The 228,905-nt window shown below is 40.0% G+C and overlaps 1 protein-coding gene across 1 annotated transcript; it reads right to left on the bottom strand.

The window, feature by feature from the left end:
- Window positions 1-61,660: 61,660 nt before the first annotated feature.
- ofcc1 (orofacial cleft 1 candidate 1) lies at window positions 61,661-196,173 on the bottom strand. Its single transcript, XM_053342337.1, has 25 exons — window positions 196,128-196,173; window positions 181,384-181,460; window positions 176,701-176,771; window positions 176,152-176,327; window positions 172,549-172,653; window positions 171,822-171,905; window positions 169,502-169,726; window positions 169,119-169,216; window positions 167,605-167,691; window positions 167,174-167,250; window positions 165,726-165,861; window positions 161,334-161,576; window positions 157,677-157,825; window positions 157,332-157,446; window positions 155,535-155,844; window positions 148,756-148,847; window positions 146,821-146,966; window positions 133,939-134,187; window positions 131,394-131,646; window positions 130,757-130,920; window positions 126,658-126,817; window positions 108,808-109,008; window positions 103,280-103,421; window positions 78,067-78,082; window positions 61,661-61,895 (listed from the first exon to the last, which is right to left on the bottom strand). Exons 1-25 carry the CDS (start codon window positions 196,171-196,173, stop codon window positions 61,661-61,663), a joined length of 3,657 nt encoding a protein of 1,218 aa, XP_053198312.1.
- Between the last annotated feature and the right edge of the window lie 32,732 nt (window positions 196,174-228,905).

Here is a 228,905-nt window from a genome sequence, read left to right as displayed (position 1 = left end):
ATAAGACAATTAAGAAAAAGTATGAAAAGATGCACATGAGAGTGTTTTTGTGAATGTGTCAATACAAACATTAATACACTGAAATGAATTGATTCAAACACTTGTAAGATACAATTTGGGCAGAATTGTTTCATAAGCATTTCAAGAGAATATAATAGTATCAGTGTCAGATGTCTCATTTGGGTGCAGAACTCTTCACACCTTGCTCCCCGTGACAGCGATCCTCAGAGAATGAATCAATTTACACCACACTATGGATATTAAAGCAGGTGATAAATATAATCGTCTCTGGCGATCACCTTCCAAAGTAGCCGTGTAACTGTTTTCAGCGGCGTGAAATCCTTTATCAAGCCGTCGCTGGTTGACAGAAACAATTATCCAGAGAGGGAGGTAAATGAATAAAATTAGCACTTGGAGCCCCCTTGCACATTTGTGCCTATGGCTATCACCATGTGACGACTTCCCAAACTCTTATCATAAGCCCGGCATGGGCTTTGTATCACACAGTAACCTCCGCCCATTTCACAATACCACTCCAAAACACACACATACACACACATTTACCCATACACTACATGCTTGGTTTAATCACACTGTTATGCTCGGGCACTGGCAGTGGAGTTCATAATGGACTAATTTTTGCTGCATAGGATTCCAAATCAAAATACTGTGGTCTCTGTGTGTATGTGTGAATGTGTGTGTGCTCAACAGGCTTTAAGCACAGAGGAACCTCGGTTCACATACTTGACATACATTTTTATTGCAACAGGAAACACTTAGGCCAAATGCTCCCATGTTCGGAGGTGACTTGCGGTTTTGAAACTGGGCATTCCTTTCTGATCGCTGCCTGAGAGCAGAGAGAGAGAAAGAGAGAGAGAGAGAGAGACTATTAAATGAGGTCATAATTGTTTCCTCCCTCCCTCCAACCCCCATCTTCACCCTCCCGCCTCCTTCACCGGTCCCCTGCATAGTATTTCCTGTTAGGACGACAACCAGACAGCCTTTATTTACCCTGTGCTCATTTCCCTAAATTAATACCCCTCACCCACATCTATGGCATGGGATCTTGTTTTGTGAACCTAATAAAAGTTTGGTAAATGCTCCGCAATTTGTTCCACTGGCAACAACAAAGCCTGGAGTGCTGGGCGAGGTGGTGTTACTGTAGCAGGGCCTTGTTTTTAAGCGTGGTAGTCATCAGCAGGGAGGATGTACAAGAAATACACGCTTGTTCCAAGATTACTGACACACTTCATGGATTGGTCAAGTCCCCAAAATACCAACTCTGCAGCAGTATGCTACATGGACTTAGTGAAAACTTAAAAATGAAGTCAATTCATTTGTATAGCCCAATATCATAAATCACACATTTGCCTCAGGCAGCTTTACAGTCTGTACAGCAATACAACATCCTCTGTCTTTAGACCCTCTATTTGAAAAAGGAAAAACTCCCTAAAAACCCTTCAACAGTGTTAAAAAAAAACTTTCATAAACTTAGTGTTTTTTATTATTACAGCAATGACCCCCAGTTAGACACATCAGACAACAAACTCTCTTGATGAGATATTTGTCTCAGATTACATTATAGATTATTTCTGTTCTTGTTGATGTGAGAGAGCAAAAGATTGCAGTTCATATTGTTGTACTTTTTTACTACAAATAATTTTAGAGAATGAGGTTATAGTGAAATTGTGCTCTCTGGTGATCTCCAAAACTCCCTCATAGCCCCCTCGATGTCCCTGGACTCCACTTTGAAAAGCTCTAAAATCACAGTTATAGATGTGTGTACCTCTGCAAAGACTACAATCATTTCAATGTGTTTTTTTTAATAAAAGAAAATGTTTCGAACATTTTATTCTGTGCCTGGGTCCTGATCTAAATCAAATTACATATATTGGTAGGCAATTATTTGTTCTTTTTTAAAGATCAGTCGTATATGAGAAATAGTGACAATATCCCAAAGAAGTGTTGTACAGTGTTTTGAAATGTATAAAAATCCTGGATTTTGATCTGCAACAGAATTGAATTACTTGTTTCTTGGCCGACGGCCTGTTGATCCACCAAATTTCATTAAAATCTGTTAAGTAATTTTTCAGACATTCTGCTAATCAACACGATACACAAAGTTACACATTGGACCAACCTCCTTGGGGTAATAAAGGGACTTGAGTAAGTATGATTTGTTAGCGCCCCCTTACTTCCTCTATACACGTCGTGATCACATGCCATTTTCATATGTATCTTGTGTAGTGATCAATTCAATTTGTGTTAACTGCACCACGTGCTTCAGTAATATTACATGCACAGATTAATAGCAACTCTCTAACTGCCTTGACTCAGAATCCACTCAAATGTGTTGAGAGTGCTACATCCTTTTTAAGAGTGTGCCACTGGTTATCATCTTAACTCTTCAGAAATCTAATTTCTCTCTGGGCAAGCATTTAAATGCCTAATGACTGATAAGTGCAGCTTGGACTGTGTGTGTGTGGTTCCTCCTTCAGCTGGAGTGAGATAAGAAACTTTGCTGAGGCTTTTTTTTTTTTCCGTTCCCTTACCCGTTGTGGGGCAACGATAACTCCCCGGCTCTTCATTCGCTGTTTATTTGGCATCATTATGTGTAATCGGCCTAATAGAATATGTCAGGGGTAATATGCAGAGGTTTGGCATGATGAAGCTACTTTCTTCCTTTTGTGAAGGTAGCCTTTGCAGAATGACATCCATCGCAGATGAATCTTTGGAGTAAATAGAGGGTTTCATGTTGCAAAATGAGAGTATTGATGCCATCCTACATGCCCTGTAGCCAAAACTGAGAAAAGAGGAATGGTGAGAGAAAGAGAAAGGGAGACAGAGAGAAAGGAATATCCAGGAAAAATACTATTGCTATGGCTAAGCCAGGAATAATGACTTTATTGAATTTGACTGTGGTGCATTACGGTCTTGCATTCTTGAATGATTGACTCCTCTCTTTTAATGTTTTCTTTTCTCCTTCTTATTTTCTCTTCCCCTCTGAGACATTCATCTTTGGACACACAGAGACATAAAAATAATGTTTCTCAGAGGCGATCAGCAATTGACCTTGGGGTTTTTTCGCTATGCTTCAGTTCCAACAGAAATTGTACTCCACTAATTGTGTATAAAAATGTACTTTGAACTCAGCGGGGAACTTTAACTTGATTTGTGCCCACAACTGATGCTTTGGCACTCTGGGTTCATGATTTATGTGTCAGTGTTTTGAATATACACTTTTTTATTCAGTTGTTTCATGTCCCCGACACACAAGTACAGTAGCTCATCAAAATCCAGCTCTGTTACCATCTCCAAAGGCGATGCCTCAGCTTGAATAGTTTAAAGAGAAAGTGCACTATATTCAGTCACAATGCCCCTGTCTTTGGTGATTGGAATTATATATGCATACACGAACTCAGACGCTGCTCTCACAAACACCAGTGTCCGTGCTCACCATCACAGGCCGTACACATACTTCCTGCACACTCACGCATAAAAGCGCAATATAATGCTGCACATCTTACGCGCTTGCTCAGTCCCCTGACACACACACACATTCACTCACATCCAGGCAGAGTCCCTAAACCGTGACATCCAGGACCGTGCTATAATTACAAGGCAGATGAACACATGGCGACAAAGCGGTCTCGGGAGGGGAGCGGAGCAGAGCGGAGCGGCAGAGGTAATGATCTCTGGAACAAAGAAGCAGACCTGGGAGAACAGGTTCAAGAGTCAGCCACAGGGCCACACGACACCACAGGCATGACCTTGGAGAACTTTCTGGAACACTCACGATTCTCTCTCTGCGACTCTCCATGTGCAACGTGTGTTCATGTTTATGTGCAAGGGTGTGCAAGTGAAGCTTGTGTGTCTGCTCCTGTGTGTGTGTGTGTGTGTGTGTGTGTGTGTGTGTGTGTGAGTGAATGTGTGTGAGCGTGTTGCGTTCAAAGGCAGACGTGTCCTCGGGGGAGGAAAACCCTAGAAATTGGTTATTGTATCACTGAGGCTATTTACCTATTTTGGGGATTAACATATTTAATTCCCCTTCTTAATCCCGTTGGAGTTAATGCCCTCGCATTTCCAATTATCTGACTAAGTGTAACGCAGAGGGAGTCAGAGCTTCTTCTCTTGCCTGTAACTGGGTTTAGCATGCAGGTCGCAGAGCTGTAGCTACAGTGTGTGGTGTCTTCAAAGACAACTTGTTTATGCAATGGTTTAATTGACTTACCAGACTGACTTACTTTGTATTCTGACATTTTTTAAAATCATAACTTTATCTAACCTGTCATGAATGAGGTGCGATTAAAGAATGAAGATCAAATTCTTATTTTTATTACAGTATATAGAGCATAGTTGCTGCTGTGATCCAGTTTCTGGCACTTCAGAATGCAGTATGCTGTTTGATGATGCTTCAGGCCTTTATGTCTCAAACAGAAACAGCTCTAGAAAGCTAAGTGTATTTGAAAATCCCTGGCCTCCAAGATCATATTCCTCACTTTGTTTTAGGTAAATGAACAGCAACAGCAGCTGCAACGCTTGTAATTAACAAGACTATTGGGTGTTTGGTGATTCTGTTTGAATGTTGGAAAAAGAGGTCATTATCAAAGACTTTTGTGAGATGTAACAGTGTGGTTTAATCAAAGATCAACTGTTTTAATCCACAAGAATTGCCAATACAGTCTGACCTATAGCGATGCCTGTTTTTCTCCCCTGCCTGTATGAATGTCCAACACAAACACATAACACATAACATAATACTTCCAAGAAAACTATTGCAGACATAATTGCTGAAGTTCTTCCTTTCCTTGAAAGGTTGCTCAATGAAGAATCACACAAGAAAAATTTAGTATTGAGTAATCAATGTGAGTATGTTCATTAATCAATCAATGTCATTTACTACCAGCCAGTGACGTTTGTTCCAAAATAAAGTTTCAGAGAAATCTGCCTACCTGGTGCGTCAGTTTCCCCAAACGGGGCTAAATCATGCACACACACACACACACACACACACACACACACACACACACACACACACACACACACACACACACAACACAAACACAAACACACACACACACACAGTTTCAGAGAAATCTGCCTACCTGGTGCGTCAGTTTCCAAAAACTGGGCTAAATCACACACACACACACACACACACACACACACACACACACACACACACACACACACACACACACACACACACACACACACACACTCAGAGGCAAACCCATGCTGACAGTAGACCTGCACGTGCAAACGCACACCAAGCCCTCTCTGAGGATGTGATCACATGGGTCAGTCTGCTCAGGGTCAGTTACCAGACTGGCTCGAAAACAAAGGAGCCATAGCTTCTAGAAGCCTGTCTGTCTGTCTGTCTGTCTGACTGACTGATGTTCTCATTTGTTGCAATTTCTCGCAAATCACAGCTTACAACTGTGGAGAAACCAACCTAGTCTCATGGCAGTTTGTCAAATTATCATGAAATTTACTCTATAGCTTCATGTACATGGATATGGCTTTTCCATTTTCATGACTAAGTCGTGAGGAACACAGAAGCTGTACAGTTTTTTTCTCATTTATTATTCATTTTTAGCTGTAACCGCTACATTTCTTAACATTTAATCAAGGGTTATTATCCTTGTTTTTATTTCTTTATTTTAATTTATCAGTAGCCTTCAGTCAATAGCCCACATCAGTCTGGTGGGCAGACTGGAGGATCCTCTCAGAAGTATTTTCTTCACCCACACACATTTTCTTTTAATGATATCGTTGTCCTTGATAACTCAACAATAAAATAGGTTAATGTTAATGCCATATATTTTAATTATTTCTCCTTGGATTCTGAGAAATATAGTTGTTTTTGTAACTTTTTGATAGTGGTAGGCTAAGAGGACTTGACGGGTTTGACTACTCTTTTTGGTTATCTGCTGTCGGTTTTGTTCCATTTTATTATTATATTTCCAAGAATATGTAGCAGAGTATATTTAATATGAGGCCATTTTTCTCAAAAAATATGCTTCCTCAATTAGTATTGGGCCACATCATGTAATAAAGTACTCCGATGTTAAAATGTTGAAATACATTTGTTTAAAAATTGTGCCAAGCGTCACAAAAAAAACTTAATGACTTTTTCACATAGTGATAGCCTTTACCTGAATAGAGATGGAACAATTAGTACAATATGAATTCTATTTGTACGCTGTCAGAGCATGTGCAAATATGAGCAATATGTGTGTAATGAAGCTGTTGTGTGTGCTATTCCTGAACTCATGTGATGACATTTGCCCCTGCGTCACCTCACAAATTCCCTTCCTCGGAAAATGAGCAAGAGATCCATGAAGCACTTCCTAAATGTACAGTATGTGCCCATTTTTATGCGTCACTGATGATATAAGTATTCTTCATTAATCTTATAATTACGCAAAGGCTAAACAGAGCAAAGTTGTGAACCTCTAACATGTTTTCTTATGCCTTCGCTCACTCACTGTAATTGCTGTGTGCCTGTTCCTGCATGCTGAGCGAACATGGACAGCATGTGCATCTGTCAAGTCTGATTAAAGTCCCAAAGTTCTGCATCATTTAGAATATATTTTGTTTAAAATATCCCATGCGAAAAAGATGAAATGTCAAGCTTGAGCTAAAACATGCTCACGCTGTCCTTTTCTTTTTTACATTTGTAAATCTTGAAAGCAAGGAACATTTAGAGACACTTCATCTCAGCCAATATCAAAAGGCTATTCAGTGACATAGCCATTACCCATAAGCACTCTATTGTAGAAGAAGACACTCCCTGTCACAAGACTCCAGTCCACTGGCACCACAGAACCACCATCCTGCTAACAAACCATTAATGAATGCATCAGATTCATAGATGTACATAAAACGCCATGACATACCAACTCATGGCATGTTGGCGTGATTCTCATGTGCATGAATGTGTGTATGGGTTGTGTGTGAGTACAGGAAGTGATTTGAATTGTTGTTGTGCAGAAGCCTTGTTGAGGATTAACAAAACAGTTGATATGATCCCAGATTTCAACATATTTTATTATTGCCATTGTTATTGTTTAAAATGAAGCAACTACCAACGCAGTATAATACACCTATTTCACCCCTATTCCGATTTGATGTGATGCAAAATAATGATGCTGTACAATTCAATATGGTACAGAGAGTTTGATTTTTATTTCTTAAGCATGCAGCAAATCAGAAATTAACAAAAAAAAAAGTGCCATTTTTACTTACATACATACATACATACTTACATATTTGTTTCTCTCGTACTGCACCTCATTTAAATGTTTCTTTTTTACTTCTAAAAACACACTGTGACCTTTCACAAACAGGCCTTTTCACAGGTTTCTTGTAGTGTAGTGTACTTCGCCTCCAGTTTATGTGCACATGCACTGTGACCCAAACAATTACTGTCAAAATAATTCAGTAATCCATTTACTCTGACGTCTGGAACAATAATTCTAGAGTGTGAGTTCCGCCTTGAACAATTTGGAAGTGCACCACTTAGCTGTAGCATGTAGCACTCTTGAGAAACAGTTTAGAGAGGAGGAGTCAATCAAATTATTGGTCACAAATGATTGATCACATTTCTAAATCATAAAGGCGTAGTGCCTCTACCAAATTTTACCAATGCAAAGAAACAATGCACTGCAAGTTCTTCCCAAATTGCCTCCTGCGCACACTTTTATAATCAGGGCAATTACACTGTGAATGTTTATATGTGAGTCAGTGATTCTTCCCATCACTGATACATTCATACAGCAGGAGAACCGGATCTGTGCTCTTGGCATTTGAACAGTGATAATCATCAGAGATCTACCTTTGCAGTGGATTGGAAAGGTCAGGAACATTATGCATTGTATTGCATAGTATTATGTAACAACAGTTTGAGGCAAGTGATACACAGGCTAATAAGCTATAGAAAGATCATAAAAAAGAGGTCAGGGTATTAGGTAATGGCAGTCTTAAAATAACTTTTGAAAACTAAAAAAGGACTATTGCAATTTCTGTCATAAAAATACACAAATCTTAGTGTTTCTATGCAATTACCATTTACTGCATTCAGACAAAATAACATAAGTTCTGAGTTAAGAGCCTTTTCTTAAATTCATGAAAAAATTGAAAAATACATTTACTCTTGATTCAATCATGATTCTTTCAGCAAAAGAAGAAGAAGAGAATGTACCACATTATTTACAAGGAGACACACAGCCAAGTCACTCTGGACTAATTCTCCTGCCTCCTCTCCACATAAAGATCTCTTTATCTGCCCTCTGGAGTGACAAGGCCAATCCAGCATCTCTCCTCTCCATCAGGACTTGTTGTGCTACTTCAACCCATTCCTGAAAAAGAAAAGCCCCAGTCTTTCATTAGACAAGTTTGAGTCTTCCTCCTCCTCCCTCTCCTCCTCTGCCCCTCTCCCCTTCCCATACTCCATTCTGTGGTGACAATCCGGTCATTATACCATCTTCACCCTGTCTGCAAACCCCCCTACCTCACCCCACACTTCTGCGCTGCCCTCCGTCCTTCCCTATCACCCCTCCCCTTTCGCTGAGCTACTATGAGCTATATTACTTTGACCCCGGCCCATCAATCTGCTTCAATTGGATAATGATCTGTAATCACGTTCTTTCAGGGGAGTCTATAAAACGAGCCGGGGCCTCAGCACCCCTCCTGAGAGGGCTCCTTCTGTTCCCTCAACCCCCCCCCACCCCACACATTTGATCCAGGCGCTTCTCCTTTCAGCTTTCAGGCCCCCACTAAATACCCTCGCACATGGGCAGCCGCTGCAGCAGGCGGTAGGCCTTGTAAAGGGAGAGAAGGGAGGGGGGGGGGATTGATGGCTCCGCTGTTGATTTTTCATGGCCCCCACTCTCCAATGGAAAGGGGCTAAGAGGGACAAGGTGGAGCCCGGCAGGAGGGAGCAGGGGACACAGGAGGAGGAGAAGGAAGGAGAAGGGGTTTTTTAAGCCAGGCCCAAGCTCCTACCTAAGACAGCCCCCCCTCCGCCCCTCACATTAAAGCTGACCCTCCATTAGGTCGTTTTGTACGACAGGCTTGTAATCGATAGAGCCTTAGACAGAACAGGAGGAACGGAGAGGGTTGGGGCTAGACAGCGTTGGGGTGAGTGTGGGGGCACTGGGCTTCATGGGTGTCAAGGAAAGAGTAGGAGGAGAGGGATAAAGAGAGAGATTAGGATAAGGTTGATGGACAGGGAGAAAGAGGCAATGAATGAATAAGTAAATGAATGAAGTGGAATGGAAGGCAAATTAAGCCATGAGCCTCTCCTCTTCCCACCCTGTATGAGGTTCTTTCTTTGGCTAAATTGGGTTTCAAGACAAAAATAATCCTAACATGAGAAAAAAAAAAGTTGAAATCAAAATTGGGCTTACAGATAAGAATCTGAAAGAAAAAACACCGGCTAATAATGATCTAGTACCAAATTTCACTTTTTTTATTTTTTTCGCCGACTTTCCTCTTCAGTTTGTTTGGAGAGGGAAATGACTTAATGTGTGTTACTGTATGAGATCTTAAGTGGTGTTATCACATGTGGAGATAAGATCTGAAGGGGGAGAGCGAACACAAGGGGCTGTTTTCACAGCATATTGCACATTTCCAAGTCAAAACTGACCCGGCGCGCCACCTCAGTTAACAGTTATCAATTGTTCCATGGGGCTACCATTGTGGCCGGTGGCGGGCAAGCTGCGTCTCCCTTCATGTAAAACACACGTGCACATTTTGAGCACAGTTCAGGAGGCGAGCGGAGCAGCTTGACCGCAATTTAAAACGCCATCAGTTCAGCAGGGGCTTTTGTGTAATCTCTTCTGCGCTCTTGAATATACATAAAAAGGCTATGGAGTTTTAAGGGCCATACAATAAATTGATGAATGGAGTATTTTCTCTCTCACTCTCTCTCTCTCTCTCTCTCTCTCTTCCTCGATCCCTCAATCTCTCTCTCCCTCTATGAAAGTGAGGGGCCCGTCTTGTATATCATTATTCCTTCCACCCATTCTTTTGCAAGTTTAGGGCTCTTACATGTGGAGCATATGCCTATTGAAAGGGTGGCACCACGCAAGGCAGGCACAGATGGAGTCACCCTCCCCGTCAATGGGCGGACAATGGAAAATGGAAATCAAAGTTAAAGGGGTGCATCCAGCTCCATTTAGCCCACACAAAAGGTGCTTGTAGGAGGCAGGGCATGTGGGACGGACGGAGGAGGAGGGGAGGGAGCTACGGGGTGGAGGAACATGTCGCAGGCCACAAGAGTCCATCCTCAGCTGGCCTCTCCATCACTGAGGTGATAGAGACATGCTGACACGGCGCTAGACACCCCAGCCTTGTTACTTTTAACTCCCTGTCGCACCGGTTGATGAACAGTGCTGAGTGATAATTGAATTCTTGTATTTGTTTTTAATGCCAGGGCTTAAAGCAGAGTTTCTCACCTAAAATTGCATCTAACACTTTTACAAAGTTAAATAAAAATGTAACAAAAAGCGGCTCAGCTGGCTCGTCTCCATTTCCTTAAGGTCGGAGAAACGCTGACGTGGTGCTCGGAAGCCCTGGATGGGTTTGAACGGTAATAAAATTCTACATTCACAGCAAATAGTTACTTTGATGGATTGATAATAGAAGAAGACGCAGACTGGTAGTATACATGTGATGATGCTGATTTATTAGTCTTTTTTTATTATTGATTACTGTTGCTTGTGTGTTGCTTATCACTGGTAGTCTACTGTGTCATGCAATTAAGAATCCATGTTAATTATAAGGTGGTAATTTTGGGCGTTTTGTTTTTTACAATCACCACTATGGATGCAATATTTAAATTGTGTTTGGAATTAAAAAATTAAGAATTAAAATTTTTGATTATTGATTATACACATAGTCAAAAATAATAACAAAATAAATACATAAGCTTTTTCCTGACTTTTTCCAATACTTAAAAATTGTCCATGTTTGTGTCACAGTGTTGGAACAGATGTCTTTGTTTATCTTCTAGTGTCATACACAATATCCATGACGACCTAATAGTGAATAAAGGCATTAATAGAGGAAGTGAAATAAAGCAAAGGAGGAAGTGGCGAGCGGTCCATCCTGTTGTGGCGAAGGATGCTTGCTTTGAACGCAGCTCTGATGTGACCTATAAAACAGTGTGCGTTGTTTTAAGAGACAGTGATTTCACTCTCGTTAAAGATAAGTACACTCTACTGTACACAAGTGCATGACACCTCTGCTTTTAATAGCACAGTTACTGTTTCCTCTCCTGGCATGTGTGCTCATTCAAACAAAATGAAAAATAATTAATAAATATTTGAGGAACAGGTGGATCTCATTCATTGAATTTATTAGAACTTTGCAGAATGATTTTATGTAACCTTAAAAGTGCTTTAAACTAAGCTTTAATTGCACAGTATGGTCAGAATGAAACAATGGAGTCATCGTTATAATATTGAAGCAATGGAATATCAAATATGTAAAAGATCCCACACAACACATTATAATTTTAAAAAATCCATATTTTTTTCTCATTTGATCATATAAGTCTTCATGTATTGTTTCTGAATGACAATAATCCTTCATTTGATCTTTTTGTGTCAGTGCTGCTGACAGTGGGGTGTCTGGGGAAGCTGAAAGATGGCAGGCCTTAATGAACCTTGGTCTGACCTTTGGACTTTGACCCCCGGCAACATCAGCAGCTGAGGGCTGCCACAGAGGATCTGCTTGTGTGGCATGACACACACACATACACACGCACACACACAGACACACACACACAGACACACACACACAAACACATCCAAGTCGCTCTCTCCTATTCTTAAACTCTTGGTTTTATCTGTTAGCTGATTTGAGTGTTCAGTTCACTGCAGTTATTTCTAGCTAGAGAGAATTCCCCTCAGACGCCCGCTATTTGCAATCTGTAGTGTGGTGTATGTGCCCATCCAGGGGGCATGACACGGTTGCTGATGCATAATACCATCTGACATAATTGTGCTGTCAATCTACAATATATCTAATGCATGAATAACTCATGACTGCAAGTGTGATATTGGCCGTCTATGCCTCAAATGAGATTTTTGTTTCCATATTATGTCTCTCTTCTATCTATTTTACCTCATTTGCAACTGAATATATCCATACCAATCAAAACAGAATATGATAATCCTCTCTACTGTATAAAATACAGTACTGAACATTTTCTAATATAACCACATGAAAAATACTAAACACTATCAAATCCTGAACATATTTGTAGATTGTTTTTTACTAATAGTTTCAGCACTATATGGTCAATGTATTAAAATTGCATTCATGTATACATTGTTTCCACATAGAAGAGAACATTGGCAGGAATTAATTTAGCAATGTCAGTGTCTAATCACAGAAATCAGATACTGTCTTAATATACTGACATACAGCAAAGTAGAAATAAAGGAAATGCATGTGGGGCATTTTCAGCAACATGTCTGACAGGCATTACGTCATATGAGCCAGCTAACTGAAGCTTGCGTCACTACAACCTCCCCATGTATCTGTATGGAATCAGCACTGGTTTGATTTAACCTACAGTGGCTGGGATGTACCTCTTTATTCTCATTAGACCTCAGTTTTTCACATCCTTCTCTTTGTTGTAAACATCAGCAAAGGTTGATTTAGATAGACAACGTACAAATGAGGCCTCCGTGTTCACTTCCAACCCAGCTGGGTTAAAGCTACATAAACAAGTGTCCTTCTTTTACCTCAGCTTATCTTCACCCAGTCAACCTTTACAGTACTTTCCTACAGAATATGCATCCAATTATGATGACAGCAGTGGAACAGACTGACCACAGAGCATCCAGACAGACCTTATAATTGTGCGTTGTGTTTGCACATGTATCTGTGTGAGTGTGCTTGTGTCTTCCACCTCATTGATCCCAACAGACATTTCCGGAGTACAAATAAACAACCACTGTAAGCCACTAGACTCAGCCCAGTCTGGACAGCATGAAGGATAAGCCTTGGCTGTTAAACGATCAGCATGTTATTATTTTAATAGCCTGACAATGATTGCTCCAGTGCCTGGTATAAATTACACAACATAACGAGACATTACTTTGTATTATGATGGGCCTCATTTAGTAAAAGCTACAGATGTAGCCATTGGAAGTGGATGCCAGACATTTCACATGGAGAGAAATTATTTTATAAGTTCACATTTGTTGTCAACATGTGCAAAAAATTGTCTGGCATTACAACATGAAAACACCGAAGGAATACATCTAGCAAATTATTTATTATTATGTAATTAGAATATACAATTTATTGATTGTAATAATATTACTGCTTTCTTATGAACAATACTGTAATATCGTTTTTTTTTTGTTCTAAATTGATCACGTCAAGCCCAAGAACTCATATTCTTTGCACTGATTTTGTTAATAGTCTAGAAAGAAAAAACAAAACAAACATTAAATTGCAGTTGGAAAACTTAATTTGTGGCTAAGCCAGAGGAATGAATTGGGAAAATGTTCTCATGTTTAGTATGTAGATAATGTAGAACAGAAACACCCTATAATGCACACGCTTGCACACACACGCACACACACACACACACACACACACATACACACACGATATGCCAGAAATGTTAAAGCCAAGCCTCTGCAATAATTGACTAATTGATCCAGCTTGTAGTGAGTCCAGCTTCCTCTCAATGACTTCTCCAATCAATCCAGACTCTCGTCCGAAATGACACGTCCCGTAACAAATTACAGCTAATGAAATAACCATCAGAATGTCATTACATGGGCGGGCCACAGCATTATTACCCAGCATGGCTCTATAGCGTCTGTGTGTGTGTGTGTGTGTGTGTGTGTGAATGTGTGTGTATGAAGAGAATAAGAGGTTATGTGAGTGTTGATAAACAGCCGTGACCCTGCTGTTATTACCCCTCATGCTATTTAGCACCTGAGTCGCTCTGTGTGACCAACAGACCAGATGAAGGATCTCTATCATCTCTGCCTTCATGTTATTTCAGTCAAAGCGCTAATCAAGACTTTATTAAGATTACTTTTTTCATACTAGATATCACATATTTATATAGAATTTTTGAAGTACTGATAATATGTCCAAAAACTTGGATCAATGTCTCCTGGAACTCACCCTCACTTAATATGTTCCCATTACCAGACCCTTTCACTTGCACCAAAAATCTCATTTAGCTTGCTCTATCTCATGTACCATCGATGTCCCTCTGACAAGAGACCACTGTGGCAGACCGTGCTCTCCACGTGAGTCCAGCCATTCTCCTTCCACTCTGCAGCCAAATCTATTGCTTTTCTCCCGTTGCCTTCCTGTTCCATCTCCTCCTCCACTACCTCTTCTACCATTCCAGAACTGACGGCAGATGGTGTTTTAATAAAGTCCAGTAGGAATAGGACTGTGAGTAAACAATGCAGCACATGCCAACTCAGTAATTGCTGGGCACTATTACAACCCCTGTGTCTGGCAAGGGAGGGTAGGATGAGAGGCAGAGAGGATAAAAAAAGAGACGATGAGGCAGGCACACAGTGAGAGGACAAATCAGAAATGAGAAAATAAGAGAACGAGAGAACGAGGGAAAACCAGAAAAAGGGAAAAACAAAAGATGGAGGGGAAAAGGTGGGGGGGTGTAGAGGGGGCGGACAGCGTACACACATATACACCTAGCAGCTGGAGCCAGAAAAGCGCAGCTGGTGAAGGTGCTGGGAGGCCACAGGGAGGAGGGGGCTGAGCAGAGCTGGGATAGGCTGGGCTGGTGTAGGCTGTGTTGGGCTGGGTTGGCCTAGGCCAGTGTGTGCAGTGCTGGGCCTACAGCCTCCAGGCTAAAGGCTCCAAGCCCAGTCTCTGAGTCCCAGGCCCTGTTCTGTGGTCTCCAGTGCTGACACAACGCCAATGCAGTCCCCTGTCAAACTCCCAGTCAATGGTCAGACACATTCTGGAGGAGGTGGACTCAAGCAAGACCAAATTTAAAACTCTTGTACCATGTAACTCTTATGTCTCGCCTCACTATAATGTAATAATATATGTGTATGTGTGTCTGTGTGTGTGTGTGTGTGTGTGTGTGTGTGTGTGTTTGTGTGTGAGAGAGAGAGAGAGAGAGAGAGAGAGAGAGAGCAAGAGAGAGAGAGGAAATTCACACATGACTGTATACTGTCATGGTATACTCTTTTTACCTATTTTAATGTACACCGACCCTTGAAAAGTAACAGACAAAGCAGATATAGGACAAAGTGTGCCTACTGTGTAAAAGGAAGTACAATATATTTTGCACAAAGCAGGAATCCTTACACATGCACACCTTGCTATTTGATCCCTTTTTCATTGAGCCTTCATCACATAAGAGAGAGGTCCTTACAAGTCTGAAGAGAGCTTTCCCATGATTAGGCCTATCGCCTCCAGGGGTGTCAATCAGAAACCATCGCTCCACAAGTTTGACAGCTCGGCTACCTTACGTCACACACCTGTTTGGCTCCGGTACTCTAAAAGAAAATATGCAAACTGATTGAGAACAAAGAAATGCGAAGAACAGCATCAGGTCTGTAAGTTATTTAAACGTCTAAAACACCAAAAGGTATCAAAAGCATCCAGAAAGTAGATGGAGTCAACGCAATAACATTTCGCTTGCACCTTGGTAAAACTTGATGAAGCATCTCCCACAGCTATATAGTTAGTGGCTCTCATCAAAGACAATTAAAGAAAATGACTTTTATTTTAAAGCTGAGGTTAAATGACCAGTCTCCTTAACCTTGAAGTTCACCGTCCGCATGAATATTGAATGATTCTTAACCTTCTGTTCTAATGCTAATTGAAGCAGAGGGGGGATATTACATATTTGTAATTAGAGGCCGTTGGATAGGGCTTAAGCTCTGAGCCTCATTAGCTTAATCATGAGGACTCTATCAATTATGCAGGTGGAGGTATGGAGGTGATTTGAGAAAATTTCAGCTCTGCAGAAAACTTTTCCCCCCTGGAGTAATTATATTGAAGAATTCCTCTTGGACCTTGTCATTAATTCAAATCCCAGTGAGAGTACCTTTTTCCTGTGGAAGGGACTATATTTGAATATAAGATTGAATATAAGAGACTGTGGATGAGTTTGACACGGGCATCACTGTGTCTTCTATTGATGGTTAATCTCAGGCAAGGCTGCGTTATATGAAGCTAATCCATATGGAAGCTAACACAAACACAGCGCCCGAGGACATCACCCAAATACAACATCAAACGGCCCTCCTGACAGGTTTGCTGATGAGCACAAACAAGGCTTCGTGTCGAAACACAACTTCTCTCCTATGACATCTTGAACTTCTGTCCAACCAAGTCTTCTCACATACTTTCAGGCCTTGAGAATTTGCCTTTTCACCCTCAAGGCACCAAGGCAGAGAGACAGAAAGAGTGAAAGACGGTGAACTCGGGCAGCTCAGAGAGAGTGAAATATGAGCTACAGCTCCTCGCTCGCTCCTGCTACAAGATGTCTTCAGCATAAGGACCGTCCCCATGGACCTGCCATATTTATTTGGGCACAAAGTGGTCATACACAACCACACGGTACCCTTATCCTGCACTCCAAACTCCTGTCAGGCCTCACCTCAGACATCTTCCTTACATCCAGTTTGCCAGCAGGTTTGGGTTCACACCATTAATCTTGAGCAAGAGAGCGGGAGAGGAGATGGCGAAGGGGATTTCGTGTGAGGTGGAAGAGGTGGGAAAGTGGGTCAGAGGACTCAGACCGAAGCGAAGGCAGCTGCCCCTTCAGCACTTCGGTCTTCCTCCAGAATCGTCCACAATGCCCCTGTTGCCTCTGTGGAGTATGGAGGTGACAGTTGGTGAGGGACCTTTGAGAGGCTTGCAGATTGGCTCTAGCCAGGTCCTGCATGTAAAAATGTTTCTAAGAATAGGAGCACTGCTTCGGATCACTCTCTCTGGGCAGGTCAAACGAACTTCAGAGGCTGAAATGGTCTCAGACGTGGACAACTATTATAAGATTCATATGTCATGCTTACTTATTGACGTACTTGGGCCTTTTTATTCCCAGCAGACGTGACTGACCAATTGCTGCTTTTTCCTTCTGCCCTGGACAGTCTGACATTTGACTTACTCCCATGCAGAGGGTTGTGCACATGTTTTGAATTTAGCAAACATTTAAGAATAGAATAACATCCAGCTAGTCAGTAAACATTTGGAATAAGATGAAGAATATGATGACAGGTAACAATAGTATAGGATAGGATGAATAGTAACAAAACTTGTATTGTATGGGTACTAAATTATTTCATTATTTCAACTTAAACTATGTCCAAGGCTGCAATATAAATTTGCAGTTTACATTGCCAGTTGATAGTGCACATTTTCTATTATAATGAACTTAAAGGCTTGAATTAGTGAAGATTGACAGGGTTAAAATCCTCCTAAGGAGTTCTTTTTTCACAAGAACGTATTAATTTCCTTAAAGTTTTCATTCATTCTGAATACTCAAATAACACTGTATCTTTTAACACACAGAAGCAGTGTTTCCACGTCAAGGGGGCTGGAAAATATATAGCCATAAATATATTAAAATATTGCTTTTACCCCCCATCTATCATGAGTGCAATTTCATGGGTCGCCTTTTTAAAAATTAATTTCATTCTCTGACCTGTTACGAGTGGAAGCGCTAACATGGGTAGGCTTTGAGTTAAATTGCACTTGTGACTTCATGGATCACATTTTCAATTACCTCCGAACACCGCACGGTGAGAGAGAGAGGGAGAGAGAAAGAGAGAGAGAGCATGACTGTGAAAGCAGCATGCGCCAACAACAACAACTTTATTTACTGGGACAAGTGGTATGGAAAAGTGAGATTTAATGAGCTATGTTCAACAGCAAGAAGGTAATAGAGTACAAGCAGAAGTGTTTAATAGACAATGATGTGGTAGCTGATTGACTGTGTAGTGTCTGCTGTGGCAAATCTGGACTGGAGTGAGCCTTAACACAAGAATATATGAAAATAAACACTCCCGAAAGTTTGCTGAAGTTTGTATTGACACATGTATCATATTTATTAACACTTATTGTTAATATTACAATAACATAAAAGATGCTGTGTGTTCTATTTGACAGTGTCCTGCGTAAAATCTTTTTACTGGAGCAAGTGATACATTAGCAACTTGTACAGAGTGTACCCTGCCTCTCACTCATTGCATGCTGGGAAAGGTTCCCACTTGGATTGTGGGTGAATCTTGATTTCCACTACAGACAAAAAGCTTATCTTTGACTACAGGATGTCAAGGCAACATAGGTTCATCTGGATAAACAGATATAAACAAGAAAGTAGTACATAACCACTTGACTGGGCATTTCAGCGTCAAAATGCTAAAAACTAAACACAAAAAAACAAACAGAGAGCATACCATCTCTGACTTTTCTGTAAACACTGAGCTGAAAGAATATCCCATGTCCCTTCATCATGTGAAATCATGTAGAAAACTTTTTTTTTAATGGTATGTTGTGCAGGGCTGGTTTCTGTCATCCTACTGTGTGTCCTTAGCAAGGAAATTCAGTCTCAATGAAATCCAGATGGATACCAACCTATTCATTTCGTGACTTTGTAAATATTAACAGTAAAGACCTTAATTTATTGTGGATTAGTGTTAGTGGGGGACATGTCCCTGTTGTAAGGTAAATAGTGAATATTAGCAATAGTACAGACTCAGTTTGTACCGAGATTGTTTCCCCAAGGATTAAGAGCTCTCTACAGGCTGTATAGTTACGCTGCATTGTCATAAGGTACATCCACCAACATTTATATTATTGGGGCTTTACCTCAGAGATGGCCCCATTAACATTATACGTTTTAAGCTTTCTCTATGGCTTACCTGTCATCCCATATACATTTATATTTATGTTTTGAAAGATTACCCTAAGGGTATTTCTATGTGATTAAATGCTAAACAGTGACAGTAATAGGGAATACAAAAGCTTAAGTCAAAAAGCCACAGTGTAGCCCCAGTCTATACCAGCACACCCCTAAATACAAATTCTATTATATATTACTTAATGGACCCCATACAAATGTACAGTTACAAACTCAAACAAATGTGTCATGTATTTATTAAAAGCTTCAGAGGTGTATTTTGTCAAAGTTAAAGGATAAGGAAAGACAAGGATTCCACCAATAAGGGTTCAGAACCGTGTTGTATAATTACAGGGCTCAATCATTGAGGTAAGCTGAAAAGCTAATATTGACTTACCACATAACCTTTCAACTGGTTAATTCCCCCCTCCGCTTTCGGAAGAGGTGAAAACGTAGCCGCCTCTTTCCTGAGGGTGAACTGTCTTCACAGGCATTAGAGAAGAAAAAGGAAGAAAAGTCACTCAGTGATAGATATGAGAGCGCATCTAGATCCCTTCATACTATGTCAACCACATCCTGAGGTGAAGAGGACACAATGAATGATTAAGTGGGAGTGCCTTGAAACTTTGTAGTGTCAGTGCTATCTTCTCTATAAAAATGAGTAAATATTTAGTTAGCCAAAAAGAAATTTAGAGGGTATGCATGCAAAGCTTTACAAAGGGTGAATTAATTTTATTACTTTCTAAGATTTTTCTTTTAGCAACAGTCAGTTACGCTATTACAATCCTAACTGCTTCTCAAACAAGCGTGAAAAAACGGTTGGAGTTAAGAAACGTCTGAATTAATTAATCAAACACTCCTGTTCTTGATGTTTCTATATTTTAAACATAATGAGTAATGCCCTTCATTTATTAATTTATTACCTAAAATAGAAGTGTTTTGGAAAACAACTCCTCACTTGTTCCTAACCTTGTCTTGTCATCATGGCATGGCATGGCTGTTGTCAATGCCAACCTAGTTACAGTACGAGCTCAGAGGCTCTGCCATGTGGATGTAATTTCACCAGGAAGATTTTTTTTTTCTACCGCAAATCAAATAAAAGATTCAGCTTTGAGGGTAGAAAATAAACCCAGAACTGATCTGCATTACACCGAAACAAACAAGAGTGAAGTAAGAAAACGAGAGAGACAAAATCTGAATGTAATGGTTATGGAGCTATACACATTTCCTTTGATTACAAGGTATTAGTGTCATCCATGGGCCCATTGGCAGGAAAGGCTGGGCTGTTCACCACATTGGAACAAACACAAACGTCAATGTCTATTAATTCAGTTATAATCATATTTGAATGGATCCTCACTGCTCTGCCATATCAGTCTTTCTCCCTTGTAGTTTTGAGTGAGTACTCTCTGAAACCACAGAACTGGATAATGTTTGTTAAACATATATTTGGGAGAATAAGTTTTCTACAATGCTGATTGCATTTACAAAATCCTAAATTGACAGGATTGACCACGAAGAGACAGCAATCATATCGTAGGAGAAATCAGTTTCAGAAATCACAGTTTTTAAACAGAGGGCAATTATCCTGCATGTTGAAGTGTGAAGTAATCATATCAAAGCAGATTAAGTTACAAGTTATACTGCAAAATCTCTCACTTATGATTATTATAGAGATGTGTTGAGGTTGCCATGGTATCTTCTTGGTTGTGTTTGTCAATCAACATATGTCTTTGTAGTCATCCTGACTTGCATAGACTTAATATTCTGACTTTTTTGGCATTTGTGTAATTAGTTTTTAGGGTTTTGAGAAGTGGAATAAGTTAAGAATATACATTAGCTGCTTAATTTGTAATGGACTTCATTAATAATAAATATTGTAATTCTGATTTCCAATTGTAGGACTCCAGCTGCAGAATAAAATCCAGTATCAAATGGATTACTAAAAGTAATAAATGCACTGTAATGCACAGATTTAGCTATATTTATAATATGGCTTCAATATAGTTAAAGAACTCTATATTTTTTGCTTTTTGAGAAAATATGACCACAAGTGCTAAGATTTTACAATCCAGAGCATTTTTTATACAATTTTTTAAAAACTTGCGTCTGAAATTCATTGTATCCTCAGTGCCTTACTCAAGCGTAACTGGTCTTATTGAGATTCACCAGGTTGTGTGAGGTCCCGATGGGTTGTGGCATTAATGTCAAGGGCTATCACCGGTTCCTGTAGAAAGAGAAATTGTTTCCATGTATTATGAGCAAAAGGCACATATGTTTTTCATTAGAAGGACAGTCTGTTGAGTAGACCTTTGGCTGTCTGAGGATTTTAACCACCATACTCATCTCCAACCATTACACTGGGGATAGCAAAAAGAAAAGGAAAAAAAAAAACACAAAACTTCAGAGCTGAGTGTCAAAGTTGATTCGGGAAGGCCATTTTTCAGCTATGACAAAATACCACTTTGTAAAATGGAGACCATGAGTGCAGTCAAATAAATGTCGTTCAGCGGTGTTGACAAATCGTTTGAGTAGTGGCATGCGATGCCACAAAGGCATTGCTGAAGCACTGCAGCGTAGCCTCTGTGTAGACTCCCACTCCCACCCATCCTCCCAATTAATCAGGCTTATCTTCACCTCCATCACTGCTGTCAGTCACACTGGAAAATGCTTTCACTGGTGTGTGTAAGTGTGTGTGTGTGCGTGTGTGTGCATGTGTGTGTATGTGTGTGTGTGTTTAAAGTGAAATGAGCACACATATGGGCTCACGCACATCTATGTGTGGGACCAGTAAGGTTGTTGTGTACGTGCATGTGTGTGTGTGTGTTTGTGTGTATGTGTGTGTGTGCAGGCCTGTAAAGCATTGAACATTGAACATCTGTCTCAGCTCTCTCTACCCAGCCAGACGGACTAGTAATGTATTTGTTGTATTCTATGCAAAGGCTTCAAAACTGTATCAGTCAGACTTCCTGCAGCGGTGCTCATTGTAAAGCCTCTATGATAACTGAGGACAATCTTGTAGCCATTGTTGTGTGTGATCTATAAATGAATACCCTATATAATAATATATAATGTTTAGACTTGCTAGTCATAGAAGCTACAAACATCAGTGTGTAATAAGCCAGGAAAAGCATATGTCATAGTTCACTGAATATAACTAATAACTCATTAATTCCACGTTCTTTCAAGTTCTAATAAGTCTTCATTGCCTTAATACTGCTTTAATACTGAATTGTAATAAAACCTACATTTTTTAAAATCTCTTTTTATTGACTTATATATTCACATATCCACTAGTTTAGTTTGTTTTCCCCAAGTATTATATTTCAAATGTAAGTACCCTCAGTGTTTTCTAAATACATATCTTTAGCTTCTGCCAATGAAGGCTAATAGAGGGGCAATGCCAGAAAACATGGATCTTGTATCTTGATATTTTATCTCTGCCATTGTCATGAAATATCTTGTAATATTTTTCCATCCGTATTCCACCTATCCATATTCTCTCCAAGATAAGGAGGAAGTTATTGTCCACTAATAGCAAAATATCAGCCTCTTTCGCTCACTTCTGTTATATATAATGTGTAATTCCTTTTGAATTTTCCTCTCCTGTATATCATTTCAAGATTAACTTTGAATTCCAGGTTCTCCCTTCTTGTTTGTTCTAAATAAAGTCTCAGTTGCAAGTATCTACAAAATGCATGCCATAGCGTTCATTCTTTAAGGGCTTCTGCTACATCAAAGGTTCCCCTTTCTCAAGCTTTAAACCTCTTATCTTTACTTTTTTGTATAAACTCTCAAATATAATCCATTATAATATTCTGTGAGCTTCCAGGCTATTCTTTGTGATGATTTTGAACCAGATCTTAAGATATATACCCAACCATAGATTCATCTCCTCTTTAAGGTCTTTTGTTAGTTAATTATCACCTATTATAGCCTGTATACTGTAGGAACGCCATCTGTTGTACTACCTTTGATTTCTTTCTATCTGCTGAGTAGGAGGGATTGCACAGATTCAACAGTGTTTTTATGTGTGCAGCTTGATAATAGCTCTTTAAACAATGTAGAGCTAACCCTCCCTTAATTTTCCCCTTAATCTGGTCCTTGCTTTCTTTCCTTGCCAAACATATCTCAAAATAATTGTATCCCGTTCCATGAAATCATTGTCTGCTGCCTCCAATGGCAGAGTCTGGAACAGGTATAGTAACCTTGGAAGTGTATTCATTTTAATCACTGCTTCTCTTGTGATGATGCTCATAAAAGGAATTAAACTCCACCTTACAATATCAGATTTTATTCTGGAGAGTAACGGGTCGTAATTGATGGATTTTAATTTACTTAAGTCTTTCGGTAGATTGACTCCAAGATTGATTTCAGTTTCCAGTCAATTCAATATCTTTCTCTGGCAGTAATTACCTGTGTTTTTTGTACATTTAATTTATAGCCAGAAAGTAGAGCTTAGTCTGTGAAAGTCAACATAAGTGCAGGGAAGGATGTAGTTGGTCTTGATAAGTATACCTGGACATCATCTGCAAAAAGTGCTATCTTCTGAATACACCCCTCCATGCCATTTATATTTTCCTTTTTGTTTAATCCTTTTGACAGTTGCTTTCTAGTGTGATACTGTAGTATTTGAGAGACTCCCATTAATCTTGATTCTAGCTGTTGGTTTTGATAAACATCTCATGTCCCTACACCCTATGTAAAAAGTCATATCTAACAGAGTCAAATGTCTAATCCCACCACTGTTGCTTCTACCTGTTTTTCAGTTACATATTGCATTAGCCTGTTTTTTAATAAGTTGTTGCTGTGAACACGTCCATCAAAATTAAACTTAAAAGTGTGGATGCAAACTTAAATGTAAGTAAACTTTCAAATGTGTTCACCAAAACAAACTCAGCCCATGATGTATATCTGAATGAGAATGAAATCCGTTTGACATTAAAACCAAATGAGATAAGGTACAAAGCAACAGCATGATCAGTAATTTTGACATTTCTTCTCTAAAACCGCCATGGGACACTTCACTCATTCTGACAGTTTTATGGAATCTTTGTTTTGATAATCCTTGTATTGGTGATACCTGTCACAGCACACAGTAGTAACCACCAAGCCCCCTCAATCTCTCAGCTAAATCTCCCTGTCTACACAACATTGGCCCCATGATAAGAAGGTGACACTGTCACGCCCACACACACACACACACACACACACAAACACACAGCCTGATCACATAAATATACATACACACACATTTATACACATGCACACAAACAGCCTCGGAGGCGTGCAGTGTGCATAGGCGTTCAGCATCATGCTAATTTTCATTGTTGTGATAAAAATAAACAGGTCTGGGGAGCTGAATCTGAAGGCCCGAGGGTCACAGCGCGCTCGACTGACAACGGGGGGTGGAGGGTGGGGAGGTGGGGGGTTCGGGCGGGGGGCTCAGACTGAATTACCTTGATCCAGCACGACAGCCTCACATCACTGTCACCAGCCTGTTTGGAAGGGCTTGATGGGGCTGTGGTGCTAACTTGGAGTAAGCCGACTGCGATGGATGTGTGTTGACAGTATACTGTATTCAAGGGCACATTGAAATGAGCTGGTGAAATGGGGGAAAGTTTGCTAAGCCATGTGTGCCATAATTATCCCGGGCTCTTCTATTGCCTCTTATCTGGTGGCTGGTGGTGATTGTCAGATGAGTGAAGAATCGACTGTGACATTATCTCTGTCTCACAATAGCCCCCAAATCTTAAAATAGTCAGGAGGTGTAATGTGGGAGCAATTTCTGCTTTTTCTTTTTTTCTCTACAGGCAATTTCACATCATTAATGTTGATATATATATATATTTGGTACATATGTATATGTATATTACTATATTCACTTTTCACATGTGTATATGACTGCATATTTCTATTCTGTAGCATCATGATGGTGCTAAACAGCCAACTTTATAGATACTACATACAAGGATTACAACTAATATATTATCAATGTGACTAAATCTGCCCCTTTATCACAACATTATCATCATAATAACATTTTTGACATTTAAACAGTATTAAATTATTGATACTGAAATATATAAAGTATTTGTACTCAAATGTAATGTATTTTACAATAAGTCTGTTTCAAGCTTTAACTTCTGATTGTAACAGTTGAGGTGCTATGCTTATACTTCACAGGTGAGGTGCCACACTCGAGCACTAGGTGGTGCTTGAACACAGCCGTCACACACTTACACGCACACCTACACACATGCGCACGTGCGCGCACAGACACACACACACACACACACACACACACACACACACACACACACACACCTCTTTTCTTTTCTTTACACGCACAATCTTCAACTCCCATTCTATTCACCCTAAGACAATAACAAAACACCCCCCACCCCTGCCCTTACACACAACCATGCACATGCACTAATGCTCAGACACACATCTACACACACATCTACACACACACATACACACACACACACACACACACAAAACAGGCGAAAAGATGCAAGGCTCAACTTACAGACCTCTGTTCATTTGATATTCATCAGCTTCCTTTTCACCCCTCCCTCCTGGCCTATCACACAAATACACACACACACGCACTTCTCCCTACCTTACTCATCAAGTCTCAGCTACACGTGTCTAAAGCTATGATATCCAGCTAATCATCTAGCCTTTTCTCCTGTTTTCTTTCTTTTTTTACTAGGAAGGTGTTGTATCATGCTCAGTGTTTCAAGGGCAGGCGACCAGTTGCAACACAATACCTGTGAAAGCGCACGCACGCACACACACACACACACACACACACACACACACACACACACACACACACACACAAACACTGTAAAACTGATCTATGCAAACCTAAATTCAACTCTTTTGCTCAAATGTTCTGATGACCTACAGTACAGGATGTGTGTTTTTGGGCACATGTGTGTGTCTATGTCAAGCTATAAATACAGTAATTGCTATTGAGAAATTTTTGTCTGTCAGTAGATAGGTTAGGGTAAAAATAGTTCCTCATGTTAGTAATAGTTCCAACATCTTGAGCAGCAAGATTTTATTTAATTTCTCTGTGCAGGAACTTTTGACCTACCACAGACAGGATTTGAGGGCCAGCCAGGTCAATCACAGGGAAATTAATTAAATTCTGTAAAAATGATCTCGTAGCTGATATTACTGTAACTTGAACAGCACTGATTATCTTCTATTATTACCACGCTTATCAGAAAGTAGGACACTACTAATTTCACAAATATTTTAAACATCCGAGACATCTGCACTCTGAAGGTCCAAACATTCACATTAGCTGTACTTAGTAAATCATTCCAAAACTAGTTACTACTACTTCACTATATAGTTCATTTACTAACATAGATATGTTTTTATTATTGACACTTATGACAGCATGTTATTGAAAAACAAGACAGAAAAATGAAAGCTAAAAAAGATGCATATTATAAGTACACATAGTGTTCTTGTTTTGTTTTTATGCTGCAGTACTTTCTTACTTGTGCAGCTAATAAATGATAAATGTTACAATCCAATAATATATTACCTTGCCCACAGTTTGTGGAGCATGACATCAGCAAAAGTGAAGTGAAATATCAGTTCAATGAAATAAACATGTTAGTGTACTTCAAAAAAAAGAAAGATCTAATGTCCTTACAGTATCTCTCTCTCTTTGTGTATGTATGTGTGTGTGTGTGTGTGTGTGTCTCTGTGTGTGTGTGTGTGGGTGGTTGGTGCCCGTAGCAACAACATGATTGTACTAAGGAGAGAGGCTGCTTGAGTCCTTGTGTGGCCTTTTTCTCATGCTAACCAGCCCGTGTTTAGTGGTGTGTGTTGTCTGAACCAGGGGCTACATGGGGACAGTCTGTGTCTGTGTTTGTTCATGTACATGCGTGTGTTTTTGCAGCCGTCTATCTACCTACATGTGCGCACGTAGTATGTTGTGAGACGGGGCGCACATATCTGCAAATGTGTGTGTTTTCCTCACGTTGCTGTGTCCTGTGTGTGCTCATCGGTGGGTCTATGGGGCAGCTGCGTGAGCATTCCTGTTGATGTTAAGCAGCTAAACAGTACCAGCTTGCTGGGCTCTTAACCTCCCCTCTCAGAGAGAAGACCTAATGAAGTCCTGAAAGGCTTCCTGACTCTCTCATCTGGCTTTGTTTAGGACCCGCTCTCCCTCCCTTTGCTTGAGGAAAGCCATTAGCCCATTGAGAAGACAGTCACACAGGCCCTGGAAGACAGGCCTGCACTGTTCAAAAAGTGGTGCTTCCAAGATCCTGAGTGTGCCTTAAAAAGTGTTCATAGGTGCTTGGAAGGACCACAGTTTTCCACCGAGCACTGCCCTGGAAGCCTCTTTGGGGAAGTTTAAATGTTCTGGGATCATTTAAAGTGGACATTTATTTTTATGATAGTTTTTATAAGATGTGAAGCCACCATATGTGTTCCTCCTGTTTTTCTTTTGTAATATATTATGCAGTTATAGTAAAGTGTACCCTCTTAATACATTCAGGCAAATGATACTACAAAGCAAATTAGCTAATGAAGTGCTTTATGAATAATGCAAAAATAATTATGATAAACATAGACTATAAAATGCTTTCATTCTGATCTAACATACTCATTGTTAACTTGATAGATGAATCAGGTTCCAATAGAGTAAGTATTTCAGCAAATCATTCTTGAAAAATAATTCTCATATGCTCTTTTTTTAGACTATATGTACATAGAGCAAACTTTATAAACTGTATCTGGTTAAAGCCATAAACATTTGCAGACTCTTAAGTTTTTTTTTTACAGTGTGGCTAAAGGTGAGTCTGTATCCACTGCTGCTCCATCCTGAAACAGGAAACAGGACATGTAACACTGTCAACATCTACCAGCATATATGGCAGGAGAAGTGGGAGAAAGAGAGCTATGGGCACAGATAGATGAATGGCAGAATAAAAGAAACTAGAGGGATCACTCTCTCTTGCAGAGGATATTTCCAGTTCCCGTCTCTCCTTTTTGCACACTTGTAATAGCACTTCATTTTAATTTTATAGTTTGTGTATACTCAATAGAGGAAAATTGTTTCTACGTGGTTATGCCAGTCTATTGAGAGCAAGGCAAGTGAAAAGGGAAGAGGGGGGGGGGGGGGGGGGGACACGCATGGCAAATAAAAAACTGCGGCAGTTAAAATTGAATTTGTATTCACCAGGAAGTGGGTTAACCCAGTTAAAAGTCAGGGAATCCAATAGCACAGGCTGATATGTGGTGTCGAGACAATCTCCTTTGGGGAGCTAAGGCGCTTGGCTCATATGCTGCCTACTTCGGCTCATAGCATGTTTTCAGGTAATAATAATACATCATATTGCTTAACGGCATATTTATGTAAGAACTCAGCGGGAGGAGGCATCTGGAGTGCCTTGGTGTTGTTCTTTGAAATCATCTCCTTCAGATATGTGCCACTCGCTGTTGTTATGTTTTCTCTTCCTTATCAGTTTTGCAGAGATGGAAAATTCTATTACAGAGTGTATTTGGTTTGTCACAGTCAGATGCCTTCTCTTCAGGTTGTGTTTGGTGGGGGGTGCAGGCATTTTTCCCTGGATTTCTCTTTTTTTAAGAGACGGTGTTACTGTGTTTGTGTGCGTGTGTGGCTCTCCCACTACCCCCATTCTTCTCATGCTAAAGAAGAAAGGCATATTTTCATCAAAAAAAAAGGAGAAAAAAAAGCAGGGAGTGGGAAAATGACAAATCTCTCGGTCTTTGTTATTGGAATATATTGACTGCTCTTGGTTCATTGACTTTTTATTACAGGAGGTAGCACAACTGTCAGCAAATAGGGAGAAATTTGTTTCAGCCATTTGCTTTGGAACATTTGAAGCTGATAATTTTTGTACTCCATGTGAACGTTTTTTTTGTGTGTGTCAGCAGCAAGCATGTTTTTGCTGTGTGTGTGTGTGGATTTGTGTGTAGGAGGTACAGCTGTAAGCAGCGATGGTAGAGGGTACAATGAAAAGAGGGAGGAAGAGGAGGAATTGGAGACAGAGAGAAAGATAGAGAGAGGGAGGGGTAGAGTCAGGGAGACTAAGGCAGAAAGAGACAGCCAGACAGAGAGGTGGTTTCGGTCTACCAGGAACACACAGCTCTAGCCGCCAGCAGTCTGTCAGTGGTGGTCCCCTCATCCAGTCTGCTGCAGCATCTGCCAGAGAGGCACCAGGCTGAGCAAGACCCAGATCCTTCCACGGCCCCATCTCAAGACCAGAGCCCCATCAACTGCCTTCTCCTCCAGGCCTAGCTGTCTTCTTCTGCTCTTCCTGCCCCATACCTCACTGTCTTCACACTCACCATGTTAGTAACCCAGAATCTGGACCCTCAGGCCCATATCTATTCATTCTATGCTGCTTCAGCTTCAGCTCCTTCCAGCCTCATCCCCACATAGGCCTTTTCCTCTGCTGCAGAAACAATCTCTACCACTCAAGACACCCCCGCCCCATATATCTCTTCTCCAGCCTCTTCTTACTTAACCATACTTTCATTCAGAGGGGCAGTAAAGTCTACCTATAGCTAAACCTTTTTTGCTACTGATATCAGCACTCTGAGTACTATAGTGTAATAGTGATTTAAGAACTTTCTGTAACACTGTTGAAAAATCCTCTGTCTCACAGGAGGTGATGTGTTTCCCAGTAGCAACAATGTTTAATACTAAATATAAGCACTATAGTACGCATGTATAGTATCCAGTCTAAAATGACGAGAATTTGAGCGTGATCAAAGAGCTCCACCTACAAGAGTGGAACTCTAGTTGAGTCATACAGAAAGTAAGGGATAACTGACAGGTGATCTGAAGGAGAGGCATTACACATAAACTTACAGTTCAGGTGTGAAAAACATGCAGCACCTGTTCAAATTCAGTACAACTCAGATTAGTACAAGTGCACAAAAAATAATTCCTAATTCTTAATGTTTTTTTTCCTCTCTCATAGCTGCATATTTTTCCAGGCCCACCTCGAGGACCCTTAACCTTTAACCTCAGGCCTGACCCCAAGTCCCGCTCTTCTCCCTTTGCACCGCTCTCAGCCGTTCCTTGCAGCTCTCATCCCTATTCACTTCCCATTACCAAGCAACAACTACTCTCCTCCAGCCCAATCCCCATTTAAAGCCCTTTTCTCTTTCCCTGCTGGGGCTGGAGAGGGGCCGAAGCCGCAGCATCTCCCCATCCGTTAGCCAGGAGCCAGAGATCCCAGCCAGAGATGCCATCTGATACAAGTCTATCATAATGAAGGTCCAGCATGGGGCTAAATGAGTTTCCACCTCAGCCGCGTGAGGGGCTAATGACAAAACAGCCTCCCTGTGCTCCTTGGCCTGCCGCTAGCTTTAATCAGGGCATATGGCACTTGCCTAAACTGCTTGGCTATGAGGAACAGAGAGAGGAGAGGAAAAGATTTGAGAGAAAGTGGAGAAAACACTGCAGAGGAAGGTCTACTTAAATGAAGAAAAAGAGTGTAGAAGGGACAATAGGAGGGGAGAAAAGAGTAACAAAGAATTAGAGAAGTTTTAGAGATTAGAGAAAGTTGAAGTATCTGTGAAACAACACTGTAAAAAAGTTCACTGTATTGCATTTTCATAGAGTAGATGTCAGAGCTTTATGCCTTTATGGTAATTATTTAGGACCTACTCAAGGCCTGTGTGGGTGCCTGATACCAGGCGGTAATCACTAATAGCTTCCATAGATTTATATTAATTTGCAGGATTTAATGTGCCTTAAATGGCAGATGATCAACAAGGGAAAACAAAAGTGCATTAGTGCCCTGGTGGCATAAAAAGAGTGTGGAAGGGGGTGGGAGCTTAACAAATAGGCTACTCCATTTTCATAGCCCACTTTATGGCTCCCCAACTTATCCAAATTAGCTTAAAGGATTGATAATTCTTCACTAATATAAAACTGTTACTGAGCCCCTAAACTGTGACTTGCCCTTTTTTAAGGTTTTGTCATACACTAAATAGAGGGCTTGGTTGTGGAAATTAAACTGAAATCGCATAACAAGGCTTCCTTTTAATTTGATTAATTCTTTGTTGTTGTTTTAGATCCCTAGTGAAGACACCCATGACGTTTCGAGGTTATTTGTTCCACCGTCTAATGACAATTTTCTTGCACAATAACACCAGTTAAAGAGCCGCCTCAGAGCGAGTTTTTTTTTTTTTTGCCTTGAAATCACAGACAAGGCTAAGCCATAGGGGGACTAATAAACCTCACCCTTAATTCCACGGTGAGGCTACTGCTGTGCTTGCTCACACTACAACTTCCCTACAGTCCTAATTGTATAGAGCGGGATGATCAAAACTTCATTTAGCCTCTTTGGCCCAGCGTTGGAGGCGTGTGAGGCAACAGTCATTTTTTAAAACTAAAGCAGTATAAGAGACTATATTGAACAGAATGACTGATGACCTCTCAATTTCCAATCTCAAGGCCATTAAAGTTGCACAAAATTTAATAGATGTGGCCGAAGATGTTTTCGCACCCCGAATAGATCAAATAATGATTGTCTGTGTACATAAAGCGAGTTGTTCACCAGTCACAGAGAAAACTTATTAATTCCCAAACTGCATCTGTGTGCTTAGAACAGTGTGGTTTCATTGTAAGCTGGTGTACTGTAGGATGATTTTTGGCAGCAAAAAATAAATAAATAAATAAAAACAGTCAGGCTGTACCAGGCTGCACTCAGCATGGAGAAAATGAACCTATGAAACCCATGCTGACAGTTTTGGTCCCGACTGTTCCTGATTTCAACAGCACCATAACCATTCTTGGCAACCAACAAGCCCTCAGTACAATTAGCCAGCCGTCAGCAGGGTGCAAGGATTGCTTTTCCATGACAGGGACGCGATAGATGAAGGCTCAGTTTATCTAGGCAAAGGCCCTCATAGACAGCTTCTTGGACTTCCTACTGAAGCTCTCAGTTGTTTCTCCCACTTTCCTTTTCCTGCTCTCTCATATATCTCTTCCTCAATCTCACACTCAAATAATCCCTCCTCACTCCAAACATCGTCGCCCAGGTTTCCCCTCAGAGCTGGGTGATTGCTTGCAGCTGGGGTGCATTGAGAACATTTTAATATTATGCAGAAGATTAGAGCAAACTAACTACATTATTCTCCAATTACACTCATTTCATCCAACTGATGTCTTTATATCCTTCCCCTCGCTTCGATTAGCCTAATGTGAAAATGGAAGGGGGGAATGCGCTTAGGACTGTACCGATTGTTCCTCGGCTGCCTATTATTTCACTGCGCCATTAAAAGGGAGGCGTCTTTTATAGTGACTGTAAATAAAACGATTAGGGGCAGATCCAGCCGGGTGCTGGGGAAGATTTCATTTCAGGGATCTGCTTATCAACATTCTTGGAAGGTTTGGAAGGATTGCGAGGGCCTGCCACAGACGAGAAGCTACCTTCCCCCACCTTCATCCCACAATGGCTCCGTGTCTTTCTCCGAAGCTGCATTACAGTAGAAAATCTCACACTTGCTTTGCATCTTTGTCATAAAATAAACAAATCAATTACGTTCCCTCACACATGCACGCCTCCTATCACAAACACGAGTTCAAATCGTTTCGTCTCACATGATCGTAAGCCTGCTTAATATCCTGCCAAGCATGCCCAAATTATTAGAAAGTACATGAGTGACAATTGTCAGCCAATGTTGCGGATCCACACGCACGGGTATGATAATGCTATCTGTCTGAATGTTGAAAGAGAAAAAGCTCCCTCACCTAACCCTTGCCAATGCAGGAAGCTTTTTTTATTTTTTTTTAAATTGTGGGTGTTCTGCACAAAGCAAATGTGGCAAACAACATGGAAGAAGACCCCAAACCAGAGAGCTCCTCCAGTCGTATTATCCCAGGTCTTTGCTCTCTACTGTATGTGTGCAACAAGTCCATAAACCATTCTAAGGAGCATGCAGCTTCATTATAGAATCATTCATAGACGTTTGGAGCACATGGGCCTTTTTAATCATGCACAGAAAACTAGAAATCAGCTATCTACCAACAGCTCTTTTTAAATATATTGAGATAGTTGCCTTCACCGTGGATATTGTTTTTAAGAGGTCTAAAAATATTGAATGCATGGCTGGGCTTTAAAGAATAAATATAGTGTATCATGAAAACCAGAAATGTTTATAAGTGGTTGAAAAATGTCCAGCTTTGTGAAATTTAAACTGCTGTTCTTCAAAAGTTGTGAGGCTTTTCCAAGGATAACATAATATACTCATATACATTCGCTCATTTTTTGACAGATGTATTTGCCCAGAGCAATTTAAACTTAAAATAGTTTTTACACATGTATTGGGAGCAATTCATAGCTCAGTGTTTTCTCAAGAGCAATTTAACATATGGGGCTCAGAGAGAGATCAATGGCTGAAGATTTATTTCTTTTTTTGTTGCATGTCAACTGGACAGGGTATTGTACGGGATAATATCATGTGATTTTCTGATGAACCAAATTATAATCCATTCATAAGTAAATATAAGAAAGCAGATTTGTGTCTTATGCTTACAGTTACCAACACACTGGACCTGCTTTATCTTATGTCTTATCAAACTTCATTATGTAACTACATTGAAACAAAGGATTTTAGCTTGGATGTTGACAGAATGGTTTCAAACGGCATTGCATGGGTTTCTAGCTTGCAGTAGTGATTTAGCCTTGACCACACATGTGTCTTGTAAGACTATGGATAGATCTTGTTAAATGATAAAGTAAAAAAAGAAAAGAAATGCATGTGTTATTATTACATCAACTCATTACATGCTGTGTTCCATATTAAGCATTGCTGTGACATTACATTGAAACCCCTCTGGGCTATACTGAGGCACCCTTGTAATGTTTGTTTTTCTTTTCTTTCTCTCTTTCCCTCTCTCTCCTTGAGTTTCTTGGATTGACTTCCCTTTTGTGTTGGATAGCAGGGACGCACAGTGTAGATTTCAGTTGTACGGCGGTTGTTTCATAGCTTGCAGCATGTTTGTCTATGGTGGCATTCCTCAATTCCATTCAGCACACAAGAAGATCCCCCCAGGCCGGGCATATCCCAGCGTCCTCTGCTCCTCTACCATCCAGGAGATGGACCATGCAAACATCTGATCTCTTTCCTAAACACACTAGTGTGCTGGTATATGCACAAATGGACACGCACACAGAAACACATGCGCAAACACAAAAACACAGTGACACATATACTCATGCGCACACTTACACACACTTGACACACACCACAAACTACCATCTCCACAGTCAGTACTTGCTCCTGTATCACATTGCAGTAAATCCAGTTACGAAGCTCTGTGGGGAGAGAAAATAAGAGATACAGTTACCAGGTCTGGAATGGTTTGACCTAAGCTGTGTCATCATGTACTGATGCCATTGTCTAATGAAATGTTTGAATATGACAGATCCACAAAGCCCTTTAGTGTGTCAGCATTGGTAATTTATTACAGTGAAATTTTCCACTTACGAGATCTGAAACAGGCTTCAGGACAGTGTTTTCTCCCAGATATTTTTCTTCATGCAGGACAGAAACCCCTCTGAAACGGCATGTATTAACGTATGACACGTTGAAACTCAAGTAAGAAAAATCGCCAATTTTGGAGCCTTCTCTAGATTAGGCGGCCTTTTCAGTCCAATTTAGTCTGAGGTAGGGATAAAAACACTGAGATTGAAGGTTATGCTTTATTGTGGGGAGATAGGCTCTTTAAAATCTTGACAGATCATTTTGTTTACTGGAGGTAAAACTGTTCTGACCGTAATTTCCTTTGGAACTGGAGCAAAGTCTGATGCTTTGACCTTTTGCAAATTAATATTCTCAAACTTGAGCACTTCAGGTAATTACACAGCAAACCTGCTTTGACAAGACCTATCTGAACTGAAATAGTAACCATATATCAGAGCAAAAACAATGCAGTGTGGACTCACTGTCTGAGCAGTAGGATGCGGTGCTCAGAAAGAGTAGAATGCAGTGCGATTTCAAGGTTCCTAGATCGCGCAACCATAAAACTTGTCTGTAAAATGGAGTTTATGAGAGCTGGTGGGCTGAAGAGTTTTGTTCATTCTTTCTGTATGAGTCATTAAGGTGAAGGAAGAAAAAAAACAAAAACAGAAAAAAGGTAGAAAAAAATAAGAAAAGGGACCAAAGTCAGTGAGGGGAAACACAGTACGAGAGAAAAAAAGAAAGATAGATGTTGAATGGACATCAATCCGTCCTCCATTGCAGCTGTGAGTGTTAGAGGCCTCACAGCCAGATCCCTGAATTGGAGCTTTACAACCATGTGGTTTCCTACAGAGCCCATGTAGTGGAACCAGAATCACTGTTACCACGTACGGAGCAAGCAATGCCTCAATGGATGAGCCTTAAAACACAAGCCCATCGTTCTTAGTGCATGACCTGCTGCCTCAGGGGACATCAGGACTGACCAGAGACAACCTTTCTCCTCAGACTATCATAAGTGTTTTCAGAGTGTGTGCATCCTACACTGTATAGTGGCAGCCACCCATGAAGTTTTGCATTGTCTTTCCTCCATCTCGTGTAGTGTTGGTTGTTATGTCTGTAGAATCATACAGGCCTTAATCAGTAGGCAATATTGAATTAACACTGACTTGCTACTACATTACGTACATTTTATTGTCCACCAAAACACAATCAGAAATTTTGGGAGTTGTTAAACACTTAGCAGGTGGAGATTGCAGTTCAGTAGCTACTGTAATCCACCCAGCTATGTTAGCTAGCTAGCTAAGGCAATTAAGTGGTGAATAAATGAGTAATAAGTTATCCAAATTGGTTTTCACCATGAATGTTGGATACAACAATCGATAACTATGATTCCAAAACTTAATGTCAAAAACCCTCCAAATGTAATATTACAAATCCCCTTTTGAAACATTACTATGTTCTGAGGACATCATACATCTTATAATACACAGCCTGAATAGTAGTAGCATCAAAATACTATCAAGTCCAGTTCATTGTTACCATGTCAGTGTCTGCAAACATCTGCGGACTTGCACACTGACATCTGGATGTGAAAGCACTTCTATACATACTTCAATCAGGGGCAGTCACCTTCCACACTTGAAACACTTGAAAACAAGGTAGTTGGCAACCTCATGACAGCAAGATGAAAAGTTTCTTTGTTGATGAGAAGATGCCTGATGAAGGTCTAAAATGTTATTTCTTAAAACAAAAATAATGCATGACTTTTTAAAATTTTTTGACTACACCTTCCTCCTCCGCACCTGCTGCTACTCAGGTGTGTAGAGATTCCTTTCTTCTTTTTTTTTAACAGAACAGAAAGAAAAAGTTGAAAAAGAATTTTGTGTGTGCCATTTCAATGAGAATAGGACCAGGTATGGGGAATGCAATATATGCATACAATACAGAAAATCAGCATTCAGTTTGCTTTTCTTGTGCATGCACAGTGGGTGTGCTTGTGTACAATCTGTCAGAAAGTTTAGCCTGGGTGAATTACGATATCTATGTCACATGGAGCCTTGCAGTCACATAGGTGCAGAAACTGTAAATCAGCCTTTAAGCTTTGTTTACTGTCAGAATTTGAAATTGTTTTAACATTTAAAGATAGCCACAATGGAAGAAAGGTTTCCAAATCCCTTTTAACCTGAACTCTGAAGTCACAGTTGAAATAATGGGTTTTGAGATACCAGTCAAACCTGACCCAAACAGAAGGAAGAGTTACACTACGTCAAACTATAATAATATGTTGCTTTGGAAGTGCATACTGGATGGCATACCATGAAGTGTAAGTGTAATTAGATGTATTTATAGTGGAAACTTAGGTAAAATGAGCTAACACTCCTCTCCTCTCCCGTTGTTCGATGAGTCAAAAACAGATCATATTTCCACAGGTGGCTGTGAGACGAACTCGCCCTGGAATGCTGAACAACATAAATCTCCATAATTGCATGGTATCGATCAGATAACTAAAGCTACAACTGGCGAGGGAGACACCCTTTTTTTAAACTCTGTGCCATTTTTCATGCTTTTATCTGACATCAAGAGGGGAGTGTTAATCACTTAACGTGCACACACAAGCACATGCACACTCCATTTCTCTCACAGACACACACACACACACACACACACACATATATGAATGCTGATACATCCATGTCTAGCAGAGCCACTGACACTTCTATGGAAAAAGTGAGGATGTCAAAAGATGTGCTTGGAATATGTTTTCACTGCTCTGACTTTGACTGCATACATTGAAAGTATTCACGGAGACTCACAGAGACCCGTGACATCAGTGTCCTGTAATTGATGGGACAATGTCAAGACTTCTAAAAATCCGTAAACCTCTGCAGCATGACTGCACAGTATGACTTGACTGAGGAAAGAGAGACAAGTCTTTTCATCCAGACTGACTTCCATGACATGTGCTCTCCGCTTTTCTCTTGCGTGTCTTCACTTGACAGTACAGAACAAGGCCTAAATCCTCAAAAGTGAATCCAGCCACATAAAGCATCTCGGGCATTCTGTGACTGTTTGTCTTCATGTCTGTGTTTACATATAGCGAGTATACATGTAAACCACATACGGTATCTCTTTATTCCACTCAAGGAGGGTGGACACTTTTGCAATATCTTGAACTGATTAACTATACATTGTGCAGTCCTTGCTAGCTTTTCAAGATCTCTAAGAAAATATATCATTTTCTTCCATTTGCTTTTACAAACTGGCAATATTGGGCCTTTTCTCCAATGCACATTTTTTATACTCTGGTTTTCATGATTTGGCTAGGCTGACAGATTTCATTCTCAATTGTTTAATCCCCACCTCTCGAAACACATGTCTTTCCTGGTCTTTATTAAGTTTTGTTTGTCTGTATTTTTTTTCCACAATGCCCTACTCATCAGCCCCACTGTTCAAGTGAATGAAGAAAAGAAACACCATAAACTTTTTCTACAAGAGGTACACAAAATTGTATACCATTAAAGACTGTAATTAGAGCTTGACCACAAGCTGTATACAGAAAGTATGTCAGCTTTCTCATGCATTCTCCCCGAGTCTGCATACACTGTAAACAAAATGAGATAGTTTCTTCAGTTCAGGCTTCTGAACTCTTAAACCTCAGGTTGCCAAGAGTGACATCAGCAGACTTAGACACAGATCCATCTCTCCCCTCAGGGCCTGGGGAGGAGGGAAGGGAAGAAGTTGGGATGGAGGGCGGAGAAAGAGAGGGGGGGGTTTGAGGTCGGTTGGTGGAGGGGTGGGGTTATAGGTCTCCTTCTCTGCCAGGTGTGCTTTTCACACAAACACACACATCCTCTCCCCTTGCACAGCGGTGTCGGTGGAGGGGTGAAAAATGACAAGAGCAGACACTGGAGCCGGCATGACAGAGTTTGTGCTGCTGCAGTCAGTTCCCACACATCTCACAATGTTAGGATTAACATACACTCATACTCTTCATCGCCTTAAAGTCCATAGTCTTACTGATGATGAGGGGATATAAGGGCTTCAGCTTCTTAAAGGAAAGATGGTCACATACTGTAAATCACATGGTTCACTCAATGGACAGAGAAGTTGTGATGCAGCATAATGTTTTTCTCTGTACAATAACAATATGTTTTCTTTTTTTCTTTTTTTTTCACCCATGTCAACAAACACACACAATAGATAAGGGAAAAAAGAAAACACTGTTTATTATAAAAAAACAAATGTTATAAGCTTACATGTGGAATTTAGAATAAAAATATAATAAATTGTAATATTTGCTGACAACACACATTTGCCTAACAATTTTTCATGTTATTTTAAGCTAAAAGATTTTGGGAAACATTAAAAGTTTGGCAGTTTTTGTTAATAGGTCAATTTTAATCATAATAATTGCTGAAAATACAATCAAGTCTTTTTCAGTTACTGTAGGACTGTAAGATATAATCCCATTCAACACCAAAACCAGGTCTAAAAGATTTTCCAAAACACCATTTCAGTGCTTAACTTCTGCATATTTCTAGTCATGCCAATACTCATGCTTTCATTGACTCTTCACATGATTTGTTCTTAAGAGAGTTCATTTTATATCTACAGAGGGAATTGATCAGTACAGGTCTATGTAGTGAGATACGCCTCAAAATTAAATTAGTGTTTATCTCAGTTTGACAGAAGCTATTAAGAACATGAATTTAAAATGTACTCATGTTCACAGGGAGCACTGTCTGCTGGTATATCTGATGGTAATCGGTACCAACTTTAAATCAGAAGCAGAAGATGTGACTGGCTCCAGCTTGTGCTAATGAACAGGCCATACAGTGATAGGACAAACATCCCTGGGTCACCATGTCATAGCTTCCCTGCCATTAATTACAACTCAGCCGGTGCGTATAAACTACTAATGATTATCTAAAGATACAGCAGATTATCTCCGGATGTGAGCTCTTTGGGAAACATAAATATTCTACCTCTTCTTTCCTCTTTTTCATTCAGCCCGCTGGTTTTGTCTGTGGGACCAGGGGTTCCTCACATGGTGCCCATTATTGTCAAGTAAGAAAATGATGGCTGGTTAAGACCACCAGTGCAGTTTTTTTTTTTTTTTTAAATTCTGCCAGCAGAATTTGAATTTATTTGTTTTTCATTAAGTTTTTGCAGATCTAGAATTTAAATTTCCACGAGCCTGCAAACACTCAGAATCTGATTGTTCTTTGTTTGGATAAAGTGAAATAGAAAATGTCAATAGTAGGTGAAAAAATACATTTCAAACTGCAGTGTAAATTCAACCCATTCCAGCCATGCTGCAGTTATTTGTTAAGAATCTTGTGAATGTGATCCCTTTAATTCAGGAGAAATTTCTTGACTTTAGTAAGAAAGTAACTTTATTTATATAGCACCTTTCAAGAGCAGAGATATCATAAACTGCACAGAGGAAATAAAGCAGAAAGCATCCATACTGACATCAAATAAAAAAACACAATGAATAGGAAGTAGAAAACTAACACAAAGACAAATGTGAACAAATGGGTCTTGAGCTGCTTTTTAAAAGTGTCCACAGATATTAAATCCAATGTTAAAGAGTTCTGGTTTTGGAGCCATAACTAGTTTTAATCGTCGTTCTCTGAGTAACCAGAAAACCCTGGTCAGACTCAGAGGAACTTAGAGACCTGATGCATTACCCTTATTGTGAGCATTTATTTCCTTTTAATGATAGTTAAACTCAACAGTTTGATTCTTGCAAGGTAATAAAATACAGGATGCACATTTATTTGTTTCTATAACAGAAAGCTGTTTTTTTAACATGTATGAATGCACTGTATTCATTAGTGACACAGGAGTAATGACCATGTCTCTGTGTTAATCATATAATGAAATGAGGTCATTGACAAGGGTCTGTGCAAAAACCTTCAAAGCAAAAGACATTTTTTATATCACTAATATAGGTCAGTCTCACTACATAATTAAGAATGAGTAACACCTTAACACTGGCCTGAGCTGCTTAGTTAATACTGTATGTTTTTCCAGTTATTTCTTATATTACCATTGAACTGAAGTGGTCTCCATACTACATAATATACAGGTTACATAAGATACCAGGCTACTTGGCACTGACTGAAAATATATCATTACTGTCTGCCTGTATAATATTATATAATAAAGTGAATTGTTTGTACAAGGCAGAATTTGAATCATAAATATGTACTAATCCATAATTATTTGATGTGTTTAATGTGCTGATGAAACTTGACTTGTAAAGAATGTGTAGTCTCTTGATTTAGCTTTCTTTCTAACTTTGTTTTGCTGTGAGTAAACCAAGTCTTTTTCCCTCTGAAGTAAACACAAATACTAATGACAAAACACCGAGGATAGGAAAAGAATGACCCTCTGGAAGTAGAAAGTACACAGTTTCTGGTCCTCCATGTGCTTTGGATTGTATATTTATTGAGTTGGAATAGGAACAATTGTGCTGAAAGTGAAAAGCTGAATACCTTTATTTGCAAAGGGATTCTACTAATTACAAAAGAAGTGCTCCAGAATACATTTCAGCTTTCAAAGATCATATCTATTAGCTTAATCAAATCTGCAATTAGCCAATTATATCAATTGATATCCAAATGTCACTCATTTCTTGTTTTATTGTTGATTGTTGATTAATATTCTTGCAGTCTGTCACATTTTGCTTCTTGTCAGTGTATTTCTGCTCTGAGACCAAAGGCAAAGCACAGCACTTTAAAAATGCAGCGCTAACAATAAATAATTTAGGCAATTGAGACTAAATGAACAATTATCAATGATAATATTTCTACTCCAAACTTTTAACACACATTCCTTGCTGTGCATGCATATTATAGTATTCATATTTTTCTATAATTGCTGACTTAGAATCACTGCGCCCGTTTTATAGATTATCCATTAATGTAGAAAAGCGAATCTCGGCATGAGCTCATCACCAAAACATCCCCTCTAAACAAATGGTGAGACAACTGGCTTTCTGCTTTATCTTGAACAAAAGGCATCTATGGTTACATCTTCTTGGTTACAGAAACATGACACAGTGTTTTTACTCCAACACTTTCGACTGATTCCAGATTGTGTTCCCCCAAGGGCTCCAGTGTAATTTGGTAATTTGTCCACAGTTACCTTTTAGCATTTTTACAACTTTTTGAAGGAATGCAGTCGTACAAAAGGCCGGTGTGGCATCACTATACAGTACAAAAAGTCTCTGGACATTCATTCATACCTATGGTGCATCAGTGTGAAGTTACAGTAATACTGACGAGGTTGGGTTTCATGGATAATAACAGCCAATGGTCTTTTTGGTTGCCCTCATGTTCAAGGAATTCCCCTATTCTGGGCTTTTTATTGAAGTGTCAGTGCATTGGTGTCACCTTTGGATACTGTAACAGTATAGTGTATTGAAATGCATGAAAATTACCTAGAAAATTATAGGAGATTATGTAATATAGTACCAATAATAATCACTTCATTCAATTTTCATATTTTACTATTGCTTACTATATTTTTTTGTTGTATATTCCTTTGTAGTGGATATTTAATTTCTCCTGGAGGACAAATTAAATCAGAACACCACAACACATCTGTTCTCATTTCATTCCCTCTGCGACAGTATGGGCACAAGAGGCTCGGGTGAAGGGGAAGACCACAGGACACAGAAAACAGCTAGTGCACTGTCCATTACCAACCATGAGACTCCACTCTGCTGATACATGGTGGCACCCTTCTATACAAATCCCCTTGATATCTACTACACACACGCTTACACTCAGAAGCAGGCGGCAGCCTAAACTTGCTCTGTCACTCTGCCGTACACAGATTCCTACAGAGGAGGAAAGGGGCCCCCACGGGGACCCTAATCGCTAAAGCAAAGGGTCATCCATCAAGTTAGGCTCAGTGGGGACATTAGGGGAAAAGGCAGAGGAGGGATGAACAACATAGGGGAGGGAGAAGTAACAGGGAGAGACAGAAACGGACAATAGGGGGTGGGGGGGATTGAGAAAGAAACAGATTGAAATACAATGAAGAGAGAGACAGAGGCAGAGCCAGGCTCTGTGTTTGTTTAGGGTCTGTCTCTGTCATTGTGTCGCTGTGGTAGAGGGGTTATGGGGGTGTCTCTCGGACACTGGGGGCTGCTGTGCTCTGCTGATAGTCCTGCGACTGAGCATATGTCACCAGTCTAGCGCGAACGAGGGCGCTGCCTCTGCTGGGGCACACGTCATTAGCACCATCTGTGACAGTACCCATGAGGCCCTGGTGCACGCAAATACGCTGGTTTTGTTCTTTTGGGGAGGGAGTGGAAAATGAGAGAGGAAGAGGTACTACTTGGTTATGTGTGTACCCTGTTTCTTCCAGGGTCACTGCTGTTCAACTAGAGCTTGTATTGACAGAGAAGGGGTGAGTGAACCCAAGGTACCAGCGCAATGTGTGTGTGTGAGGGTGTGAAAGTGAGAATGTGTGATTAGGGGTGCACGTGTGCATTTACGTGTGTTTGTGAATCAACTCTCCATGTGCACACAGTGTCATGCATACGTACCAGTGAGTCCAGGACACCAGTATGGCAATGATTACAGCCCTTTGGGAGGGAGGGTAAGACGGGCCCGGGGTCCGCTTGTTGTAGTCGTGTTGAGTCCAGATAGAGGAAATGCTGGAATAATAAGAACAGGAAGGGTAAATGGCCTATCAAACACACCCCTCTCTGACCTCCCCTGAGCCCGGCCGACCAGGATGAAAGATCCAGCCACTTTCTTCTCCTTAATGGTTTCCTTGGTAATCAGCGCAGCGGAAGTGCTCCAGTCCGGGGTGATTAGCCAGGGCTAGGATTCCTTAATCGCACCGGCCCCGTTCTCATGCTTTGAAAAAAAAAAAGGAGGGAGTTGGAAGGAGGGAAGAGGAAGCAAGGGTGATAACACGGCTGTGTGTTTAAAGAGAAAGCAAAGGGGGAGAGATGTTTGGATACGAGAAGATTTGGGAGGGCCACAAGCAGAGAAGTCAGAATTGACGTTACTTGGGTTCCTATGGATTTGGCTTGACAGTTCGTTGTGTTTCTTCAAAGACATGGAAACAGAAAGAGAGAGAGAGAGAGAGAAAGGGTGTAAGTTCAAGTTAATCAGACGAGATCATGTAGGTTTCGGGAAGTCTGTAAAAGTCAAAAGCCAAAGGACTCTCATTGAGAAAACAGACGTTCATGAGGTGACTGCATGCTAATCTGGCTGAAACATGACCTCCCAGACAGCAATGACTCATGGCATAGGCTAACATTTAGATGTTGCAAGCAAGTGGCAGGGATTTACCATATTTATCTAGGATGTGTTTTATTTACATTTCTTTTCTTCATCTGCCAACAGCTTTCAGTAAAATCTACCAACAATGTTTGGCTGTGTAGGGATTTGTTTTCAGCACTGTGATTTGGCTTCAGACTCCAGTTTAAACAATAATTAAATACTCAGAGAGGCCAGAGACTACAGTATACTGTACAACATTCCTTACAACACAGCTAACATCATTCTTTATTCAAATAATTATTAATATACAGGATTATACCAAGGTATAGTCTTACAGGAGTCCTAGCATTTGATAGTGGGGTAAATTCCTCAGACAGTAAAATGAGAGCCTGTCTGTGGGCTGATGGTGACTGATGCTGGGGTCAGAGCATTTAGCCTAACCACAGAATTGCAGACTGCATGAGTCACAGTTACAGGCAACACTCTCTGTTCCCACAGGTTGCTACTTCAATCAAGTCTAGGACTGGCGTATTTTCCTCACGTTTGTACAGAACAATCATCTCTTACCAATATAACCAAAACTAGTGCTGTTTCCCCACTGGTGCTTGTATTGAAAGACTGCACTACATTTGTCAAAGTCAAAATATACAAATAGCTGAACAATGTTTGGATATGTTTGTTTTGTCTTGTATCAACAATGGAATTGTTCCCAATTGTAATACTATAAATTTAGATGGTGCCCACTTTCATACATACTGTACATAAATAGCAAGTATTTGATATTTATACCACAGTTATTTTTAAAGATGAAACAAAGCTTCATGTACTGCAAACAATTATACACCTGAACACCAAAAAGAACTACAATTGATTATCTCTCAGACCTGGTGACCCAATCACATTCTGACCATGCCCAATTATTGATTAATAGCTACCTTCAATTAAATTAGTTAATAGTTAACCAACTATATAAAACAATATAAAATCATTTATTATAGCAGATTGTACAAAGTATTTTTAATTGTAAGTGGGAAATAATCTCAATCAAGAGAATGATTGACTGACTAATATTTTTAGGGTGGGGGTGCATGACCTGACAACTTCTCAAGCTGACTTAGTGATATTATGGCAGAAATTAAAGAGCTGTGGTGAAACAGTATCATTTGAGGTGCCCTCGTGGTTTTCTTTCAGGAGCCGCATTCCTAATGCAATGACGCTCCTATCTGTTTTCCTTTGCTAATATTCCCTTGATGTTTAATGCAGCGTTCAATTTCCCTGTCGACAATGACAATGTACAGTGGCAACATTCTTCAAACATACCTAAACACACAAACATCCAAGCCTGGGATTTGTTTTCATTTAGGAATTCCCCTACTGAGCGCTGATGTTCCCACCCAGTCAAACCAGCTTGTGCCTTAACTATATTTCAAATATCACGTTACAACAGTTGGTTTCCAAAATGTCTTTTGGTATTGTGAACATGCTTACAAACAGGTATCTTATATGTCCACTTACGGACATGACAATGAGTGACCCCACCCGGGCTTTTGTCTTAGCTGCTACAGGGATTTGGCGTCTCACAGTGCAACTTCTCATGTATCATGCTTTAAAAAATTCCCCTATCCGTGCTTTTACCATGACTTCTGTGGAAATATGCCCACACAGAGGCAAACAGCTACTATAAGTTTGTTGGCAAACAAGTACACGCACACGCACACGCACACACACACACACACACACACACACACACACACACACACACACACAGGATTATAGAGCATTTGAAATACTCCAAAAGGATTGCTTTCACTCTGTCTCCTCTATGTTTAAGTCCTGGGGGCTCTGCAGGTGTGTGTCTCTAAATTCATTACTCTCATACCTGCAAACTCAACCTACAACCCCCCCCCCCCCCCCCCCCAACCTCAGCCATAACTGGGCGTATTTAGCTAACAATACCTAAATTGCTCATATGAACATGTCACATTAAATCATCCTAATGTCAGGCTTATATATTACAAAATTCCCAGAAATACCCTCTGGCTGACAGACCAATAGGTGATGTGAAAGGTGAAGGTGAAGAAATTAATATCGCTATTAAGCTGCCCACATTTTTTTTTTTCCCTGAGCATCTTCAGTGACAAAAAGTATTAGTTTCCACCTGGTGTAAAGGTTCCCAGCACAGTGTGTCTTTTGAACTTAATGGGAGCTGAGGAGTGTAACTGTTTGAGCTGTAAATGTCTCACAGTGCTATGACCCTTTGCCACCGCAATGGATAAAAGAAAGATAGGGGGGCTATGTGTGGAAAGCAAGTAGGAGAGAAAGAGGGAGAGGCACACTGAAGATTGTACAAAACAGATGAGACAGAACAAAAGACGGTAGACAGAGAGATAAGGAGAGAGAGCTCGACCGACAGACACACCAGGCGTCTCTGTCTCACCATCCTGTAGTCAGTGAGCTGTCAGCGATCCTCCCTGCCTGCTCTATGGGTACAGCCCCGCGAGCGATGGCATTTCAAATAGCCTTATAAATCAAGAGTTATGTTATGTCACCCTGCCACTGCCATTAACACACAGAAGAGAAAACCACCACCCTTTTTTTTTTCAGTAGCACGTAGGCTTTATATTACTGTGTGCATCCCCTACTGAACAGTTAATACTTTACATCGGGCTCGTTCTCAGGCTGTAACTGAAATTTTAGAAATGTATCCTTATCTTGAGTCCAAGTCTCAAGAAAACTTACTGGCACTCTTGCCATCAGGGGATCCATGAAAAACTGGCCCCTGACCCATTTCAGCTCCCAACCTGTAAGTAAAGAAATACTCAACAATTATGAATGAGGTACCCTTGAGCAAGGCACTTGACCTCCAGTAGCTGAAGTAAAACTGCTCATTGGGCAGTAGTCGAAGATTGCGGTTGCACAAGGCTCACAGGTATGAAATTTGCATCTGGATGTTTATTATTATTATTATTACTACTGTCATTATTATTATATTTGTTTTGGTTCTTTTAGTTTTTTTGTAAAGGAACCAACATGACATCAAGACTGTTTTGTATTTATATAGATCTCGGCTCTTTCAGCAATCCATTTAAAACCAAAGCATCTCTGTGTGAAACTAAATGATTCAAACATTATTATCCCACAAAAGCTTGAAACCTTTGTTTGATTAAATGACTTACTGTTCTGTGCCAGAGCAATGCTGTTTCCAAACAACTTATCTTAATGATAGACAGATGGCAAAGGAATTCATTGCTACACCAATGTGCCTCGTGTCACCTTGAAAACTTTTTTTTTTTTTTTTTTTTTTTATGCCCCACACGACCCTCCACACCTGCTGCAAAACAATTTCCCCCGCAAAGCAAGTCATCCGTAATACATGTAAGTCACGGTTGCCAGGGTTAAATATAGGAATCATGCACAGAGGGGTAATCAGGAGTTCTCATCGCAGGATCCCCCGAGACTGATCCCCGGCGTGTGACATGGCTGTCAAAACACTGACGGATTGTTTTACCAACACGCGCACGCATCCACACACAAACACACAGCTGCATGCATGCACATACGCAACAGCACGCAAGCACAAACATGCACACAAAGTCACACTGACAGATTGTTTTACCAACTCCATAGGCTTGACTGACACATATTCTCCTGGGTATCCTCCCAGCTCTCTGCTTTACGAGGTAAATACAATCGAACAATTTGGCGCTTTAAGTTTTGTTATTTAATAAAGACCAGACATTTTGTCAGATGACACTATCAGTATCTGCTAAAGCCAGGAAGTAAATACAATTTTACATATATCATTTCCTAAAAATGTATGTACTTCTACTTGATTTGATTACAATGTCCAATGCAATGTCTATGCAAAAAATACTTAAGCATATTAGTTTGGTTCTTAAGGAGCATCACTCTAAATTAGTTCAAATTTCCTTCAGATTTTTTAGCTTGAATGTAAAACAGACATGCAGAAGTGCAGCAGTCAGGTGCCCTGTTGGATTCTGTCTGTCATTCCATTAGCCAAATCATGAGCTTTTGAACATGTCAAAAATCCAATAACCCTATTAAACCGCATTGACATATGACAGTTAATTCTGTTGCCGTATGTCATTATGGAGAATATATTGGTTAAATGCTTCCTGGGACAGATGCTTCTTTGAGGCTAATCAGTAGTAATTGATGGTCCAATTGGGTTAGAGTGGCCTTGCTCTGGCCAGTGTCTTTGGCCTGAAGCTTTCAGGGGGACAGGCAGAGGAACGGATAGACTAAGACACACACTGATTTTGGCTGTGCCAGTGCTTCATAAACAGTTTCTGGATCACAGCAGGATGAAACAGAACACCTTGTACTCGCATGATGGCAATTTGTGGAGACACTGTTAGACGCTGTGACTGGTAATGCTCTTTAAACAGCTTTGTTCCATGCCTTCTAGTGCAAGATGTGTGGATGTTTAAGAAGTAGGGGTAGAAATAATGTTGTGTACTAACAGCAGTTATGTGTTTGGTAGTAGAAGGCAACTGTAGCAGTGTGGGTATTAACGAAATTTACTTTTAAATCTACCTCTAATAAATGCAGGTAAGCCTCACTGATATTGCTGTCAAATCACTGATAATAGCAGCACAAACATACATAGAACATACATAGACATATAACCTTTAATCCTCATCTTTATACATTCTTCATAGAGACAGCACTTGCTATTAGATTTAAAAAAAAACAAAAAAAAACCTCAACTACTTTACTTATAATGGCAACAATTGTCACAGGTGACCATTTTGGCTAATGTTGAATACTATGAAAAAATAACACAGCTCAATCTTTGTAACATTAGCTAACCAAAAAAACCAACAAAAAAAACCTACCAAAGCCATGGACATACCAGACCAAGTAAGGGTGTATTGAAAAAAAACTGCTAATGTCCTGTATTGATCAGGTTTGTGTTAATACTAAGAGAGTGAATGATATGTTTCTTCAGAAGTTACATCATTTCATTTGAAACCCACCGTGGCTAAAACAACGTTAGCTTAATTTGTAAGCATACGAAAAATAACTACAGCTCCAATAAATTTTTCTTTTGTGGTGACAGTAATACATAATTATACCAACCCAGTCTCACCACAGTTTGTGAAATACTGAAATATAATCTTTTGATTCATGCATATGGACACAAATTTTCCTTTTTATTTATTTAAATTGTTTACTTTTTGCGACACTCAGCACAACTTTCAAACTAAGGTATTTCAGTTGTAAGTATACATCACAACACCTTGTTTGATTGACAGATACAATCAATTAACATCTATGTAAGGTGATGGCTAGTTGGATGGCTACATAGATAGGTGGTTAAAAAAGGGCCTAGCTTTAAGGACAAAACAGAAAAAATTTATTATTTAAGTGATCATTTTAAGCCACACCATGACCTTTCCCTAACCACCTGATTTTTGTGCACTACAACACTGTGACACCATAAAACACCTTTTTTTTTAATTTTTTTTATTTACAATGATGTCTAATGGTTTCCGAGTCCTGACCAATGAAAATGTGGTGCAGACACGAAAAGTTGAAATACAGTAGTTTGAAGAGCGTGCTGAGTGTCATCAAAAAAAAGGTAAATTCGTATCAATGTGCACACATTTATAGATTTCGTGACCGTTTCAACTGCGTGAGACTTGGTTGATCTTACAGTTCTTGTTAGTTTCATGATATCTACTAACATTTTCCTCCAATGTTATCTGTCCAGTGTTTAGTTTAGCATAGTTCCTCACTCTACTGTCCTCAGTCTGACTCTTGACATGTCATAGTTTTAGCCTGGTAGGACATCTTCATTAAATGTTGCTAAAAGAGAAACATTAGTTTAACATTGATGTTACATATTTTAAGAAAATACTATTGTTTTGACAAATTAAGTTAGTGTTATTACAAAAACAGAACTTATAAGTTCTTGTTTTGCTTCAGGTTTTTATACTATAATTGTCATAACAAATGCGAAAGCAAGCAAAGAAATAATAGATTGAGCTGTTATATGACTATTTGATTCAACAGCAGTGATAATAACTGGTCCTTTCTTCTTTTTTTTTTTTAGATAAACACTACACTTGTATACATTATAACACACTGACAGATAAGGCATACTGAGACATGTTTACCAGCAGCACTCACACAAAGTAACAGGCAAAGTCCCTGAAGACTTTTCTAAGTGAATAATCTGTAAATTAGGACATGGAAAAAAGCTCTAATGATGCCCAGCAAAACATTTGACATCCCAGCCTGTCATGTTTTGGAATGGCCTTCAGACTTCACTTTGTTGCATTATACATCAACCCTTACCCTACATATTACATTTGCAATCCAGGGGCAAATATTTTCAATTGTGGGTGGGGGAAGAGGGGTTGATTTCTATGCTCTGGCAATTTGATACCACAGCACTTGAGAGTTATCATCGGAGTGGCCGTAAGCTCCGGAGCAATTCATAATTGTGTTCTCTCATCTCATATTGCAGCAGCTGAAGTTTTTAGTTTTTTTTATTTATTTTCTCTGCAGCACACATATAACACCCACACAAACAAATACACACACATACACACACACACATAATCACATAGATGTCTCATCCCAGCACTTTTTTTGATGATACATTAAATGGTGTAAAGTTGCATCTCGCTCTATGTGCACATGTATGCGTGTGTGTGTGTTTGAAGCAGGGATCCTCCACCTGTGCTGGTTGGGAGTTAATCCGGTTAGGTCCCAGTCTCGTCTTCGCAGCTGAGCGGTGTGGTTGAAGCTCCACTGTGCCCTGCGGGGGCCTGGGGCGCCTCTCCAGCCCAACGCCTTGGCTTAAGCGTGGCGCGGTAAGGAGATGAGGCCGGCTCGGCCTTCGTTACAGAAATTAGATGGATCAGGGAGTAAACATAACCAGCTTTTTATATGATCCCCGGCTAAGAGCAGACAGAGAGTGGAGAAGATGGAGGGGAGGGAGGGAAGGAGGGGAGGAAGAGAAGGCGAGATTCCTCTTCTAATTACTTCATGGGTCACTGCTCCTGCAGGCAGATGTCAAAATCCAACACTTTCTGATGTGAAGAGTGCTAGAGAATGGGAGGGATAGAGTAAGAGGGGGAGGAAGGATAGCAAGAGCGTGAGGAAAGGGGGAGAGTAATGAGAACAGGAAGAGGGATGAGATACACTAGAAAGAGAAAAAAGAAGACTAGGAGGTTTAGGAGGAGAATAAAATGGTGATTTGGGAGAATGTCTATGGAAAAATAAAGCAGCGTGAGGAGGAGGATAAAATAGGGAAAGATAATAGATAAAAGAAGAAAGTGAGGGGGATTTATGGAAGCAAGGAAAGCAAGGGGGGTAGTAAGAGATGGAGGATGGATTGGGATGGTGGGTGGGTGGGGGGGGGGGGTGTAACACATTGTCAGGGAAGTGGGAGAATGTGGTGGTGATGACACAGATTGGTTGTGGAGTGGCGGTGACCTGGGATGGCCTGTGTCTGGCAGAGAGGTAGCAGACAAACACAAGGCCCTTCAGATTTGCCACATGCCCCCTGGCACGCTGAAAAACCATTGACACCCAGCTGAAATGACAAACTGGCACTGCAACGTCAGGAGTTATGCTATGCCCTTTAGTATCAGAGTGGTCATACCTACATGTCAAGATTCCCACTGATCTCTGGTTATCAAAGTACTAAAGCAATCATATTGACTTGGAGCAGCATTTTGTCATGTTTCATTTTTCTAATAACCCAAATGTGGGTCAGATACACACTTACTAGATAGATACACACTTTATTATCTAATTCAAAGGCCTGCTATCTCATTTTATACACAGTATCTACTTTTAACCTATAAGGATTCAATCAGTATGGAAGTTTTGTTCCTGAAAGAGACAATATGTTTGTTTCATATCAAATGAAAACTAAGTTTCACGGCCTGGTTATTTTGAAAGGAAAAAGCAAACTATGGCTTTCTTCACAAAACCAAAATATTATATTAATGATAAAACTATAAGTCATAATGAGTTTTTGCATTTCCTGACTGTATGCAGCCTCCTGAAGATGAGTGTTTTCATTTCACGCAAGGCTGTGATGAGATCTTAGAAAGCAAACACAGAATGTTGCCATCAAAGCAAAGCGAAGGACTTCTAAGGATGTGGGGCTATTATTGTTTTGATATGATACATTGATAATTTGCTGCCAAGGAAACTCTAAAGCGGCTGGATAGAAACTGCAGAACCTGTTCAGTTGGCAGTTGAGTGAATACTAAGCTGTACAATGAGCCTACACACTATGTCCCTCCATAACCACCCATCCCCTTCATTTCCTTTTGAAAGCAAAATGGATCCTTTACAACTCAATCCGTAGGCCTGTGGATCTTGTCTGTCTACTTCCAAACTGTGCCACGGTTTTAGGAGAGGAGGAACAAAGATATCAGTCCAAAGCAACCGTGCTGCTCTTGCAAACACCTCCACACTGTGAAGAAAAAAGCAGGTATTATTGCAGGTGTTTATGAATTTAGGGAAATCTTTGATATACAGTAAATCTAAAGCCTCTTATATCGTCTGTTTCCTCCTTATTTCATCACGTCTGAGTGTGTGTGTTTTCCCTTTTTTTTAATTACAGACAGTCAAAACCAGTTTGAGTCTTTCTTTTTTGTTGTAGTTTCATGACCTTAAACTAAATAGGAGAGCCAAATAGAACTGGGACTGGGACTGATTCATGATGTCTTGATATGTACACTTCATACAACACACTGCAATGTAGGATAATCATTCTGTGTACTTCTTTTTAAATGAAATCGATAAGAAAGCAGGAATTTAAACCAAAACCACAGCACAAAGCATGAAAAATAGCAAATACAAAACCTCTGTTCAGTGATGGGATGTTTTTGGGTGGTTTGATTTGATTTACTGTAAGCACCTGCCTCATTATTATTACCTATATAAACTAGTGTGCAATAAAACCTCACATCTGTGCAATTACAGTAGACACTTTTGGGGATCATTTTTAATTGAATTCTTTGTCCATAGTTCAATAATTGGACTATAAACCTTGTACCCAACTCTGAGGGCAGAGCATCAACAGAACCAGTGTTTGTGGATGGGGTGGTTGTTGGTTGTTGGTCAGTGGTGCACAGGGCTCTCTGAGGCCAGATTGAGGCTGATTTGGTCTCAGTGAATATGGCTCACTTCCCCCTCAGTGCAGCCGGCATGCCCCCAGGTCCTGATTTACTCCTGATTTGTGGGCTGCCTGTGTCAAAGCCAGGCACCACTCAGGCCTCAATATGACATAAACTGTACTACTGTAAACACACACACACAGACATTCACCCACATGCATGCATATGCACATCGACACAAAGTGTATATGCATAGATTTGCTTGCAGGTATGCACAGCGCCATGTGTAACTGCAGACACATGCACATAAACCAACTTGCTTCGCCTCACACTCATGCAGATATATGACAGTGCAGATAGATAGATAGATAGATAGATAGATAGATAGATAGATAGATAAGAAGCTAAAGGTACAAGCAGATGGAGATCCCTTCGGCAATGACTTCTAAGCCCTGATCTCCAGGGGCTGCTGGGATTTTCATTTCAATAGGCCCTAAATATTCATCGCGTTCTCTCTCCCCACCCTTTCTTTAAACCCTTCTGCTGGCCGTTTGAGGCGTGGAGTTTCCCAAACTGACATCCCAGCCAGAAGAAGTGAAAGAGAGGGTTTGGGTAGACCAGCAAGTGGGTAGATAAAACTCACATACACACATAGACTCATGCATGCAGTCATACATGCAACCCATTACGCACATACACACGCCACGCCAAACATAGCAAACATAACACACAGAGCCAAGAGCCAACAATGTGCTTTTGTTTTAAGGAAGACTCTCTTATTAAATCAAACATCAGGGCCGTCTTTCAAGCCAGCCTTTGTCTGTCTGTTCAGCTCTGTCCTCGCTGGCCTCTCGGCCCCCGACGGCCTGTGCATGAGTGTTAAGAGAACCCATTGACATCCCTGGATTAACATATATTAAGGGGTTAAATGAAAGTGCCATTATTGTGGTTTAAGAGTGAAAGCGACCCGTGGGATATTATGCTTCCCACTTGAAGCTATGAATGGCTAATACTAAACAGCACTTCATTATGGGAGCGCGCTTCATTGACAGTGTCTATCAGAATTGGAAAATCTCCTCTTGAAAAGCTGTTGAAGTTAAACAGCTTGAATCCAAGCTGGTTGGGTTGATACTGTGAGGGCACTTCAGAAGTGTTCTCTGAGAAAATATTGTAGCTGTTGTCCACCAGGTACATGTATGTATGAACAACATGCTTTCAAATAGTGCCTGTAAAGCAATGTAGTGTCCAAAAATATTAGTAGTATATTGTATTAGCTGCATATTTTTGCATATTTTATGTCACTATAGAAAAAAAATCAAGGTGTTGGATAAAAATCTGACCTGAACAGTATGCAAGGGTTAAAACTGTAACATTTACCATATATGATATGTAGTGTTAACTGAATGTAGTGTCCAGTATGTCTTGTAATTTACATGTGATCAAACCCATCAGGTAAAATGGTCAGATCAACATATCTTTAGATTAATAAACATCCAGTTCGGAAATTATAGTATAGTTACAAGAACTACATAAATGCATAAATACATAAATGAATACAAAACATGGCTTATATAATTGTCAGTAAAATGTCAGTATACCATGAAGGTGTAGGTCTTTATGTGCTGCTGTTGACCTTGCAGTGTACTCTTTACCACTTAACACAAAGTATAGTGTATCCTATTACCATGTGATGTTTATTAAGCAAGCATTTTAAGCCAGTTTGTCATAAGGAGGGCAGGGGCTATTATTCCAAACCCTTTACCCATTGCTTTCAGTTGGAAATGTGTGTAACAGTAGGGATGTGGCAGTGACTGTCTGTAACAGCGTATCCTCTTACATATCCATGACGGTATAGAGGGATCTGTGACGGGGATTTCCAGAACGCATCTCTATTGACATGCATCTAAGGATCAGGTGAAAGAGAGAAGTGTGATACTGTGTTGTGTCATCCCAACAGACAGGATCTGCTTACTGCCATCCTGTCTGAAAAAAAAAAGAAAAAATGTTGTTGTCATGTTCGTGGGTGCTTCAGAGTTCAGAGTAAGCAGATTGGTACATAACAACAGTCGAAAAACTAGTTGTAAATGTTTGTGGGTTTGGAGACAGATTAGTTTTCAATCATGTACATTAGAAAGCAACACACACACACACACACACACACACACACACACACACACACACAACACAAGAAAGTTTAGTTTTATGTTAGCCATTATTAGCTTTGCACTACCCTCGCAATTAGGCAGACAGATGTTGGTGTGCTGTCAAAATGTGTGTGTGTGTGTGTGTGTGTGTGTATGTGTGTGTGTGTGTGTGTGTGTGTTTGCATGTGTGGGCAGACAGGAGTGTATGAGTGCAAGGCATCCATCTCCTGCTTGCTGCACCGTGTCTGTCAGAGAATTGACATTGATGAGAGCAAACTGGATGGAGACAGCGTCCGTCCAGTCAGAGGCCTCAACATTATGCCTGCAATCCTTTTGATCATCCTTCCTTCCTTCTCTTTCTCTCTCTCTCTCTTCATCCATCTCTCTTCCTTCTGTCGGTTTGTCTGTCTCTGTCTGTGCTGTCTCCTTCTCTACCATCCAAAAGCAGATGAGCGGTCGCCGTTATGGCACATGACACACACCCTTTTGTCTTTTGAGTTTTTCCACCTCACTGACCCCCTCCACCACACTACCCCATCACACCTCCACCCCCACCTACCCACTCACATACATGCATGTACACACCCACGCGCTACCTCCCTCCCTCCTGCCTCTTATCCCTCTCTCCCTGACAAGACAGACCATGGAGGAACTCCTGCTGCGTCACTCTGAGAAAAACTGCAGTGATAGTGATATTAGGTTGATAATAGTCACATTGTCACATGTGTTAAAGCTCAAGCTCTGTAATAGTTTATCCATATTTACATAAACCAGGCTTTAAAACAGTTGTTGCACATTTTGAGAAATACACTTATTCACTTACTTTTACTTGTGGATAGTGTGATGAGAAGATCAATACAACTCTCATATTCTCATATCTCCTACTTGCTCCTTTAATACAAGGCTACAGCCAGCAGTGTGTTAGCTTAGCGAGGATAAAGAGTGGAAACAGGGGTAAACAGTTAACCTGGCTCTGTCCATAAGTAGTCAAATCTGTCTACTAGCACCTCTAAAGCTAATTAGGAAGTAACTGATCCTGGGTGAGAAACAGTCTCACACATAAACCCTTTGGTGGATTTTTCTACTTGCAGACAGAGCATGGCTTTCCCCAGTTTTGAAGCTAAACTGAGAAGTGTACAATAGAAATGCATGCACTTTGAACCTGTTTTGCAGTTTAGACTCTGGTAAAGTGCTTGTCTCCGGCATTAAAAGAAACACAGAACTATGCAGGAAGTTGAACTCTAACCATTACTGATGTGTGTGACACCTGACAAGAGAACTCAGAGGTCAGAGGTGAAATCTACTTTTCTTCCCATTGAAGGAAGGGGAGCAGGTAATCTAATCTAGGTGAAGTCACCGGTTGAGATTTGAACCCATTGTGAGGGCAGCAGGGTGTGGTTTAAGAACTTTGAGCGGTTGAATATGTCATGTGTCAGAGAGCAGCGTTTTATAATTGTGTTACTTTGAAATTCTTCAGAAGATCAGAACAGAACAGATGCCGCATCTGGCACAAGACAATAGGCTGTGTATGCGATTTACTGAGAAGACAGCTAATTAAATGAGTAAATGGTATAATAATTAATATCGAAACTCTTAGTAGTCAAGTGACTCAAGTCATTATTTTAAGATTTTGACAGCTTGTATAATACAATGCAATCATTTAAAATATTTGGCTTCAACACAATTGTTTGTAAAGGCTGTGCGTCACTCATTCACATAATTACCCATCATGTTACAAAACATGTGTTGGCAAGACATTCTTTAAGATCAGATTGTATCTCACACCGACGGGCCTGTCACTAGCACGGCTCCCCTCAGCAAAGTAAGAACATCCCCAGCAAATAATCATAGTTTGTCACTGGCTCCCATTGTGGATTCCAGCAACAAATTTCAGCACATTGAGTCTGATCCTTTGTTGTTAAGATGAAACTAGCCCCCGAAGTCTCTGCAGACTGAGTAAACAGAGCTAATAGAACATCGTGCCGGCTTGATTAACCTGCCTTATTACGCTGTTTGCATAGAACATCATTAGCAACAACAGCCGTTACTCATGGCGGAGAGTAAGAGCAAATACCTGTAGATTATTTGTAAGTAAACAACAGCATAGTAAGTTAAAGTGAATAAGAGGTCAAATGGAGAGTTTGTGGCGAAATGATATTTAGGTCTTTATTTGTAAAGTTGTATGTTCATATATTATAATTATACATTCAATCATAAATACAAATACTATCATATTTTACTAAATACTGAACTTGATTATAATTTTATACAAGTAAAATGTAATCTATTGCGCCTCCAGCAGCTATAAATAATTCTTGCCTCATAGCCATGCAACAAAATTACCAAAAATAGTAAACGTTATAGCTAATGAAGATATATCTGGATTATTTACTGGACTGATTATTTAAAAAAAGAAGGAAAAAGGTCATTTAGATATCTTGATTGCAAGAACGTTATTGTGTGCATCATGAACTGTATAATCACTGTTAAAATAATTCCAATCACACTCTAGTTAGTGAAAATTACTTTCCTGTCAACTTCAAACCAAATGGGAATCCATACAAAATTAGATGTATTGCAGACTATTTCAGGCAATATTTAAGTAATTAGTTGCACTTTTGCAAGTACAAGGGATGATGGATTACGTGCTGAAATGACCCTCCCCAAGCTTGACAATGCTTGAGTGATAGAGAGAGATATGTTGCATTTTGGAAGGTAATGTTCATCCTTCCAGAGCTTCTAACAGGAGGGAGCACTTTCTTGCTGTGTGACAGACCCAGATTATGTGACTAGGCAGATGAGGAAGTGTTGACAGCAGATTCCCTTAAAATGCAAATATAATAAGACACACACAAAACACAATCTTCTGGAAAGTGATATCTTATGAAACTATTTACAGATATTTACAAAGAGGAAGAGGAGATTAGAAAAAAAAAGCGGATGGAGAAGAGGAAAAAAAGAACAAAAACGGGAGAGCAAACAAAAACCACGCTCTTTTTTTTTTTCCTCTTTTCATCCATGCAGTTTCTGTCTGTCTCCTTCCTCGCAGCTATGAGGCAGCAGTGATTGTCCCCCGTCGGTCCCAGGGTCCCCATGGTGGAGGCCCACCCTACAGCTATGCCCCCAGACACAGAGTCTGATGAGGAGCACAAGGCCACGAAGGCTTACCCTGAAAGCCCAGGGGAACGCACACACAGATACACACACACACGCACACACTCACACAGAGGCAGGCAGGCGAGCACAAATACATGCACAAAGGCGAGCAGGCACATGTACAATCAGCCAGACATGTACAGTGCACATATGAAAACGCATACAGGCAAATAAACACAAAAGCAGGTGGATATAGTCAGTTGTTGGCACACTTGCACACACACACTTGCAGGCACACACAGACTGGCACGGAATCAAAAGCATAGTAAACCATAGACCAACGCAAACACAGACCTGCTGGTACTCTCTGGCACAGCAACTCAGTCTCATATCAAACATGTAACTGTACTCTCAGAAATACACCACGCACCAAATCGATATTCTCAGTTTTTTCGTTCATATTTAATCTTTATTTACCCATATGTCACAATGGGATTGACATCTCTTTTACGCTAGCCAAGGAGACATAACAATGAAACTGGCATGAATGGAAACAATATAGCAAGTTCATACAAGAGACTTGTCTTGTCTGTCAGTATGTTTCAGCACTAACATTAGTTTGAAAATACATCTGCTAAAAACAGGTTTCATGTTCCAAACATACATGGTAGTTGGTAAGAATGATCATTGCAATATGTGATTGCCGGTAACAGGTATTAACATAGCTGTAGCGTTGATAACAGTCTTGTAGTAACAATGTATCAGTACAAATTTAAGTCTGATACAGTGGAAATGTCCTACATTGACCCCCACAAGGATACATATTCAGATAAATTTATTGTGAATAATAAGGGTCTGTGAATAATCTGGGCCAAAAGAAACATATTATAATTGTTGACAAAATTTCCCATCTAAAGCACATTGCCTCGGATTCTTGCCCAAGGCCTAGATATAACCTCAAATTGTGTGCACCTCTGTGGGACCAATTTTTGAATGTTTCCAAACAAACCTGAACCAGCACAGAAGAATAAAGAGTCATCTGCTATTGACATAAAGAGCTTAATCCTGCCTACCACTAACTATCTCTTCTAAGACTGAACCTCTCACCTCTGAGTTGGCTAACTAGCCATCACTCCTGCCTGTTGGCTACACACCTGCCCCAATAGCACCTAGAGGCAGAGGTGGGCCCCAGGAGTACACCGAAACACACACGTACACATATATATATATTCATAAACCTGAGCATGTGTACTCACAAGTACACAGACTCATGAGCCCTCTCCTCGTCTGCACAAACACAAAGATACGGACATTCATGTGAAACCCACAGACAAATAGATACACACACACACATTCATTGGCGCACGCACACACACCCAGTCTATACGTGTCATTCACCGACTGTCCTTTTGTCAGAGCCGTGGCAATTATGGCTAACAAATACACACCGTACGCTGAAGAAACACCCAGCGCGCTGAAGTAAATTAGCAATATTAGGAATGTGCACTCATCATTTGCAGTCAATTTCCTGTTGCTAATGAGATTAGAAACAATGCTGTCAGTCAAGAAACAGTGGCAAACCATTTCCATTTTGTTATTTTCTTTTTTCCCCCATAATCAAGCCATTGGTTTAATAATCATGGAAATAGCAGGATATGGCAGCACTGTTTAATTACATTTTGAATATCATGGAGTTTTTAGTCACTTGGAAATGTCACTTCATATGATATTGGATTAATATTAACAGTAAATGAGGTACATAATATGAAATTATAATTTCCTCATGGATATGACAAGGGAATAGGATAATAACCACTGCACAAACAAACAATTTTAATTGTTATGATGAGGGTTACACAAGATAAAAAACTGTAATGGAAATTTCCTCGTTGTAATTTTAGTGTCACTTTTAGACATAATCAGTTTTAGTCCTCAATGTGTCTACAGGTACTATGCAGTGAGTTCATCATGTTGCCTTCGCTCCTCTCTAATCTTTCCTTCTTCTCTTTCTTGCCTTTCATCACCTCCTTCTGTACACATCTATCCCTCTGTCTCTTGTATCACCCCTCCACCCTTCCACCCCCCACCCCCACCCATCCTATCCCCCCAATGGGAACTGTCAGCATGGATAATGGCGGTGATGACCAGAAGAGGGCAGACATACTGTATTTAATCTCATATCCCGTCATACTTCTCTCTCTCTCTCTCTCTCTCTCTCTCTCTCTCTCTCTCTCTCTATCTCTCTCCCTCTCTCTGGTGTCTGTACTTTGATAGTCAAGAGGAATTTCTGAACCCACCCCCCTTTCCCCCATCCGCCCTACCACCCACCCAAGTCTCTGGTGTCTGCAGGGTGACTTGTTAGACTGGACACTCAAAATGAGCACAAGTCTTCACTCCTCACAAAAACATACATGCTGGCACAGCTAGAACGGTGTTGTACATTTACTGTTAATATATTTTTTTCCCTGTATATATAATGATGCTATTATGAAATATATAGGCTTTTTGCACAATAAATGCACCCTCCTCTCCCAATACTTGAATTATGAGCATTACTACATGTCACAATGGAAATAAAAATCATATTCTAACTGATCATTAGGAGTTTGTTTCATTGTTTTCATTGTGATACTGCTATAAACAGTTGAGACAGCCACTTTGCAGGTTAATACACTGTAAATGTGGTTAAAATGTGACCATGTCTAACTGGAATCTATATTTGCCATTATCAAAGTGCTGCTCATGGAGAATTGGATCACTGTGAGCTACTTGCACACATTTCTTTCTTGAATGTACTGCATACAATTATTTTGCATTGAAAATTTCAACTTGTTTATTTATTTGTGCTCTGTGTATATTATTATTAATTCAGTCTACTCTGATTAACTGTGTATCGCTATTTTGGCAGCATTTTTTAATGTAACACTAACCCTCACTCTAAAGAAATAATACAATTGGATGAAACATTTAGTTCTATGAAATATCAGGTTTAAGATGAATTTAGAAGATACTTTTCTAAGATTTGTTAAAGTGTAGTAAAATGGGTAAAAACTGAGTAAACTTATTTTATCTCTTTAGTATATTTGAAATTAATGCTAAAAAAGATGTATTATCAGTGACACAGACTGGATGAGAAGAGTAGTGCCAGTGATAAAATCTCTTCACCATTTTCTTTGGTTATTGGAAGACGAGGTGCACCACGAAGTGTTAATAGATCATTTGTTTGTGTGTAAACGCAACCAAGCATTTCTTGACAGAGACTTTCATGCTCTTACTCATGCAGGAAAGGGCAGGGCCAGAGACAGCACTGGACATTATTACATATCGATTTAAATCCCTCCTCCTTTCCTCTCAGTTTTATCTGATCAGACACAGGCACACTGGTGAATCTCTCTCTCTCTCTCTCTCTCTCTCTCTCTCTCTCTCTCTCTCTCTCTCTCTCTCTCTCTCTCTCTCTCTCTCTCTCTCTCTTCTGTGTGTGTGTGTCTGTTTAGCTGCCTCTCTCCCTGCTCTTTTTCTGAAACCTCCCTCTGGTATATTTTAGATCCTGGATGCCTGAGGCCTTTGCACACCTCACTCTTCCTCCCTCCCTCCATGCCCCCCTACCCCCTTAGTGCTAATGAGTCGGTAGTGCTAACAGCGCAGGGCTAGCTAGCCTGCTGATGAAATGTAAATGGGCAGTAATGAGCACAATCATAGCCACTTGAGGGGAACACTGCCATAGCCCACCATACTGTCCCTCCCTGCCTCCATCTTTCCATCACTCCAGTCCTGATGGACAGGCCACAGTCCCAGGGTGGGCATGTGACTGACAGGGCCTGGCACCCCGTGCTGAGGGGACCCCTGTGGGCCTTTGGAGTGGCCCTTCATGACTGACCGCAGGGATAGGGATAGTGGTGGCGGCTTGAGTCTCGCTGGCCGTTCTAAACTGGTCCATTAATTACACCAAACCCTTAGAGAAAATTAACAGGCAAATTTAATAACAGAGGGGAGGAGGAGGTTTGTGTGTGTGTGTGTGTGTGTGTGTGTGTGTGTGTGTGTGTGTTAGAGGGATCGTATCCATACGCACTTGTGTTATCCACCCCCTGCTATTGTAAAGGAGGAACGCACCAAGCCTATTGTCACCACTGAAACTCATCAAACAGGGCCTTCTGACACTTAAGGTCAATGATTTGAGACCCAACAACAGGTTTAGTTAGGGCAATACATTTCAACACTGTTGGCAATAAATTGTCACATTTGATGTTAAGTCATCCTTTACCAATTATGAAACCTAGGTGTGGGAGTTTCTTTATTTGGGTGATTCATCATAAATGATGTGTCTAGAAGTTTGATGATGACTGAAAGGCTTAATCATAAATCTGACTTTGTTTTGTATTGACAGAAAAGTGATTCATCAGTCATTTCAGGGACAAGATGATGAAATGATGGTGAATATTTCATGAGTAATATTCATCAGTGTTCCCAAAAAGAATTACATAACAATAGTTAGTTACTTAACAATAGTAAGTTGATATTTCCAGAATGTCCAAATAGTCTTCTAACCATCTGGATACAAAATATTTTGGTATGCTACATGAAAAGTTATATTTGAACCTTTTTCTCAACATACAACTGTATTTCTTGCCTATGGCGAGAATGGACAAATATCATTGCTTTTTTTGTATGAGTGTTATATTTTAAGTGTTATTTTACTTAAAATATTTTGTTTAATATGGACAAATGTATACATTGTTCATGGACATATGTCATTTTCACCTTTATTTAGGTCAGGAAACAGTGGTGCAACTTGAGAACTGAGTTACATCTTAAAGAAGAGACTGAAAGAGAGAAGATAATTGAGGTAAGTGTTGTGTAACCTCTTGGGTTTTTCAAAGATCACTACAGAAAAATGAATGTTTAGCTCTGTGATTTGTATATAAAGGTATTACATGAGAGGCACAAAGTGAAGCTGCAGCTATGCTATAGGTGAAAAATAACTGAATATTTATCTGTAATGTAATGTATAGGCCTTTTATATGTTTTCCTGTACAGGGTTACCATGTGGCAACAAGTTAAACTCACTTTTGTTACACTCAAGATAACCCAAAATCCCTAAATTCTATCTTTGCTTACTTTTAAAAGGATTGGAACTCAACTCAGTCAACAGCTGAGTTTCAAAATAACAACAGTAACATTTTGGGATTTGAGGACACTTTTGGTCTCTACATTAAACGAGGGAGTGTATCTTTAAATAGTATCTGAACACACTTTTACCCCAGAGAGATCGAAGTTTGGAAAACACCAGTTCCTGTTCCCAATCAATCAGCATAAAACTCATTTTATTGTATTACAGCACTTTTGTAAACTGACTGCCTAGCTTGACTTTTTAGGAAACTATCCAAACTTCAAATTATTGTACATTGACTGATTTTAATACAGGAACTCAAGATATTCAACTGCAATACACATGCACATATATAACAAAAATGGTTTGAAACACAAGCCGCGTGCTTATGTCACTACACAGTATCAATGTGCTTTGGGAGATTTGCGAAAGGAAATCCAAGTTGTGACAGCAAGTGCAAATCCCCTGGTGCAATCAGTACATTTAAACGTTGTGTTTTGTTCAGTGTACAGTATCTCACAGCTCCTCACTCTCACTCACTGTACTGTTCAAAGATAGATATGCTAATGCAGAAAGTAGTTGCACTGCACTAGTATTATTCCAATACACTTGCTGCACTGGAAAAACAGCGGCAAAAACCATCAGCTCGGCATATATCAAACTCCCATGTAAGTGTGTATGTGTGTGGATATGGAAACTAGCAGAGAAGGGAAGAGTTTGGGGTTGCCGTGGCCCACTTTTTCTTCTCCTTCTCCTCTGTATTCCCTCTTTCTCTGCGGTGCTGTCAGTCTCCCTGGGGTCGGATCAGCGCCGCTGCAATAGGTAGGCCGAGGCTATCAAAGTACATGTTTTAACTTTTTAAGACTTTGCAGGTTGGCTTTGTTCTCCTTTTCTCTCTGTTGTGCAGGCTCTCCTGGGCCCTGGGTTGGGGAGTCTCTCAGGGTGCTGGCGAGTGGCTCTGGGCTACTAAAAAAATGCAGGTTACCTACTGGGAGAAGTGGAGGAGCCTTTCAAATTGAAGTGAGGGCTCACGACCAAAGAAGGAGTTTGAAAGAGAAGGCGATGAGGCGGGTGTTGGTTACAATGATGAGTATGCGTATACATACATTTATAGGTGTTTTTACTGTAAGTGCGCATGTATGTGTTGAGTGCCTGATCAGTGTCTACTGTAGTTCCCTTGCTCTTTAGTATTTCTACACCTTGGTATGTTTTGAAGCCATAAAACAACCCTCTACCCTGTAAATGCACACATAGATGCATTCACACAAACATGCACAGACACCCGCTTCATCACCTCCCCCCTCATCGCACACACACACACGCACACATCTGCTGCATGCACCACCACCATCACTTCTACCACGTCTCCTACCAAAAAAAAAAAGGAAAAAAAAAGAAAAGAAAAACCCCGGGCTCAAAGCCTTTGGGATGATTTGATTAGCAATGATATCTGAAAACGGCCTCATCGTGCTAACAAGATTAAGTTGAGGCCCTGTCTGTTTTCAGTGCTGGAAATTTGCTAGGTGATTAAAACTGGCTCTCTCTGCTGGAACAGGAGCCTTAGCTGGCTAGTGGGACCGTTGCCAGGTAACAAGACATGACTGCTGTTTTGATGTGGCTACATACGCACGAGGCTAAAGCTACAGTAGGCTGGTAGGAGATAAAGTAGAACACCTCTGTCCCTGGCCAGGGAAATCAGAGAGCGAAAAACCTCCATTCACATTTTGTGAATGCAGTGCAGCGACTCCAGAGATGTAGCTTTGAAAAGCTTTGCTAAAGCTCCACTCTGTCATCATCATGGGACATATAACCACCAGAATACACAAAAAATAACTTTCACAAAAGCAATTATGCATTACTTTCAAAGCAACCTCTCCTTATATTCAAGTCTTAATGGACAACAAACTTACACATTTATTATTTTTAATACCACAAATTTATTCAAATGCCCACTTCACAAATACTTCAATTTAGTAGCACAACTGTACATGTTTCTCTGATATGTTTCACCAAAAATGGACATTGGTGGAGTCAACATCAGTATGACAATGTGTGCTGGGTTTTATCATTTTAATACTTTAATACTGTTGTAATATATTAATTTCACTGACATGCACTACAAATAGATTAATACCAGTCTGGAAGATATGCAGGCAGTTTGACCCTCCATCACTAAAAGTATACTCCTGCCTTTTACTCACACCTCAAAGTGTTTCACTGTACTAGTCTGTGTAAACTGTCAACTGAGTCAAGCGGCAGAATTTCGAACTTTCAGTTTACCATAGGAGGGGTATTAATTCATCACTTCAACACTGTATTTATTCAATTGGATTATGTATGCATGGAAGGCCTAATGAGAGCTTAAAAATGCAATTATTGCTTAAGCAAAAAATGTGACTTTTTTGATAAATGTTTCTATTACCTAATAAATGGAGAATCAACAGACTTAGGAAACTGCTTTATTCAGGGCTTGAAATTAGGCCATCAATCACTTGCAGAGTTTGTTAACTATTTCTCCCCTTTTGCTCCTTCTTCTATTGCCCCATCCTTGGAGGTCTGGCAATATGAAACAAGTAAGAAGAAGAAGAGAGAGTGGAAGGAGAAGGAAAGAAGGGGAGAGAAAAAAAGGTCACATTGCATATGATAACCCTGGAAAAACAATGAGGGAGAAAATCTTCTGTCATTTGGGACAAAAAGAAATCACTTCCACGCAGGGTATGATATCCCTTAACGACTAGACTATGATAATGAAGTGCATTTATAATTCATAAGGTCTATAGGCACAGGTCAGTGGCGCAATGTGAACAAGGTTAATAAGAAGCAAGAGGGTCGTAGAGTGCCAAAAGGTCGTCCCGATTTTTTATGAGCATATTGATTATGTTTTCAGAACAGTGAATATCACACAGTGGCGTATGTGTGTGTTATTGTATTGATTTGGTGAGGTCTTGTCCCTATGTGGTCTGCAAATGTAAAGTTGACCCTAGTGGCTCAAATAGGGTAAAATATCACTCATATTTTACACCAGAGCATAAAGTTATGTACAACTACATTTACAAAGTTAACACAAACTAGGCACCAGGTGTAACATAGAGATAGATCTCTACTTTTCTCAGTTGTTTAGAAGCAGAGAGGTTTATGAACTGAAACCATGGATTTTAATTTCAGACTCCCATGATATATGAATTTACTGGAATTCTTTTTAATTACTATACTCCATCCTTTATTTTCCCTTTCCCCTTTTTTCTCTGTTTTTCAGTCAAAGGTCATAGAGTCATGTAGGAGAGTAGATCTCCATCTATTGTTTGTGCTTTTTCTTTCTGTATCACACACACTTGCATACACACAGCCGGTGTGATACGGACCACACCTGAGGGAGCGCATAGGGATCTGAATGCAGTCATACAGTTACTCGATTCTGCCTGTTATCACTTATGTCAGTCAGTTCAGCTTAGCTTCTATCTATCGTCAGGTACATTAATCTGAGATATGGGAGAAAGTCCACAACATTTTTATAGAGGCAAGACAATAAGGCTATTTCATTTTTATTCCTTCATCCAATCTAAATGGATGAGAAGTGGCCCTCCTTGTCAGTGTTGATTGGGAAAATGTTGTGATACGGCCGATGCGTGACACGGGACAGGCGGCATGAATGCATATACGCCCTGCTGTACATCAATTCAAACGCAGGCAAAGGGAATATTCAAAATATATTCATGGAATGTTCAGAGCTATTTCAGCGAGGGATCACACAATATTACCTCCACACCATGATAAGATAAGGTATTTTTCATATTTCCATGTATTTTCATTCATTTCATCCCATTTTGGGGAAGGAGGAGGAAGAATTTGGCCCCAGGCAAGATTAATAAGCATTTAAAACGGTTTCACTGCTAACCGGCAAATCACAGTGTGTGTTTCAGAGTATTGTTCACTACTGAGTGGCCATGAATGACATAAATAGATTGCCCCGGTATACCTCACCATCAAGGTATTGAATGCAGGAAAAATAAATAAACAAAGCACACACGCTGTTCCTATAGAACAGGCACTTATGTGAATTCATACACAATGTACATGCAAATGCAGAGTGGCACTCACATATACATAAACAGAAAATACACACAAAACACACAGTATGCAACACATATATTTCATCTCCCATCTGAACTATAATTAAATGAAAACTTGCCTTCCGGTGGCTTTTTTTCCCCCTCAAAAGATAGAACTCAAAACACTTAACCCCTATTAGATACAATTGACAACGGAGCCTAAAATGGTTGCTGCAGCCGTTGGCTAAGACCAAGTTAGTGTCAATAGCTGGCTGGAAGCCTGTGTATGTGGCTACAGGCTGCCCCCCCCCACTACTAGCAACACCAACCTTCCTCCCACCAACACAGAAATTTGCAAACATGATTAAAATTACACATATGCATATATCATCTACAGGAGTAACCATATGTACAAAAAACCATACAATCCTAAGCACCTATACATGCATATGAGCATACATACTGTACACACACAACAAACTTGTGCCCAAGCATTTCAACAGTAAAGTGGCTGATGTTCAAACAAGCAAACGTAGCTGCCATAATTGAAGCTCTCCCCAAATTGTGTTTTTATTTTGCTCCCCAGTTCTGAAATATAATCAGTTTGCCTAATTTTATTGCATTTCCTAATGATGCTCGCCCAGAGCAATTGTTCTGTGTGTTCCTTAGCAAACAGCGCGTGTCAGCTCACTGAGATTAATCTTGATTACTTTAGCCCTTGATGAAGTAGGCTACAATAATGCTTTAATTGGGGAATATTACCGCATAGAGGAAAAAAAACTGTGATAGATAGACCAGGAGATGGATGTTTGACTCCAAACTGCACTAATTGTAATGCTGTTTGGAGTGATTAACTTTGGATGGATCAGTGGCTGTGGCGGAAGGCAGAACACAAACAACAAATAGTAAGCCACATCCATGACTGTAATGTGCTGCAGCGGTTGATGTTATGTCTCCGCTGTGCCACTGACAAAAATCATGACTCAGATTTGACAAAGACAATGCTTTCTAATAGCAAGTGTCCTATTAGATATTCAACATATCTGTATTCTCTAAAAATAATTCCATGATTTTCTTAGTCCTGCTCCAGGGAGTGTACACTTAATGAACTAATACAATAATCATGCAGTTGCATTTACATATTTGTTAAGTTTGTTAAAAATGTTCAATCCAAAGGGAATTTTTCACAGTTTAAAGGGTTGTTCAGCAAATATCCCTTTAAATGTATTTTGGTGAGTGTGGGCCAGGGATCTCTTGTGCCTGATGTTCTTCCAAGATGTGGATTTATACATTATATTGTCACCGTTTACTAATAATTTAAAATGTACTATTTTTTTTTAAATTGAGCCACAATAACTAATATCAGGTAGCAGTTTTACCAGAGGCTGGATAAATATCATTTTATGTGTAGAGGCTCAGTGGTCTTCGCATGACTTGCAATGCAAAAACTACAGTTGTTTTTGTATACCTCCTAGGATTTTGGGGGTAAAGGGTCTTGTGTTTTAGGTGATATTTTGAACAGCTTTGGTCCTTTCATTCATTGAATATGCACCATTCTGTTGGTTTAAGTTCCTAGCAGTTTACATCAATTAGATTTTATACATAAGCCACAGAAAAGTGTTATGTATTTTTTGGTCTTAGACAGAAACCAGTCTGATTAAATCATGCTAGCCTAGCAATTACTAACTTCCGTCTCCTTCCTTCTCAAAGTCTTATAAACTAAGGCAAAAGCTTCTCAGAGGAATTAAACAAGCTTCTAGTTGAAGATAAAATTCCAGACCATCCCTCTAACCTCATTACCTTGACTTGCAGTATAATGAAACCCCCTAAAAATACGGATCCAAGGCCTGTCATGTCAGTACTATGGAGACTGCAGTACACACCCCGGGGGCAACACCCAAATCTGCCCATGCAGCTCTCCTGCTATTCTGCCCCATCTTCACTTGTGTAGTATTGTACTTGACACGAGTGAGTACACACATACACAAAGCAGCATGCCACACCATGCCGAAGCTGTAGGAGAGACCCAATCTGCTTGGTTGGGACAGTTGTCTTGTGAGGTGTCGTACTCTGACTGGACATATGCTGACCCCTTTTGATTTTTTTTTGTGCTGACTTCCTCGTTGGTGCCTCTTTGTGTCAGGACTTTATGCTGAGGGTTGTGGTATATCTAGTCAAGTGTAGGGAATGAGAGGATGTGTGTTTTTGCTTAAAACAGTACTAGTGAGCAGTATGTATGTTAGTTTGTGTATGTGTGTGTGTGTGTATGTGTATGTGTAGTTGGGTTCTTGCTGGCAATGGTGAAGCCAGGAAACACAGGAGTACACAAACTGACCTCCACACACACTCACTTGTTGAGCACACGAGTGAAAACACAACCTGAATACCATTGTGCATGTCTGATACAGTATGTACGGACTAACGACTCTGTCTTTCATGTAGTCCTTTCACTCTCAGCTCAATCTCCGTTCCATCCCTGTGACCGACACCTGACAGAATGTGTGTGACCAAAGGTAAACACACACTCACACCTCCAGAGAGGTTGTCACCTGCTCACGCCAGGCGAGTTGAAGAGACTGCGATCGGCAAAGGGGAAATGGGGACAACAGCCTAAGCGTGTGGACATTGGTGCTGTCTTGTAAAGGTGTGAATCTGTCATTATAGAACATCACAGCTCACACACACACACACACACACACACACACACACACACACACACACACACACACACACACACATCAGGGCATACACTGGCAAATGCATGCACACAAAGGCACACAGACATTGATATATTCTCACTCCTGTAGTGATCCTGGACTCATCACATGGAATTGGAACATGCCCCTATACATCATATATCCCATACACCCACTATACCACAGACCATAGGACTGTATACTGTTCATCATGCCACGTCAAATCCTGCTGCAGCATGGCTGTGCATGTCAAAAAGGCCTTTCTCTGAGAAGCCTGACAAGATGCAGAGGGATCAGTCACGCTGTACCAGAAAGATAACGTCACTAGAATCTGTTACGACATATTGAAGGGGTGGGGGGTGGGGGGGTGTGACACGTTCCACAAAAGCCACACTTAAAACAGGAGCTGTACAGTTATTTGGTGATATTAATGTATGATGACAACTAGCAAAAAAAAATCAATAAAATGTTTTATGACATCTCCATCTCCCCTGGCCAGCGTGTCTGTAATACTATTCAAATGGGAGCAATGATGATAAGGTTTGGCCAAGACTTCTATAAAGGAGGGGGAATGGAAGACATGGATGATAGAGGGGCCCCCAGATAGCTTGCTTCAGGCTGTCTGCGGTGCCATAAGCTGTTGTTTTATTTCTCATTTTGTGGATGTAATCGGAAGAACAAATGCAGTACATACTGTAGTTGGAAGGGAGGTCTGTGGGTTATCACCATCTCTGAAGTCATATAACACATGATCTACATATTATGTGCTACATGAAGAATTATAGAGAAATGTGTCATCTTGGATCTTTATTTAAGATCATGGCCAGAGGTTCAAATTGTGTATTTTTTTCTTAGTGGTGCTTACTGCAAAATCTATACCTCAATATACTGGGCGTGTCATAATTTGTAGTCCTATACAACATACAACAGTTATTTATTTGACTTATAAATGCCAATTCTAAAAAACACAAATTACTAAACTGACTTCTTAAATGTCAAAGAGAATGAAAATATATTCATATTTTTGTTAGCTATGTTTGATTTAAGGTTGTGCTTGAGTGTTGAATATGTGAATGTTTCCTTACTCTGTGATGAAACACAAAATTGGCTTAAAGCTAGGGAACATTTTTCTCTCCCTTCTGGCAGTGAGAGTGATTACGTAAAAACTAACGACATATTTATGTCATAGGGTCTGCGTAGCCTAGCTGTTGTGGTTGTAAATCAGTGGATTCATTGTTTTAAGCATCACACAACCCCCGTGAAATGATCTGTTTCAGTATTTTAGAATTTGATCCATTAGGTCCTGTAATATTTGGAAAGTCTAGAAGAGCACAATTACATTTTTTATTTCTAGTTCAGGTTAGCATAGGGCTAACTGGAAGTTAGCTGCTCATCTGGCGGAAGTCTCTTGTGTGCATGAGCATGCACAGTATGCAGTCATCTGGCCAGTGCAGGAATGTCAAACCCAACACCTCATATATATTAGATATCTGGTGGTAACAAATGTGTTTGGCAAGGTCCTGAATGTAAAATGTTCAATGTAAAAGTTGCACACTTCAGGCTTATCACAGTATGTTTATTTGTTTCTTATAAGTGTGGTTTTCTCCCAGAATTAGTGTGGTGTTGATTCTAATCTTCAGGTTTCCCCCTATGTACAGTTCAACGGCAGCTTTGGCTTACAGGAATTTCTGACAGTTGACAGTCACCACTGGTTGTCTTGTTAGAGCTCAGCAAAGCAAGCACTCACAAACACACACTCACAAACACACACACACACACACACACAAACACATACACACACATACACACACACGGTCTCACACACATAGAAGCAGAAGGAGAGCCAACTGTACACTAAATAAACCTGCTTGTCATAATAATGATGAGAACCGACTCCATTATGTTCTTTTGAGTTTATTTCTCTGATTTACCGCAGTCAAAGCGACGCATGCCTGGGACGGTCTCCAAGGTTGCTGTCAGGGGGAATTTAATGTCCTTGGCTTTAACGTCTTTCTGGGACCCTGTCACATCGGCTCAGCACTGACTGGCATACCAGCCGGGACCTCTGGCACTGTGAATATTAATAGAATATTGATACCGCCAAAACACTGTGGTGGGTTTCTCATCTATTCTCCCCCATAATCTTTCCGCAGGACCCCCTCTTACATTTCGTTCCCCTCTTTCTTTTTTTCTTAAACTGATAAAACACTTCTAATGTGATGCAAAGCCTGAATAATTTGTGTGTTTCCTACTTCTACTTCTCATTAAACTGATTATTATTTCAGGGGAAAAAATAGGTGTGTTTAATGCTATACATTTATCAGCAGCTTTTATGGAAATTGTGAACTCACTGGTTGAAGGCTAAATTGTTGAGACCAGGCTTCTAACACACACTCATTCTTAACATCTCAGCTGGTAAGCCACACTATGCATGTACCTTCATGTGGGCATTTTTTTTTAAAACAATGACTCAGCCTTGAAGAAACTGGGAGCTCGTCCAACTATCTTTATTCATGTTTCCGCCACTGCAGTTACACCAACCAGTACTGGCATGACCCGCAAGTGCTTTAAATCCTCTCGTAATATTACTTAACTGATGCTAGTTTTCTTTCCCAGGCTCATTTTGGATCTCGTAAAGTGGTAGCAAAGCACAGCAGAATTTAAACACCACATGACAAATTCAACTGCACAATACGCTGTACGTATTTTATCTTTTGGGAACTGAAATGTCAGTTTGCCATCTTATTTTTGAGATAATTACCCCTCTCCCCAAAAAAGGAAATTTAAATAATTTGTGCTTATACTTTAAAGCCCCTGTAAACTTGTTTTCAGATCTGTTTCTTCATCACATTAAATATTCATGATTAAATTTGCAACAACCAAAGTTAATGTTCGGTAATAAACATCGTCAGTTGTTACTTCTTACAGTTCTTACAGCTGCTTCATTGGATTTGTTTGATCAAATTTGATTGATAGTGTTGGCAACAGATGCAAACACACCCATATATTGCTGTCAGTTTTTTAATTCAAATATTGGCAAACTTTGATTGATAAACAGAAATACTAAGCCCCTCCCACTTAAAATCAGTGTGAAAAGAAAGGACAAAAAAAAGATGTCTTTAATGTGAAATAACCTTTATGTATTAAGCTGATTGAGAATGGTTTCCCAGGCCTTTATATACATATTTTTTTCTATAAACACCAAAACAAAACTTAGAAAACATAGTTATTATGAGGCACACAACTACAGTCTTCCCTTTATATAATATTGGACCATAAATTCTAACTTATTTCATCACAAGGGGCATTGATTTTGATGTAAACATAATTATCAAAGAGCGTCAGCCTAAATTGGCCTGACAAGATAGAGAGTTCATTATCAGCCGAAACACTTGGGAGTGTGTTACTCTAATTAATTTTCTATAATGAACCCAATGTTTTTGTTAAGCTCTGAAATACCTCAATGACACATTGTTTACTGCGAGACCTCATCCCAGATCCAATGGGATTTGTGGGAAAGCTTGTGTTGGGTTAAGTATTGCAGTAGCCTGGTGTAAGCTAATGTTTCATCAGCAGTTCTGAAAATTAATAATAACATTTAGAGCATCTGACATCATGTAACAGGGTGTTAGGATTGAAAAAAGACTGTGGTACGGTTGTTGCATTCTGCCCTGATTACACAGCTATATTTCAGACTATTACAAACAGGCCTATGTTTTTCTATTCATTTTAAAGTTCCTTCATTCTGGTCAAAGGGCCTGATATATCAAAGTTGTCCCCTCTTTGCATGCACTCTCACTTGCCATACCAGGCGTTGGCATCAGAAACTATTTTCAATAATTGATTCCGCACTCTAATTGAACAGCACGACTGAACGACATAGCTCATTACTTTACTCATTAGTTAATTATTGGAGAAGTAGGACAAGTCAATAAAAGTGAAGGCAGTAAATTCCGATACTAATTAGCCGCGCTTCCTTCGAGACATATTTAAAGGCAGATTAGTTACCTGAATGTCCCGCGACGGGATAAGAGGGGGCTATTGGGGGATGGGTATGGGGGAGTGGGGAGGGGGGGGACTCCGACAGGAGAGCCTGCAAAGGTTAGCTGCTTGGTAGTATTAAAATGGGAGAGCTCATAGTCAGAGCGAGGTGATGGCACTTCCCAAAAGACATCTTTTCTTCCACATGGTAAGGTGAGGTCTTTGAAGAGCAGCACCTTTTAAAGCCTAAATTATGAACTTTTACTGTTTTTATCTTCATTCTTCATGTAAATATATGTATAATGTTATAATATGTAGTTCCATTTAAATATAAATAGATAATTCCATTGTCAATAAAATACACTTTTTTTAATGAATCATTGAATCAGTATACAAAATACAAAAACATGTGAAAATATAAAATGAAAGACAAAGTGACATAGCATATAAAACTGCAATGATCCCTCATGATTACAAGGATTACAGAATTACATTTTATGTGACTCATCAGTGATATCAACTGGGATTGTGTCTCTGACATATTGCTCCAAATTGATTAATGAGGAGAATTGATTAAAACAATCTATTCCCTTTCATTATGAGCCTCTCTGCCTCTATTTGTTTTCTTGGCTAACACTGCCAATAATAACCGTTTGACATATTGGGCCCAGTGTGAATAGCCATGACTGGGTTCATGCACTCCTAACAGGGGGGCTTTGCTACAGTTTTGTGCAGATGCCCGGTCAGCCAATCATATGGCAGGAAAGAGGTCCAGGCGAAGCCAACGCTGGCGTCTTTTTCACATGCAAATGCTACAATGTGATAATAAACACCTGACATGGAGCATGACTGAATTATCCTGCTTGTTTAATCAAAGGCGCTGCTTATTGCAGCTCCAAACCCTCTGTTGCCTCTCCCTCTGTCTGTCTGTCTCTCTCTCTGTCTCTTTTCCCTCTCTCCTTCTATAAGATTTCATCACTTTTTCCTTCCTTTCTTATTCTATCCTTTTCGTTCCATTCATATATTCTCTACATCCCTGTTGATACTTTTCTTCCTCCTTTTCTCCTCATCCTTCCTTCACATCCTCTTCCTAGCCTGTTAATCTTCTTCCCACCCTTTCAATCCCTCCCTCTCTTCTATCACTCAGCTGTTTTCACACTCATATATTATCACTTTTTCCGTCAATTGGCTTTAACCATGCTAAGTTTGTGAGGAGCCATTGGCGCGGGCCCCTTGGGGACAAGGAAATGACAGAAGGCGGCCTTTATTTACCTCAGCGGCCCCTACCGTGTCGTCTGCTTAATCATGTGGCTAATCGACAACACAGTCTCCCCGCTCGCCTGCACCCGGACAATGGGGAACCTCATTCATATTTAATACAATGGAGTGTTTAAGTCATTGCACGCGTCTGAGGAGGAGGATATTGTGTTTCATTGTGAAGGGCTCCACAGGGACCTCCTCTCTGCCCACCCAGGCCTCTCTATCTGCCCTCCTCCTCCCAACTAGCATATGCTTGGCACTTCTGGTGTTAAGCAGGCCAGTGCAGCTGGCTGGACGCAAGGGCCCCGGCCTGGTATCAAAGCATTAGTTCCCATGATTAATTCAAACGGTTAATTCTGCTTTATCATGGCTTAAGAAAAATTACCAAGACAAATATGTACTCCACCGAAGAATGAATTACGTGGAGGTGTGTTTAATAATGCAACAGGGCGTATAATAGGGGCTCTTTTCCTTGCACTAATCTCCTCGCCACCTCCACTTTAGAGAGCATGGTGTCAGATGCTGGGTGCCATGTGCTGCCTCTGTTCTTTAATAGCTCTAAAAGGGGATTATCCAACAAAACAGATCATCGTGGGTTGTATCTGTTTATGTGTGTTTTGCTACTAAGCCACTCGAAACAGCATTTCAGTAGTCCAGCTTGGCTATGGTTGAAAACTTACATAACTGCAAACAGTATTGATGTGAGCAGCTGATATCTAGTCCCTCTCCCTCTCCCTGTCAGTTTCTCTCGCCCTATCTCTCTCTCTCGCTGTCTTTTCTCGCCCCTGTTTCTTTAAAAGATTAACCAGGGTCATTAAGGACACCGAGAAGGTTCATTTCGTCGTTACGAGCGGCAAATTAATCATGGGGGGATGCCATTTAATGACACACTTCCCTGGACTGATTACTTGTGTTCTTGCTAATTACATTGGTTAACTACAGTGCACCTATGAAGGTCCTTTTGGTATTTGGTCTCTCAAGTCCACGGGCCTCCTTAAAGACACACTCACACGCTTTATCCTTCCTCCAAGCAAATTAAAGAACATAAAAGAAACAGCTGTGTACGGCGCGGTGCCCTGACGAGCCCATTACTGACACGCCTGCCTGTGCCACGGAAGGAACTTAACTGTGTCCTATAACCTTAAAACGAGGGTACGCCACTCGCCGCAGTTTTACTGTCCCAGTGCTGCAGTGGTTTTCCTCCTCATCTCTCACTCCTTGTCTAAATGAAAAGAGCACAAAAGCTCAGTGTCATTAAAAACCACCACCATTAAGGCTGGCTGGCTTCATTTGTCCTCCATTATTACTGAAGACGGCTCTGCCTCCAGAGCCTCAGAGGTGGGGAGGGGGGTGATAGGCAGTAGAATACAGGTTAGACAGAGGGCCACAGCCCAGTTAATAAGGGAGGGAATCTTGGGGCAGGTAAGGGTCAAACTGGACACTTCCTAGCATGCAGCGAAGAGCCATTCATCTGAATGGAAATGTCAGCGGAGACCATCAGGTCAACAGCTTCAGGCTAACTTGGACCTGGGTGTGACTCCTGACACTCAACAGTGGACAGGGGCCAGATAATGGGTTTAGGACCCTGATGGTTATCTCCTCAACTGTGGCTTGTTTTCATTCCTCTCCTCCCCTCCCCTCCTCTGCCCTCCCCTCCTTCCATCCCTCCGTCCTCTCTCCCCCTCCTCTAATGACAACTGAGGAGGGGTTAAATGGTCTAATTCCACAGAGATTTTGGGGGTGAAGATACGTGACAGATGTATCGCGATAAACGTGAAGCTGGCGTTGCTTAGAAAGAGCAACTCAGAAGCCAGGGACATGAATGGGAATGTTGTTTCCTTTGTAATGTGTGCCAGTACTATTTATAGGGTGTGTGTGTAAACAACAAGAAGTCCCGCCTTATGACTATCATAATTGGACGGTTTATTTATTTATTTTTATAAGATCACAAAACAAACCAAAATTTGTTTTTTCCTTCACTCAAATTGTTCCTTTGCCAAGTGCACTGATCTGAGGCTTACAGCTGTTGTAAATATGTTTTTTCTCTCAATAGTCATTGATTCCTTTTATTGATTTATCTATTTTCAGTCACTCCTATTTAAAATATTCAGATTTTAACTGCTTGTCAATTACAGCGAAATTGCAGTAATTTAGATGTGACTAACAGTACTTTGAAATGACATCTTTTATTTGATGATTCAAATCAAAAAGAATTTTAATTCCAGGGAGGGAAAAATACAGACTTTTCAGACATGTGCAATGCATTTTTTTGTGTGTGTGTATGTGTGTGTGTGTGTGTGTGTGTGTGTGTGGAAAAAAAGGCAGACAAATATCCACATCTTCCTCATGTCAAAATCTGTCGGAGCATTTGGAGTCCTTTGATTTTTTTTTTCCTCTTGCTCATATTGAGGCAGCTTAGAGGAGATCCTGAAAAGACCTTTTGAAATGGACCAGAGCTGGCAGTCTGGCTATTTGGTAACCCCCTCCTTTTCCTCAGCCTGTTTTACAATCTCATTAAATCGGCCCTTTGTTTTGCCACTTTCCAAGCTCTGATCTCTGGCTTAGGACGAGTCAAGAGGCCGAGACAGTTTGAAAAAGGCTCCCTCCGCCACAAAGAGGCCGCTTGTTCACAATCATTCCCCTCTTCAACGCCACCCAGACAAAAAGAGAGGGAGAGAGCAAGAGGGTCATTCACTGGCGCGATATCGTGAGAACTTAATGAAAGTTTTATAACTCTTGAAATGTTTATGACCTCCCCACTCAGCAGCTTGTCCCACCAATTAATGGCTGATTCTGACAAGAGTCCATGAGCCCAGCTGGTCCTAGGGAAACAACGGAAAATAATATAGTATATTTCAAATATTAGATTTTTTGTTGAATAGACTCAACTCTGAACATATCACCTGGAAAATGACATGGTTCTCTTATTTTAATCTGTGTGAGACACTTGTCACCACCTGGCCTGTCTTTTACTTCCAGATAGTGTATATGTCATCAGTACCTTACCTTGGCTGTTCAGTTGCTACAGGGGAGCACACCACATAGAGATATTATAATCTCTTTGGCAGCCCAGGCCTGTCAGGCACTGTTAACAAAGTCTTCCTACTCTTCCCTGCCCAGCAGCTTTCCAGTTCTTGATAAATACTGCTCTATTGTGGCCTTATTATGCAACACTCCACTCGATTATGTCACTATGTTTACAGGGTGTAAAAAATATTGAATTGAAAAGGCCACAATCAACAAGAGATTCTGCTTCTGTTACTGCATCATGTTAAGATCCAAAATAATGCATTCAAAAGTGTTGCATCAAAGACCAAAATGAACGTTTGAATGCAGCCTCTTTCACTCAGTAGACAGTAGTTACTGAATTACTCCTCTTGCAGGGACTTAGCAGAGATCCATCTTGGTACCGTGAACCTGTCATGGAGCAATGAAGGGGAATCCAGCGCCCATCTGAAACAAATGACAAAGTCTATCGCCCAAGGCCCCTCTCTCCCTCTTCTTAACAGCTATGCTGAGAAGCCATCACTGTCCACAAAATATGATAAAACCCATGCCATAATAGGATTCATAAACATGCCCAAATACAATTTGCTGAGATGTATTTCAGGAAAAGACAATCATTTACAACTTCTGAGGGGGATTTAGAATAAGTATGTTTGTATGCAAATCCGGCAAACACGTTTTATGTACTCCGCTCCCACAGATCATGAAAGCGCATTAGATTTATGGCAATGTGTGTGCATAATTGTGAAGATGGTGGGGTGGGGGAAAAGAGGAAGAAGAAGAAGAAGTCTTGGGATTTATACTGAGACCTTTTTGGGGGTTTTGATTAGTGTAGAACGAGCCCAGCTTTCATGCCCCCAACATGGAAAACAATCGCTGCCACTTGGCTGAGTCCTGGGCATCCAGGCCCCCATTGCTTCCACATGGGATGCCGCCAACATTCGCTTTTGGCAATAAAGATAGCTGAGGACAAAAGAAAGACAGCAAGTACCTCTTGGCAAATTCTTATTTGCAAGCAGGCCTTCTTAATTTGTAGCTGTTTCTTCCTTTAAGAACAAGAGCATTTATAAGTGAAAAGTTTAAAAATGGGGCTTCTTTGGGGGACATTTGTGAAGAAATTAATCTGACGTCACTACTTCACATTGATATATTGTCTCTCAAAATTATTTTTCCATTTTTTAAGACATTCAGCTGTATTGTTTTGTCAAGTTTCCTATATTTGAAGTTATTATTTGTGCTCTGTCTCATATCCCAAAGTCCAAACCTTTACTGTTGTCATCAAGTGCGGTCTTATCAAATTCTCTGGTAAAGAAACTAAGGCATCCTGATCGGCCTTCTAAGATGCCACTTTAAATAAATAAAGTGCTACAATGTCTAATGACTTTATGCTACCTTGGCCTTATGTAAACACCATTAGAAAGTTTAATCCAATAAAGTCCAATTTACAAACTCATTTATTACCAATAAAGGAGAGGAGAAACACCTGCTTCATGCCACCGTAACCTTATTTTAAGATGTGTTTTCTTTTCTTTCTCTCTCTCATTCTGTCTGGTGAGCTCGTTCTGTGCAATGTGGCATGAATTTGGGTGTCTGAGACAGCAGCCTCCTCTTCCTCTATCTTAACCACTGGTGGGACATAAGAAGGAAAAGGAGTGAGGGGGGGGATTGACCCAGGAATCTGGAGTTTTTTGGAATGAGAGTTCAAAGGAACTCCCCGCAGCCTACATAAACCACCCTCAATTGGCACAAAGAGGAAACTCAATTTGCAGGGAGCTGCGCTGTATACTTTTTATAGAGGAACTTTTAGTCATTAGGCCATATACTTCATCTCGCTCAAAGAGCCAGGCGACACTGCAGGAGGCCGCAACGTGCCTCTTCTACAAAAAAGCAGGACAGAACCCCCCTACTCCAGAGAAGAAAAAAAAATCTCTTAATGAGAGCCCGGTTAGTTCCTGTGTCTTCAGATGGTGTCCTGTTTGTTCAGCAAAGCAGGGGGATCTGTGTTAACCCTTCCACAACGAAATCTGCTTAGAAGGTGTAATCCTATCTAGTATGCATGTAGCAGTCTTCAGGCGGGGCTGTGCAGGAAAAACAGCCAAAGATGCTGTATCAAATTAAACATATGTGTGGAAAAAAGACACTCTTTTGGGCAACAATCAGTCTGCATTGAAAGAGAATGAATTTCTTCTGAAAATCTAGTTTAAGGTTGTCATATTCATTTTAGTCAAATAGGATTTGAGAACAAAACGCAGTTTGAAACATGACAAAAACAGACCAAATAGTTGATCTGTTTACAAAAACATTATTCACTGTGCATAGGCCTGTAATCAAAGCACGCATTAAATAAAATGGGGAAATATAATAAAAAATAGAAAATATTCAGTAACATATAGCTTATGTGTTACTGGTTCAAATGATTAAATTGAAATATAAAAAATACAGTAACAAAAATACAGTATGCATGTATAAAATATGTTCATTTATGATTTGGGTTCCACAACTGATCAGCAGAGTCTGTTGTAATGTGGGCCATTCATGAGGTACAATGATATGGCGGAGATTCACTGTTATAGAGAGCTTTTACCTTAGCTAACATGTGAGTATAGTCAACAACGTGTTGAGGTGAGGAAAGCTGCATCCGGGCAGCGATTTAGTTCATCCCTAGAGACAATGATTCAAACAACATGCAAGTACACAGTTTCAGCGATAGCAGTTTCCATAGCAATCATCATAGCAACTACAGAAAGCCTGAAAAAAATGTTCATAATAACTAAACATCATACACATTCACTGAATGAAGATATATAATAGTATAACTATCTTAAAATATTGTATTTTACACTGAGAATAAAAGGTATCTCAGCCTATTTTTATTTGTTTGTTTGTTTGTTTTTGCAGACAGAAACTTGCCAATCAAATGATGTGGATGCAGGCCAATAGAAATTAACCACCCAAAAAAAAAAAAACAATAGGCATCTCACAATTTTAGCTGTTATTGTAAAACTAATACGTTTTGCTCTGTGGTCCAGTGCAGATATTATACACATTTTGATGTTAGATTGGATTGATTCTTAATGACATAGATGTGATATTTTTTTCTGACTGGAAACTGCAAGTTAACAGAAAAACAGAATGAATGATATTTGTGAAAATCGTATCACCTTTAATATAAGTTCATCCCACTCTCTTGTTTTTATTTGTGTCCTCTTTTTAGCACAAATGAAAAGGGCAAATTTAATTGTTTAGATGGATTTCCATTTCAGCTTTGGTTTTATCATACTTGTGAGAATTTCTATAATTTACCAAATTAGACGAGTTTGATGACCTTTCATTCAATTAAGTGCTTCTTTCTGACTGTAAAGCCTTACATAATTTTTATATATTGGTGGAAATAGCGTATGTGCAGGGTTTCTATTCTTTGTATGTTGCAATAATCTTCAGGTCTATTGCAAGATTAAGAATTCATCCAAATATCATATTTCATATTCTTCACATCCTCTTGTCCACCTGGGTTCTTGCTAACCTTTGTGAACTTTGACCTTACCATGCAGCACTTAGCAGCCATCATATGTGCCTCTTTGTGTCCTTTGTTGCCCTTCTTTCCCCCATTCTCCCCCTTCACTATATATGGCAGATTAATGACAGCTAATAATATCTGATGTTCCTGGACATTGCGTCCGGTAATGAGATGCATTCCCAATGGGTAGGCAAGGTGTCACCACTAACAAATTCACAGACGCTGTGTGCAATTAGCCTGTAAAAAGCGTGGAAAAATACACTAAATCAGTATCGGCCAAGATGGATGAAGAGCGCCGAAAGAAAAATACCCCTTTGTTACCAAACACCCAACATGGATGAAGAGAGGGAGAGAAAAAAAATGTCTCTTTTCCTCCTCCACATCTTTCTCCTGGAGGAGATGTGGACAGGTTACCTTTATGGAAACATTATTCCTTGACTGCTCCCTGGCAGGAGTTCATTACAGCTCAGCCTAACGTTGAAATATTCTCTGCAAAATGTCAGCATATGTAAATGAGGACTCAGCCCTCATTCGCATGTCATGTTTTGTTAAAAGTTGTTGCAACCTTTCTTTCCTACTTATATCTGGCTTCCCTTTCCCCATTCTTCCTCATCACCAGGGATTCAGTTCACTTCCAAAATGATATATATTTATATCCACTATGTAAAAACAAGGAAAAGAAAAGAAAAACACGTGCATTATTGCTCAATGTATATCATTTAATATCACGAAAACATTCAGATTCACTGTTATCATTTTTAATGTAATAATCATCCCTCAAATACGGAAATCATTATTAATAATATATTAATACTGCTCTTAGTTATTTGTAACAGTAGCCACAACTCTTTTAGAGTAACTGATATCTCATTTTGATGTGATTTGAAGTCAGTTTTAGCAACATTCTCAAGAAGTTAAATCAAACACCAAATAATCGATTTTCTGTTGTATGTGGCTATATTTATATCTGTACTAGTAGGACATATTAAATCATGTTCAACAGCATCGATCCCTCAGGGCAGTTTAAATATTAGTGAGCATTAAATCAATATCAATGCAGTCTGTTGTTACACTCTAAAAGGACGCTGGCATGATTCAACATTTATGCAAAACAACAGCTAAACTCTGGCATAATGTCTTGGCTGGTGCCATCCTCACTGTACGGGCCCTGTGGCTACTACAAATGATGAGAATGGATAGAGCTTCCATTCACAGCCATCCGTGAGTGCCGAGTAGCTCAAAGCATCGACTAGTTGCCCAGTCATCCCCCAACATGACAGCTAGCACAACTCAGTGCAAGAGGCTAACGCTACGCTAATGCCGAACTACCACCCACATCTCGCCATAAGCTTGCGGTGTCTGTGCTGATGATGTTCAGCAACACATTCAAAAGGTTCTCTGCTTTCCGGGGTGAGTCTGAGGCGGGCTTGGATGAAGGGCTATATGGTAAATAATTTCCCACTTTGGGGGGCTTTTGGGGGGGTGTTTATGCTGCTATGCATGTATGAATGCAACGACTTCTTAGTGTTGCATTGTCAAAAATTCATTTTCATGCAGGGGTACAGAAGATGCCAACTAGTTCACCTAGAGCTGTGAGGAAAGGGGATTTGGCGCATTGTGCCTCTGAAAAGAATACTGCAGTACTCCCATATTCAGCAGCCGGCTCTGTTCTCTGCTTTGTGCCCCTACTGTACTCCTATGCACGGGCTGAGTCTGTGGAGGCTCTATCAGCCTAATGAAAATTACATTCACACCCGCACCAGTCCTGCTATACAGCCTACATTATGCAACAGATGAGCATTGGGGCCAGGGTGTCTAAGTTTGATAGCATTTCTTAAGCAGGATCAAACTGGAAGCGTGGGAGGAGGGTTGGCAGTGATGTGAATTTGATGAGTTCAACAGTAAAAATATTCACTTTTCATGTATAATGAGAATGACAAACAGGTTGACGCTGGGTTGATTTTTGGAGAGTTTTTTTAAGGTGGAATCTTCTTTGCAATATCATTATCTTGGCTAAAATTGATATAAAAATGAACTTTTTGGAATAATTGACTCTGTGCTCATAACGAGAGGGGATCCCGTCATTTGTTATGAGCCAAATGTATACTACAATATAGGAAATCCAGTTAGGAGAAAAGTGATGAGTTTCAGGAAGGCACTGAAATCTACATGCAAATGCATAATAATCACACATCTACAATATTGCAGTGTTAAGAAAAAAATACCTTGAATTCAATTATCATGTGGGCTGGAATAATCATAATGTTATTGGAAACTCAATTACGGAGGCAAGCCATGTCTGGAAATTAGCTGAATTTAGCTAAGGCAAGTCAGCCCCTTGAATTCATCAAGTATGGATTATCACAATATTACATGTTCACTTTGATTCTGCTGTCCAAAGACAAACATTCACAGTCACTGCTGCATACTCCCCACGTTTGTTTTATTCATGAACTGCGCTCTGATCTATTATACATACAAAACTGATTCTATGCTGATCGCCTCAGGCTAAGAGGCTCAGACATAGAATTAATTATATTATATACACATGCATGATAATTGTGTACGATTCGGTCAAACACAGAGGTATTTCTCTATGTGTGATTACCATTGTTGCTTCACCGGCAATTATTTTCATTATTGTTGCTAATATTGTTAATGTTATTGTTTTCTCATTACAGCATTTCTCTGGGGCTTATTTTTAAGATATTAGGATGTATGTGACCCCTACTCTGGCATAAATCATGGCATTGGCTGACGAGGCCCATGACATTAATACATAAACGGCACGCTCATATAGCAAGAAAATTACTTTGAAATTAAACACCAGGCTAGCACAGGTCGGGCACAGGAAATAGAGATAAGGGTACTAATTCATTAAAAAATATTAATGAAATATCCCCCTCTACAAAGTGTGCATGGAGACAACCATACTTTTGAATATTGCAACATTAAAAGTATTTCCTCTGGCTGATATGAAGGGTAGATCTTTCTTTATTATTAATATTATATTGGTTGATACTTGTACTCTGTTTTCCATGCCTGAGCATGATTGAAAATATCATTTCCATTTGGTACTGGGAGCGTCATGCATGGTTTGGTTATCAAATTCCAATACACACTGGAAGGTCCAATATGATTCCACCCCAAGATTGTCCTAATACATTTGCATTAAATACACTGGGTTTATGCAGAGTTTACTGTGAAAAAAAAGTGTTGGACTTACGGAGGTCAATTGCATGCCTGGCTGGCATTTCTAATAAGGATAATGTGTTTAGGCATGGACCATGAAAAAAAAAGTTGTGAGGACCTCTACTGATATTTGCATGCATAGATCAATTTACAATGCGAGTCCATGTACTGTAGGTCAATATATATGTAGGTATATGGAAGAAAAAGCATATTTTATCCACAATACAAATCCTGAAATTTGACTTACATTTTTCAACTGCTCTCACATTGTGCTTGGATAATTTTAATATAAGGCACATTCACAGCTGGAAATGTGCCACCTTTTTTTACTAACTTGCAATATGAGAAAAATAAAACCAACTGCTGTCATTTTTCTCCTTCTGTCCAGCATCAACAATCCAAGTAATTCATGTATTCCTGCCTGTGTATCAGTGTCAATGCGTGTGTCAACTTTGAGAGTTTTTTTTCAGTTCACTCTGTCACCAGCCTTACCCCTGATCCCCCTGTACCGCTTGCCTGCCATGGCTGAGCTGGGGAACATGCAGCCTCGCTCCGAGACGACTTCAATCCCCTATTATCAGGAGAGCGCACATTGCCGCTCACAAGGGTTTAATTTATTTGTGCCTGTTTCAGCCCAAGATTAAAGTTTAATTGGCGCTGACTGGCAGCTCCCAAGTTTTGACTAATTCTCCTTATCGGGAATCCTTACCGAGTAGCTGTGGGCAATGTGAGGCCTGCCTGCCTGCCTGCTTGCCTGTGTGCGTGGCAGCAGTACCCCTCCTCACTCCCTCCACACACACGCACACACACACACACACACACACACACACACACACACAAACACACATTTACATACAGAAACACACACGCAGTCAACATAGTAATCCCTTATTTTAATTGGTCGATACATTGAGTACCTGTGACTGCATGTTTGTTTGAATTGTGTGTTTTTAAGGTGTATGCATGAGTTCAGATGCAATTATGCATGTTTGGGTTTGTGTATGTGTGTGTGTTCGAGTGTTAATACACGTGTTAGCTCCATTTCTCCTTGGCAAGGTCCCCAAAAGCTTCTTGATTGTTGGGTAATTAGACATGCATCGTATTATTTACTCCAGACTTTATAATTGATTTGTAAAGGTGGAGCCATCATACTATAGTGCAGACCGTTCAGCTCTGTGTTTCCGAAACATAAAGCAAGACTTCTAGTGAGTCTAGCGATGTGTATGAATGTACACATTTACAAGTGAAATTTCCCAGTCGGTGTTGCAAACTCAAGAGAAGAAAAATGCCAAGTGAAAAAAAACAACGACATTGGATCGTGGGTTGAGACTGCTTGTGTTGCCACATTTCCCATGAATCGTTCTAGCATAAATCATTATAAAGTGCATTACCGTAGAGGGATCACATTTCCATAAGTGTGTGTTTATGCCAGAGTGATACACAAGCGTAAATAACACTGATAATCTTGGCCTGTGTTTGATCAGCCAAATCTGAGTCTGGGGGAGCAATCATTTGTGACCTGTAATATTAGTGGCAGCTATTAAAAGCTGTGGAGGATTTGCAAAGCTTCATTTAGTCAGTCGGGGAGATGTGCGTGAAATAGAGTTCCTTTGGTCGTAACTAATGTCTCTAATTCTAATGAGCGGAGCCTCTGTGTTGCAGCTACAAGCTCCTAAACTGGGAAGCATTGGATTAACAGAGTTCTCATGAGGGCAAATGGACCCAAGTTCAAAGTCACTGGCTTTGATCAGGCATGTAGATGTACACATTGGCACAAAAGCCTGTATCGAATGATTCTACTGATATACTTTATATGTGTGGCTGAACACACATATTCACTTTCATCTTATCAAGAATAATGATGATGAAGTGTTGAAAAATTTGCCACAGCACGTTTAGGCATATTTGAATGTATGACTTTGTCACTCTTCCAGTTATAATGTGAAGAAGAGTTTTGGCAGGAAACACAACAACAGTGACTCATCTTCAGGTTATGTCCTCTACTGAATCATGTTTTTGTTAGGCTTTAATGAATTCCCCTGAAACATTTCGAAAGAAGAGAGGCAGCGTAAGGGTCTGAGGACTGAAAAGAAAAGGCAAGAAGAACAAGAAAAATGATGCAAGTGAAAGAGAGTGGATAAGAATGAAAATGAAGAGTAGACACATGAGATATGGAGAGGGAGGGATATGAAAGGGAGGTGACTGATTTGGCCTGGCTAGCAAGCAGTTTCTCACCTGCCAGAGCAAATCTGGGATAATGCCAAACTCACAGGTAGCATGTCCAGCTGGAGACAGCAGACTCTCCTCTAATGCAAATAATGTGTGTTAATATGCCGTCCCAGAGCATATTACTGAACTGTGCTATGCTATGAAACATCAGCACCGCCAGCTGCATACCTGTGGGTGTCAGTGGGCCGACATGAAAACACATGCCTGCTTGGAGTTGTGCACAAGAATTAGCATTATACTGTATGGCAGTTCAAGTTGTTCTTTGGGAATTAGCTCTCTTTTTTTAGGTTCTTAAAGGAATATTTGTCAGGGAATATGCTTAATGATTTGCTACCTTTGGATAGCACCAATTGACTTTATATAAATATGGATGAGGTGTGTCCACTTCCTGCCCCCATGCAAAAGTGAAGCCAAAATATCTCCTTTCCAGCAGCTGTCATCTTGCTTGTATGACGTCATTTGGAGCCAGAGTCTGTGCTGTAGAGTCGGCCAGTTGACATTACACCCCCTTTTTATTTCATATGACATAAAATGACAGGAATTAATTTAATGTTTACTTCAATTTTTTTAGTTTGGCTAACGTCCCATCTACTAACATGGAGTGGATGGGACTTATCACCTGCACTGCAGCCCACCACCAGGGGTCGATCAATATGTTTTGGCTTCACTTTTAGGGAGCTGTCATGATGCCTGTCAATAGTAGCGCCAGGCTAGTTGTTATCCCCTGTTTCCAGTCTTGCTAAGCTAACAGCTGGTGGATATAGTGTAATAGTTAAAAGACAGATATGAGAATCAATCTTCACATCTAACTATAAAGGCAAACTTGTATGTCTTTAAAGGGTCATTTCACACAAATTGGGTTTGTAGCAGAAATCATTGAAAAAGTGCACAAGATAAACCAATGTCTAGATACCAAGTGAGAAAATGTGACTTTATGTAATTTGGATGGACTAACCTTTAAAATGTTGCACAAAAAAGTTCATTTATTTACAGGTCAGATGTCATAAAGTGATAGATGATAAAATACTTAAGGAACACAATATAAAAGCAAACATAAAACAGAGACACCAGTAGTAAAATTAACACAGCACCACAATCACCATCATCGTAACTGATTCTGCTCTGATGTTTTATTGGAGGAGGCAGCAAGCTTGTTGGATTGCAGAGGAAGTCACTTGTGAATGATGTTTTGTGGTCGGTGTGGTGTTTGCTAAAATGGCCCTGGAGCATCACACATCCACACAGGGTAAGAAAGAGAGGGTCAGGACACACACACACACACACACACACACACACACACACACACACACACACACACACACAAGCCGATAAACACACATGAACATAAACTCCTTTGCACTTAAAACCTGAGACTCTTAGCTGGGAGTCATTATTCGGAGCTGTGGGTTCAGACAGGAATGGCGTGTCTGCTGTGTGTATGTGTATGTAGGCATGTGTGGCAAGGGTGTAAGTGTGAAGGCCTGTCAGTGTGTTGAGATGGGGGGGGAGGTTGTCCCTAATGAATCCCCCAGGTCTGAGGGTCCTTCATTGACGGCTGCTAATTTCACCTGACACTGCCGAGCCGCCGCTGAGCACGGCCTGGCAACCAATCAGCACGCATCAGTCTCAATCAGGAGGAGATGCCCCCTCTCTTGGTGCCCACACACACACTCACACACACACACAAACAAACCACTTAATACAGGGTCAAGACTACTATCAGGGTTTCCACATCGCTCATCCCCAAGGAGAGCACCTGATCCTGACCAGGAGGAGATATAGTTTTTGCTGGGTCTAACTCTACCTGACCACCAGGTGCTAAACACTGTTCTGACTTGGTTGTCACATCTGTCACACCTGAGGGAGAGAGAGCTATCAACTCAGGAGAAAAAAACACTGATGCAACACTCAGGGCCTCTTCTTTTCTTTTCTCTTCTCTAAAGCAACAACAACTCTTGATGATACCATATCACCTGGCGCATTGCCACCTTTCGCACGCTCCATGACAACTCCTCTAAAACATTGTGTGTACCACCTGACGAGTGGCAGAGTGGATTCCTCTCAAGCTGAAGTCAAGCAGCACCAAACAAACAGCACTCAGTAGACAGATGGTGTCACGCTGCTGAGCTGAAGCGCAGGGGAGGCACAGCCAAATAACAGAGGTTGGCAGTTATGGTGTAACACGTTCTCTGGAAAGTGTGCATGTCGGTGTGCGTGCCTTTTAATAGTTGTTAGTCCCATATTCGTGTGCACGTTTGAATGTCTGTACGTTCAAGTTTGTGCATCTTTCAGTATTCAAAGACAGTTTTGATGACTTGGCTGGAGAAAGTGCACTCTTATAAAAGAGACACCTGCTGGCAGTCTGTGCTGGTCAGCTGAGCAGCAATAAGTCAATGAATATCACTTTAATTCATAAATGTGACAAATGGACAAACATCTTTTGCCTTCATCATCCTCCCACTAGTCCTTTTATTTAGCCTCTTTTCAAGGTTGTCACTCCAGGGCACAAAAGAATGTCCAATGTCGAGTTATGATAAACAAATTGTGAGGCAAGAGTTGTTTACAGGAGGAAACAAAACAAGAAACAATGTTGAAAAATGGGAACCGCAGTTAGTTTTCGTGAAACAATTAATGTTGCTCGCGGTGGGCAAAAGCGCTCGCGGCCAAAACCCATCTCTCGTCCTCCTCAGCTTGTGCATGTGCTTGACGTTGTGGGTTTCTCACTGTGTCAAGAAAGAACATATTCAAATGTGTATGGCTATTAAATGTTAATTTACACAACAGATGAATGTCAAGTACAGCACTTCATCAACAAAATGCCCCTTTGTTTCAGTATGCAAAGAGCCAGGCTTTCACCAAGTTGAATGAGCTCTTGATTTTGACATTAACAAACCCTTCAAAACATATACGCAGATTTATTTTTCCAGATTTAAAAAGTTCTGAGCATACTTACTCTTTTTCAGCAGGAACTAGATTCACATTTAAACACAGTTTCCTATTTGTGATTCTGGGCAGACTAAAAATGCAGTGTTCAGCTCAAGCCCATTGCTGTCCTTTTTTAAATATGATTATACTGTTTAGTTTTTGGCTGAAGTTCAACATTTGAACAGTGACTATCAAAACACTTTGCTTCGCTCCTTGCACAAACTCAGTTTATCCATTTCATGCATTTTGAATATACAGTATTAATCTTGAGCAAACAGCTTGAATTGGCCACCGACAAGGAGTGACTAACATGGTTACTCACCACGTATCACACTGTAGAATGTCAATGTTGATAACTGTTATCGACAAATGTCATTGAGCAAATTAAACCAAGCCGCTGGAGATAGAACTTTTCTAATGCAGCGGGCTTAGTGTGTTGATAGATGGAGATTATCACAGCGCTCATGAAGACTTGTGCCTCTCAACATGATTGAGAATTTTAAATCCAAACTCAAACAAAGCGAGGGATTCACTAATGCCTTGTGTAGGCCTTGTTTGTTCTATGTAACATTCTCAATGTTGGTTTTTGAGGATCGCTTGCAAAGCTTTGAAATACTCCTTTATGGACATTTATTTGCACACCTCTTTATACTGGGGATAAAAGAAAGCATTATCCAGTGTTTTGACTGCAAAGAAGTTTGTTTAGTTGCATTAAATTCAAGTTGCAGGTAGAAACAGGTTCTTCTTTTCCTAACTAAATGCAACCAAACATGGTTATGTCATTGCCTTCCCAATAACTTTAAAGTAAACAATAATCATCCACACTTTATCTTTTGGTTTACTTTGCAAATCTTTTTACATGTGTTGACTGAGATTTAGTTTGGGCCCTCAGCCATGAAGCAATGTCTAGCAGTGAGTCACACCCTCTCTCTTACACACACACACACACACACTAAAGTGCCCCTGTCAGTAGTGCTCTGATGACCTCCAGAGTGTACACACCTGACAGCTTCTCCCAACCATGTCTGCAATGGAGACGCACTCACGCCACAGATGTTGAAACAGAGACCGAAGACAAAAATGGTCTTACGCGCCTCGCACTAGATCTTGAGCTGATGTTGCTTGACACGGTCAAAACAAAGCTCAGTGTTTCTTCACCGCTACGTTAAGCATCGAGGCCGGCGCGTCAGGCCTTACCTGCTTCCTGTTTGAAGGCTCTATGGAAACCCATTGTGACGACGCCACCTGGTCAGTGTCAGCAGGAGTCAGTATGGGCGGTACAGAGGAGAAAGAGATAAAGGGAAGAGGGAGACCTGGAAGAAAGGCTCAACACAACCTCCTATACTCCTACTACTGTATTGCTGAAGGAAACTGCTGTCCATTTTCTCAAATATTGATTATTTTCTTCTGGAGAAGCAACATGCTCTTCTGTTAGCTCATGCCAGATTGTACAACATACTGACCTTTGCACTTCATTCAGACAATTGTAGAATTAAATGTTATGTAACTGTTGCATTGACTGTGGCTCACTCTGTATTAGAGGATTAAATAAATGCCTACATGTGATCTATTATTTCTTTTTATTTAGTACATTTGTTCTCCATATTGTTGCGGTATGATAATCTGCACCTGGACTTAAAAGCAGCAGGTTTCAGAGGACACATTAGAGTTAAAAGGCTAAAAAGATTAATTCATCCTCAGAGCCAGCTGTTTATTTTTTGGCTGCAGTGCTGTCAAATGGTTGCACATTGAGGCTAGACAGCCATGTAATGCTTTCAGGGATTTTTTTTTATTTAGCTACTGCTGCACTTTTCAGAAGTTACAGACATAAAATGTATTTGTTGTGCCAGCCTACTTTTTTATTGATCGCTAAAGTTGCAACACATGCTTGCATTTTGCATAAGGTTGGAAAATATGGAAACATGCACATGATTCAAATTACGCTTAATATGCAAAGTGTCAACCTGTAGCTTTTTCAAAGGAAGCGAAATATTTTAAAGGAAGCATAAGCGCTCTGCTGGAGTCTATCAGGTCTCCTGTCAGAACTGCTGTTTCCTGCTTTGGTCGGCCAAAGAGAACACCACTGGAACAATTCTGCAAAGCTGCCAGTTGCGGCATCTGCAATATATCTCCGTCCATTTTAGTCTAATCTAAATCATACATAGAACAATTGCAGTGTGATAAAGTAGGGCATCGCAACAGAAGTACAAAAGAGAAGGAGGAGCAGAATGCTTATGTGTGTTTTCAGCCTTCCCCCAAATTGAGGCCACACTTTTAAGGTCAGCAGAGTGCGAGGAAATGCAGCGGGTTGCAGAATGTTGCTGGCACTTAGCTTGGCGTACTTCTGAACCTCATAGACGTCTGTGGCAAGGTCACTGCAGGAAGCATAAATGGGAGTTGATGGCTCCGTTGTTCCGTGTCATCCGCCGTGCTCTCCACCATACTATTTGGGGACGGCAGTACTGAGCGCAGCTGACATCATGTACATATATGCACAAAGGAGGCAGGCGATGTTAAAAAAGCGTGGCAAAAATAGAGCCCATCCCCACATTATTAAGACACAAGCTTCAGTTAGCCCGCACAATGTGATGATGGGATATAATTGATGCATTTCCTGTCTTCAACCCGAGAGAGCTTTTCATGCTGGCCTACACAAGCACGCATGCTTAGGTCTGACTGCATGTTAGTGGAAGTTTTTTTGTAAGTATTTCTTGGCTATTTTTTTCCCCTCGTTTTCTTTTTTTTTTTTAATGAAAAGAGATAATGGAAATACATGATGAGAGGCCAAAGTGGTCCTGATGCTCTGCTCACCCTTTTTTCTACTGAACACTTTTTTTCCTACTTTGTGAATGCATTGTTTTACTGCAAATTATAACCATAAAAAAGCCTCTGATCCCCCATTCTGTTAAATTAATAGAATTACGCAAAAAATGTAATGATAGCAATTAAGTCTTGAAAATGCAAATTTTATAGTCAAGGACGATTACCTCATTTATAGCATGTGCTGGAATGATGCCAGACGAAGGTAATTTAGATCCGGGTTGCTCACGGTTACATCATGATGAATATGAGACGAGCGGGGCCTCATCACGCACCTCCAGTCACCCAACGCTCAATCAAATGGAGAGGTGGAGGCGGAGTTTGGGGGGATGAGGAACACGAATGCTGTCAGGGACAACTCTTCTCGGCGGGAAAGAAAGGCATACATCAGGAGTAAATGGGAACAGCAGGTGTTTTCCCAAAGATGTGAATGTGAGGAAATATAAAACAGCAACAAAGGGCACCTCAGCACTGACCATAAGCTTTAAAGGTTCTGTTCTTGACTTCTGTGACTTTACAAATATTATGCATTCCAACAACTTCCCACAGAGAGAAACTATAATATATTTTACAACGAATGCTGACATTTTAGAGTGAGATGGATTCTTCTAAATTTGATGGAAGCCTCTCAGGACGACACCAAGTTGCTTCCTTCAGCGTGCCCTGTTAACCTCATAATGTTTATTACCCAAGATTAAAAATTCACATCAAAACTCCACGCCCAAATGACATTTAAATGCAAGGATTTTTAAACCGTAACTGCGTTTGGCTGAGTAAAATACTCACATTAGTTAATTATTCGAGAGAGGCAGCTGTAATGGCATGAATCTTTTATGGGGGTCTGCCTGGTGCCATGATCTCTAATAGCTTAACATTTCACTTTAGCACTCCCTCCATGGTAGTGCAGTGCAACATAGGACTCCTCCAATCAACAACTGTTTTACATGCAGGAGTATGGTGCAGGGGGCAGCATGGCACAAGACTGAATGTCAAATCCAGTGCATTTTCTGTATCTCAGCCTCACTTTCTGTTTTTCATCTTTACATAGCAAAAAAAAGAAGGAAAGAACACATTACTCCTATTGAAAGCAACAAAAGGTTTTTTTTATCATTGCAACTTACTTCAAAGTGAGATATCTTCATGTGGGTCAAATATTTCCCAGCTATCAGTCATATATAATGTTTCCAAATATCACTTGCTTTTGTTTGATTTCATCTCCAGGGAGATTTTATAGTGGAAAAAGCACCTAGATAAAATGAGACACATAGCACAAGTATCCCTCTTGTTTCTTTTAAAACTGGAAAGCCATTTAACTAACATTTCACCCAGGTCTGGCTATTACACAGTCTGTTGACACACACTGCACCCGAGTTGGACTCTTTCTCAACCCCATCCATCGGTCACACAGATTGTCCCCTGGTAGGCAGAGGCCTGCCACGTTAATGGAAATGGGGCGATGCTGGGAGCATAGAGCCTGGAGAAGCCTGGATGATCCCTCAGGCCATGGCTGCCACAGGATGAAATAGAGAGACTATTACAGCGGAGTTGTAAAGCCCCACACGCTCGACGCACTATCATAATAGAATATTGATTCTATCAGATGCCAGGCCTCGGCCAGTCCCCGCAATGAAGAAAAGAGCACTAAAGGTCATTGTGGGAAAGAACAGAGAGGGGGAGAGAGAGACAGAAGAGCAGAGAGGTAGAGAGGAATAAAACAGTGGACAGGAAAGACAGAGTGGACTGCTGTTGTTGTGATACTGTAGTTCTGTATCATGCTGCAAGAGTGCACTACAAAACTATTAGAAAAAAGTAAAAGGACCAGAAGAGATTAGTTCAACATTGTGTGAATAAAGTTGAACCAATCTTAACTAATTTCTGCCGTTCAATTAAACTCTCATTCTTTTCTCTTTTTTCTCTTCTTTTTTTTGCATTGCCGCATCTGTCTCCACAGCCATAAGTAACAGGGAAGCAATTTCAACCATTAATTGTTGATCAAGGCGGTTGGGAAAAGCGCCAAAGGAAAAGGATGACAAATAAGCGCCCACCACCCGAACAGCAGTACAAATTACACCACAAGCAGGAGACGTTTATGCTTGATTGGAGCAATTTAATGTTTTCTTACAAAAAAAGCTCGCAAATCCTGGGAGGACAGTTAAGGAAATGACTTTTTAATCATCCAAGGAGCCGCTGTGCCTTGTCTCTCCTGATGGCCCCATATTGAAGACTTAGAGCCATTAAGAGAAGGAGTTCATTGGTAGAGGCCGTTCTTAGCAACAGTTGGACTATTGTTACTTAAGGAGACAACTTCTGAAGGTGCAATTGAATAGAAAGAGTTAGAGTGGGTGGCAAAAAAATGAAAATGCTTTGGTATAAGCCTTTGCTGATGCTCTTTAACCTCTTTGGTTTCCTCAGGAGATTATATATTGCTTGATATTAGTCCCCAAGGAAGGAAATATTATATTGTTCATATTAATGTAAAAAATGCAGGTAGAACCTCTGCAATGGCTGCAATTGTAATAGTATCGCCATTAAATTTTACAATTTGCAGTATAGTTTTAATCATGCCTCTAAAAGGTTTTAAAAGAGACCTAAACTGTGTGTTTGTGGAACAACATAAGGTATCAGGAGTCTGTCTCTGCAACTATCAGACTGTAACCAAGTCAGGGGAGGCATATGCTTAACAATGCCACAGTTACACAATACATTAGGAAATTGACTAATCTACACTGTGACATTATGGCCTGTACAAACTTCATGATGAATTCTGTTTTTCCAGGGCCCTTGGAAAATATATTCATGAAATTTCAATGTCCGATAAAACAAGTCATCTTTTAACCAGAGCTTGACTATGACATACCATTCCTCATTTCTATTCCAGGCAGGGCTTTATTTTAGTCAAATAAATATCCATTTGTCTTGTTGTATTTCTTTCCTGTTTTTTTTTTTCCTTTTCAATTCACACACAGCCCCAGTAATTGAACAGTAGTTGTTGTCGAGGGCCCCTGCAAATGAAACTGCCATTGTAGCATCAAAAATAATCAATTTGATGAGTCTTGTATATACTCCCATACTCAAAGTAATGTGATATTGATTTGGCACTCTGATATAGTACTCCTCTCTTGGACCACAATGATTATTGGCTTTTGACAAATTCCAGCACAATCTTTTACACCCCCCACCCCCCCACCCGCCCCCACACTCCTCTGCCTGACCTCCCCTTTTGTCTCAAAGCACCGGCGCCAAAGCTTCCGTCTCCGATTCAACTCTGCAGTCTGTCTTTGTGTTTTTTTTCATAACACACTTGGACAATAAAATATTCTTTTCTTTATTGCTAAACAACAGCGTGAGTACAATTTGACCCGATCAGTCTGCATCAAACCATTTTACATGCAACTCAATTTGCATCTAAAAGACATGCAATTTCATATACTATGCCACACTCTCTCTCTCTTTTTCACCTTCACATGCAAACTTACACACACACACACACACACACACATAGCTTTAAGTTATCATGTTTCATAGTGTTGTGAGCCATTGTGGATGGTAGCGCTGAAAAACTAATACATTATTTAAATCCAAATCACCCTCTCCTGTCCGGCCATATTATAGATGACAATAAAATCTCTTTCACACACACACACACACATACAGACTGTTCTCTTCGCTCTTCGTGCCCCCTTCATGCAAAGGACCAAAACAATCATATGGATGGAGTGATGGTTGGGGTGTAAGATGAAGGGAGAGGGGATGATGGATACACGGATGGATGGAATTCAGGTATGAGAGACGGTGAGGTGGATGAACAGAGGGAAAGGAGGAATGAGATAGATGAATGACTGAAGGTGGTGGAAGGGGAGAAGGGATGAGGAGGGAGAGGTGGAAGAGGAAAGGTGGAAAGATGCAGGCCTCAACACTAGGCCAGTCTGTATTGATGAGTGTGTGTAATAAAGAAAGCGAGACACTTGGCCCCAAAGAGGACATGGTTCACATGGTGTCTGCTTTAACAAGGAGTGTATGTGTGTGTGTGTGTTTGAGATCTAAAGCCACTAAGTATGCCGATGTGTGCATTTTACACAAAGAAATGCCTATGGGTGTCTACAGAAATGAATAAATTAACATGCATATGTGTGTGTGTGCGTGTGCATGCACCTGTGTATGTGTCTGCATGTTTGTGTCAGCCCATGTACAGTATGTACGCACGCAAGCATGTGTGTTTGTGCACGCTGCAGGCTGCATCCCTTATGTGCTGTGCATGAAAACACCTCTCACACACAACTGGGGCCTGCTCATGGAAAAATCAATATGCTGGTGATAGAAATATGCTAGAATGTTCTCTAGGTGAGAGATTGATCTGCGCTCCACAGAGGTTTTGTCCAAAGCCAAATAATGGTTAGGGGCCAGCGACCTCCCGGTCACCACAGAAAGCAATAATTATAACCACACTGTGTATGCCTGGGCTAAGCATAAAGGCCACAGTCAATGAAGGCTAAATGCTAACACTGCAAAGGTGGTGGTTCAGCATTAAGAAAAGCTGGTGCTTTCAACAATCATTAAGTCCATGTTGTAACTGCCCAGATGAGATGATTTAGGTTTGATGAATGCCAGTGTAGATTCACTGCTGAAGTAACTATTATTAAAATTAAACCTCTTTTGCTTAAATGTGTTATTTCATATCTACACTGCATATTATCTGATAGTAATTATTACACCATATCCTGTGGTGTGGTGAATAAATCAATCAATATATAGGTGATGTCACATGAGAATTCTAAAACATTCCTTTAAAAAAAAAATCATAAACCAATTAAGACTAGAGTTGGTGATAACAGTGCTGCCAGACTCAACATTTTTATTGATTATAATATATCTTCTGCTAAATAAGGAGTTCCTGCATCATTATACTTTGATACTGCACACTAGTTACATAATGAATATTCAGTACGGCTGGACGCATGGTTGCAGTAGCATGGAGCCACTAGCTGGGCTCTCCAGGAATTTGTGTTTCCTGTCAGTCTCTGGAATTGCTGCTACTAAGTGCAGAAAAGATGACGATTGCTGAAACACAACAAAACCAGATTGAAACCTACAATAAATCCAAAGCATGATAGGTACCTTAGCACGCAAATCTGTAAACTCCACTGGCACTATTGTTGATGATGCCCATGTTGAGCTCTGTCCTGGCAGGTGCAGTAATACAAGCTGTCTGTGTGGAAAGCGACCAGGCAGATAGACTGATACAAAGAGACAGCCAAACTGAAGCAGTATGTTGGCGTGAGGAGGAGGTTTAATTGCTCTGTGTGGCACGAAACTAACCTCAGTGTCTGGCATAGCCTAATGAAAATAAAGTCTCTCAACTACATTTTGTCATTTTATCCAATTATATTACAGGAGCCAAAAGGTTTACATATCAAAACATGTCGCAGGGCTGAGTTAGAACTGTTTTGTTGAAAATATGATATTAAAATGCCCAAGTCAAAATTTTAAGTAGTTCTAGATAATCCCAAAGGTGAAATATGCAAACATATAAATTGGTCTTATTTTCCCAAGGCTGGATTGGCCAACAGAACAACCTGATGTTACCTAGCCAGGCTATCATCAGCACAGCCACTTTTTGAGTGATGAGTGTCCTACAGGAACCAACAGCTGTATGTGCAAATCATGCATATAAATCAATTACTGGGGCCCTATGTACTTTAAATGCACCCATTAATTAAGCAATGTCAGACACAATGAACCGTGAAGTTCATTACATTTTTAGCATTCAAACCCAGGATTATTTGAAGAGTGCATGAGAGAGAGGGAGACGGGTTTACCTAATGATTAGCCCCATAGCTCAATGTCGGGCAGACGCCAGTGGAAATTTCAGGAAAGCTGTTGCGAGAGGAGACAGAACAGCAGCGAGCTGTCTCAGCAATCTACAAAACACGAAAGAGTTGATCAAAAGCAGAGCGAGGAAAAACAACAACTACAATATGAGCAGTGCTGGCTGTAACTTTCAATAGATGCCAACTCTCACAAGTTCTACGTGCATGGTGGACTGATGTGTCACATTTTTTAATCTTCTCACTTTGCATTTCTTCACCAGTGTGCTCAGTGAGATTTTGTATGCAAAACTGCACAAATGAAACATGCAACATACAGCTACAAACTGCAGTATTAGAGTATTAGAATAAACAGATTCTTAATCATTTTGCATCGTGCATATTGTCATTACAGTTAAAAGCTTTGTAAAGTCTATCAAGAATAACTTTTCCATAGCTAAACCAAACCACATTTTAATTCTATCCAATAGTTGCCCAAGAGTGTGTAAAATGTTCTTGATCCTAAAAAAACAAAAAAACAAACTGTTGTGACTAAAACAGGAAAATGCAGGTATGGGGTTTTTGTACATATAGTTTGTGAGTATGCACGCGCATGAGTGTATTGATGTGTGTGGCTGTGACCTCTATGTTTCTTCGTGCCAGGCTGTAGTTCGGTTCAAGTTGCTGTGAGATGACAGGAGTGGTTGGGGGGGTGGGAGGGGGGGCATAGAGCGAAGAAGCTGGGCCCAGCTGCCTGGCATTAAGCAATGACCTCTGCATAATGAAAGATGGCGACAACATTTCCCACTCATTACAAGGTTCCACACTGTGACAAGATTTGCATATTCATATATTTTTTCCCTCCACCTCCCCTCCCCTTTTTCACCGCAAATTATTTTTCCTGTGAGCAGGACATCTGCCTCCCTGACACTACTCTGGAAGAGCAAAAATAAATAAATATGTGTGCAGAGAGGCACATGATCTATCCAGATGCCACAAAAATATGGCACGATGTTGACATCTTAGTACACCCCGACCGTGTGTGTTTTCCACGGCTTAAGCACCAGGAAATCATGTTCGGGGTCAGTGGAGAAGAATACAGCTCGGGCAGGAAAACCTGACAGAGGTCTGGAATGTATATCTGTTTTGCATATTATTATTCTACAACAGTGATATAAATGCCACTATAACACTGGTGTTGCAGGTTATGCACAGTTGGGACCAACTAAAATTCATGTCACAGAGGAGAGGATCAGTAGATGTGTTGCTGGACAGATTAGATCCACTGTTTAAGGTAACTAATTTGGCATCATTACAACTTAGGTGAGTTTTTGTCACAATAATGCATGAAATAATGAAAAAAGCAATATAACACACATTTATTTACAATCCAAAGTTGAACAATATTACCAAGTTTACATTTTTTAACTAGTGAAATGTAAAAACCCATTGCCATTTCATCAGTCACATGACAGGTTAAATAAGCTGCAGTACTTTGATTTAATATTTAATATTATTCCAAAAATAATTATAAATAGATGAGAAGTGTAGCTGAACATATTTCAAATACACATATTTAAGATGAATGTAGCATCACACCTCTCCGATGCATATTATAGGTTTTCTCTGATCAAACAAAGCATCAGAACAAGCTCTTGTACTCCTCACAAGACATAATTACATTTCAACATCAAACAAAATGTTGCCTTAAATGAAGTTGGTTTAATAGAATATACAGACATGTATGCAAAGACAGGGGATGTACAAAGTTTTTCATCAAAAGAAATGCTTTAGTGGTTAACTTAAAAAAAAAAAAAAACAACCAGAAAAGGTTTGAAATGAAAAAAGCAGCAAAAGTGGGATTCTGAATCCCTTTTATTTAGTTGAGCAACTTTAATTCAAATGAATCAGGCTCAGCTGCACCCGCCAACCGTGCCCGAAGAGTTGCCGATCTCTACGTGCAGCATAACGATCACCACAGCACTTCTGAATACAAACTGTTTTATGTGAATACCTCAAGCTGAGGGCTACATAAATATAGAATTAGACAAAGTGTTATTTTTTTTCTTTTTATGTTTTTATATTTTCCCCCCCTTTTCTCACTCTCCAGCAACATCCCCAGGTTGGGTTGGCTCTAAGCAGATGCAGGCACTTACTTCAAAAAGTTGCAGCTCCCTTATGATAGCTCTGCAAAAAGGTTTTCTTTTAACTTAAATCAGCAAATGTGTGGAGTAGAGACCTAGCGGCGTATTTCTCTCCCCCAGAAATAATTGCTCCCAGGGATCAATTTGAAATTTAAATTGTGGTGAAATGGTGTTTGTCATTAACAATCAAATATTTGAACCATTGAAATACCTTTGCCCCCTCTGTATCTGCAACCTCTGCCCCCAGTTGGAAAATATTGCAGAGGGCTTTGTTTTGATGATGATGAATTGAAAAGGTGGGGATACTTTCAGAAAACATCACACGTGAGAGAGAGAGAGAGGGAGAGAGGGAGAGAGAGAGAGAGAGAGAGAAAGAGAGAGAGAGAGAGAGAGAGAGAGAGAGAGAGATAGAGACAAAAGCCATTTATCTTTTATTCTTTTAATTTATAGAAAATATTAACATATCAAAACAAATAGACAGGTGGACTATTTCTGCTTTTTAGCTGTGTTGGTGTTATTCTTCAAACCTACGTCATGTTGCACACAATATTAAAGAAAGGAAGACAGAGACAAACAGGGCAAATATGAGAAGACAGAGGAGTTGGGTAAAAGGATAAGAAAAATATACATAGGGAGTGAGGTAGGACAAATGGAGAGCGAGAGGAGCTTCCTGTCATCTCTGAGAGGCAGTGTCTCTGCTTAATGTTCATTATGGGGCTGATTGAATTGGGGGGTGTAGCACTGTCACTGTTAATGGAGTGATCTCTAATTGGAGCGCATTAGCTCTATAGGTTCTGGGTAGTGTCAAAGGCAGACAGAAGGACAGGATACAACACAAGAGTCTGACAGATCCTACCAAACGCTGAACCAAAATGCACCACAGCTCCTAATGTCATTATGTGAACAGTATTTGCATAAAAGAGGTAAACAAGATAAACAAATAATAATTTCCCGGTGGAACTGTGCCAACATGTTGGACGTTACTCATTTTATATTGCAGTTGGACTGAAAGATCTAAAAATGTCACCTAATTTCTTTTAATTTGTCTCTTCCTTTTATGAGGACATTGAGGCAGGAAAGGCCTATGGCTCTATCAGAGCTCTGTGGATCAGACACTTAGGTGCTCAGTGTGTGTGAGTCTTAGAAAGAGAATGTGTTATATTTGTGTGCACTGCAGCCCAGAGCCATGACTGTAATGGTTTAAACATGGAGGTGAAGAGCAACTTCAAGGCCAAAGTAAGGTGTGTTCCTGATAATGACTAGCATGAATGGCCACTATCGTCATCCAACAAGACCCAGAACTTGATCTGTAACGGCCGCCCATAAAGGAGAATCATCATCAATGAAAATGACAGGTTATTAAGATCCGATTTTAGGGAGGGGGCTATGGGTTTAGTATGATAGGTTAGCTATCTATAAAACCTTTAAAGCCTGGCCCTCAACGACATCAGCCCATCTCCCTGTGCCCTGTGCCAGAGACACATGCTAATAAGCTCACAACCTTTAATTAAGCAATATGTGTAAGTAGGCGGCCATTATGGCCTGATTTGTGAGCCACTTCATTACACTGAGCACCGGCTAGCAGACACATATTCAATACAAATCAAGCTGGCCTGAAAATTATCCTGCTTAATGTGAGGCCAATATTGATATTTTATCACTGGTGTTCTGATTAGTGACTTTTGAAATCTTCATTTCTCATTGTGTTGGGGCAGAACTGAACACCTGATGACCTGCATTCATTGCATTCAAGTGTTACTGAACATTGTTTCCTAGGTTACTAATAGCTTATACATTTACTATGTATGTTTACTTGCATTATGGTGACATTCAGAAGCATATATTAATATAATATACAGCACCACTTTTGTTATTTGGATAGTTGTATATTTTTGTATTTTTTGATGACTTCCATTTTGGACATCTTGGACTTCCAAGATTTACCTTTCTGAGAATATTGAGCTTTTTTTCCAATTTCATTAAAATAGTATAGTACCCAGGAAGACCTACACAAAATATACAGTACATTTGCTCATTACCTACTGAATAAAGCTGTAATAAACTAGTTTAAGCAGATTTTTTTTCTTTTTGCAGTTTACCGTTTTCAACTAATGACAGCAATACAACAGTAGTAAGATTACATATTTTAATTGTATAAATACACACACAAACCCAGACATTATTCAAGGATCCAAGACGTGAAACCACTCTGAATGTTTCACAGAGCTTAAGTCAAACAGACACCTTACATCAGTTTTAGGGTCTCTTTCTTTGCTTTGATATCATTGGTTGAGGTCGTGTTGTGTAAAATTGGAGTCACACCCACTTCCTCCTATTGGCTCAACCCGATGGGACCCTGAGGGAATGAAACACCCAGTGAAACTGTGTACATTTTGTTAAACAAACTGCAAAAAAGAAAGGTTTGTACACGTAAGAGGTCACGTGAGATAAGGTAATGGGTTCAACTTGTCTTTATGTCATGTTAAACACTGTGTAAACATTTTTTTGAGGAAATTATTGAGGATTTTTAAAAAATGAAAAAGTAAGATGTTAATTTATCTAAATTCTATGACAATACTCACGTCCAAATAGCTTCTTCCGTTTTCGTAGCTGGTGGAGGGTACTTCTGCCTTCCTTGTCCAGCCTCTGATTGGCAGATGTCTGACCCGGGCACGGTACCATCCTGCTCGCCTGGTCACCAACCATCTCCATGTCACCAACAACCTTTATCCAAAGCCCACACATGTAGTCAGCAATGCTCCTCCAGGCAGCGTCAACATAAACTTAATAAATGAACAGTGCAACAATGTTAAACCGAACTGTTACAAGAAACTCTGGGGCCTTTTGTATCAAGTACAGATTGAACTTGATTGACACTGACTGAGATTCACAGGAGAACTGCCATTTTCTTCCAGGCCTATGAGTAGTGTTGTCATGCATAGTCTCTAACTCTGTCCTGGTGCTTGAAGTGAACTTGGAAGAGAAGCAGAAATGGAGACTTTATATGACACCACTACCTCTCGTCCCAGAGGGGAAACAGCTCTCACAACACTAGGTTGGCCTACTTACAGTACACACTGATATGAAATACAACTTAAATCTCACTGCTATGAGCCATGATAAAATGATAAACCACACCTTTGCCAAAAAAAACCTCACTATATTTTTACCATATATTATATATATATATATATATGAATTACTTCTGAATTCCTTCCACACAGCTATAAATTTCATAACAGCAGCATCAAGTATGTGGTGTCAAAAATGTAGGCAGGCACTTTTCTAAAGTTGCAAATTACACAGATAGAGCAGCAATTGAGCAAACTTGAAAAATGTGCCACAGAGTGCTTCTTTATCTAAAACTAGTATAAACTTGCCAGATAATTACATGCAGTATACTTTGGAGAAGTCCTCCTGCTAAGCAGATATGGCTGCCAGGGAGGCATTAATCTCCTCATGCAACATACAGTAAGTAGCCAAGGACATTCCCCTCTCTCTCCCTCTTCTCGCTGTGTCTCTTGTAGACACACACACACACACACCACATACAGAAAAGACAGCACACACACACACACCGCATAGAGAGCACACTCACTTCCTGTATAAATCATATTCATATTTCTGAGGGCTGCTGATGACCTCACGGCAAATGAAGCGTGGGTCCTCAGCTCCGCAGCGGCAATCAAACGTGCAGCAGAGTAATTACAAAAGAGGGGTAGGAGGGAGAATTGATGCGGTTTGTCAATTAATGTTGCTGCAAGGTGTTTTTCGAAAGGTTAACTTCTTCATATTCTCTGCATGCTAAATTAGGTCAATATTGGTCTGGCGAAGAAGCGTCTTCATGTGCAAAGGGACGGTGGGCTGAGTCATGGAGAGTTGAGACAAAGGGTCCTCGTTAATGAGAGATTTCATGGCATATCATGATGATGAGGCGCCCCTTATGAAACTTTGCATTGCTCTGCCTTCCATTTCTTACTTTATCTGATCATCGTCATCGATGTCATTATTGTCATCATCTTTATTTGTCTGCTGTGGCACGGTTGTTAGAAAAATCTACAAAGTACAAAGGGGATATCCTCTAAACATGCATAATACAACAAAGTCATCCCTGCTGAGGTTCAAGTAATTCAATTCAATACTGTTAAAATCTTACTTTGTGAATAAACAGCAAACCTTTTGTTTCTACAAACGGTTAAGTACATCCCAAAAGAGAAGAGAGCAGAAAAACAAAAAAGCAAAACAGCTGAAATTGCAGCAAAAAGTGTTTTTATTTATACAAGTCACTGGAGATGCTCATCATCAGCGTTTTTTCCGAGCCATAAATAATTTGCGGAGAGAGGTAATATTCAAGCTGGCAGAGCCTTAGTTGTGCATCTTTAATGGAAGTTTTACAGAAGCTGAGCCAGTTCTTGCATATGCTGCTGCCTCCCATATGGAGGAAAGGAGACTAAAGGAGCACAGTTGGCTTGTCCTATCTTTTTATAAGTCCATCGACACTTAAATGCTAGCCCGGGAGAAAAAACGGCACAGGGGGACATAAACCCACTGTGGTTTTAGGAGGGAAGATAATGACTTTGCCTGCATTAATTTCTTCATCAGCCATCTTGTTTCTTCAGACAGAGTGGTTATGAGGCCTTCTCTGAAGGTCCTAGGTTATATAGATGCATTTCCCTGCATAATTTCAGCCTTAACAGTTGTTGTCAGCAGTGCATTTTGCGAGTTGGCAGCTGGGGAACATCTGTTTATAGGTAATGAGTGTTTGAAAAGCTACACCTCACTTTACCTTTAATGTCTTTTATTGGAGCACACTGATGGGAACGTTGCTTTAACTTTTTGTATTGTTGTGGTTTCAGTTAGAAGATTCCTTCAACATGGTCAATATCACACCTGCCTTGGGCAAAACGCAAAATGAGAGCATATGATGGATCATTAATATTAACTTTCTTTAAACAGAATTCAATATGCAAGTCAATAAAGACTTCATTATCATGATATTTTACTGCACACGCACAACTTCAAATTCACTCCTTCCACTTGGTTCTTACATCTTGCTAACGATGCGGCGCAGGAAGAAAAAGAAAACTTTCAGTCAATAGAGCTAGTTCAATAATGGCTGAATAAATAAGAGAAACATTTACTTTTGTCTTACTTTTATTCAGTGTCTCAGTCTTCGGCAAATCAAACAGGACACACCTTTCAGTTCTGTGCGTTCCAAACAGTGTCTATAGCTCAGGGCACTTCTTCCAGGACTTACTTTTTAAGGTGTTCGTTTAGACAAATTTTGGGTGTAAATGTGTGGGTATTATGCAAATCTACTGGCCCCTGGCGCTGTGGTCATGTTAGTCTAAGGGTGGAGCAAGTCCTTCGGGGCATTGGTGTCCAGGACACTGCCTGCGAAAACAAAGCTGTTTGAGGGAAATGAGCCATCCGTCAATATTTCCTCAGTAAATGGAAACAGACTTCTTAAGAAGCGGGATTAGTCTTTTAACTAAGTGGGAAAGAGAATGGAGTCACATTATTACACAGTCAGATGAGGTTAAATGTTTTTTTGTTACTGTCAACCCACACTAATGATTTTAACACAAAAAATATGCTGTAAAATAATGAGAAAAAACAAACAAGTATTTTCTGTTCTGCGAAACAAAAGCAATGATATATTAAAGCTTTGCAAAAAGTATAATCCTGTGTGAAAACATCAAATATACTTTGGCTGAAAGTAAAACAAATTGCATTAGTCTGTATTGCTCAAACAGGATCAGTACTGTATAGCACTTATTCTGGTAGCATGGCAGTGTAACCACATCACCATAAAACATGTTATTATTCAGATAACTAAATAAAGTAATAAGCCTGTACAGGAAAAACCATAAAATTGCTTGAACGTGTCATAAATCTAAGGACAGACTTCTCTACATTACTGTGGTCAATCTCATAGTAGAGCTTTTTTCTCTTTCATTCTATATTATTTTCTATCTATTTAATTTTTGTAGAAGTGCCTGCACTGCTGTTATTTCTCTCTGAGGAGCTGTCACCTTACATCTGAAGGCCAGTTTGTACACAGCACACTGTCGTATGTGTATATCGCTGCCAGAATTATATAAAGCACTAATAAAATCAGCTCAAGTGTTCTTCCGAGTACTGGGAATGCCCTTTGGTGGTTCCCGGATCTTGCTCTATACATAAAATCAGTCTATATATTCAGGGGAGAATTAGTTTTGAATATGTAAAGTGAGGGTCCATGCTGCAAGGCGAAGGGGAATGGCATAGTGCTCTCTTGGCGACGCTGCGCATCGGTGTTATCGCTCCCCACTACCAGCGGGTGAAAGAGGATGCCATTGGCATCTCTTGCTACTGGAGGTCCCTGGCTGTTAAGTTGCAAAGAACAGACAGCAACACCCAAGGGACACAGTGTGTGAGAAAAAAAGAGAGCAACACTGAGAGTAAGATAGAGTGTATGTGTGTGTATATGTTTTCCAAGGACAGTAACAGCTATCTTTCATGTGAGGTGGCCTCTATGACACTCAGCAGGTTAGAAAGAAAGCTACGGCTGTGTGTGTCGTGGTTGTAGGTGTAACATTTCTATGTGTCAGTATATGCATTTGTGTATGGTTTTTTTGTGAGTGTGTGTGTGCAGGAATTGAGAATCTGTATATGTCTGTGTGTGCTCAGTTTGACTATAAACAACTCCCCCCAGATGTCTCATCTGCTGTGCACAGGTCTAGAGGCTACACACACATACAGACACACATACAGACAGCACGACACCAGTAATAAATATACCATGCTGTGTGTTTACTCACATAAGCTCACCATCATTCAAATTATGACGGAGAACCATTAGAAAGCAATAGAGCCTCAGAGCTAATTGTCAGCGCATATAACCCCCCCCCCCCCACACACACACACACATCCACACATCCACACTTCCTCACTCTTCTGACTTTCAAACTTCAAAATATTAATTTTGTTGAGATGATCCAGGTTGCTCTTGGGGGACTGACAGAATGATTGAAGAAAGGAATGAATTCTTGCCACTGCAGCAGTTGTCACAAAGCACTACATTTAATTAGGCAACAATCTGTGAATCAGTCTGTTTCTTACCTGCTGGTCTTGTTGGAAGTTGAAGGACATAAGGAGCTACGTTTAAGTTACTGACTAATTACAGTGCACAGTAAAGTGAAGTAGAATGGGGTACTTTGTTGTTTGGGTAAATGGCATTTCATCATAAATCATAGTATAGTCCTAAACAGGTTGAGGTGATTTTATATCACACCATACAAACGGTCAATTGTTGTTACTAGGAAGCAGAACAGACCAAGTTTGACTAAGTTTTGGCAAGCAGTAGTTACACTGACATGTTGAACTAAGTCTTGATTTGTGTCTCAAGGCAAATCCTGTCATTTTTGTTTGAAAAAGAGTCATAATTTCAAATCTGGTTTTGCCCAAGGAAAACTTAAAAATCAGTCACAGTTATTCACCCTTTCACACCACACAGCTGTACTGTTGTCTTTTTATTGTACTAAGTAAGGAACTAGTTACTCCATCTATTCCTCTCCTCTCTCACCAGAGAGGGAGGAGAAAGAGGGGAAAGGAGGGAGTGTTTTGTGAACCTCCAACACATTTCTCCACCCTCTTCTTCTCCCCTCCCTTTGTTCCTTTCTCTAAATTTCTCTCTATTTTAAGATGCAAACATCAGTTCAAAGAAGACCAAAACACGAGAGAGAAAGTGGAAAAAGAAGAGATAAGACAGAGAAATAATTTCAAATTGAATAAGGATGCTCTTGTAACTAACCATGTAAACTTCACCTGATTTATTACATGACATATACAGATTATTCTAAAAAGGCTTTTGCTTTGTTTATTTGATATTCCACCTTTTTTTGCTTTTAACTGGTTGGCAAGTTATTGTAAGTACTGTATGGTCTATTTGTCTGTCTGAGAAATTCAAATTCAGATGACATATGCACTCATCAACATCTGAATGAAATACTGAATACTGTTCAAACTAATAACAATTAAGTAATTTCCAATAATTTATGTATCTTTAAATAACCTGTTATTAAAATAATGGATTTAGAGGATTTCTCTTAAGGATGTATACACCCACCTCAGTGATAGCCCCATCTGATTGTCGGAGGAAGTGCCTGTATCTTTGTTTGAGACCGCTCAGGTACAGGGTGTAGACTGCCACATGGATGCTGGTGTCACCCTCTGGTAGGTGGTAACTCTCCCTATGCGGGTCATCAATGGGGGCTGCAGAGCCCACCGAGGGGTCCTCTGCTGACCAGATATGGTCGTAGACTGCCACCTAAACAAGCACACACGTGAAGGGAGATAATGATATTAAAACTCTTTCTTGTTGGTGTGTTTTTCTAAAGAAGTCATGATGGTGAACCATCATTCACTATACCAGGACGATGAATTTGGAGGGAAAAATAGGCATTATTATTATTAATTGCACATGTGCTATTCCTGCTATGATATGTCAGAATTTACAAGTTAGTATATGTTGTAGTGAAATGTAACCCAGAGGACACACAAAAAGCAAACTAATGTAAATGGTAGAAGAGGGAAGTTTTCAAAAAGAATCCTGCTCTTAAGAACAAAAAATATGTTATATGTTATATTTAATGAAGATTGGATTATTAAAAAGACAGATATTATGTTCAAAACCTTCCCATCTAAAGCACTGTGTGGTTCATTTTAATTACATATAACTGCAGGCAGCAAATAAGCACCACTGGTGTACAGTACATCTGTGCGCTAATTCCTAGTAGTGCATGAGTCCTATGGGGCCTGATCTGTGGCAGGTAAAGAGACAGGTTGTGTTTGTGATCATGCATACATATGTATAATCCTGGTGGCAGGGTTGTTTAGGACTCTTTCCGTGCATGTGCATATGTGTGTCGGGGGCTTACACACCTGTAATGCGCTGCCCTTCTCTATTAGGGTGAGACACAGGGAGCAAGCGGAGCGTGTAACATGTTATATAGGTCATGTAACTCGAAGTCATCCATGTGTGAAGATCATGGAAGCTCTCTCGCTCTCTGATAGTGTCTGCTGGTGAAGGTTTGAATGTCTACAGAACATGCATTATGGTCGATCTTATACATCATATTAACTAAATCATATTAACTTGTAGTAATTCCGACCATACATGAAAATATAATGGAAATTGGAGAGAACTCTTTTGTTCTAAATAGCTCCAAAATTTAAATTCCAGTCTGCAAAGCAACGGCCAATTAGTCACAAGGCCTCTGCTTGACATCACACACCTACACAAGCATAACACACATCTAAAAACCCCGACTTTACTTTCATCTGAATGTGTGCGGGATCAGTTGTGTGTGTGTGAGTCTGTGTGTGTACATAGTTTAACCACTGTATATGTAAGAGACCTTTCAAGTGTGTGTGTGTGTGTGTGTGTGTGTGTGTGTGTGTGTGTGTGTGTTTACATTGTGTACATGTATAGGGGGCCATATAGGCCATAATTCCAACTTTAATTCTGACATCACAGTGTCAGACTAGTGAAGCCGTACGCACACACGCACACACGCACACACGCACAAAGTTGTGTTTCCATTGTTTCAGAGGAATTTATATTGACTTACATTCATTTCCTGGAAACCTATCCTAATACTAACCATAACCACGACTTGCCTAACCTTAACCTTAATATAATCCTAAATTTACCGTAACTGTAAACCAAGTCTTCACCCTGAAATTAATGATTTACATTAAGGGGACATGCTTTTGATCCCCATAAGGGAGGCGAGTCTCCACATGACTGTCTAAATACATACACACACACACACACACACACACACACACACACACACAAGAGGAGGAAGTTTTTCAAGTAGTTTGTGAAACTCAAGGTGACCCCCTAATTGGCTGCGTAATTATGATTCGTCTAAAAATACAGAAAAAGGAAAAGGCAAACTCATTCAGCGGGCCATGAGTGGCAGGGTCAAGCTGAAGGAGAGGTTTAATTTGGTGGTGTATCGATGTCACCCCACACTTATAAACGGTTAGCCAAACACAACTCTAGGCACTTCACCGAGAAAACAGTGGGAGCCATTACCCCACTTGTAATTAGAGACATTGCATAAACTGCAAACCAGACAGCCCCATGAGAAGAAAGGACCTCATTGTCAAAAATGTCAGAGTCACAAGTGCATTGAGAAAGAAGACTAGCTAGGAACATTTAAGGAAGGTGTGTGTGCATGTGTGTACTGTAAGGGGGAGGTGGGGACAACGCTCATTACTAAATCGCCTCAACTGTGCCTTTGCCTCCAGCTTGGCCGCAGCCCACACTGGGGGAAAGTGATTACCTGAATTTCTTAAGTAATCAGCACCTCTGCAAGGCAGCAATCAGTGTGTTTGGATAGTGCGTGTATGTTGATTTGGTGTTTTTTTTTCTTTTTAAAGGAAACACAACTCAGAGTGTGCAGAAAATCCTACTTCTCTTCCTACAAAGTGGCTCTCACCTTGTTCATGATACAGTAAGAAACATTAAACATTTAAAGTCTTGAATCTGGCAATAAGAAAACATCCTTTTCCATCCTACTGGGCAAGTGGGGGTGTGACCTGTTTAAGGTCCCAGTCCAGGATTTATAAACCAAGCTGTACAGAGGTGATAGAAAACACCATGGATACAGCCTCCATGCTCTAAGTCACTTTGGTTAAATGCACCTGCTTAAATTCCCTTGTGTGGTGTGCATGTGTATGTATTTTGGCTTGCATGAAAATAGATTTTTTTGATGTTAGCCATGCCACCATCCTACGCTAATTAGCACATGAAATCCACTTGACAAGACTAGACAAAAGCCTGAAAAGGTGTTTGTGTGTTCGGTTTGGGTGATGCCATTTCATGCAATGCACCATGGCTCTCAGGATGCATCATTGCTGAGACACAAAAAGGAAAGAGCATTAGAGGGCCTGTCTGCTCTACACTACTCTGTTCTGGTCTGTTGTGTTGCGTTATGGCGCTAGCCTGGCTTCTAGCCCTAGCTTGAGTGCTCTCTCCACTCCACCATTGTTCCATTTGATAGCACTAAGTGACTGATTTAGGTTCAATGCCTGCATGGAGCAGACAGGCCAGCTGTGGGTTAAGCAGATAGCATTCAAGTGAGCTAACCCAATTCAAACCCAATCAAGCCGGGATTTATTGTTGGGGTCTGTATTTAGAAATCTGATAGAGTCTGCATCAGTCCCTTGACTTGCATCAGGGGAGACGGGCCTTATTTCTTTTAGTGGAGGACTATAAACAGCAAACCATGTTTTCCAGCAGGGACATAAATTTCAGGATTTGTAGACATTACCGCAAATGTACACAGAGAATGGGAGGGAGGGACAGGGGTACAGGAAGTGGGGATGGCACAGCTGCAGACATGGCTCCATGGTTCACAAATATAGTCTGTCTGTCTTTCTGGGTGAAGGTGCAATTTCACACTTACCGAATCATACCATGCCACATATGAATGCATAATAAAAGCAATCAGTACTTAAATACAGGCGCCTGTGGAAAGGCTTTCTTTTTTTTTTTAAATTACTGTGACTTGTAATAAAATTTGACTGACATGTCAATCTTTTTTTTTTCAAGTGTGCACAAATATAAAGTCTGTCAAGAGATGGATTTGGAATTCCTGTCATTGACATCTGTTTTGTGAGTTTGAGGCCAAAAAAGGCATCACTGCCTTAGAGATTAAAGGATAAATTCACTACATTCTAAAAAGGGTATTCTATTGTGTTATATTTAAAAAGTGACCCATATTCATACCTAAATTAGGATTTAAACTTACATTCAACAGCTAAAAAGAGGGCAGACAGTTTCTGGGAATTAAATAGTAATTTTCCACTGGGTGACATACTGGTCTACTAATAGCTGTGTGTGAGAGGAACAGTGTTTTTTATATATTTGTCTCACACATCCTTGACTGTCACAAATATTACGGGCTGACATTTCCTCCACTTTGTGACATGTGGGATATAAACAAAGTGTCTGGAGTTGACCATTATTAAAAAAGGCGTGTCCCTGCTGACAAGCAAAACAGTTCCCAAACTTGACCCTGCGACCTTGCAGAAAACTAAGCAATTTTCCACTTATAATCAAAACACAGTGTCAAAATAGGAGCTAATCAGAGGCCTAGGGAGCAAATCTAAAGTCACCCACAGTCTACTAATGTTTCCTTAAGTCCACCATTTTGAAAACACTGCCATAGGCTGGGATGCATGACTGATTAATAAACAAAGGCCCTACAGTGACTTATCCATAGGTTTTATATATGAAGCTTTAATTGGGAATTTATACTGTATGTGCATCTATGTAAGCTCAAATTTGAACACATTTTCTTGCACTTATACTGTACAATTCATCAGTACCTGTGTTCATGTGTGTGACTGAACTGAAGGTAGAAGAGAAGGAGAAGTCTCCATGGGTTGGCAGGCTGAGCCAGGCTGGCGACTGTCCAGGACAGGAGCCTAAGGCGTGGGCACAAACTGGCCTGTCAGTCCCCCTGATCCCTTAATGATTGATCCAAACTAGATAGCCATCATTACCATTCATGCACTCTCTCTTCCCTAGGTCTCCCTTTCTTGGTCTAATTTTACCTTTTATTTGCATGTTCCCATGAACTAATTAAATCTTCACCTCCCCTCTCTCTCTCTCTCTCCCTTTTTTTTTTCGCTCTCTGTGTCCATTGGTATGAAAAATAATGCAGCACATTTTTGGCACATTATTATGTATGAAATGTGAGGGCATAATGCATTCCAGTTGGTTGAAGTTCTGTAGACCCTGTCTGTAATGAGCACAACAGAAGTAGACTTGCTACACTCTGCCTCTCTTTTCTCCCATCTCTGTCTCTCTCTCCATCTCCCCCTTTTAAGACAAAAGCTGCCGACCTTCCATCTGTCTGCCACCCACACACTTTCCTCAGCCTTTTCCCACCCTTCACGCAAATTCATCCATAGGAGGGCTGGGTTTTTTCTCCTGTCACTGCCATGATCCTTTTGGTTTGTAGTTCTGTCCCACTTGGCTTTAATTTACAGTGGGAAAATAATTAGAATCTCACTTTTGCGAAGAGTGGAGTGAAAATGTAAACAATGCTTCCCTGCGGGCGGGTGCTTCATCACTTTGACAGGTGCATTTGAATTTGCCTGGGTGGCGGACAGGCTTGGTTATTTATGTGTCAGTCGCACATGGAAGCCCCGGCTGTGGCTGGGACTACGTTTGGGACGGAGACTAGGGAAGAGATTTGAGCTCTGTGAAGTGAGGGATATGGGTTTGGAAATGGGAGGAAGCCGAGGATGGTGCTGGTGCTGGAAGTGGTGCTTGGAATGGGGCTGTGACTGGTTCTGGCACTGAAGGGGAAAGAGGCAGGGGTGGGAATGGAGCTGAATGAGGTGCTGTGGCTTTGGAGAGATTTAAAGCTACAGTAAGGAGAGGGATGAGGATGGTGAAGAAGACTGATACCTGTAGAAGGCTAGATGTAGAGTAAGGTAAGGCTGGGACTGGCCAGATGTGGATGCGCTTAAGTTGAGTCTAAATTGTAAATGGATATTAAGAAAAAATATTCATGGGTTGGGTTTTATTGCCTGGTATCAGCATGTTAGAATATGTCTGGATCGCAAGTAGAGCCTCCTATGTAAAATGAATGTTTTGAGTACATGGAGTACTTAGAAATGTTTTATTAGGTGCCAAGTCTCCTGTTTGTTTTCCAAGTTTCTCTAATTAAATTTTGATGCTAAAGATAAACCAGATCTGAGTCATGCTGGCTGGAAATATTGCACAGAAGCGTTGGCATAGTCAATCAGGAAACATTTGGAAATAGTTGAGATCAGTAATTGAGGAGTTGTTGTAGATGTAAATGTTGTTGCACCACTATGCTAGTTTGGTACCATGCAGGGATTCAAAGGTTTATTGTGGAAGGCAAGTAATGCCCTGAAGTCCAGTGACACACAAGGTGTGACACAGTGCAAATGCATTTTTTTTTAGATATGTTGCATTCCCCAGCATCTTTTTTCAGTTTTCAAAAGTGCCAAATATATGCTTTAATACCCAAAGAGGAACTCATAATTTATTTGATTTTTAGCAAAAATAATAAAGAGAAATCTTGACAAATTTGTACATTACTAGTTCTCATTGTATGTTTGCAATCAAACCTATGTGCCAAGTACATGCACAATCCTACAAGAGCTGGTCAACTTGTCATGAGAGTAGATGAGGCCTAATGGTGTCCATGAGGCATTTTATTAATGCAAAGCTAAAGATTTAGAAGGAAATGTTCATTTCTTTGGTATCTGTCAAATACAGTATAAATGTTCAATGACAGAAAGCCAGATATGCAGAGATGAGACTATATCAGTATTCTGAACTGTAGGCCTTATACAATTTGCTTATTTGCTGGTGACACTAACCATTGATTTCAGTTACATCTGTTCTATCTTTTGTTTTCATTATGGAAGCACATTATTGCTGTAAGAGTGGTAAGTTTGTGAAACATTTGACACAGATTTTTATGTACATTTCAAAACAAAGGGCAGTTACAACATGAAGGTACAGTGGGCACACAAGCACCGATAAAGCAGGAAGGAGCATCAACGATTAAGTGAGAGAAGAGGTAGACATGGTTGCTTCTTTTGTCCACAGATCCTCATCCACACACACACACACACACAGAAACAGTAACACTCATCTACATGCTAACACTCACACACACTCACACACACACACACACACACACACACATACACCCTTGCTCACAAACAAAGCCTCACACAGTGAGGCAACGCATGCGTGCATCTCCAACGCCTGCGGGCGCTTGGGGCTAGGCAGCAGGGAGTGGGGGGAGCGAGGGAGGGAGGGAGGGAAGGAGGGAGGGAGGGAGGGGAAGGTTGTGGGGAGATGGGCAGGAGGGAAGGAGGGGTGAGAGGAGTGTGCACTGTGCAGAGGCTCTCTAAGCTATAGAGGGTCAATCCCTCCACTCCACCACCACCACCACCCTGTCTGTCAGAGCTGGCCCGGGTTCAAGGCCTGTTTGCCGAGCACTGGGTTCATACCACATACACAGACACAGATTGTATGTAGGCACACAAACACATGTACCAACATGGGTTCATGGATGCACGCCCAAACCCATATGTACTGGGTTCACACACTCTTACACCATTTTGAAATATTAGGCACATACTGTACACTGTAGTGCAGATGCACAAGCTTATACGTCAAGGGTCACACTGCACAAATGCTCATTCACAGAGATATTAATGCATGCACAGATACGCACAAAAAGCACACACTGGGTTACTTGCATCACATACATATACTGCACAAGGCCAAGAATGGCTACAGCACATTGCACATGACTGGGAACAGGCTTAACCACAAAGCATAAAAGACCACCGACATACATGCATGGATAAGCCAAGCAATGTCAGCCATTAGAATGGAAATAGATATGCTATTATTGTAAATTTGGCCAATATGTGGACAGTCGGCAGATATAATTGGAGCAGCTTGAAAATGGCATGGATGCACACTGTCTGCGTTGGGCCTGATTTGGCTGAAGCAAAGGTCTGCGTCTGGTTAAACGCACCACTGGACAAGACAGGCCACCCATTCATATTTGCATGCAGGGACACACACATATGCACACACACGTACACACAGAGTGATAAAATGTCTTGCAAGCTACAGTAGCTTTCATCCACCCTCCCCTCATTACTGTGCCTATAAAGCAAAGATCACTGTCTATAAATATTTCAACTTGAATAATCATAGTTAAAGTGCAATCATACACTCCATCCAAAAGTGGCACAGACAAAATTGGACTTCGAGAAAAGATAAACAAGTAACAATGACTATATTTACAGTCAGAATAAACTGAACGACTTTAAAAGAGATTATCCAGTGAGATAGTATCTCTGAGTGCCTGAGATAATCCAGAAAATAAGATATGCATAATTTACTGTTACTAATCTCCTTTGCACAAAATAAAGCCTACTCCAAGCCTACAGTAAACAACTCAGATAGCAGCCCATCTCTTACTTCCACACCATGTCTGACTCACCCTGGGCCCTAAGGAAATCACTTTTCCAGTTTTGTTGTGTATCACATTGAAGTTCACCTGCGACTTTATTGAAGAAAAATTAGTCTGTCCCATATTTTAATGTTTCTAATACTCTGTTCACAAATGACTGAGTACTCAGTTTCTTAAAGGTAACGCATACCCATTTAAACATCCAGATATATAACATGAAACCTGAAAAAATACAGTCAGACAGAAGCAAACACTGCTAACTGACATATTATCCATGTGAGTAAAATATTCTTAAAAAAGATTAGAGAAAGGGACCAACATAATTAAAGCAGATGCATCAGTTGGAATTAAAAACAAGCCTCCTCAAACTCATACTATTTAGTATTACCCAAAGCTACACAGATCAAACCACCAGTATTTCCCTCCAAAATAATTCACTGTTTGCAGACATGCCTACTCCAGGTAATCCTTTTGTAGTGCAAAAACATATTTCTCTCACTTTAACATATTTCTCTCACACAGAACACATATTTTAAGACATCATGCTCAATTCTCAAAATTCCAGGAGACCAGCTTTGTATTAAGATGCTGCAGACAGATGCCAAAGCTGGGTATTGCCTTTGATATCCAAAATTTGACTTTGGAGTAGCTTCAACCTAATCAGGCCTCGAAGGCTGAAGGTGATAAGTATCCAAGCCAATAACCGAAATGAGAGCTGGGAATCAGTGGTAAGAAGCACACACGCGTGCTCACACATACTGTACATGTGCATGCACACACACACCACTCTGTCTCTTTAAGGTTATGAGTGAAACCCTTATGAAAAAAAAAGAAATCCAAATGTCTATCTCTCCTCGGGATGTCATGTGGGGCTGTTAAGACGCGACACCTGTCACAATCACCAGACCTTCCTCATCCCCTCCGGGCCGCAGGAAGCGGCCAAGGTCAAAATCTTTAAAGGAAAGGAATGGAGAGAAGGGAAAAGAAGTGACTAACGATGGACAGTCAAAAAGAATCAGATCTGTCAAGTTCAAGCTGTAAAACCTCTGTGGCTGCATTTGAATGTTTATATGTGTGTTTGAGCATGCGTTACATATAGTAGTGTCTCTGTGTGTCTGCATACATACTGAGTGCCATTTATGTCATCAACTGACAAAATTGACTTATGTTTCCACAATAATCACATCTAACAGGTCAACACATGTAACATTCATTCATTAAAGTTTTGGTCGAACCATCTACATCCGCAACACAGATCCGAGCCAAGTGGTGCTTACAAAACTTCTCGAACTGGCGTGAAATGAGTAATCTTAATTTTTTGTTCCGTGCATGTGCAGAGCTCCTGCAAAAGTCTTTTCTCCCTCTTCAACAGTCCAATTTGTTTCCTTCTGTTTTGCATTATGTGATGGCAAGGGAACAGGCCAGGACTCCTAGGGATTTGGCCTGATGCAGGAGAAAGGAGGGGAGGTGGAGGAGGTGGAGAAGGAAAGGACAAAAAAAGCATCCCAAAGTGGTGAAAACTTGGCGTCAATTTAACCTCTTCCAGCTGGACATGTTTTGACAGCTGACAGACGATGCTTCATATTATGAAGAAATTAAAGAGAAAAGCCCTTCCTCACCGATGCAGTCACAAGACGCAAGTGTCCGAAATATTCAAAGAACACTATGTTTTGAAACAATCTCCAAGCATCTTAGCTTGATCCTTTTGTGTGACACGGAGGTCGGCCATACTGTAGGCTGCTAACCAAAGGCACTTCCTTGTTTTGACTCGCTTTGTCTTTTTCACTCTCTCATTCCCTCCTTCTTTTCCCTCTGACAGAAAAGCCTGCCCAGGCCCAGGCTTTGGTAGATAATGACATCCTCTCCCTGGATTAATTGTGAGGGACATATTAAGCAATGGGGCTGACACTCCCTGTAATTAAACTGTTCACACCGACGAGTTCATACTGGAACACTTGCTCCTTTTCTCTCTCTGTCTGCTGCTGGAACTGTGGGCCTGTCTAGAAATGGGATGAGACATCATGGTGGTGTGTTTGTGAGAAATGTGCATCACTTTGTGAAATTTAAACAAGAATATTGGGAAGCTTAATGGCTCCACCTGTGTTCACAGAACTAGAATAAACAATATAAAACCCTGATTACAAGATGACCCTACACTTGTTTTTGGATATGAGAAGCACCTTGAGTAAAATTAAGTAAGCAGATGTTTAACATCAACAAAATAAGCCATAGTAATGCTTATATTTAAAAATAATCTGATGCTAGGGGAAACAATGAATTTTTTAGACTCTATTGGGACTTGCCCTCCTCTGACATGACATTGTCTGACACTGTATCGACAGATGACATCTCTGCTCAATTCTGATAAAGACGTCTGGAAACCACTTGTGAGGTATTTATGGCTGCGAAACATATAACAGGATCCAGCAGAGGACATTTCAAAAAACATGACCCTTACTTTTTCAAACAAACTTTCCGTTCTAATCATGTACAATGCATAGTCGTTGTACTGTTCCTAAAAGACTTCAGGCCAGCTTACAATGCCATCAGGACCTGGGGAACAAATCCTGACCCCCCTGTGACACTGTACAGGTACAGCCTACTGTATGACACATATGGATGTGTTGCTACCTGAGAAGAGTGAGCAACAACAAAGTTTTGGCACTGAGCATGCAGTCATAGTGATTGCTTTTTCACTTAGCCAGTTACCAGGGAAACCTTTGCTTGTTAAAAGCTGAAATTACAATGTGCTTGATGACCCAGTGAGACACTGGTAATAGTACTGCCTGTGTCCATGCCCTCACATGCCCAGCTCTCAGAATGCTATGGCCTGTATGGGTATTACCTCTTGCTCCTAGAGCACCAGCAGGTGCTAAACAGAGGTCAGGGAAGAGACACATTCATCATAGAACAATACTCACACTGGAATTGGAGGCAAAGGACAGTCTAACTGAGAGAAGCTTATGTCCCAAGCAGTAGGTCATTCAAACCAGATTTCAAAATAGACCTGGAGACAGATTCCAACACGATAGAAGACAGAATGTAATGAGGGGGTACGATGTCGCTGCGCACATCTGCTCCACCAAGACTGCACTGAATAACATCCCTGATATAGTGAGAATAAAAAGCTCTAAAACAAGCTACTGCTTTTTAACAAATAGTTCTATAAAAAGTTAAACCCATATGTATATTTGAGGGTAAAGTCTGTTATTGTTTACAAAGCCTCGCTCTCTCTCTCTCTGTTTTGGGATTTCTATATAGATATGTTAGCACTTGGCTGGTGTCCCCTCAGAGACAAAAAATGATTATACAATACTTTTTTTTCTTTATGTGTATTTTAGCATTATCTTCAATTGGATGGGTCAGTGTCCCTTAATGTGTATTGTATTTGTATCCATAAAAGGATACAAGAGGTGAGAGAGTACATGTGTTTGAGCTTTATCTGTTATTTTTTTTCTTTTCTTTTTTTTTTTTTTACCACCGTGCACTGCTTTCACACATTACTGCCCAGCAAGTCTATGACCTTTTCAGGAACACAGGCATGTAGCCTTTGCAGTCATATCTCATATTGAGCTCCCTAATGCTCTGACTGTGGATGCTGTGCTTGCTGCTACGTCGCTCCTGTCCTTGCCTGCCTGCTCGCAATTGCCTCAGGACATTGAGGCCCTCAGCGCTGTCCACTAAAAAAAAAAAAAAATAAGGGAAAAAAAATCTGCTGTAATTGAAGAAGCCACTCTAATGTGACATGCACATGCAGGTGCACACAAGAGGTTTGCATGCATGTACTCACATATAAAAATGAAAAATGTGGATGACGGTATACACACACATGCACAAACATGAATACACACATGCATACACATACTGACCACACTGCTCTTTGGTAGAGGCTAGCGGGGGGTTTGGAGATCTCTGTGACCTCATGCTTACACACAAACACGCACACACACATGCACGCTCGCACACACATACACACACACAATAGACCATAAGCTGCCCTCTGACTCTAGACGACCCCTCCTATTCCACTGAAGCACTCAGCCTGTCCTCTCCTCTCCTGGTGTTCCTGTGTTGCTGTTATGGGTTCCTGTTCGGGAGCTGAGGGTTCTATTGTTATGTGACAGCGGTTCCTGTGTATCTTTTCACGGCCCACCGCTCCCTCTGTCTGCCTTCCTTCCCAAAGCTTCTTCTTTTCTTTACTTGAATTAAGATTTGCATCTCAGGTGGCCTCCTACTCTCTTTACTGTACTATTTGCACAGCAAGACTGATGAATTATCCAGGTGAAGTGCTGTGTTGTGAGAATAATGTGCATTGTTGTGTTGTAAATAAACTGAAATACTTTATTGGAGAGAGTTAAGAGACCATGTAGATTTTATAATGGTAAAATTCCCCATTCACCTGTGAAATATATGAAATTATTGTAATTTTGGTGGCATGTTGTATTCTTTTTTTTCTGAATGATATGATTAACAGCCAGACTCTAGTTATCATTACCACTCCAATCTGTGCTGTTTGACTCTCAACAGGTTTACTCCCCACCAACCACGCTGCTGTTGCAAAGCACCTTGGGTGTTCCCAAACTTGCCCGCTGGTAACCCATTACCTAGACATACGGAGACAAACGGCACGAAGGAACGCAAATGTTGATGCAATCAGGTTGCGAAAACATCTCCAGGGCCACCGCACAAACTCCCTCTCTCCTCTCTCCCTCCTGCTCTGCTTCTTTTAATCTGTCCCTCTCTCCTTCAATTATCACAATGTCACCATAACCACTGGGAAACTTTCCTTTTGGTGAATTAACAGGAAAAGAGATTTGCAGCGGGTAAGCTGGAGCTCTACTATGTCATTGTCATAGCAGTGGCTCTGACAAAACAGTTTGCGTACCTGCTTAAGTATTACAGAAATTAACACCTCCCTTCCAGGTACAGTAATCAGGGGGGTGACGGGAGACAATTAATTAGGTCCATCTGCATCACTGCCTTTACATAATTAATGGGGCTCATTACTGAACCACTAGTATGATGTGGAGCATGCTAGCACACTCAGTAGCTCAGAGCATGATAGCATTAAAAGTGCAGGGAATGTGAGGATTCTTGTTTGTTTCATTTTGTATAAATTAGCTTCTTGTTGAATAATCTGCAGAATCGACTACAGTCTCCTGATAAAGTCTGTTTCATTAGCCCACATTAAAATGTTTAATAGCTACATTGGTCCACAGTGCAAAGAGTATTCATTTCATTTCACAATAATGGCTGTTAAACTGTGAAATGCCAACGTTTTCTTATTTAGTTTGTTTGTGTTTTTGGCCCATTCTTTTCTATTAGCCTGTGTCCACATTGTGTGTGCCTGTCAGGTTTCTGTTTGTGGAAATGACTGCCATTCATTTTATTCTCAGTGGGAACTGCAATATTTTAAGATAGTTTCGGCACTTCAATGTGCTTTGATAACATACTGTAGCAAGAAATGTGCTTTTTATTTCCATGACACTGGTTCAGTGAGTGTGATGTTTAGTTTGTGACTTACTGAGATTTCTTTAGGCTTTTTATTATTGCTACAGTATGGTCTTTGATAACTCAACAATATGATTCATGGTTAATAGTAAGGCCATCAATATTGATTATATCTCTTTATATTCTGAGAAATAAAGTTATATCTGAAATAAATTTGAAAACTCAAATCTTTACTTTTGCTTGACATACATTGTCTAGATACAGTGTAATTACTGATTCTGCTGTCCTAGATATTAGATATATTGAGTCGATATATCTTTTCATGACCTTATTTCACAACCCTACTTTGCAACTGGAAGAACTTTAGCTGTGGTGCTGATTTGTATCAAGCTGCATGGTGCTGCTCTAGGGAACCATCGTATTTAAAAACAATATTAGTGTTTTGTCTGGAATTGGAAGTTGATTATTAGAAGTATTTTACAACTTCTTTTCAAATAAATTGCTGTTGTGGCTAAAGCAAAAATGGAACGGCACACAAAGCATGTCACAATTTGATGCCTGCTACCTTATGTAAAAAGCAGTGGGGAACAAAAAGAGTGAGCTCAGAATTTCAGCTTTAAAAAAAATGCAATAATTGGTGAGTGAGTTAACGCCCTCTCTCTCTCTCAGCTGTTATCCACCAACACTTGACGCTAATGGTCTTTTACTGAAAGTCATTCTTTTCTCATCTTTCCTGAGATCAAATTAAAATGCAGATAGTTACATAGGTCCTCGACTCATTCTCTCACTTTGCTGTCATCTTAACCTGAGAGTAATATTTAAACCTGGAAGCAACTCAAATGATCACATGGCATGGAGGAATTTATAATATAAAGTTAATTGGTGAGAGAGTAAAAATTAGATTATGTTCGATGGCTGCCTTGTGAAAATTACAAGTTTGATAATAATAGGCCATTTGCAGGTTGGTTATTGAATGTGGATTCTTTTTTTATTGTTTCAGTGCTGCAGGGAGACACAGCGGCATAGAGATTTTGCTGAGTTCTAAGTTACAGCACAGCAAATCCAGAAAACTAGTTTTAACCTAATTGATTATAATCATCTCTCATTTTGTTTCACTGACATTCAATAAATCAGTTTCTGTGTGTTTTGCTTAGCATAAACAGTAGTAAAGCCATGACTCACAGGATGTTGTAAAACCTCTGATGCTATACACGCCTTTAATGCAGAATTGTAAAACCTGTCACACACATATATCATATTTGACAAGTATGTTTGTGTAAAATAACAACGCAACAGTCTGCTTATCTCACTAGCTCATTATATACTGCAGGTGATGATAGTTCAGTTACAAGATATCTGCAGTAGGTTGCACTGTGCAAACTGGCTGACAGATTTCTAACGTGTCTGTTGAAAGTTTCCTGACACATGCAGAGTCAAGAAAATTGTAGGAACTGCTACTTGTGATCCAAAGCAGGCTCAACTGCTGCTACGGCATGTTATTATAAGTTTACATACCTTAAGTATCCGATTTAACCTTAAAAGACTTTTTTTAGTTGCTTTATCTGATAACTGACTTCCAACTGGTATCAGATCGGGGTAAAACAAACAAGACGTTTTTGCGGTTCTTATTTGCCCCAGATCTAATTTGTTGAAAATGTCATACTTTATCCTTTTAAGAGTGTTCTGTTCAATAACTTTCTAAAATTGGCTCAATATCAGACTGCCGCTGTTCCTCCAAGTGCCTTGTTTTCCTTTTCCTATCCCTCCTTTCTCTCACTCAGCTAATGAAGGCCTCGTGGCCCACTGTTATTAAAATTACGCCCTTGCCTCTGATATTAATTGGGTCCGTAATAAGGAATGCGTCAGATTCATTATTTAATTGCAAGGGCACATTTGGAATACAGTTTCTGAAATGTATTTTTAATGAAAAACACTACATCCTGACCTAATCATATCAACCTTATTCTATCTAATTAAGGATGCAAAAAATCATTAGAGTTGCAAAATATTAGTTTCAGCTCTGTCGGGCTGCTCCTTTGCTTGCCTTCATGAATATATTTTTTTCCTGTCTATGATAAATAGTTAATGAGGGAAAAATGGCAAAAATTTGCATGTAGGCAAATTAGTCTAATAGGGATATGTCTTTGCTGAGTTAGGAAAGTGACCCTTTTCACAGGAGAAATTGTTACAATAATTATGAAATAATGGCAAGGCCCATCTTATTTTGATGAAAAATGGCCTGCTTGAATAATGTAAAAATCATAAAACGCAATAACCCTAAATTTTCATCAGGCTGGAAAATGTGTTAACGTGTTAACATTTTATCAGTTTAATAACGCTAAATTAGAGACAATATGAAGTGTGCTGTAATTGTTGCTGTGGAGGGAGATATGCTGTAATGTAAGGATGATTTAGCCGTGCCACCACAGCAAGAGGCCATCAGCAGCTAAATGGAGCCTTTTCTTAATCACAAACTTTGGGGGTGTAATTTCTTTCAAAGTCTCCAAACATGGGGAAGTTCAATTTTCTCCCAATAAACACGTCCATCACCATGACATTAGCAGTTGTGTAGTCACCTCTCGGAGCCAGGGTTGCATTTAATTAAGACTAACAAGACAAGTGTAAAAAAGACACAAGACCTGGGGAAAATTGTAGTTTAACTTCATGTATGAAGTGAAGTACACAAATGATCTATCCAGTATCTAGTATTACTGGCCTGGTCTCTTCAATCTGCATACAAATAACACAAAGGTTTTAATTGAAATTCAGGAGGTATAGGATATTGAGGGAAGATTAATGGATGTAAAGCACAGAGGTGAAGATGGAAAGAAGATGTAATCAATTAAATTAATTGAATTATAAGGTTAGCTATAAGGTCATTTTTGGCTTATTAGGAGTATGCAAGTTGGGCAGATTAAATTAGATGCGAAAAAAGTTCAAATGATTTAATGTGTCACTTGCATGCAAAATTGGACTTTGGCATTCACACTGCACACAATTTGAAAGTGTAAAGCTGTGTTATTTGTATGCAGATTGTGAGACTGGGCTGATATTACATTTTAAAACAGGTCTAAGAGAAATGTGACCTCGTACTAATAGCATGAACAATGCAACATCAGTCATTTTAGGGGCTGTTTTGATTCTCAATAAAGACCTTAGAAAGTGAGTTCACTTTATCAGTAAGATTTCTATGAAGCTTCTTCAACACCTTGCAAAACAAGCTTCAACAGAAGTTTAAACTTGTTATATTCTGGTTTAGTCAAAATAGAATACACACAAATTCTATGAGATACAACCCTGAATATATTTGTTGTATGTGATCACATGAAGTATTTATTGGTTGAGACTGCAACCTTTTCCAGGTGTAGACTAGTTAGAATGTTCACAATTGTACAAATATGATCAAGTATTTTGACCCTTTGCCAAACATGTTTTGGATTGGACAGGCATGTAAGATAAAATAGTGTATAATTTCCGGACAGCCAGTCTATCTATTCCCAGAAACGGAGCATATTGTAGTTTTACTTTTTTCCCCCTCCAGAAGAGCAAATGAGTTAATGAACATGGAGAACACCGAGTGATGTGTGCCACCCAACAAACCCTACAGAATAAATTAAAGAGGCTGCAGTTTGATCGCTGTGTTCTATTTCCCTTATCTTAACAAGTCACATTTTCAATCACTATGCAAAGATTCTACATCGGGTGTAGACTCTGTGCTAATACACTGCCCTTCCCTGTGTCATCACCATCGACCTGCGCTGGGCTGTCAAACATGCGGCCGCCTCACTCCAGCGATAGTAATTTCATGGGGACCTGCATTTATGCAAACTGGAATCCTGCACCCATTGACACCAAGTTGTCCATGCTCAGTTCGCATTAAGATAATGCCCAGTATAGCATGTGCACATGCATCCCAGCATGTGTGTTGATTGAGCAGTCTTTCTTTAATGAAATATCTTTGGAAATTGGTTTCCACAGACTAATCAGGCAGCCCGCTAGCCGAGTTTCTGTTTTGGTAATTATCTTGTACTAATTAGAATGAAGCTAAAGACCTCTGAGATGAATTCTCAGCTTTCTGAAATGTAACTAAAGAAAATTTAATGATATAAAATGAGCCTATTCTATACATCCACTCGGACGTAATATCTTCGTTAAAGTGACCAAATTTAATCTGGTAATGATGGACAGAGTGATACCATCATGGCTGCCATGATTGTTCATTCAGTATCACACTCATCCTGCCAGACTGCCAGACTTTCCGTCAGAGGCGCACCATGGCTGAAATCTCCTGGGGTTAGAGGCAACCAACTTTAATTTCTCCCCTTTACACAGACCAATCTAACAGATTAGTATCAATGACCTTTTAGCTCATTCTGTCGTTAAGAAAACAGCCATTAGCCCAATTAATCATGAAGGGTTTGAGGAGAAGAGCATTGTCTAGAGAGACAGGAGAAGAGGTTGCTTACCTTGCGCCTCTCCCCATTGAAGCCTCTCCACTGCTCTGCCTTTTTGACAATGTAGCTGAGCTCCTGATTGGACAGCTCCAGGTCTTGAGGCAGGAAGTATGTCCCCTCTTTGGCTGTGAGCCTCTGGAAGACATCCAGCATGCGACCATCATTGTGGAATCTGTAAGGTGTGGTGTGAGAGAAGAAGTGAGGAGGGGAAAGTGGATACAGGAGTCATAACATATACTGAATCCCTGTCTCTACTCTGTAATGGTTGCACGGGGTCAAATGTCAAAGCAAGGGAAAAGACGCCTCTTTACCACAAATTTGCCTCTATGCTAAACTGCATCACATCCTGTTTTTTTACTGCCATATTGGTTGGCTTTTATAAAACAGGTCAACAATGATCTCAAGTCTCTGAAAGAACATATGAAATGTATATTGATTACACAAAGCATATTTGCAGGCTAACACTCTATAAAAGTCTGATACATCAATACAAACACAATAAAAGAGCAAAAGGAATCAAACAATATGGCCTGTGAGTGGGAAGCACTTTGTTAACACAAGCTGACTGTAGAGATGTCTGTGTTTGGCTGTGTGTCTGCATGGTTGTACATCTGTTAATGTGTGGGAGTCAGATCCTGGGATATTCTTCAGTGTTAATGCTCGGCTTCAAAGATGGCAGATACAACGGACGTGTTGGTTGCAGATGCGTCTGGAGAGCCAAGCCTGAGTCACTAGAAAACGTTCGGCACAGCAGAAAGCGTATTGATTCATACCTCCAGATGAGCACATATTACCAAAGTGTTATTTTTCTTTTGCCACACAAGGGTGCATGCAGCCAACCTCTAAAAAAGAATCACCATGTCTGTAAACAAATGCCTTGGCTGACCATCAAAACCGGCAGACCTTGTGCCCTTCCATAGAGATTCTAGCCTGTCAGAGGGTAATCAACTCTCAAATAAAACCAACATCAAGGAGGAGGGGATTTATACAAGAAGCTGGCATGGAGCTTTGAACTCAGCATCATTCCCTATCGCTCTTGGGAGAGGGATGTTTGTAAAATCTTGACCTCACACACAGGAATAGCATGCATTCAGTTTCATCCTACACTTGAATTGTGCTTCTCATTCATTTATGCGGTCTCTCTCTTGGAGGAATTCACCATCTTTGCATCTCTGTGCTTGAAAACAGACTCATTTCCTTAGTGTTGGAAGTGCCCTGAATTTAAGTATGTGTTGCTTATATCTGGGACATGACCTGGATGATAAGGCTCTCTTCAGTTCTTCTTCAATATAGGAGTCACCATAAGAACATTTGTTAATGTGTGTATTTTAATGACAACATAACCATGGTGGATAAATAGGGAAATATTGATATAAGGTATTTTTGTGCAGAGCTGCTTTAAATACATTTTATTCTAAAAACATGTTCCTTTATGCTGCATTATTTTCATTATTGATTTATCTGCTAATTATCTTTTTAATTATTCATTTGTCTGTAAAAATGTAAGTAAATACAAAAAACAAGCCCCAGATAATTTCGCAGTGTCAAATGTCTTGTTTTGTTCAGCCAAAAAGCCTTAAAACTCAAAAGTATTAAGTTCCTACCATCATGTATGACATCACACATCAAATCATCATTTTGAGATGCTTAAACCAGCATATTTTTGATTAAAAAAAATACAAAAATTATTATTTGATTATCAAAATAGTTGCAGATTAATTTTCTCACAAATCATACAATATCCTTATTTCATTCATAATCATTTTCATATAAACATTTGTTTTATTATATGCTTAATTAAACTGCATTTAAAAAATTGCATTGGGGCCAAATTGACTTGGCCCCAATGCACTATCACTGTCCTACCTCCCAGTCTCATACTAATACATATGAATATTACAAGACAACAACCAATCAGTGCAGTTTTTCTTTAAGGAAAAGTGATCAATGAATAACTGGGCTACAGGGCATACAGAGTCTCACTGCTCCCTAACCTGAGTCCCTGTTTAAACTGTATATTGTATGCACACACTGTATATACACAAGCTAACTTGTATACTGAATACCCTTCAACACACAGAAACCCACACATACACAAATGGGTAAACACATGTCGGCACTGAGTAATTGCGGAAGGGAACGCAAACTAAGTCTTCATTTTTCTAAAGTCTTAAACCTTGTAATGATTTGCACGTAACATCACTATCAATGTGACATCACTGTTTCTGATGTTTGTAAAGTTTCAAAGAGGATAGAGGTGTAAAACCCATCACTGATATGTATTTTTGCAGCCAGTGAATAAAGGCTGCCTAAAATGTAATTAAAAAAGGATAACAGTCCATTCTATCTATACATATAGCCCGAGGCATTTTTTTAGAAATAGGTCACGCTCTGTGTCAGAGCCCCTTCCTTGCAGCCAATAGGAAACTGTAACCCATAAAATTATCAGACTTGCTTCAGCCTCGTGGCCTACATTCAACACAAACCCGTGTGGCGGTTGAGTGGCAGAAGTCATTATTCCCGGCTGCTGTTTTAATATTGTCCATTTAGCTGGAGCCCGATAAGCGCCCCGCTTACTGAAATTAGATGGCACCCTCTCCTCGGCCGCCAATCTCAAACTGATTAATTCAATAAGGGTTTTCTTACATTTTGAGCTGTTAATGGAATTTGGCCTTATATGAGGGTGGGAGAACACACCTTAGATGAATACTGAGTTACATTATGCAGTCATTTATAACTCACCCTTCTACTTTTCTACCTCCATGCTGCTAAAAAATGATGTCCTTCTATTATTGAAAAAGTGTAATAGTCATCTTTAACGCTTAAAGTTCTGAATCAATAGTTCTGCAGTGTATGTTTAAGTCCCCCCCTCATATTGCAATGCTGTGCAATTCTCCTATAATTGTGTAAAACGGAGAAAAAAGGACAATGTTTGACTCAGCAGTGAGGGACCAGCCTTCTAAAGTAGGCTGTGAGAGCTTTTTTGTTCATGTTCTTCTGTTCATCCTCACCAACAGCTCCATAAAGGATGTAAAGGCTTGGTAAAAAATCTGCACGACATGAGTGGAAAACACAATGCTTTATGATAGAGTGTTTGTGTTCACCACCATATATATGCTGTCCATTTCAATATGTGTGGAACATCCAGTGATACCAACCATGCAAAACATTCAGCCTAATCGGATAATGTAAGAGGGTTACATGTTCACGCTATATCAAAACACATCTAACTTTTGAATTAGAAACGCTTTCAGTTTTCCAACCAATTGCAGAGTATGGTATGTTCAAAAAGGCAACTGTGTGGTGCCTGCCTTTGTGTCTAATAACTGAATGTGTGTGTGAGTGCAAGCCTGTGTGTAGATGTGTGAGGTTGATGCATAACTGCATAAGTAATTCCATGCGACTATAAAATCAAAATGGATTAGATCAACATTTGTTTTCATTTTCTGTTGTTTTTTGTGCTTTTCTGTGGACAGAGGAAGGAAAGGAATGGTGGATGGGGTGGAACCGGCACAAGGATGCGGGGGTGGAAGGTTTCGAGTTATTTCTGAACCGATGCTTGAGTATAGTAGCCTGGTGAGGGCCAGAGTGTTTCAGAGAGGGTCTTCCTTGTCATTGGCAGACTGTCCCTACAGGCCGCATCAATTAAAAAAAAACAACCAAATGATAATCCCCTGCTTTTGCTGCTTTTGCTGTGTTGTCATGCCTCACAGCCACCAGGAAGGTCAAACACAGACCTCAAAGTCAGGGGTGAAAGCGCAATATGTCAAAAGCAACTGACTCCACTTGTGAAAATCAGAACTGTGTGTTTGTGGGAACATGAATGAACACTCACCGCTGTGTTTTTCATCAGTGATATAATATGGAAATTCTCAGTACTGACATGCACTGACATGATAGCTGGTTGCTGTCTTCACATCAAGATGAATGGCTCATAAAAGTCAGTTTAAAAATAATTCTGTTCCAGATGTTTGACCTAGCAAGTTTGAGGATATGAACACGACTACAATATACAGTATAAAGGACTAAAAAAAACACTGATTTATGACACTTGCTGTAAGCTTTTCCAAGCTTGTTGGGGTGGCACCTGGCACATTCCCCTGTGTCTTACCTAAGAATATATATGGAGAGGATGGTGATGGACAGAAGGAGAAGTACTGCGTAGAGAAAGAGGGTAATGATCACTCCCGCTGCGCCCGATTGGTCAGCTCGATAGAAGTGCCAGTAAAGCTTGGCTGCATCACCCACTGGTGCGTCTGGGCTGTAGGCAAGACGCTGAGCAGACAAGGATTGAAAGAAAAAAACAGACAAATCTGCACATGAGAACGGTTGGATATATTAGGGTGGACATTTGCAATATGAGGAAGCTCTTGCCCCTGAAGAGATTGATCAGAAGAAGATGACATGATGGCTTCAAGTACTTTTTCAATCACTGTGTGTCAGCATTAGTATAAAGAATTATAGTATTTGGTCAGAAATAACAGCTTTATTATGGCCGTTATAGTAGGTATTGATTTAGACATTACTTCAAATGACTCATAACTCTGAGCAGTGTAAATCATAACAGCCTCCCTCACTGACAAAATCCATCCCACTGCCAAAAAGACACCCATCTAACCTTGCACATTTTCTTTCTCACCCCCCCCCCCCCCCACCCCACCCTTTTGTAATATAAAGTCACTTTGCCAAGATAAAGTGAACTCCTATTTAAAGTGCACAAGTGTCCAAGTTATTTTTAAGTGACTTACCCCGAGGATGGCGTCCACTGCAAAGACTGCCAGGGGGTTGAGGACTGTCCACACTCCCTGAGCCATGATAAACTTTGACGTGAAGGAAGGGAGTGAGCCAAATATCTGTTGACAGCCCCATCTGATCAGAACCAGCAGGAACGTTACTGCGTTCAAGGTCAGGGGACCCACCACCACCATCACCAGCTCCTCCCGGGTGTGGAGCAAAGAACTCTGGTATACGAGGTCCACCGTGTGTGCGTGGAACTGGAATCTGGCAGGAGAGGAAACGGAAGCGGGTGACATGCATGTGTATGAATTATGTGCATGCGTCAATATGTGTGTGGTATGTTTGTGAGAATTTGTGAAGCTGTGCAGCTCACGGGCAACTGGCCTCAACAATTCACACACTATATTATATTATTTGTGGTTGAATCAATCATATTTAATTAGTTTGATGACAATCTACATTATCATAGGCTCCACCACTAGTCTGTGCTGCCTTGTTGTCTAAATGTGATGTATTAATGAAATCTACTAATGGCATTACAATCTAGAAATATCAACTCAGTGAAAAGTCATGTAAAAAGGGTAAAATATATCCAAAAAAGTATCAAAATCAAACTCATTCATGCCGCAAGTAACAGTATTATCACCTGTGCTGTCATATGAGATTTTTCAAAGCACCCAATTGTAAATTAGACTCTCCATTTACAGCAAGCCTCATGAATTTCTTAATCTTCCCATCAGTCAGGAGGAGGTAGAACCAATGGTGAGAGAGGAGAGGTGCAGTCTTTGCTCATTAATTCCCATCTGATTTGCTCTAAAAGTCAAGTGCCTTTCAGATTCTGTTCATTAATCTGACTGAAGAGGTCCATTGGTGTATTATCTGAAGCAAATCTCTAAACTTCCAAAAGATTAACTCACTGGATGGCCGGCAACATATAGACGTTTCGTAAGTTTCATGTTATTTCTCTTTTGCCAATAAATCACATTGTTCAATCTCAGTTTAAGCATGACAAAGAAATATTTACAGCAATTGAGCATTGGCTGCATCATTCTATATAAAATATTGGCAGTGGCAGCTCATATAATATTATTTTTTTTATTGTGCTCAAATGTCTCATTGTATTGAAATTTCAAAACTGCATTTGGTATCGCCAAGCCATGTGGAGTTGAGTACAACGTTGAGGCACTATTTTCATTTTATGTTACCTTGCATTTGCTGCTCACACATACAAGCGTTAGCATATGTATTAATACAATATGGACGAGAGCCCCCTACTTGTAATACTTTTGGGAAATTGGAAAGTAAAAAAATGTAAATATGTCCTCCACCATTAATTTCTGTTATCTGACTAGTTGGACTATGTCAGTGTGTAAAAGGGACCTTGTTGCTTCCGTGCCCTCTTTGCTGTCCACTAATGCCTTAGGATGAAGAAGGAGGAGGAGGAGGAGGAGCGAGATGGAGAAGAGTAAAGAATAAAGGTTGAGATAGAAACAAATGGGGAGGGAGGCCTGTCATCACACTAGCCACTCTGATGTCACTCTTGGTCTCTCTCACTGGGCACCGCCAGCTCTGGCCATGGCATGGAGAGAGAAATGCTCGAAGGGAGAGCAGTAGATTCGGACATGTGGAAGTTGTCATCCGACGTTGACCCCCTCTGTTTTCGCATTTTTGTTTTTTCACCTCCTATCCGCCCCCTCAGTCCATCCTTTTTTTCCATTCAGTCACATTTTTTTCCTCCCTTTTTTTTTTTTTTTTGCCGTCCTCTATCACTTTCCATGATTTAACGTGATGTTTGCACCCCCATGCTATTGTAATAAAAACCTGCTTGTATGCATGTTTGCAGCCAGCCCTTTTTATTGTGATGAATTAAATCAGCACCATATGCCAATGAGATGTGATTTAACAGTTCTGTGGTATCTTATTGCTGTTTATTCTCAATGCTGTGTACCAAATAATAACAATAAATTCCTTCCAAATAATGTAGCCTTTTGGGACTTAGAGCCGTGTGGTGAAATCAACAAACTCCCCCAGCAATGGTTTGTTAATATTGAGAGAGTCTTGTTAAAATGTTAATGGGGGGATTCCAAACAGATGATTATCCAGTGTGTGTGTGAATGTGTGTGTGTTTTCCGATACACACACTCAGACACACTGCACATCCCCATTCTCTCCTCTGCTCCATATCCCGTCCACATCCCACTTCCCCACAACCGTACTTTGCATGCGTGTGTGTTTCTGAGCTTGCATGCATGTCTGTTGTGCAATGAATTCTGCATGTAAGGGTGTGTGTGTGTATGTGTGTGTGCGCGCATGTGCAATTTAGCTATGTGCTCCAGCAATCTATGCATGTATCTGTCCTTCATGTAAAGGGATTTATGTCAGCATCAATGTGTGTGTGCACAAAAAGTGTCTATGTAGGTCTGCTTTTTGTGTGTGCATGTGTATCCATACGCCCCTTCACTGTGTGTGTGAGTGTGTGTGTGTGTGTGTGTGTGTGTGTGTGTGTGTGTGTGTGTGTGTGTGTGTGTAGGGCGATATCAAAGGAAGCAAACTCACTTGTTGACAGGAACTGCTATGGCCTGGAGGTAGAGCCACTGGCTGCAGTAATGCAGGTAGAGCCTCACAAACCACATCAAAGCCAGCAGCAGCATAATGAGGCCGAGCTGCCGAACGGAGCCACGCCAGCTATGCAGTTGTTGTTGCCGCGGCAACAGAAGGCCCAGCTCGGACGGCAGCATGCGAAGGGCCAAGCGGGCTCGGTTGGACAGACAGGGGGGGCGGGAAGTAGGTCCACTCCGTCCTGGTCTGTTTTTAGACAGAGGGGGATCAAACACACCATACATGACAATTTTCTTACTAATCATATTTTAAAATAGATTTTTAAACACAATAATGTCTGAGTGTCATCCTCAAACTGTTAAATGTTGTTGTTAGCTATATGACTTGAACATAGGCTGATTAAACAGTAAAGGTTATTTAAGGTTAATCTTTACTGATACTATAAAAGGTTAAAAAGCAGCATGTGCATCGTATTGGCATTACAGTAAGTATCTCTCAGCAGTTACCTCACCAAATCTAATGACCTGGGCCCTATTTCCTAAAAAACAAACAAAAAAATCAAAACCTCCATTTAATAGCACTAAAGTCACTAAAACGCTCTTGAATTCACAAAGTAGCATTTAAGAGCATCTGCCCGCGCTGTTAAGTGCTCTTTAATGTCAGCTGTCCGTGGTGCTGAAGATGATGCTGAATGTACTTTAAAGTAACGTATGCATATTTAACACTCACTTCAAGGAGGCCAGTCAGTCAGCATTGTGGGGGTGTCAATAAGAGAGGCCAAAAAAAGTTGAGCCAGGTTCAGCTTTTCCTGTTACGCAACGTGGCGTCAAATGTCAAAGACGATAAATCAGTTATGTTCTAATGTGGATGCCACAATTCTAGTGTTTATTTCACAATCATTGAGATGAAACATAAAATAGCTTCTGCTGATAATTTTCCAGGGTTGTTAAACAGTGTACAAACTGTTGATAAGCCCTTTAACCCCATTGATAAGAGCCTGTGTGGAGCTCCAAGTGGACTTCCTGGATTATATTTCATTGTCTCAACACCAACCCAGCCACATGTACTGTTTTAATGCATTGTTGTTTTCAGTCAAAAGCCCAGCTGAGGTTCTTAAGTAGTATTTTATGATCCCCTTAGCTTTAAGATGCTTTTAGGAAACGCTGTGCTGTATTTTTGGATTCACAGTGCAAATACTGAATTTTCTCTACATTAATGACACTACACAAATACATCCTCACTCTAAGCATATATGCAGTAAACATTGCAGGTTGGGATATGCAGTATTCAAATTGACATTCAAAATGATTTAAATTCACGCATGTACACAAATGTACTCTCTGTATGTCTAATGTCTTGCACACACACACACACACACAAACACACACACGCACACACACACACACACACACACACACACACACACACACACACACATAAACAGATAGGAATCCCTTCCAGCAGTGTTCAGCTTCCCTCAGCACCTCTGCCTCCTCTGTGCCGCCCTTTGTCAGGCCTGCTCAACTATTCCCTTTCATATAGAGGACACAGATGGAGCAATGGAGGCGAGAGGAGAGGATAGGAGGAGAGGGATAGGAGGAGAGAAGAGGAGAGGAAAGGAGAGACATATTCAAAATATGTCAGAATTGACTAGTAATAGTCTTCCATGAAAAATTAAACTTGACATCACATGCAACAGCATGGTGTGTTAGTGAATAGTAAATTAGTGTGTACTGTTGAAGCATGCATATATTACAGCATAAACATACAAACATAAGGAGACACCAATGACCCCTATCGTCTGGCTGACAGTAATTAGACCAAGGCTAAAGTAGGTGTGTACAGTAGAGGACTATGGTTAGCAACAGAGTGTGACTTAAGGCCTTTGCCTGTGGATATCCCTGTGTCTCACCACTGTGTCCCAGAGCACAGTAGGAATTCACTTTGTAGTGTGTATCTAGGGAAAATGGTACACTGCCTAAAGATGAAAAACAAGAAAAAAAACAGAATCAATTGTATTGCACCCCCCCCCCCCAACCCAACCTCTCCAAATAATTAGGCTAGACTTACATCAAAATGCAGCATTGCGTTTTCTTCACTATTCCTATTGCTGCCGAAATACGAACAGTCACTCAGAAGAATTTAAAACAAAGGAGATTATTTTCTGCTGTTCCTGTGAGGTGGGCACACTCTCAAGTGTAAAATTATTCGAAGATAAGTTCCTCAAGTGGATGCACACAAGAGCCGTGGTGTAGCGTACAGCACACATGGGACAACTCGGGATTCATTCAGAAAACGCTTAGTCAACAGTTTGGCCTGCTAAATATTCATATTTAGCATATTCATGGCTGAAATAAAATCAAGCAGAGAGGATAAACATCTGTCATAAAAGTCAGTTACCGGTCAGCTCTGTGGTTGAGATTATAAACTACAGCATGTACTGTATTACAAGAGCTTCACTGCTAATCTACTGTATATTTCTGTGTGAGCTCAGTGCAATAAATGCAAATGACTGCTGCTATTTGTACTCTACTACTGTTGTCTCATTAAAGTTGCATTCTATGGTCAAAGAACAACTCTTCATAAAGGGTGCTAAGGCTTCCATTTTAATCAATGACACTACACTTAAGATTTGCAGTCGACATTGGTGAAATAAAAATACATTTTCAGGTCACAGCAACAAAAAGCAATTTCTTGCTGTGACTGTATATTGAAAAGTGTGCAATTCCAGCATCAGTCAGTGTCAGTTATTTGTTTACATGGGATTTTGAAGTGTAACACAAACAGAAAGATGATAATGTACGAGAAAACATGTAACTCTGCTTCTCTATTATGAATGTGACAAAAGCATTTTTATTTTCTTCCAAGCTTTATCACGACTTGCTTCACTGTGTGGTATATAACTGCTTTCTGCATGTCTGCAAAAGTGAAATTACACAGTAGACAAAAAAAGCAGTGTGTCACAGACACGGGCAAGATGCTACCCTGTCAAGTGGCATTTAAACGAAAACAGTAAACACAACCTGACGCCCATCCTTCATATAATGAAGATATTGATGATGCATGAAAGAGGAATATTTTTAGACGTCTTCACGTGGCGGTCTCTTCCAAAGGAAACAGGTAACATGATGTGAAATCTGTTATCACCACTGAATTGATTTCATTATGGCACCTCCAATTACAGAAGTACAATACAGAAAAAGAGGGAAAGGTGGGGGGATGGAGGTGTGGGCTTTTTATCTTGCAGGAACGAAAGACGTTTCATTTCAATATCACAGCTTGTCCCTTGAACAACTGATAGCATGTGGCGTAACAGCCCAGAGATGAAACTAACCATCTCAACAGGCATGCATTGGCACATAATACTGTATTTGAATTGTACTTTATATGATTCTGTGAAATGTGGGCCAGAAACTGTTCCCTCATTTTCTTAGTTTGGATATGTTTGTTGTTCATTCCCATTTCATCAAAGCACATTGCAAAAGGACTCATCATCCTCACTAAGGCTTGCCAGAGTATGCCAGCATCCATAAATCAGATTTAACTAGCGTATATCTGTCAACCAGTGGCGCAAGAACCATCTCCTGGACTGGTTTTCCTGGGCTGTGTCCCTTAATGTTGTACAGCATGACAACAAATGGGAGCTGTGCTATAGCACAAAGTGAATGGCAAGCACAGGCAAGTATTAAACCTTTAAGACAGCATAGGTAATGAGAAATGGAAAGGCGGGGAGAGAAGAGGAGTACAGTGGAGTGTTACATTTTAAATAGCAGATTTATGGTGAGAAGGCTCCAGGGCCGAGGCGACTGAAGGTAACCCTCTGAAACCCTCAGCATAGTCCTGGTGGCTTAAACCCTCCAGTTTTTAAGGCCACTTAAAGTATTGGACTTATCCCTTTATTTTGAGGATTAAGTTATTTTCTGTCACTGTCTTATTTGGGCCAACGGCATTGTTTATAAATGCACTAAAACCACACATTTTTCCCCACATAGTCGAAGAATGGTTTGCTGTCGGGGAAATAGAGAACGCAAAGATACAGTGTGAAAATAGACTTAAAAGATTGACAGATAACGTGATTGTTTTCTTACTGGCTTGGATGCACAAGAGTCGTGGTGATTATGGAAGTGTGATTATCTTAGGTGTCAAGAGATAGGACTGAAGATACCGCATCTTTGTTTACATTTCATCTTTGAAGAATGCTGATAATGCATTTGTTTTGGATTGTGACAGTATCTGTCATCTGTCCTCTGTGGGTTTCACAACCTGTTCCTTTCTGATGCATTATTAAGGTTTTTAATTTAGTTTGAAACAGAAAAGCAAAGCAAAACTTGAAATGAGAATGAGTTTACAACTACATGGTAAAGTAACAACTCAGTTTAAGGTTTAGGGTTAATCCACAACCAGTAAATGATTAGCCAGTGAAGCACTTCAAGATTAAATCAATGAGATGCAATGTAAGAATTCAACAGACAAACATAAAACAAACCACACACACAAACACACACACACACACACACACACACACACACACACACACACACACACACACACACAATGAATGGCCTCTATATGATCAAAGACAACCTTTTACTGTTTCCATATTCTAGAGTCAGTAAATGTATAAATAAATAAATAAGATAAGATGCAGAGTACAGTTTTGTGTATGTGCATATTTATAGTAACTCTGTGTTGCATAGACAAACAAATGTACATACGGTTTGTAAACCAATCCAAGTTTAAATAATGCACAGATGTTATAGTCATTCCCACAGTATAAACATTAAGCTTCGTGGACCCATTCATTGCATTTACGCAGACGCACATAGACTTACGTAATGACTGGCATATAAGAGGGTTTTGCACAGGTGGGGCAAATATAATACAGGAAGCTATGAAACCTCACAAAGTGGAAATCACAAAGAAACCTGCTCCCATAAGATGTATTAAATGATAATCACTGGTTACTGAGCTGCTATCATTTTCCAAAGCACCTTGAATGTGTGTGCATGCATAAAAACAAGTTGAACAGAGCAGGACTACATGCCTGTAAGGCTTTTAGATAATTGAGTCATTTTTATATATATTGTAAGAAGTTTTATTTATATTGGAGGAAAAAAACAAACAAAAATTTGCTTCAGATTCAACTTTGTGTTCCCTTTTTCTCTCTCCTTCCTTTCCCTTTATTTATTTATTTGCCTTATTTTATTTGTTCCAAGAACAATTACCTTACCATTTGGGGGCTTTATAAGCTCTGTTTTTTACAGAGACCCTGGCAAGGCGAGCATATACATAAATGAGTTTCATTGACAAAATGGGAGCGCAGTGGCAGGTATTTGGGGTGTAGTTACTGTAAAAGAGAATTATGGAATAGTGACTCAGCTGCAGAAGTGGAGTCCATCATTGTGTAATTAAAATAGTATAACGATGCACCACCAAATTATCAGAATTATTTGCAGCTGACAGGGAGTGGAGGAGAGCATAATCAGAAGCAGTGAAAAAAAATATGTTCCACTTAATTAGGAATCCTTGTTTGACTTATAGTTGGCTGCTCATTTTTATAACATGAGGGAGGTTCTCACATGTAGGGAAGCGTATGAAGGCCGTGGAAAAGGCCACAAGTGCTCTGTGCTGTTGATTAGCTAGCAGTGGGTGAGATGCAATTCTGGCACAGAATCACAAGCTGATAAAAATGTTGTATTAATGATTAAATGTGATGTGAAACCAAGCAGCAGACTAAGAGGGAACACTGAATCAGCATCATGGTAATGATTAAGAGTAAAATGTGGGACATTTTATTGTATGCAACAGTGCCTCCAACTTTGGGTTATGAATTTTTGAAGATGACTCTTCAGTGCAGTGAAAACAGAATCAGCAAATATTCATGTTCACGTTGATGTAATTAACTCAGATAAGAAAGTAAATGACTACCCAGTTTGTTGTAAATAACTTTGCAGGTGAGCAGCGATTTACACAATAAACATGAACAATTTCACATCATAGCAACAAACTTTTCTCCTAAATCATGGTAATGTGCTCAGAGATTATGTCAAAACTCATATCTAGAATGCTAAACAACAACTTTATCATCATAGTGTACCATTTAATATCCAATTTGACACTGCCATGGGCCAACTTGGTCTGGGTTAACATAAAAATGTCTGCATTGTCATGGTTACAATAATAATAAATTGATTACAGTTGGAGAAACCAGTATTGGAAATAGGAAATGGACACACACAACAATATACCAACCAGAGGACAAACCCAGACAACATATTTGACAAGACATAGTCTGGCTTTTTGACTGCTGCACTGCCCAAACAAAAATGTGTTTTTGCCTTCTCACACACCTTGGAATAGTTTACATGTATACATGAGGTAGCCGTTTCACTGCTGTGCAACATGTGGCGTTTTTATGGAGCGCCTGACTTAGCACGAGAGGGGATTAAAACATGGAAATGGCACGTCCCTTGGTGCACCATAAACTAGGGTGGAAACATCTCAAATGCAGATGCACCTGGGATCAACAAACACACAGGGACTTCCCAGGCACTTGTTACACACATAGCTACCACCACTACTACTACTACCACAGTTCATAACAATGAAGAACAGGTTGTTTTTCCTCTCAATAAACTTTTTTGGGGCATTGAGTAAAAAACACAAAACACTGGGCCAGTAAATGTGTAATACATTGAATGATTAATACAGGACAAATAATACATGTTCTAAGGCGATATATCCATTCATCAATTTGGGAGAGGCGTACAGGGAGGAGTGCTGCAGAGGCTGAGGATAGGCCTCCAGAGAGTTGCATCAGTATTTAAATGGATTTCACTTCTCTGACCTTGTCTCATAACTGCAGGACATTGTCACCAGAGAGATAGAGACACGCAGAGAATGAGGAAGGGATGGAGAGAGAAAGATGGAGAAAATTAGAGGCACAGAAAGTGAGATAAAGACAGAATTAACAAGAGGGAGTTAGAGGGAGGAATAGTTATGAGCCAGAGAGACTAATGTATTGTATGAGTGTATGCAGAGAGCAATTAAGTGAGGGAGGGACAATGGAAAAAGAAAGCAAGGAAAAAAGTTTTAGGTTTTTTTTACCTGGTATGCCATCCAGCATTACAGATCAGACCTGGCATCTGTACTACACCATAAAAGGCTGAGTGTATATGTGTTTTTATAAATATCACTCATATCGCATATATGTGTTCCTCTAAACAAACATGTGTAAGACAAAGGCAAACTGTCAACTGTTACTAATCAAGTATGATTGTTTCTTAACTGATAATGACTACAATAAGTGCTGATGACATAATGCTTATACACAACAATTGTACCGTGCATCAAATTCTGATAACATCAACATGTCAGTTATATTATTAGAGCTGCCTGTCAGTGATGTTTTCCTAAAAGTTCAGATTTATTTACACAGGGCACAGTGCATTAGTGTATGTTTGTGCTACAGTGCATTAGCCAGTATGCATCTGCATGCTAAAAGCCATCACAATCCAATTTTAAATTCTTGGGGGGTTGTTTGTTGACTTTTGCCATCTTTTTTTAAGATGTTTATATCAGACTGGGGAACAAGTGATTGCAGATTAAAAAAGAGGAGCATGAGGGAAGCATCACCTCTGGCCTAACTCTCTCTCTCCCTCTCTCTCTCTCTCTCTCTCTCTCTCTCTCCCTCTTTCTCTCCTGCTCACACACACACAAGCACACAAACATACACACATACATAATCTTTCATGCACAAATCACTTAGATCACTCATATGCTTTCACATATAGTTCCTGTCACTTTTCCTCTACATGAGACTCCTCCCCCATCTCCCTCTTACGTGTCTGTGGGAAACACATCCATTTGACTCAGACCACCAATGGGACTGCAGTCAGCTCTGACTGACACCCACATCACAGCAGATTAACCAATCATATTGCAACGTTAGCCTGTCAGGGAGCTGACAGCTCTGATTTCCATAAAGGAAGGAGCACAATGATTGTGTATGTGTGTGTCTGTGAAATCCGAAGTGACCCAGGGCGCGTCTGGCTGCAGAAAACCCTAACATGTGCACCCGGGCCGTGGTAGCCAGGGGCCTCTCTTTCATACATGCACTCAGGCACTTGTGCACGCACACACACAGACATATTTCTGCCCCCTCAGCACAGGAAAGAGCCCTGCAATGCACTTGAGACCCAGGGGTGACCAGCACTGCCATCTCCACCCACCTCTCCTACCAGCATTACATCAGAATTGATTGACCCTTGCACTGCATTGTGATTTGGAACTGCAGTATGCACGGGATTGACAGCCTGGAACTAGCTGTTGTTTCAGGTGGTTTTCTCTCTTTTCTCTGTCTGTAACTGCAGGCCAATCTCTATTTCTCTCCATGATAGTTAATGCACTGCAGGGAGCATGTTATCTATGTTTTATGCACATGATCCTATGTGATTACTACTAAGACCGGAGGAGCGTTGAACAATGTAACTGTACACTTTACTGCTAATGTTATACGTGAGCATGTATACAGACTCAAACAGATGGAGGGCACAGAAAGATAGAGACACAGTGAGCGAGTGCTCTGATAGGCTCGGTTGGGGGAAATTGGTAAAGAGGAACGTTGGTCCCCAACGAGGCGAGCTAACTGGGGGAAATTAGGTCAGTGTGTTCCCTTTGACTCCACAACAAGAACAGGCTGTGTGTGTGTGTGTGTGTGTGTGTGTGTGTGTGTGTGTGTGTGAGTTTTTTGCTGGTGCACCTACAGTGCTATACTGCACCACTATGCTAACATACTGTGCAGGTCTGTGCTTGTTTGCGTGTGTATTTGTGTACACTACTTGCCGCACGTTGCCATGTGTGTAAATGTGCTTTTAAAGGTCAGGTCTGATTTCAGTACAGGTGATAATTATTCTGCCACTTTATTCCAGACTTAACAATAGTGTTTGATAACTAACTGAACCTGAGTGTTAAAAACTTTTTTATGTTGACTCATCACTCATTTTAGATAAGGGATTTAAACAAAACAAGCAGGATGTAACTAATCATAACATCATAATCAGTAACAAAATTGTTCTGAATGTAACACAAATGAATAAAGGTTAAGTGACATTTATCCCCAGATGGGCATACATTCGTTTGGAAAAGGAAAAAAAAAAAAACCTTTGGGGACAGATGGAGTCAGCAGTCATTTGGCCTCCGGAGGATGAGGATGCTCTTCTTTTTTACCTCCCACCAAGCTTTGTCTTTACTGTGTCTCTCTCTCTCTCTTCATGTCTCCTGATCAGGACAAGTCACACATACTATAATTGATATGAGATTTAGGGGGTATATTTCAGTGTAATTAGAATCTTGATAATTGGACTAATTAGATCTAATTGCTATGTGAGAATGACTTTGATTAAAACAGGTTTCTCTCCTCAAAACCAGACTAGAAAAAAAAGTTGGGTGACATTGATGAGACACAATGCTAAAGCTAATTGGCAATAATCATGAATGCATGAAACTCAAAATCAGTGTTAGGTACACCAGGTAGGAATTATTGATAAATGCTATGATACAACTAAGATTTTAAAAAAGGTTATAGTTCTTTGTACACTTTGTTTTTATTTCAATATTGAAAATGTGTAACAATTTTAAAATGTGACCTCACTTTCAAATGCATTTTATAAATTTGAAAAAAATGGTGAGGTTTGTACAGCTCAAACTTAAGTTTGTAACATTAACTTATCACTGTGCTGAGCACACTTACTATAAAGTACTGCTTGAAGTACCTTCTAAAGCGCAAAAGCATTAAATTGGTCCTATCGAATTACAACAGCCGTATTGAATCAGGTGCTTTGATTTTGCTCAGTGCTATTCTGTGAGAAAAAAGGTGGTTAAGATTACACTTGTAGACATCAAATAAGCTGGAAGGTCGGGGAGAGTCTTTCATGCATGTTCAAACAGATAGCAGCAGCATAGGAACTACTCACAAAAAAGAGAAGAAGAATCATTGCTGGCCTGCTTTCATAGTCTTTTTCATTTGCCCAGAGTTTGACTTGCAATTGTCAATACTTACAGTAAAAGGTAAATGTGTTGTTGATTGTTTTTTTTATGTGTATGTGTATGTGTGTATGTGTGTGTGCATGTGTGTGTGTGCGTGTGTTTTGAGGTTATCAATCAGAAACTTAAAGTGAAAAAATCTATCTAATAAAGAAAATAATCAACAAGCTTCTCCAGAAAGCAGTCGACCCTGGCCTCATTGAAAGAAAAACTGTTAATATTAAATATTATTTATCTATACAGTAGCATCCTGTATAATGTACCTGAACAGTGCCTTTAGACAGTTTTCAGTAAATTCTCCTGGTATTCTCCTGAATAGATGAGGTGAATAGTTGGAGCAACAAAAAACAAAGTTGATCTTAGTGCGTTCATTTTCATATACTGCACCAACCTTTGTGTGATTAAACTCTTCATTAGATGTATTCATATTAACTGTATACTAGTAGGTGCCACACAATTGATAAACAGTTTGAAGCCACACCTGTAGCCTGCGACACAGTAATTATTAAAAATATGTACTGTAGAGTGAGTTTGCAGGGTTATTCTTATTATACTATGAGTACACACTGTGAGGCTCCCTGCTTCATTCCAATACAGTCCTTCCAGTATATTTATTCTACTTGGAGAATAAAGTGTTCCTGACTGTGACGTACTGGAAATAAATGCATTGTGTTAAAGCTCTTGTGTGATTCTCTTAATACTCTAACTGAATCTTACTGTTTCTAACTGTTTCCTAAATAATGCATGAGCATCTGATTTGCACATTTGTGTCGGGACGCCCTATAAAAATCTCAATGAGCTCAGTCTCTTGTGGCTCAATAGATGGCAGTAATATCCCTCAATCACTGCAGTATGAATTCTCATCCCACATAAAATACATGTTTTCACAGACACATACTGTACACACACACACACACACACACACACACACACACACACACACACACACACACACACACACAATCAAGAACTGATGTACACATAAGCCCAAACACACTCCCACACATGCACAAACATGCATGTAAATACACACATGCACACACACATACACACAGAGCTCTCAAAATGCCAGAAGAGATGGAGATGACATCATTATGGCAAATAATATAAAAAATTCTGTAAACAATCCCTTCCGTCTGCATCTCTTTCAGTCCTCAGGTAATGTAGAGAAGCCCAGGATAAGTCAAACAGCACAGTGGGAGATATGGGTGAGGGTATGACTTAGAAACGGCAGTGTCTTTAACTTCACTGTGAAAGCCAACACTGGCACCGTATCTTTCTAATACTCTGATTAGGTGAAGGCCCAAAAGCAGCCTTTAGCTCAGAGATACTGTAATGTGTGTGCTTGTAAAGATGAAATCAATAGCAGCAGCACCTTCACAGGGCGTCAGGGAACAGCCGGGGCTGCAACTCAATACAATCCGTACCTATAACTGACGGAAACGACTCATCTCACGGAACCCTGCGACCGCTCAGAGGTAAAAAGCAGCACTATGAATAATTGTGAAAACCATTTAATTGTGTCCCTTTGTGTGCAGCCTGCCTGGTTTCTGTGTTCGTTTTGTATTCACTCTCCCTCAAGATAGTCCCTGTGTCGTCATTTGTTGGCAGGATACGCTGGTAATCATTTGAATTCCCCCAGTATGTTCAGAAGATGTCAGGGAGTAGTCTCTGATCTTGTTTAATATGTGACCAGCAGCTATAAATTACCAACTCCCAGAAATGAGGAAACATGGGTACTTTTAAATCTCCAGGGAGAGCTCTCTTTCTGTCTCGATCCCTCTCTCTCTCTCTCTCTTCCTCTCTCCCTCTCTCACACACACACATACACACACATAAGACTCCTTCTCTCTGTCTCTCTCGCTCCCCCCCTAGTGTAGTGCGTGGTTATCCCCTCCCCTTAATTTAGTTGACGTTCAAATAAAAACAAATACCTGTGACTTTTTTGTTGAAATAAGCAATTTTGCTTTTAGCCTATTTTGATGCTCCATGGGCATACAGTTCTGCACCTTGTTGCTTTTCAACACATGGCCAAGGTGTTTGAAATTCTATGCTTTCTGCTTTGTTTATATTTCATACATCCACTTTTCTCATTAAAATCAAATGCTGTAAGCCATGGTGAAGAAGAAAACAAAACAAACCTCTTGTGTGTCATTTTGTTGTAAAGTGGAAACCACGTGGTGGCATACTGTAATGCATATAGGTTGAACAATGTTTGGATTAGCATCATATGCAATATTGCTGCAAAAGAAATGAGTATATTTTCCTGTATTAAAATTGTAAAACCAAAGTCAATTTTAAATGTATAATCTATATTTTTTGCATGATCTTCAAGATTGCAATCCATATTAATTCTAATACAATAAAGTTAAGATTTGTTCCAGGAACAAAGGGAGAAACTGGCTGTTTTTTAAAGCATGGAATATAAAATGTAAGTCTTTATATAATTCCCCTGCTTTCTTACAAAGTTCTTGCCAAGTGTCACTTTATTTTTGTTTAGGACAGATTAGGCCATGAGGCTCTGGAAATTACTTTGGTTGCTACTTTATGTTGACGAATGAAAACTAAACTATATACACGATTAAAAAAAAGCAGCGAGAAGCTCACAAACATTTTAGTTAGGATTTTCCTTGAAAGACTACGGTATCCATATCTGTAAAGGAGGTGCTGTAGGCACATTTTGTTGTCAGTGTCTGTCTGGTTGATGCACACATGCACATTACTGTCTGTGAGGCACAAAAAACCAGTTGTCACCCACATTTAATTTTTTATTTTTATTTTTTTCACGTTTGAATTTTGCTAGGCTGAGGCAGGATAATGAGTGGTGAGACTTACTGTAGGGAGAATGTATACTCCTCCATCTCCTCCGTGGAGAGGTTCTCCATTGAAGGCTGCATCTTCTGTTTGCCTGCCTGCCGAGGCGGTGCGCTGTTGCCGCTCATGCTGGGGCCGCAGCTATTTGTCTTCTTGATTGGCTTCTTCTGTGAGGAGCAGAAATCGGGGGGAACACATGCGGATGTCATTTGTAATCAAAGCAGGAAACAGGCCTCTGAATTTATCTTGGGGGATGCACACGGTGACAGTGACAGTGTGCATGGCACCTTGGAGCCTCTACTATATCTCAACCGCGCCTCAATTGACATGAGACAAGAATGACGGCGAAATCGCATACGGCACGCCATCATTCAAGTTGAGTTCATTTGGGAAACATGCGTACAGTGACGGTGGTGTTAAATATGTGATATTTGAGCAGCTGGCACTGTTTTTTTCCACACAAGTCGTTTACTGTCATCATCATAAACACAGTCAAATGGAGTTAGGAAGTCGGGTTTTAAATATTTCACCAAGGTACTTGGGAGCAGATATTATTTGTTAAGCCGCCAACATGTTAACGGCTTGCTTTCCCTGGCCCTGTCAGCCCTGCCTGTGTTGCCCTTGGGTGGGCTTAGTGCCTTTCAGCTTGAAGTTGTGAAATACTCACTGATGTATGTTAATGAGATCCACAATTGGAATAAGCAACCTCTCTCTTTCTTCCTCCACTGTCTCACTCTACCTCTCTGCATTTTTTTTCTCCAACCTATTCCTGTCCTCCATCTCTCTCTCTCACTCTCTCTCTCCATCTCTCCCTCTGAGATAAACTAGGCCCAGGAAGTAGTAAATGGGCAGGGCCCAATAAAAGCTCCATTCGTTTTCATAGGGCAATCTTTGCCAAAGCAAGCTTGGATTCCAGAGTGATGATCACAATAAAAAGGTGGAAAGGAGCAGGAAAAAAAGCGGTGAGAAAAAATGCACGAGATATATAAACCGCAATGTTCTCCGGTGTCTCCCCACAATAAATTTAATGCAATACCTTAAGAGCGGATTCCGTATATAGCTGGATTCCTGCCCTATGGGCAAAGTGGTCGCCTGGAGAAAATTCATTTTAATTAGGCCTGCACTGCAGGTTGAAGGGTTGAAATCTGATCCCTAGCACTCCCAGGCTGGGGCAGGTTGGAGATCACTTCACTTAATCATTAGACAACTGGGTTCCACACCACGACATTTGACAGAGTTAGCAAGCTTTTAAAGATGGGGCCAGGAGGAGAAGAAAAAATACATGGTCTACAGAGGCTGCAGAGAAATAAAAGCTCATATCAACAAACTCATTTATTTAACAGGTTATCAGTGATTAATGACGGTCTGAGGAGCCTCTTGTACATCAGTAGAAGGGGTTACTAAGAATAAAGACTTGGAGGGACGGCAGAAAAACGCAGGAGGGGAGGATGTGTCTATGTGTGTGTGAGAGACAGAGGCTTGATGTTGTTCATAGGCTTCTAACTACCTCAACAATAACATCACAACAACAAAAGGCCGCAACGGAGGCACAATGGCAGGGGCGGACCAGGAGGCAGCAATGCCAGATCAGCACACAGAGTAATTTTGCAATTACCACTTCAAAGTATGGCAGGTAACATGCAGGCTTTGATTAATTTAGCTTAAGTCCTCTGTAGCACAGGAAGAGGCGTATTCAGAGCGGCTTGGAGAAAAAAAAAGGGAGGCCTGGCTGGCATTGCTGATTTCACAGAATTTGAGCTGCTTTGGCTTGTCAAGCAGATCAAAACTGTCTTTGAAGGCTGAAAAATACCTGTTAGTGTGAAATGTATTTTGACAAATCTCAGATAATAAGCCGGGGAGGTGTGTGTAGGGGTGCAGGGAGGGGCGGGAAGGGGAAAGTAGAGAGGGTGCTCATTTCAAGGGTAGGAACACTTCCCCTTAAATCACTGTTGTTACCTTGTAGTGAATCCCACCCTCTGCTTTCTCTCTGCATGGATCACTCTTCTCTCCCATGTTTCCAGAAATGGCTCCTGAGGAGGAGTTCTTCCCTGGATCCCAAAAAGAGAAATAATGTGCAATCAGTGTGAAAGAAACAAAGAAACGTTCGTATTTGTTTTCATTTGCAAATCACATCTGGCAAACATAGAGAGGATCAGGGGTGGTAAAGTAATATTTATATTACACAGTTCAAATGATTACTAGTTTACAGTTGTTGAAGGTACTCATTCAAATGCAATAAAGAAAATTAAAGATAAAAAAAAAATGTACATTCAGAACTATGACAATAATCATATGACCACCATATGGCACTAGAATAAAAAATTCAAACCATGAAGCTATGAATAATACATTTAAAATTGTGATGAAGGTGTTTGGGAAAAAAATCCAGGTTTTTAAATGAATTTCTAAAATTAACAGAGATCACAATTCAAACAGATAACTGTGTTTTAAACAAGTATTGTTTGCAGTGTAGCAATACATCAAATGAAATACTCTTTGCATTTCTGAGCACATTGCAAGTGCTGCTTTTGTCTTGTTTTTCTACTCTGAGGCAGGTATTGTAGTGAAGATGTTTTGGTGTACTATCTGGAGACTTGAAAAGGCAACAAAGGCTGATACACAGAGAGAAGTAGGAGTGTTAACTTCTGGAGCTCCCACTGCACAGTCATCTCTGTCTCCCACAATCTCAGAGCTGAACCGTGCCAGCCTCAACACTCTAATGTATGCAATTAGAAATGATGAAAAATCGGAAAAGAAATTAAATTTGGTTGTAATACATTTTGCCATTCTTCTCTTCTTTGGAAAATTACTTTTGAAGTGTTTTTCATCCTCACCCTCTTTTTTCTTTTCTCTTGCTATCTGTCTCACTCTTTTTTTTTTTTTTTTTTTTTTGCTGTAATTTAAATTGTAAGCCGCCAGATGTGTGTCTCATGCTTGAAGAGTCGGAGATCTGCATTATTTAGCATATTAACATTCACAGAATTTAAAAAAGGGTTCCTGCATTGCCTGGAGGTTGTAATTAAGTAAACCTTAGCTTGATACATGTAAAAATCTCACTATGTGAAACTTTTCTCCCCCCCGTGGAACCCGTCACATCTATATAATACATATGGAAACCTTTGCAATGATATCATTTTTCTCTTGCTGCCGGATTAAATATATCAGTAATAATAACTTAAATATAGGCGACACATCAGAAATACTTGACAGATATAAACTATTAATCATTAAAAAAAAGAAATACTTGACAGCTAATGTGTTCATAAATGGCAAGAAGTCTCTGCTCACTGCTATTTTTAAGGGAGTCTGAAATCAGATTTCATCCCAACACAGATGTAGTTTTTAATTACCACTGCACTGCTGGTAAACATTTGGAGTGCCTACAGTTACGAGGTAATAAGGTTATATTTGTTCTCTTCAGAATGAAATATCTTATTTCTACACTTTGCTGTCATTACATAACTGTAAAGGCAATTTTGTGTCAGCAATAAGATATTCAGATTCAAATATCCGTCAAGTATCTTGTAAACACTGAGGTAAAAATATCTGAATACATTGACGAAGTGACAAGATATTTTTTGTCATTATTGATAGTTTTGCTAAAAAAATAAAAAATAAAAAATAAAGAAAAATGACACGTGAAGCACTGCCATTAAGTAATTCTCTTATTACGACAAAGATGTAAAAGCAGTCAGAAAGTGACAGGGAGATTCATCAAGGCAACAAGTCAGACCTTTGTGTCAAATATACAAAATGGAAAATATTAGAACTTGGTACATTTTACATTTTATTGTATTAATCCAAAAAAGAGGAAACAGACCATAATGTACTTCTAACTTTAAAAAAATCCAAAATCAAGCATTTCTAATTCTAGTACTACTGAATTGTTTAAATAGTTTATTTACTAAAACCGCACTTATGCAAATTGAATTTCAGCAAAGTATTTGTAAGTGTAAATACTTTATTTGTATGTGTGTGTTGCTGTACAGACAGACTGAGACAGAGCAAAGCAGGCCATGGCCAGCTGCTTTTAATGTACAAACTCACATACACTCACACACACACAAACACACACACTCTCTCACACAAACACACACACACACACACACACACACATACACATACACATACACATACACATACACACCTCAAACTTCTATTAGAAACAACAACAGCAACTGTGGACTCAGAGGCTTGGACCACCACAGATTAGGACGCTTTTTGAGACTGCACACACACACTCATTACACAAGGCCCCACTTGCTAATGCGCAGACGCTGTGGAACCAGAATGAGCGCGGAGGCAGCATCGACAGCTTCGACAGCTTCGACAGCTAAGGGCTACGTCCGTGAACTCAGAGCGCTGGAGCTGCCACAACTCCAGCCTCTCCGGGCACTCAAGGCCAACAACAAACTCCTTGTTATCCCTTGCGCTCTGAGCTGTGTTAAGACCAGCACACACACACACATACACACATACACGCACTCACACACACATAAGCATGCTCATCATGTGCATACACTGCGTTGACGCACCCACACACATAGAAAGGCATACAAACAAAAACATTAATATGCAGACACTTGCATACATGCACAAACATTTTCCAGGGTAGAAATACAAATGAGTATACCTCACAACCGCATAACTCAACACACCTCTTTTCTTGCTTACACACAAAAACAGACCAAGGAAAGAGAAAAGCCTGAGGGCCTTAACACTGTCGAGACCCCATCAGTGTGTTACCGGTGAGATGCAACCAGGCTGAGATGGCGGTTCTTGCTCACCTAGGCCCCTAATTGCCTGATGACTGGTCCAAAGTTACAGAGGGATCGAAGGTCAGTGACTCACGGATTACCCCTGAGTCCATGTCAAGATCTCGTGTTAAGGTTGCTATGATACTGTAAGGATTTTGTTTTTTCTTCACACATAAAAGTGTATGTTCTTTCTTTGTCTAATTTATTGGCTTTTAATGACAAAAACAGATTCATATTGAAATGTACATATTTGTATACCATTTTAAGACTTTTTAACTCCCAACGGTGAACTCTGTCGCTCTTGAAAGTCAAATTAGTCTTTATCTTTTTCACCAATTCACATATATGGTGCACTTGTCTTATCACACAGGAATTGTGAATTTTCTGTGCATTCAGAAGCATGAAACTGTTTGCTTTGGGTGTATTTGTCCCGTACACTCTTTGTTTGTCCTCCATGTGTAGTCCGTTAGGCTTCTTAAGTACCACACCCTATAAATGCGTTTACATATGTATCCCTGCAACAGACTATGACATTAAAAAGATTGAATCAATGTATTTGGAAATCTGGACATTGTTGAATTTATCGGGGGAAGAAATGTGGAGTGGGACTGATTGAGAGGGTGTGTTACATTGCGGTTTGAAACTCTGATGACTGGAACCGGCCTGGAGGGGAGCACATCCTGAAAGTGCAGGGCAGTGCTCCAAAGAAGACATTAGATGAGGAATCCTCGAAATCACCATCCATGCTCAAGGGGATGGATGTTACGATGCATTTGTAAGAAAAATAAATAAAAATATAAAAAGGCAGAGAAATGAAGCAGTGATACAGTTATGGCAGAAGCATCTGTGTGCTCATAGTGATCCACTAAAGGCGATCATGAAACAAGATGTTAATCTAATTAGTCATTTGGGTTCAAACAAACCCAATGTAACTGGATCATTCAGTTAATGTGAAAGGTCACTTAACCCAGTGTGCCTCTAGCTAATCTCCATGTTAAAAAGCCAAATACAGTTCATTATGCTTGGACAAGTCAACTGAGGTAATGTAGAGTTATTATCATCCAAATTAATCTGAAACGCAAAAAACATCAATGCAAACACAACTGCATTTACAGTAATCTTCACATTTCTTGATCAAAACTTGTCAGAGTTTGTCAGAGAGGATGTCAGGTTTTTGTTCTGTAGTAGACACCTCACTGCGCACTGTGATTTTTCTACGGGGATTAATTAACTTAAGGCCTCAGGAATACAAACTTCCAGTCTCACTGTCAAGCTCTGCTGTGTGTACGTTATCGCAATGACAAGAGGTCTCCATATACTTGTCCTGATTCTGAGACAAATGGGTAATGAGGAAAATGCTGGCGTCACACGCACAGAGAAAGCGATCTCCACACAACCACACATCAGAAACAGGGAGGCATGAAATGGAAAGGAAATGTCTGAAACCCCCAGACTTGACAGAGGACTGCAGAACGGGGGATAATTTGTTCCTCTTTTCCTCGCTGAATTGGATTTCCATTTTTGGCTAGGTTAAAGTTGTCCATCCAATCACTCCCTTCAACCTTGACGTAATCTCCCCATCTGAATGCCATAATTCGCTCCAGAGGTAATGCAACATGAACAGATCTGTATGCAAATGAGGCGCAAACGTCAGGTCGGCTTAGGGAGCGGCGTGGATGAGGTGTTGTGCAGGACACCTTTTGATCCGTTGTTTCACTTACGGATCGGGTTCACTTCCCAAGCAACCTCCTCACCTGGCTGCGAGTATGTGTGTGCACTATTTCTGTGTGTGAGCCTGAGTATGCAGCCATGTGTGTTGAAGAGACCTGGTACCTCTTGCCTTGTGTGGCAGAACATAAATCTCCCATAGTGAGTGCCTCCCTCTCTCTCCCTCTCTCTCTCTCTCTCTCTCTCTCTCTCTCCCTCTCTCTCTCTGGAAAGGCAGTCAGTTCGTTGGGGACACTTCCCTTGTGGGCGTTAGGATCTCTGTGGGGGGTCACAGGTCAGCCAGCGGAGGAAGCGACAAGCTGTGAAATGTAAAAGACCAATTTCTTCCACATGTTTCAGTGCTGGGAGAACACTGCCAAGCTGTCAGCCGGCATCACGTTTAAAATGGGCCAGGGTGCTACCCAGCAGACCTGTCACAACTCATTTGTAATTAAAAAGCCTGTGTGATGTTTAAAGCAGAGCACCCCAGAAACTTTTGAGGACTGTTAAATAAAGATGAGCTGTGCGTGCAAAAAAAAAAGGAAAGGAAAAAAAAAAGAGGGGATGTATTAATAACAAAGAAGCTAGCCAGTCGCCTTTGTAGTAGATCAATACCAAATGAGCCTGTATTTGATTCCTGGCAATGACCAGGATGTTGAATGACTTGAAACAAGGAGGGTAACAAGAATAGTATGTTTTTAAAACAAGGAAGTGGATTCTTATTACTATTAACAGAATTCATTAGCCACCTCTAGATGTGGTTGCATTTGTGATATGACCTTAGTCAGCACAGACTACCAGATAAGCAGCGCACCTAATACAGATAATCAGAAAAGTTCATTTACTGTATCGGATATACTCCTCACACCTATTTGAGATCATATTAGAGATATAACCTATCCCAGCATGCATTGGAGGAAAAAAAAAAAGCAAAAGCAAAGGAGCACCAGTCCTCATACAGAAACATAATCATATCCACACCTGGAAATGTAAGTCTCAAATCAACCTGACCTGTATGTCTTCGAACTGTGAGAGGAAACCGGAGCACCCGAAGGAAAACCGCATAAACATGAGGGGAACATGCACACTCCACACAGAAAGGCTCTTCTTACTGTGAAGCAACAACACTAACCACAGAGCCACTGTTCTGTGTCCTGTTGCCTCGGCAAAAAAAGATGATGTGAAATAAAGATTACATTTGAAGCTTCAGTATTAATCACGAGGCCAACCGCAGCTTACAGGTCAACAGCAGCAGACATCTCACTGGACTGCAGAGAAACAGTCTCAGACCAAAACTGCCGTATTTAACGTTACAACTCAGTAATTAGAGGGTAGACATCTCTAATTCTCCATGTGCTGTCTAGCAATGAACTGTTATCAAGGTAGAACAAAAAAAAGAATTTTCTTTATTGTAGTATCATATTGAATGACAAAATCATGGAAAACATTTGTGTCTGCCAAGTCAAAAGGCTTTTTTTTTGTTAAGACTAGTTCAGCACTAAAGACATTAAATAGCACTGCATTGTGTGGATGTAAAGGACAGTGAGGCTCCCAATACTTCACAAAGATACAGTTTGAACATCTGCCAGGCAAAAAAATAAAGTCTATTCAACACTGTTCTTCTGCACAAACATTTTTCTCATAAACTCCAATTACTGTACATGTTTGTTGAATTGAAAACTGGTGAGTTTAAACATGGCTGCCAGACATACCACTGACTATTTACAGAAATTTCCTTAAATAGCTTGATCACATAAACAGTTTTATGTGTGGCTGCTAATCTATTTCAGCTCCATCATAAAAAGAAAATGGGAAACAATAAAATATAAATGTTATCATTTAATTTAAAAAGGTGTCATTTTATCCGTTTAGATGATTGTAACATTTACCCAGCGCTATGTCATCACACTTAAAAGGCTTTGTTGACTTATTTAAGAATGTTTATTTTATCAAAAAGCTTTATTTGAATGAGTTACAAGCCTATCAGCCGGGTTTATCATTGATGTGGTTGTTGCTCCAATATTTACCTGAAGCAACATTAATGCTACAGTATCTATTCTGCATATAATCTAAACCAGTTTGTTTGATTTAACTTCTGTCTGTCAAGCTTTGCCCACTATCTACCCAACCCTGCCCTCAAGCACATTCACCTCAGCGGAAAAGGGCTGGAAGTGAGGCCTGCCATTCTTCCCATCCCAATGCTGGCTGACATTAGGGTGACATTTTCTCCCCACTGTGGCATAGTCGGGGGTTTTAACATTGGACCCCTACCTGGCAAAGATGAGGAAGAGCAAGCAGAATCAGCCGACAGGTGGAGAGGAGACCCCTGGTGAGAATGTACCACAGCTGGCTCTCCTGCTCTGCTGCTGGGGCCCACATGAGTTTCATGTTGGGGGTACAGCTGGGACTGGGGATGCATGGCCTGTGGACGGAGCTGGGACTGTGATGGGGACTGGGGCTGGTGTGGCAGTTGCTCGTGATGGACCTCAGGTTGGGGCATGACTGGAGGGTTTGAAAGGGGTATTGATAGGGTGACGGAGCGCTCCGGCACCCCAGACTTTCCATGCGGGAGTCTCTTTACCTGAGACACAACAAACAAGAAGAAAGCAGTCTGTTTCTGTGCAATCCAATCGCTAGAATAAAATGTTGGCATTGTACATTTCTGCAAACCATGGAGGCGTTTTGATTACATTAAAAGCTTTTTGTGTGTCATTAAATGCAGCATTAAATGACTACTACTGGTTGAAAAATATGTTTTATGGTGTGACAGTGTTGTGGTTATGGTCTGCTTAGGGTTAGACACAAAAAAACACTTGATTAGGGTTAGGAAAAGATTATGGTCTGGGTTATTTAAACCAAAAACTGGTTTTGTCACCAGAAAAAACAGCTGCAAAAGTCCCAACATCTTACCAAAACTATGAGGTTTTATTGCCAGAAAAACGGCTGCAAAAGTCCTGACACCTTTGAAACAGGAAGTGAGCAGTGCTTTTGAACAGTGGTCTCTGCTGTTTTGATGATTTTGCAAGTTTCTGCCAAGCAGCCTTTAGCCAACCACCCAATACGTCTTTTCCTAACATGGAAGTCAGCTCATATAGATGTCATCTTAACTACATCACTGTCCCTATGATATCTATTGTAAAAATGTTGATATGCTACATAATAAACATATTGAAACATATAGTTTCAAACTATCTGTGGTTTGCAGAAATGTACAATGCCAACATTTTATTCTGGTGACTGGGTTGCTCTGTGTGTTCGAGGTCTACACATGGGTTCAGTGAACATTAATATAACCTCTTCATGTTAATGCCATCAGCAGTTATGCTCATATTGTTCCATTGCATCACCATTGTTTGTGGGAAAACAGCATGTGTGTGCAATTACATTACAGGTGTTTGTGATCAAACTACAGAAATGGCCAACTATTAGTATTTGTCACAGTGTGCCATGCTGACATAAAATAATTCAATAAAGGCCATAATTGTAATTAGTATGAATATTGTACATCCTATTGTGCTATTCATCTGCAAAGATTTGCACAAATATGGCAATTTACATCCCTTCAGGAATCAAAGCAACCGTAGACAACGGTAATGATAATGTACTAATACAAACAACATGTCATAGTCAAAGGGACAAATAAAGAGACAAACCCAAGACAGAAGGCTTTGTTCTGCCTTTTAATTCAATTAAGATGTTTACTAATCTAATCAATGCATCAGCTCCAATGCATCAAGTATTGTTGGGTAAAGATGTGGTTCTTGTTTGCTCTCTGGGGCCAATTTCCAATTTCTCTGTAAAAGCTTTTTATCATGAAAAATCCAAACCCCTATCTACCCAGAGCCACAATCCTGCCTCCCACATGATAGGTGAGGTTCAGAGTGAAAAAAAGATGCACACAAACAAGCACATGCACACACATGCACACAGTTTAATATTCAGACCTAGTCAAAAGCAACAACTTAAATTGCATGCAATTACAAGTATAGAATGCAAAAAACAACAGATAGGAATCTTCAAAAGAAACGTGCATGAACATGTTTCCTAATCAGACACACAAACACACACCTGAAAGTACAAGTTGCACAGCCAGTGGTCTAGATCAGAGGAGATGAGGGCTTCAATTTTTTTAAACTGGTCCAGTTGTGAGTTGGGTTCTCCCCTGGTCAGTGGGGTTTTGTACCTGAGTCAGTGACAGATAACCAGTAATAGTAACCATACAACCAGATGCATGATAGTGACAGTGTTCATGAACAGTCAGTTTAACATGTTAAGATACATTTCTCCAAACTTAAAGTATGTGATGTGATGATTTTGCTGGGAATGATTGTGGATAAGGGACCTGAAATACTGGTGTGTACTGCTCAAAGTACAAACTCCTTCAGGTGCAACTCTGATCTACCATTGACCTACCTGCCCTGGATAAGACCGAGGCTTGGGCCACAAACAGGAAATGCCCCCCAAGCCAGTACGGTGCTAATGTGACTACTCTCTCCTGGTAGCGCAATCAGTTGGAAGACCAGGACCATGGAGGGGACAACCTCACAGGCTGCAGGCAAGATCTGCAGACACAAAGCAAGGCACAAAGTCTTTCGCAATTCAACTCAGGTGAACATGCGTGCCTGGAGGCACATACACTAACGTATGCACAAATATGCAGACAAATAAACACTAAATATACAGAGCTACTTGAGTAACCAAGAAGCCAATGACAACAGACACCGAAGGTAAAAAACAGGAAAGGAGCCCCCAGGGAGCCACTTTATCAACATCCTATACTTGAATCCTCCTTAAAATTACGTTCCTTCTTAACTGCCATTCTTACCTGTCCAAATTAGCAAACTGCCTAAAAGTTGATGTTGGAATGATAAAGACTGTCAGCATTAATGATAAATACTGTCAGCATTAATGATAAAAACTGTTAGCATTAAACAAGGGTGGAGGAGTTGATGTTGCCGTTGTAAGTGTATGAGCTGACGGTTACTATGCAGTGAGGCCAACCATCAATCAAACTGATGAACTTGCATAAGGCAAAAAGTGTTAGTGGTTAGCAGTCAATGGCAAACATACATTCTTATTTACTCAGAGAACGGTGGGTTTGCTTAAAAAAAATGAACTGACAGTGAGGTGCGTGCCACTTCATCAGTCACTGGGTGGAAATATTTTATCCCTTTATTAGTTGTAATGGAAAACGCAGAGGACTTGTTTTAAGACATAAATCATGTGTATCCCTCCCACCCCCCTGTTAATCTACTTTTGGTATGCACCTGTGAAATGATGGGTAGTAGTGTCTGACTCAGGACACAAATTTATGGCATAATATCACGGATTATGGATATTGAGGATATTTCATATTATTCATTTACTGTAAGAAATATGACCTGCATAAATAGTAATTTGTGTGTGCATGTGTGAGTGCATGTGTGTAGTGCCTGCATGTAGACATGTGTGCTTATTAGCATATATGTGTATGCAGGAAGTGCTGTGTTACTGTGTGGTTTCTGAGACTACATCATGTGCTTCAGTGTTTTCCTGCTTTCCATGGCTTCTTAAACCATTACAAATATCATGTTTCAGACAAAAAAAGAGAAAAAAACCATATTCCATTGTGCTCAATGCTTTTTCAATGACCAAAACATACTATATGACAAAATATTAAAAAGGGGAAAAAACTGATTAAAATCAAGAGATCCCACAATGTACTTTCTAGAACCTTTCATTATTTTGTCTCCTTCCTTCTTCTCTTTTTAATATTAAAATATACAATCTCATGCATCTTCCCGTTTGGTGAAAAACTGAACAAAGACCGTGGGTCTGACTCTTCTCAAGGGCTCCCACTTGCCAGCATATCCAAGACATCTCCGACTGAACTGCACTGTTTCAGTCTAAATCCCTACCCAGACACACAAAGCAAATGGTGAATGAAAAAAGAAGGAAAAAAATGAGGGAGAGAGAGGGAGGAAAGTAAAATAAGCTCCTGGCTTCCTCCTACCATCACTAATTCCTCATTTCCTCTTAGAAGGCACTGCAAGCACTCCTGAAATCGCACGCTATCGTGTGGGCAAGAGGAGAGAGAAAACATCCAAGCCAATCCTGATAGTCTCAGACAAATCTGATCAGCGGTTCCACCACTATCAATGAGGACAACAACAACAGGTTTGTCAATAAAGCACAGCCGAGGTTTTGGGGAGGAGAGGAGGGAGGAAGAGTGACATGAGGCATTTACCATGCCGTACTTAAACCTTTTTTTACCTCTGAATCAGATCCCAGGTCTGCATTCAATTTATGCCAGCTTTTACCCCGTCCTTTATGCTTGATGGGAGCCGGAGACAATATTATCAGGATGCTAGAGCTCAGTGAATACGCCCACCAGCACATTGACAGTGTCCACATGTGCTAAATGCTCCAGCTAAGGCCTTTAGAGTTGCCATCAGAACACTGAAGAAGCCCTTTCTGAGCCTGCACAAAACTCTATGGGATCAGGAGGGACACTGGATTTAGTGGCTTCTGTTTTAAGGTTTCTCTTGTGTTTTCTTTTTGTACTGTGCACACATCATCAATGAGTAAACATAAACAAAGATTTTTTTAATCCACTGGTCAATATCGACCATCCAAAATGAGCATGTGGGTTTTAAGATTAGTGCAGCTTCTATAGAGGATGTTTTCCTTCATATCAAGAGGTTTAGGAAAGTGGTTGTGAAATGCATGGATTTCATCTAATGTAATCTGCTGTGTTGTTTCACCAAAAAAACGACCAAATTTGAAAACATGTTTAGTCTTTCATTCAGCATTGGAAATGGGGGTTGGGATTTTTTATACTCTTCCAAAAATATTACCCTTTAGTCAATTCTGTATAACTTTTCTATTTCTTCTTTTTGCCCCCCGATGCAGCTCAACTATGTTACAGATGCTCAGAGACAAGTACAAAAGACACTAAATTTTTCACTGCATTTGTACTTCATTTTCATTCCAATAAAACATTACTTCCTTATATAAATGAATAATTGATCTTGGGTTTGATTTACATGCATGGATTAAATGTCATGTTTGAAAAGTTGTTGTTTTATTCATATGGAGATCCCCAGAGAAAAACCTAGAGGCTGCGTGTGGCATATTTTCATATTCTGTCTTTTACAGTAATATAACTTCTCATAACCCTTTCAATCTAGAGACTGCTCTGTCTTCCCCTGCAACTGAAGAAACCAAGGGAAACGGAAAAAGGATAAGGAATTAGGAAATACTGTGACAAAAAATGAAAACTAAACATGCAGTGGTAGGTTCTGTCATATTAGCACGGCATGTTTTATTGTCTGCTTTGATCTGAGAGGACTGTTTGTTTTTAGGATCACATCTTACTGAAATTTTCCATTGCATTTCACATCAAAGGCGTCAGTGAAAGTGAGTGTGTTTGAATTCAGAGTCTACCACTGTCAGAATTGCTCTCAGATGAGAGATATGTTTTATATTTATTCCACTTTTTGTCATCATACACATATTTGGAAGAAGAAAAAAAAAAGAAATATTCAAAGCAGCTTCCAAAAAGCATAATTTTAAATAAAGGGGTCTTAAAGAATGAACAAAACCCTATCTGATTCTCTTCTTCCCATGTTGATTAAAAACACATTAGTGTCAATAAAGGCAAATGTCACAAGTACCTTCAAATTCAGATCTCTCTGTTCCTGTTTCAATTCTGCTGCCTTAATTGCGAATGTCAATGCTGACTGCAAACCAAACATTTGGAATTCATGGACTCCAAATATTTGTTTGTCAGAATTACCTCATCTATGTTTCACCGAACTCCAATATTTAAACAAAACTAGAAACATACTGAAGTAATGACTCATTCATTTATATTTATCTTTCAAGTAACCCATCTGCATTTAACTAAAAAACAAGGCATTTCTGATGTCTTGTGGACTGTGTTTTTGAAAATGCTTTAAGATACTGAAGCATTCCTAACCAAAATTAGAAACAACTTCTATTTGTTGCTGAATACTTATCATCACCATTCATGATTTAGAATGTAGAATGATCCGCTTGCTGTTACCATCCCCTCAAAAACACCCTCACCATGAACAGGTGCTGGTTGATGTGCAGGTCAGTATCGTAGAAGCGTCCCCGATGTTCGACCGGGTCAGTGGACACTGTCCATTGTTGCTGCTCTTTCTTACTGCACCAGGCCAGGGCTGGACCCCCCAGGCTGCTGTGAAGGGCCATACTGACAGTGTAGAGGCCCCTGGGAAGCTTGTCTCTGGTGGCCCGTAGACAACATATATGTACCTCCACAGGCTGAGGGGTTGTGCTCTGGTTCATCTGCAAAACACACAGAGCAAAGTATTTAATGTGATAGCAGTATTTTATAGTAGCTCTAGTATTTCTATGATTATGGACAGTTAAACTAATGAGATGGCACACTTGTCATCTCACTACATGGAACTGATGAATGATATTAACACAATACTAATAATTAATTCATAATCCTACATCACATCCTTTGATGCATTCCTTATCTCCATGTTTACCATTAGTGAGAGCTAGAAGTGCAAACTGTATATTCTAAACCTACCGTACAGTGTTGCCATGTTTTTAAATACTGTATATGTAATTCTTTTATGTGCAAAGTTAAAACCCAGATTTTCTATACATACTAAACCTCAGAGAAATATAGATGTTCAATTGTTTTACAGCACAACTGAAAGATAGGGTAAAGACAGTTCATATGGAGGAGACACTACATTTCAATTTGGCTACAGCCAACAGTGGTATCAAGAGGGAGTGGCATTAACTTAAAAACAACTTTTCACCAATAACTTATTTTATACTTATTTTGACTGTAAGTATTTGTTTTTCAGTATAGGTGTAGACATTTTTTCATTTCTTATCTACTGTATCTTCTTAATGCTGCTAATTATATAACGTCAACTATAACATCACACACCTGTTAAAGTAACAAATAGTTCTCCTGCCTTTAAAACAAACAATTTGTTGACAATGTGAGGCTACCATACAGTCGTAAATACTGTCAACAGTATTTGGTCATCACTGTCCGTAAAGCACATTGTAAATACTGGTACAGGTTTAGAACTATCAAAAAAACATCTCTCTGTGTTCATTTATTTTAGCATAGCAAAGTCTCGTGTGTGCTTTATTTTGGAAGGGCAGATTTATTGTACCGTGTATAAATGTAAGAAAGACCATGACACAGGTTGCATATAATTTAGTATTGAAGCAAATGAGAAATATCATGATTTTGCTGTATGATGGATAAAAAAGTTGAATATAAAATTAAAATGTATCCCTGATGATACAGCATGACACAGCAAGGTAGATAAAACATTTTGACAACCTCTAAATAATCCAATTCTACCCAGAAAATGTGTATCTGATTTGACAGTTCTCCACCTTTTGGGAAGTCATATTTACTAACTTCAGGTATCTCTACTGAACAAGAGGGGTGTGTTTGCCCAGTGAAGCAGTCATTTGCATAAGAGATGCCCAGTGCAGCTGCGGGCTTCCATCTACTGATCTCCATTCAACCATTTAGGGGTTAAGTGCCTTGCTCAAGGGCACAGCGGTTTGGTTATTGAGTGATATTTATTTCCCACTGGCCAGACTGACAATTCAGATGAAGGTTTCAAAACAACCCTCTGGTGTAACAAACTCATCCCACTAACCTTCAGGCTACATCATCCCACTTGTTGTTTATTTGTTTGTTTTTGGTGACATGTGCCTTTTTTTAGGGCTTAAGATGAGTAATAGGGTAAGCTGGCTAGACAGTTTTGTTTTTTTAATGAAACATAATAAGAGAACAATATAAATACATATTTAGTCTTTTGTCCCCCGTGGCATCTGTTGAACAGCTCTGAATGAAAAGTCAATTTGGCTTAAACAGAGACGCCTCGCCGTCACCATTCATGTGTATTTAAATAGCGATGCTGGTCGCCCTGTTGATTGGCTAGTTCAACAATCTGTCTGTCCCACACTTTGGTACAGACACAAGAATCGGACGGACAGTTGTGACCAAAGTATTGGCATTAAATCTGACGTGTATTTATCATCCACAGGAGATGATTCCTGATATTTTTGTCAAGCCCTTCAATCTTACCCCATCCTTTTTCGATCCTGTGGACACTGTAAAATTGTAGCCATTTATTTTTCTCTGATTATCTAAGTTGCATCTCTTAATGCCCATTTATTTTATGTTCTCATAGTTACACTGTGTTCACCCCCTAAGGCAAATTTTGAGTGTTTGGCAATTAAAGCCCTCAATTCCGATCGATGACATAGTAGCACTCAGGGGCTATATGTGCTCACACGCACACGCTCATGCATTGTCTGCACTGTGTGTTTTATAGTGTATTGGAGCACAGTTTTGTCACAAAACAACCGGAGACTGTTCCTTCCCTTTTTCCAGGCACACACCACACACACATTCACCTAGCAGCAGCTGGCGGTGCCCATTGCTCTGCCAGTCTGTGAGGGGGGAAGGTGTGTGCTGAGCCCTGCAGTAATGCCCCTCAATCTCCTCACTGTGAGCATCTTTGCATACCAAAACAACAAAAACAATTTAGGCAGAAGTGAAATTAGTATAATTGGTGGCAAAGCGGTTTAGCCCACACATCTCACATTTGGGAGGAGGTGATGGAGGCCTCCAAACCCCCACACTGGAAAGAGATGCATGCATGAAGACTGGAAAGGAAGAGGAGGATGAGGAGAAAAAGCAAAGGAGAAAAAAAAGCAAAGAAATACAAAATAATAACATCACACCGGTGTCCAATTTGCACTATGTATGTGTTTAAGAGGTATTGTTATTATCTGGCCCACATGCTTGCACAGGCATCGTAAGAGCCAGTCAAGACAGCAAGGCGAAGGTAAAAGGTGAAGTGAGCCAATTTTCCATATCAGAGGTGGTTTGTTTGCCCCAAGCCTGAGTTGTGCCTAAAGTGCCATAACATTACAGCACTCCTACAGATGAGATCAAAGGCTCTAGCGAGGGATCCTCCGTGGTTTTGCTGGCAAGCGGCCGTCCTTTCGCTGAAATATCTTTTCAGGGCTTTCCACACATTGACTGATCACACAAAATGCACTCTTAATAGAGACAGGAAATGCCACATACAAAAACTTCCTTTCTTTCTAAGTATGGGCTAATATTCAGAGATTAAGCTTTCTCGTTAATTATTTTCATTTTAATTAGTAAATCTTAATTAACAATGAACATTTACCCTTAAAAATTTTTGGCTTCGGAATGAAGGAGGGGGGTGAAGAAAGGAGAGAATAAATATGACAATCTTTTTGGGACCTCCGGGCAGGATTACTGATGCAGGCTGCCTTAGTTATTAAACACATTCTAAATTAAATGCCTCCATGAATTTTGCACAGAAATATATTTTCATAGTTTTGCATGCCAAATGTGACATTTTATATTTCAGATTCATCTCGCTGCAGTAATTTTAGGGAAATGTCATATAAACAAAGATTTTGTCATTTACCAAAGGAAATTACTATGCGTGGCAGGTTTGGCCATTGCTTTCTCTCTCTCTCTCTCTCTCTCTCTCTCTCTCTCTCTCTCTCTCTGTTTCTCTCCTTCCCTCTCCCTCTTTTGCCCCCTATTCTGCCTGTGCCGGTTGTTTCAAGTCAGCAAGCCATAAAAAATCTTTATCTCAGTGAAACACAGCAATTTGGGAGATAATCGAATGGTGACTGGGGGGCACAAACGCCAGTCTGAGGAATTATACCACAATCTCCCCTGCATTTACAACCTTCCTCAAAGCCAGTTGTCACCCTGGAAGGAAAGCCCCCGACTGAAGATTCATTACATCTTTAAGCCAGCACGGTGGCATGGCAGCCTCATCCCCAGATGCAACACAACAGCACACTCCTCCCACAGCTGGTGATGCTACCGCTAAAGCTGCAGCTTCCGTCTCCCTTTCCCACTTGGTTCTCTTTTTCATCTCCAAAGACTCCTTTTTCCTCCTACTTAGATTCCTAAAACCACAGACTCCATCTGCACAAAGCAGGAAAACATTCTTTATATACTGTATAAAAACAATGTGGCTGCATAGTTAGCATACTGTATGGGGAAGCCTTTTGCTCAGTGTTGTATAGTGCCTGTGCATGGATGTGTGTGTGTGTAGGCATGTGCACATTTACTACCCACTGGTGTAATGAAAGAAGTGGAAGAATTTGAAAAACTAGAAAAAAAGGGACATCATTTTTCTCATTCTTTGACAGGTCCTATTCATCACAGGATTTCACATAATTACATCATTTGACTGTTTTTGAACAACCATTTGCGCCTTTTATTTATTTATTCTTTTTTTTTTTGGCGATTGGTAAATACTTCAGGATCAATATCTTCTCCTGAGACACAACCCTCATAGAGATTAAGGGGTATATCACTTCCTGTTTGCGTGTTTCTGTTTTTTTTCTCAGTCCACAGTCACAGTGGAAAACAGATCTTACCTGCCGTAGGGGCTGTGATGCCGAAAAGGAGGATTCTGGGAGCTCTGTCATCTGGCCGTATTCGGCCGTAGCTTCCTCTTGGCCTTCCCCCAGCGCTCTGACTGACGGGCTTTCAAGGGTTCCTCTACTACGTGCACTAACACACACACACACACACGTACATTAAACACACAGACACAAGAAGCTAACCCTGTTAACAGCCACCTGCATTTTGGATTCTCTGTTGTTCCACTCTGTAGCCAACAGCAGCTCAATCTAATAACACCACAACAAAACACTTTCCACCGGGTCCCTCTCTCTCTTTCTATTTCTTTCTCTCTCTCTCTCTCTCTCTCTCTCTCTCTCTCTCTCTCTCACACACACACTCTGTTTCTCTCTCTCTCTCTCTCTCTCTCTCACACACTCTCTCTCTCTCTCTCCCTTTCTCAGCCTTTCAATCTTATCAGTGGTAATGTAATAAGCGGTTGCTTCGCTCTGTCTCCTCGCCACCTCTCTTAATTCCTCAAAATAAAGCAATATCACAGGGGCCCTGGCCTGCCTGTGACTGGGGATAAGATGCTTGTAAAAGGAAGGATAATTCAGCAAATAAATGCTCAGCATCAAAGGCAGGCACTGGGTCTTTCTTTCCTTTCTCTCCCTCCTCTCTGTTCGCCTATCAAAAGTATTACATGTGCTTTCATCAGTTCACAACAAGGCACAATGTGCTTCCTAATGCAATTACTCGACCTCCATTAAATCAGAAACAGTGGAAACAAATGAATTACACATTTGTTACAAAAACCACAACTCAGCTCCGTGTCTCTCCTCTTTATTTTTTTTTTCTTTTATAGGCATAGGCAGAGAAAAAGTGAAATCATTTCTCATTCAATTTCAGGCAGATGTAGCCCTAGGTGATGCATAGAAAGTCTCCCATGTCTAATAGCCACCCACCATTGATATCAGAAGGAATTTACAGGGTTCAAGGCTGTCGAGAGGAGGTCATCTCGCTAAACTCCGAACCACATTCATCTGACAGGGCTGGTGTCCGACTACCACCCACCCATAAAACAACCAAACACAAGAGAAGATACTGATGTGTACAGTAGTTTCTTGATTCTATCATGTCAGCCAGCATGGTAGTCCATAATTACTAAAAACTTAAACATGCTAAGCTGATTCCCCGCTGGGCTCTCGGTATGAGATGTGATGTGTGATCTCTGACTTAAGTGGATGGACCAAGAATTGATGCGCCTTCCAGCCCAATGACATGGACAGATTTCTGTGGCCTGGAGCCATACTACCCACAATGCAATGCCCGCCGACAGGAGAAGCCATGCAGAGGACATATAAATTACATGCCTTCTCGGATGTCAGTGGGAATACAAATGCTTTTCACACAATTAATGATTACAGTCATGTGACATCAATTGTACATATGGGAGAGAAATATGAAAATGGGTTGGACTTACCACTGAAGCAGTGTGTTCAGCCTGGGTTGTGGTGCCTCTCTCACTGCCTCATCACAGTCTCTTTGTGAATGGGGCTCCTTTGAAATATTAAAGTAGATATGTTAACAACCATAGTCATCATTTACGTGATCAACTAACTGAAAGTTCATTCAATTTAAACAACCTTGTTTTAAATTGTAATGTAAGATATTAATTCATGTGTGACTTCAATAACACATTTTAAAGCTGAACACTTAAACATTAACAATTTGGTGCTTATATGTTATGAACAAATGTAATGAATACAAATGTGATTGGATGAATGTTTTCAGCTTGTTTAATAACCTATAAGCATTACATAGCACCAAAGTTAATGTCTTGAGGGCAGATATACCTATACCCTAACTAAAAAAGTAACACATACAGTACATATGCAGTACATGGGTCTTTACCACAGCATTCCGAGTGAAGAAGGCCATTAGTCTCTTCTTTCTCTTTGCCCACTCATCCTTCTTCAGCGGTCCCTTCTGAGCAGCTTGCTGAAATTATGTGTAAATACACATGCACACTTTCTTTGAGTGCAGCTTTATGAAACAGTGCGGTACACCATAATGGCAGAATTAAGCACAAGGAGCAACTGTAATGCAATCTGCAGGCAATCGATACCGAGCCAGACCCTAAAGACATGTAGCGTTTGATGAGTATTTCTGCCGGTTTTACATTCAGTCAGCACATTCACACTCCCCATTCAGACACATTGACACTGCTAAGTGACAGCGTCTCGCCCTGTAGAGGCTTTGTGCAGCAGAATAGAGAAAGAAGAAAAACACCATTATTTTTAAAATAGATGTGAAATCTCTGGTGGATAATGTGCTTTCAATGGGAGGTGGGTGTGGAAACAGTAGGAGAGCGCATACATATTATACAGAATAAGATAACACTGATCCCAATACTGATACAGTACACAGTAGATGCTACTGATTATCCAGTAAGAGAGGATGAGTCAACTGTTGCTGTGGCTTCCAAGTGATGGTGAGACATTGTTGAACCATTTTTCCCCAATTACATTTACTCTCTATTCACATAATTTGATACTCCTACTCTCTTTTCAAGTGAGATTACGACTAAAAATACAGTGGATCGAAGTTCTGCATTTTGTCTACATACAGTATGCGTTAATGTTTGGGTTTCTTTGCAATCTAGATTTCCTAACACAATGGAAACCCCTATGTTCACTCCCATTTCTTTTCTGACTGATGGAGTACAAACACTTGTTTGGTAAGAAGCTTCAGATCTTAATGCTAGTTCACAAAATCCCTCCTCCCCACAAAAACACACACAACACAGTTGGAAAATAAAAAGTAGTCACGCTCTATTTTTCCTGAAAAGGAAAATAAGATGGTTAAAGAACCAAGAAAATTCTGTTTCTGTCAGAAACAAATATGCATGATAATGCACAGCAAAGTTCAAAGACAGAACAAAACTGTCTCCACAAATAAATTAATTGTGTGAGGATATCATATGTAGCAAAGATTATACAGTTGAAATCCACTCTCTCATTCTGAGCTAAGGATGAATGGGTTATCTAACCTCTGAAATATCTTGAATGCATGTTCTACAAAGAGCTATTTTATTTGAATGCATTCAGAGATTCAGACCATAAACACTGAGAATGAATTGCAGAACTTTCAAAAAGGTAGCAGAGGAGAAAAAAGGTTAGGGACAAAAACTAGAGCAAAGAAGCAAGTATGAAAAAAGAGAAAGAAACTTAGTAAGCTGAGTATGTAAGACACACACATATGTACACACACAGGCATGTGAACAGACAAAAACAGATGAATATACACGCACGCATGCACACACTATGTCCATTAGCCAAAGCCACTGATACACACTATAATGGACATGGCTGATGTGCTGGTGAATATGGGATGATGACACAGATATTCCTCTTTGTAGCCCTGACCTGCTGCAGTGAAAGGCTGCCAAGCGTGATCATGTCAGGTCGCACACACTCCCTCAGCTGCTGGGCGTAGTGGGGGATCACCTCCTCAGCTGTCTTCACTGCAGGACATAATAATGTATAAGAAAATAATAAATATAAATTCTCCTAGTTTTTTTAAAATCTGAATTGTTGTCCAATAAAAACTTTCAGTGGAAACCATTTACTTTTTCTTTGAAATTGAAAAACGTTTTATTGATTGATGAATGATTGAAATAAGAACTATACCATACAATATAATCAAATATACATATAAATATACTACACTATGCCATACTATACTATACAATACTATACTATACTACATAAGAAGTCAAATATGAAAACGAATAAAAGGATATCATTACTTTTTACAGTGCTCTCTTTGCCCATTACCATCCTCCCTGCTTCCAGTCCAGCTTCTCCTCCAAGCCCAGCATTAGCCGCAGTCTGGGCTTTGGCAATGTTATGGGCCTGGGAGGGCCTGGAGCCTGAGGCATCACCACCACCATGGAGCAGCAGTCGCCGCTGAAGCACCGGATCACCCGCCTTCACCTCTAACACCTCCTCATCCCTGGAGGCTAGCAGCGTACCTGGAGAGATACGCATCAGTGGGCATGCACAGACACACACAGAGAAACACACATACACACACATGAATCTGCACACATAAACATTGGAACCTGCATACACATACTGATGGATGCGCATACTTACCACATCCAGACGCACGGTCACAGAAAAGTGTATGCATTTATAGACATTAATGCAGGTGGACAATAAAGTCTAAGATTGTAATTTACACAAACACTCATATGAACATACATGAACAAATATGGATCTTATGATGAAATACATAAGGCCAGAATGATGTTGTAAAACTGAGTATAGATATCTAATCTGTTTCTATGCATAGAATCGAAGGAGGGCGGATGTCTTTTTGCCTGTTGCTGTCTTATACTACTTTTTCAAGTGACTGTGGCTTTAAGCTAATATTACATTAAACTTGTTTTTAATTGTCTTCACACTGATATTTTCTACATGAAAGTTCTTATGGTTGTATTCATCATTTACCACACACAACCCAACAGTTGTTTAGTTTTTAGTCAGCAAGACAGAATTCTTTACAGAAGCATCATTTACTGTGTCTTTTCAATTTTTCTGCACTGCCTCGTTGGTAGAAAGCACAAGGAATTCTTTAAGCATCCGTGTATTCAACGTGTGCAGTCCAATATGTGTAACAGCCAAAGCTGCTATCACTGGTTAATGCTCTTCACATAGAAGCTGATATCAATGCATAGCGCCTTACAGAAAAACTAGAATGAATAGAATGCCAGTTCTGTGGTCTTTCATCTTCAAGCCAAAGCAATAGAATTTATTGAGATAAAAAGAAAGAACTAAAGATCTTAGGCAGAAAGCAGGGATTTGTCCAGGAATTTGCTCAGAAAAAAATGTCTACAGTACTGGCCACTGTCCATTTCATTAATACTTCATGCTCTTTCTTGTGAAATGTGTATGGTGCTTTGTGGCGGGCTGTAAAAGCTAAGACAAAGGCCCGAGAAGCAGTCACAAAATGTCAGGATCAGTACTGACATACAATGATCTGGTTCTGCAGCTGCAAAGACGACTTGCGGCCTACACCGGTGGGAGGCATCCATACAACAACATAAGGTGATTGTCTTGAAGTCTTTTGTAGCTTGGTGAAGTGCTAACTGGCAGTGATCGCAGTTGGACTCCAACAGTACTGAAGTACGAGCTCTCTCTCTCTCTCTACCTCTCTCTCTCTTTCCTTCACTGTCTCTCAGCCTATTGCATGGAAGAAGTGCTAATCCAAGATCCTCTTTACTTTTACTGTGGGATTTCATGAACATTCCAAGACAATGGATGGTGCTGCTAATCTCGGTGGTACAGCTAAATCCAAGACAATGGCAAATAATATGAGCCGGCTAAATTCTACCGTGTTGAAGCGGGCCTAAACCCATCACTTGTGCACTGGAATTACAAGGGAGATGTGCGTCATGTCAACAGGATCTGGTGCGACTGTCTTCACCCAGAACAATGCTAAGCTTAAACCACCTCAATGTTGCCTGGTTTGCTACATATTTAAATGAAACTGTGCTAATGAGAGAAGGCACGCCTACTGTGAAACAATAGCTGTGCTTGGAAAGCACTCACTACTGGTGAGGGTCCATTCCTAGACATATTCTTTGTTCTGTGTTGTATTCTATCAATGTTAGTGGAGAATGTAGCTTCTTATTTCTGTCAAGGTTGCATATAAATGCACTGTTTTTACCTTTTCCTAAAGATACCTAAGAACCTAAAAGACTAGTACATCACAGTGGTTCTAATGTAAAAGCAGCACATTAACCTACAGTTTAACACCTTAAACTGCTTCATATCAAACAAAGAATGTTCATGTATTTCTGAAAAAGAAAAAGAAAAAACTCAGTACCATGTCAATTGAATAATGATCACAAGGCAAAATTAGTTCTTGTTCCTAAATTAATTAATATTCTTACCTACTTCTAATTTTCACATCTTAATGATTCTACAATAAAGCTATGTGATGTCAAAGTGAGGTAATTGTTAGAAATTAAAGTACAGTTTGTATTTTGCAATTTAGTTTTGGGTCCACCAACCTACTCCTTTCAAATGATCACAATAAATAAGTAATGTGGGGATACATACCAGGTATGTCTATGAAGGTATCTTCATCATCCAGCAATGCAGCCATTCTTTGATACAGCCTGTTTTCATCTGCATTCAATATCGCTACAAGTCAAAACAATTATAAAATGAGTATACCTTCAAAGGTGCTAGAAAATTACATGCATTTATGTGATACAAAATTACTTTCTACTTATCAGACAAGTCAATCTAAACCACACCTTAACATGCAAAGCATAGATATTAGCTGTGGTTGGAGAGGGGTGAAAATCAAGTGTATGCAGAGGGGTAATGAAATAGGAGCATTAACATGCCTGTTAGCCGGCCTGTCATCATATGATGAGATTTGGTTTAGGGAATCCTTTGATATTACACGGCAGTGATATCCAAAAGATACAGGTGAAATGGCTTCTCCATTAATAGCCATGTTTCATTATAACATGCATATTACTTGGCTCCCAAGAGCTCGCTTTTAATAGGTCTACTTTAGGAGGGGGCTGCAAACTATTGATATGGCTCTGCATGTGTCATTTGACAGGGGAAAGAAAAAGCATGCTGAAATGAAAACTGACCAATGATACGTGACCTTCGTCAATGACAGCGAGTTGGGTAGCCAATCTAGTGATGCCATCGCTTGATGTATTTACATAGACTATCCTGCCGTCACAAATGGCAGCCTGCTAACAGTGATCTCTCTCACCTCACTTTAATGAACCGAGGAGAACTATTATGACAGTGAATGGCATACTTAATTCCAGCTCATCTTCAGTGTTGACCCCACCCATCCTGCAATGCCTTGGGTCTGTCTGCTCCGCCGACGTCGGGTCAAAGTAATTTTGGGCACATTCATTTCCTGTGGAAAGTGCGGGAGGCGAGAGAATGAGAGAAAGAGAGGTTGGGAGTTGGTGGGGGAAGGGGAGCGGGGAATGGAAGAAGGGAGTTGTACAGGTTCAGGTTAGTGGTTATTAGAAGCACATGAAGCGAAATGTTAATTTTGAAACCCACACTGTCGAAGGGCAGGGGCAGCGGCTGCTACCAGATAAGGCAGAGCCAAGATGAGACAGAAGTGCAGAGGCAGAAAGAGAGAACTGGGAAAGAGACTGCTGGGTTTCTCAGCGCACCTCTCCACGGCCTGCGGTGCTCTGGGGCCTAATTAGCATGCCGCAAAAGGTCACGGCAGGCAATCTCTTAAATACGACTGCCATATGTTTGCCGTGTTCAAAAGGAACTAATGAGAAAGTCTACAAGCTCAAAAGTACCTGGAATTTCAAAGACAATACCTTCTAAATACTGCAAGGTCAGCGGCCCAGAGGACCGGGCAAGTTTGGAGGAGCAGATCCAAAGGAAAAATAACCTGAGCCCATGTCTCATTGACTTCTTATTAGCAATCACTGACCTGTGGGTATCAAGTCTGCTCCACAGAGTTTATGGGAATCCAATGGCTCCAGGGCTCTCTCTATTAAGGGTACACCCCACCAAGCAGCTTTCTTAACCCCAAATCATTCTCATTACAGTCCTTGAATATTTCACTCCAATCTAAATTGCTTTACTTGTATTTCTCAGGTGGTGGGGCAAAAAAATGCATGGTGCATTAAATCATGTTATATATTCCACACAAGGATCTCCTTTATAGACGTCTGAGAGTATCGCGCTTGGACGCATAAAAATGTGAGTAAGTGTGTTTGCATAGGTGCACCACTGGACCACGAGGCCACTACCCAAAAAAGCTCACTGGGATTCTTTCGTGCTCATATGAAATATCAGCATGAGGTTTTCACACTCTGTCCTTACTCTAAGTTAAACAGTCAGACTGAAATACTTATTAAACGAGGAGCAGCCATATGACTCTTCAACGGCACCATAAATTGACTGTGAAATTCACATGTTAAATCCCTCTACATCGTTAACAGAGAGTTTCTCTGCAAATAGCTCTGAGGTTATGAAACCCTTTTTTCAAACACTAAATTTGCATAATGGTAGTAGCTTTGTGGATCGCCTTTTGAATCATATCTGTGATTTACCTAAATAGTCTGGCTGTCCTCCAGTTCATCTCTCTAATGAAAATTTCAATTATCTGTTCTTACATGCACAATATCAACAACTAGCACTTCTTGCCAGCCAGAGTTACTGTTAACAGAGGATGAAAGAGATGGAAGACTATGGGAAAGGCCAAATAGAAATGTCACAAACATTGAACAATCTGCTTGTGTGATCTTCCAATAAAGGCACACGAGTCACTGATCTGTTAAGCATATTCACACTCCTCAATGAAAAAGTGCTGCTTATTTTGTGCTACTAGTGACTTATAAATTGTTTATGTAAATCCCATATTCAGTGAAATTACCCCAAAGAAAATTAAGTTAGAAACTCATAAACCTATAAAATAGGAAGCATCTGATTTATATAATGTTCTTTCAGACATGCATGTGATAACAAGGTGTAAATGGACTTGACATGGCCCTGCTAATAGAAATATATTAACATAGTGACTGTGTGGATATTACATCTATTAAAATATTAATACACTACCATATGGTTAAGTTAATTTACTGTATGTGGTTTAAGTCTATAGCAAGTAGCCTAATTAACATTTTCAATGAATTGAACAAAAAATAATAAAGTAAATTCAGCAAATCATCTAATCAGCATGCCAATAGATGTTCAAAAATGTGTCAGTATATAAAGAGACAATGGGCCTTAAAGTCTCAATAAATCAACTTTTGTGAAATAAGTGTTTTGTGTTTTATTAACAGTAGGATGATGAAGTGGAACATTCAAGATAACTTAAAATTCAAATTGATGCAACATCATCACCTTTGTCCTCTATCTTTTTGTTTTATTTAGTTTTAATAATACAGCAGTGAAAATCTGCTTACAATAGCTATGCTTCCATCCAAATGTTGCTTAGACTTCTAGTGACTTCCTGAGAAGCACAAACAGTATCTAATCCAATTGAGATGAAACTATATGTTTTAATAATATTTAATAAACAACTTTAATTTGTTGTTTGTTTACTTTTTATTGTGGGGTCTTGGTCCATCAGGTCATTTGCTACCTTTGTAAGGTGTAAAGAGTTGTTGCAATATATTTGTTTTTTTCTTTCAGGTTATTTTATGAATAAGTTCTGCATCAATGAAAAGAAATGGATTGAAATGTACTTGATGTTACAAAAAAAAGGTTTACAGTGACTTTAAATATATTTTCAAAATTGAAAAGGACTTTTTGGCTTTTGACCAAAAAGTGATTCCTCTTCCAAAACACAGAGAAGTGTTACATGAATGCTCAGTTCCCTTGTCCAATTCCAGTATTGCTCTCCCTTGTCTACTGTTTAATAGTAGGATGTTACACCTCTCCCCAAACTGAATAAACTTCATGCTATCTGCCTTACATTTTGGACTTAATAAAGAGAAAATAAGAGAGACAACCCGTCAAACTTTCACAAACAGTTATATCTGCAATGTGGCCTATTTTATATAAGATTACTTGTGCATATACTGGACACCCTCTGTGTTTTCAACAAAAACATACCTGTTGAAATAAGGGTGAAAAACAAAAGCATAGATGCTGACTTCTGCAATAGTGACCATTATCTTCATCCAATGAGATGGTTTTATTTTATTATTTACTCGTTTGGTAATGCACTATTCTCCTTACGTCATAAATTAAGGGTCTGACTGTCTTGACCTAGAAGATAATCAGTTTTATTGTAGCCCTTTTCACGCACACTATGCTGCATGTAATCCTACCTCTTGTGTATCAAACATCATGGCAATAACGGATAATAATTACTAGCCATGCACTGCAAAAGCGAAATAAACCACATTAAAACAAGAATCTAACATGTGACTCATCTCTGAGAAAACTGGCACGCTCGCAACCTTGAACGCATCCTAATTTACAATCCCATTCCTCAAGAGTTCTCCCTGACATACTGAATTATAAGGGGGCATATTTGTATGCCTGATTGGCCTTAAGCCGTGTTTCGGGGGCGTTGTGAGTACACCACACAGACAGCGGATCGGCTTGGTAGCATAGTAGCGTATGTAAATGCACTCTCCTATGACTCCAGCCCACCACAAGGCATGTAGCTGAGAGTGGGAGTCAAGGCTGATTGTGTCGAGGGTACTTCTAGATAGAGATAGAACACCCACTACTGTAATGTTCTCCAGTGCAGGAAGAAGTTATATGAGGGTTGCTTGTTAGGACACGCTTGCTTTGGAATGCAGGGACCCAGGGCCCCCCGAATGGAGAGAGAGAGAAAGAGAGAAAGAGAGAGGGAGTGAGAGAAAGGTTAGATCAGGAACACATCTACTGTCAACAAATTTGAGGCTAATGAAGAATGAAGCTTCACCTCTTTCTTTGGCAGGGGCTTGCAGCTCCATTTTTTTTTGGTGAGCTGCAAGGGTGCTATCTGGCCTGTCACCTCGAATTTCTCTCCGCAGCCAAACCGGAGGAAGGGAAAGCTCGGTGCTTCCTCCTCCATCGAAGGCTGGGTTTTCAATGCCCACCACAGCAGCTCTCTCATCTCTCCCTGACAAAATAAGTAGAAACATAAATAAAATTACAAAGAGCGACATGAAGGAGCAATACATGAGTTAGGTCAAAGCGACTCAACATAAAACAAAGCATATTTAATGGTAACAAAATAATTCTATTGGTGATTTTCTGCCCCAAAATGTTGAAGCGCATTCTCTTCGAATGACACTAAAACACAATTAGGTTAAAATTAAATCAGAATCTTGCAGGAGGAGGAGAAAAAAAAGAGAAGAAGAAGAAATGATTAAAATAATTACAAATTGCGCCCTGACAAGCAAGAGCAAAATTTAGCCCAAAGCCATTTGTCTGTAATTAGTTAATTAATCCTTACACAAATTATGAGCAATAACTCATCAAGCAGGACTCACCCATCAGAAATTCAGCCGACTTGGATTTCTTCTGCTTAGGTTGCTGCAGAGCCTTCTGCTGTAACTTCTGGAGGGAAATTGTTAAATGAATAAATTAGCTGCAGAATGAAGATCATCATTTATGATCCGCAACTAACGCAGTATTTTAAATATGGGACGACACTGAAATGTCATTTAATTTACATCGCCGCTAAAGGGGTCAAGCACTAATTGAACAACAGGAGTGGAAAAGAATTTAATCATAAATAGATAAGAAAAGTTGACATGAATGTGTAATGAAGGTCACATTAAAATACTTCCTCCTTGTTTTTAAAATGAATGGGCAACAACACTCTCCTGGAAAATTATGCATTTTTTCACAGGCTGCATGAGAGTACACAGACTGGGTGTGCAAATGACTATGGAAATCCAGGCACACTTCTCATTACATACATGAACTCAACCTAAAAAGTCTCAAAGGAGAGGAAACAATTGTATTTAAATAACAATGTGCCGGTAATGTCCCTAGTATTTTGTAGAGCTTTGAGAATTTTCAATATAAGATTTATGAGAAAAACAGTGCTAAAATTATACATTTATAAAAACACACACATATATGTACACACACACACACACACACACACACACACACACATATATATATATATATATATATATTATATACTGTATGCGTGTGTGTCTATCTATACATGATGCTTAGTCAACACTATTTCATCTAGTATTGTAGGTGGTCTACACTGACATGAAATGGAAAGAAGAAGAAGGAGGAATGTATAAAAGCAAGTATGAGTTCCTTTGAAATCAGGAGCGTGTGGAACAAACTCTGCAGTCCCACATTTCTCTCATTTCTGCGGACAGGCAGAACAATAAGAATGCTGAGGTAAAAGGCATAAGTAGTTGTTTTTGTTATGGATATGTTTACATAAGAATGCACCATATAAAAGAGCTCTGTTGCTCAAAGCGTATGGAGCTTTTTAAGCATCATTTTATGCAGATTTCAATGATGAACTGTGCTCATGCCCATGAACAGCATGTATTTGTATACAATATTTAATTTCAAAGGAAAAATCAAGGGGGCAGAATGGGTGGGGGGCTTGTTTCAACTCTAAATGACAGAGCAATTAAAATCGAGGAGGACTACTTCCAGACCAATCTGGTAAGAGGAGTTTTTGTAAATCTGTTTTTACATTCAACAAGCCCTACAGCAAGACATTCATTTATACCACTGAGATTAATGCTTATCTAATTGTAACTTATTTAAAAACCATTTTCTTTTCGACTGGGTACCAATCAGTTTCTCTGAGTTGCACATACTGTGGAGTATGAGCCTGGTAAACGCAGGATCAGTGGCGATTGTCTCCCTGCATTCTATTTTATTTTCCTATTTTCATTTCATCAAACACTTTATACACCTTACTGCAAGACAAATAGTGTTTGGGTGCATATTCAAATTGAGAAACTCCCCGAAACAATTATGAGAAAATTAATCAGGTAATTTTGCTCATAAAAAAAATGCACCCAATCACCATTTGCTTTGTATCACACCAAGCCAGTTAAACAATATTGCGTTGTAAACTGAAGCGGTCATTTAAATAGGTTACATGACATTAGCATTCATTATATGGTATTAAATTTTTGAACATTATTGGAACCTCAAAGCAAATTTTGAAAACATGAAGAATACATTTAAACTAAAGTACATCTATAGTAAATTATATTCTTACTTGATACTGTCGGATATAATAAAGAAAATACACTGTGAAAGTTATTGTTGGGGTTGATATTTTGTTTGCCATGTAATTAATCATCAAATTAGAACAATGGAGGAGGATAATACTCTCAAATCATTATTTTTTGTCCTGAGGGCTAAAGGCACTTTGGATAGATTGGCAAAAATCAAAGGCGAAATCCCATTAACTTTTATCTTAGGCTAAACCAACACATTTTGTTTATTACCTCAATTACTGCACAGAATAATCTTCAGTATTATCTCCCTCTTGAAAAGTGTAATGCATAGCAGCCTTCAGTGCATGTACATATATGCAAAAATCATCATTTTACATGAGATTTTTTTTTCTTTAAAGTTTTTGCATATTTCTTTTAATATTTTCCTCGTGTCATTTTCATATCAGTTCTCCTCTAGGCACAGTTTTGTTTTGGTCTCATTTTTAACAGTGCCCATGTTTCACACAAAGTAAATTAGCTCCATGTCCTGCAAATGTCAATAAGTCCTCTGATCACTATGAATGTATTTTCGCCTTAAGTTCAGTAACAGTGGAGGGAGAAAAAAAAAAGCCCAGTAAACACACACGGGAAAGTACACAGAAGGAGTACAGTACATACACCCCAGGCCTAACGCTTTGGGTCATTGTCACAAAAAATCTAATCCACACAGCACCATGTGAGCCTCTCTGACTAGAGAGCTAAGAAAAATGCCTGGTTCTCATCTCACTCCCTAGACCCCACTGACATTGACAGCATGCTCCTTGTAATACAAGGACTGTTGTTTAATGTGCCATAACCGGACGGAACATGCAGATGTTGCATTTCTAAAACGATAAACAACAATTCAATCCTGAGGAAAAAGAAGTATCATGAGCATGCAAGAAATACGGTGCCTGATTTTCAGAGGCAGGAATGGCTGTTCAATACTTAGCAGCAATGTAAAGTACAGGGTACAGGCTCTAATATCTTAAAAATGGCCTGTCACATTACCCATAAATATGGTAAATTTATGGTGCTGCACCAAAACCATGTGCCAAGAAATTTGGATCTATTACAACATGTATATACAGTAGAACAACGCATATGTCCCCAAGTTCACTCTCTTGTCATCTGAAGGCATCTACACATGCCCACTTACACCCTCCCACTTCTTTCCACATTTCATTTTGCTGCAGACAGAATGCTTACTCCGCAGTCAACATGAGAAAAAAATCATTTATAACTGGTGACAAAAAAAATCCCCCACTTTTTTTTTTCTTGCTTTCTTTGTAAATGTGATTGTTGTCAAAAGGAATTGAGCACAACAATGCTTTGTTCAGTTCTTGTTGCATTCAAAGGCATAGCTAGAAGGGCTTGGGGAAGACCGCTTGCTGCTAGGGGCTGGTGGGCACAGACCAGCTAGAAAGTGAATTTTGCATACTGTACGGATCATCGCCCAGTTCAGCCCAGTCACATTGAATCTGCCATCAACCAATTGTGCTTCATGAAACCGTCAACCCTCATTTACGTCTGCCTGTTTTCTTCCCCACGCAGCTGTAAACAAGGCCCCAGCTTTGAGCTGTCTTCCTCTGTCCCTGTGTGCGCTGCTTGCCAGGGGAGCGTAGACAGCAAAACCTCATCTTCACAGAGCTACTTAAAGCTACCATTTTCAGACAAGCACCCCGTGTGCTAGGCAAAGGAGTCAAGGACAAGAGTATTTCTGGAAATGACAAGTTTTACTAGTTTTACATACAGATGTTTTGTCTCTTCATTGAGTTCTAATTTGTGCCTAAAAATTCATTTTCATTTTGTCACATTTGTTCTATTATGCCTGTGCACTCCTTATAGTGTCATTGATCAGAGTTTGAATGTGAATGAATGTCTACACATAATGGCAAATTAATAAAATCATATCTTGATATATGTGTGTAAATATAAGTTATTGGGCTGAAATAAAATTATAGTAAGACGTGATAAGGATGACACTATGAAGTCCTTGCAAAATCAACATAAAAGTTGATTTTGTTTTCATGTTTATAAAGTCTCCTTTTATCTATCAGTAAAATAAAAAAATGGCCATATCAATAAAATGTCATAAGAATAATGAAAACATCTACAAAGCATCTTTATTTAAATAATGAAAGATAAGGTTAGCATTTTGTTTCAAAGGCACACAAAGCCAAATCTACCCTGAAAATGTGAAACCATCTTAATTTATAGAGCAGTCTTATATGTGCACGGTAATTGTGACCCACCAAACAGTTTCTTATTAACACAACAACCGCATCAGTTGGTGTAGACAGAAAACATAATTAGTATTCAAGCTTAATTAATCTACACTGGCCCCCTTTAAGTGAATTAGTCAATTATTTATGCATGTGTGCTCCTTTGATGCTAACAGATTATGTATGTTACTAGAAAAAACCTTGAAAAATGACTTTGAAAACTTTCCACCATAAAATGTCACTACAAGCTTCTGCTATGACTTAGAAATGTCAGTGAGGATCATGAATGCTGAATAATTATGAAAAAAAGAAAATCTTCCTGGACTACACTGCCAAACTTATACAAATTCTCATTATTGCCAAATCCCCATGCCAAATATTTCAGTCTCAGTCTGGGAAAACATTGCAATTCATTGTCCAAAATCCAGGGCAAAAGACAAAATAAATCAGCCAAATATGTACTTTTTGTGTGCCGTAATCCATGGAATGGAAATCTAACACAGGTCGGATCAAGGTCTTTCCTAGGATCATGGGAACTCCTTGGGATTTTCAAGAGCCTTTTTGTTTTTACCCTTGAGAACCAGGCGCTGGCCTCTGCGCCCCTCAATCCCCCATTGAGAACCCAGAGGAATGCTAAATGTCAATGGTCAGACTGCACCAGCACCTTCAGAGAGGGAGAGATGGAGGTACAAGGCCTGACCTTGTGTTCTGCTATGCTGCTATGAGGGCTAGAAGTGAAACTGTACTCACACTGCCAAAGGTGTCCATCTCTGCAAACTGCAAAAGATCATCACTGACTGACCCTGATCTCTGAACAGTGGCAAGAACTGCAAAACAGAATGTGAGAAAAAAATGATGAGAAATCTGTCAAAATGAATAAGATACATCTAATGTTGCACAGCTCCTAAGAATCTAAACTGCATATGAGGAGAATCTGCTGTTGACATAAATCTCAAACTTCAAATTAGGCTTATAATTCAGTGTTTTCAGAGATAGAATTTCCAACAAAAAAAAGGACCTCATTAAATAGCTTACTGTGCAGGACAAAATCTTTCTGTCCACGCAGTTATACTATCTCTTTGCTGCTTGCACTGAAATGCATCTTGGAATAAAGGACAATAAACACCATTTATTATCACAGATAACAAATTATTTGCTCTGATTATTCAAATAGTTTATTCATTTACATCTGATACAATATCATTTGGTATTTTTATCGTCCTTTCCTATGGTAATTCACATGGCTTGCACAAGTTTCTGCTGAAATAGCAAAACAAACCCCAGGCAAAATGTGAAAGATTATCCCATACCATGCGAGCTAGGATGAAATGCTATACTTTTTCACACTGAACACTGCTCCACTGGGTGTGATTGAAAAACATGTAAAGCTATTGAATCTGTGGTTTGTATATGTGAGGGAAAATGAGTGTTGTAACAAGTGGGCCAGTGTTTTTGTAATTGTTTCAAATTACACTTGGCGTAATAACTCAGTGAAAGCAGAGCCAGTGTGCGGTCCGTACACATTAACTAGGCAAAGACCACAGGATATCCATGCACCTTATCACAGCCCACAAAAGAAAGTTGATTGTGTAAACAACTGGGGAGAATAAAAAATCTTTAGCTATATTTCCAGCGGTGTCTATTTGTGTCCAATGGCTCTTATCGCCAGCTACACAAAAGAAGGATAATACTTTTAGATAAAGAGGTACTTTGTAGCATTTCCTTTACATGTGTATTTTATTGAATTAAAGACACCCTCACATTCCTGTTTTTAATTTGCTGAAATGTTTTTCTAGGTTACTAATAGAGGTGTGTGTGTGTGTCTGTGTGTCTACATGTGTGTGTGTGGATGTTTTTATACAGCCTGTAAAATTGTGATGCTGTGAGAAAAATAAGTCCATTAGTTGTTAAAGCTGCACGCCTCCTGCCAAATACTGGCTCCTTAACCAATGAGATTGCCAACACAATTGTTAACCACAGAAATGACTGACTCACTTTTCTGCTTAGGGTTCAGTCTCTCTGTCAAAAGCCATATGCGAATGTATTACACTACATGCAAAAAACCCTAGAGTCCTACAGAGTATAATATACTTGCTAGATTTCAGTTAGTATCAGTCCAAAGAGATATATCCATGTATGAGTTCACTCACTGCTGTCTTAAATTATCTAATGTGCTTGAGCAATACACCCATTACAAACATGCACTAGCCAGCATGCTGTTAAAATATCTATATAAGGTTTCCCTGTGAATGTATTTGTTTTTGACCCATACACTTTCCCGTTTTCAACTAATCACAGCAACATGCCTGGAATAAGCTGCTCAGGTCAGAGTTTAACAGCAGAAAGACAACCCAGCTGTAAGTTGATGGCTGTTTTGAATTTTGTATTGCAGCTTTTTATAGTCACCCACTGATTTTTCTCTACACCTTCTTTGTGTACAAACTGTGTTGCAAATTTCCGCAAAAATGAATACATTGCCTCATTTAATGAATGCCCTCTCAGCCTTCTGTCAGACCCCAGAAATCAACTGACACATAGTCCTAAACAAACAATGTGTACTTTGGATAAATTTAACACTGAAGACAATGAACAAGGAAGTTGTTATATATTATCCATGAAGTCTACAATTGATGACAGTTCAAAACTTCAATATGAACCAGAAAACCTGATGTACTGCATGAATAATATTTGTGTGTGTACAGTTACCAAAACGCAAATATGATTGCTCCTCTAAAATGACATAATACTATATCTGACCTGCACCTCTTTTTTCCATTTCACTCTCCTGCCCTGAGAATGACCATCTCCTCTGTCATCTAGTCAGCTAAGCTCAATCAACCCTTAATCCAGAATGACAGTGGGGTCTGTGTTGCACCAGGCAAGGTACTTCCCCTTTTCTATGGCATAGTGCGACCTGAAATCTTCGCTTGACATTCTTTTTCTTTTCCATGAACACGGATAAGGGATGTAATTCAATAGTCACCGAGGGACAGGGCACCGTGCACCAAAGAATATTTTATTTGCTTGTGGACAGAGGTCTTTTCTTAGTGTTTGACAACAGCCAGTCTCCCTCAAGACACAGAGTTCACACAGCTGACAATAAGAGTAGAAAAAGGGCAGGCTCTTTCTTCTTCGCTGGGCAACGAAGATATTTTGTACGCATATTTACTCTAAATTTACTCTTTGCACTTTAAAGTGCACTTGCACAGGCATGTTTCAGTAGTGCAGTGTACAGTGAACAACAATGGAGTATATGTGAATCCATGCAAGCCTATTATATTTTACTTAAGGAAATGATGGGTAAATGTGTATGTCAAACTGCTCAGGTAAATAAGTAAGTCCTTACTGAATACACTTTACACCACGTCAATAGATTATTAACCATATACTAAGTAACAAGCACGTTATATTAGTAACTCTATGCATACATATTGTTCTTGTTAATGAATTAAGAAGCGTGTTACCTTCTGAGGCCCGAAAACTCCCTCTTCATGGTCAGCTACACCACAGTCGTCAAGGTGACTATGACGCAGTCCCTCTTTCTATCTCTCTCTCTCTCTCGCTCTCTCTCTTTCACACACACACACACACACACACACACACACGTCTCAAATAACCTCCTCATGTTCACTTTCACTCACTAAAACAAAAAGTGCAAGAGAAAGTTTATATTGAAATATACAATTCAGATACCTTACATCATTTAGATCTCATGTGTCTACCAGACTATCTGCTTCATAACCAAAGGGGAGGAATAGCACATGAATGATAAAGTAGGAACTTGTGTTATTTATTTTTACATTTTGGAAAAGGAGACATATGAGATCGTCTCCTGCATGCCATTACCAACACTGTAACCGTTGAGAGTTGTGCCAAGATAAGGTTTCATCTATATGACAGCCTCATCTACCAGATGGCCTCACTGTTTGTGTTTTAAAGGATTTTTCATTATTAATGTGGAGTGTGGAATGGCGCTCCCTCAAAGTGATGATCCCTTATTGTTTCACCAGACCCAGAGATATTACTGGTAAAGCAGGCTGCTTTGTCACTTTTCAGTGTGGGTTACAATGAACTGCCCCAAACTGAAAGTAAAGTACTCAGACTGCTTTGTAAACATCCATTATGTAGTATATGACAATTGCCACAAAAGTTCCTCTCATGCATAATTTAGAGGGAACTGCAGACAAACGTATTTCTCCGCCAAAGATAACCCAGCAAGCTTTACAGCTGCTGTAAAGAATAGGTGAACAACACCCGGTGGATTAGCTTGCTCACGTTTGGCATCAGGCATATTAACACTAATGTCCCCCTGAGAAGAGATCATGAACTACAGCTAATGCTTCCCCAAGAACAAACAGTAAGTCTTTACTTTATTTATGACTGCAAAGCCATGAGGCCATCGGTGGCCTTTTCAACTGTGGAAGAGATATTGCTCAGCAATGAATAGTCTTCACTAGTTAATAATAATGTAGAATCAATGTTTTGTTTTATTTAACTTTATGATTACTGTTGGACTACATTCATGTGACTTGTATTACATTCTCTCCTAGATTATACCACAATACTCAAACCAATCAGAAGTTAACCATGCAAAATAATACATCCTTAATGCACATTTAAATCAATGCAGTGCACGCAAAGGGGATCTTTACAGCACCTATATTACAGACGACTGCAAGCTTTTTTCCTCATTAAGCTGGTTAAATACGATCTAAATAAGATGCCCACCGATTTGGACCTCCCAATTCCTGGCTAAGCTGTCGTTGATCGTTTATGCGATTAAATATAGACCTAAATCTCCATTTTATCCAATTAATTCTCAGTACAGGCATGAGAGTGGCTAATGATGTTATCTTACCTAATTAACCTGTATAGGGATTCAACTCCAGGACAGGGGATTGTTCATCCTTCATCCAAGTGTTCATTATTATCATTACAATCATTATCATAAAGCGGCTAACTTATGATGTTGGCCATTTCATCACCATTAATCTAGATTGAGTCCTCTTTTTTTTTCTTTTTGGGGAGGGGGATCCTTTGGGGTCATTTTTAATTATCACTAAAAGGATGGGAATTCTAGCAAAGCCGAATAAGTTCAGTTGTGGTCACAGCAATCACTGGAATCCCATGAGAACATTACACAAATGTGGTTTGACTACTTATGACTGAGGAGACATTTTTGATTTGGCTGTTTTCTGGGCCCTGCTTCCTGCTTCCTGCATGTTGTGAAACTCTTCTCACAGTTTTCTGTCAGCTTTCCCATTGAATGTCAGCTTCAACCTATTAACACAGCAGACTTGGAGCAAATCAATAGCCCTCATTGGGCCATGTGTCATTAGTTAATCGGATATTGATGAGGGTATTGACACGCACCTAATTAATCTCAGGCCCAGTGCCGGCTTTCATATGTTTCCTTAATTATGCACTTCATCTTAGTCCGTACACATCAGCAGGCTGCCGCTTCCTGTTTGACAGTGAGTAAAAGTTAGCTGTCAAGTCTCACTCTTGTATTATAAGTATTTTTTTCTTTCTTTTCTTTAAAAAAAAGTTATATTTTGCAGCAGCAGCGCAGCAAACATGCATGTTCAGTTCAAATTCTGTTACAGCATTACATTGCTGAACAGGTACAAAAAGCAATGTTAAAGTGTTCATTTTTTTTATTAATAACTTTTGTATTTTGGTCACTTGCTGGCAAAAATAAAATGCAGCAACCAAAAAAAATAAATTGTCCAGATAGAAAATGTTGCACTTCAAAAATTGTTTATAAGAATACTTTTATTCCTAAACACCAACAAAACATTTTAAATAACCTGTAACAGTATAATATATATTTTCATCTCCTCTCTAATGTCCACTCTTACTTGACAGCAGTTTTCTGACACCCTCATGTGATGGTAAAGTGTATATGTTTTTGCTCTTCTGTGTTTTTGCTTTTGAACATCCCTGTGCATTCATATGAGTATGTGTAAAGTATATGTGTTAATGCTTAATGCAGTATGTATGCTGGTGACCCCGTGTCTATATATGCGTTTAGATATGAGCTAATATCTGTGTGTTTTTTGTGCACCTGCATGTGTGTGCATTGACTCATACAGACTGATCAATAGAGCTGTGCATTAGCACGCTGGTGTGCAGATGAGAGCACCTGAAGGTGACCCTGACTACTGGCATCACCACAGGGCTCCAATAAGCTGCTCCTCAACCGCTGCTCTGTAAACCACAAATCTCCAACTTTTAGCCTGCTGCTGTTGGTTTGATTATTGTTTATAGATACAGCCGAGAATTAAAGTATGGCCCGCAGGCAGCATAATTATTTACAGCTGAAAACTCATATCATTACCAGCATGCTCCTAATTGCCAGAAGTAATATCAATGTTAGTTGATTAAGTGTATTTTTTTCATCTTCAGTCTCCATAATGTGCAGAGATTGTTTTCCCTCAGCATATGGGGTGACGGTTTATCTCAATACAGCTGTTCATCTGGCTTGACTTCTATTTTTTTTCACTGTTCATTCTAAAATACAATATTGCAGTATCTTCAGAGGATAGCGATCGATTGTTCTACTTTTTGTAGTTTGCTCTCAAGGTCAAAGAAAACACAGGAGATTCATCCTTCATTGCTCAAAAATAATTTATCTCAGTAAAGATTTTCCCTAAATAGATACAGATCTGACATACAGACTTGACAGACTTTTTGACTCAAGGTGATGTCAGAGCTAAAGAAAAAAGGCTGGTGGGCTGTAAAACTACTTTTAATTCACAATCAGATGATTAATTAAAACAAATGTTTATATGGTGTGGACCTCCCTCCCTCTGCTACAGTATGAACATGTCAAAATATTTCATCCTGTATTTAAGGTGGCAAGAAAGATGAGGCTATTAATAACACTGCCTGTGAAAGGAAAATACATAAACCTTGAAGGCTACTTTATTATTCACAAGTAGATTACTCAAACATGAATGTGGAGCTGCAGCATGAGAAACCTATTTCTAGCACCTGAACATAGAAATCTCACATCACTGAAATGATATTATAACTTAAAAGGACAAAGATCAAATTGTTTTTACAGTTATAAGTCATCCATGAATCTTTCTCAACACACGTGCAGAAACAATTCTGTCCTTTTGATATTGGTTGGTTTTGTTTTTTTTTGCTGATTGCACATCATTAAAGCTATCATTGATAATGTGTATTGCACATAACATGTTATGTGTACACATTATTTCAGTTGTTGTTATTTCAGTATCTTACTAAAATGTCAAACAACTGAATCTACTTGTCGATTGTCATTGTTGGTCCGTCAGTGTGTCATTTAGTTACTTTTAACTTTTTGGTTCTCAATTTCTAAAGTCATTTCTCTCATACTTGCATGGCACAGTTTTCAGGCTCGTAAGTCTTGTAAGCAGCCTTGTAAGAGCAGGAATGAGTGACTTTCTAAAAAAAGAAGCTTCCATAAGGGACCTCAACTTTGCTTCAGTCAAAATGCTGTGGAAGTAAGCTCGCCTTGCATGATACAGCATAACTAATACTACAGGGAAAGTCATTAAAAGACAATACTTTTCTTAAGTTTTTCCATCATTTCCTTTGAGTGTCTTACATTTTGTGTAGAAAAAAGATGTGGCCCCAACAGATTGTGTTACCAATCACAGGAATCCATCTCATGCTTCCACAGTTAAAATTGTGCAGAGGAGTGGAATGATTGTTAAAAGGGCAATGCAAATAGTGATTAAAAGTGGGCCTAGGGTCATCATTAGGGCATGATCTCAGAAACTGAAAGCAAGGGGGGAGTGTTTGAGAAACATCTTGCTGACCAACAAGGGGCATCTTGCATGCAACTGACTCCTCCATGACTAGGATTTATTATGCGCCTTTTGACAGGCAGTGAATCTGCCCCTTTGATGAGCACACTGCAAGTTAACGCACAGAATGCTTGAGGAAATTAGACAATTGTCAGAATGAAACTTTGTACTATAAATACGTTTTCTTTCTTTGTCATTCATTCTGAGATGTACAGTGATGTCATCGCACAGTGAAGGTCTTATGATTCCTTTTAAAGATCAAGAGACCACAGGCAGTGGTGTGTCAGTGGCTCAAAGGGTTGGTATGTATAGGATGTGATATGAAACAGTCTGAGACTGATGAGACGGATGAGTCTGACTATCTATTGCAGGAACTGCAGTTGGATGATTCACATGCTACATAATTAGGGACATACAATATGTTAAACTGGGTGAGAAGTGTTTATGTTATGTTACTGATGCTACAGTATGTTGATCTCATCAACCAACTTCTGTTCTGGCAATCTTAATAGTAATCCTTATAACAATTATTGAGGAATTGTAGAGTTCATGCACATCCACATTCATTCATCCACAACATAGAGCAATAATTTGTGTAAAGATTTCATTGACCTGTTAAAACATGACAAAAGTGCAACACCAAAACCTTAAACTGTGAGACATTTTCAGCAACTTGTATTTACATTTCAAGATAAGCACATACACGCTTTTGAAATATTTACAAGATTAAGGATTTATATTCTTCTAACTCTCCACATATTTTTTTTTTACTACTTTAAGCAAAGAAGTTTACAGTTGAAGGAGCAGCATTTCTGGGACATGAGGAAATTCGGGGCTTAGCCCAGTCCTCTGTAGGGGGGATCTTCCCCCGGATTTTTTTCTGATGAACAGGCTCTATTTAAAGTTATATTTGAGGTCACACTCAAAATGTTTGGGGCTTAAGCACCAACAAAATGACCTGGCAACGCTGAAGAGTTGAAGCAGGTATTTTTGCCAGCTGATGGAGATTCAGTTGTTGGCAGGGATGTTCATCTCATTTGACTTGACAATAAACCCTATGTTTCATGCCTGCCATTTGCTGAAAATGAGCCTGGCTATAGGCAACCCTTACTATTTAATAGTTTTGACTTCCCTACAGGTGATGTAATGAAATAAGATAGTTGCTGTATCTACTGTACCATATTCACCATGCTTTCCAGAAGGGAGAGGGGGGAGTCATCCAACAACTTCCTGACATTTTGCTGACATCACTACTGATGTCATAGGTAGGACTAAGTATAGGTGTTTTTCATATTTAATTAACTGCTTTCTTTAGTATTTGTGTGATTTGTATGTTTGTGTGTGTTTTTGTTGTAAACAACTATGTAAACAATGTTAAGACTAATACAAGTGGCTTTGTATTATACCAGTTGTTGGTATAAGGAAATGGGCACCCTGTGAGAATTATGGTTTTTCCTAGACAGATTGGAGGGCCTATTTAATAGAGTTTTGAATGGTTTTGATTCAATTCTACTTATATTCTATGACATTTATAGTATCTTGTGATGGTATATGTGTTCTCCATCTACTTATCTATCATGAAAATGCATTATTTAGACCTAGCAGCACACAGAAGAACATTTTAAGCTCCGTGATTGGATGTTTACAGAAATGTATCTTCAGAGCTGTAGTTAACTTTTTATCTTTTGTTCTTATGTGTAAGCTTTTCTTTTTCTGATCTAGGAAACACTCAAACATTTACTGATGACCCACTCTTAAAGGATGTGAGCCTGTTTGAATTAACATACCAGGAAATAGACCTGTATAAATTGTCTAGTTTGGACTCCTGCTGTAACAGCAGCTGATTGCCTAAAATGAGTTCAACCCTGATCTCCCAGGTCACTAGCTAAGCCACACATCTGTCTAAATATCCAGGAGAATGTTTGAAATGTAAATGTCTTCAGTGACCAACTCCACTCAGCTTGTCTTCAATGGACATGCAACGCTGACCCTGAGGGCAGTAGCAAGCTCATTGGACTATTCATAGACTGTGTCCTCTGCCTCTTGCCTTTTAAGTTTTTTAAAGGGTATAATGTTCACTCTGTGAGTTTAACCTAGATCTCTTTTGAACTTTTAATGATCTATTTCCTACAGTTAATGATTCAACACTAAGTTTACTACTGTGTGTGCACTGACATATTAACACACAGGCAAAGCAAGGACACGTAGATGTAGAAGTTAACTGAGGTAACACTGTATTTCTCTCAGTGGCTTATCCCTTAACCTACAGTACTGGATGTTACACATTTCTTTCAACATTTACATCAGTGTAATTTCATTTAGTTTTCAAATCATCATTCAGTCAAGGACTGTCTGCATCAGTAAGAACAGTAGCAACTGTCTGTTGTACTGTAGATTTGTCCAATGTTGCCTCAACTTTCATTGTTTCCAAAATGTTCTTGGAGAGACTGATGCTATAACTTATTTTACAGCAGAGTAAGTTTGTGTATTCTTTACAACATGAAAAAAAAACATTTTACGCAAAAAACAAATGCTTGTATTAGCTGGGGTTCTTTTGTTTTATCCAAAACAATGGAAACAAACTAATATACTCTCCAAAGTGCAATTGGATCAAGCTAGCTAATGACAAGTAGGCTAAATATTGAAATTACCTTTAAAAATCATTGTAAATTTTGATATTAATATGTCTTACCTTGTCATAGTTGTGTATGCAACACTTTATACTGTAGATAGAGACAGCTGGTGGAACATTTCTTCACTCACTGTCAGCAACTGTTGGCTTGTTAGCTAGCCTGAATGAAGAGCTACACTGACTCTACAACGGTCTGCTACACTCACTTTTCCATTTAACCAGTAATAGTATTTATACTTGTATGTTTTTTTGTTTTGTTATTTTTAATAGCAAAACCAAGGCTATCTGTCAACTTATTCGAATGCTATTGACTAGGGGTGTGACGAAATCTCGCGAGACGAAAACGCGACGATATTTCTCGTCGAAGTGAATTTTGTCTCGCGAAGCTATAATTAATGGGCGCACCAAAAAAAAAAAAAAGACGATCGGTTTTCTATCGCTCATTCGCTCGTCATGTCTTCATTTAATAATGTCACGTGTGGATCATTAACCTTGTTACAGCTTTTACCTGTTGAGAAGATCTCAGTCAGAAGTATGAGATGAGGAGAGGAGCAGGTTAACCTCAGGTCTCTACACTGAGAGCCTGAAGTAGGAAGATCTATGGAAGCCTAATGATGCAAAAAGTAAAATGAGTCAGACTACAAATTATAACACAATGTATATGTTGTTCTACTTGTGTGTTTATGTGATACAGGATTAGTGCATTTACTTTAAAAAAAATGTTTTTATTAGCAATATGTTATAATTTGTGATAATTGGATTCTTTATTTAATTTATATTTATATATTAGAATTGTTTCTACTCTATAATTTACTTTTTAGTATTTGTGATTGTATTTAACTTTTGTATTTATGGTTGTTATTTCCATAAATTATCCATCTATAAAATATATATATGGGGAAACCTTTTACAGTGCTACATACTGCATATGATCATTATATATTTACAAGATGATTAGTTAAAACATTTCAATTCAATTTCCATTTTGTGAATTTCAAATAACAGAAGTCATTTATATCCTCATTATGTTCTTAAAAATATAGTTAAAATCTCATCTCGTCTCGATCTCGTGAACCCAATACCGTGTCTCGTCTCGTCTTGTGAGCTGAGTGTATCGTCACACCGCTACTATTGACTAGTTTGGTTGTTTTTGCTAATAACATCTTGTAATTTTCGCAACCTCACAGGAATGTAAAAAAGACAGCAAACTGGTCTGTGTCCACTAGGGAAAGTTCATATTAGATTTGTCCACACTATTCACTTTTTCTGTGATAGATGAGTTGTTTATCATTTCAAGGAAAAAAAGAGGTTGTGAAAGTGATCATGCGCTATCATAAGAGAGTGGTACACCACACATGAACTTATGCAGGACAACCAGATGGCTGTCTAGCATAAGAACAAGTTAGCCCTCAAACTATTACTAACCAATGAAAATTAAGTAATGTCAAGCCAATTATTATTTATTTCCCCTTTTTGTTTCTTACCACTTTTCAATGGTGCACAATACCATGTACAGGTTATGAACACTCACTTTTTAGATTTCGAAGAATGTTGTTCTTAAAGCCTGATATTCCACATACTTTGCTGGTACACAATATGTTTTCTCTGAGATGAACATCTTTAACAGTTACCATCAGATAGTAATTTAACAGATATTAAAAAATTACTTTAAAAGCGTTAGTCAGTACTAAGTGTGCTGTTGATGCATGTTGTCAGTGTAGGCTTTCTAATTTTCTGTCTGATTCTACATTCCCTCAGAGATCATCCCTCAAAGATTAGACTATCCTTTTGTGTTAGAAATTGAGATAGTATGATTTGCTTGGGTATTAACAATGTAATGTCACATCAAAATGAGAGCACTTTGAGGGCCCAATATATAAAACAAAGATTTTTGTTTGTTTGTTTTTTCTTTATTAATGGACAAAGAGAGCAACATGACTCACTTTCAGAGATTACATTACTGCTTACAATCTAGGGCATTACTACAGGTTTAGAGGATACCCTGGGGCCTGTACTATGAAGCAAATCCAAATCCAGGATATCTTTTTGTTATCTGGCTTCATTAAGCCTGATGCAATCATAGTAATCAGTAATATGATGGTGATAATCAACTTGGTGAGTCAACCTAGGTTTTCCCAATCTAACCTTGAGTACATTCACATTAAAGGGGGGGTTTGCAGTAAATTTATATTAGCATATAATATTAGACAAATATGAAGGGGTTAATTAATCCAAGCTCAAACCAACACAGTTACAGTTGCCAAATGCTTGAAGGACAGCTTGCAAAAAAATCCCTGATTGTGTGACTTTTTAAGTTAATAGGCTTATACTATCACCGCCCCATCATTTGGGCATGAGTATGACTATAACTATATTTGTATATTACATTAAATTAATGTGTTGCTTAAATGGATTCTTATGGCGTGTATGACCATTTTTGCCTTATTCTTTCAGCTGCAACCCTGGTGGTGTCAAATGGACTCGGGAGTCGGGAGCAAATAAAAAATAAATATAAAAACATAATTCAAAGCAGTAAGTAGGGCTTACTTTCATATCTTATAAGTGGTTTTAGTGGTTTAGTGGTTATCTTATATAAGGTTTTAGTGCTTCAATCAGTCTCTGTTTTAGGATGATATTGGTATATATGATGGTATACAAAAGCACAATGAAATAGCTTTGACATTGCTTGCAGCCAACAAAAAAGGGAAAAAAAGGAAATGAGGAAGGCAGGAGGGGGGCGTCCTACACAGGAGTACACTCCTGCTGAGGAGCTGGCCCTCTGCAATAATGAGGGTCACCCCTTAAAGGAAGCTAACTGTGTTTTTGCTCAGGTTCTCTGCATCACCCACAGCATACATAAAAGTACTTGTAGCAAAGTAACGCAAGGGAATGAATACAGTATGCAGAGCACAACCCCAATGTCTAAAAAATTAGGCTCTCACTACTTTAAAGGTGTTATTGAGAAGCTAATACGTTTTGGGCTGTGGATCTACATAGTTATTACATATTTTGATGTGAGACTGGGGTGCCTATAGTGTGAATACTGCAAAGTCTATTGCATCAGATTCTGTCTGTTATTTCAGGCCTTTGACAGCTGTAACAATAGAAGAGCATTCTTTAAAGTCAGGTTATGTAACTGTAAATTTGTCTCTAAAGCAGGACAGGAAAAGCATTTGTGCTGCTTTGTCAGTTGATTAAAGTTCTTTTGTTCTCCCTGAATCTCAAAACAACCTGCTTAAAATTGAAAGCACACTCTTTTTTGTTGTAGAGTAACTTAGAGTGATGACTGATGTTCAGCTGAGCACTTTCCCTTGGATGTATTTTGTCATTTCTGCTCTCTTTCTATGAGTCAAAAATTGCAGCCAAAGAGAACGCTGTCAAAGTTGAAGGCAGTCGCAGCACCACTCTCACATGTGGGCCTGTGTGGGGCAAGTCTAAGAGCTCAATATCTTCCAGTACATGAAGTTATAAAGAAGACAGAAGCAAAGTATCGTCTGTTGTATAAAAGTCATACATCGCTTCCAGGCAACAAAACACAAAAGAAGTTGAGTCGTGAACGTATATTATGAAACAAGATTGGAGAGTGGCAAATTGGTAATTAGCCTCTACGTTGCAAATGAGCATTACAGTCTTGCTTATGACTTTCCTCCCTGGTCCCCAAAGCCTCTTCTATTAATTTAGCTCTGAGGGGCCATCCATAAACAGGATGAATAAGCTGTTAGCCTAAACGACGAGTGCAAATGAAGGGCTGACTAAATATGCTGAAGGTAACAGAGATAGTGAAACATCCAATACTCAAATTACAGTGAGTAGAGAGGGGAGAAGGTAGAAATAAATTAGTTTTCTAAGGTATTGCTGGAACTGTGCAAATTTCTTGTATAATTTCACAAGAAATGCGCTGTATCAATTTATTACTTTTTTTAAAGGATCAATGTGTAAGATTTAGTGGGCATTATTGTAAGAAATGGAATATAATATTGCCAAATACGTTTTAATTAGCAAAAAAACACCTGACAATAACAATTGTTGTGCTGTCATTAACTTAGAATGAGCTATTTATATCAATTTCAGTTTCTACAGTAGCCCAGACTGGACAAACCAAACACTGGTGCTAAAGAAGGCCTTTTGCATTTTTCAACAAGTTTAGGAAGGTTCTTCTCCATACTTGGAAAGGGACAGTGACAGGTATTCAGTTGGTTGCAATCTGGAACCTCAACACTACATGCCACTATATCCTACACATGGATCATTTAACTGTTTTATAACTATTTGCATCATGAAAAAAATGACCATTGCCTGATGAAGTAAAAAAGTTAAGTCAAGTGCAGGTTGAGTTACTTACTTGTCTGTTGTAAATGTTAATTTTCTGGCCATTTCATAAAACAGAAAATCTGTCTCCTGACCAGTTTTGAATGTTCAACTTACTCCCATGTGTTTAATCTAATTCTTATAGATTGTATGCAATTTAATAACCCACAAATAAAATCTTACATCTACTTTATAAAATAAGATATCCATCCAGCACTGTATGAGAAAATTATTATGTTAATAATGTGTTGAATTATTTTGTACATGACAGAGAGGCAATAAGCTCTAATCTACTAGTAGGCTTTTCTGCATGTACCGACTTGACACAATATGCTTGCCTGGCATCGTTTGTCACATATCATGTTCTGTCTCCCGGCTTTAATGGAAATTGCTCTGAACTCTTGAAATTCTGTCTCCCTCCCTCATGAGGTCAGTTTCCTGCTTCAGAATTCATTCAGCCCCCTGGTTGTCTTGCATAAGAACAAGTACAACCCATTACTACCAAATGAAAAGGAAGTGAGACAGAAACTTCCAAATTAATTTACAGTGGAACACACCTTACAGGTAACTGACTCGAGTTTGATGTAATTACTCCAGAAACCATAAATGGCTGTAATTGAGAAAAAGCCTACAGCATACAAGGATAACAAATGGCAAGATAATGGAAGCAGTGAAAGTCTTAGCTATTCAGATTGATGTGAGGGGGAGAAATATCAGGCTTCTTTGAGATGGGAATTCTTGCAAATACACCTCACCAACACTGGTAGCACTGCTGCCCTGTGCTTGCCCTCCTCTAAGCATGGCGCTTATATTCAGATGAGCCAGCCATTAGCTCTAAGTGGTCTTTACCCCTAAATTCTGCCATTTCGCAAATTAGCCAATTTCCAACATTAGATGTTAGCCAGTGGCTAGGGTCAAAAGGTCAGCTGTGGTAAATATGAGGTGCAAACCTGCAGTTAAGGGGATTAATAAGGGCTCATTTAAAAGCTCTTGAATGGACTGTGCAGCATTACTTGAGGGAAGGATGGGTGCTGGCTATTCAGGATGAGCGGCACTTTTTAAATGTTTGGAATATTTCACTCTGACTGAGTTATGCACTGTTCTGACCTCAACTACAGCTGGCACAGGTTTTAAAGTCATCTCTCTCTCTCTCGCTCTCTCGCTCTCTCTCTCTGCTGTGGCCTACATAGTGTCCTAAATGGCCACTGCATGGTTTGCAATAGACAAAACAGCATTAAGCTTTTGCTTTGCACCAGAGTGGAGAGAAAGGCTCATCGGCCCTGCAAAATAGACTCGAAATAGAGAGGGAAAGAAAAAGGGAGAGAGCACTCTCGCATCCCTGCCCTTCCACTCCATCGAGTATGCACCAGGGCAGACGGACATATGCGTGACGCTACATTCTTTAAAGAGAGTGAAGCAAATTCCTGACCCTCCCTTCCCACCCCCATCCCTCTCTCCCGCCCTGTCGCTCACAAATTGCCCGTTCGAATGTCAGCCCTCCTCTTTATCAAACAAGTCCATTGTCTGCCAATTCATGGGGCACTGACAAGAAGAGGCTAGCAAACTGTGGAACCTTTCGTCTGTGAATGAGGGTGTGTGCGTGCGTGTGTGTGTGTGTGCTTATATATGCTTTCTAGCTGTCGTATTAGCAGCCAGCCTTTTTAACATGGGGCACACAGTCAGACACACAGCCAAAAAATCAATACAGCTTTGCATGGGCCTGACCCACATACAAGGAGGCCAGTGGCTGCCCAGCCGAGGTTGTTTCATTATTTTGAAAGCAAGTGTGTGTGTGTGTGTGTGTATGTGTATGCATGCCTGTGTGTGCATTTGTGAATTTATGGGCATACATATAAACAAATGTGTGCGTGTATACATTAATGTGTGCATATGTGTGAGGTTGCGTATTTGTTGACTTGTCTTAGGATAAGTGCAAGTTCCTTTGTGTAAATGCACATGCACACAATTATGTGAGTGTGTTGTGTGTGCAAGGCTGAACGTTGGGCCCGAGTGGGTGTTGAGTTCACACAAGCCCTTCCTGCTGCCTGACTTCACTGTCACTGATTGCAAGCGACGCAGAGCTAATAAAAGAGCAAAGCTGACTGTCAGCAGCGATTAGGCTGGCTACACAGACAAGACAAAGAGAGGGGAGAGCACAGCGGCATTAGCAATGGTCATTAAACAACTTGAGTCAAGGAGATTTTCAGACTAACCTGGTTTATTAAAGGGGAGGAGGGCAGCACCATACAACTGTTTGCTATATTTTTCAGTCACATTTTACACCTGAATATCAACTGAATGTTTTCAAGTTTGGAGAATGGTTATGATTTCTGATTTGAATTTCACACAGGCTCCTGGTCCATGTGGTAAATTTTAGGTACACATAGGTGTATATTAATGTCAATGTTCTTCTATTTAGTGATATACGCAACAGCATATTGAGCCTTCACTGATTGACTTAAAACAATAGTCTGTATATTCTGTATCTGTATTTCTGTATCTATCAGTCCATCTCATTAACCTTAGTATCAGATCCCACCTGTGCACTCTATCCTTAGCTTAGCTTGCACAAAATATTACTCATGTCAACAACAAAAGTGAAACAGAACACACATCACTCTATAACAGTAGTGAGAAGGAGAAAGAGGCCTGAAAATACAGGATGCCAGTCCCATTTCCTGTGGAATCTTGATGATTCATTTACAAGATTATCTAAATTCAGGGTCCACATTCTCGCTTGTCTTTGACCTTTCAAACAAGTCTTCATCAGCAAGTATTTATCAAAGAATGGGTTAAGTTCTATGTGTGCAGTGTTTCTTGTAACAGGAAGAAGGAAGAGTGTGTCAGTATGAGTAATATTCAGCTGCACAGCTGTATGTGTGTGTATTGCGAGTTTGAATTTGGGAATTTCTGACTAATTACGCTATCTGTGTATCTCCTGATCCATCCTATTTTATTCTGTCATAAAATATTGCTGATGACTGATGCTCAACTAGCATTTTTTGGAAGTGATATTGGACGGTTTGTCACAAAGCTGAAACCACAAGATGTCTTCTTCTTACACTATCTGTCTACTTGGCTCATTTATTTGCACACTCACAAATTCATAATTGCTCTAAAGCATTTGGTATCTACACCTCATCAACTCTCACTCACTTGTGCATTGCACACACACACACACACACACACACACACACACACACACACACACACACAGAAAGAAACATTTTTTATCTCCACCATCCTACAATATGTGCCCTTATTTTCCAACTTTTTGACAACATTCTCTACAACATATATAAACTCTAAACACAACATCACAGTTTATTCACTAGCTCGTTCATGCATGTGCAAACATACATACTGTACACACACATACATGAAAACACACTGACTCAGTTCCAAGATTTCTTCCAGTGGCTGGCTGCCTTAGCAGGTACCTGTAGATCTCCTGACAAGCAGGTGGGGATTAGTAAATCTCCTCTCTTTGCCTTTCAGCAATGTTAGCTCTCTGGCTGGCTGGTTCACTGACTGGCTGGCAGGAAGGTTACCTCACCATCGCTGCCTTTTCCAATCCCCCCTCTATTTAACATCACGCATACCAATGATATTATCTCTAAATAAATCAATATGAAAGCAACCCATCTGCTTTTTTTTAGGATTAAGGGGGTACAAGTTATGTGTGCAAATGTGCGAGTAAGAAAGGGAGAGGGTGTGTGTGTGTGTGTGTGTGTGTGTGTGTGTGTGTGTGTGTGTGTGTGTGTGTGTGTGTGTGTGTGTGTTGGTATTGCAAAGAAGTCTGCTCAAGCAGCAGTCAACCAGTTAAGGAGGGCTCCTGGCACATCAGCACTTAGTGAGACATTTATGAGCAAAACTAGCTGCTACGTTTCATCTTCTGTGGCCTCTAGGATGAAATGGAAGCTTAAATCTGGATCTGTTGATGACAGCATGGATTATGAGAGAGAGAGACGAGACATGGCGTACGAGAGAGAGCGAGAGAAGTAGGCAGAGTGAGAAAGAGAATGCAGTGATAAGGGGACACAACCAAAAATGTTTTACTTTGAGTACACATGAGAAATTCTGAATAATTTTTGAAGTGGTAAACTTGCTTTCTACCAACAATCACGATCCTCGAATTGTTACCCAAACCAGGCCTGTTATAGTTCATAGCATTTTAAGAGTAAAACGTACCCAAAAACCAAAACCATATGAAATCAAATGCAGGTCCTTGCTGATTCAAAAAGGCTTTCTCATAAGACATACTGCTCAAAATATTGCCTGTAAACAACTAGAGAGCCTTCAAAACACTTAAGGTGATTAAATCAACAAAAGTGTGTCTCCTGTTAGAAACAAACCTGGTCTGTGTTGTTTTGGTTGAACCATTCACACGGAAAACCCAAGAGATGATTTGGCAAGGAAGAACGAATGGATGAAGCAATGGAGGGAGCGAGGCAGGAATGGACGGATGGAGGTAATTAAAGGTAAGAGGTGACCTGAGAGCCCAGACAGGAGGCAGTAAAAGCAGCAGTTAGAGGTGCATGTGGGAGTTCCTAGAAAAAAAAAAGTGAGATGTAATCGGATATCCTTCTTTAGAGTGAGCTGTAAACTTATAACATAACCCTGATAACTCAAACTGTATTATCATGGTGACACAAATTAAACGAGTATATGCCTTTCTATAGAATTTAGATATAAAGTACATCCTCTCATATATAGCTAAAAGCAACTAATATTGAGAGAAAGAATTAGAATAATTCAGATATGAAAACTCTCAATACAATCTGAGTGTTATAAAATGTTAAAAGATTTTTTTGCCCCTGAGGCAATTTAGCCCAAATAAAATGAAAGGAATGAACACTTTTAAAATTTTGATTCTGCCATTCTGTCATTTATACATTCATATATAAATCTAAAATGTCTTTTTCACTTTGATTAAAAATGAAGTAACAGCAAAGAAAAAAAAAAAGTTCTGCAAAAGAACATTTTGAAATCCTTTTGTTGCACAAAAAGTGAAAAGGGGTGGACTCATTCTTGAGAAATCATGCATATAAAGTTTGTGTTGGATCTTCCTTATCTTATCCTTATGCTTCTCAATTTCTTTATCTATTTTTGCCCCCAAAATGGCATAAATGTAAGCAAATGTCCACGCACATTTAGGAATGCATGCACATGTTACAAGACAAACAAAAGCACGCACAAAAATACGCTCACACACATATAAAAACAAAACACATGCTCACATGCAGAATGAGTCAGAGGCATAGACACACACACACCCACACACACACACACACATACACAAACCCAAAGCCTGTTTTTCCTGCTTAAGTTAGAAACGACTGCCAAGAACAGGGGTATCCCACAAGCCCTGTAGCCAAGAGACCAAGGCTGATAACCAGATTGAAACTTTCCTTTCGTGAGTGTTTGTTTGTCTGTGTGTGTGTGTGTGTGTGTGTGTGTGTGTGTGTGTGTGTGTGTGTGTGTGTGTGTGTGTGTGTGTGTCAGTGAAAGAGAGACAGTTTTTGTTTGTTTGCTATGTGAAGAATGTGAATATAAGGGAGAATCTTTATCCGGTGTGTGTTGGTGTGCATCTAGCTGAATATGTTTATGCCAATTCTATCATTATAGAACTTGCATTGCCTGTGTTTCCCACATGTGGTTCTGCTAAATGTGTGTCTGTGCTCAAAAGCAGCAAGTGTCTGTTTCTTTTCATTTGCATGTGGTTTTGGCCTTAATGTACTGTAAGCCTGGGTTTTCTCCACTCTCTCCTGCCTTTGAAGGCCCTGTCTCATTGCTCCCCTTTCCCCCCTGAAGGTGACCCTCTCTAGGAAGAGGTTGGCAGTCTGCTCCCTGAGGCAGCTCTTTGTGGGGGTCTCCTACCAAAAGCACCTGCAGAGAATTTTGGACTTTTGCTCTGTACCCATTATTTTATTACCATCTGTGTCTAAATTTGCTGCTGCCAACTGATGTTTGCTGACATCTGACACTTGTTGCACTCATGCTGTGTGGAAACAAATTTGTTTGTGATATTTGCCTATATCTGCCATGTATTTTTCCACTTGATTTGTCAGTCACTGTTTTACATTTTGAGCTGTTCCAGCTTTTCCACGTGTCTTTTTTTTGAGTAGTCTTTGTGCGGTGGGAAAGTAGCCTGGTAGACTTCTCTTCCACTATCCTTGTTACTGTAAAATCCTAGATACACAGTATGTCCTTGGTTTTATGAGTATTATCCAATAAAATACTTGTTCTTTTTATTTCTCGGCTTGACAAGGTGTCAGTATTTGATAACCAGATATGAAAACGTGTTGGTAAAAACACAGGTGATACTTAAAGTGTTGATTCTTCACAGCAACACATGGATTTAAAGTAGCCAGAGCCAGATCCACATGCCAAGATGACATACCATCAAGATTGTTTTCTTTGTTTGTGTGTCCATAAGTATACCAAAGGAGAGGGACAGTGACACTGATAGACAGTTCGGCAAATACACTATGATTAAAGGAAAAGACAGCATAATTACTGTTTTGCTCACTCTGCTCACCTGCTATATAGACATTCAAATTGTTCTAATCGAGTAGCTGCCTTTATCAATGCACAAATCTCACTTATTTAGCATAGCTCAAAGCAACAGAGAGAGTAAGAGTGAGCGTGAAAGAGATAACTTGTCTATAGATGAGGAAATATGGCCATCAGCCATAACTGACATTACCGGTTCCTCTTAGTGACTCTGATTAAATGAAGCTTAGCAAAAGTTCAGTCAAGAAGACTATCTCTTGCATGCTCAGCTCTGTAGTTGTTTCATAAACTGTCGGTTATTCCTATCCATCACACATGCTCACTCATAATTTCTTTGCTGTCATTCCCCTGGGCATCAATTAAGACATCAGCTGTCCACATCAGGTGGTCACATCTAACCAATAGCAGGGTGACACACCTTCATTGTCAGCCTATCATATTGCGGCTGTCTTTTTTTTTTTAAGTGTTCTCCCTCTCTGCTTTAGTGCTTTCATGGTGCCGTTTTTCACACCCCACCACCCTATCGTCACCGTCCATTAACAATTCATCTTCATTCACTGATTGAACTGTTGTCAGCAACCTTAAAATGTGAGTAAGTAAGAGCAAGTGCAACTACAGTATTTATTGTTGTTGAAGTCCTCCATGCATCCCACCATCGGATAATACTGAAGGAACAGAATGAGTAGTTTACTTAAAAAGTGCAAAACTGCACTGAGGCTGTCTTCCTTGAACAAACCCCTGGTACAAAGCAGCTTTGCAAATGTATCTGCCAAACTGATCCATATACTGTATGTACCACAGTGTAGTTACACTATGCAGGTAAAGTTGCACAGACACATCTACTGAATGAGTTCAAAACATTTTGCCTCCATCTCTTTCCCTTTGATCTTACTTTTTATACCTTAAAGCTTCTTCTCAAACTAACTCAATGATCTGTTTTGTATCTGAATCTCAGCATCAGTGAGAACTTGGTCAATACAGCATGCACAAACCAACGCAATCCAGATACACAAGCAAATAAATCCACACACATGCACACATAAAAATACACATGCACAATTGCAGAGCTCAAAACATTACCAACAGATACTTTTTGAACTATTCCATATGCTCAACAAATCAATACAATTATCTTTTGTTCTTGTTCTTCTTTTTCTTTACCAAATAAAAATCGAAATGTATTTTTATATGCCTAACACACAGCGGCAAAATGTTCAATGACAACACATCGTCTGGGGAATGAGGGAAGACTTCGTCCCGGCAAACAAATACGCGCATGCTATTTTCTGCTCCTCCAAGATCAGATATTTGGGGCAAGGTGTTCGCAGTTTCCTCGTGGGTCTCTCGGGGGAGTCATGTTTTGTGCTTCGTCTTCGGTCTGAGATAAATGAAAAACCTTTTGACTTTCCCTCCAAGGAGAGAGTGCAAGCAGGGAGGAACTGTGAGCTATGCTGAGGAGAATGCAGGATGCCTCCAATGGAGAGAAAAAGAAAGGAAAGGGGAAAACATTAATAAAACAATTTCATCTCATTATAATGCTGTTCGGCTTTCTATTTTTATTTTGCGTTGAGGAACAATGCATGTCACTTTAGTTGGGAATGATTTGACACAGCACCCTTTTGACACAGTGGCATATTGTTGCATGTTTTTATCATTATTCAATGTCATTTTTTTATGAAATTCTATAAAGTCTCATACAGTATTTGCCTGTTGAAATAATCATAACACTTGCATATTTTCTTTTTTTTCTCCGTCATGTCAGTTTCCAACTTAAAGGCACACAGTTTTCATGTGTTTTATTAAGACTACTCCTGCACTTCTCCACACATACTTCCTGCATTCATATTTCCAAACAATTCCTTGGGGATGGTGTGACAGCAGGTGATTTTCAACATTGTCATCTGGTCTTTAAGCACTCTCTTTGTTTTGCTGAATGTCAGCTAGTCTGCATTTTGATTAATCAACCTAACTGTGTTTTTGGCTAAGTAACTGTCTACTCACTATCCACCTAGACATCCGTCTTTCCATTATTCTTGTTATCATCCCTCTGTTTGTTCCCTCTGCTCTGTCTGCCTTGCTGTCATTGCCAACAGTCTGCATCCAACAGTTCTCCCTGATTGAATGAGTAAAGATAGAAGTGAGGTTTGAGTGTGCTGACAAGGCTTTGGTGATGAAGGAGAGGTGCCAGCTTGCGCCAGGCAGTTGATGGATGATAATACAGTACCTTGGGGTTACCTTAATATTCTGAATTCAAATCTAGCTCTCTATTTTCAGCAGACAGTTGTCACAAAAAGGAGACAAGATGACTGTGTTTTGTCATGGAAGCAAGTTATGTAGAAAGTGCTACCTAGAACGCATTGTTTGCATTTGGCTCCTAATTGCACTTCACATGACAGAAAGGAATTTAGGATTTTATAATTGCATAGTAGCTTTTAGTTTAGTTGGCAGCGAGTCAGCATAGCACCAATATGGGCATTTTGCCATAACAACCTTGCAAGCCAAAGCTTCGATATAGAAACACTGTTTAACCAAAAGTTTTGTATTAGGTTTGCATCAACTGAATGAATTTATTTCTACATAAAATGAGCTTTAACATTTCCCATGGAGTCAATAAAAGGGGCATATTACAAGAGGGTATCTGAGCTAATCTGCTGGCATATTTACTGCTGGCTGACCATTATTAACTGTACAAGCTGCTTCTCTAATGTCACAATGTTATAGACAACACTGACTGTGGGTTTATTGTTTATTGGTTCTTATTTTGAAAGAGCTACAATTAATACAGATCAGTTAATGGATCATTGTAAGTGAAGGCTAATGAAAAGTAGCTATCTGACATTGACACACATGCACATAAAATTTAATATCTTCACAGTGTAACAGATATTCAGCTTATCAACTGAGCATGGATCTTTTCACACCATGTTCAAATGAGCCTTCTGTATCAGTGTGTAATCTGTGTGTTTGCGTGGGTGTGGATGAAGGGTGTGAGGGGTCCAGGGTGGAGAAAAAAAAGGTGTGGCATAGCGGATGGCACACACACACACACACACACACACACACACACACACACACACACACACACACAAAAACTTATGTAACCTCAGCTCCACCTCTTACTTCATTTGTTCATATTTTCTTTCTCTCTCACTCTCTTTCTCTATTTCCGCAGTGGCTATGCTTTACCCTCACCTGTTAGTCATCAGTGTATCAGACTTCTGTTCTTTCTGCTGCATTGGGTCTGCTATGATTCATATTTGTCTTTACTATTCAGATAAATACTTCATGTTTGCCAGCATATTGTACATGAATGCAACCTTGCAAGCGATTCTGTTCAAGTTTTCCAGTACCACGCAGTATGCGTATTAAATTCCAAGTACCTATTGGTTCAATATTAGTCACAAATATTCACCCTGCTAAGTACTGCAAAACACAGAGCAGCCATGTTCTAAGAGGCAAATGACGAAAGATGTAGGAATAATTGATTTAACTATCTCCTGCATTTTTGCTTGATTTACCCATATGAACCTCAGATACAACAGACAGACAGTCCTTGACATTAATCATAACTTTATGAACATCATTCTGGATCATTAATTTGACTTCTACCACCGTCGTCAGCATCCATCGAGATTGTAAACAAAGACAGGGTAAGTGGTCTGCGGGCTAAGCTAAGGCTAAACCAACACCGACCAGTGCTACCTAGCATCTTCCTAGCCAATGTGCAGTCTCTGGTGAACAAGTTCTGAACCCTCATACAGAGAAGGCTTATGGACTGTAGTTTCATGACATTTCATGAAATGTTCAGTAGCAATGTTCCTAACAATGGCCCACACAAGTTTGCCTACTGCCACAGCAGGTAAAATGAGGATCCCATCTCTACAGCTCTACAGCTCTACACTCTGCGCTGACCCACCTGGACAGTCACAGCTTATATGTCAGAGTGCTGTTCATTGACTTGAGTTCAGCATTTAACACTGTAACCCCCTTCAAGCTGATCTCCAAGCTTAGCCAGCTTGGTATCAGCACATTCCTCTGCAACTGGACTCTGGACTTTCTGACTAACAGACCTCTGTCTGTTAAGTTAGACAGCCTCTCCTCCTCCACTGTCACCCTGAATACTGGCATGCCACAATGCTGTATGCTGAGCCGTATTATTTTCTCCCTGTTCACCCATGGCTGTATTCCTGTCTATGGTTCAAACACCATGGTCAAGTTCGCAGATGACATCACGGTGGTAGGTCTGATCAGAGGTGACAAGGAGGTGGCATACAGGGATGATGTTCAGCACCTGGCTGCGTGTGCTGACAACAACTTTCATATTCAGACGACCAAGGAGACCATTGTGAGCTTCAGGCAGGCTGGGAGCCATGCTCACACCCTCATCTACATTAAGAGGGTGTAATGGAGCATGCATCAAGCTTCAAGTTCTTTGGCATCTCCATTGACCTGGTCCATAAACTCCTCTACCCTGGTAAAAAAAGGCACAGCAGCACCTTTACCTCCTATAGAGCCTGAATAAAGCTCACCTGTGTCCCAGGATATTAGGGGGCTTATATTGTACCATTAAAAACATACTCAGGAACTGCATCTCAGCGTGGTATGGCAACTGTTCCACTACAGACCATAAAGCACTCACTGAGTGGTGAAAACTGCCCAACAAATCACCAGCACCCAGTTGCCCACCATCGACAGGGTGAGAAACTTTGTCAAGTCTTTCATCTTATACATGGACTTTTCACTCTCCTCCCTTCTGGCAGGTATTACAGTAGCCTCTGCTCCTGTACCAGTAGGCTCAGAAGCCTGAGGCTGCAGCCCTGCTGAACTCCACACCATCACTCTAATAGAATCATTCCACTCATTACTGCACTCTTTACAGTACTTCAACAAACATGTAATTTGCACAGTTTTATCATCTGAACCCCTACACTTCAATAATGTTACTGTACATATAACCGACTGTACATATACTGTTTATACACAAAATGGATATATGCTGTTGTGAGAGACAGAATGCTTTGACATGTATTTTCTCCACTACACAAAGACTGGTCAGAGAGAGGGTTGAGAAAAACCCACCTCCATCATCTTCATCAAAGTATCCCTAACCACATGTTGAGAGGAGAGAAATCCTTTAAACTTGCTCAAGTGGAGGTGTATGTTCAACTTAAGACAGGGCAAAAACAACATTAAAAAAGCTCAATGTTCCCCAGTAATCCAATCGCATCACACCAGTCCCTAAATCTTTGTCAAGGAAATGCAATTGTTATAATGCGTTTATTGAAACTTGGGCAAGGTTTTATTTAATCATGCCGCACTCTAACAGCACTGGCGGTAGATGAGAAAAACACACAATCTTTCATCACACCATCATCCTTGGGAAATCCAATTTGTTGCTGTTCCTCTCACCTCAGTGCGCACCACACGTGTGATTGCTACATGGTACAGCTTAGAACATGGAGTAAACTCTGTGTTAATGTGTGTTGCATGTGTTTTTTTTCCCTTTTATGTTGTATTGTGTGTCATAATGGTTTCTTTCTGGCGGTTATCAGAGTAATTCATTGTGTTCGGATAGGTCTCTGCTGAAAAAGTGTACATGCATAAGGAAGCATGAATATCTGCTTCTAACTTTGATAAAATCGAAAACTAACAGCACCAATTCTGACATTCAGAGGGTGAGATCCACCTCTCATTCAAACTTGTTCAAACATGAAGCTATTTATTTTACCAATTGCCTATTCAGATCGTACAAGAAATCGGCAAGAATGTTGCTTTAAAGCCCAACAGCATTTTTTCAACATATGCTGACTAAGCTATGGCACAAAAATATGAAAAAATTATCCACGTTAATTTACCCAATGCCAACAGCAATTTCTAAAACATTCATGCACTGAATGATCATGCTGGTTCAGTGAATCTGTTTATATTTGAAAGCAGCATTGTCATAAGGCCTGTTAACAGCTTTGAATGGTAGCGTTTCAGTCTCCTCCAATAATCCCAGTTAAAACAGTCCTCTGCACAAGAGAGATTGTCCTATTATTGCAATGAATTATTTATTCAACACTGTTGATTTTAGCAGTAATTACTGTTGTCCATTAGTCAGTAGACCTGTTGCTTTGTACCACATTGAATGGCCACTGAGTTGAAACTGAATAGACCAATGCTGCAGGCCTACCCTCTCTGAGTAATACACACAAATACACACACACACTCACTCTCTCTCTCTCACACCTAAGCCGTCTGCATTATTTATTAGAGTATTTGAGTTGCTGACAGCTCCCAGGTCTAGGGCTCACAGTGCCTTGGGAGCGAAGGCCTGGGTGATGATTGAAAAACAGCACAGGCCATGCTCTCACTATATGATACATTTTAGGTGCTTGTATTTGTGTGTGTGTGGGCATGTTAAAATAGAGATAGGGACTGTTTGCAAGCAAGAGTGTGTTTATAGGTGTATTTACGTGTGGTAATGGAGACAAGAGCTTGAAAGAGTGTTAGTTAACTTTCTGGGCCATAAAATGGCACGTAACTACGGAGACAAGGTGCTTGGCATCAGTAGCCACCACACCCTGGCAATGGAAAGTCTAGTCTCTCTTTGTGGGGGCTTTTTTTGTATATGAGCGTGTGTGTTTGTGTGTGTGTCTGTGTGTGTGTGTGTGTGTGTGTGTGTGTGTGGTTATATAAATGCAATGTTGACTCCTCGTCACTCCTCCACCTGCCAACCTGGCATGATTTTCTCCCTCTCTTCTTTGTCTCATAAAATTTGCCAGATGTTACAGATTAGTCAGCATTTCAGTTTGGCTCTACTCTTAAGTCAAATGCCATCACCTCGAGCCACCCCTAGGTAACCATAAAGGCTTGAGGTTAACCAAATGGAGGAGGGCAACAAAATATACTTGGGCATTGTTTGCAGATGGGAAACCTTATTGGTTGTAAACCAGAGAGGCTCTAATCCAGCTGTGTTTTAAGCCATTACCGTAATGTAGCCTGAGAGAACAGGAATTCTATTCTAACATTTCAGCCAATCATATTCTGCTCAGAACTTCTTGATGCAGTGGACAATATGTTGAAGGCAAACAGTGGCAGTTGGCAACTTTGTTCATCGGGGGATTGACGACTGAGCAACAACTCTGACCTGTTCGTCAGTTGTTCCCATGACAACATAATTGACATGCATATAATAACAAATAGTGGACATCTATTTTCTGTGTTGTAAAGTTGAACCTTTTTACAGACAATTGTAAATCTATCGAATCCAACATGCTGACTTGCTTTTACTCTTCCACCTAAATAAAAAAAAAAAAAAACTAAAACTGAAAACTATAAAAGTTCACAAGAGCAATTCTGGCAAACAGTTGATTTGGCAGAAGTAGCTGAAATGAACTCAGGACTACACAGTACCAAAATAGCAAAATAAAATAATTATTTATATTATATGTCTTAAAATCAACCTTTTTGGAAACATAGATGACATTGAATCCAAATATTTTCTCAGTATTTTTGTTGACATTTCTACAAACCTCAGTGCCATCACAATTACAATCTCAATAAGACAAAGCACGAGTAATCAAAAATAAAGATTTGAATAGGAAATGTGGTATTGTGTTGTACTCATATATTTCCTAAATGCATGATGTTCAGGTTGTATGGGAAGTCACATACATAACAGAGTAGCAGCAGATACTGTAATGCAATAGATAATCTAAATAAGTGTGGATACCAGTATTCTTCCTACTAATAATTCAATAACACACACACACACACACACACACACACACACACACACACGCACACACAAAGAAGAAAATCAACCAACTCTTCAACCCTATTAATTTCCAAACCAAACATCACCACAGGCATACACATACACCATACCATGTATTGATGTTATGTAGTGTTTATAGTTTGTTGTGTGTGTGTGTGTGTGTGTGTGTGTGTGTGTGTGTGTGTGTGTGTGTGTGTGTGTGTGTGTGGCTTATATTAAATTGCAAAATGGATAAGGTCAAAGAGATATGCTGTGTATAAAGTGTATGTTTGTATGTTGTAAGTGATGTCACGTGTCATTTGGTGTATGAGCTGTAGTATTTTGGTGTGTGTGTGTGTGCGCGTGTGCAACATTAAGGTGCTTCAGATGTTGTGGAAGCTCAGGCCCTCTGGCTTCAGCCAGCTGGAGTTCTCCAAATTAGCCCAGCACTTCATTATGCAGCTCATGTCTCCTTCTCAATCCCATCACCCACCACCACCCCAATCCCCCCTCATCCCCCTCTTTTTACCTTACCACTACCTCACTCTGTCCTTATTCTAATCTTCCTCATCTTCACCTCCCTTTCCTATTTTTTTTTAACTTTTGTCTCACCCTTGCACCCCTCCCCCCCATTTAATCTATACCTCCATGACTCAGTTATTCTGTTACCACTTGTCCATGATTGTGTTTCAATTTGTCCTCCTAAACAATCTCAACAAGTGAAAATCAAATACATAGTAAAAGACTGAAAATGATGATGAAGAAATGATCAACAAAATGCTGAAAAACTTCACATTCAACCTCACAATAATTGCAATGTACCACCTGCTCTTCCCTTCCTGCCCCCGCATCCATCCATCCATCTATCTATCCATCTCTCTCTCCTAATGCCCCTTTTCTCCCACCCCCCCCCCTCCTCCCAGACTCCCTTCCCTTTAGATATTTAGCTCCAGGTAAAACAGCAAGCCGACCCTTATGTTGCCTCTGTCTGTGAAGCTTTTGTCCTCTTCCTCATAATTGCACCGAGGCTCCGTGCAGAGTGTGTGTGAATGTGTATTGTACAGGCGAGTGTCAGAGAGAAAGACAAAAAAGAGAGGAGGAGCGGCTGAGGGGGGGAGTGGAGTTGTTTGTGTATGTGTGTGTGTGTGTGTGTGTGCGCATGTGTTTATGTGTTTGTGTGAATCTGCTTCCTATGCTTTTCATCTGTTGCCTATGGTGCAATCCACAACTCCACTCCCAACCGGCTTCCCAGTATCCACACAAACACACACAAATACACACACACACACACACATACACGTACACATTCACAGCCCTGCAGTGAGGTTGTTAGCAGGTGTGTATAGTTTATGTTAGCATTAGCCACATTAGCTTAACCGCCATGCCCCCCAGTGAGTCTCTGTCTCAATGGAAGCCAGGGATTTCTCTTGATTTGAGGGCTGAAGGGAGGGCCTCGGTTGCGCACGCATACACGCACACACACATATTGGGAGGCCTGAGGGAGGGCCAGTAACTGAGCCACCAGCCAAGGGAGCTGGACCAATTACATTGTTAGGATAAATGTAGCGCCGGCTATGCATGGATTGTGGTACTTAACAGCCGGCGCGAAAAAGAAAAACCCTCCCTTCCTCCCTTCCCTTGCCTTCTCTTCTCTCCTGTTCGCCTAGGCGTTTTTAAATGGAGGGGAATTTAAAAACAGATTTATGGGTCAGTTAAATATAGTAGGCAAAACTGATTCCCTAACCAACCGCCCCTCCTCTGTCACTCCCTCCATCCATCCCTCCCTTGTATCACTACCACCCTTCCATCCCCCCCAGTTTTTTGTCTCCTTTTCCCTCCCTTTGGTCTTTTATAAAATGATATATCTCTTAAAAAGGATGGAACAGTTTCCCCAGTGGAACGCTCAAACACAAATTGACAATCCAGGCCTTGTGGTTTAATAGGCACCCTGTATCTCTCTCTTCAGTTTCCCCTCTCTTTCTTTCTTTCTATCTCTGTCTCCCTCCCACGTTCCTCTCTCCTGTCGCTTATTCTCCTGACCAACAAGGACTTATTAAATGAAGCCTTAACTAAATCTGAGTTAATGAATTATTCTAACACCTACGATGTGATTATTGTAATTAATGGGCCACCGACGTACCTACCTTCACACGAGGTTTCCTAAATGAACATCTTGCACAGGCCTAATGTCTTTCTTTTTGACACAGATTTAAAGCTTCCTCTGTCTCCCTTTCCTACTTTTCAACTAACAACCCCAAATGCATTATGGGATAGAAATCTGGGTCTGATATTCATTTGTCTTCTCTTAAGAGAGAGAAAAATACCCATGAGTATTTTTATCATGGTTTTAATAAAATTGAGAGCATTTAAATTAGTGTTTAAAAGATTGCAATGATCTCAGCGGGTACATTTTTATGTCAATGCTAGTTTCTGTGGGGACGGTGACCTCACATGATTTGCTTTCCATTTTGTCAACAGGCTTAAGTCCATGCGACAGTATCGGGGAATGTTTGCATTTGGATGACAAGCATCATTTGGCAATCCAAAATGTTTGTTTTAGGGGCAAAAAGAATCCCTTCTCTGTAGCATTGCTATTTTGGATATGTTTTTGCTGCTTTTCCTTTAAAAAATATTCTAGGGTAGGGGGCAGGGGTGTTTCACTAAAAATGTGTTTACCTCACCATACTGAGAGTTGTAAATGCAACGGTTAGCAGGTTTTCAGCAGCGTGCACGGAGGTGCGAATCTCCCTCCTCACCACACGCTAGCCTCCAGCGCCAACACACAGACATGCACACATAGTTTTTTCACACACACACACACTGCCGGCTGCTGCTTTCTGCTAATCCACAGCACCAGCACAATCCACTTTCAGGGCTGCGCTCCTGCAACCGCGCCAAACAGGCCACAAGTTTGGTTCCTTCTCCAAGACACACAGTTCCAGGCCATGTTTGAGATTCTGTTTCAGCAGCAAACACACAGACCAGCACTGTTCAAAGTTCTAGTAGTATAAAAGCAGATAATTTGACAAAAAAAACCTTCCTGGTGTCGGCGCTAGTTCACGAACCTTGGCCAAGCCTTTCATCCTGAAGCCAATGTGTATGGGGCAAACATTCAGTGTGCTTTGATTTTCTAACCACTTAAGAAGATTCGGTCATACTTAATCCAGTTTCTCAGCCGAATTTCCCTCCAAGCTGGTAATTATGGCAGAATAAAGTGTATACTGGAAGTATTGCTGTTGTTGCTGTTGTTATAAACCCTGCATCGGGTGCAGTACCCCCTATAGTTAACCTGAAGCTAAATTGAGGAAGTTAATACCCAAGTCACCTGCAATAAACTGTGATTGAGGAGCCCATATTTGTGGTACATTTTTGTGACATCTTTACTCAGCTCCATAATGAAATCATTTTAATATTGTTATAGTTATGCATAGGTTTTGGTCTACTCTGTATTCGGTGGTGTACGGAGTGATTGTACACATAGTAACTGACCAGTATCACTGCTTAGGTTAATTTATTGTATATAAATTGCACTACTCCTTGTAACTGGGTCACAACTCATTTTCAGCCAAAAGATATTTAGTGTGACATCGAAATTTTATTGGGCATTCTCAATGTCCTCACCTTCTCCTGTAATGCACTTCATTTTGCACATTCCTGTTTCAATAAGGAATTAGCACAGAAAGTCAGTGAGACCTTCACGCTTCTTAATTAGATTTGACTATTTTTTAATTTGACTTTCCTATAACATCTGGCATTTCTCCTTAAATAATAGACAGAATCCATTTGGTTAAGCTCTGTTTATGTAGCTCTTTTTTACATGCATGCAAACAGTTAAAGACATTGACTATATCTTAATTTAGAGCGGTAAGGAAAGCAACAAGCAGCTCTGACAAAACTGGCATGAGGCCTTCATGGGTTTCAGAGTTTTGACCACTTCTCTTGCAGATGTTATGCTTCACTCACCAGGTAACCATATTTATTTTCCCTTCGAGACTGAGCGGAGGGCAGTACAAATTGCAGGCCTTATTTCAAGAAATCCTTGCACCATGTCAATGTGCCAACAGTGTCAGTCTACAGCTTGTTCTCCTAAAATTTGTGTGACTTTGCTTCTGTTGGAGCTCATAGGAGTAGAGCTACTGGTAATTAATGTTATGTCTCAAACTAACAACTAATCATTTGTAGGTGCAATTCTGTCAAGCCAGTTTAATGTATGTGCACAATATCTGATAACCACAATTTACTTAGTTCTTTATTTTCTTTTTTGCAATAAATCACTTCAAAATTATTCCTCTCCATATTAAAAAGCTAGAGTTTTCAGATTCACAGGTTTAAAACAAGCTCCTGTTTGTGTTATGTTTTCAGATTATTTCCCTGTGTTCTCAAATGCATTGAAGTCAGTGTTATAATGCCCAAATTAGAACTTGCCTTTTTTTTTTTTTTTTTTGAGCAATCCAAGCAATTTCTATTATTTATCTATCTTGGGTTGTTTTGTGTTATCATGACTAGAATCGAGTCTCATAAATCCTGTGATTGATCTTATGACTGAATTTTAGCTAAGAACTGAAACTGTATCAGCTAAAGAAACATTACAATTCACAGCTGTATCAGTTCATTAGCAAGCTTTTGTCAACATTTAAATTCTCATCCAACATTATAGCATATGTAGCAAAGTAGTATTACATTTATTTATCATTTGTTTATTTTTTATTTATTACATCTAAACCCAAAGATCATCATTTTATTCACTTTTTTGTCTTGTATGTATCATCTTTGCCAATTCAGCAGAGTACACTGCATCTCCCAGGTATGCTCATTGTGTAGAGATGTGAGGGGTACAGGGTTGACCCATGTAGACCCTCGGCTGGTCTGTGTGCTGTGCCCGCAGCTAAAGGCAGCCCAGCACTGATGAGAATCCCTATAATTGGCCCAAACCTGCACACATGGCCTGAAGCTCCTCCACTCTACATTGCCAATGAGAGAGTGGAGGATACAGATGGAAAAAATAAAGCAGAGAAGGAAAGCTGACCTGAAGATGACTTCAGGTCAGCTTTCCTGATGATGACTAAAGATGCAGCCTCATATTGGTCTCTGTGACGGGCTGTAGTTTGGTTTTACCAATTCTACAGCAATGGATAGAAATCACGCAGTGCAACTTATTTTAAAAATGTTACACTACCAAGCAGATTATCTTTTGCATAAAGTGTCCCTTTCTTTGATTTTTGTGGCCTGTTTTTTGTCTTTATTTTTACTTATGTTCCCCAATTATTTTAGCTCCTTCCATTTTTCACCACTTCTCTTATCTGCTTTGATCCATGCATTGCTCCATCTCCTCATTTTCACTCTCAGTTCATGTGTGTGTATGGTTGTGTCTATGGTGCACCACTGCACGTGGGCCTGCTATCTCCTAGCCACACTTCTGGGGCTGGCAGTGGGACAGAACATCCTGAGGGCCCTAACTTTCCCCGGCTCTCCAACCCCTCCCTCCTTTCTCTCTCTCTCTCCGTCTGTTAGCCATCCAAGAATATGCCAGTCAGGTCCTGGGCAATCTGCATGCTGCCCTCCTGCCATCGTCCACCTCCTCTCTCATTCTCTCTCTAACTCCTTCTCATCCGTACACCCATTCCCGCTTTTTTTTTTCTTTAGCTCTCATCACCTTCTCGTTGCATCCCTCTGTCCCACATTTTCTCTCCATGTGCACTCCCTGCTCCTCTCTTCTCTGGCCTTTGGCAGTCACAGTAAACCCGCTGCATGAAGTGGTGTCTGTCGTCGTTCGGTACAGTATGTGTGGTGACGCCCTCTGGACACGTTGGCACGCTCACTGACAGCTTGATTTGGACCCAGTGTGGCAGAGAGTAGCAGGCTAATATTAGAAAGCATATACATTTACATATCAGGACAATATTTAGAGGATTTATCTGTTTATTTTGATTGAGTAAATGATATACAGTAAATTTGTGAAAGTGTCTAGCTCTTGTGTTAGTGTTTCATCCACAGCTAAAGTAAGTTAACATTTCAATTTGTAAGTTTGTTTCAAAATATTTTTGATTTGGTCATTTCCTCTTGATATCTATACAAGATTATGATGATTTGAACTATCTGTCAGAGATCCCCTATGGGCCTAAAGTAAACATCAGAGTAGTGCCCTGCTTACCTTTTGGGTGTTCATATCTTTTCATTTGTATTTCTTGACAATGACAGTTGAGATGTTGTTTTTCATAATTTGGAAAAGGCTAAATGCGCTGTTACAGATGCATTCAGTTAGATACCGAAGGCAACATATCCTAATGTCATTGAATACTACAAATGAAAGTGGCGTCCGTAATCTAAATTTGATCTGTAAACATAACTCTATCATTGTTTCACTGAAGCCTGACATTCCAGCATCTGGCTTGTGTCTGTTGCTATGGCGAAATTACATAAACTATCAGAAAAACAGAGACAAACATGGCCCAAAATGTTTTAGCCAGTTTTATTTCTAAATTACTCGATTTTCAGCTCCTGACTTCTTAAGTTGGATTATTGAATATTTCAGTATACCTGCAATTGAATTTCTTTAGTTTAATAAAGAATCCATATGGCCTATGTGTATCTTATTATCCCTGTAGGATGGGAAAAATGTTTTTCAACCTAGAACAGAATTTCTGCTGCAAATATTATGCTTTCATAATGATGTTGTGATTTCCCTTGTTGACATTTAATATATGCTTATCATAAGCAGGTAGGCTGCCTATAGGCAGAGGACATTTTATACAGGTTTTCTGCTTTTTGTCAGACAGCAATAGTCATCTACATTTGTGAAACAACTTTTTTCCATACAGCTAGATCACCCCGGAGAATATCCTACACCATGGTGTTTCATATTGCTTTTCATAGAAATGTGGAATATTTACTTTGTTTCCTCTTCAAATTACCAAACATGAAATGCTAAATAGTTGTGCTTTTTTGTTTTGTTTTGTGGGTATTTCTGGTCATTATTTCCATCTAATCCATTACCCATGCAGTACACACACAGACTAGAGACCGTTGTCAGTGGGTGGGATGAAAGAGTGGACAGACCGATGGGCAAATGGCCTGTTGTTATTGAATGTTATTGATTGGCCGTGTAATTCCACTGTATAAGGATTGATGTCACTTCACTGCAGGCCACATCTGCATGGTAACAAATGGGAGGAAACATAACAGCTACTGTAGCAGGACCTCCTTCGAAAAGACTGATTAATGCAGACTCCTCTAGGGGTAAGGATGGAGGGATGGATGGATGCTAAAGAGGAGAGCCTGGCAGCTAGCTCCTAATGCTACAGGGAGAGTGACGAGAGGGAGGGAGGAGAAGGAGAGAGAACGTCCGGGGGCAGGCATGCAGGAGCGAATACAAACACACTACTCACACGTGGGGAGGATTTTGACTCTTTAATCTTGCCCTGTGTTGCTTTGATAAGGAGAGAAATCCCCCCCTTGCAACGAAGATAGAGCTGTTCTCCCTTTGTCTTAAAGTTATGGGCATATTTATGCATGAGCTGTTTATTTGTTTCAGGCTTACAAATTAATTTCTCAGAGTCCTCCAAAAAAAGTGTGTGCCCAAGTTAAATGTGACTTTGCAGAGTTTTGAAACAAAGCGAGTCAGTGCTGAGGTCTGTGTATTGATTGCATCAGTCTGTATAGAGTAGCTTCTCTAGCTTCAGCTATGATGCCCCCCCAACACACACACACACACACACATACACTCACACAAAGATGCACATTCCTTTGAGTATTTCAATCAATTTCAATCCTTTGAGTATTTCAATTTTAAAGAGCGAGTTCATGCAAAACCAGGAGTAGGTCACTGGATGTCACGCACCAGAGCTCTCACCCTTCCTCGTTCTTAATTTTGTTCCAAAATTAAACCTCCACATGCAAAAATTGGGGCACCAACTTTGGCAAAATGACTATTCACATGAAGGAAACACTCACTATTAAATATTACTTACCACAGTCATGTATCCTCAGGTTTTATATATGCAAATCTGCTTGACTAGCCACACCCCTTACAGTAACACAGGATTAATTAAATTAGTGTTGACCTGTCTACAAATAAATCTATAAAGCAGCAGTTCTTTTTGGCAGGCTTTCATTAGAACCCACCATTCAATATTTCCCCTTCACATAACTCATGAAACACACACACACACTCAGGTACACGCTTACACAAATATTATGTAGCTGTCAGAGGTGCGGAGCTCTGTTTTGAAGCTACTTCCAGGCTTTGAAGTCTCTGACCTTTTGGTCTGGCTTGTCACACACCGACGCAGAACCGGACTGTCAAGTTGCCACTGCCTTCTGCCACATTCCACAGTGACTGCAACCAGGACGCCATTTTTTGAATTATTTCTGTGTCACTGGATTAGACAGGCCTTTTCAGCTCAAAATCATGCACTGGGGCATGCATGCATGCTCTCAACTGAATAAACATGCACATATAGACTGCTATGCAACATGTGACTGTAAAGCTGCTGGTTTAATATCCAACAGAATGAAAACTGAGTTTACTGAATTACAAACATCTACTAACAACTACATTTGATGTGTTTTTAAGGAAGATACTAAAACCCCAAATGTTAGGCCATGGTGGTCTAAATAAGTATGTACACAGGCCATAAACTGTGTACAATTCTGGGTGGTCTTAAAATACTACAGAATAACTACATTAACCACATTTTGTATACGTCCTTGATTTCAGCAGAAAACAATATGTTTTTGTAAAAATTTGTATAAACCTATATAATCCTACCACCATACTAATTTAACTATACAGTACATACACACACGTCTACATATTTAAACATAATACTGCTGCATATGTAGGTGTGTAGGTGTGTGTATGTGTGTGCAGGAGACCTTCATACAAATGTTTATGAGTGTGTGCTGGCATTTTATGTCTCTTTGGACTGCTTTTTTTTCCTCCACTTCTTCTAGACGGTTACTCATGCACTTAATTTATGGCACGCCTGCAGAGTGTGTGCATGTATGAGTGTGTGTGTGTGTGTGTGTTCATGTCTGCGGACTAGCTGTGTGGTAACTCTCAGGCTCACAGTGGAACTGTTGATGAAGGAATGCTGTTCCCTCTGACTCACCTGATGATTTGTCTCTTACTTTGTGATCAGCACAGTGGGCAGTTTCCACACAATAGGAAGGCGATGAGCAACACACAACAGCAGTGTTTTTCAGTTCAGGGGCTGAGATACAAACAAAATGGTTCCCTTATAATTCTAGTAAAAATACTTATTATTAGCTAGTGTGTTACCGGCAGAAGTTAGATGAACAATAGCTTATTTAAAAAGGGGATCAAAGTACATGAGAGTCTCTTACAATATTAATGACTTACAGTACTACATGTGAGTTAAATGGTAGTTGATCAAATATACCAACAACTGAGACAACAAACCCACTCACAATAACCCTGCACATAGTCTATCACAGTCCCGAAAAAGAACTCAGCTCCTCTTGAGACATGCTGCAGAATGTCGTAGATACGCACTAAACCGGTATAATCACATAATCAATGACTAAAGAGTTCAGTCCGCTGCCCTTTCTTAAGACAGGCACTGACAGACAGGCAATGTGAAAGAGCTGGGTGGGTGGTATTTAAAGTTCACATGTGTAACAGCTTTGAGCACGGCCTTGGATGGATGGACACACTCATTTACATTTCTGCTTCTTTACACTCATGTCTGTCTTCTGAAGCGTGGTCTACAGAGGATCACTCTGCCATCTTTGCCTCTCTCTCTCTCTCTCTCCCTCTCTCTCTCTCTCTCTCTCTCTCTCTCTCTCTCTCTCTCTCTTGCATTGTGTCTGTCTCTCTGCATCTGTCTTGCTCTCTCTCAACTGTTAGATGTGTAAATACAAGCCATGCTTCCAGTAAAGCCTTTAGGCTAGCTAGAGTACACCCTAATTATGTGCAATTCTATTTAGAAGATGCAGTTGTTAAAAAGGTTATTGTGGTAAGGTAGGCATCTCCACAGGGATTACATTTTCATGTGCACAAAGACAGCTAGAAGAATTAGTTTTTTTTATGTTTCCACCTGGGATAGTCTTGGGAAATTAACCTTACAACTTTATATCAGACTTCTGAGGAAAGCAGGCTAAAACCAGATTTAAAGCCAAAATGTTCCTTTTTACATATACTTTTAAATAATTCCTTATTATGTATAATAAACTACAGAGCTCTCTGTTATGGTAAAATAATCTTTGTTGGGGTAAAAAATCTGGCTTTTCACAAATAGGACCATGATTTGCATATTAATCAACTTTGACCCCTTGACTTGTCTATAGTTCAGCAGTAAAAAGGAGAATTGAAGTCCACAGGGCTCACTATGTGTCCCTTATTGGTGAACATTTGCAGGGAGGAAGCAGATTGACTATATTCCAGGATGGTGTGAGGTTTTCACTGCAATTATCCAAGCTCAGTTAAACCAATGTGTAAGTTAGCACAATGGAATCCCTATAAAATGTTTTGTGGGGAGTAAAAATGCCTGATATCTTGAGTCATGAACTGAAGAATCGGTGAATAAAAAGAATATTTAGTAAAGTATAATATATATATATATATGTCTATTTGTGTGGAAAAAAACCTATGTTCTTGTATATTCCTTATAATAAAATAGTAGTTTTAAATTGCATCTCTTAAAATAATGTTATGGGTAAGAGTAAAAGAAGAAAGTATGAGGTAAAAGAAAAGAGAATATCAGTTTTTCTGACTGTGTTTGCTGTTATGTCTGCTCGCCGTCTGCAGAAATTAAACCATATGTTTGTGATCAGCAACAGCACATGGCACGAGCGTGGGATCCTGGGAACATAAGGAGAGAGACCTTGCATCCTGTGTTGGGAAAGAAAAGTTGAAGGATAGAAATGATAAAACAGATCCCATCTTTATTAGCAAGAGTCGGACGGCAGGCTTATGTGTCCTTTTGAGCTCAGGTCAGAGATTACTAGAGAAATACATATTTCTTATTCTCCGATTTCACTTTGCAATGGTTTCCACCCCCATTGTCTCATGAGGCAGCAAGAACATTAAAGTACCTGAAAGGGATCAACGTTAAAAATGGCTATTGGGTGGTGACAGTCGGGAGTAACAGCAGAGCTACTACTTCAGGCCCCTGCAGCCATGTGACAGTGATGTGATCTAGTTTAAACAACAGCTGTTTGTGATTCCAGGGGAAATTAGGTGAAAGATTCCCCATGAGATGACAGCAGCTCATTCCTCCAGTTATCTAAATGAGGTGTCGCCAAATCTCAGACACGTTCACCTTGTGAAAACATTGCTATCTTCTCATTGGTCTCTGATGTCTGATGCTGTTACATCACTTCATCTCTTAGACTCGTCTTTGTCTTCCTTGTTATCTCTCTGGTGGATAATAACAGGATAATAACACAAACTGTCCAACTTACTCCCTTTGCTCTTGCACTTCTTTCTTATCTCGTTCTCACACCTTGAAGTTGCATGTACCCATATCACCTGTTGTTGTACGTGTGTGAACATGAAGCCATCTTCCTGCCTGCCTTGGTTCTGTATTGAAATGATTAGTGAGCCTTTTTTATGATACTTGCCTGCTTTCTGGGCATGTGAACACTTGCAGAGGACTTATACCGCACTCCTCTCCGTCCCCCAGCCTTACCCTCCAGCTATCCCTGCCCCGTCCCATAAAAATGATGCAATAGAACTGAATTAAAGAGGCTGAGATAATCCGTAAATGTAGCAGTACTGCTCCCCCTATGAATTCCTTTAGATTACTAAATACACATTTAATACAAGTCTGCTGTTTTATATTTAACCACAAGTGTTTTAATGGCATGAGACTTTGATGCCTCAGCACTAAAATGTATTAATGAATTTTTGCATGGGTGAAGTGTATATATTGACAAAATGCACACGTCTTAGGTGCATGTCAAATGCTATGAAAGTGAGTACTAGCAATTAAACAAAAAGCACCAAAGTTGCTAATACAGCAAGTCATTGTGACAGTGTGCACAGTGACCAAATGCATCATGAACCATTGTAGATTTGGCGATGTATGAAAGTCTGACAAAGTCTGACAAACATAGCACTACCCATTAAAAATACATTGTCTATAACAGTTAATAGCTTTACCTTTTGAGGGAAAACTCCTCATTGTCACAAATACTAGTTGCCCTATCTAAGTAGTTGGCATAACAAGTGAACATGTTGTCATTTCAGTGATACCATTTTAAATGTTCTTTTTACAACAAAATTGATTTATTTAATTTAAATATGTATATGTAGAAACTACTACTACTAATAAAAAATGACTGAGGATTCTTACTTAATTGATATATACCTTTAAATTTTTACTATCAGTGCTCCAGTGTAGGAAAACCAAAGGGCATGGTAGTAACATATGGATTCGTAAACTAACTGGTATTCTTTTTGGCACTCCAGTGTTTAGAGAAGCCAAAAGCCATATGAAAAACATTTGGATTCCAAACCTGACAAACATTAACCTTTAAATACTCTTACTGCTCCAGTGTTTTTGGGAAACCCAGAATTCCAGCTAACCCATGAAACCCAAGAGAGGTCCCAGCCTCCCATTTCTCCCTCACATGTCTTTTACCAGGTCGTATTCTTGCTGTTCCGTGTTAAGTGCTTGTGTCAGCCGACACATGGGTGTGTTTAATTAAAGTTATATAGCCACCATAAATGGAGTTGCCATTATGGATAAGGAACCTTTATGGGGAACTTAAAAAATTAAGCCGTTTCTTTGAAGTATGAACCACATCATGGCTATGAATAGTAAAAGTTGCAGAGTAAAATGCATTCAAATGATATTTACTTTTTTCCATAAAACACCTGGGTTTGATGTCAAACTTTATTGTCCTAGTAGAAGTATTAATTGGTTATTTTAAAAAGATTATATTGGCCAACTTAAGAGTTTTATAAACTGAAAAGCACATTGACAGCATATGTATGTGTCTTGATGTATTGGAATGGGACAAGGTGTAACACACTGCTAAATGGAAACATGGCCTGATATACTTTTAGTTCAGTCACCTGAGCTTGAGGGAAGATGCTGTGAAATCCAACTTTGTGCCTGGGTTAGACAAAGCTTCATTCCCTTTCACTCCCACAGGCTTGTGTCAGATGTATGAGTTGCAGCATTGTAGATTAAATCCCACAGTAGAATCTGACTTTTTTGTCATCATGAAGTGTGGGAGGTTTCTCTTTATGCAGATGATGTCATAATGCTAAATCAACAGTTAGATCAATTCATTCATCATTCAAATGTGCACAGAAACACATACCATATGAAATATTTCATGAATGCCAAAATGTTAGAAATGCCATACTAAGAGACTCTGATCCTTAAGATAAAGACAATGTGGTGAAAATAACATCTGCGCTAGCACTAGCCTTTCACTGAACTGTGATCCTTGCAGTCTGCGCTTAGAGCTAAAGGCTTTGTTGTCAAGTTCTAGCCACAAAAATAACTCCTCGCACCAGACTGCACATTGGCCACCAGTACTCCCACAAATATGCACTCATTCATCAAATCAATGCATTCCCCTCCCATTCACAGAGATCTCCTCCAGCAGAGAACAGCACAGCCCAGCACAGCAGCAAGCTAGACATGTCTGTTGGAGACTTCACAATGGTTCAGCAAGCAAACACACTTCCCTTAAGGCCCTTGGGACAAACACAGCATCAAGCGGAGGAACTCCAGGAGTGGTTGCTGTTGCTTTTTTTTTTGTTTTGTTTTGTTTTTTGTTTTTTCTTGTGTGTGTGTGTGTGTGTGTGTGTGTGTGTGTATTTCTCAATGTGATGTATCTCTCCATCAACAGATCATCCTGTAATAGTATGATTTGATCAATTATGAATACACTTTGCAGTATTACTGATCACTGATATTAGCTTGATTTTGGGTAAAATCATATATTTTGGCATCATTTTGTGAATTTGTGTTTTGACAACTCAGTGAATGTCAGTTATGTAATAGACTGCAGCCAAAGCACACTGAACGAAGGAAGCACACACTACATGTTTTGGAGAGAAGGCGTCACCACAGGGTTGGCTGAGTGAAGAGATTTTATCCTAAGGCAGTCTTGCATGTATTAATGTGATTGTAGCTGTGAAAAATGAAATAGATAGAACAGAACAGATGAGAAGATTTTTTACATTTTTTTAAGGATTTTGCTTTTTTCCAGCCTTTGCTGATCTGTCATCACTTAAACTACCAACTCCTGTGGGGATCAATTATCTTTTCTTGTTGATAACCAATCATTAATTATGTAATACACTGTAGCCGTAGCTTATAGATGGGAAGTGAGGCTAACTTAACTTTGGGCAGAATGATAGTCAAACATATTTGGCAATCAAATCCAAGTTAATTTAATGGGATATAATTTTGGCAACGCATGCAACAATGTTTTTGATCCTGAATCTGAAAAGTGTTCTTTCAGTGAAGGGCACATTGAAGCTATCTATGGCTTAGCATGAATCACTGAACAGTGGGGTGGGGGGTCCACCCGGGTTGGCACACCACACTGGGCCTGTCAGAGAAAGCGGGAGGGGTGCACATTCTTCACCTTCCCCAGAATGGCAGCTTCCAAAGCGGATCCCCTGTCTACCCGTTCCCCAGGCCCCAGATAAGAAGCTCATCCGTCATCCACTGGGGCCACATTAAATTTTAACTCTGGTTACCGAGTGTGGCCATTCAAACTTTTATCTCAAACCTTCTTTATCTTCTTTTCATTAAGTTCTCAAGCACTAATAGCCCTGCGAGTCTCCGCCGGGGTAAGGATGATGTTCTGAATAATGAAAGCTCATTATTTCTCCACAGAATGCTTGTTAATTCAAATGATGATATTAAAACTATAGTAGCCCTCAGCAGTCGGGTGATTTCTAGCATACTTTATCATGTATCAATATATACTCTGTTTGTCAAAACTGCCCCGAGCCTGGGCTGACATTCTCCTCCCGAGGAGTGGAGTGCTTCAGCAGGGCCTGCAATACTCTAAGGTGACAACTGGCAGAGTTTGTGCCTTTAGGAAAGTGGGGGAAGGAGGGATGAAGGCAATGATGGGGAGAAGGATGAAACTCAAAGAGCCGTCATTGTGCTCCCATGTCTATTCGACATTTTTCCATCATGTACACACCAATACCCCCCACTTCCCCTCCTCCTCTTCCCATGCACGAATACACTCACATCTGTCATCCTCATCTGTCTTGCTTGATATGTGCACATGTGAGCAGACATTTGCACATATTCCCTTAAATTCACATACACACGCACACAAGCAAGTGAGCATGCACGTGCACATGAACATCCATGGCCATTAACCTTTAAATATACCACTCGAGTATTTTATCTTCAAGACATGACTTATGCCCAAGGATGTTAGTATAATGATTGTGAATTACTTTTTGTATCATTCCATTTTTTTTAGATTAATCATCATTTTTCCTATCTTATGGACAGTATCCACATCATAAATGCCAGTGAAACAGTGTTTGTCGATCTGTCAACCCCCCTTGTTGTAAACTAAATTCGGATAACAATATAAAATCAAGATATGTAACATTTATACCACATATTCAAAAATATACAATACATAATATGGAATTAATGGTATATGAGGTGTTAAGGTGTCTTAAGTTTCTCCTGTTTCTCTCAGATGTTGAAGGTCAGATTCCGGCATTGCTCTTTAAAGTTCTCCAAACAAATCTTGCACAGTGACAAGTGTGAATCTGACCTTTAGTCTAAAAAAGAATGCATTTGCTTTGCTCCACTTTTCCTGAACTCTATTTATCACGGTTAAATTGGCCTGTTGCTTTCAAAAAGCGCTGTCTTCTTTATAGAACGACCTGTGTTTTTAAGCGACCTAGAACCAAATAGTAGATAACACACATTCAAATTAGACGATAAAAAGAGGGGGGAAAAAATGAATGAGTCAAGTGTTGAAATTCCATTGAGGATCTCGCTGCTCTAAATATATCCCTCTTATTCCATTACCTGAAGCGCAGCATTTATGTTTTGGCATCTCCTAAAAAAATGCCTGTGGTTCTTTGCTTGAAATGCATATCTGGGGGGTGAATGTGATGACAATATGCTTCAAATAGTGTGGAAGGCATATTTATTCTGGATTCCTCGAGAGAACAAAACCGGAGAAAAAGAGGGAGTAGAGCGAGGCTTTCAAAAAGGCCTTGGGTGTCGTAGATGACACACTTTGATAGGTGTGCTCCTGGACACGCCTTGTTAACACCGGGCCAGATGCAAGCAAAAGAATATATCATCTGGATTGTGTGTTTGTGTGTTTGTGTGTGTGTACAGTATATGTGTGTGTGGATGTATTCCTCTGCATATGCATGTGTGTGCGCATTCATTGTGTGTATGTTCCTTTGGGCCAGAGGGGTGGGCAGATGAGAGGGAGAGTTAAGAGTCAAGGAGCTCTCACACAGTGAAACACAACATAACAACAAGCCACACAGGCCTGACTGGTTGGTTCACCCCACTGTAGCATGCAATAAGCCTCCAGGCCAACCCAACCCCACTATCTGTAAGCTTCTGCTTCAGGCGTCAGGTTTCAAAAGGGAGAGCCTCCAGCATAATGTCACTAAGCCACAGACCCTGAAGGCCTTTAGTAGTATACTCATCTGCACAGCACACACAGGTTCATGTAAATGTGTGCATATACATATACTCAGGAATAACCTGCAACTAGAAGGAAATGGATATTTAAGTGTTTCTGAATTTCTGGAAGCTTCTCTAATAACTTGATGAGGTGTGTTGGGATTGGAGGGATGGCTATGGAAGAGCTGTTGGTATGGGAGTGGACAAAAATGTCAAAGGTTAGGAGTCAGAGGTGATAAAATTCAGGTTGTACCTCATGCTTGCAGCTGTTCCTACTAGTTGTCAACAAAGGTGAATATTTGTCACACATTTTTATAACAAAGATGTGGATTTACCGGTTAAGACAGCTTCAAAGCAGATGTACAGTACACTATATCAGTCTATTATCTACTTCTCAAATATAAACAAATACTTCACTCACCATTTGCTTACCGTGTCAGAATGCACAGTGTTTTAGAACAAAGCTCTGTCTTAATATTTTTCAGATGTTATTATAGTTCTGCAGTCACCACCAAAAAAGCAATATTGCTTAAAACATTACCTGCCCCATATCTCTACTGAAGAAAAAGTGGTTTTATTTTATTCTGTCTCCATCAGTTTTTTTTATCTTGCTTCATGTGCCTGTCCTTTTCCTTGAAAGTCTTTTAAAGGAGCATGGTGAGTACTGAGAAAGCAGGCAGGCAGCCAATGACAGTGGACCTGGGGGGTAGACGGCATTAGCTGGGAATTAGATACACTCACGCTCAGACTGGCACACTGGCCATCACTACTGCTACATTGGCCCCTTAGTCAGTCCACAGTGTAAATGTGTGTGTGTGTGTGTGTGTGTGTGCGTTCCCTTGTGTGTGATAACTTGAAAATGCTGCCAGTTGCCAGTAGTTTTTCAATGTCCCAGTATCTCTCCAGTCTCAACAAGCACAGCGTCATACTATGATGTGGTTCTTCATAAGGACAAAGAGATGTTTACCCAGAGAGATAACTCTGTAAACATGGGCTATGTCTTTTAATATCTCATTATTTGAATGCAAAAAAAAAAACTGGCACTCAACTGACATACCTTACGCTGTTTCATCTAATCTTATCTGTAGTCATGAAGGCAATACTCCAAGTTGTCAAAGAAATCTTGTGCCTTTGAAGTAATTTGACATTCAAGTTTTTGTTCAGACATGCCTTTATAGTCTATTGCTTTATACTAGTCATACTAGTAATTAACTTAAGTCTGAAAATGTGGTGAGAATACTCAGGTACAAGAGGAGGATGTATTTAAATACCTACTGGCTATTTGGGAGCATTTAAGATATGTTCCCTTTATGCAGGATTACAGCATGGCATATATGTGGTATAAACTACACTCATTTTTTTGAACAGCGGTTAGTCTTTTAATTTATATTATTTTTTTCACTGGTTCATAATCTGGTTTAAAAAGCAATTGCAGGCCTCAGCTCCCCCACCATTTCTCCTCCTTCTCCTTTCTCCCTCCTTCCCTCCCTCCATACAGTGTACAGTGTGAGAGAAACAGTGTGGAAACTGTTGTCCTACCTGATAATGGATTTGGTGGCCCCCCTGCAGGCATGCACCATTGGCAGATACTGAATACCACTGTGAGATCAATGGGAGAACGGGAGGACAGAAAAGGAGGGAGTTTGGGAGGGAGGGAGAAAAAGAAGATGAAGAAGGGATGGGGCGGATAAAAACAGAAATCCCATGGCTTCTCCTGTTTGTGAGCGGGGTAGAGTAAAGCCATCGCCGTAATCTGTTGTCAAGACACAAGGCCGCTGTAATGTCTTCCATCAGCAAGTGGATTATGTGCAGGGGAATTGTAATTTACACCAGCTTCACTGTTATGTGTCGCTCGGCTTAAAAGTTAATAGCATTTAGCTCAACAATGGCCCAGCCACATCGAACCCAGTCTGAAGCGTACCAATCTACAAGTGAGGTGCCATTGAAGTGTAGTTGTCCCGAACCCCAGACAATAGTGTGTTCCCACTGAGCTAATTAGCTGACGCTTGCCTATCTCCACGCCACACATGTCCATTGTTACTGTCACTGCACAGATCTCTGTCCCACTGTATCTGTACAGCCTATTGTCTGCTTAGGGTTTCTTCAATAATCCTATGTAACGCCTGCATGTTTTGTCTTTAGGTTGGTAGATCTGAGTCCTGAAGTGACATGACCAGACATGGCTTTATGGTGAAAAACCTTCAGCACTGACGATATTTAACTTCCTTTAAATTCCTCCATTTTGCCTTTTGTCTAAAAGGAATTATAAGCCTTAAGAGGTAGAGCCTCATGTTCACAACTTCAGTAATGTCTGAGAAGACATTTAAAAAACCATCACATTCTATAGAAAAATGCCGATTTAAGATTTAAAATAAGACTGCCATATATTGTAAAGCCATGTCTGACAGATTATTTCATATAAGAACACATGAGAAAATCCTGTTTTGATGTCAATCCATGAGTTATATATACAAAGTGTTTGACCCAGACGAGATTTAGGACAGCTGATAAAAAAAAAGAGCAAGTCTGTTATTTTGAACACCCTATACATTTTGTCAGATGTATTGGTTGGGAGAGGTATTTGTGAGATCTTTAAACACAGTTTTGAGCACACTGGGGTCGACCTCCAGACTCGCATTCCAACAACACATACCACC

This window comes from Scomber japonicus, chromosome 21 (genome assembly GCF_027409825.1).
Source record: "Scomber japonicus isolate fScoJap1 chromosome 21, fScoJap1.pri, whole genome shotgun sequence".
NCBI lineage: Eukaryota > Metazoa > Chordata > Actinopteri > Scombriformes > Scombridae > Scomber > Scomber japonicus.
This window is presented reverse-complemented; position numbering and strand designations above follow the sequence as displayed.

Bases quoted from the DNA above. Each gene is read 5' to 3' on its own strand.
- ofcc1 (XM_053342337.1), bottom strand. From the start codon at position 196,173: ATGCTTAGAGGAGGGCAAGCACAGGGCAGCAGTGCTACCAGTGTTG. The intron at 157,447-157,676 runs GTAGGTCAATGG...TCACTGACTCAG, and splicing joins CTCGGTCTTATCCAGGGCAG to GTACAAAACCCCACTGACCA. The intron at 109,009-126,657 runs GTAAGCAACCTC...GTGCTTGTTTAG, and splicing joins TCAATGGGGAGAGGCGCAAG to GTGGCAGTCTACGACCATAT.